Raw genomic sequence first — 239454 nt, 5'->3', positions numbered from 1 at the left:
TCGTTAGAGGTGTTCGTAACCCGAGGTACCACTGTAATAGAAGTAGTCCCTCAAATAGGCCCAAAATTGTTTAGGGCTTTAAATGTTAATGCTAGCCCATTAAATTATGTCTGATAGACAATTATGTCCTGTTAGGAACCTAGCTGACATATTTTGCATCAATTGCAATTTCTAGACACTTCTCAAGAGCAGCGCATCTTGGCTACTGCAGTGGGCTTTACACCAGCAGCCTCATGTAAAGCCCATTGTAACAGTCAAAATGGGATTTAACCAAAGAGCAGATAACTATTGCCAAGGACAGATGAGTTGCAGGTAGACCACTAGCTGGAATTGTATAAACTTGGTCCTTGCCATAGCTGCCACCCACAAATCCAGTAATAGGTAGAGGTCAAAGAGCACTCCCAAATTGTACAGTTGCTCTTCCTGAAGAAGTACAACTCCACTGAAATCAGGCTTCATCTCAGTTCCTGTCTACTGATATCTGTATGGGCTGAAACTGGGAAGATGGCAACCAACAGTTCTCAGGATAGACAGAACTGTTATGTGGATATTCCAATCTCAAATCTAGAAAGAAAATATCCAGATTTCTGTTGACTCAAATGGAGGAAGGAAAAGGCCCAGAATGTAAAGCCTAGAGCAGACACATATAAAGGACTTGATTTCGGTGTTCTGCACCATGCAGATATTCTGCATATACAGTATATGAGAACTTGTCACGTCATTCCATATCTATTAATTTCTACTATAAGCAGGTTCCTGAATACAGGATGTAGCATAGGGGATCAGATAGAACCTTGTGGGACACCATAGGTCAGCAGTATAGATGCCAAATAGCCCCATCTTCTGGGTGTGTCTTGACAGGAAGGGCTGCAATTACTGCAAAACAATGCCTCCAAGACCAGACAGCCCAGAAGTTGGTAGTATCAAAAGCTGCTGGGAGAGCCAGGAAAATTGCAGTCCTCCCATTTAGTTTTTTGATATCCAGGGAGGCTGTCTGGACCCAGGAAGAGTTTTTTCCTTAGGTTTTATAACTACTTCATTTAAGCAAATAAGAACACATCCCTCACTTGCAGCATTTTAATTATTTCCATAACAGTGAGGCCAGTTCCAGCATGGCCAATTTAATCAGCCAGGAGGGACATGGGTCAAGCAAACAGCTGGTGGCCTTCATCTCTCCACATGTCCTGTCCACATCCTTGAGATACTGTATATAAATTGAAAAGAATCTATGTGAACAGGGACAGTGGTTTCCAATGCTATCTTTATATAACCTGTCCCAATACTGGAGTTCCTGGTGAAGATTAACTATCTGATTAACTTTGCCTGCAAAGCATAATGAATATTGCTTACAGTGAGCTTCTTGAGTGTTCCAGCTCCCCTCCCACAACATTGATGGAGGAGATGTTGCACAGTACAGAAAAGCATCACTGGTCTTTTTTGTGCAGATACAATAGAAGCTGAAAAATAAGATCTCTTCACCATATCCACTGCCATGGAATAGGATTGTAAATGGGCTTTAGGAAGGGCCCTACTCCACATTCAAACCATTTTTTCCCTTCACTTTTGCTGCAGACTCCACCAGTCTGCTTCATTGCCCTCAGCTCCCAAATGAATCAAAGTGCTGCTTGAGATTTGCTAGAGGGAAGAGCATGCTGAGGAGTGATAGTGTCAAGCACCAAAGCCATATCTGTGCTCCATAGATAGCCACAATGTCAACAGGATCCCACACAATCTCTGAGGTTCAGGGCATGCATAAAAACATTTGGTTATGAACTGCACTTTAAGATCAAAAGAGATTAATTCATGGTATTACAATACTGGAAACACCAATATCTACCCTATATACTGTACATCACTGAATGGAAGAAATGACTTGCAAAATTGTTGTCATTACTTCAGGCTAATCCAGACAGGAAACCAAAACCATGAGTACTAACTCTACTTTTATTCTAAGGTTACAGTAACAGAATCTTGCAAATCTGAAAGCACTTCTCCCCTCCCTCACCTTTACTTTCCATAGACCTAGGGAGGATCCCTTCTGAGATGCTTTCCACATTTCCATTCCTTCTGTGGGCTGAGTTATCCCTTGTCTGACCATTGCCTAGGCTGCAGCTTCTCCTCCTCCTGTATCCCAAGGTTGTTCTCACAGACCATTACATAAAGCTGAATGAGCAATATTTCAAGGTTTTCTTCCCACATCTGCATGGATTGTCTTGAGTACCCAGTGAGGCACATGCACCCCACTTTGGAGACCACTAATCTACAGGACTGTTTTCTCCAGAATGTGCCCTTCTTTCCGATCTCCCTGAGAGAGACTGGGGGCAGTGGGAGCTTGGAAGCAGGCCTTTATCATGGGAGCCCCACCTCTACGGAATAGATTCCCCCCCCCCCCGCAAGTTTAGGAAGCCCACCACAGTGTTTGCTTTTAGGAAGGCAGCTGAGACAGTTCAAGGTCTAAAATGTTTTTTATTTTTCTAAGTTTCATTTTATGAGCATTATGATTTGCAGTTACATTTTAGTTTATTTTTAATTGATATTGGTATGTTTTCTTTAATGGTTGTGTTATTTTCTATGATGCAAGCTGCAGAGTCTTTGGATAGGAGCAGGGTATAAATTCTTTTAAAAAAGCAATACTATCCTGTAAGCCATGATTGCAGTATATGAGCCCACACATAATGTAGTTTACTTGTTTGATATTTAGTACAATGTGTGAATCCAGCCAACTGTGGATTATTTAATAAGCCTTGATAATAAAATTGTAAAATCATATGATGCTATGATAACTTCCTATGTATAGCTTTGTTGTTTTTCAATTCCATCTTTCTTCTATTCCTCTTCTCTTTTGCTGGGTTTCTGGAATATTTATGCTAATTAAGTATTACAACTGTTGTTGAAAAATAAAATAAAAACTGTGCAGTAATGAACAAGATACTTGTAAAACAAACTCTCGGAACAGCTGCTCCTTTAACATGTTTAGTGCTTCCATCCAGAGTGTAAGATCTGGCTGAATGCCTAACCATTCTGCATTCAGCTTGGAGCAATGAAACAGAATCAAGGATCAAGTTCCAGATGCAAGGTACTATTATTTGCATCTGGACTAATTATTTATTCCAGAACTACTGCAATTGTTAAGGAAAGAAAATTAGCCTCCCCTCCCCAGAATGCATTTTCCAGGTCATATTTATTTAAAGATTATTTACTCTCCAGTTTGCTGCTTCAGGGCTCTCTAAAGTAAGGTAAGCTGTTGTTGTTGATGATTATGATGATGATAGTAATAATTTATCTTAGTAAAATGAATGCAAATCCAGAGCATAACTTTTTTAATTTTAATAAAATATAGTCAGTGACCAACTGGGTTTCAACAATTGTTGAAATTAGCGATACAAATATAGTACCGCTAGAAAAGAATGCATTATTTCCTGGTAAAGTATAGAGTTTAATAATATTACATAAGATGCATTTTGGAATTATCAGTGAATCATAAGATTGAAAAATTTATATTGGTGCCATTATAAATGAATTATCAAACCTAGAAGAGATTCTCTGAGTAAAGGATTTAAGGCTCCGATCCAATATCCAGTTTTCCGCAAGTAAACCCCATTGAAGTCAGACTGTAAGCTGAGTAAATTTATGCAATCTTGCAAAATTAGTAGTACTGTAATATGCCTTCTATTATATTATGGTCTATATTGTAGATATTTTGTAATAATTATCAAAAACGTAATTGCCTTTCATTGCTAAATAATTTTCTTTCTAAATAGAGTTAAATACTGCACATGAATTCTGATCAGAATGACTGTGTGTACCAATAACTTAGTTGTGGAGCACATTTACACAAGCACCCATTTTTTCTCAGAGAAAACTGATTTCATTTTTCTCAAGATAAATAACAGGATTGAGAGTCTTTTCAGCAATTCTTTTGCACATCTATCAGAATAAAGCCAGCTGACTAATTTTAAAACAATGGATGATGCTAATCCTCATAATTATATTTATATAACCCAATGCAAGCCACATTTACGTATTTTGTTTCTGGAGAAAGAGAAGCATAGGGTATCTGTGAATACTTTAGAAAATATAAAGAATAAGCAAGATCTGTGAAACTTGCAAAACTTACAATTTGTGAAATTGGATGTATCAGCCAGAAGGAAAAAAAATGCATAATTATTTGTATTTATTTATTTAGAATATTTTTTCCTTGGGTTTTTTTTTTTTTTTACTCTGTGTGTTTCTGTGGAAGCTTACAACAAAAGAAGTTAAAGCAAAATGAAATAGATTTTAAAATTAAGCGAGTAAAAATAGAACAAGCTTAGACACAGCTTTTGTAAGGCCTAATAGTAATAAGAAGATGGGACAATTTAATTTGAATAATGAAATGTTGTAGCTTAATTTCAAAGCTGTAGACTTGTATAACTGTTTAACAATGTTCTATACAAATTTGTATTCTGGGCTTGTTAACACGATGGAACGTTAATGGCTATTTTTGTTTTTTACTAGCAGGAGCAGTAAGCAGTTGTTTGATTTTGGATGCCAGCCGCTATGTGGAAAAAACACTCCATCTTTTACGTTTTGGTTTTGGCCATTGCAACAAACAATGCAGTGTATGGACAAAACAGAAGGAAGGGACAAAAGCTAAGTTCTCTAGCAAGAAAAGACAATCTTCAGGGTAAAGCCATTTTCCTAGAATTTGATACAGGCACCATGAAATAAAAGGAAATGCTATAGGCTGTATGAAATGATTTCCAAGGAAAAGCAATATATTTCTAGACAAGCATTTTGTATCTTCACAAATCCCATGGAATAGCATATTTTCAGTCCACATTGGATTACAAAGGACATTGTTATTCTCTTCTAAATGTGCCCCTCTTTGCTAATGACAGACAGGATGCGTAGAATATGCATTGAAAAAATATAGGCCCCACAACCACATTTTCAGAATGGTTTGGGAGACATTCAGATGGTTCCATAATCGTATCTTTTGATAAAAGTGGATTATATTGAGCTGTAGATTTAGTAACATCTTAGATAAATGGAGGAAAGCAATATAGTTAAATATTCAAGAATGTAAGAATAGAGTTTCCACTTATCTATAATTTTAAATAGTTTATATGTTGTTGAAGGCTACCTAGGAGATATCAAACATATAATAGCCATAAATATTATTCCCATTCTCTCTTTCTCTCTAGTGCAGGACATCATATCTTTGAATTCATGGCCTAAATGGTCCATTCTAATTCTGTAATTCTGTAAATCAGGATCATACAACTAGAATTGTGAAACAGCTTAGAGCAAACCATCTTAAAGATGAGGAATGTTCAACAGTGACACAGACTGTCTCAGAAGGAGTTATTTAAATAGAAACTGGACATCATCTGTTAGGGATACTGTACCTGATATTTCTGATTCTGTATTCAGCAAGGGATTGTTTATTGGAGTAAACTACTTCCAAGGTCTTGCCAACATTACAGGATATTAGATGATACCTAATGAGACTTTTCATGGAGAAACTTAGATTTTCTTTCATGTTTAGGATGAGATTTATCATATACCAAAGCAAGAAGGAATTTTATGCATAAAACTTCCTTTGTTACCTGTGCTAGAGTTCATACATTCAGTTGCAATTATTCTGTAACATGAGAAAGAAATTGATAACCCTGTTCTCTACATCATGCACTTAGCCTTACCATTTATTGGCTTCCACTGAATTGGAGCCACGTTACCTTGTTGGCATGCAATTTAGTGTTCCTGTGGTGGCAAGCCATGTTTAGGCAGAGAGGATTAGGTGTATACTGGATGGAAAGGAACTGTACTACTTCTTTTTTGTTCCACTTTGCCCCATCCCTAGTTGAGGGCATGGAGTAGAAAATCCTTCTGCTTCACAAGTTGCCCATGCTTACATGTGAAACAACTGGTAATATAGAGGTATGCAAATCCTGTTGTACATCAATATTCTTTGAAGTCCCCCATTTCTATGGTTGCCTTGACAGTGATGTCCATGGGACGAGGAGTCAAAATTATGAAAGCAGCCCAACCCTTTTATACATGCATCATAATGTTGCTTGCCTGTTTCTTCTAATGCGTGACTTTCCTCAACATGTCATTTTTAATCTTGTCCTTTTTAGATTCTGTCTGCTTTATTGACATCATCTTTGCCCTGGACAGTTCTGAAAGTGCAACGAATGTACTATTTGATAAGCAGAAAGAGTTTACTATTCAATTAAGTGATAAAGTCTTCCTCATGAAGCCCACCCGTGCCCACAGGTATAACATCAGACTGGCCATCATGCAGTTCAGTAGTTCTGTCAGAATTGAACATCCTTTTTCAGAGTGGGAAAACTTGCAGAACTTTAAACAAAAAGTCAGTGAAATGGGCTACATTGGGCACGGCACCTATTCCTACTATGCTATTTCTAACGCAACTCAGCTGCTCAGAACAGAAGGCCGTAAGACAGGCATCAAAGTGGCTTTGCTGATGACTGATGGTATTGACCATCCAAAAAGTCCCGACATTCAGGACATATCAGAAAAGGCCAGGACTCTTGGAATATCTTTCATTACCATTGGCTTGTCTAATGATGTCAAGAAAGCTAAACTGCTTTTGATATCTGGTGATTCCCCAGGGAAGTCTATCCCTATTTTGAATGAGCCCAACCTTTCAGATAAAATAAGGAACCAGTTGGTAAGTCATATTTTTAAAGTTTAATTTTAATTGTTGTTGAAGTTGCAAGGCCTACAAGGTAGGGAGGGCATGATTTTAGGATTGGGCAAATAATAAACTCATACTATGCATTTGCCCTCCAGATGTGTTGGACTATAAGCCCCAGAATATCTGGAAATGTAACATATATGGAAGGCAGGTTAAGAGAAAACTGATGTAGACTACTGCAATTATACATTAACCTCACTTTCAAAAGATTTAAGATATAAGGACACACTATTTTCTGAAATGGTCCCAAGCAGCACCTTTTCAATCTTGCGTTTAAACTGTTTACTAGTGAGTGTTACTATTTACTATTTTATAACTTTTGCACTTACAATTATTGTATTGTACTAATTTAGTTTTTAATTATTTAAATTAATTATTTAGGTTAAATAGTTTAATTTAAATATAAGAATGCAATTAACTAATTATAATTAACTACCATTATTTATTTGTTTTAAATATAAACTGTCTAACTTATGCTTGATTGTTAGCCACTTTGAGTATCATTTTTCTTTGTTGGAAAGGCAGGATATCAACCCAACTTATTGCTCTTATTATTATTCTGTATGGAACTTGACCACTAATCATTACTGAATATATTAACAGTCTTTTTGTTTGTTCGTCCTGAGAGAGCCCTTATGAAAGTTACAGAACTGTCTGGAATCTACTGCCCCTCATTCCTACTCCTCCCCTCCACTCCCCATATTTCAGGGTCACAACCTTCAGACATTCTTCAGTAACTGCACTGATGGTTCCCAACCAATGTCTGCTTGTTGTGGACACTAGTAACTTCCAGTTCATTGCCTCGCCAACCATTGTTGCCACGGCCAAGAATTAGGTCTTACACTTTTTTAGAAGTTGTCCTACATCAAACTATGGTACATTTCAAGAGCAAGGTAATGTCAGAGTAGGAAGAAGATATGCTTCTGCAGAATGAAAAAGTGTGCAGTTTCAGAGTATGGGCAGAATGGAAGGTCAATATTATAGTCATATTTTATGGCACACATGCTTCAAGCAGCCAATAGAAAAATATCCCAAATGTTGAGTATTGTATTGTAAAAAGAGTGGGCAGTGTTTTTCAGTGTTTCTCAGCTTCTCACGTGCTATCAGGCCCATCACCCAAAGACACATATGAACTATGGGTGTTCCAGTAGCTAATTAGAGCATTTGTTTTGGTCCCTCTGGGCATCTTCAGCTTATGGAGTTCCCTCACCTTTGAATCTTGCTTCTTGTTGGGGAGGGTTTGCTCCCTGGCCCTGCAAAGATTCCCAGATTTTTCATTTTGTCTAGCTGGTCACCTTGTTTGCACCTCCTTTTTAAAAAATTTTTGTTTGAGTTACTGCTCCAGAGACATCAGCTCTTGGCATTTTTTATCCTATTGACTACTGGTGACATTAAAAGTAGAGCTAGCAAGCAAGGGACTCCCGCTTGTTCTTTCATTGTTTCTGCTTTGCTTTGCTTTCCTTGGACTAGAATACTCCTAGCTTTCCTCTTCAGTTTGCTTCCTACAGGAAGCACAGAATACTGCCTTCCTTCTTTTTTTCCTCACCTCAAGGACGAAAAGCTTTCTACCACAGAATATAACTTTCCTAATAAACCTTACTTGTCCTTTGCAGCCTCAAACATCTGTTTCTAGCTTGTTTTAATAGGCTTGTTTTATTCACACAGTACATTCTGCTAAATATGAATCCAGTGAGTGAAATGGAGCATCCAAAAAATATACCTCAACATTGCACCCTCGCCAGGACCCAGTTTTCCTATCAAAGATATAACAAAGCTTGGGACTCAGCCAGGGCACGGTGATGTCGCAATGTATCTGAAACCAAGCCAGCATGCTTCCAATCCATCCCCAGATTGGAGAATATCTGGAAACCCCGTATGCTGCCTTCAGTTCAGAGAAAAACAGGATAAAATACTCAGCTGCAGGTTGCCTATCTGTAGATTTAAATGTACACAGGTCAATTATAGCTGAATGGATAAGTTTTGATGTTAGTTTACACCAGGCCTGCACAACTAGTAAGAGGGGCAACTGCCAGATTGGTACCTTAAATATAATCGCAGACCAGAAAGGAATACTTGGTGCACCGATCAGCTGTTCGGCAACTAGCGGTACAATGGCAGCATTGGAGCTGGCAGTGTCCATGACACCTGGAGGCACTGGAGGGCTCAGCAAAAGTCTGGGTGGCAGCAAATATTTCCTGGTGGTGGTGACATCTGGCGGCAGTGGATTATTTTCCAAAAAATGCCAGCGGGCTGCCCAAACCTGCTTGGTGGACCATATGTTGTACAGGCCTGGGTTAGACCTTACCTGAAATCATGGAATCATTGAACTGGAATGGAATTCAAAGTCAAAGTACTTTATCCCACTTTCCACATTCATGATAGCTATTATTATTAAGGGCATCCACAGGATTTTGCTGTTCTTCTAGCTCTACTTTATTGTAAGGTTACATTAACAGGATCTGGCAAGTCTGAAAGTTCTTCTGGGTGTGCTTCTTATCTGGACTACCTTGCAAGGCTGACAGTACTTGACAAAGAAGACCTCACTTTCTAAGGCATGTTTCAGAAAGCTCAAGAAACATTAAGTAGTGTCACAAACTATGATTTGCTTAACCAGCTTATTAGCTGATTTATTCACAGCCACAGATAAACCACATTATGGCTTAATGCAGTGGATTCATTTGCATAACTCACTGGTCCACAAACTACCCAATCACTTTTTAGTCTAACATGATGTGAAGATGTAGTCTGTTTGTTTAGTTGCACTATGACAAACACCCCTAGAAAATTGGATTAATTGAATAAAACACAATTTAGTTAACCAGGAATAAAGATGTTTTCAGCAAAAGGTGTATGCATTAATCCAGCATTTCAACTTTCTTGAAGTTATCCAAAAGCCCTGAAACCATCTTGCTGATTGTTTTGGTAGAAATGTTCCGTACACATGTGCTAAGCTCAGTTTTTGATGCAGTCTGGATTCACACAATAATCTAGGCTAAATTAAATTGAGATGGTCAGGTAGCAGCTCAACATGCAGCAAACACAACCATTATCTGAGAAGTTCTGTGAACCAGAATATTGTATTAAGCATAATTTAATGTATAGTTTAGCAAGTTAGGGAATATAGCGATTATATTTTGAAAACCCAGATTTTGGGATTAGTGTATTGTGTGTACTCAGCCACTGAGCTACACTAACATGTGACAAGGGATTTAATGTAACATTCTAAGCCACAATGTGATTTGTTTGGGGTTGAATTAGCATGTTATAAGAACCCAGCCATTGTGCCTTATTCAGTAAATCATAGTTAAACCATGGTGTACAGTGATTTGTAAATCCAATCATAAAATATACTTACATTTGATTTTATAATTTCTAATTTTAACAGCAGTGTACTTGCTACATGGAATAAACAAAAGCAGATAGAGAGAAACCTTATATGGTTGTTCCTCCAGAATATCATACATAAAGACAAAAGATAAACAGGATATGATTAGGTCAGAAAGACAGGAGCACTAGACATAATACAAGATCAAAGTTCATAATAGCATTACCCAAGGGAGTGCTAGAAGTGAAAGCTGTATAATCTACCGACAAGACTTAAAAAACAAGAAATGAAAAATAACAAAGTGGAATCAGTCTGTGTACTTGTCCTTAAAAGTCCAGAAAGCTCAGAAACCAGAGAAGATAAAAGATTTGGGGAGGGGGGGGAAGCAGGTGCAGCTTTTCCCATCAATTCAGTTCTGTGATGGGAAGAATTGCTATTGCTATTTTTTAATCATTTTATTTTTTCACTGTTTAGGAGTTTTTTTCAGAATCAGGACCTGAAAAGATCAGCCAGTATAACACGTCTTATACTGTTTACATGAATAATCATTTATTATCCAGGTTAAACATTATTTCATGCATCATTAAAGGTATCTGTTACAGAGATTCAAATAATGAGACATAAGTAACAACCTACATTACAGTGGATATAGACTTCAGTACTTCTCAGCAGATCAATTATTTTTCCAGTTTTTTTTTTTAAAATGTCAGGCTATAACTTCCTCAGCTATTCCCAATCAACAAGACAGCAGGGAAGTGGGAAGGAATCTGGACCCCAGAGACAATTTACAGGGTGTTTTTGCTCTGAATTCTTAAGTCCTGTTAGAAAAATGAAAGCAACCACAACATCCACAAAAAAGTAACAAAAAAATTGAAAATGTAAGATCAAAGTAAACAAAACTTTTTAAAAGTACATTAAGTCAATTTTATAGTAACTATCTATACAATCACAGCAATTTATTCTATTAAACAAATATTCATGAGATTTTGTTGGTAAGACTGAGATTTTTTTTAAAGTGAATAAAATAAAGCTCTGCCGTTGTTTAGTACAGTTGTCTGCATATGGGTTTGTGCTCTTTGTACTCCTCACTGTGAAGTCACCTTTTCTGCTAAGACTATATTCCAAGTATGGTAATATAAGCCCAGTGTGAGACTTGATGCTATTGTCCAAGACTTTACTACTGCTTGTCATGCTGCCATGAAAAAAAAAATGTCAACCATTCCTTTGGGGTTAATATGGCAACAGTATCATAAAAAATGATGAAAGAGCCACTTTTGCATCAAATATCATTTGTTGACCAATATTTTTCCTGAATAGGCTAACATTCAGATAATACTTACACATGGGTATATATATTCCCTGGTCTTTACAGCATCTTGGTCCCCATTTGCTAAATTCATATTCAAATTAATGATCCTATTCATCCAGAATCATTCTCATAAATTAAATGAGAACAGTGCACGATTCTATTTGCATGGAAACTCGGAATGGTGGCAATGGGTGAAATAAGGAATGAGAGCTGGTGAGTCAAACGGGTGGTAAAAGAAAGGGGGAGAAAAAGAGGATGATTGGGAAAGAATGCCCCCCAGAGTCATTGAAAGTCAGGCAGCATACATGCTTAATAAATTATTATTATTATCCTTTTCTCCTTTAGCATTTCTTTTTATTATCTTGTATTATCTTGATATTTATTGTATTTCAATAAGTTTATGTACTTGGTTTTGTATATTCATGGCAAAAGTGCTACACCTATCTTCAGTAAGTAAATAAAATATTTTTAAAAATTTAGGCTAATAATCAATGAGTGAAATGTCACGTTAAGTTAATCTATCATTTCTTCTAATTTTTCAGGCCACTATATTTGAAGAGAGGGTAAGTTGGAGAAGTTTGATGTACACACAGTAGATTTTCATTTTGGTATAATGTGCTTATACATTATCCTACCCAGAGATATCTTCTTTGCACTCACCTACACCAAATCATCTGAGTAAAAAATTGAATATTTTCCAGCTCTTCCCTCCTGCTGAAAGTTATCTTTATTCATTTTAGAAGAGTAGATCAGCTAAAACTACCATGGAAGGCATCTTTGAAGAAACTGAGCAGTTGTACATTTTTCAAGTATTTTTCTCTTTGAGGTGACAGTCTGAGCTTTGAACCAAAAGAGTGAATGCAGGGGTGGAAGAAATGAACAGTCCTCAGAAGCTTGAATTCCACACCAAAAAAATAGAGAGTGGCAACTAAGCATAATTCTTGGGAGAGTTTGTGAAAAACAAAGAAGAAGGATTTTTCCTATGGCAGTGTTGTCCAAACTTGGCCACTTTAAGATGAGTGGACTTCAACTCTATGAAGTAAATACTTCTGTGTTATGAATAATTCAGTAGTTCAAGAATGTACAGCTGTTTTTCCCTTGTGATGTTGCTGCTTGTACAATAGATTGAAAGGCAAGCTAAATACAGTATGTTGGCTGCAGAATCAAGTCACTTTTTCTTCTGAAGGGCGAAACTAGGATTTCAGCTGCAAGGTAGTTGAAATGTGGGACTTGTATTTGAAGGGACAGCATGGGCATTGGTAAGAAGGCCAAGTGACATCATGACATTATTGCACATATGACACTGTTGTAACTTCTAGGGATACCTATGAGAAGATTTTTTTATGTACTGTGTTAAGCCATATGGTGAATCATTTGGTTTAGCATAGTATGTAAACCTCGCCATTGCGGTTGGTAAACTATGGTTTATGTCTTATCTCCTTGAATAAATCCAGCCAGTTATAGCTTAGACAACAAACCACAGCTAAACCATGTTGCTGAACCTAGGATGACATTTAATCCTGGAATATAGCATTAAATTAAATTTAAATTATAAGTTAAATTATAGCTGAGTTAAAATGCCTTAATCATAATTTGTAGCAAGAGTTTATCACCTAAATCCCAGCGCCACATATTATCTGAACCTGGACAGGGGTTTGATCTATGATTAACCTTTCCTTCCAACCTCCAGGTGTAGAGGCAGGAGGTAGGAGCACCTGGGACTACTCTAATTACAGCATCTCTATTGATTCTGGCTCTTTCTTCAACACTACTCCCCCCCCAATTTTTTTTTTAATATGGAGTGGATTACTGTAATGTGCTGTACATGGGGCTGCCCTTGAAGAGTATCTGGAAGCTTCAGCTGGTGCAGAATGTGGCTGCGCAGACAATTATGTGTGCCCATAGGATGGCACACATTACATCTCTGTTTTGTGAGCTGCATTGACTGCTGGTCTGCTTCCAGGTAAAATTCAAGGTGCTGGTTTTGACATTTAAAACCCTACATGGCATGGGGCCAGGCTTTCTGAGGGACCGCCTCTTCCCAATCACATGTTCAGTGAGATGGGCAGATGTATAAATTTGTTAAATAAATAAATAAATTTTCTGTAGTCTGTTTTGAATAAAGGTAAATAAGTAACACCTGTAAAGGATCAAAACTGATTTGTGAAGGACTGTTTCCTGGGTGAGTTCAGATCTGGTAATTACAAGTTGTCTTCTTCATCTGTCATGCAAATTTATTTATGTTTTCAATGTTTCTCCTAAAACTTCTAGTGTGGAAAGAGCTGTGAATGTCAGAAAGGAGAGCAAGGACCTCCAGGACCACCTGTAAGTGTATGGCATAGTAAGAACTGTAAAATTTTCTCTACTTATAGTTCATGAGTGTAAATGATAATCTCAAGAAGGGTAATGCATTGATGTTTGAAAATAGGTCAGAAAGAAAAAAATCAACAAAGAATAAAACACACAATGCCTCCAGAAGGTAGATTTAACTTAGTAATGTAAAGCTTTCTAGCAAAGCTCGGGAATTAATGGCTCTCACATTACATGTGGCATTATTAGGCTCATGATGAACATATAAACAGTTGGTACATGAACTGTTCTGTGTACAGAACTGCCAATTTTGGGTAGGTTGTGTCTAAATTCAAACATGAGTATTCAGTCTGGACACAGATGGGAACATGTGCAGTCCGGAGAAGTGAGAGTATTGGCTGTAGCCCTTGGCAGCAGTATCTCAAGGAAAAGGAAGGAACAGGTAAAATCTGTGGCTAGGCTGGTGCCAAAACTATGCAGAGGAAGAAGGGAGAGAAGGTGGGTGCTTCTCTCACCCTGTAACACCCATCCAAATTTTGTTTCTGGATTTTGGTTCAGCCAAACCATAGTCTTCCTAGAACAGTTTAGCAGAAATTTTGCAACAGCTAAAGTTAACAGTAAGTAAGCAAACTTGAAACTCACTTTAATGCCATTAATACAATTGAATGAGTCTCATGTTTTATCGTAGCTATATTTGACATGCATAATAATAATTGTAACTGTTTTCAATTATTACTAATGATTGCTTATTAGTAATAGTAGTAATTACAGCTGTAGTAGTAAACTAGTTGCCAGCTGCTTTCAGATTGCTATTTGTGTTGGTTTTAACCTTCAGAGTAGGAGTATGCAACTTCTGTTGGGTTGAGGGCCAAACCATGCTTTGGGCACTCTGTCAAGAGCCACACTCCAAAAGGGAAGATGTGATTTGAGAGCTTAATAGATGTCTTAATTGTCTCCAAGGAATTTTTCCTTTTTTTCCTTTTTTTCCCTTACAACCCCCCAAATGCAAACAAAGAGCCAAAATTCTTTGGCCCGCTCATTCTGCACAATGAATCATCACTCAAAACAATTCCAAAGGCCCAGTTCAAGATCTTGACACTCATTCTGAAGGCAGAAGGAGAGTGGCAACTAAGCATAATTCTTGGGAGAGTTTGTGAAAAACAAAGAAGAAGGATTTTTCCTATGGCAGTGTTGTCCAAACTTGGCCACTTTAAGATGAGTGGACTTCAACTCCCAGAATTCCCCAGCCAGCCATGCTGGCTGGGGAATTCTGGGAGTTGAAGTCCACTCATCTTAAAGTGGCCAAGTTTGGACAACACTGCCCTATAGATTTAACAAATGGGTCTCTGCAAATAGCAGCATCTTCTAAAGAGCTTCAACTGCAAATCTTAATGTTGGCAAGTATATAACGATAGAGGCATGTATTTTAATTACATTATAATTGTGTTTGGATTTTTAGGTTTGGGATTCTATTCAGTTGTTATTATCTGCCTTGAGATTTTGTTGAACAAATATTGAGGGTTGTTATCCAACCACATTGGAAAAGGCTGGTGTACTATATGATGTGTCTGTTCTTTTTTGATATATATATAGTTATTTTATTACACATTACAATTAAACATGATAAGAACTAATACAAACTAAAAACAAATAAAAGAATATAAAGAAAAAATAGAAAATGTAGAAAAGAGGGAAAAAATTAAAATTAAAATTAAAAAATAAAAAATAATATAGTAAAGAAAAGAAATATATAAAGAAATGACTTCCCCCTTCATAACAACAAGTATAAACAATTTTAACAACTTATCATCTTCTGTTAAAATACAACAAATGATCTTTTCTTCCCATATCTCATCTCTTATCTATAAGCAAATCTTTAAAGCCTCCTTGTTCAGTCCTGTCAGCAAAAGTCCATTAATGGTTACCAGAGATAACAACATATCTATTTTAACCTTGATCAAATAAACTGTCAGGCCCAGCCCAAGAACAACAATGAAACAGTCCAGTCCAGTTCTTTTATTTGCTTACACCTTATAGACAGAATCTTACCAGGCTAAATCTATACTACAGCAACTAGTGGATATACCCTGGGAGATTCTAGGGAGTGGCTATCCTGAACCTCTTTTGCTTCCCACACTCCTGTGGCAAACTCAGCTGCCTCTTGCCTCCTCCTCTCTCCTGGAATGCACCCCCTCTTTCCCAATAGCCTTGATCTCCCACATCACTCTCCTCCTCAGAGATCCATTCCTTCATATAAACCAACTTTATATCCCTTCCTTTTACTTTTAACAATCTTGATCTTTAACCCCTTCAAGTATTATCCTAGAACTTGATTTCTTTTCATTTTTTCTTTGTCCCTTCTCACAAAATCCTTCAAACTTGTACAAGACTCTTTTGTAAATCCAATATAAGAAAGTTATCCAGGTCACTCTTTTGGTTTGTTATTTGTATAGTCCTTTTAATTAAAAAGACAGCCAGTTTCATTTGTATATCTAGTGTAGCATCTTTTTCCATATCATTCTTATAGTTTGCCATTTTTAAATCCACTTTCAAATCAGTCTTATCCAGTAAAACTTGTTCTTCTTCCATAACATCTTTTAAACACAGTCTATCTATAATGGCAGACATTTTTAACGTCTGCATTTATTCTTCACAAATATCCTTCAATATATCCAATGTTAAAGTATTTTGCTCCATTCTGTATTAGTAAATCAAATTCCAGTGTTCTTCTCTTTTAATTATAATCTTTAGTTCCTTCTGGTTCCCTCTAGTATCCAACCTTCAAAGTCCCATCCTATCATGTTTTTTTTAAGAATTCAGAACAACAGTATTTTCCAATGGGAAGGATTCTTATAATTAATTTCAAAATCTTATTTCAAATCTACCTGGACCCTTAGTACATTTGTAACTTTCCAAAATCAACATTCTAATCACCTTTTGCTGTTTATTCCAAAAGAAAATATTTTTTAAAATTCCTTAAATGTGTATTTAAAACATATTTAGCTAAGGATTAAAGGGGACTCACCCAGTGTTCTAAAGCTTGCCATTGTGAAAGTTCCTAATAGCTAAAAAGCAGTCAAGAAGCCATTTCTGAAAGTGATTAAGAAATGAGGCTAGATGAACCTTATGTCCGTATGGGCTACATTACAGCTGTGAGGTTGGTTGAAATCCCTCAACTCCCAGCTGCTCAACTCATAAGCCAGCTACAAAAACATTGGTTCCTGCAGTTTATTCATGAGAAGCAGCTGCCTGGAGTACATGTGGGTGATCTCACGATCTCTCCTTCTTCCGGAGAGATTTTGCTGGGCAGAATTCACCATCTGGCTCTCAATGTCTGCCGCAATGCCATCTCCGTCCCTTCAGGGACTTGTAGTTTCCCATGAATCCTCACTGGAAGTCTATGATGTGTCTATTCTTATACATAGTTTTTGGTTTCCTTCTTTAACCGTTGGTCGTTCTGCCAGTCAGACATACTTTAGAATGCATTGAGTATATACTCAATATATAACAGTATACTCAGTATGTAATAGTATATAAATTTGATAAATAAGTAAATAATATATATGTTTTCTTTGTTTCTTAAGGGTGGCCATGGAGGAAGAGGAGATAAAGGTGAACATGGACCTAAGGGACAAAAGGTAAATTAGAATTGGAATTTGCAAATCACAATGTGGTGTGTTTTTTTTGTTTAGCAGGTTGTATTAACTCAAACAGTTATGATTTATTCAGTAAACCATTGTTAAAGAAACCATGGCTTAGTGCAAAAGATGAATGCAATTATTATATATTTTTTCCAAGTTTCTTTGAGGGATCTTTGAAGAATCAAAGAATTAGCAGATAACTCTCACTCTGTCCTGAGTTGCTAGGGTTTTAGATTTATTACTCAGGACAAAACATACTTAGTCCAAACTTGTTTACCAACAAGCAGTTAGTCAACAGAAAGACTGGTGAACAGATACTGCTTTGGCAATTAACCTTCCCAAACTGACAACTTTTAGGGCTAAGTTTACAGAGCTCTAAAATATCAGCTGCACACTTAAGTTTGCATAGTGTTCTAAGGGGATCTTACTCATAAGTAGCTCATTACTCACAAGGAGTTCTGGTTATCTGCTAGACCAGTGTTTCTCAACCTCAGCAACTTTAAGATGTGTGGACTTCATCTCCCAGAATTGCCCTGCCAGCATGGATGAAGTCCAAACTTCTTAAAGTTGCTGAGTTTGAGAAACACAGTGCTAGACACTCCTTCACCTGGCTACTGAATGATCTTGTATCCTCAGCTTCTCATGAAGGCCCAACTGTTTCTCAGATCCACACATTCATTGACTTTGATATAATATTCCTACTGATAGTCTATGTGACCCAGGATGCTTCTAATAATCCGTGTTGTGGTGCTTTCCCTCTCATAGTTTCTATGAGATCCATCAGCTATGACAATTTTCCTAAAATATTTATTCTCCCATGATTAGGAACCAGCTTTCTTTTCCTCAGTGCTTGTTGGCTCTTGGTTTACATGAGAATTAAGGTTCCACTGTTCTGTTGTTCAAAAAGTCTGGTCCCTTAAGATTTCTAGCTTGATATCTGTTAGAATCAAGTCCATCCGGTTTTGTGATGTACTTCAAAAAGTTATAAACCTTAAGGGGAAAAACCAAATCAGTATGGTCACCCAAATGGCTCCTAAGGGAATGTTTCAGAGCATTCTTTTCATGAAGGAATCCATATCAGTGAGAAAATGTAAACGTGATTGTGGGAAAGATCCGCTTTTTACAGGTTCCATTGTGGAATGATCAGTAGACATCTTTGGATCTTGGTCAATATATTTGAATAAGATCATAATCAAAGTTGGGTTCTATGCTTGGTTAAATGTAGCATAAAAGACAATAATTTTTCCAGATGTAAATACAATTTTTAATTGGTTTCTACCTTTCATTTCTAGGGCGAGGCTGAGAAGGGAGAACCCGGTGAAAAAGGTTCAGAGGTACATGGATAATTACAGTGTTCATTTAGCTAAAAGCCCATCTATATAATGAACTGTCAGTTCTTGAAGAAGCTGCTTTTTGACTAGTATCTTCTCTGTCAGCTTGTCATCTGATGCCATTGGTTCATTACTCTGGTATCACAGTGGGGGCTTGGAAAGCAAGGATATTCTATTTCTTTTACCTGCCTAGAGGAATCCTAGGTAGGGAGAAAGGGGACAAATGATGCAAACTCTTCTCCAATGCAATGCAACCTGTCATTTTTGTATATGTGATATCATATGCATGTACAAAAGGGGTAGAGGTTGTGTCACAACGGTGTGATGCTGCTTCTGATATTTTAATAAAACTGCAGGATATTGCAGGTCCCTTAGTAATTGCTTTCATTTAATAGCTCTGATGTTAAAAGAGGTAGAAAGGGGTCTAGCCTACTTTCAGTTTCTTTTCCTAAAATAAGAAAACAGACACACGAACATAATGTTATGAGAACAATGGAGCAGACTGGAAAGACCCAGATGCAAATTCTCATTCAGATATAAAACACATTAGATGACTTTTGACCAATGACTGTCTAACAACTATCTCTCAGAGTTTTAGGGAAAATAACATGGGAAGAGAAATATGTATACTAGCCTTCCCAAACCTGGGCACTCTCCAAATGTATGCACTTTGATACTTCAGAATTCCCAGCCAACATGGCCATGGCAGAGAATTCTGAAAGTCTCCACATCAAGAAGACACTCCGGGAAAGTTGCTATAATGCATCTTGAGCATCTAGGAGAAAATGCAGGATATAAACAGGAAAATGAAGCGTTTAATTATTAAGTAAGGCAGTTATTTTTATTGTTTATATGGTCTCTCAAAAGTTAGGAATCTTCTAATTAAAAGGAATAGGTATATGTGATGATACAATCATTTGATTATATTGGTTAGAAATAGAAGCTTATGGCTCATTAGTAAAAGATGACCTACAAGTGAATACAATATATTTATGTTGATATATGTATCAATGTGTTCCCAAAATCATATAGTACATGAAAGTTCAAATGTTTTTAATCTGTGTGTATTTCAGTGAAGAGTGTCTGTTCTTTTATTATCTTGCATATGAATGCAGGCTGAAATGATTAGGGACCTTTGCATATACAAAGCTGTGTGTGTAAATGTGTGTAAATGTCATTTTCTTCCCCTTAAGGGGAATTCAAAAAAATGTGAATTCATTTTTTTTCCAAAATGCCCAGCCAAGTTATTATATTATTAGACTACTGATATTTCTAATAAGGTATCCATGGTAAAATAAAGTAATTTTTAATTTTATTTTGTAACAGGGAAGTCCTGGGTATAAGGGAGAAAAGGTAAGCTGGCTAAAAAAAAAAGTCTTAATGCCACATTCGGCAATTTAGTACACACTGTAATTAGATGTTCAGAAATGCAGTGCTTAAAATTAAATATGAGTTTGATCTTTTTAAAGATAGTCAAAATGGACGGCATAGTCATTTGAATTTCTGGATCAAAATTTAAATTCAGACTCTGAATTGAAATACTTTTTTTCCCCTGAGCTTCCTATAATGATTAAATTGAATGATTTATATATTTCTTATGTAAATTGAATCATCGGTGTATATCTCTTCTTAGGATATCATGATCAGTTTCAAGATAGTTTGGCATTATTCCATTTCAGATTCTCAAATTTGTATAAATATAATTGAAATAAAGGCAATCATTATTTACAGGGCGACAGAGGAGAATGTGGAACACCAGGGTTAAAAGGAGACAGAGTAAGTTCAAATTATTATACTACTATCTTTTCTGTTTAAAATTGTTCACTGCATAAAGATATAAAAGTGGATTTATTTTTTTGCATATGAAAAAGGCAACATTAATAGTTCTGAAAGAACACTGGTTGATGTGAAGTTTCATTTCTGTACATTATTGATTTTGTAGAATGCATAATTGCTCATTTAAATTTTCATAAGAACAAATCAAAGCAAAAACCAAAGTTAATCAATTTGATTGTATGAAATGGCATGATAAACCAGTAAGGGGAGAAGAGGTATATTACTTTATTTATTGTCTATTATATTAGGAACCACTTGATTAAAATGACTTAAGTTCACTCTTACAGGACTCAAGATGAATGAGATCTTTCCTGGAAACAATGAAAAGTCGTCTTCAAGACTTGAATTATTCAATATGGAATTCAGTATTATTAGATATGGAATCACTGAGGAAGGGGTAGTTGCTCATCACACTTCTGTTTCTAATATACAGATTGTGCAACACTTCTATAGTGATTAAAACATGTGCAAAGACCAAGGGCACCATACTGTTAAACCAAGGGCACCATACTTTTTTTCATTTTAAAATTTATATCAACTGTTTTAAAATAAAAAGACGTGATGCCATGTCCCTGGTTGAATATATATTTATATGGAACTCATATAACACTAGTTTGGCCTAGTGGTTAAAGCTCCAGGCTAGAAAGCAGGAGACTCTGAGTCCTAGTCCTGCCTTAGGCTTGAAAGCTGGCGGGGTGACTTTGGGTCCATCATTCTCTCTCAGCTCAATCCACCTCACAGGGCTGTTATTGTGGGGAAAATAGGAGGAGGAAGGAGGATTAGGTATATTCGCTGCCTTGAGTTATTTAAAAAAATAAGGCAGGATAAAAAATCCAAAAAAGGGGGGGGGCAGATTATGTGATCTCTCTGTTCTCTGGCAATTGCAGCACTGTGCTTGTGCCATGTGTTTCCTATATAAAGAAAAGAATAGAGCACATTTTAAAAAAATTTATTTGTTTACTGGGGCTTATATGCTTCTCCAATTCTGTATGACTTTTTCAGATTCCTCCTCTGTTTCCCTCAATAATAATGATATGCACTGATGTGTTACAGCAGAGGGCAATCTGACCTTGAAATAGCTAAGCAGGCTTGGATAAGAGACCTCCAAGGAATTTCAGGGCTATATAACAGGAAGTAAAAAAAAAATAAATCAGGAAACAAAGCAACAAAAGATAGGATGTATCCAGCTTGACGCAAAGGGCACTTTACTTTTACTTTTACTTTACTTTTAATGCTTTAGTGTTGATGTATGGCAGTTGATCACATTATAAATACACAAGATACAACACTATATTCATTAATATGTGCTCACAGAGCAATAATTGTGGGTCTGGTTTAAAAAAAAATGGACAGCTGCAGTTCCTCAGGAAATAACAGTTCCAATTTAGATCCCATATTGGTATATGTAACATGAGAAATGGAGCTTCTCAAGCCATTCTCAGTCCTTTGTCGTTCTTTTCAGACATTGTCTTCTGCCAATAGTTGGCAACATGGCTCCTTGGTGATAGACTGCCATTGCTCTTAGTCTCTCCTTTTAGATTATTTTTTAAAATCTCTGGCCAAAGAGAGAATTGTGTTAAAATTGTTTAATCTGATAAACAGGAATCCACATTTTTTACCATATTCTTCTCACATTATCCATTTACACTAAGAGCAGGTAAAGCCATAGTAGGGGATAAAGTGAAGCATGTGTGTCTCTGTGTGTAAAGATAAAAGCCAAATTAGATAGCAGCTGGCGGTAAAATGGAAACCACAAAAGGAACATAGAAACCATATGTTCAGATTGTAGAAATGTAAGGAAACCGCTTTGTCTGGGCATTCAGATTTTGTTGACGGCAAAGAATAAGAAGGCATGGAACATCTGTAAAGGATTAAAAAGCCATAATGGATTAAGCACTCAAAGACATCTCTGAATGGTCCAGATTTCTCATCACCCACAAGATTCCCACTTGCAAGAAAAAGATGAAAAGGCTTTGCCAAAAAGACTTTTTTTTTTTTCCATACAAGAGAAAGACAGAAATTATGCTAGTGGGAAATAACTAGACATATAGCAGGAACAGAGAGGAAAATATCAAGGGCACAGTTCCAATCTTCAAGGACCCGTTTACAGTCTGGACATATCTTTATAATATAATGGCTGCACTGTTATATGCCCTGGAGTAACCTTTCTTTGGATTTAGGTAATTCATTACTGATGTTTCCCATTGCCCCTAATTTTGGGCTTTCCCAGCAGTCGGAATCCCTGCTTTCATAATAGCTTAACAAATGACTGCTGCATGGTGGAATACAGAAGCTGACATAGTCTATTTATACAGATTTTCAGAGAACAAGCTGTGTGTGCTTAAATTAAAGGAGCCAGATAAAGAAAAGAAGTATTCTGTACTCACTTCCAGGGCCCAAACAAAGTATCCTCTCCTAAATATTACATTTCACACTCTCTTCTCTTCTTTTCCCTATAAAATCACTTTTTCCCCAACACAATGTTCCAATTATTAGAAGGGATTTTTCTGATTTTCAAAGACCTCTTAATTCAGTCTTTAGTTGAATTCTTGCAATTAAGTCCTACATGTAAGAAATTCTTGGTGTTGAAAGGATATTCCAGAATGAAAGCCAATTTTTTAAAAATTGAAATCACCAAACTCTTGTGATCTGAAATCTAGCAGGCTAAAATATCGCAGAACTTCTACAGCTTGCAATATTTCAGTGGTTTTGTACAAGTGTTTACATTTAAGCAAACTAATGAGAAATCTTATTAGGTATTGTAAGATTTTGTGATTGTATAAAATCACACAATGGTGCCAGAAAAGATTGCTAATATTTAATATACAGGTAGTCCTCGGGTTACAATGGCAATTGGGACTGGAATTTCCATTGCTAAGTGCAATGTCTCGTGACTGCATTGTTTAGCAGTGGCAATCCTGGCAGTCCTGGTTTCCGTCGTAAACCCAGCTCTGCTCAGGTCATTAAGCGAGGACCTCATGACCGCAACATGGGAAAAGACGGGAGTCCCAGGCCAGCAGATGAGGACTGTGGATGACAGCTATGGGCAAGTGGGCAGGTGCCACAGGCGGGCACTACGGAGCATAGGAGGGTGCCACAGAGAGGCACTGCAGAGCACGGGGACCAGGGGTGCCATAGGCAAGCAGGCAGGTGCCGTGGGCAGGTGTTATGAAGTGTGGATAAGTGCCATGGGCAGCTGCTACAGAGCAGAGGCATGTTGCGGGCAGATAAGTGGGTGCTATGGGCAGGCACTACGGAGCATGGGCAGGTGCTGGAGGCACGCAGGCGGGTGTCGGTAGACGCTATGAAGCATGGGTACATGTGTGGGTGCCATGGGTGTGTGGATGGGTGCTGCAGGGGGGATGGGTGGGTACTGCAGGCAGGCTTTAGAGACCATGGGCTGGTGAGTGGGTGCCACAGGCAGGTGGGCAAAAAAGCGGCAGGGATGGCTTACAAGAGCGACTTGCAACCTTCCCTGCCAGTTTCCCCATTGACTTTGCTTGTGGGAAGCCAGCAGGGAAGGTTGCAAATGGGGATCATGTGACCACGGGACGCTGCAACCATTGTAATTGCAAGCCAGTTGCCAAGTGCCTGAATCGCAATCACGTGACCATGGGAGGCTGCAACAGCCACAACTTTGCAGACTGGTCATAAGTCCCCCTTGTTTAGCACCGTCATAACTTTGAATGGTCGCTGAATGAGTGGTTGTGACCCAAGGACTACCTGTAATCCTTAGACTACCCTCTTGTGATTGCTGCTTGGAATTCCCATTTATGCTTTTCAGTTTTCACAACATCCTTCAAGACAATCTGGGAATCTGAATGTCATAAAGATATTGGGAATCCACCGAAATATTATTTTCCCAGGAACCCAAAGGCTATGAATACTATGTTATTGAGTACAGGGGCATCCATGAGGGCAGGGTCAAAAAAGTCAAGCTACAGGCTATGGCCCTATGATTGAAGCCATACTACTTTTTTGAATGTGTTGCATGCAGGATGCATATAAAAAGGGGCATGGCATCAATTGAACGATTGTACCTGCTGTCTTGACCTTTTGACTCCCTTCCAGCAGATGTTCCTCATTCAGTAGGTTATATACATGCAGCTGGAGATCATGCCAGAAGCAGAGCCACTTCGTGCATCTAGAGATGCTGCTCGCACACAGCTATCAGGAGGTTCAGCTAAAAACAGGGAGGATGAAACCTGAGTCTAATTTATCTGTTTTTCTCCCTTGCAGACCATTAACCCAGTTAGACTTTGAGTATAGCATGCTCTATATTGCCAAATATCAATATAATAGGTGATATATCAGTAACACTGGTAAATTCAACTGTAAATATGTCTTTACATGTGAGAGCTGAAAATTGATAATATAGAAAAGAATAAGCACTGGGAAAAAGGTAAGATTAGAAAATTCTCTTCTCATGTACAGATAATGTGCTGTAGCAAAGAGAATGTTTTAGAAAGCATTATTTAAACCAGAATTCACTATTAATAATTTTTATTATTTTATTTGAACAGGGTCCAGATGGCCCTTTTGGCCCCAAAGGACCAAGAGGCCCTCAGGTAAGTTTCTTAAATTCTACTGACCATTTCATTATTATTTGTGTTACTAAATATTACTTTGTCCTACTTCTCAGGACTAAACTACACATTATACTGAACATGCTAGCTTCTATTTTCTTTAATTAAACAGTGGTACATGGGTACAGGGGTAACTTAGCTTGAGCAAAGCTTACAAGAAGGAAGATTTATCCCTTCTCTGTTTATGTCTGTGGGGTTACTAAGAATGTTCCCATTAGACCAATGTTTCTCAACCTTGGGAACTTTAAGATGTGTGGACATCAACTCCCAGAATTCCCCAGCCAGCATGACACTGGCTAGGGGATTCTGGGTGTTGAAGTCCACACATCTTAAAGTTCCCAAGGTTGAGAAGCATTATACTAAGAGGAATGCTGTTGTTTTGTTAGCTGTTCCATGAAAATACAGTTCTCTATCTCAAGTACATAGATTCAACATATTTAAGATCAGTGGATCGTTCCAGTTGCTTACATTTTAAAAAGGATTTTGAAAATGTGTATACTTTCTTGGCTTTTAACAATTCTATTCTACTTTTCTTATATAAAACGGCATTTGCTCTGTAAGTTTACATTTTCTTATTTTAACTGGATCCTTCTTTTTTAAAAAAAAAACAATTGATTGTTTCATGCAGTTGTTACTGGTATTTTTATATTGAAAATTAAATTTCACTGGTATAAATTCCTCTGCGGTAATTCCTCAAAACTGGCTCAACTCCAACACTTGCCCAATATATAAGGAAACAGACGAGATCCTGCCAACCACCATCCAATTAGTCTGCTCCCTGTAATTAGTAAACTTTATGTTAGATTTCCCTGCCACAAATTACAGGACTGGATGTATTCCGAGAACATTATAGTGCCAGTACAAGCAGGATTTAGGGATGGATATTTTACAATAAATCAGTCCCCAGTATTACATCATTTGGCAAAGAAATATTATAAACTTGCAAGTGGTGCTCTTTTTGCTGCCTTTGTTGACTTAAAGGCAGTCTTTGACTCCATTCCCCAAGAAAAACTTTGGAGAAAACTGGCTAATTTTCTTAATTTTGTTTTCTTAATTTGATTATTCAATCACCCTGTGATATCACTATGCATGTTAAAGGCACTAATTTTGGAGATCTAACAGAGTCTATCCCCACTCATAAAGAGGTTAAACAAAGATGTATACTAGTCACCCTATTGTTTAAACTTTACATTAATGATATTGTTGTAGCTTTTGCCAATCCAGACTTCCATCTTCCATCCCTTGCCCATTGTCCAAACCCCATTCTTCTGTAGGCAGATGACGCAGCTAAATTTTTGGTTTCAAAAACTGGGCTATGTAGAGGTTTCAAGGAGCTTTTGAGGTACTGTGATAGAGAATGCCTCAAATAAAGTACCAAAAAACAAAAGTTCTGGTTTTTTCCAGAAGATGCTCTGATAATCCACCAAGCTGAACAGTTAATGGCAGACCCATTGAGCAGGTGAAATCATTTAAATACCTGGGTATTCACTTCCAATCCTTCACATGACGGGGTCATCAAATAAGACAGTTAGCTATGAAAGCTCAAAAAGTATTTCTAGTGATCAGTACACTTGCTGGCTGGTGGGGAAGCAACTTTGTCCTGTAGCAGTTAAAGCTATTCAAGGCCAAGTTCTTAGCATGCACATGTGGATCTCAGATGTGTATTTACAAAAACTTCTCAATCCTTGAATGAATACTAACAAAATCCTTTAAATCAGTAGCACCCGTTCCATACTCAACTTCTAATGCTATTACCAGATTAGAAGTAGGCTGCATCTCATTTGAGGCATGGGCAAGAATCTCATTGGTACATCTTATTCTATATGATATACATCAATCTACTCTGAAAAAAACACATGGACCAAGATCTGAAACAGCATAGACCAGCGTTTCTCAACCTTGACAACTTTAAGATGTGTGGACTTCAACTCCTAGAATTTCCCGGCCAGAATGCTGGCTGAGGAATTCTCAGAGCTGAAGTCCACACATCTTAAAGTTGCTAAGGCTGAGAAACGCTGGTATAAACTGTCAATACCAGCCCTCCTTTTTTTACACTTAGAAAAAACCCTGGAAGAACTTTAGCAGAGGGTATGGGATTTAGACAGTCAGGTGGACAGAGCCAAACTTTCACATCTCTCATATAGACAATTGCTCTCTCCCCCTCAACACTCCCCGATTACTTCAATATAATTCTGTATGCCCCACATAGGAGGCTCTTTTCCCTAATCCACATAGATGCTGTCCTTACTAGGGTGACAGGTAGTCGATATTCCAGCTTTCCATATGAAGACTGAGTATGCTCACATCTAGAAGCTGAGTCTGTTTCACACATCCTTTTAAAATGCCCAGTGTACAAGTACAGGTGATCAGAGCTAATATAGCCGCCCTTTAGTCTGATAAATTCCACTCATGATGAGGAGACTGAGGCATACTTATTAAATGACCAACATGCAGGTATTTCGAAGAGAGTAGCAAAATTCTAAATAGCTTGATCCCTTCTATGAAATGTTAACTTTATAGGGGTTTCTCCCTTTTATATATATAGTTACTTATAAATGTACTGCATTAATGTTGTGCTGTATTTTTTAAATTCTGTGATTTGGTCTTGCACTGTCAATAAATAAAATTATCTGGGAGGATTATAGTTTTGAAAGATGCCTAAAATGCCTTCAATAAATAATAAATAGAACTGAGAATGAAATTATTGCTCTTTTAGCAGACATTTGCAGCTTACCACTAAAATAGATCTCCATCAGAGATGACTGTAAGGTAGCCAGTGATATCGGTTTTAGAAAAAGGAGCTAGAAGGGAAATGACAGATTTAGCAAACTAACATTTGTCTGAGGCAAGCTGGTTTAAGCCCATATTAATTGTTCATTAATTGTATGAGGCTTGTTTTTTAAAAGAAGATACAAGCCCCCTTTTTAAGCCAAGGACCATACCTGGACTTTAGTGTATGGAATGTACTTCAAAAACTATTGGGCCAGGATGAAGAATTAAATGCTATTTCTTTAAATGTAAATATAAATAAAACAGAATTAAATTAACTAAACAGAATCAATATTATCATTCTCCATCTTGATTAATAAGATTCTCATGTCAGTTTAAATATTAAAACGCAGCAAAAACTTTTGGAGAATGAAGAATGTGAAGAGGATGCAACCCTGATACTGATTATCAAATCTTGCTGAAAGCAAATCAGCATGGCTTTTACAAAAAACTTTTAGAGATTATTTGAAATATGACAATAACTTGCCTTTGTTGCTAGAGTTTTTATATAATCTTAAAGCCGTTATGAAAAAAAAATGAAACTTTAAAATTCATGTTTGGCTTATGAGTTTCTTGGAGGTATCTGGCTACTGTTTCCAGATGTTGAATGCTGGGTGCATTCCAATGTCATAGCATAAGACTTTTTTTGTTCTAGAAACTCAAATAATTGAGAGCACTGTAAGATTATCTTCTTAAATATGTACAGATTTTTGTCTCTGTTTTTATTTTTAACAGCTATCAATCTCTGGATTGTCATTTATTCGTATTCAGTATTCTGTTCTACAGTCCTTAGCTTGAAGTAGTATCGTGAGAACATTTTTGTCTTCTCAGTAGAACTGCTAGCTTCCCTCCCTGCCAATTCTTTAGCCTTTAGTAGAAAAATATCTAGCATTTCTCCATAAATATCCTTCTCTGTTTAAGACAGATTCCCATGGGTAGAGAACTGTATTCCTACTAAAAATCCCTAGGTGGTTTGGATTTTGCTTTTCAGATATTTTGGATTTCTTCTGAAGCCTTATTCCAGGTGGAATAAGGCTTCAGAAATCTATGAGTCTAAGGCACTTTTTCTAGGTTGGTATCCCAGCCTTCTTGACCATGAGCTGTAGGGTCCTGCCTTTGATACTTTGAAATACCAAAGAGGAATGGGGCCTTTTTTTGTGATTTTTGTGGGGTTTGAGTATAAGAGCATGTTATTCTCAAATAAAATTCCCAACCTTATTTTATTTTATTACCCGCAATTGGTGCAGCCACAGTTCCAAAATTTTGTTGCTGAATTTTGGTGATATGACCATAGGATGGTGTGACCAACGGATCACATCTCTTGGTCTTGTTCAGTGTTTTTCAAACTTGGCAACTTTAAGATGTCTGAACTTCAACTCCCAGAATTCCCTAGCCAGCATGGGGGCTGGGGAATTCTGGGAGTTGAAATCCACACATCTTAAAGTTGCCAAGCTTGAAAAACACTGGTCTAGTTAGTTATTCCAAAGAAACAGTGAAATGACTCATTGATTGTGTTATATATTCTGAGTGATGCTGTGTGTTAGCAATTTCTATGTGTTAGCAGTATCTTTTGGTCCATTGCTGCTCATATTGTTTTGAAGGAGCTGTAGCCATTAAAGCAACACTTTTGTCAGAGTTTGTTCATAAAGAATAATTGTGTTTAGGTCTGTTGTTTGTATTTTTTTCCACTACAACACAGCAGGTTGCTAATTGCTTTCCAGATCCAATGAAATTTTCAGTCATCAAGATTGGAGGAAAAGTCCCTTATGACTCTTTCCCTGGCTTTTCAGAGGCCTGTTTATTAGTTTTGCTTCTAAGCTGTGGCATTTATTTTTCAGTGAATTGCCTTAGATCAGTGTTTTTCAAACTTGGCAACTTTAAGATGTATGGACTTGATGCATGCTGGCTGGGGAATTCTGGGAGTTGAAGTCCACGCATCATAAAGTTGCCAAGTTTGAAAAACACTGCCTTAGATCTTTATTTTCTCTATGGTTAAAAAAGAAAGTAAAAATTATCTCTGAGGCCAGGCCTTTAAATATTAAAAATTTTAGTATTTGTATATTTTAATGTGGCTTTAAGTATCTAATTTTTATATTTTGTTTTTTAATATTACGCATGTTTGGGTCCAACTTTTAATATTTGTGCACTTACGTATAAACTGCCGTAAGCATTCTCAAGAATGGAAAAACAAAATATAAATGGACTACTTTATATATAATTAATAAAACAGAAAGATGACCTCAAATTAAGAAATGAAACCTACTTTTAAAAACATTTTCTATGCATTTCTACCACACTCACTTTATTTTGTTTTCACTCCTTCATAAAATGTAACTTCATGCTTATTGAAAATCCACCAGAATGTGGATGTAAGGAGTGATATAATGAATAACTGAATATGAGAGAGGAAAGCAGGTGTAGAAAATTCACATTATGTCATAGAAATACTTCCTGTGTAATAGCTGACTTTGGGTAATATTTTTATAATAAATGTTTCTTCTTATTCATATGATTTTAAGCACTTCAAAAGTAGTAGAATTTGAGCAGTTGTTTTAAAAGGCTAACATGGTATTATAGGTCGTGTGTGTGGGTGTGTGATTAATCCTTGTGACAAGCCCAGAGTGACTTGTGTGAGATGGATGGCTATATAAATCATATAAATAAATAAATATGATTCAGATAGCAGAAATGGAACAGCGAATTAAAAACAAAGAAATAACATATCTTTTGCAATAAAATGAATTCAAATAATTCTGCCTTCTTGTACTTCAAGACTTCATATTTCTTTGTTTACAAGTTGTTTTTTGTTTTGTTACTGAGACTATGTACTAAATTCCATCTAGGATGTCTAACAAATGTACAGTTTCTGATGAGCAGAATATGATTCATAAATGTAATAATAAATATATGTCCATTGGTAGAAAATTCAGTTCTCTCCCCTTTTTTTATTTTGCTAAAGGGAGTTGGTGGCCCACCAGGTGAACCTGGCCCAAAAGGCATTCAAGGAAACAAGGTAAGAGCCATGTGATACAGTATATCAATTTACAAATACAGTACTCAGCTAGTCATGTCCTTTTCCAAGATATTCTGCCACCCCTTCCACCACAATTCATAGTTTTCTTTTTCTCTTTTTTCAAAAGGGTTATTTAATGTTCTGTGACCAATGAAATGCTCTGATTTTATGGGCTTCTTATTTTTATGTTTTTTTCCTGTCCCTCCCTGATTAGCATTAAGTTGCTCTACACACAACACATAAAACTTCCAGAAATTTTGAGAAAATAGAAAATCTGGGGGAAGGGTATTTTTTTTAAAAATAGAAATTTTGAGCAAGTTGGCATAAGTATCTTATATTTTTAACATCTTTGCAGAAATTAATAGCTAGAAGGGGAGGGAGAACATGATGGCCCAGACAGATCCACATAAATAATATCCAGGGGCTCGAGAAATACCCAAATCCCAGGCCTGGGAACATAGCCAGGTCTTAAGAAATTTCCAGAATCTTTGAAGGGTGGACTCTGTACATATCTCCGGGGGGATGCTGTTTCAGAGGGCAGGTGCTGTGACAGAAAAGGCACACTTCCTTGGTCCCACAAGGTGACAGGACCAAGAACACACCCACTCTGCATAATCATACTGATGGGCAGAAATAATGGGAGGCAATTTTCCTACCCTTGCAGTACTTTTCTCAACACCTCAGTTTAAAAAGGAAATGTGACATAAAAAAGATAGGCATGTTGCCTATAGAGGGGAAAACGCCCCTAGAGATGTAGGTTTTTGCAGTCATCATCATGGGAGTTTGTTATATCAAATTAATTTGGGGCAAGGCAATTGCAAACATAGCAGTGTTTCCAGTTCCCAATCTTTGCATTCTAGTCCAGATTTATATCAATATACCCCTGATACCGTTCATATCTATTCAAGTTCTGAATAATGAAATGTTCATAAATATGGTGCTAATCCTCCTGTTTTGCCTTTGACTGTTAAACCATTGCGCTCCTAATGAATGCAGCTTCTATTGCAGTATATGTGGGTGTGCATGATGTGAAATATCTTGGCCTTGTTTCTGAGGCAACCAGAACATTTGAAGGCACAGAGGAATGGCTTTTTATGTGGAGCGCATTTGTGGCAGTAAAGATTTTGGAATCTTGGCTTCCCTTGTGCTTTTTTTCTTGCCTTGATTATTTTCATCCTTGGCTGGCCATTTTACTTTTACTATTTTCACTTCGGTACTATTCCAGCAAACAAATAAATTAAAAAAAACAAAAGCTTATGAGGGATAAATGCCATGCATTCATGAATCTATAGCTTTTAAATGTAATGGGTTGGATTCAGCTGGAGGCACATGCATCTGTGCTAGTGATAGCAGAGATTCCCATCTTTCTCTCCAGGACAAGCCCTCCAGCCCTTCCCTAAATTTCTACGCAGAGGACACCCAGCTGAATGGGGACAGTTGTCATGCAGGGAATCACGTTTTAGCTTTCTCCCTAAGAATACTTTTGGGAAACTGCCTCAGGAAATTAGGAGATCAAAGAAGCATTTTGAAGATAGGAAATCATACCACTAGAGAAGTAAACACATAGTTATATACATCATATTAAGCTATTATTTGTTTTAACCTTAGTTTGATAAACATTCTGTATGATATTCAGAAAACATAATAGGCCATGATTTGTTTGGTTAACTCACACATATTCATGAACCAACAGTGGAAAATGCTGAGAGGAGAAGAGAAACCAAAGTAAAAAAAGATAAAGATCTCACAAGGAAACTTAATAAGGATTTTCAAAAACCTGTTAGAAGAGACAGGACAAGTATTATGACATCTGTAAAGACACTGGAGATGGAGACAAAGAGACAAGAAGAAGGAAAGTTTTCCAAAAGATCTCCAAACTCATAAAGAAGTTTCAACCTTAAATGGTATGTTAAAATATGCCAATGGGCAGATTGTAACTGAAGATCAAACAGACATGGAAGGAATACACTAAAATCTTTACACTAGGGACATCAGCATCCAAGATACCTTAGAAACTTGCCAGAACCTCTAGTACTAGAAGAGGATGTTAGATCAACACTCTGGTCACTATCACATTGGAAAACGACAGGAACTGGTGGAATAGCTATAGAATTATGGCAAGCAACAGAAGAATCAATACAGATTCTAACCAAACTATTCCAGCAAATTTGGAGAATGACACAGTGGTCAATAAATTGGAAGAGATCAGTTTAAGTATCAATACCAAAGAAAGGAGACTTGGCAGAGTGTGCAGACTATCACACAAAATCCTTTATTTCACATGCTGCCCAACAATGCTCAGGATCACCCAATAGGTTATTAGAATTCTATATGGAAAGAAAATGATTGCTATTCAGGGTGGTTTTTGAAAAACTGAGGAGCAAGATAATATTGCTGATGCATGATGGATAATTAAGGAAGACATTACCCAAAAGAAGTCAATATGTGCTTCATTGATTATAGAAATGCCTTTGATTGTGGAAGCCCTGTCAAGCTGTGGAATGTCCTTAGGAAAATGGGAATCCCAGCATATCTCATTGTCCTCATACAAAGTCTATACATAGGTCAGGAAACCATAACCCAGACCGAATATAGCAATACAGACTGGCTGCAAGTCAGCAAAGGGGTGAGAAAAGGTGGTATATTCTTTCCATATTTATTCAACTTATATGCTGAATATATATTGAAGGAGGTTGGATTGGAAGAAGATGAGTGTGGGTTTAAAGTTGGAGGAAGAAACATTCATAACCTATGCTGTGCTGAAAATGCGAATAATAAGTTCTAGTAATGAAAATCAAAGAGAACAATGAAAAACAGGTTTAAAATTAAATATAAAAAAGACTAAACTAATGACAAGCACAGCAACTAGTGTAAGAATGGATAATGAAGGCACTGAAGTGGTGGATAACTTCTACCTTTTAGAACTGACCATCAAGACTAAAGAATTCAGCAGTCGAGAAATATGTGCAAACTAGCACTCAGTAGGATAATGATGAAGGCCTTGGAAAATATATTCGGATGCCATAATGTGTCTATACCTACAAAGATTAGAATTGTTTGGGCAATGGTTTTTCCTGTGGTATTCTATGGATGAGAAACTTGGACTTTGAAGAAGCAGGATAGAAAGAGTATTGATGCCTTTATACTGCGTTGCTAGAGAAGACTCCTGAGAATCCCATGAAGAGCCAAGAAAACCAACAAATGGATCATAGAATAAATCATTCCAGAATTTTCACTTGAGGCCCACATGACAAGCCTCAAACTATCATATTTTGGATACATTATGTGAAGATCCTTGAGAGGACCATGATACTGGCAGAAGTTGAAAGAAGAGAAGTAGAGGATGACCAGCAGCAAGGTGTCTGGGACTGATTAGAGTACAACAGCAATGAATGCACCATTGAGAAACCTAAAAGTTCAAGTTGAAGACACATCATCCTGGACAGAATTTGTTTATGTACTGTATGTCAGGCCTAGCCCAAGGAACTCCAGGAGATCATGTAGATTCAGTTCAGCAATGTTTATCAGCTACAACCTCTAGCAAGAATCTTCCCAGACTGAAACCTCAGTTCCCAAAGTCAGCCAGTCACAACAGTGTGAATTCCTCAGGGAGGTGCCAGCCTCATCCTCTTATCTCTTCCTCGTCCCTCAGGAGACGAAAGGGCATGTTTTCCTCCCTGAGTTTGGCCTTCATAATTCCATTCCATCACACTGTAGTTGCTAAGAGTTGGCACCAAGTTGGTGGTGCTCAATCAATTCACATGCATATTGTGTGAATCCAGACAATGTATGATTTCTGTTGATTTGTGAATCTAGGCAATTATGGTACATTCAAGAAACAATTGCTAAACAAACCAATCATTCACATGTATTATTAAGCCATAAACCATGAACAGTGAACTAAAATGTCTGGGTTGACTCATTACACTAAGGCAAAACCATATGGCTTGGAGTGACAATACTGTGAAAGCAGCTGTTGATTAGATATATACTGTATAACAAATGCAAACATATGGGAAGAGCCTCCTTAACTCATGGAAGACATCTCTGATATTTAAAATGTCATAGTCAGTTGATTTTATATGTTTAGCTTATTTTAATCATCATGAAACAATCATTTTTACAGCTTGGTTGATTATAAACTATACACTTGGTGGACCATGCAGGGTAAATTCCATATAGTTAATTCCCTGGGAAAGTTGACCTAGACTGACCTTTGCATGTGAAAGCAATCATGTTAGTTGACTCTTATTTAATCCACTATGAGTAGAAAGAACTTTTATCAGGACACATCTGTTATTTTATTCACTTCTGTTCATTGTAAACACCAAGTAGCACAATACTATATTAGGATGTGGAGAAATTACAATCTTTGAACAGAATAATTTTATCCTTAAACATTTGATTTAGAAGAGTGATAATGTTCATCATTAACTTAAGGTACATTGCTTGAACAGTAGCAAGGCTTTATAAAATCCTTTAATTACTCTGTTCAGTAGGTGGCAAATGAGCCTTCTAGGGTTGCAAATAAATTTGGTTCTAATGGACAAATCAAATGATGCCTAATCTTCATTCTTAGCAAAGATTTTGCAAGGCTTTATTTATATTTGTACAACTCCATTGTTTACTTTCTAGGTTTGCAACTGTATAAAGTTACAAAAGCCTTAATTTTGTAACTTTATACAAGCCTTAATTTTGTAACTTAATTAGTTGCATCTCTGCATCCTTTAAATTTCTGATAAATGAACTACTCAGGAAGAAATTGCCAAGTAAAGTGAATCATTGTTTACAGCTAAATAAATACCCATTCAACTAGAAAAGGTCAGCGCCTTTTTCATGTGAGTACTATGGCAGACAGATATTTAGCAGTCTCTCCAAATTGTGTTATCTTTACAGAAAGATCGTTCAGCTATTCTTTTTAACTTTCCAGACACTTATGAATGAATTCTAAGTCTAGTAGTTATTTATATGGTGGGTACTCTTTCCAAGTATATAAATAATAACTCTATTCTCAAGATAATGCCAGTGAGTGGAACAATTCAGTTGCTATGGAAGAGGTTTCTGTTGTATCTTCATGAGAATGATGAATTATTGGGGAGTTGCAGAAGAAGATCTAGCTGATTTTTCAACTGAAGAACAAATATGGCACATACTTGGAACTGCTCGTGCTCAGATCTTCTGTTAATACATTCTAGTGCTAGATAGAAGCAGCCATTTAATTTTATACATAAATTGTTAAAAAGTCAGTCTATAACAAGGGTATATTGATAGCTCCTGATATTCTCTCTTAGTCAGAAAAATTGATACTTTATGCTGCAAAGCACTATGATTAATTCAAATGTTCTTCCTCTGTACTATCTTGCATAATTTGCATTCTTCAACACTATTAATGTAGTTATGTGCTGTTCTTTTTCCCAACTTTGATATTTGGATTGCTGTTGAAGCTTTTTTATTAATTTTATTGATTGCTGTTGAATTTTTTTAATTTATTTTTTAATAGACTCTTACATAATACTTTTCTTATAATAGACTTTTTGGGCAAGAGATAACAGATACAACTAGGAGGCAATTTACTAGGAAAAGCTGAGTTTGTAAGCATAGGGGAAATTCACAGCTCAGCTCTTTTCATATACAAGATCCGAGGTATAAGCATTGTGATTTTCATTTAAAATACCTTAGATACTAAATGAAGGGAAGGTACTTTGCCTAAATTCATGGTAAAGTGCAAGAAATACTAGGCTACAGGGATCAAATTTTTGTTGACCTGGCATAAAGCAATGTTCTATCACCTAACAGTAAACAAAGGTTAATGGTTATCGATGCTTAATGGTCAAATAGTGAAACTGAACCTCCATGTTTAGAATAGCTTCTACTCAGGCTGATAAGCATAGGTACACCTAAATATCTGCATGAAGTAGAACTTCATGTGCTACTTCTTCTTGTGCTACTGGGTCTTTTGGTTTACTTAAGATATTTTGGACTGATTTAGCAAATCACTCCAAAATATCTTAAGTAAACCAAAAGACCCAGTAGCACAAGAAGCAAAAACAGGAGTGGCTGGTGTGGGTCTTCCGGGCTGTGTGGCCGTGGTCTTGAAGTCTTGTTTCCTAACGTTTCGCCAGCACCTGTGACCGGCATCTTCAGAGTGCAGGAGCACAGACAGTTCGCAGAGAGAACTGCTCCTGTCTGTGCTCCTGCACTCTGAAGATGCCGGTCACAGGTGCTGGCGAAACGTTAGGAAACAAGACTTCAAGACCACGGCCACACAGCCTGGAAGACCCACACCAGCCATCGTATGCCGGCCGTGAAAGCCTTCGACAATACAAAAAACAGGAGTCATCTACAACATACAGTGTAAGGACTGTAACAAACACTATGGAGGACAGACAGGCAGAAGACTGGCAGAGCGGATCCACAAGCACCAACTAGCAGTCAGAAGACATGATGAAAACTCCTTAATCTCACAACACATGGACAGACTGAACCATAGTTTTAACTGTGAAACTGTCAGCATTTTAGACCAAGCCAAATACAAAAATGCAAGAGAATTCTTGGAAGTTTGGTATTCAGACAAGGCAGCAATTAACAGACAAATAGAGATAAACAGCATCTACATACTATTCAAAAGAGACAAAAAACCAGGAGATCGCCTCACCAGCAATCATCACCCAGATAAGCAAAGGTTACCACCAGGCACACAATCAAGCAGTAAACATATGCTAATCAAGGAACTACCAGAGGAGCAAAACAAACCCCCACCCCCACCAGCACTGGCAAGGCAGACCACAGTATATAAATAGAGAGCAACCCCCATCCCATTTTAGCACTGAAGATGTTACCTAGCCGGGTAATGAAACGTTTGCAAGAAAAGAACCAAGCTCAGAGAACCCCAAGGACTCCACAGTTCAATCCTGAGCTACACATATTCGCCTCTATTGGAGCCAAATCATTGTTGAAAGAAACCATGTCTTACCATATGTAAACCTAGTCATGGAGAATTTGAATCATTTATCTTCATATAACCTGATAATATCTATATTTTCATCTGAACATATAAAACCAACTGCAAAAATTTGTCTATCTAACAATATTAGATGTTTTGAAACTGAACTTAATGATCATATTTTAAAACCTATCTTTATACTATATTTGTTATTTCTATTGCCTTTGTAATTGTAGGCCTCCTTGTGGGAGTCTTATCAGCATAGAAACTTTGCCAAGATAATTAGAAGAAAGTAGACACATATCAGCTCTGTTATTCTTGGCTTTTCTTCTTTTCATGCTGATGGGAAAAAAGTTTTCTTGTTGATAATTAACATCAAAGCATTAACTTTTTCCCCACTCAAGCTACTATGTAGAACAGATTTATAATAAGTTTTTATTACTTTAATAAAATATACAGATCAAAACTGATGGAAAACATTGAAGTATATTCCAGCTTGAAAGGAAATATTTAAAGGTGCAATCCTATGCTCAAGATTAACTGATTCCACTACAATTGTTTATGGAAAAGTTCTATTATGCTGGAAGAATGCTAGGATACCTGTCATGAAAAATAATGAGGTTGGGGAATAATGCATTTGCTCTCAGTGTATACAATTGCATCCTTAGGTTCAGCACTAAATATCCTATGTTTAAATATAGTTGCAAGAGAGCCAGTTTGGTGCAGTGGTTAAGGCATCATGCTAGAAACCAGGAGAACATGAGTTCTAGGGTCCAGACACTCTCTCCCGGCCCTAGGAAGCAGGCAATGGCAAACCACTTCTAAAATCTTGCCAAGAAAACTGCAGGGACTAGTCCAGGCAGTTGCCAGGAATCAACAATGATTTGAAGGCGCACACACACATTCACACACACACATATATAGTTGCAGTTACTTCCAAGTAAACATAAATTGTTACTCTCCTTTGACTTCAAGGGAGAAATTAAATGGTTGCTTAAATTGTTCCTACTGAAAGCGTTGAAACAAATGTGCTTTATTCCAACTGGATTTTGCTTTTTGAGAACTTATTTTATTGTTGATAAATGAGCATTTTTATGAAATTGGCATGCCCCCTTTATAAATTCAGTTATGTCATTTGAAAGATGAACAAGTTCAAATGGTTTTCAAAAATTCTTGTCCATTGGTTGCCGATTTGCTCACTGGTACAATTTCTTTATTTTTTGCTGCTATTTTTTGTTAAACTAAAAGCTTTAATAAAGACTCTCTGTGCTAATTAATTGCTCCATGGAAAATAAACATGCAACTGGAAATGTATTGAGAAAGGAAGTATTTCCTGGAATGGGAAGATGGTAATATATCAGACCACCTGTTATTATTCAGTGAAGTACAAGAACAATTCATGAACCAGAACTAGAAGCCAGGGCAGTAAGAGAGCTTTGGGATATTAAGAACGGAGCTTTAATTAATTGTACTCACTAAAAACAGAAACCATACTATCAACACAACACTAATAAAAAGGATAAGGAGTCATGCTGGAAGGGATATGGCAATATTAAACTAACATACTGTTAAGAGACAATTCTATCACCAAGCTGGATTCACAAATCACCCTAATTGTGAAATAAATCACAATTGGTTGGGTTTTGCACATTGCACAAAGTCAATCCCCCTTAACATGTGAGAACCACGGATACTTACAGTTGAGAAAGATAGTTGCAGCTTAACATGCATCACATTGGTTTTTCAGGGTAGCTTTTGCCTGCTACAGTACTTGCTATAATAATGTTATGTAGCTCATTCAGTGGCTTTAATTCTGAGTCCCAATGTTGTGAGCAGTATTAAGTGTTCTTCATCTGCAGAAGTTAAGCTCCAATTCCTTTGCAAAGACTGTTACCAAATACGGCACAGCTTTGAAATCTCTGCAGATTGTCAGCTTCCAAAACTTTAACAGATAATGCCTCCATGTGTTGTTTATGGTGGGGAAGGGGTTAGAAGTCAAGAGTTCTATTACATAGGGAAATTAAATATGTAATGGTGGGGATACATATAAAATCTAGATCTAGAATGCAAATAGACTACTTTTTTACATCCCTTCTACATTGCTTTGTTGCATTACATTAAGGAGGAACAGGATATTGTTTAGCTATATATTTATTTATTTCATCTATATGTGTATTTGAATGGCTTTTTTGTTTTCATTTTCTTGTTTTCTAGAGTTTTCTTGGGTTCTTTGTTTTTCTATTCTGGTATTTTTCTCCCTTAAGTAGTTTTAGTACAGTTTTTTTTTCTTTTATTAATTTTTTTATATTATAGATACAGGTTTTTTTTTCCTTTGAAGTATTTAATATTTTCTATAATAGCAATATACCTGTGTAATTATTTTATTTATATGTGTGTGTGTGTGTGTGTAATGAATGTTTTAAAGACATCTTAAAATAATGTTAATAGTAATGTTTTCAAAGCTTCATAATTTTTTTTTTTTTAAATCAGAAGAATCAGGAATTTGCAGATGAATATACATGGGTGATTTGTTATGGGAATTGTAATCAACAGCATGTACAGTCAAAGAGCATTGGATTTCTCTTTATCCTTCCTTAATGGATTTTTTTTTTCCTGGGCAAGAAAAAAATGGAAGAAGCAGCGTTGGTGGATGTCAATAAATGCAAAACGTCATCTGGGCTGATTCTCCTCAGAACAATTGTACAAGTGAAAATTTCATCTGGAAGCACTTGGAGACCAATTTTCAGGATGTGTCACCTTATAAATTCTTTCCTCTAGCAGGGCAAGCATTCAGAACAAATGCTGAAATTCTCCTATTAAAGGTAGAAACTGAAGAACTAATAGAACAGTTTACAGAATAAAACCCTTGTTTGCAAAAGAAGTGTTTGTTTTTTATATTTTACTTTGCCTGAAGTTTAAATCAGTGAAATTAATAAAGGATCAGGTTAGGACTGTTGAGAATCTGGATACACTGAATCCCAAAGTAACGTCTTACCATTTATTTTCCCATTATACAAATAACTAATTAGTTCCTTTTTATTCATTTTAAGGGAGAGCCAGGACCAGCAGGTCCTTATGGTCCTGCAGGAATCCCCGGAATTGGATATCCAGGACCTAAGGTAAAACATGCAGAGTCCACTCCGATCATGCAGTCATATTTAGCTCTATAGACTGCAGATAGGACAGCCATGGAGTTTACATACTATTGCCTTGCATGGATGGGCAAATGGAGCCCTTTTTAGCTATTCGATGATTTACATTTGCACTTTTTAATCACACTGTGATTTGCTTTCTCGCCTTTTGAGAAAAGGAGGCAGGAAAACTGTACTATAACACCAAAAATAGGCCTAACACATCTGAAAAAGAAAGAAGAAAATCAAGAAGTTCTAATCTTGCCATTTAGTATCATCTCACCACTGTGGTTCTTGATCCTCCCACCAAAAGCTAAATGTGGCCCTGGGCATTGAAAGGAGGTTGCCCTTGCCATTTCTTCAAAACAAGAAAAAAAGACTGAAACGTCTCTTTGACCTGAACAGTGAGCTAGAATGTGCCTCTTCATGTGCAATGGAGGAGGAAGGAAAAAAACAGTAGCTGGTGTGACATTTTGCATTTTGTTGGCAAAGGCAAAACATTAAAAAAAAAATTCAATAAATGATACCTTTCCCGCAAGTTAAGGTGCCTAATGTGTAAAGCCAGTCAAATTATGTCAGGATATGACGAAGAAATCTTGCAAGCCCCTCTCTTGTTGTCTCATTGTCTGGCAGCTAAAATATAGTAATAGCAACTTGTTCCTTATCCAATTTACTAACCTTTCATCACACTCAAAATTTGATGTTTGCAATAGCCTTCTCATTGGTTCCTAATAATAGGAACAGCCCTGGCTGGAGGATGTAAGCAACAAGCTATCTTGTTGGCCCAGATAAGGAGTTAATACAGGCTTTTTGGGGGTGGGGGATTTCTAACATTTATACATTGATGAAAGTCAAGAAAGTTCCTTCTCTGAGAAGTTTTGCATCCACAGAATTTCAGCAAGATCTTATTGTATAGTGAAGTCCAATTTGTTTCATTACTTCCTATGATAAACCAACATGATAAAGCTTCTGTGTCTGCAGTTGATAGGATTTGGGGTTCTTTGATAGAAAACGTACAACACACAGTGGTAGTCTGCTATTTTATACTCAGCACTCTAACATTTGGGTTGTGTGGAACATGAGATAATAAAGGTTTTGGGGATGTGTAAATACTTATACAGAAAGTTAAAAAGTGAAATGTTATGGGTTTATGCTGGAAAGGTCAAAATTTAGCTTAAGTAGCTAAAAGAAAGGCATAACAAAATATGATTAACCTGTTTTCGTGGTGAACATGATTAGCTTGATACTATACATGTTTTATTCAGAGGGAAATTATACTTAATTTGCTGACCCATATTCCAGTACAACAACCCATAGCAATATATTTCATATTAACTGTGCCCATTAATTATGCTAATTTTTAGTTATGATACAGTTTTCTTTGAAATTAAAAGTATGACACTATTCCTTCCATTTTGGTCTTATCTTGGACTGTTTCCCAATTAGCCTCTACATCTTCCTCAGTCATCCAACCATGACTGATCCAATAGAACAGTGATGATCACAGGCCTTATATTGCCCCAGCAATGGATGGATGGTGTTATAAATCACTAGTAGAGAAATGGTCTTGGGAAATCTACTTGGAGCAATAACAAGTGTCTTTTTAAAAATTATTTTACAAGGGTGATAGAGGTCAGGAAGGAAGAATTGGGTTTCCAGGACCAACTGGGATTGGTGAGCCAGGCTTAACAGTGAGTAAATTTGTAAATTCTTTTCCTGTAATTGTAATTGCATTTTTATGTTTTGTAATCTTCAAAGCAAGCTTTGAGATGGCAATGAACTCTGAGAGGCAGCTTAAACATATTTTTGATGAATAGTTAATTAATAAATATAGTAGTATGGTGGTAGATGACACATTCTGTCCGGCTTCCGCAATCTTCAGTGCAAGACTCGGACATGCAAACAGCAACTCTACTGCGGTCCCCTTTCTCTTCAATGGAAGTGGGCAACCTATTTGGTCTGGTGGGCACATTTGGAATTTTGAGAACATGTTCCAAAAGCTTTGCCTAACAAATTATGATGCCAGATGCCTGATCAAAAATGCAGTAGCAAAGTTCTGAAATATCAAAGGAATTTGATATTTCAGAACTTTTCTACTGCTTTATTATGATTTTATGCGGTATTGCTTGCTATTATTGTTGGTATGCCTGTTTTATATCTTATGCTGAGTTGTTCTCTGTGATCTAAACAGATTTTAATGCTGTTTTAGTATTGTTTTTAAAGTATTTATTTAGTTTTAATTGATGGGACACCATGGAAAAAATTTCTGTTGGGTAGTCTAAAAATACAATTTATCAGTAAGTCAATGAAAATAAATAGTATGCTTGAAGCTAAGCTGATTCTATGCTTTGCAGCATGCTAGCTTTTTAATTAAAGGAATGTAAATTAAGTAAAAATCAACCTCTTCCATGGGGATCCAGGCTCTTCAGTGTCAGGAAAACACTGCATGGATCAGAACATTCCACAACATGATGAAGGCTGTCTATATGGAGAGTATTGTGTGTACATTAGAACTGTACCATCTATTCACAAGATTTTTTCTTCCAAATTCAGGGGCCACGTGGTCCTGAGGGCATGCAGGGTGAAAGAGGTCCACCTGGTGAAGGACTCCCAGGACGGAAGGTAAATATTCTAACCAAAACGAATAGACTTCCAACTCACTATAGTGATTATTTCTCTGTTTATTTTTAACCATTTCTTTCTAGAAATTTGAGCATAGACAATGTCTTCCTGCCATTGGGTTTTTTAGCTTGGTTTAAAACATTTCAGTATTTCCTTGTCCCCTGAAGTGTAAGAAAACACATTTCCTTCTTTTTCCTTTCCTAGAAGGCATGGGATGTGACAATTCTTCAGTCTGATGGAAGTTTTATCACATTTGCAGTATTTTGTAACCAGAAAAAGAAGTTAAATAAATGCATGGTGTATAAAATGATGCATACTGTGGAACAAGTAAATAGGGATAAGTTTTTCTGCTTCATGCATATTCCTAGAAATCAGTTCATCTGTTTAAGTAAATAATAGGAGACTTAAACAGATAGAGGAAGTTCTCCAAGTAGTGCATACTTAAATGATTGTTTTCCATAAAACACAGTGATGACTATCAACTCAGCTTGAATGGCTCTAAAAGGGAATTAAAGTAATTCAGGAGCTGTGCCAAAGTACTCCCTCAAGCATTTGTTCCCCCACAATGACCAGCCTGATGCCTATGAAGAGTCAGACAATAGTGCCTTTTCTCTCGTGTTTCTCAGTACGGAAATTCAGAGGAATGTACTTTCTCATAGTGGAAGTAATTTGTAGTATTATTTTTCCAATGTCTACCTTGCAAGTTCTCAGACATTTTCATCAACTGATTATTATTTTTTTACTTTATTTTCAGAACACCTGAGGATTTCTCTTGGGGTGTTTTGTGCCTGTTTTATTGGGGGGAAGGCAATTGAGGGTACCACTCAGAAGAACCAGGGGCCAAACAGGCCAAATAGTGGATCGAAGCCCTGCCCTTTCGTACATGTAGAGATCTTCCCTCTGCAGTTAAACCCGCCGTTTTGGCTCACTTGGCCCACCCATTGCAGATGCACCTGGCACCTCTACTGGTGTTGTTTTCTGTTGTGTGTCTTTCCATTGTTCTAAAACCTCCCTGGATGCCTAAACTTTCTATCCTAGAAAATTTCAGTGGGAATAGTTTCCCCATATTGTTTTCCTTTAAAATTTAATTGAAGCCAGGAGACTGCAGGCCACTGGAGCTTTTACAATGAAAGGCAGGACATTGTAAATAAATAAGTAAGAATCCCCCACCACATTGTATCCATGCAGATATCACTGAACTTCTCCTTAAGAAGAAAATATGACAGCAAATTCATTCACATCATATTGAATGACAACTGGTAGGAAAAAATGCAGAGGTTTTCTGCATAGCACCATGATTAGTAGCCATTTAAAGTCTTATCCAGTGAGACCAGTACACGTTTCTATTCTGAACAGCCTTAGCTGTTTGTATGTTTTCCCAGACTTTTTGTTTCACCCGAGCTTGAATGTGAATTATGGGACCCAAGGAATGTTATAATGAATCTCTATGGACACTTGTATTTTTGTGGACCACTACCAACTTTTGGAAGTAAAATATGTGAAGCTACTAAGTAACAAACAAGTTTAAAAATATAAAAATAATGATTTAATTGTGGGAATTAAAGCAATATTTATTTCCTGTTCCCACATATATCCTGTGCTAACAGATATGTACCGGAAGATTCACGACCTCCTGTGGATTGAGATTGCTCATTTGTTTTTCTACAGTATTTTCCTGTCCAATTTATAATTTATACATCTTTAATTCAGGGAACTCTACTGGAAAAAATTGCTAACATTTAGCAGGATTTAGACTGAATCCAATTAATTTTACTGCATATCCTGTAACCTTAACTTTTCAACCTTGTAATGCCAAATTCTTGTAGTTATTAGGATAGACAATTTTAGAATAACTCCCATACAGCTGTTATATGGTTAATCTGCATCTCCTACTTGCCTGGGTATGAGGATGGCCCAGTTACCAGTTCTGGAGGACATAAATGCACATCTTCAACCCAGGTCTAGCCTGCCTCAAAGACAACCTCCAATCAACTGTTCTTGCTCCATGTCAGAAGTGGTGTTTTCCAACCTCTGCCAGTGCCAATTGGGCTCCACTGATTGCCCTGTGTAATGCCGGAAAGGATTCTCTGATATAAATTAGATCAGTGTTTCTCAACCTCAGTGACTTTAAGATGTGTGGACTTCAGCTCTCAGGATTCCCCCAGCCAGCAGGCTGGCTGGGGGAATCCTGAGAGCTGAAGTCCACACATCTTAAAGTCGCTGAGGTTGAGAAACACTGAATTAGACAAATGAAAGAGTCACAACATCTATTTCTTTTAAAAATCTTCTACTACATGAAGAAACCTTGTTTCAAGAAGGCTTGACGGAGTCCTTAACAATTCTTTTTTGCCAGTTAGAATGCAAATGTAAGGCACCTTTATTCCTCATTCTCTGCCTGTTTTTATTAGAAGCAGAATGGAGTAATTTAAGCAACATGGAAGTAAATATGGAACATGAGCAGGACTGAGAGATGGGAGAATTATGGGAAATGGGTTAATCTTTTACTGCCTTTTTGCAAAAGCCATTGAACGGATGTACACAGAGTGGTTGATAATAATGCTACATTATTATGTTGTGCTTTGAATCTACATTGATAAGAAATAAACCTTAGATTAAAGAACTGGTTCTTGCCTGCCTGGCTGTCCATAAGTAATTCTAATAAAATGTGTTTCTGTGGTAAATATTAGGCACAGTCCTAAGTGAACTCATAAAAACTTAACAAATCTTTCCAGGGAGACAAAGGTTCTGAAGGACCAGCTGGACCGGTTGGAGCTCCAGGCTTATCCATCAAAGGAGATAAGGTACCATATAGAACAGACTGTATAAACCAGGGGTTCCCAACCTGGGGTGCCCGCACCCCCAGGGGGTGCGAGATGGAATTTCAAGGGTGCGACGATTTTATGCACTGAGTTAAAAGCTTATTTTTTTTAAAGTTCAATTTGTTCATTAGAAATTAGACTTCTTCATCTTCAAATGTGATATTACTTTTGTAGGGGCTGTAAACATTAATCAAACATTTCCTAGGGGTGTGGGGCATAGAAAAGGTTGGGAACCACTAGTATAAACACAATGCAATATTGCTGAACTATCAGCACTGAAGCTACCACCTGAAAAATGCCCCCAAAGAATGAAGGATAAAAATAAATTCAAAACAAAGAATAGAGAGAAGGTTCTTAAGCTGTGAGCTGGCTTAGAGATGGCATTGCTAATGCAGAGGCATCTACAAGGGTGTCAAAAAGGCGAAGTTGGTGGTCTCAGCAGTGTGACTGACACTCTGTCACTTTTGTATGTGCAACATACAATGTTGCATGCACATACAAAGGGGCAAGGTTTTTGATCATGCTGCCACAACTGTCATCTGAATTTTTTTTACCCTCTCCCGTGGATGATACAGCATTAGTGAACATGAGATATTGGTTATATCATTGCCTTGTGACGTAGTCTCATTATTTTCCCAACTGTTCTCTGTCTCATTATTTTACTCCCCGGTCATGTTCCTTTTGAATACTTTGTAAACTACTATGCAGTCAGAATGCAGATAAGGCTCTCATGTTTGAACCTAGAATTGTGATGATGACACTTTAATTAAACCAATAATTTATGGAAGCATTTTTCATGTAGGGTGAACGAGGAATGGAAGGGCTTCAGGGCCTGATGGGACCACCTGGAACTGGCATCCAAGGAAGTCAGGTAACATCTCATTTGGTCCCCACCCCCCACCCCTTGCCCCAAGTATGTATAAATTGTCTGTGGAAGGGAACTACAGTGTATGAGCGTTGAGGTCTCTGAAACTGTTTAGTCTTACTGAGCTTCCAAATTTGGCTAAATTCACTGAAGGATCACTTTGACTCTTTGCATATCTGCAGGCTCATTCATAATCAAGGGTGTGGATTTAAGTCACAGAGTCTTATGAACCCCAAGCAATTTAGGATTGTCCAGCAGGGTTGTAGTCACTTATTTTTGCACTGTTTCCCAAAAGATAGGCAGGCTAAATGTGTTACCATGCTAAGGCCAAACCATTCAGTGCAGAAGCTGCCTTATACCAAGTCAGATTCTTGGTCCATCTGGCTTAGTGTTGGTGATGGAAATAGCCAGTGCTTCTCCAGAGTTTCAGACTGGAGTTCTCCAAGCCTACCAAAAGAAGTCTGGGATTGAACCAGGGAACTTCTGCATGCAGAACTGGTCCTTCATCACTGAGCTAGAGCCCTACCATCTTAATAATGAAAACAATGTGGTATCTCTTTGCAACAGTGCATGCTTCTGAATGACATTTCACAGCAAGCATTGAAAATAGCCACAGCCATCGTCAAAAGTAAACAAATTGATTTTGGAGGTTCAGTGGAACGTAATAAATTATTCTAGTACTCTCAGATCTACAATTGAACAGTACCAGTCTAGTTTATTTGTTTTATTCAATTACAGTCAACTATTTTTTTTGTAACTTAATGTACATCTGAGTTTAATATCTGCAAATCTAAACAAAGAGCTTAGAGTTTGCTCCTCATGCAGGAAAATAAAATTTGTTTTTGTAGATAAATGTGAATGAATTGTAAAATCAAGCTGAACACACTGGATTAATGTTGATTTAAAAACTAGGGGAGGCTTTCATCCATCAGTAACTCTGAATCTGGATTACTTTAAAGAGCTATCTCAACCTGGTACCCTTCGGTTATTTTAGAATGCAACTACCAGAATTCCAAGCCAACAAGGAATTTTAGTTCATTGTAAATCAGTGGTGGAATGCAAGTTTTACATAGCAATTCCTAGGTCCAGTTCTTGGTATCTTGAGGTAGCAGCTAGCCTCAGATGTGACATGAAAGATGCTGTGGCCTTCAGACTTACTACCATCCAGAGTGGACAAGTCTGGCTTAGTCCCACATATTGCCAATACAGTTGTTGCCTTTTAGTCTAGGACTGGTATTATTCAAACTGTTTGGTTCCAGCACATCAATATTTTTTCCTCAAAAATCTAATGCTACTGTAACTGCATAAACAATTTGTGGATGGATATTCTGAAATTCATTTTTTTTAAATCTCTATTCTTTGCCAAGCTTATAATAGAAAACATTATAGAAGACAAAAGAAATGACACAAACTTAAACATCTTTAACAATAAAGAAAGGAATGGTGAAAATTTAGTTACCCATCCATTTAAGAAATATCAATTTTGTATTTTTACTGAATTTATTAAATATTTGAGTATGCACATACCAAAAGATATAACTCAGTAACATCTAATATAAATAATATATGTAAAGAGGTTTCTTTAGATATGGATATGGAGATCATTAAACCTCACCCTTTGGGGAAAGGTGAATGCTCTCAAAATGAATATAAATTATTCCCAGATTAATTTATATTCTGAGAGGAATTCCTGTTCAAATATCTGGAAAATATTTTTAGAAAATAAATTCTTTGTTCAGAAAATTTTTATTGGGATCTTCGATTCTGAGAATATCTTTACAGGAAATGCAATTACCAATCAATGAGGGAGATTCGGTTTTTGGAATCCAAAGCTATATCATCAAGCTTACCTATTGCCACATATTAAATATTGGAAGCCAACAACTGGTGTTAATTTTCTGATTTGGGCAACACTGGAATATACATATATATCACCTTTGGTTGGATGGACAGTATTAGGATCTAAATACAACAGAACTCTAATATCTCTGGAAACAATTTTGTCAATTAGAAAGCTATGGAATGTACTGTCTAATAAAAAAAGAACTGACCATTTTTCCCATGCCAGATTGACTTTATGGGGAAACCCAACTTTAACAATTGAGAAAAAGATGGTGATATGGAAAAATTGGATGGAAGCAGGGATACTGACATTGGGCCAACTGATGATGAAGATGAATTTTTAACATATGATGTGTTAAGAGATAAATATCACCTATCAGATATATCCCAATGGCAATATTTACAGATAACAATATTTGTTAACAACATTGTTTGGACCAGCAGCATTCTCAGCTTCTGAAACACCTGAGATACTAGAACAACTGGTTAAATCCTTTAGAACTAAAAAACCTATTAGTTTTTATAGATATTTGTTATCAATAATCAATCTGATATGCAGATGTTAGCAATAAAGAAAGGAATGTTTAAGCTTACATTTGAATGTACAAGTTATCACGTATTTGTGACCCAGTTTTCCTTTTTTATCATACGATGACTGTCCATTCTGTCAATACAATTGATATCTGAGGAAAGGCAATTTTAACAAATGAAAAAAAATATATTTTTAGGGTATTCAAGGCCCAAAAGGTATGCCTGGTGTGAAAGGGTCACGAGGAATAGGACTGCCTGGACAAAAGGTATGTATTTATGTATTAAATTTATATGCTGCCCCAATCTGTTACAACTGTGGCGGGCTTACAAAATACAACAATAAAAGCACAATAAGGACACAGAATATGTCATCAAAAGTGAGTCCCGAGAAAATCAACAATCAGTTAAAAGACCAAAACATCCCAAGGGTTTTACCACTCTTTCTCACCTAGGGCCTGGGGATATTGCCAGGTTTTAAGGACTCATTTCAAAAGGCCAGGGTGGGTCCATGAAATAAATGAATATATTATGCAATAAATAATTTCAGGCTAGCAGTCAAAGTGCAGTAAATACAGTATACATCATTTGCATCTAGGAAGAGTTTTAGGTGTTATTAATTATATTAATAAAGCATAAACAAATTTCTATATTGTGTATTTAACTCCACTATAATACAGATAAAGATCTGTCAGGGGATTACTGCTGTGCTAACTTACATATTTAAAACTTTTAAGTCCCAACAATTTTCTATAATATAATTGGCAATTAACAACATCAAGAAAAGCACAGAAGTATGAAAAAATAGTAGGGAATCCCATATAACATCAATAAAGTTAGTTTAAAACGTTCAAACAATAGTTTGGTAAAAATATGAATGTCAGATGACCTGCATGAATTGGGGAGTGTCCATGTGAATTTAGCTATTGCAGTTTCTTTCTACTTCTAGAATTTTCTTTCTTCTTCCAATGTATGAAGGGTGTATAATGCCTCCAGCATGATGCTGGTGATGATAGCTTCTGCCCAGCTCCTGTGGGGCATTTGCCGCTGTTGCGGGCACATCTCCATTCTGTTCCCTGGCCATTGTTTTCCACGACTATTCTGCTTTTAGCCACAGGCAGCCCAGTTCTTTCTTTGTGTCAAAAAGGCATCTTTGCTGACTTTTCTTGCCTCCCCTTTGGAATTCGCAGAAAATCAGGGATTACTCAGAGGGAGATCAGGGGAAGCATGAGGTGGAGGAGAAGCTAAAGAGCTACTCCCCCACTTCCCTTCCCATCTTCTCTGGCCACCTGATTCACTCTGAGGGCTGGACATCTTTATTATGTAGGGTGGCTAAAAAGAGCCTTCCCCTCATTCCCTTCCCTCCCTTAAGATTAAACTTGGAAAGGCTACTACATATGCAGAAGTGAAGGGCTCTATTCTTCACATGGAAAATAATGTTCAAGGGGTAAAGTAATAAGTATATCCATAAATAGATTATTATATGAATCATAAATTAGGAGGAAATATTTGTTTGTTTGTTTGTTTTTACAAGGGAGAAATGGGTCCATCTGGACAAAAAGGAGATATAGGAGCACCAGGAAGTGGACAACCTGGACCTAAAGTAAGCCTGTTTTGCACCCATAGATCTACAATTTGTTTAATTTTTGCTTGAGGGAATGAAGGCTTGTAAACTTCCTTTTGAGCTGTGATTCTGGCAACTGCATAACCCAAAGATTTGTTTCTTTGAATGTAGTAGAAATATCTATTACACCAGTTAATAATGGCATACAAATATTTGTCAGTATTTCTGGCAAAGCACACCATAATGATGGTCCAGAGGGCATTCTCGCAACACTGAAGCCTGACAATATCAGAGTAAGTTAAGGTACTCACTTTCTTTCAAGATAAAAGTAAAGGTTCTTAACTGAATTGAATGCATTTAAAGAATTAGAATGCAAAGTAATCAAGCATCCTTCCCCAAACAACGCAAATATGTTGAAATTCTTTTCTTTTACATTAAAAAACCCCCACTTTCTTTCAAAGGGAGACCCAGGAAGACCAGGATTTCCAGGAGAAATTGGGAGACCAGGAATAATAGGGATATCAGGGAAAAAGGTAATTGGTTTGTTTATCTCATATATATGGCTCTCCCAGACAGGACTGTAGATCCATCAGTGGAGTGAGACAAAGGCACCCCTTTATGTTCCTATGCCCCCATCACCTTCATGTGTTTGAAGCAGGAAGAAGTTGGGAATCTACCATGATTGTGCGTGCATAGGAGTAGTGCTATGGGAATGGAGGGGGTACATTTCTACCTTGCTCCATTGATGAATTGTGCCTGGAAGATCCTGCAGATACTTTCCTGAAACAAAAAGTTTTGGTTAACACCATATTCTACCCCACCAATTTTGCCTCAAGATTCACTCATGCAGCTTCACAGAGATCAAGTTCTAGTTACATTTTTTATCCATGCTGCTATATTATGTGTGCATTTATAGTAATGAGAATATGGATGTGATCATGTGGACCAGTCATCGCATCCTGTGCAGGCTTCTTCACATTCTCTTTTTCTGTCACAATTATGCTGGGATAGGAGGCCAATTAGATGCAACCATAGAAGAACCATGAGTTTGATATCGAAGTATGAAGCCGAGAATGGAAGACAAAAGGTTGTGCATGTGGGAGAGAAGAAGTTTTTATTGCTTATATCCACAGTTCATCACAGTAGATTACTTTTCCCAGTAAAACTCTGATACTGGAAATGAGCCTGGCTTAGGGAAAAGCACCTGGAAGAGTGACTAGAGTGGAAAACCATACGAGGATTTAGCACTCTTACCTTTTGCTTGCATGTCCTTTTGACTCCTTGAAGCACGTGGGCATCCTCCCACACTTTGTACATGAATGGGGTGGATCCAGTGTAAAAGATGCCAGTCAGCTGTTTTTTAAATATAATTTGGGCCTTAAGCAGTAAGGAGCACGCTATTCTCCATGCTGTTCCAAATTTATACTAAAAAGAAACTTTTACTATTATATTTAGATCTTTTAAATCTCACACAACCATTCCCATATTTTTTTTTTTTTAATAGAGTGAATGTATAGATACTTCACTACCATAATCTGGGATTCAACTGTTGCATTTTTTATATGTTTATCTGTCAGCTACTGAACCTTTTCATGTTTTAGTTTGTTGTTCCAGATGTGCTGGGAATACTGTTTTGTTTGTTTTGGTAGAGTGCAATATATATTTATAGTGTTGAGTGGAATTAATGCCTTAATCTTATTTATGATAGGGGGAACAAGGACTGCCTGGTCCAAGAGGCCCAGAGGGAATGCCGGGGAAAGGGGACATGGGTCCAAAGGTATGATTTAATGCATTTCTTTTGTAATTGTGAAGTATGGGAGCAGAGAGGTAAACATTCTTGAAGAATCAAGCTGTACAATTGGTAGTTTTTTAGTCCAAGGTGATGCTTCTTCAAAAATGCTTCCAAGTTTAATTATTTTCAGTATAACTTATAAAAAAACTTGTGAAGAAGAAATTGCAGTGATTTTTAGTTGTTCGTACTTGGGCTGAGATCACAAAGTGTGGCAAAGAAAAGACACTCTCATTTAAAAGAATATCCAAGCTGCAGCTCAGATGTGGCCTGCTGGATCTGCTTTTCCACATCAGTTAGACCTGGAGAGAGAAAAAAAACCTTTGCATTGGCTTTCTTATGAGGCCTTTTTCAAGAATAATTATAATGCAGAGTATCATCTGAGGGACAGGATTTTTTCATGCAAATCTCTAGTTGTCAAAAGTTATGATGACAGGTCACAAATTTAATCCAAAACAAGCCAAGGAAGCCATATTTTGCAAAATATCTGCCAGATTACATATGTTACAACATGAGTTCTCCAGTGATTCTATACCAGGCAGACTATGAAGCAAAGGGGTGGTGGTAAACTTGTTAAACCTGGAGCTTAAAAATGAATTGGAAGAAGGCAGTGGCAAACCACTTCCGTATTGCTATTAAGGAAAGTACATGGACATGCCCGTAAAATCATTAAGAGTCAAGCTGAACATAAAGGAGATTTTACTTTATTTTCTGCTTTATATGTTGGAATAGAGAAAAAGAGAACAGATTTAAGTGTGTAAGGCTTTATTAGATCCTATGCAGGCTTCAGTTGCAGGACAAAGGAGTAATATCTTGAAACAGATTCAAGAAACCAGCAAAATCACTTGCCAAGAAAGTTGGAGCCTTTTAATATATGAAGACGAAAAATGCCTGGAATTTAGGCTCACTGCTTTTTTCCCCCATAGCATGGATCTGTTCTAAAAAATATTCCGAGGTAGACGCCATAGTTAATCAATTCAGATTGCCAACAGATAGATTAGGTGGAAGCCTCTGTATGCTAATATGCCTTTTTTTTTTTTAATCAGGGTGAAGAAGGTCAGAAAGGTGCTCAAGGATTGGATGGCCCAAGAGGTATTGCAGGCCCTCCAGGACCAAAGGTGTGTTTAGTACATTGTTGAATTGTTTCTGTGTGATGGCATTTGGTATCCTGAGCTACACCTGCATGCAGATTATCAAATACAGTTCCTATCAGGCCAATGCAGTTCATATGATGCGGTTTTGTGAGACAACAGCTCCAGTGATCCCAGGTAGCATGATTATTGCAGAATGTAAGTTATAGTCTAACACAGGGGTTCTCAGAGTACGGCCTGTGGGCCGGATACAGCCCTCCAGGGTCATGTATCCGGCCCACCTGCCTGATTGGCCACCGCTGCTGTCTGTCAGAAGCGGAAGTGTCAGGGCTGTGTTGGGGGCTGTGAGCGATGCACGAGGAGGGAGATCGCAGAGCCGGACTATTCTACATGACAGATATGCCAGGTCCGGCGGCTCTCCTCCTCTCCTCAAACTATAGTCCGGCCCCCCAACATTCTGAGGGAGAGTGAACTGGCCCCCTGTTTAAAAAATTTGAGGGCCCCTGGTCTAACATACCTGAAGAACATCTTGCTGGAAAAGGCTGATAAAATGTATATGATTTGCAAATCATGGAAGTCAGGTGGATTCCACAAGTATCAATGTATCTCAGTGTTTCTCAACCTTAGCAACTTTAAGATATGTGGACTTCAGCTCCCAGAATTCTTTAAAACAACCTGGATACTAGTTCAAAGATTTCAGAATGACACAAACCTCAAAGTAAGAGCAAAGATCCAAGTCTTACGGATATGCTATCACTAAGACATGTCCTACAACTGAGTTGTTAAATTAGGAATTAGCAAAAAGGAAAATAAGGAATTATAATATGCCTGTTAAATGTTAGCTGTTTTCAAATAACTCTAAAGGAGAAGAGGAATAATTGCAATCTAAATGTCTTAATCCAGAATTTTGAGGTGATTTTTAACATCCTGCCTCATATTGTGATTCAGTATTAATGATGAAAGAACCAATAACATGAGTCCAGACAATTGTCATAATTTCAGTTCTATTGACTTTAGGGCTGTGCAGTGATTTGGATTTAAAGGCAGAAAGATATTTCAGAGTACGCACACTCAGAACCTGTCTGCAGCTCCTGTCTTTTCCAAGGATCGTGCTTTTCCCAAGAAAAGATGCAGCTGTTTTAAGGAACTGTAGACCAGTGTTATATGAGCATTGCCATAGCCCCAGAAGCAATGTTTGCCTTTGAATCTGAAGTGCTGCATAGTTATACGGATTTTAAAGCATCTGTTTTAAAAATGTATATGGCCATAGATGATATCAGCTAACTTAATTTTGCACTTCAACAAAATATTTTATAATCTTTTTAAGAGTCTGTACAGAACTGAGAGTTTTCTTTCCACTGAGTGCTTAAAATACAAATAGCAAATGTATTGATATCCAAGTATATAAACTGATTGTTTTATTTTAGGGTGAACCTGGAATCAAAGGTGACATTGGTCCTGCTGGACCTTCAATACGTGGGCTACCTGGCCCCAAGGTAAATAACTTATTGGGTGTTCACAGGAAGAATATTTATCCGATGTTAGCTCTGCAGGGTAGTTCAGACTACAGGCACAACCAAGAGTACTAGCTCTATCTTATTGTAAGATTACATTAACATAATCTTGCAAGACTGAAAGTATTTCTCCCCTCCTTTCCGTTTTCTCTCCAGAATACTAGGGAGGGTCCCTTCTGAAACTTTTCCCACAACCTCTCTCCTTCTGTTGGCTGAAGGTTGTCCAGTCTGCGGCTCTCCCTCCCTCTAATTCCCACATACCATTACATCTGAATACAGGAATTTCCAAAGGAATAGCCATTATTAGATTGCAGCAAAAAAAGAGTTTTGTGGCACTTTAAAAAGTAACTTTATAATGGTATATATTTTAAGAGATTATAGTCTACTTCATCAAGGGCATGAAGCATTGTCCTGGGATAGCAGCATATGTACAATGCAAGAAAGGGCAAGATAATAAAGAGAAATGCAAGAGAAATGCAGTATATAAGGTACAGGTAGTGATAATCAAATTCTTTACAGTGGCCGTTCACCAAACAGCTGTTAGATTTGACACAAACATTTTTGTGTTGCTGAGCCAATCAATCACCTGTAGCATGACAGTACCTTTGGTTCTGTTGAGTCCCCTGGAAATACCATTGAACCATTTAATCAGTTGTAGCTAAGCTGTTTTGAAGTGAAACTGGTTTTCATAATTCCTTTGCATCTGTATGGTGTCTCCTGCCCATACATGAAGTCTCCAGTTGATCAAACCATTGGTCCATTCAGCTTAGCATTGCTTATATTTGCTGTTAGCAACTTTACTACAAAATCTTTCCTGGGATACATCAAGACATTTTGTGTGCAAAATATGTGCCATTTTGCATGCTATGAGTTAAAACTCTTCCTAATTAATTGTAAACTAAATGGATATTATTTTTACAAGACTGAGAATTTTATTTTAAATTCCTCTTCTAACAGAAAATCATATGAAATAAATTCTTTTTATTTGTAGTTTTGGAATTTGAATAATTGTTGGAAGGATCTTCTCCCAGTCATAGTTTGAGACATAACTGCTCATCAAAACATTTCAGATCAATACCTGAAATTGTCATTTTCCTAAAAAATCAAACATTGTGTGATTGTTTTAATTTATTCTTATTTGTATGTTTAGGGTGAACAAGGATACCCAGGCCCTCCTGGAAATGATGGAAGCCCTGGACATACAATTTTGGGACCTAAGGTAATAAATAAATCAATAAATATTATTCAGTATTTGTAATTTAAGAATGAAGTGAACTGAATATGACCTCATGCCGATATGAACATTTTAATTTAGTATTAATAGTAAGGAAAGGCAACCTGTGATTCCAAGTTTACATGTGGTCTCTGACTCTCATTTTAGAATCACTTCTGACCCTGAATGTTAAAAACTGATCATATACTTTTCTTCTATTAGAGTTGGGTGTAAGTCCTGAAAGTGTAGAAGTATAGTGTAAATCCTAAAATAGTATTATCAGAATTAAACAAACAAGGAAACAAACCAAGCCTGTTGATGTGTGATGGAGTCCCCTTCTCTTTCTAGTCTTTAGCCCTATAAAACATGTGAAATGTATCCCTGGATCAACAAAATGTTAATAAAAAAGTTGAGTAAGAGGTACAGAAAACACAATATTTTAATCCCTACTTCCTTGAGGTTGGGGTTGGGATAATTATCCAAGACTTCAAAAGCCACCAATTTCAATGGATGATTTCAAGAAATGATGATGTCTGGACTATGGTGTCAGTGGAGGGAGTCAAAACAGGCAAGATGGCAATCGTGGTAGCATATTTCAAGCTCTGCCCTTTTGGTATGTGTGTCAACGATGCATGAATGACAAACGGGTGGGGCTTTAATTGGGCTTCTGTGACTGTCATCTTGCCTGTTTTGACTCCCACCCACCCCTGCAGACACCACTGATCTGGTTTTGGGAATGCTAGCTTAAGATCAGTGGGGAAAAAAAGAAAAGGGGAGGGCTTTTTCTCAAAATATTCTTCCTACTTAATTTCTAGTTATATATCTGGGGTGTGTGTGTGTGTGTGAGTGAGTGTATGTGTGTGTATGTGTGATATATATATATCAATCAACTCCTAGCCTTCCTTCTCATATTAAATTTTAGATATTTATATTGGTTAACATCCCCTTATCTAGTTATGTGCAGTCTTCTGTTGCAAAACTGCTTATAGTCCAATGGTTACTCTCCTACTTCTAAGCACTTAAATGTGATTCCATATCCTGAGATTTCTGAAATATTTACCAGGCTGATACAGCATATGGTTGGTTATATATTTGATTCTAAAACATTGCTAAAACAGGATGACTACAATAGAAGAATAAAATGAATAATACAGTGAAGCTAAAAGCAGATCAAACTTTCAGACTACTTTTCTTGTTCACTCTGATTCTTCCTTTTAGATTGATTGACTGAGCCTCCAGTTTCTCATGGTGATTCATACCTACTGTTTCACAACTTGGATTCTTCCACAGGTTAAACTTGGCGATCCCTCTTGATGAATATTTTGGCCAATTTCTTACTATTCAGTTCACAATTCTTCTGGTCAGATTACATGCAACATAACATTAAATGAGCCCTTGGATTTAACATGCATTGATTTGGATATTGTAATTTGAAAAATGTATTGTTTCTGTGTGTGTGTGTGTGTGTGTGTGTGTGTGTGTGTGCGAGAGAGAGAGAGAGAGAGAGACAGAGAGACAGAGAGATAGAATGAGCAAGCAAACAGGTAAGGATGTTTAACTCTTTTATCTACTGATGTAATTGTGTAAGGCTGGTATTTTGTTTGGAGGAAATCTTCCATTGGCACCTTTATGAATATTGTACCAATTTTCAGAGAAGAGACTCAAATCACAACTGCAACATGGAAGAAAATAGTTGTATTCCTCTACAACACTATGCTTATATTTAATATGTACTTCTCCACACTCCATTTTATATGCAGATGCATTCAATATCATGACCTAGTTTTGTATTATGCATTTTGTGTGGTCATTAGGTTGTTCAAAAATGTGTCTGGTTTGAAATTTTAAGCAAGGCAACCTGATTGCCTGGATTAAAAAATAAAATAGAAGGGTTTTTTAAAAAAAATTCTCCTTGCATTTTTGAAAAAAAAAATCCACGCAGTATTTAACAAAAATCATAGACCAATGTGCTAATGGGATGAAACAGAATTACAAATGAATGTGAAGCTGACAAGGACCAGAGATAAATCCTTCCATTCTTAATGTCTCTGAGTCCTGGACCTCAAATGTGGATGTTGTTTATTATCGTCTTAGACCTTCAATAGCAGTCTTGTGAGCAGTTTCAGTGTATTTGATGGGTGCTCTCCTATGCTAGATAGAGCCTTAAAACATACTCTGATAGCTGCTAAGCAACATTCAGCTATTGCACATGTAATATTGGTGCCACACTCTGCCAGGACACTAAGACAAATAAGATCTACATTCTCCTCTACTTGGTAAGCTTTTAAAAGAAGCACGATTAAGGTAGCATGTAAATCCCTATAAAAATTGCAGTACAGTAAGATGTGGTGTACATCCTCTATTGCATGAGAACATAAGAGCAAAATGTTCATAGTTTTATATGCAGAGATGTAGAAAAATGGAGCATTTAAATCTTTGATCACACGCTTGCACATTTGAAATGACAGAGTCTACATTCAGTAAGGTATTCTGACTTTGTGTTAGAGAAATTAGAAGAACAATTGTGTTAAAGAAATTAGAAAAACAATTTGCTGAAAAATTGTTCTTCTAATCTCAGGAGGAAGTTATTGGACAAAATACTCGGCCCATAAAGTGGGATATTGTTTGGGATGTTCACAAAGTAAAAACATCTGTTTGGCAACTCTGTCTAGTACAAGAATTTGGAAGTCAGAATACAGAGTTTTGCCCTTAAATTTCCTTCTTCACTGAGAGAATTAATAGGAAATGACTTGATGTTTCAAATATTGGCAGCAATCCAGAGGGATCCTTTAGATACATCCGATATGACTTCTCTGCCTTTCTTGGAAAGTAGCTTCTCCAATGTTTACCATTTTTTTTTACTAGTAACTTATCTTCAAAATGTAGGCAGGAATAGGACAAAAACTAAATGTGCTCTAACATAATCTAAATACAGGAAGTAACTTCATTAAATTTAAATTAATGTAGTTGATATGATTGACTGAAAAATATTTAATGATTTCATTACTTCCAATGCCATTAATATTATAATTTGACAGCAACATTTGACGGGATTCTGGAGGTGATAGGGTTGCACACTTCTGATATACTTCACTGTACCAGTTCTAACATTTCTTTGGGTTTCCAAATGATTTAGGAGACTGCTAGTTCAATGCTATACATAATTGCTGGCTATCAGACTCAAGAATGCACTGATTGTATCAGGATCTTATATGCTTTTCCTAATAGCATTCTGGCCAATAAGGAAGAGACTCTACCTTTCTTCCTTCGTACTCCATACAGAGGCACAGCTTTCTATGCTATGACCCAATATACTGCCAAAGGAACTATTACATGACAGTGTTAATTGAGAGAATTTATATTAATGCTTATGTTTTGTGTTCAGGGTGCTCCAGGTGTTATTGGACCTCCCGGACCTCCTGGGCCCAAGGGGGATGGCTTTCCTGGTCCACCAGTAAGTGTAACTTCACTTATAATTTCTTCTCTGATGTTTAAGGATAGTGAATGGAGTTCATTATATGTATGTATGTATGTATGTATGAATGAAGGTGAAGCAGTTTTATACTGGCTGTGTGCACATATAATATAAGCCATGATTTTTTAAATCATGATTTGTTGAACAAGTCAAAGGTGCCTGGTCTGCACATTGGGTTAAGCCAAAAATAAACAAATCACATTATGTCTTAGTGGTAGGTGCAAACCCCTGAGTCGGAATATTCTTCTTAGTCCTGTCTGCACTGAATGGCAGGGACTTCCCAGGATTTCAGGCTTTCTCAGATTTTCCTGGAAATGTTAGAAATTGAATTTGGGCTCTTACACCTGCAAAGTGTATCCTGAGTGCCTCTAATTCAAAAACACACACGCTCGTGCAAAACCAAAAAAACTGTTATTTATTGTTCTGTAAAGCTAATTTGCCTGTCTGTTTTCTATAACCCCGCTAGGGACCTCAAGGAATGCCTGGTCTTCAGGGACCAAGAGGCCTTAAAGGAGCTGGTGATCCAGGTCAAAAGGTGCTGATGCTGTAGTCCTATTTATCTTTTACGTCCTTTATAAATTGCAATATTGTTCTGAGAAAGCATATTTTGTAAAATATAGACAATCCAGTAGACTCTTTAAGTAATAAATGCATACCTTTGTAAAAGAAACAAAGAAGCAGATATCATTAATAGTATTCTACAGCAGTGTTTCTCAATCTCAACAACTTTAAGATGTGTGAACTTCAACATCCAGAATCCCCCAGTCAAGTGGCTGGGGAATTCTGGGAGTTAAAGTCCACACCTTTTAGAGTTGCTAAGATTGAGACACATTGTTCTACAGCATTTTATGGCAGCTGTAAAACAGGTGGCTTTCATTCTCTTGTTACGTTTGGATGGATTTCCACATTCCATTGTGTCAAAGGAGCATTCTAACAGTGTCATGTCATTTGGAGAATCAGAGCTGTTAATTATATGCAGCAAAGACTCGCTGTTCATTTGTGCTAACAGATACAAAGTACCTTTGTATAGCTATCCTTTGTTTCCATGCTGTTGGCATTATGAGGGAGATTCTCAGCACATTGTAGAAAAATCCAAAAAAGCTCTGAGTGGACTTCTGTATGTTTTACAAGACTTAAATTTGGGAGTAAATTCTCTCTCTGAAAGGTGAACATTTGAAGTTGTCATGCTCTTGAAATTCAGGAAATTCTCTCAAATTTGGTTTGGCTTTGGCTCTGGCTCTACGAACAGGATTTGCATCAAGGAAAGCTGATGATATTAATACACTTTAAAAAACATTACACACATTGTGGTGTAAAAAAACCATGTATGAAGGAACAGGTCACCTGGGGGGGAAATTGTATTAGGTGTTACTGCAGTTATGTGATATCTAGCTTGTGTAGCTATTTCTTCTTCTGGGGCTACATGAGGTGGTAATGGATAAGTAGAAGGTAGAACTTCACCAAGCAGCTTAAGTCCCAATAGAACCAAAAAGTTCAGAGGCCTTGTGTAGGAAGGATGTGAAATCACAGGACATTTTTTTTTAAAAGTTCTACCCATTAGAGCAGTGTTTCTCAACCTTGGGAACTTTAAGATGTGTGGACTTCAACTCCCAGAATTCCCCAGCCAGCATGGCTGGCTGAAGTGTGAAGTCCACACATCTTAAAGTTCCCAAGATTGAGAAACACTATTAGAATATTGGCTAGGAATCCCCGATTGCTCTCTGGAAGGACTAATCCACATTGCATTCTGCTAGGGCAGCAACATTAGTGGCCTCATTGTAGGTAGGCTAAAGTGGCAGAACTTTTTATATCAGGGTTACTGACTTTAAATCGCAAACCTCGTAACTCAAGCATCTGGACTAAGTTTTGGACTTTCCTGCTTCTTCCCTGTCCCCTGCTGTTTGTAGGACCTTGATTAATGAAGTTCTGCAACATTTCAAAGCTTGCAAGCCCATTTATTTCATTTTGGCAGGTCCTCATATAGGTAACTATGGATATTTTCCTTCATGAAATAATACAGCTATGGTTGCTTTCCAAATAATTCGTAAAATGTGACATTGCTTTTCTTCTCTCCACAAGGACATTTATTTCTTCTTTCACTATTGACAGAGTGAAAGGAGGAAAATCCAACCAATCCTTTTTGAGTCTACCCCTAATTGCTCATTTAAATTTCACTGCTCTAATCCCCAGATATTTAAAAACAGCTTCCTTTAAGTGAAAAGCCCCCAGTAATAAATTTGCATACAAGTCAAGCTGGAATGCTGCTAAGTTTCACTGTGTAAGAATGTTCCCTGAAGATCAGTTGGAGCTCTGTTTTCTTGGCTTGAGAGATGGCTCACACATGTGCCCAGCAGAGAATTGGAATTTGATGTAACAGAGGCTCAATTCACACAAAATTGCCTGTGGGTTGCATGAGCTTTATGGGCACAGCCTTATTGTTGAGCACATCGCACACAGTAAAGGAGCAGAGCTGTAATCACAAGTGAAGATAAAATGCATGACTTTCAAGAAATTGCAGCCTAAATAGCCCAGTAGAAGGCAGAGACTCCACGGTATTCTTTCTATAAACCAGATCAAAGACCTATACCACCAACATCGTCCCTAGGAGACATGGTAGGCCAGCTGCAAGAAGAATGTCTTTTTAAACTGTGACCTCTCAGGTTCTGGCTGAACTCCCAAAAAAAGCAGAATGGCTGTTCCTCACTCCAGGCATGCTATTAATCTCATGGTTACCAACCATGCAGGGCTCGTGGACTGGCTCAAAATATGTTGCTGCCAGCAACAACGGTGGAATATTCTCTGCTGCATTCACACCTAGTGGATAACTTAAAGGGGTTGGGATCTAATGCGGTGTTTCTCAACCTTGGCAACTTGAAGATGTGTGGACTTCAATTCCCAGAATTCTGGGAGTTGAAGTCCACACATCTTCAAATTGCCAAGGTTGAGAAACACCTATCTAATGTGTGATTTCCCAGAGGAAAAGCGTAAGAGCCACTGTCCTTCAGCTTCTAATACTAACAGTGGGGCTGGCAGTACGGAATAGGTGGAATTTTAAAGTTTGGACCCAGCTACAAAATTGTTCTGGTAACTATATGCCTTCTAAATATATCTACTAAGTTGCCATCTTATTTATTTTAAATGTTTTTATTTGGCTTTTCTGTTATAAAGCACTCAAAGCACTCCCACCCTCCCTCCTTATATGTCTGTTTCTGTCTCTGATGGTGGGGGAGAGCATTTGGTTGCTATTCCCCTTGGGGACACCATCTATTGTTGATTTTATAGCTCTTGTGTATGTCAAACCACCCACAGTCTTTTGGAGTTGGGTGGCCTAAACATTTGATTATTAAATAAATAATAAAGAGCTAACAACAGTGATGAAAACCAGGATTTTTTTAGAAATGCAATGTCCAGTGAAAAGCAAGATGGCAATACTTTCCCTCTTTTTTGGCCCTACGTAAGAGGCAACACTAATTCTAGTTCCTTACACAGGGCTAGATTTGATCTATCCAAATTTAGTTGGAAGTGGCCCACCCAGGCCAGATTTGGTTTGTTCTGCCAGACAAAATGGAAATGAAACAGATCTTATCCTCCATCTGTCCCATTATCATTCCCATCCTGCTTCCACTGCTGCCTTGATGAAATGAGAGGAATCTCTGTGCAAACAAGAATAGGTACAAAATGACAATGGCCTCATTTCACTTTTATATGTGGTAAAGATGTAAGAAATGGTTCTGAACTTCTGATTTCCAAGAGCTCTGGCAGAGATGAATCAACGTCCAAGGGGGTTGTTGGGGACACTGTGTCGTTGGGAAATGTGACTGCTGTTGAGCCATGACTATAGCTACATGTGTAGATCCAGGGAAGGAGAGACTCAAAACAGTGTTAGGAGGTGCAAAAGGGATATAAATTGAGCAAGAGATTAGTGCAAAGCTTGCTGGGAAATTTTAATGGTAAGCAGCCTAAACCTATCTATACTGATTTGGAGATATGTCAGTGGAAAGCAGCTTATTCCCTAGCAAGAATTCATAGAATTGTAGTTTAAAATGCACTGTGTGTGCTCATCCTTGGCAACTCCACAAATGTCTTACAACACTGAGTATGGTAATTTAAGAATCATTTGGCTCCACCTACTGGTAGCACTTCAAGAATCTCAATACAATTATTTAGTGCCAATTCTGATTGTGTACCTTTACTAAAGCTACTTGAAGCTGCTTCCTCTGAAGTTATTATTAGATTTTTATCCCACCTTTATCTATTTATTTATTAATAATAAAAAATCTAATAATACACATACACAGCTCAAGGGTGAAGATACCTAGTACTCCCTCCTCCTCTTTTCCCCACAACAACCACTCTGTGAGGTGGGTTGGACTGAGCGAATGAGACTGGCCCAAAGTCACCCAGCTGGCTTTCGTGACAGCTAGCTATTTCATATTTTAACTCAAAAATCAAAAGGAAAGGTGAAACAGGGAACAAAGCAAGCAGCATGGGAGGTATCTGTGGTCACATTGTTGCCCATGCACATCATGTTGCAGGTCCCTGATTTCAATGCTTCTCTCAGTGGAAAATATTTCGCTTAAATTTGTCAGTATCAGATTGCATATAACATAGAAAAATGGGATTAAAGTAGATGCAGCAATCTAAACTATATCACCAGTTGTCACACTGCTAAATTCTTTTGAAGTTGTATATCCTTCCGTCTTTTGTTTGAATTATTAAAAGGGCTACTGTTAACATACACCACAGGCAGTGTTGAATTACTCCAAATCCTCCTGCCTGTGTTTTCTTTATCATGAGGTTTCTACTGAATGCAAAATCTGTGTCTGTTTGTGAGAGAAGTGGTTTGAAGGGATGAAATAGCATGAAAAAAGGTATAGTGGGCCCCTCTCCCCACTATATAGTTGGGTTAAACAAAAAGTGATGGAGTAGCAGACAAGAGATCTAAAAAAGAAACACAGAGGAAATACACAGAATAGAGAACAGCTACTATAAAGCATTATAGTAGCTATAGTAATATATGAAGCATCTGTACTATGGAGAGAATGTAGGGTAGTGCAGACCAGCTGGAAGTTATTTCTATAACAAATAATCAGTTTCATTTTATTCTGGTTGGAGTTTTGACTGAATTCAGCCACCACATGGCACATTTCCCTGCTTCAAATGTTTACCCTTCCAAAAGTTGATTTTTAGTTAAAAGATCCAAACCAAAACCAGACTATTATATGACACATGAAGGTTCATCTGCTTCCATGTGTACCTTCTTGGATCCAAAATCTTCATCTGAGGGCCATCTTTGGAATACTGTTTGCCAAGTAATGTATGGTAATGACTATATATGGTGGTATCCCAGCCTTGCCTGTATAGCTTGGAAGAACCTAGTTTTGAAAGGTAGCATACACTTTTTGAAATTAAATTAAATTAAAATAAAATAAAATAAAATAAAATAAACATTCTGTTTTTCCCAGAGAGGGTTGCCTGTGAGACCTGGTATGGTATTCTAGGGGCCATAAGATTACTCAGTTTTTTTCTGAGTTGAACACACAGCTCTGATTTCAGAAGGGGAAATCCAGCATTGAATCCCCTATTCCTGCCAGGCTTTGCAGATGAAACTTTCTGCTCTCTTTGGAAAGTCCAAGGAGAAAGCAATGGCAGTGCTGGAAGAACCTTAGATCTGAATGATCCAAATCCAATGATTCCTATTTGTTTAATGTGTGTTTTGTCATGTAAGATGCCCTATGAAGTAGTTGCTTTACTAGCCTCTAAATCACTTAGGTAGGTAAAGCAGATAAGGAAAGATACAGACATTGCAGATTACATGAAATATTTGGCTCTGCTTGTTTGAGTGAAATGTCATATACTACCTCTAATACAATTTACTTTGAAATCACACTTGGCTTATGAGATTGCAATCCCTGTATCTTATATTTTCCTTCCTTCCTTCCTTCCTTCCTTCCATCCATCCATCCATCCATCATGCTTGATCATTCATAAACTTATGTGATGACAATGCCTGTCTTTAATTTCTTTCTGTTAGGGAGAACAAGGAGCACGAGGAGCACCGGGGCCTCCTGGGCAAAGGGGAGTAGGAATACCTGGGCCAAAGGTCAGTGAGAAGTTCTGAATGCTGGGCAAATGAGGGTAGTGGTGGTGGTGGGGAACATTTCAACTGGTCCTCAAGCTCAATGATTGTCTCAAATTTAGACATTTTCTAATTTAATAAATATTTGGGGAAAAATAACAACTTTAGCTAATGAGCCCAGCTTTTGCAAATTAATAATACTGTATGTTCTTTGTGCTCTAAACTTCTCATAAAGAATATAGCTCTTTTTCATACTGGAAAGAGATCACTGTATGATACCAATTTCAATACTGTTTTACTCCCTGGCTGCTTCTCTCTTGGAAACCTTAAATTAATTATAATCCACATTTTATAGATTATTGTGACCATTTCATCATTATAATTTCTCAACTGTTTTGAGAAATAATGGAAAGACAAATTTGGACAACTTGTTGGCAGGGACAACCTTAAGCCTGTGTTTCCACTTGCAGCTAGTTCTTTTTCTGTTATCTTCCTATGATGTTGTCTCATCTTGTCCCCAGCCCAGGAGTGAGACAGACTTAGGTCATTCTTCACTGTACTAGTAAAATAGCATATTCCTCTTTATTCCAACACAATCCAAGGGCAGCCTCTTGGTGTGTATAATCTGTTATGCTCTGTCACTGATTATCTTGGGTGGAAGTCATGTGACTGCAGTGGCATATAATAGAGGGAGACAGAACTTAGTTATCGGAACAGCAGATTTCATGCTAGTATAGTTTTCTGCCAACTCAAGAATGAAAGGAATACTAAAATGTAGTAATGGGGAAGTGCCTTGCATCCTATATCTTCATTCAGTTAAATTGGCCTTGGTCAGATATTTGCTTTAGGCACATATAAAGATTTATATTTACCTACTGGATTTTCTTTGCATAATAGGATACTGTAATTGCTTTTGAAATGACACGTAGTTCTGGAAGGTGTTTGTTAAGTTGCCTAATAAATTGCTTTTCTGGGAAGGGAAAATCCAAGATCCTCTTTGGCACAAAGACGTAATCCATCATGCCTTTTAATGGTGGTTGTTATATCTGTGAGTGTTGCAATCCTATGCCTAGACTTACCTCAGTGAATGCCACGGATCTTACTTCTGAGTAGCAAAGGTGAGCAGATGTCAGGCTTACTGGATTTTTCTGTTTGCTTTTTCCCTACAACCTCAAGTGGCAACCAAAGAAATGTGCCACAGACAGACATGGTTAAAATTAAAGACAGCTATATGGGAATTGATTTAAGTAGTTTTTCTTACTAATTGCTCATCATGGTGGTCTTGGCCAAAAACCCTGGCTTAAGAATTAGGTATGTACGTTTACTGCATATATTTAACAAGACACACATGAACAATACAGGTCACTTTTGAATAATTCAAACTATACTGATTAGCAATATAGAAGAACTTAGGTAAGATCGTACTACGCTCTACGTAGGATTAGATTTACATCCCTTGTTACAAATAGCTACATTTATACTGGGGCAACTCCTCCGGTCTGGATTGCCAGCCCATAAGCATCTTAAAGGGATGTTCTCATATCCAGTGATAACATACAATAACCTATCCAAAATCCATCCCTACAGCAGCACATGTCTATATCTAACTTATTAGTTCCCCGCTCCTTTCTTACACTTGATCATGATGAAGCAATGCTCATGACCGATTAAAAAATATTAACAGATATGTTTAACCGTGACCATACACAGGAAAGGGATTTCATTGTTTGGTTATCAGAGCATGTTGACCCAAACAATGCACTAGAAACTTTCACTTCCCATCTAGGTAACTGCCAAAACTGTATGTTAGAAGAGGGAAAAACAAAGCACAGGTGAAAAAAGAACCAGGAGGGATCTGGAATAACAAGAACAACAATAATAATACAGGTAGTCCTTGCTTAACGATCCTAATTGGGACCAGCAACTCCATTGCTAAGCAAAGCAGTCATTAAGCAAAACATCACATAACTGCCCTGCTTAGCAATGGCAGTTCTGGCAGTCCCAGTTGCAGTCGTTAAGCAAGACATCACATGACCTTGTGACTTCCTGCTGGCATCCCCATTGACTTTGCTTATTGGAAGTCGGCTGAGAAGCTCGCAAATGGCAATCATGTGACTGTGGGATGCTGTGACCATCATAAATGTGCAATGGTTGCCAAGTGCCCAAATTGTGATCACGTGACCATGGAGATGTTGTGACAGTTGTAAGTGTGAGGACATATTGTAAGTCACTTTTTTCAGTGCTGTCATAACTTAGAACATTCACTAAACAGATGGTTGTTAAGGAAGGACCACCTGTAGTGAGGAGGAGGAGGTGGTGGTAGTGGTATTTGTTAGATTTCTTGCATTTCCTTCAAGAACTCAAGGTGGCTTACATGGGGATCCTTTTTCATTTTGTCCCCACAACAGTAACTCTGTGTGAGAGGTTGTGCTGAGAGGGAGTGACTAGCCCAAAGTCACAAAGTGAGTTGGACTATTTACCTACTGTGTGTGTTTGATAAAATCCAAACAGCTAAAAGTCCAAGCTTAATATGCAAGATTTGATGGAAACTAAAAAGAATGATGTGGCTTCCAAGCACAACCAGGATATGATTAGGATATGAGTCTTCACCATAAGAATGTATGGGCATTTATCACAATGCCTGTGTACATTAAGCTTTAGGCCTGTGGGTTGCCATCTAAAAGGGCAGTGGAAAACAAAACTTTTATTTTATTTCTTTCATCAAATGTAAATAAAAATAGCCCATAAGGAACAGAAAAAGCAGACAAAAGTCTAGCCACAAGAAGCAAAAGATTGTAATAGGTACAAAAGTTAGAGAGAGCACTGAACGAAATAGGAACCAAGACACACTTAGAAAGACAGAAGGCTTTAAGGCTTTTTTTCTGGCAAGAAAAACCAAATGGACAGGTACAAGGTAGGTGGTACCTGGCTTAGGAGTAATGCTTGTGAGGTCTGGGTATCACAGATTAAGCATGAGTTGCAATGTGCTGCAGCTGTCAAAAGAGCCAATACCATTTTGGGCTGCATCAGTGGAGGTACAGTGTCAAAATCCAGGAAGTGATATGTACACTGGTCAGACTACACCTGGAATACTGTGTCCCATTCTGATGGCCACAATGCAAAAAGGATGCCGTGGAACTAGAAAGAGCACAGAGCAGAGCAAGAAAGATGGTAATGCGCTTGGAGGCTAAACACTATGAAGACTGGTTAAAGGAACTTGGTAAGTTTAGCCTAAAGAACAGAAGGCTAAGTGGATAGATGATACCAGTCATCCAATATATGAAGGGATGTCAGAGGGAAGAAGGTGTGGATTTATTGTCCAGAGCACCCAAGGGTAAAACAAGACCCAATGGGTAGTAGCTTAATAGAGAGAGATCCAAACTTGAAATAAAGAGGAATTTCCTAATTTTGAGAGCTATCACAGAGTCACCCATTGGGGGAGATGGGCAGCATACAAATTTAATAAATAAATAAATAAATAAATAAAATAAAATAAAATAAGCAGTGGAATATCCTGCCTCCTGAAGTTGTGGATGCTCCATCACTGGAAGTTTTCAATAAAAGATTGGACTTTGTCCAGGATGACATGAAGTTGCCTGCACTGGGCAGCGGGTTGGACTAGAAGAAGACTTCCAAGGTCTTTCCAACCCTGTGATTCTATGATTCTAAGCTAAACCTAAAATAAGACCACAGTGTTGTATCAAACTAGGGTGGGGTTGAGTCAGGGAGTTAACAGTATGGATGGTCTGGCACCTGGTGGGAAGAGCATGATCTATTTATATATGGTTATTTTTATTGGTTGTTGTGAACCCCCTAGGACAGTGTTTCCCAACCTTGGGAATTTTAAGTTGTGTGGACTTCAACTCCCAGAATTCCCCAGTAAGGCTTAATCTTAAAGTTGCCAAGGTTGAGAAACATTGTCCTAGGATCACTGTGTGAGATAGGTGGCCATATAACTTCTTTAAATAAATACATTTTAAAAAATAAACTGACCAGCAACAAAGTCATCTGAAGATTGAGTGTGTATTGTCTCATAGGGAGAGGCCAAAGTAGAGGCATAAGAAAGTGGATCATAAGGCCAAGAGTTTCTAACAGTTGAACCCAAGAACGTATTTTCAGTAACAGAACTGAACAGAGGCTACAGTCCTTCCACACCAGGACCAATTCCTGGTTGTTTCTGTGAACACCCACACAACCTCCTGTGCCACTTTGAAAGCAACTCCAGTCTTGTCTGTCCCCATGCCAGCAACAGTATTTGTTTGTGAATTCATTTTTTTTTTTAATTTCAATGTTATGACTCAATTTCCCCCAGTCTTGCCTTCCTCCTCCTTCTTACCCCTAATATAGTGTTTGTGGGCACGGAGGTGATCGAATGAGTCAAGCTGATGAAAGCAGTATTGTACCATTGCAATGCATGTGTAGTGGGATGTCATATATCCAAAAGGGGTGGTGCTTACGATGTTTTGATGAAAGTACTGTAGCAAGATCCTGCAAGTGCCCATGATGGCATCCTCTCAATAGCTCAGAGAAGGTGAACAGAGGAGAAACTGACAAGGATTTTGTAAATTTCTTCCTTCTCTTCAGATGAGAAAGATGCCAAGGTATGCCAAGCTGCTATTTTCCTCGCAGGCTTTTTTTTTTTTTTTTTTTTAATTTTGTGGAGTGAATCTGAAATTTTTGTTGTTGAAGTTGGAATGGGGCGGTGATTTTTATGTCTTGTTCTTAGCATTTCACATCAGACAATTGAAAATGTATACAGACTGACTTCAAATTCTCCTGAGAGTTTAGGAAGTAGAAGTGGTAGTGGTGTGAACATGCCCTTCATTTCAGAAGTCTAAGTGTGTGTGTGGGGGAGGGGGGGATTGGGGCAGGAGTAATTCTGATGTTTGTGAAATAACAGCAATCTAAAATCTTTGTTTATCTGAAGCAAATCATCCAAAGATCAGCCACTGGATCTTAGTTGTCCTTTGATACAATCACACTGTAAATTCATAAAAAATGTAAAGGTTTTGTATTTTTTCAAAACTGACAGGAAGATACTTAATGAGTTTGGGATTTTCTGCAGATTTCTTAAATTCTTATTTCTAACACACACACACCCATGTTTTTTTTAATAGGGTGTTATGGGACAAAAGGGTTTTCCAGGCCCGGCAGGTGCTCCAGGAGATAGCATACAAGGAAGTAAGGTAAGAGTATTAATGCTAGGGAAGGCTTTTGAAAATAGGTCAACCTCCCATGTTTTGCATAGCTATTTGTTTTATTGCTGAATTTCCCCTTGAATTTAAAAACTCCAGCTGACTGGCAGATCTCAAATCCATTACATTTATATCAACGTATATTCTTAAATATAGCCTAATAGGGTGGCCCTGTGGCTCTTTAGAGAGGACAGTCCAGCATCCATAACTAAAATATTGCCAGGAGGTCATCTTCTATGGGAAAATATCCTCTGTTTCATGGTGGGGAACTAGTTGCCTTCCAGATGTGGTTGAACTAGAGCTAGCAGACTCAGCCAGTGTGCTTTAAGGTAACTGATGCTGGGCACTGTAGTTTGACAATATTTGGAAGGCCAGCAGACCTGCAGACCTTTTAATTGAAGGGCTAGCCAGTTTCAACTGAATTTAAGAGAAAGGAAGACAAATAGACTCCCTAGAATCAGCTCTTAGGTCTTGGACCATGGACTGAACAAGCACAAGAGGCATTGACTTTCCCATTATGATAAGATAACAGCTAGTCCAAATTTGTATCAATGCATAGAAATTAGCATATGCAAATGAAGGCCTGTTGGAATTTAGGCAATCCTAAATTTGTGGAGTTGGTTGACAACCATTAGGGAAGACAGTGATCTAACTGAATGTATGTTTGAACATATGCATAGGCCATCTCCATCTGTCTGTCTGCCTGTCTGCCTGTCTAACTGTCTAACTGTCTATCTTGCCTTCATGCCTTAATTTTTAACCTGTGGCTCAGGACAAGCCAAAAATACAAGCTACTTTGCCTCTACTATTTTCTAGAGTAGAGCACAAATGACCTTCCAAATGTCTCTACCCAATCTGTAATGAGAAAAGTAGAGGGAAAGAGAAATTCTCCAGTCATTTCTCAAGGACAGAACTCCTCCTTACCAATGATATTGCCACTGTTGTTGAAAAAGCCCAAGCAAGGAAGCCTGCTGCAGAGATCTGTGTTTATCTTTTGCAAAAGATGCAGCGATATTGGCATCCGTTTCCTGGGAAAATGTCCTCATTTGGCCAAGGGAATATCAGAGTTATGTCTTTCTTTGTACTTTCCTAAAACCCCAGGATTCAGCAGTTTGGAGTTTTTGAAAAAGAAAACAGAAAATTGCTTTCTGTTGTTCAATAGCTGTATCATTATAAAACATCTGTGTTCCAGTCCCTGGGCTCATATATGTAAACACTGTTCACTGGAAACATAAATTCACAGGTTGAATAATTATTTGTTTTTTGCTTACATTTAACTCAACGGCTCTGTAGGCAACTGACAATAAAACTGTGCTACTGAGAGGGATATAATAACTTGCTAAACCTCAATAACTATAGAGAAGGTTCTATATGTTTGCTTTCTGTAAGTTTGATAAAGGTAGATATTTAACAAACATAGCTATGTGTACACTGAACTCCAAGCCCAAAAGATATAAAACTGAACCACCTCTGATTTAAACAGAAAATGACTTAGAGTCAGAGTAAAGAGTATACAGCTCTCCATATATCTCTGGATTCTTAATTTCCATCAGCCCAGTTGGCAGAGCCAGTGATAAAAGATTATGGGCACTGGAGGCCAGCTTTATCGGGATCTATAAAATTCTTTCCTATGACCTAAATGAATACCGAAGAGCAGAGGTTTCTTTAGCCTGCTAAATATTACAGGGCAAGATAGATCTTTTGCAAAGGTAAATCTGGAATTACTCTTCCATGTTATTTTCAGGGAGAGCAAGGAGTTCACGGTTTACCAGGACCAAAGGGCTCCATAGGAATTGGACTACCTGGTCCAAAGGTAAGAGGTTTGCCTTTCAACAATCAGATTAAATGTTCATTGTATACCTTATTTAGGAATACCCTGGTTACTAACACTGATGGCGCTTTTCCAATTATCTTACTGAATCAGATTTCAGACTGTTCATAGAAAAGTTTTCCTACAGTTTTATTTTTTAAAAAGGCAAGTATATATACAAATCTGAATTTCTTCCTCAATTTTTATTCAGGATGAGGTTTAGAAGTGAATCAGGGTCTCCCCCCTCCCCTGCCCCACATTATATACTGGAAACAACAGGCCAGGATTCCTATGAGCAGTAATACTTTGTTTCTTGAAAAAAATAACAAAACATCTCCTGCAACAGAGGAGCAAGGGGATTGTTAGATTATGCTTTTATCATGCAGTCAACCTGCCTTGTTTATGGAATTTTACAGTGTTCAGTTTGCTTATTTGCTTGGACTTCCATGCTGCTGATTGCCATGGGTTCAGAATGGCTTAAGAATTGCCAAAGATAGGGTTAGAAACTTCGCATCACTCCTATTAACTTCTGTTGGTAATGCTATCCTTGGAGTTAGGCTAAACTTCCACATCTCTAAAAGGCTTCCTGAAGAGCCAGGTCTTTAACTTTTCTAGGTTTTCTTTCTTGCATTCTGTTAAAGAGGAAAAAACATAAAGCTACAAAACAATCTTGATTAATAGCTTCAGGGATTATACATCTGAAAATGCCTAAGACCATTATTGCCTATCATCTTTTGAATGGGTAACATAAAAACTAATACATGCTAATGACAGTTCATTGATGGTCCTTTAGAACCAGATCATCAGCCCTTTGAGGTAGGTCAGGTCAGAAAACAGTGCAAGGACCACAGGAATAGTAATTTATTGTTTCAGGGTATAATAACGGAATCTTGAAAGCCTCTGCACCCTCTTATACCAAGCAGAATCAAGTGGGGTTACTTTGAGTTTCTTTTTCATACCTTCTCTTTTCCCAGGACTGAATAGTCTTTTATTTTCCTTTACTTGTTCCTGCACACCTTCTTCAAGGTTATCTCCACGTTCTCTACAGACTTCAGAGTACAGAAATATCAAAAGCTCATTTACTAAATATGAACCTGATCTGGTTGATTTAATGTGTTCTGAATGTATTTGATCCTTCATATCTTGAGCCCCAGGCAGGTCCTGTGGATCACTCTCTGTGTTCCACATGCTGCACCTCTGCTGACCTGTAACAGTTCTGTCTTCAGGAAGGTAGAGGTTAATGGAGGCTCATTCCAGTATTTTTTATAATAGTTTTATTATAATTAATGTAGGCTACAGTTTATTACTGATTTCAGCTGGTTCTTACAGGATTCTTTGAAAAAGAATTATTATTGGCCATAAAAGTGAGATACAAATCAAATAATAATAACAGCAACAGAGATAAGATTTGGCCATTAAATACAATATCAATATTTGAAGTTTTATTTTCTCTTAGGAAGTTTAACAATAAGAACATATAAGAACATTCATAATCAAACTAAACACCTACCTAGTTATTCACCTACATAGTGACCAACTAGATGCCTATAGAAAGTTCAAAGTAAGAAAACAATTGCATAGGCATTCAGTTAATCAATGAAGCAGAATCAGTAGAATCAATACACCATAACGGGTGAGATCCGTAACTCTTCTGTAATTATATTCTATACAACAATCCCTACTTACTGGTTGCACTAAGAGAAGAATTGTATACTGTGTGTACGTATATAACTAACTGCTCATGTGCAAGTTCCAAATCAAGCAAAACAGAACAAAGCCAGCCAGTTTCCACAATATGACCTTGAGCATATATTCACAGTTTTCAAGCAGAACAACAGGAATTGCTTTGAAGTCCTGAACCTCATTGATAGAGAACCAGAGAAACTATGGAATGAAATCAAAGAGGTTGTCAAGGATGAATGTGAAAAGAGACTGCCAAAGACAAGAAACAGAAGAAAGCAAACAGGATATCAGAAGAAACAGTGCTAATTGCCAAGAGAAGAGAAGCCAGAGCTAAAAAAGACAAAGATTTCAGAAAGGAACTTAAGAATTTCAAAGACCTGTTAGAAGAGACAAAAAGCAGTAGTATGATATCTGTAAACACACTGAAGATGGAAACAGACACAGAAAAACAAGAGAAGTCTTCCCAAAGAACTCCAAACTCAGAAGGAGGTTTCAAGCTTATGGATGTATGGTAAAGGATGTCAACAGGCAGGTAGTAACTGATTCAAAGAAGATCAAACAAAGAAGGAAGGAGTATACTAAAATTCTGTACAATAGAGATGTCAATGTCCAAGATACCTTAGAATGTATTTCCTATTTACAAGATGTATTTTAGAATTAGAAGATGAAGTTAGATTAGCATGCATAGCCATTACCAAGTTGGAAGCCTACAGGAATTGATGGAATATCTACAGAAATACTGCAGTCAACAGAAGAATCAGTAAAGGTTCTAACCAAACTGTGCCAGCAAATCTGGAGAATGGCCCAGTAGCCAACAGATTGGAAGAGATCAATTTACATACCAGTACCAAGAAAAGGAGACTTAACAATGGAAACATTACTCTAGTAATGAAAGTCAAGGAGTATAGTGAAAAAATGCTGTGATGTGTCTATGCATACAAAGACTCCCTATTGAGTAATTAATAGATTTAATGAAAAAAGCTGGATATCAATTGTACTTTATTGCAGTGATTGTGCAGAAAGGTGCTAGGGTAGATTATTTTGTATAACTTTTCTTTATTCTAGCTATATTTGATTTGCATAACTCAACATCTTTCTTCATAAGAAAACCCGGTAAAATGCACTGAATTAATATTAAGCTATGTATTCCTGTTATTTATTCGTGCTATTAAAAGAATGTTCTGTCTTTTTAGGGTGACTATGGAGAGAAGGGAGATCAGGGAAAGAGAGGTAACAAAGGAGAAATTGGAGAACCCGGCCCTCAAGGACCAAGGGTAAAGTTTAAATATTTTACATTGGGTTGGATCTAGACTTAGTCATACAAAGAGCATCTATTGAAATCAAATGGACTTTGGCACACCTGACTTACTCTGAAGCCAACCCATTATTTATATTACATGACAACAATATGTTGCACAAGACTGTGAAATAAAGTGCCATTGTTGTATATTTTAGGGATTTTCAGGACAAAAGGGCGAACCTGGTCTTACTGTAAGTGCAACTCTTATTTGTTTATATCAAAAGATTACTTTAGAGGAAAAGTCACAATTAGCACAGCTTAAGTATTTCCTTTGCAAATGTGTGAAATTAGAATGGAAAAGAACCAGCTCCCTATGCATAATTATTAATTAATTAATTCAGCTTAATTTCTGGGGGGAAAAAGTCTGCACACATATGAAATATATATAATGTCAGAGATCTTACAAACAATCTCTTTTAGATATCATGCCAGCAGTTGCAAATAATATTTCATTCACCATTAACATACATTCAGAATAATATCTGAATAATGCTAGGCTGGAATTTACCAGTATTTGTAATGTATTTGCCTAAAGCAAATAAAAAGCAACCACACAATTGTCCATTAAAATATATTGAGAACTTACAGGCGTGTTTAATGATAATATATATTGGCTGTGTCCAAGCAGCTTAAATAACCCATTTAGTTGCTTCCCCATTAACAGACTTCCATGTGGTAGCAGTACATATTTTCTGGTGATCCACTCAGTAAGGAGTAGCTATATGCTAAGTCTGGGTACTGGAAGGCATGTGCACGGAGGATACTGGAAAGGAAGATCAAGGCTATCAGGAGGGAGGGACTGCATTCCAGGAGAGGGTACAGGGCAAGCACTTTCTCAGCCTGCAGCAGGACCGTGAGAAGAAGAGGCTTAGGCTAGCCCCTCCCTAGAGTCTCACAGGGTATATCCACTAGTTGCTTTAGCATAGGTTTAGTCTGGTGAGATTCTGTCTTTAGGGTGTAAGCTAATAAAGGAACAATACTGGACTGCACTGCCTCATCATTGTTCTTGGGCTGGGCCTGACAGTCTTCCAGGCCATAGCAAAGGAAGCTTGGAAGTAGCCACTATTGATTTTTTTTTCCCACCAGAGCAATTTTTCAAAAAACTCATGATAGCTTGATTGGATCAGCACCATCCTGGATAAGGTTATCCAGCTTCTACCTCTTTTTTATCCTTCCTTACCCTCCCTCCTGAGTGGTTGAAGGAGGAGTGAAAACTAAAATCTGATAAGAGATGGAATTCCTAGGGAAGCCATATTTTTTAAAGGCCTCTCTAGGACTTAGGCTCAGAAGAGAAGGGACAATTAACCTTCCAGTAAACTATTCAGATGTCATCTAACCAGGGAGAGTTATGTTAGCCTTACCATAAAGTAAGGCTAACATAACTCAAGGGCTATCTGAGTCAGTTGCCTGGTTGGGGTATCACACAACATACTCTTCATCCCCCCTCCCCCCAATGACTCAATTAAACATGCTGTATAAATATGGCCCACTGAAAACTATTTTTAAAAATACCTATGGCATTTCTAATTCTGAAAGACCAAATTAAGGGGTTGCTCTTTTTCAGAAAGAAGAAATAATCAAACTCATTATGGAGATATGTGGTAAGATCTACTTAACAAAAGAAATCATTTCACTGTAGAAACCATTTTTGCTTAAAGAATTTAAAATCTTATCAGTACATATTAGGTGGGGCTAAAATCATGAGCGGAAGGAAAATGAAAGATAGCTTTGTTCCACAAAAGCTTGGACAAATATTCATACAATGCTTTATGTTGATAATCTATGGAGTGTTTAGTACAGTAGAGTCTCATTTAACCAACCTTCGCTTACCCGACATTCCGTCTTATCCGACGCCCCTAAAAAAAACACAACACGCATAAATCGGCAACGAGAAAAGTGTGCCGCTTGTTTGCGAGCATGAGTGTACTCTTTCTTGTTGCTCCTGATGGTGTGGCACCGCAACGCAAAAATCGATTGCAACAGGTGCAGCGGATCGGGTTTTTTTTTTTTTACCGCACTCAATTGTTATTGTGTGTTATCCGACATTTTCGCTTATCCGACGTTCTGCCGGCCCGTTTATGTCGGATAAGCGAGACTCTACTGTACATATCTTGGTGCTCTCACAAAATGGTTACCACAGCGGGTGTAGCTAGTCCCAAAACTCAGTCTAGCTTCTAAGATGCTCTCTTATCATCCCAGATTATGTCTGTCTTTTTCTGGGTGTGTTAGGAATACCTAACCAATTAAGTAAAACAAGATACCTTGCTAGGCTGTGTGCAATCTGTGTGCTAGAGAGCATTGCACAAGACACACACACACACACACACCAGAATTCTAATATTGTTATTCTAAGTAACAATGTACACATTTACTTGGACTGGGGTCTAAAAGCCACACAGTTACAGGAATTATCTGTAGGAGAGCTACTTGCATGTTGTCAGGAAAAAAGGCAGTATTGGAGATGATAATTTAGGGTAAAATTTGCACATGTTAATTTATATGACTTTTTTCAAATTTGGAAATTATTGTTATAATGTAAATTGAACCTGTAAAGTGAAACTCTACATTGTTTCTCTGTAGTGGAGGCATTTCCATGAGCTAATCATCTGTGTGCCTGCTGCTCAATCTTCTCTCTAGGCATTAATATTAGATGGGCAGCTTCAAAACACTGGTTTTTATCAAATCAAATTTGAACCTGATTCAGTTCCTTGAAAGAGAGGTCTGAAAAATGCATGGCCACCTGATTGTAAGCTTTTTTCAATTTCTCAACTATCCGTTGGAGGGAAAATGGGCTTGCTTATTGATTGATTGATTGATTGATTGATTGATTGATTGATTTGATTTGATTTGATTTGATTTGATTTGTATGGGCGCTCATCTTAAACACAACTCTGGACAGCTCACATGAGAAATATTTTATGTGTGTTTCAGGTTTGGGGGCTCTTATTAGTTCTTGGGAAATCATACAGGCAACACATTGCTTATACTTTTATTCCATCTCCCACTTATTTCAGGCTGTGGTGTTAAGTGTAGAGAAAATCCTTTGGAGCTTGTGTTTGTGATTGACAGCTCTGAAAGCGTTGGGCCTGAAAACTTTGAAAGGATCAAACGGTTTGTGAAAACCATGATCGATGCTGTTACAGTCAACCAAGCCACAGCTCGTGTTGGCATCATCAACTTTAGCCTCAAAGTAGATGTGGTGTCCACACTGCAGCAATTCCCTTCCAAAGACAGCCTAAAAAGTGCCGTTGATGCAATGCAATACCATGGGGAAGGCACGTACACTGCTACAGCGATCAGCAAAGCCATTGATATATTCCAGATGGCTCGACAAGGAGTTAGAAAGGTGGCAGTTGTAATAACAGATGGGCAAGCAGATCAACGTGACCCACATACATTGGAAGCTGTGGTGAAAGATGCCCATGCCCTCAACATAGAAATATTTGTAATTGGAGTGGTACATAAGACCGATCCCAATTTTGAAAATTTTCGAAAAGAAATGGATGTAATTGCTTCTGACCCAGACAGTGAGCATGTCTACCAGATAGATGACTTCATGACTCTGCAAGGTAAGAGCGGTATCCTTTACTTGGACTATGGTATTCACATGGCTAAATCTGTGGATGTATCACACTATTAAATGTTTGATGATGAGAAATCTTTATGTTATTCATTTGTCAGTTACCATTTTAACCAGGACTTATTATAAGCTTTTTAAAGTTCACCCTCTTGCAAAATAAAGATATTGAAACTTCTCCAGGGATGATAAAGAGAAAGCTCATACCACATGCCTTGACTTTCCTCAGGAACTAAGGTATCAAACAGAACAAAGATGCAGAATGTACCTACAGCATAATTAGATCTAAAAAGTAGAGGCCCTGTGAAAATGAAGAAATTGTTGCATGGGGAATTAATGGAACAATCACAGTCAGTAGCAGACATTAAGTACAGTCTTTCGAGTATTAGTGCCTGGAAATGAATTGCCTGAGATTTCTGCATAGGTGATATGAGCATAACAATTCAAATTTATCAGCTGGGAAAGAGCAGCCATTTGCACTACGCTAATTAGATTTTATGAACATTTTCCCAATCATCCCAACGTAGAATGCATTGCAGTAATCCTGCCCCTGCCTTGGAGTCATCTTAGTATAAACAATACCCAAGTTTCTGCTTTCCATTAGACAGTACAGCTAGTGCTAAAACTGATAAAATGCATTCTGGGTCATGGAGAATCTGGTTTCTATGTCAGGTCCAGAAGCAACTCCAATAAATAAACCTGTTTTTTTTTTTAATAGGCAAAACATGCATTTCCCAGTTGAGTCCTCTTGTTATCAGTTCAACCTGATGGAAGAATTGATAACATCAATGTATTCACCTTCACACATACACATTCAGTGATATCCCTTTGATTGCTGATATTCTTAAGGCAATAAAATGCACTTCCTTAGGGATAGATAGAAAGCTTTGTTACTTTTTTATTTGATCTACTGTGCTGCAGAATAGTTTGCTTTGTAAATCTATACTGTAGTTATAGAATAACAGTCAAATTGGAAGGTCAGATGATGGAGTTATTTATTTAAACTCTGATCATCTGAAACACATAGAAAACAAAGAAAGACATCCGGATCTGCTTCTCTTGTTCCTACTCCAAACAGATGGTTTTCTCTTCCACTGAGCTCCAAATCAAAGGATTTAGCCAAATGCAAAACTGGCATTGAGGCTACAAGAAAGTAAGTAGGAGCCACTTATGCTGTAAAAAGGGACACACACTCAGCACCAGAGATACTCACCTTTTCTGAGCCGCTTTGAATTTTGAGAATGTAAGGTAGAGTAGAGAATGTATGGTAGATCTACCATATATATTTGGTATGTATGGTAGACCCACTCCCTAAATGGCTACCACTGACCCATTCAAAACATTACTGTCAAAACACACTTATTTACTAGAAAGCAAACTATCTGTGATCCTTTGCCAGTGAGATTTTGTGGGACCCAAGGCATTCCTTTAAATAAATAGATGCTAAAGGCTGGTATTTTGCTTTGCAATATGCCACCTTCCTAATGTTTTTAATTAAAATATGTATTTTTAAAAAGAGGGAATGGGAAGCTAGTGAGCCCCTAGGGGGGTCCGAGCGCACGAGTGCTTCTGAGTATCACATTGTCTTTCCCTATTCAGTACCCATTACATTTATAAATGGGCAAAAAAGGTAATCACATCTAATCTTAAGTAATTCCTATTTATATGCATTTCCACTGTATAATACCGTTTTCTTTTTCATATGTTTAGCTCTCGAGGATAAGATCTTCAAACAAATTTGTGAAAATAATATCAGTTCCTACATCACCGAAGTGCTCAGTTCAGCTCTTTCTCCAAGATTTGAAACCAGTGAACGTGGCAGTCAGATAGACAAAATTGATTCTCCTGGACCATATGTCCCCCCACTTGAGCCAGAGACTATTGATTCTGTAAGTATTCCTAAAAATGACATTTGTATAGGAGGGATGAAACTTTAATGATAGAATACATACTTTCTACAAGTCAACAGCCTTTGAATTGAGCATTGCCAAATTTTATTACTGTTTTTTTTCTTTATTGTAAATATAGTTTTCAAGGAGACCCAGTGAGAAAGGAGCATCGTATCTGGATCGGGATCACAATGTTACCTCAACCTCTTCTAAGCATATCCCTGAGCATCGTAGATGGCCAGTCAGCCAACAAGATTATCTGGAATCTACCACTCACCATCCGGATCTTGCAGTTACATCTGATGTAACTAGACAAGTGCAACTTACACCAGCCGTTATACAGCTTCCTAGAGTAATACATGCTATGAAAGGTATGGTAGTGTTCTAAAGTTGAAGAGGTACAATGGAGGGATGGACATAAGAGGACAATTTTCTTTCTCCTCAGAGGAATCACATATGAGAGTTTCTAATATCAAAAACCAAAAGGGTGTTGGGTAATAAGATTAAGAGAAGACAAGAAATATAAATATCAACCTTTATATGTATTTCAAAACATACAAAAGAGAAAAATTAGGCATAAAATATATCTTCAACAATACATAAAAGTAACAAGAAACAAATAAATAATATAATACAAATATACCAAGACAGCAGGGAATTAAGCAGTGAGCCTAAAAAGGAAAAATCAGAAAAGGCAGAACAAGTAAGAAGAAGAAGACTTCTCTTATAGAGAGTTCGCCACCTGATCCAATTATGTTCACAGCCAAAAAGCAATCTCTTGTTAACTGTATAGTTAATTCTATTAAAGCTGTAGATCTTGCAAATATCCAACAAAGGGGAAATTCACAATTGCTTTGCTTCTTTCCTTCCTTTCTTTTGCATTGGCACTATTCACATTACTTTCTTGCCCTAAAAGTCAAGGCAATCAGGGAGCCAGAGCCCAGGAGGACAATCAGGACCCACCACTTGTCCCTGGAGTTTCTTCTGCCAGCCCATGGAGTGCATTGTAATCTCATGAAGATACTTAGCAGGGAGGCAGAGGAGCAGCTAGCACAGGCAAGTCTGTTTGGCACTGGAATAACTTTCCCTGCCAGCCCAACCTTGTGTACTGTACTTTATCTTGTATATTCATACGCCCAGCTATACCTAGCTGTTGCAAACCTTCTCTGAAACTTCAGTCCTTACCTCAGTGTTGTCCAAACTTGGCCACTTTAAGATGAATGGACTTCATGCTGGCTGGGGAATTCTGGGAGTTGAAGTCCATTCATCTTAAAGTGGCCAAGTTTGGACAACACTGCCTTACTTGATTGTGATGACAAACATTTCCACATTTTGTAAACTTTGGTAGGAACTTTATTCCCTTTGAACTCAGCCTGTGCTCACAATTACACCTCTGCTTACAGGATTTACAACTCTAAAGCTGCTAGTTAATGCTCCAGCCTGAAGAGCCAAGACAGCCAGTGGTGAATGTTTTTTCCAACACAGACCAGGAATGTTGGCTCATTATGTTCAATAAAGGCTTAACACTGTACATTATTTTGTGTGCTGTTTTTTTAAGCAGAACCCTTTTATCTGTTAATGGGACTTAGATAAAACTCAGATCACATTGTAGGTCACGGTCCTGTAGGATTAGGGATAATTCTAAAGGATTCACAAATTTTCTCTCACCACTATAGACTTAATTAGTCTCTAGGTGGAGATACAATGCTGGCTTATATCAATATGAAGGCACTGCATGTCAGGATAGGCTAGAGTAAGAAACATACTAAATTCAATAATCCCTTCACAATTTCTGGAAGCATTTATTTATTTATTTATTCAATTTGCATAGCTGCCCATCTCACGTATGTATGTGACTGGGCAGCTCACACAGTAAAAACACAAAAAACAAATACAATTAAATAACCAAAACAATAACAACAAAAACACATTATATTAAAAACCAATAGTTATCTAAACACCTTAAATCCAACTTATGACATAAGCCTTTGTACCAAAATGCACATATAGGATGGAGTCCAACTTCTTTGGGCATGTCATGGGCATATTTTTTACTGTTTGTCTAATCTTGATTATGTGTTTTCTATTACTTTCTGCTGGCTTTGAAGACTTGCCCTTTACTCAACTCCTCCTCCCTTTTTAAACACACCTTGTGAAAACTATGCAGTTGTATATTCATCTAGCATATACACTGTACTACTAAGTACATACCTTCCTCTTTAATTATTTGTCACATATGAAAAATTATTAAGACTCAGTTAATGATGTTGAGGCTCAAACTGATATGCCGTCAAGTAATGTTTTGTCTATGTGTCAGAAAAGCTCAGGAGAGAGTTCATAGTGAGTAATTGATAAGTGTTGGGTATATTCCTGTGCATACCATTCTTGCTGACTTAGAATCAGATGGTCTGGCTTTTGATAAGACAGAAGCAAATCTTGATCTCAACATATACATATCAGCTATCATATCCCTGTTTTACTTCAAGTGCTTGAGTGGCGACAAAATGAGCTAAACTAAATATAGCACATTGTCTTTGGATAGTGAAAATGTGAGAAGAGACTGAAAAACAACTATGGAGAAATAAAAGACCATGAGTGACTGATCAGACTGCGTATGAGGCATTCTCTCATTTTTGATGCCAGCCCTTCAAGGTAGCCCAGACAGGAAACCAAAACTACAACTGCTAACATTACCTTTATTGTAAGGTTACTGTAACAGAGTCCTGCAAGTCTGAAAGACTCTTGTCTCTACTTTCCAGAGAACCAGGGAGGGTCCTTTGTGAGATGCTTTCTCCATCCCCATTCCTTCTGTGGGCTGAGATATCTTTTGTAAGACTGTTGCCTTGGCTGCGGCTCTTCCTCCTATCTCCCAAGATTATTCTGACAGCCCTTTATATATAATCAACACATTTAAAATGCAAGAGGGGGTTAAATTTAAGTTTCTTCAATTTATTGGTGCTTCCTCTCACATCCCACTCCCACATTTTCTATGCAAAGCAAACCAAAGGGCACAACAGTACATAACAATTAGATTAAGATTACCAATGAAAAGAAAAAAAGATCTCAAGAACAAGTATTTGTGATATTTAAATATTGAACAGGAAAGCCAGTTAATTATTGAGAAAATCTTCATGCTTAAATTCTATAGGCTTATTCTATCAATTACATGTCTACTTAGGGGAAAGTGCAATTGGCTAAAGGGATTTCTCTCAGGTAAGTGTGCATAATTTAAAAATGTACTTGATTGGAATGTGGCCAGAAACCTGAAGGTGAACACACAGTGCAATATCAACCTTTGAATTCTCCAAGGGTTACAAAGGACTGTATTTGCCAGCTAATTAGTGCTATGTACAGCCAGCACTACAGTAATCTTGTTGAACCTGAAAAGGCAGGGGGAAGCTAGGAGTGTCTTGAAAGCAGAAAAGAATGCAATTGTAACGCTTGATGTGGACTCCTGCTTACATTTCCTAGTTAAAAATACAGGCAGTGACAATGATTTATAGTAATAAAGTTGCACAGACAAGATTATTGTCTTGGCATTTCAGCTTCTATAGAAGTACAGCAAAATCAAACAAACAAAATTATGCTGTTCTGTTTTTCAGAAGCTGGGTGTTTAGAACCAATGAAAACTGGAAGCTGCCGAAATTATCAGGTGAAATGGTTTTATGCCAAGGATACAAATTCTTGTGCCCGATTTTGGTATGGAGGTTGTGAAGGCAACCAGAATAGATTTGAAACCGAACAGGAATGCCAGGCAATTTGCGTTCAAGGATAAAGGTAAGTAGGATATCTTAAATAAATGGTAGTATTTATAAATTTCATTTATTTTTAAATAGTCATGCAAACCTTTTCCTTGACAAAGCATTTTCCTAAATGTGTTCCATAAACACATCAGCTGTTTAGGGTTGCGTTAATTTGAACTGTATGCTGTCTTCTTACAGATGTGTACAAGTAAATTTGCTGATTTTTAAAGAGTTAACATTAAAATATATTTTTCTGTTACAGAAATCTCAAGATTTTAGAAGAAAATGAAGCTAAAGTTTGCATAATCATGCTAAAAGAATTTCAAATGCTGTATTAATAGTACTTCTGTAATATACTTGGTGCTTTTATGAAGCATTGACAGAGTTTATAAAGCACTGTATCTTTATAGAGGATAGTTTTACTTGATAAAAAGCAGTTTACACATTTATGCTTATTGTTCAATATTGCAGGATTTTTAATAAGCCAGATATCATGGATTGTAACAATTAGTCTTAACAGAACATTGTTTTCTATTATGTGGAAATGAAAATATTCTGTACCACAATCCGGACCACCATCAGAAACTGCAACAACAACAAATGGAAAATTATATTGGAGTATAGTTGGGAACTTTCAGAACAGAATGTCTCTCTATAGATACAGCTATATAGATGGACTTTTCCCACATCAGGGCATATCTAATATTGCAACTAAGGATAATGAAAATCTGGTTGTTTTTTTCCCTTCTGTAATTTAACTTCAGGAGCCAAGATCCAGCTATAACTGTAAGCAACAAGCCATAGAGAATAACTGATGGCTCTCCACATGTGTCCTGTTCATATCAAGACACCATCCTGCCAATTCAGTTAACACATTTAGATGAACATCAAGTGTGGCTTCTTATGCAAAAATCTCTGAGTTAATCAGGACCAGTATTTTTAAAGTTATTTTTGTTAAAGCTTACTCCATATTCTCTTGTTTCTCAGGGGTCTTATACAAAAGAGCAAAATAAATTCATAGTAAATGTCAAAATCAATTATAGAAGAATAGGGAAAGCACTGAAAGATGTACATAAGTATATTTTTTCATACTGTATTTTTCTTTTAAACCTTACCTCTGCACCAAAAGTACTGTATATGCTAAAACTGATGAGTGATAATTAAACTGATCATATGAACAAAAGAGCTATGTTTTATTTGAAAGTGTGGCAACGTGAACTTTTCTTCATAATAAACTTAAATCAATTCAGCTAAAAGATAAAAATGGTAGAATTAGCAATGAATATGACTATAGAGCATACAGTGGCTAGCAAAAACTTGCCAGGATTTCAGGTTGATTTTTTCCCCCATATCTACAAGGTGATTCCAGGAACTGAATTTGGGACTGTCTGCATCTAAGGTATCGTCTCCAATATTTCCCTAGACGGCTTTCAGGTATATTCAAATTCCAGCAGCTCCTTTTTAGATATCAACCACTGGATGTTTTAAACAAATTTAACGGGCAGTATTGTTTGTATATTTTAATATTTGTAGAGTTGTTAAGAATAAATAACCCACAGGCTAGATGAAACAATGCTCTAACATTCTCATAATTTGAAAAAAAAACTTGCAGAATAAAAATATAGAAAACTGAATATTTGATTCGTTATTTAAAGTAGCATTAGAATTCACTGCATATTAAGAACCACAAGAGTAACATTTTATAATGGAGAAATGTTTGTGCAATTTTAAATAACTAGAAACAAATGAAAAGCACTTCAAAGAGTATATTTTAAAATATAATTTCTTAATCATATGAACAAACCAATTGCCATTTGTCATGAAAATTTATTTTTCCTGTCATTTAAAATTCATACTCATATTTTAACAAGAACATACTGCTCAGCAGTTAAGGTTGATATCTTCAAATGTATTTTCAGTAAGATTTATATTGAATGTTGTACACAAAATACATTAAAGTTGCTTTATATAGTATAATCCACATTTTCCCTTTTGTTGTAAGACAAAAACCTTTACAATCAACTTAGTATGGTACAGTTTTAAAATATACATAATGATCAAAGATGAGACCACTTCCCTTCTCTGTCATAACCAATCTTTGTCAATATATTTAAATGAATCATACAGACATAAGTTTGAAACAATACTGCAGCAAATATACCAGCAATTAAATAATCTGAATATTGTTTTAAATTTACAGGTGTGGTAAAATATTCTAGTGAGAGTTGTTAACAGGAACTTTACTTTAAAAACAAATGCTAAAAACGCTTATTAGGTAAATATTAGGAGATGTGGATTTTTTTGTCATTCAACCTGGACAAGCACATTAGATACTATACAAATAAAAAGGGGACAGAAATTAGTATTAAGCTTTCTTAGAAACTTGATATTTGATCCAACCTACAGAACAAATTTGGGGACATAAATACCAGAATCTCCATTTCTTAGAACAAGAACAGTGTAATAATGCAATGTTATAAAATATCCAATTTCAGAACTTGGCAAGTAGATTTTTGTTGCATCTCTGCCTAGAATACAATACTGGGAGATGTAATGGCAGGGACAATTTTGAGGTATAGAAGATATCGGATGATCAGAAAAATATGTGGATGTCTCAAAGGTGTTATTCAAATTTCCAATGCTAAATAGCCAAGACTTGAATCACTATAGTAGAGCTTCCCACAGCAGCCCTTTCACCTTCACAAAAAGCTATTTTGCAAAGTGCTCTCAGAGCAGGGACTGCAGCCAGAATAGCAGGAGTAGGAGGAGAGATGAATTGGTGGAACTAGTCATTGTCCATACCATGGGACACTCTAGGTTCAAAAATTAGCAAACAAAATGGCCACTAGCAGATGAAGCAACACATTCATTACAAATGAATACCAGAAACTTCATAATTGAAGGAATCTGCAGAAAACTTTTTGTAGGCCAAAAGTTGCAGTGGGCAGGAGACATTAACAAAAATGGGGAAATGGCTCAGGATTGTTGGTTTTTTTCTTGAGGAAAGTTTATGCAACTGGGTTTCTGTTGTCCTTTCTATAAAAGGCTATAATTTCTCAGTCATTTGCTATTCAAATAATTAACAGTCATTAGGGTACTTAATGGTATATAAAAGGCCTTAGATTAATTTACTTTCTCCACAGACTAGCCATATAATTCACTAGTAATTAACATCAAGTGCTTGGAAAAAATACTTTGAGGTAGATTAATATGAATACCACCAAAGCAAAAATGAGCAAGAAAAGAGATCAATAATAAGAAATTGCAAGATATAGAACATCTGGCACTATCAACAACATTCTTATTAAACACCGTATGACCTTAAAATTATCTAATGAGAAAAATAGTTACATATTTATCTCAGCAAAGTAATCTGTCACTGAGAGCTTTTTGAAATTTAGCCAGTTTTCAGTTATTTCTTCATTTTTTCCTCATGACTAGTCTAACAGCGAAATAATCATAAGTTCAAATTTAGAGCAAAGTGTTTGTATCCTTCTATTAATTCTAGTTTCCAGAACTTCTCCAGAGATCAAATTTAGAACATATATGCAAGCACATTTAGTCCAGGTTTTCCTTAAATCCTGCTTATCTGTGATGCATCATTAAGACTTATTGCACATCAACAGCAACATGGTGAGCAAAACAATATTCCATATTTAAGAGAGGCAGAAGAGTATGTGCAATTGTGGAATCAACACTTTCATAAATTGGCAGCATCCCAATTTAATTCAAAAATACAGAATGTTTAATATGACTTGCAAACAAATTTAGCCATCAAATGCTACGCAGTACGTATCTTATCAACAAGATGTATGAAATACAAACTTGTACAATCATTTTAGCAGGACTGTTTCTGCAAAGAATTCTGAGCATCACGACAAAGACAGGAAGATTCAACACCTGCATACTGCAATAAGAAACTGTCCCGTAGTTCATAGTAAGTAGTGATGTGTAAAATATATCAAGTTCAAAACACTTCTTGAATGGTCAAAAGAGCATCCATTACATCGAGTACAACAGGAGCAATCTGTTGTGCTTCAAGCTCAAAACATTTACATATCCTTAGTACAGAGCTGCTGCTTGTGTTGACAAAGGTATCAACAAAGAGAAAATTCAATGACAAAAAGTTATAATAAAAACAGTAGTAAGCTTAACTAAATAACCATCTAACTTCAAATGGAAACTAAGAACAGCTCAAAACACTAGATAAGCAATATTACTTCATATTTTAATTTAAACAAGCCCAGTTTTAAACAGAAGGAAAAATATTTTTAATATATAGAATTAAACCTGGACATATCAATTTCTTGCTATTTCTTACGTTATCACTGTAATTCACATTCCAGAGCAAGCTCAAAGAAAACATTTATCTGAATAAATAAAAATTTCTTTTGCTTATTTTTTGAAACAACAGCCATTCTAATAATGCCCACAATGCTGAACCATATTTACACTTTTCTTTCTGCCAGCACTTTTAAGACTTTATTCTGCATAAAGCATCCTAGCTGTGAGACAGAAAACAAGACTAAAATGATTTTAAAAAATCAGATTTAAATTTGGACACTTGTAACCAAGTAGGATGCTAGGGGTTTTCACATCTGACTTCATGGGATAAAGTGTTTTCTTCATATACAAACTTGAATCTCTTGCAAAACATCAGTTTCCGGTCTAATAAATTGAAGTTTTTTCAAGAAATTATCTAACAAAACCTTTGAATCATAATAAAAAAAAAAGGATGAAAATGCTGAAGATCTATGTGTGAATATGAACTAAAGTATTTGTTTCAATGTAAGATTGAGTCCATGGATCAGTAAATCAAAGGAGCTTTGACAGAACTACAGCATGCAGTCTCCTGGCACATGGAAAAACATCTTTGTACCAGCGTATTAGAAGAGGATGCAAAGGAACATCTCACCATTGTGAGCTGAGCATGTTGGTATAGCATTCCATAAGGCTTCTTATTTAGAAGCTTTTGGAGGATTTTCTTCTTCACCTTTGAATTTTGCACCACCTTTTGTGGCCTCACTTAAATTTTGTTTTTCTGGATCCTTAGGGACGTCAGGATTATATCTGAATTGATAACCATAAGGGCGGAGATGATAAATCAAATATTCCAAATGATACATAGTAGTAGCATCTACATAATGAAAAGAAACTGCTAGATCAGAACAGCAACCAGGGCCCTACAGCAAAAGAAAAAAGCAAAGTCAAAAGGCAAGAAAGAAACCTGTCATGTTTTGCAGTTAATTAAATGCAGATCATGTGACTTTAACCTCAATCAAGATGGCTCAGCTCTTTGTTTACAAAAAGCAGAAACATTTTGGTTCTGAGAATATTAGTTTCATAAATGGTCTCTGAATATGAATGTTATACAATTGCTTTGTAACAGTGTCATAGATTCACTTCTGGGAGGTAGAGAAAGTACTATTTCAATCTCTTCCACAAATTTATGCTCCCTGGAGTATTCCTAGGAGGGACTATTAAGTTTAGTGGGGGTGGTGAGGGGAGTTTCCATGAATAAAGTTCCATACATCTCCCATTTTTTAAAAGTCTGAGATGTCAATTAGCAAATTTTTTGCCTGAAGCCATGGTAAGCAGGTATCCTGGACTAGATCGATCCTGCACCTGACAGCAAAAAAGCAGCTATAGATGTTCAACAAAGGTAAAAGATTTCCGAAAAGTCATGTTAGATTTTACAACCCCCCACCCTTATCTTGCAACAAAATAAAACTTACCTCTACAGCAGGGTAATAGTTATAATTCCAGTACCAAAAATTTTTGGGAAGGTATGCTTTGATTAAATGATGTTCTGGCACAAATGGATGGAAGGTTTCCTTGCCACTTGTATCCCGAGAATCTCCAGCTTCAACATTAATGCTCTCCATGCACTTGCCCAATGCCAAGTCTTCAATGGAAGAGCTATGAGTACATTTGTTATTTTTGAAGGCATCCACAAATCTTTTCAGAGCTTCTTTGCTAAGCACATATCCTGCCCCACCACTCATATAGCCCTGTTTCACAAAAGGCTTAAATCTTCGTCCAAAATAAATAGGTCTTTCAGGGCTGTATTTTGAAAGTAGCCATCTCAAGTTGTCCAGTGCAACGTAAGTGTCATCATCTGCCTTCATGAACCAATCTGCTTCATCAAAATGATGTTCATGTACATACTGGAAAGCTTTAATGGTTTTCCAGTATAACTGGTCCCTGCCTTCTTTGGTTTCTAATCCCACTGTTGGAAAGTTCTTGTTTTCCTCAGAGCTCATAAACAGTATTTTGTTGCAATGCTGCGCCCAAGTAGCTTTGACATGTTTGGCTTTTGTTTCCAGATTCTGGGGACCTGTCATCACCCAACAAAGTATCCTTACCTTCCGGTACAATTCTTCAGCAACATTTTTATTTTCATCTGAAGGAGGTAGGAGGAGATAGTCCAAACTGTTATTAAGTTTAACCTTCACAAAAATCAGTAACATAAACAATTCTGAGATTAAAAAAACAATGCTGATACCATAATAATGCAAAAAAACTGATATAGCAATTCTTAATAAAAGGGAAATTGCACTGAAATTCTGCATTAATGCTTAAATATGAGTACTAGCACCTTCCACTTTGAATGCTAAACCAAACTATAACACTTATGAGATCCTAGGCTGAAAAAAAAAAGTCAGATTTCTAGACATTAACTAGTAAGCAACCAATAATTGTTTCTAGTTTTAACACTAAAATATTAGATCTGCAATAGGCCCATAATAAAGCCTCATATAGATAAGAAAGTTGACCTGGCAAGTATAACCAAGCCTTGGATGGGCACAGAGGGGGCCATTTCTCTCTTGGAGAAGTGCCCACCTGAGTTTTGGGTGTGGTTTCAGCTACAACCCCAGGGCAGGGGTGGTGGAGTGGCTATTGTTATGTGGGACACTCCTGTGGCTGTCAGAAGTCTTGCCCTGGAGATTACTAAATGTGAGATCTTGTTTGTGAAGCTGGGCTCTAGAGAACAGAAGAGATTGCTGCTGCTGTACCGGCCTCCCCGTGCAGTTGCTTCTCTGCCTGAGCTGCTCAATTCTGTGCCAGGCTTGGTAGTGGAATTTCTCAGGCTTATGATGTTGGGGGACTTCAACCTTCCACCGTGGGTACAGTGTTCAAAGCAGCTTAGAAATTCATGGCCACCATGGCAAACATGGACTGGACTGAAGTCATCAAGGGGCTGACACACATTATTACATATTTTGGGGGGGGGTGTCTCTGGGCAGTGACTACATGATTTGAATTCAGAGCATGTTAACATCCATTCCTTATCAAGGTCAGATCAGTAAATGATTACTCTGGATTCCTCTCGTGCTGGTCCATATCACAAGAAATTAGGACCTATTCAAATGATTTGTCCTAGGCGCCTAATCAACATAAGTGGGTTTCAGAGGAAACTTGGGGAATTCCCTGAGGCTTTGCTGCACAGTTCAACTGAGGCCTTAGTCACCACATGGAATGAAAGGGCGATGATGGCCTTGGACTGGATTGCATCTGTGAAGCCTCTTCCTGTTTGCAGATCCCAGGGGCTCCCTAGTTTTCTGAAAAACTCAAGAGATTAAAGGACAGAAGAGATGCCTGGAATGCCGCTGAGTCTGTGGAAAAATGAAAAACTGCCCCAGATAGAACACATATATACCTTTATGTTGCCCAGCATCTGCATTGAAATTCATTTGTCCTTTCAGGTTGTGGTTTTCATCACTATCTTTATGATGGCCATGAGGATCATTGTGAAGAATATGAGGCTCAACCTTGATTTGTTCTTCTAATACTAAATTAAATAGCAAGTAACATAGGAAAAAACCAATTGCTGATCCAAAAGTGAAGGTCAGAAAATTTAGTAAGGATTTTGGAGAGGCCATTTCCTGAGGAGAGAGAGGAACGATTATTTTATTCTAAGTTACACTTAAATGAACACAGGAAAAATACATACAGTAATGAAACAGAGTAACCATTAATTAATCAGGGCTATAGTTCTTTAGTGACAGCAAGGGGAAAGGATGGGCTAGATTAAGTTCCACCCCCCCAAACAAATGCAATATAAACAAAATACATTTATATTCAGAAATAAAGGGTACAATATATATATATACATAGAGGAGAAAATTCCTATATGTTTATGATCCCACTGGAAAAGAGATGAAGCCTGAAGAATTAAATCTATTGATCAGGTATACCTCTCTTCAGTTATAATAAAAAATAGAGGAAATTTTTTTTTAAAAGTCACTTTTTTGCAAGGGCATTGATGGATTTAAAAACCGTATACATCTTTTGTCTCCTACAGATAAAGAGCAACAGCAGCAGAGAGGCACAAATGAAATGAATGTTTATACCACAGCATTTAACAGAACGTTCACATAACTGCATTGTAACAGCTGCTGCCTGATAGTTATAAAACATTTGTGGGTATTTCTTTCAGTTGAAACTTATAAGGGTCCCTGTCTCATGTCATTCCAGGGGCAGCATCTCGTATTACCAATGGAAGCATTACACAGTTATTCCTTTTTCTCCCTATTTATCATTCCAGGAAGCATTATTTCATTTCAGCTTGGCAAATGCTCACTGCAAGTACGAAATAAATTGGGTTTCTTCCTGGTTCTGAAAAATCCTTTTCCTTTCATTTTTTCACATAAGAAAGCTTTTAAAAATGTATTCTAGTGTGCTATACCTCACCCTGGAAGGAGAGTTTGCAATATTCTTCCATTTGATTAATTCCTTAACTGCTTTTAGTACTGCAAGCTGCAAACTTAGCATGTCCACCATTGCAACTGCTGACAGGTAGACTGACTGACTCCTTTGCTTCCTGCATGAAGCCACGGATGAGTGGGCTGACATCTCAGATTGTGGTATGATCAATTGGATCCTCATCTCCAACAATACAAAGCATTGGTACACAACCCCCCCCACACCCAATCTCATATTAAAAGCCACAGTGATGATGAATGAAACCAGGCTTAATAGGTAGATCAGCCCAAACAGATCAATCTGAGTCAGTTTAGATGTATTGAGCTACAATGTTCACCATTCAATTAGCACTGCGTGACCAAACTGGTCAGAAAATATAGGATTTACAACATAATTAGGTTGTTCCAGTTATGCAAAGATGAAAGGGCTACTGCAAGAAAGAAAGAGCAAAATTTGCATTCAGCCATAAAAGCCCAGAGGATGGCACTGAGCCAATCCTGCAACCCAATTTATCCCACAGGACTGTCTCCAGGAAGGTAAAATTGGATTATTATATAGGCTGGTTTGAGCTCTGGAAGCAAAAAGAAGATAAATCTAATGAGTAACAATAAATAAATAAAATATTCGCCATTCTTTAGAACGATAGAAGTTGCAGTCCAACAGCCCCGAAAGACACCAGACTGAAGCGGCCCCACTGAAATCAGTATGATTTCTTCGACTTCAATACCATTTCTGTCAAATACCTCTAAAACCCGATTTAAGCTCTTTGTACTCATGGTATTTTTATTTCCACCCAGCTTCAAAAACCAATAAGCGCTCATCACTTGTTACCCCGCCACGCAGGGAACGCTTCGCCCTTCGCTGCGCTCGCCAGGCCCGACCACCTCACCTCAGCCTCCCCTTTTACCTTAAGCCAGGCCGGTTAAAGAGGCCCTTCCAGGGGGCAGCGCGGAGGGCCGAGGACTCCCCTCAGGAGGGCCCCGGGAAGAGGAGAGACGACGCGGGGAGCGCTGTCATCGCCATGCCCCGTTGGAAACCTTGCGGGCAGATTCCCACACAGCGGCCGCGCAGTCTATAAGTCGCCCGGCCGGAGCGAAAAGGGAAGCCGAGTCGAGCTCCGCCCACCTCCCAGTGTCTGCTCGGCTCGCGGACGGCGGCCAACCAGCCCAGCCAAAACTGTGGAAACGGGGCGGAGTCTCGCGCTTCTCCTTCCCGCCCACCTGATGACAGGGAAGGGATGCCGTGGCCGCTTCTGGGCGGAAGAGGGACGCGCGCACGAGGGAAGGAGCGGCGAGGAGGGCAGCGGCTGAGGGTGACTCAGCGGTGGCCCTGGCTTCGCGACTAAGTTCAGGGGCCTTTGCACTGAAACGAAGAGAAAACAAGCTCGCGCATACGCTCACTAAAAACATAAAACACCACTGTCACTAATAGAATTGGCCGGGGGCCAGGAATTGCACATATTTTTGTTCTGAACCAACAGGGGTTGTTTTGGTGTGCCCAATGTGGGGTACAGGTACGGTGACTCCACGTCCTTTAGATTTATTTGATTTAATTGTTTTCTTGGTTTTGCTGTTGAATTTTCCTCTGTAAACAAAGTTATAAATACTGTAAAAGCAATTAATTTTTTTATCCTTATGAACCTCTTTCGGATTTGCCCTTTTTTCAAGTTTGTCCTTTATTTTTTTCAAGAAAATATGGTCACTGTAGGTATGGGTTGACGGGCCAGGCTCCATTTCTTAAAAACAGTTAAGCCTTGTGGCTAATATAATGGTTTGTGGGAATGACCTTGAGAGACAGGAGGGAGGGCAGCATGTAAAATATGTCTCAGCCCACAGAAGGAGGGAAGGTGTGGGAAAGGTGTTGTCCCAGGTATTGTCTAGCGTGGCATGCAATTTTGTCCAATAAAACACACCAAGGGTGGAGTTAATGAAGTATTTATTCTGCACAGAACAAAGATGATGCATGGGAATGATTTCCAGAGCGTGCACCTACGCTCTCAAGAGTTTTTATACATTCTTGCAACAAGATGCAAAGTCATAAATTGTACATTCTTCAGCCACAGAGCAATAAGCTACGCGGAATATGGAATTCTCAGCCCACAGGTACACTTGCGTTGTCCTGCTTTTTACGGATACTAAAGAGACACCTGCATATGCCATCCTTATCACTTTCGGTTGCCTTACATCCTTTCCTCCCTGATCCTCGCTCATGCGCATCGTTAACTCTTTTGCACACTGCCCTACTATGCGCTCATTACTAAAGCTGAAAAGACAAGCGACATCAGCATAATTTCCTTGTGCACTTTTGCCTTGCCTAAAGCTAATTATAATGTTAACTCTCCATCCAGGGATGGTGTAAACTGCTGACTGCCCTATCAGAGGGACCCTCCCTAGTTTTCTGGAGAGTAAAAGGAAAGGAGGGGAGAAATACTTTCAGTCTTGCAAGATTCTGTTACTGTAATCTTACAATAATACTCCTGGCTGTGCTTCTCGTCTGGATTACCTTGTAGGCTCCCACTGCTCACAACACACCCATTGGCATGTGCAGGAGAGAAGACCCAAGCCAATACTTCATTCTTTTCCCATGGGTGGGATTTGTCTCTTAAGGTTCAGTTGGCTGTGCAGCGGTGTGTGTAGGTACAAAAAGAGAAGGACAGCTCTGCCTGTGGAAGGCTGCATTGGCACTGGGGGCAAACAGGAAGGGAAGCACTGTTGAAATAGGTTGTAGACCCCACCCTGGGATCATGTGCACACTGGCAACTTTCAGCAGCATAATGGGAAGTGTTTGGGTGTTGCCCCATCTGTTTGTCCCCCTTATCTACAACAATAAATCTGTGAATTTATTTACAGCTGTGTATTCCATAGGCTGTTGCAGTCCCCCAGCAAGGGAAAGACTTCCCTTGGCCCCAGTTTGCTAGGCCTGAACCCCAGAGAAACTCTGCCCAATACGAAGGGAGAGTCTGAGCCTTTCCAGGCCATGTTATGTATTATTGTGGCTGCTCTGGGTACAGGTGAGAGGAAGGCTCTGAAATCCATGCCCCATCATATGTAATGGGAGTCGACTGCAAAGTTGCAGCCACGGTAATCTCACCTGTCTTAGTAGCGGAAGGGGAGCTCTGTACCTCACTTAGCCTCTGCTGTATTTGGCTTGTGCTGTGTCAGTCATGTCTGGGAAGAAATAGTAAAAACAATCTGAGAATACTCCCTGAGTTGCCATACTGTGATAAATGCAGGTTCCAGGTTGTTCTTCTACACAGTGTGTCTATAGGGAGAAACAGCTTAGGATGAGTGGGGACTGTGTGGAAGTGGAAGTGGCAGTGTTTGAGCACAGCATAGAACGTGACAGGTTTCCTCCAGGCAGCAGCTGCCCAATGCTACAGTGTTGGGGAAGCAACATACCCCCACTGCCCCATGCATATCAGAAAGCAGTACTCCTTCTGTTGCAGTGTTCTGCTAGCCACCCAAAGCTACCTCATGGCATGGTACCATGAGGATCTACAAATGGTGACCTCCCTCATGCCCACAGAAGAGCCTCTAGAATTCTGCCTTTAACTGCTTAAATCCTGTCCAGACTTGCTGGACCTTCCCTCTCAATCCTGCAGACAATAAGACAGAACACAGCAGTGGAAGTAGGAAGAACTGCTGATAAAGAATCCCTCTCCCAAGATGCATGGAACAGCTGGAAAGGATCTCAATATCGTCAACCTGCTGGCATGCCCCGGCCTTAGCATCCGTGCTGCATGAGAAGGCAAGAGCTGAAAAGCTGTGAGGCTCTAGGAAAGGGACAATCAAATGACAGTGTAGCAAAATTACCTCTGGCGAAAATCCTTTTATAACTGCATGCAACAGATGGTGTGCTCAATAACATGACCAAAAAGCCATTCAGGGGTGAAAAGGCAAGAGTTGCAAGCACATTCGGGAGATATCTTGGGAGGCCTGCTTTGAGAACAGCAATGGGCTTGCAAGAGTGGTGATGTGAGTGGTGAGTCCCATTAGATGCCTGACCAGGAAATATGTGATTATATGTTTATACTCATGTTCTTATATGTATATTCAAAGAGATATAACCCAGTGCTTGAGGATAGTGACTAGACTAGAGGGTAAGAACAAAAAGGTATCAAATCCTTTGTGAGGTGGTCCACCACATGATGAAGCAGGGAGGGCAAAAAGAAGAAGAGATGCTAATACTTTGGTTGCACTGAGGGTTCAATTTCCAGGAGGGAAGCACCAATCACTACCCTTAAAATGAGAAAGCATATGAGAAAAAGGACACCTAGGGATATAGTAGTGGACTCAGAGCAAGTGTGCAGCAAGACACTGGGCTTGCAAGATTGGGGACAAGTAGGATTCCCATTGACACCAGCATGTAATGAAAGCACAGACAGAAAGATATGTAGATCTAATAATATGTTTTAATAAACTCCCACCATGCTTCAGTGCAATGGCAGATGCATCTTGAATGTATAGGTGTATATTTCTGGTTGCCATCTTTCATCTGACGGAAGCTTATAAACAATTATGAGAAATACAGTTTCACTGTTAATAAATTTCCTTGTTGAGTAGAACTGTATCTGTTGTTTTTCTTCCATCAAGCAGCATTTTAAAAGCACAGAAAAGGCTGTAGTAACTAAAAGGTAGAAATCCTAGGTATTCTTGATGTCTAGAAAAAATATTTTAAAAGTACACACCTAAAAAAAAAGTACCAGGAAGCAAGTTCGTTTGAAACCAGGAGTAATTAACTAATGTGTTGAAAATATAGGGATTAGGCAAACTGAAAGTTTAGTGATTTGTGAAATACATTATCTAAGTATACAGGAGAAAATAATTGCATACTTATGATAAAATTACAATCATGTCCAGCAAAGTGTTTAACTTAGTCATTAATGTATGCTGCCATTTTTAACAGCTACTCCTTTTGTTTTTCATGTAGATCCTGTTTGAAATAAAAACAGACGTTATTTTGAATCATCAGTAATTGTGGTGCTGAGTAATAAAGATTTATTTCTTGGAGTTTGAAATAACATGCATTGTAAGCAGGAAAATACTAACCAACTTTACATCATTTCACGTTGATCTGTTAATTATTCTGGAAATTGAATGAGAAGCTGGGCTACAATGAGAAGGTAGCAGTTCATATAATCTTTATCTTTGCAAATGTGTGTAAGGGAGGATCTGATCTTGCACCCTAAGAGACTGTATGTGGAAACCTAACTGCTATACACTCTCTTTTTTGAAGGCATTTTTGTATCACCAGTATAGTATCCCAAAGTGGTATTATGATTCTGTTTCAGTAGTTTGTGCTCCCTGATTCAAGCATTTCTAATTTGGGCTGAAAAATTACTGTGGTATGAAATTCTGGTTAGCTGCTGTCAATCACTGTAAATCAGGAGGAGGCAATGCAATTTCCATGGGTATCAGAATGACTGCAGATACCTCCCTTAACATCTGTCAGACCCCGCATCCCATCTGGCTCTTTTTGATAGCTTTTTCTTTCTTTAAATCAAAAGAGCTCAGAAGCAGTGCTTCAAGTATTATCTGAATTTACAAGAATGTATCTGGACCACAGGTAATTTTCACAGGCATTCTCAGAAAATAAATATGATGAGCTGCAGCAGTCCTGGTGCTTTGTTTCAAAATTTTACCTTTGTTTACCTGTCTAGAAAATAGATAAAAGAAAGCTTAGGTAAGAGAAACATTTTTGAGGACCAGAAATGGTGGAAAGGAGAGCTATGTTAACTGTTTGCTGTGGATATTTACTATCTGTGCCCACTTTGTGAGAGCATCCATGACATGATATCAAAATGTCAAAAAGTGTCCACTGAATCAAAAAGGTTGCACATACTAGGTGTAAATAATAAAGCACCAGAAGGTCTGATTTGGGATGTGGTATTTTCTGTGTTTAAATCTCACCCTGACATGAAATCAGGGGCATCAATGGGGGAGGGGAGTTGTGTCAAAAAGGTCAAGATGTCAGCCACTATTATGATTGAAGCCCATCCCCTTTTTACTGCAGACATTAAAAAGGAGCAGGACTTCAATTCTGTGGTTGTGGCTGGCATCATCACTTTTTTGACCCTTGTATGAAAGTGCATTTAAATACAATATTTTCTGAACTGTCTTAAAGAAATCCATGTGTGATGGTTTTTGTTATATCCCAAGTGTATTATAGGTTCTTGTTTATTGTGCTTTCTGGTGGGATCAAATGTTAGCATCTAGATAATCCTTTCTTAAGTATCTTTGTATATTACTTTATTTCAAAACTTGAATTTTTGCAGTAGTAACTATTGTTATGATACTATTTCTCTTCACCATTTGAGGCATTTTCAAAAATAGCATTGTCCCTAGTTATTAGACCCTGTACTGTCTACTAGTGGGACTGACAGATCCTATGCAAGCTTACTTCCAAAATTTGCAAGGTGCAAACTTGATTGCACTATATGCAGACCAACATACAGTAATTTCTATCTAATAACTTACTGTTTTCGAGTTATTATAAAAGTAGTTGGATTGTAAGATAGAGCTTGTTCACTGTGCTTACCTGTGGCTTTTTCCACTCCTTTCCTATTTAACTTACAGGTTGATAAATAAAGTGAAGGAAGAAGGCATATAATTAATGTCTTGCCAAATCTCCATGTTACTGACAATGAAGGTCAGGTAGAACTTTCTGCTGAATGCCTGAAGAACAGTCTTCTCAACCGATGAAGTTTACTAACAGGCCTATAAATCACTACTACAGACTGATTTTCAGGTTCAAATAAAACTCAAATAATACTACAGGCTTAAACCCTATTGGAGCTGTGAATCCAATGGCAGTGACTCTTCAACACCTCATAACCTATTGACCATAAGGACTGTAGAGTTAAGGATTTATTCTGCATCCACTCTTTGGCTATTACTCTGTTTATTCTTTGTTTTATGGGTTAGCTAAATTGAGAACATTCCTTTTGCCTTTTTCTCCAGGTACACATGCCCACAGCAGCAGACTCTTTGACCTATCTCCTGATAGGGTGTAACTAGCTAAGTGGTAGGTCTACCTATTTTTATAATACATTTCTTGTAAATAAATCTCCTTTTTGTTATAGCTGTAAAAGCTGCTTCACCAATGGCTGCTCAGGTGGGTTTGCTGCTGTCAGGAACAGTCACACACTGAGAGAGAATGCTTCAACCTCCAAGAGAAACTAAAAACAAAAGGTTAAGGAATCATAAAGTTGGAAGATGTCATTTAGGTCATCAGATCCAACCTGTTGCTCAGGGTAAAGAAAAGCAACTACTATAGCAAATTAAAATGCTACTTATGCATAAATATTTTGTCCTACATGAACATTAGCTAAATTCCAAAGTTTTGAAGCACGGTATTTCTCCATGGGATAAAAGGAAAAAATTGACAACTTACAAGTACTTATTGCTAAGATTAGAAAGAGATAATACAATATTTTGAATAATCTTTTTCATTTGAAATGTAAATCCTGAATCCATTTTCAAGGGCAGAGGGAAAAGGAAAAAATGGAAACACCACAAATTATTATACAGGTAGTTCTTGAGTTATGACCACTCATTCAGTGACTGTTCAAAATTACAATAGTGCTGAATGAGGGAAACTTATGACTGATATGCAAAGTTGCAATCTTGCAGCATCCCTGGGGTCATATGATCATGATCTGGGTGCTCGGGTGTCCGGCTTGCAATTTTGATATTGCAATGAGCTGTGGTCATGTGATTGCCATTCGCTACCTTCCCTGCTGGCTTCCCACAAGCAAAGTCAATGGGGAAGCCAGCAGGGAAGGTTGCAAGTCACTCCTGCAAGTTGCTCCGCCTCTTTGTCCCCTGAGGAGCCCCACTATGTGACCTGCCTACAATCCCTAACACCTGCCCACAGCTCTTGCTGGCCAGTCCACACTCCCTAGCGCATGCTTATGGCCCTTCTCAGCACCGCACTCCATAGTGCCTGCCCACAGCAACCCCCCCCAGCCGCATTGCCTAGTACCCACCCACAGCCTTCCACAGCACTGCACCACCGTGCCCTGTGGCACCTGCCCACTGCATCCCCCACCCCCACATAGCACCCACGCACCCCCCACGGTGCTTGCCTGGGACTCCCACTACTTCCTGCTTAACAACCTGCATGGTCCTGGGGTTACAACAGCATCCAGGACTGCTGGGATTACCATTGCTAAGTGATACGGTCATGTGACATTGTGCTTGCCGACTGCTCTTCTCAGCAACTGAAATTCCAGTCCTAATTGCCATCGTAACTCGAGGACTACCTATATGAAGTTACATTCTTAAGCAATGTGCTTTTCCAGTTCATGCTTTCATGCTTTAAAATTATAACACTTTTTAGCTGCGGTATACATTCTAATAAATTAATAAAAACTACATATGATTTTTAAATGCATCCTATAAAAGTCTGAGTTTGACAGGTAGTGTGAGTTGGGCTGTTGGCACTTCTAAATAAAGATATGTTTGTTTAGAGTTGCTTAGAAATTGTGAAGTAGAATTTACAATATGTGTTTCCTCAAGGCTCACCGAATATACTCAATTTGTTTAGCTGAAGGTGTGACTTTCAGGACACTTGGAACCGCCCAAATAAATAATTTATTAACAATTATCTAGGCTTACATCTATATAATCTTAAAGATACCAAACAAAACAAAACCTACTACATTAATAAAACATTGATCTCAAAAGAAGATTAAGAGTACAGAAATATTTAACATTATTTTTCACTGAAGATTAATGAGTAACCAGATTGCTGTACTACTATTTATATTCTGCCTTCAACATGGATTTCTTGGACTGACTTGTGGAAGTCAAATTATTACATCTCAGTTTCCTTTAAGGAAATAAAAAACAATAGTAATTATGTCCTGAAGATGTATAATTTACAGCTTAAAAAATCTGGTCCAAATCTAACACAGAACTATGTGTTCCTATGTGCAGTGAAATTATGTATAATTCTCTTTTTATTGGTCCCTAATGGCTATAATAATGACTAATGATATATCATGCATATATATTAATATTGCACAATGTATTTTTACATTTATTCCAGGTAGTTTTAAAAATTGCATGAGACTGCCATTTTTTCCCCAATATATAACATTCATGTACTTGTTCAGTTCAGTTGCTAAACTGTATAGTGAACAAAATATTATTTAAATTCTAGTTTCTGCTTGATTTAATTTGGCATGACCACCTAGCAGGCTATTTTGATTAGTGACTAATGTTTGAATAAATTTCAAACTTATAAATAAATACATTAAATAAATAAATAAACAAACAAACATTGAATAAACAAACTACAGTATATTCCTGCTTTCTCAAAACAAGTGATTTTTATTGACCTATAAGTACTCACTTAAGTACAGCTTTGTTATTTGCATGGAGATTTTAGGCCAAGATTTTAGTTCTTAGTTTTAGCTCTATAGCTGAGCTAGAATTTCAAACAAATCTCAGGACTGAACTACAAACTGAAGCAAGTTTGTATTACTCTGGCCTGACTACTCCTCCAACACTAATCGGAAAAACAAATTTTTGCCCCTAGTTACTCAGTGGACTGAAACGTGATGTTGCTTGCAATTTATAGACATAGATAATGAAATATGATCTTCCTTTATTGAAACTGCTATGAAAAAATAAATACAAAAATATATTTAATGGTCTGACAGATATTTTTATGTTGAAATGACACTGTGAGAGAAAAGAGATGGTGGGTGAAGGAAAAAAAAAGATGAACTTTACCCCAGTTTCCCAGGGCACAATTTCCTTTTCTCAGGCCACTGTTTCCAAGGCCAAACACATCTGAAAGCTCATGGAGAAGAAGAAAAGTTGAATCCTTGCAACTTCTTCATACAGGCCATTTCAAACCAGAGTTTTGAAAACTTTAACACAGTAAGACTTCCTCCTTATTTAGCTGAAGTGGAAGAAGCTGATATTAAGCATCAGAGCAACAGCTCTCCCTTGTGACTGAGAAAGGCAACAGTTTCTTTGTCAGGGAGTGTTTCAAGTCAGGTATCCAATTATTTTAGTGTGATAATTATTAATGTTTGTTAGGAATGTACAAAGGATTAGCCATTTCTGTAGGAGTCATTAATCACAATGCTGTGACAAGTGTTTCTTGTTTTTGTGTCTTCGAGGCAGTGTTGACTCCTGACGACTGCCTAGACTAGTCCCTGAAGTTTTCTTGGTAAGATTTTGGAAGTATTTCGCCTTTGGCTTCTTCTTAGGGCTGAGAGAGAGTGACTGGCCCAAGGTCATCCAGCTGGCTTTGTGTCTAAGGCAGGACTAAAATTCCTGGTCTCCCAGTTTCTAGTCTGGTGCCTTAACCATACACCAAACTGGCTCCCTGACAAATGGAATACTGATAGTTATATTCTAATAATCTGGGGAAAAATAGTTGCACTAGGTTCTCTGTACAGATTTCTTTGTGCATTGTAAGACTCTCTCTCTCTCTCTCTCTCTCTCACACACACACACACACACTGATATCATATGGTGATCAGGACGTGATCTGACCATGAGAAGGGGGACACTAAAAGCTCCCCCAGTTCCAGATCACAATGCCACTGCTCCGACAGGAAAACCAAATCAGGTATGTGACCCCTGTCCCGTGTTGGGCCCTGAATAGGCCCATGGCTCTCATGGTAGCCATGAACTCCCACTCGCCATAGCTTCAGATCCCACTCCCAGCGAAGGCAGATTGAAGTCTCCCAAGACCATAAGTTTGGGGAACTCCACCACCAACTCAGAAATGGAGTCCAGCAGCTCAGGCAGGGAGTTTGCTAAACAGCAGGGAGACTGGTATAGAAGCAACAATCCCAACTGATCCCGAGAGCCCAACTTAATGAACAGGGTCTCACATCTGGCAATCTGTGGAGCAACACCCCTGAAAGCCTTAAGAGATTCTCAGATGACAATTGCCACACCACTGCCCCTGCCCTGGGATCTCAGCTGATGCCACACTTGAAACCCAGCTGGGCACATTTCTGAAAGGGGAACCCCCCTCCCCTTTTGGGCCCATATACCAGACTGACCTGGTATTTAATAGCAGCCAGAAGCCAGGGCCTCTGACAGTCTGCTGACTGGGCACAGGGGTCGAGTGCAGAGAGCTGGAACATGGAACTGGTACAAGACATTGGGGCTGTTCCACAAGAACGGTCCACTCCCTGTCTCCTGCCATATCCACCCATTCCCTTTACCACTGTGATATTCTGACCCACCTTACCCTCCCCCGAGACCCCAGCATCCCCCAATCCAACCCTCCCAGTATCCAAGGCCGGGGATCTCCACCTGTCCTCCACATCATCCATCCCAGGGAAGGGGAACCAAGTCCCCTAAGGCACTTCAGCATTGGCTCTCAGTGCCATCAGGGTATCAATAACCACTTCCCTCCAGACTCACACAGCAACATCGTAACCAGCCCCCCATCACTCTCACCAGACTGGTTGGGGGGCCCCTTGCAAACCACATCCATCCTAACCAACCTCCCCCATTAGCTCTCACCTAGGGTGGGGGGATCACTCTCTCAGTGAACCCTCACCAAGAGCCGTCAGACCCCAGTCAAACTACCTATCCTGAAAGTGGAGGCCTGCCCTGAGGATAAATTTGGTGCCACAATGATCAGTCCGATGTCCTTTGTTTGAGTCAGCAAAAAAGGAGTAAGCTGGCCACCGCAGAGGGGAGAAAAGGAGTCCACAGCAGTCTGGAAACCAGTCTGCTGCTCCCACCACCTCCATTTGGCCCCACCCACAGCTGCTGGACTCGATGGTGTCTCTTTTCGGGGGCCACAAAAAACGCCACGCTACAGTGCCAACCAGCCAACAATGACACCCACCATCACAGCAGGTGAAAACAGAGGGAAACACAAGAGATCCCAGCGCCAGCCGACTGACGCAGCCAACAGTCGGTTGTAAGCCTCAAGGCAAGGAAAGCCATATTATTATTTATTATTCACTGTGAATTAAGTCTTTCTATCTGACGAACGGGGTAAATATATGACACTTAGGTGACAGTTCTATATTCTTGAATGATGCTCCAATGAACTTAATAGGACTTCTAAATAAATACCCCCCCCATCATCTTGAATGTCTTTAGTCTTTTTTATGTATATGGTCTTTTTATATAGTTTGACTTTTTAATTAAATTAATGGGGATATTTATATTTTTAACTGTTTTTGGGTTTTACTTTAATTGTGAGTCAACCTCTGGAGGAGATGGGCGGCATATAAATTAATTAAATAAATGAATGAATAAATAAATAAAATGAATTACTATCAATATTATTATAATATTAGTCCATCTATATTACAGGTTCTCTATGCATTGTAGAATTATTTTAAAATAAATACACCAAAATACACATACCTAAAAACACAATATTATATACAGCTCAGTAAAAATAGAAAGAGAAATGAAAATGTTTAGAAGAATGTAGATCTGGCCTTGGGAATGGGGAAGAAACGATTGAACTGTTAAAGGAGGACTTTCAGAAAAGATTACTCAGTCCTGGGAAAGAGGAAAGTATGAACAAGAAATAACCCTGTCTTGATTTTGTTTGGCGTAACATAGAGTAGAGAACTATTTTGACAGGTTTTCAAGATTCTGTTATTCTACCCTACAGCAATAAAGACATTCCTGGAATCACTGCCATGCCTGTGTCTTGACCTTGCCTACTTTGAAGGGCTGACAAAAGGTCCATGTTTTTTTTTTAAAAATCCTTAAATTTCACCTTTCCTCAGAGAGCTTATGTTGGCATATATGGTGAAGAGTGTTGTCTCTCAATTTATCTTCGCAATCATAATCTTCTGAGGCTGGATCAAGAGACGGTGACTGGCCCACAGACACTCAATGAACCTCCTAGTCAAATGGGTATTTAACCTGAGCCTCCTTAATCCCAGTCTTACATATTTTTTTTAATCAAGAAACTTGGAAGCTTTGTTATGTGTGCATGCACATGTATACATGCATACCCACATAAGTAAGAATGAATTAAATACTGTACGTTCATATAATGGCATTCTTAGGACACTTTTTACTAAAGTTGCATTCAGCTTAAGAATGTATTCGGTATGGATATGTGTTTGTGTGTGCGTTTGTGCGTAAGTGAATGTATGCCTTCAAGTTACTATTTAAATTCAGAGTTGCAAACCAAGAATACGGTTGCAAAGGTTCAAGGGGCCCTAAGATAGCATGCCATCTGACCTGTTTTCTCTGTTTCTAGCACAGTAATCATTTGCAACTGAATTATACCCAGAAGGGATGTCCATACTGATGGGGTCAAGCTCCATCCTGCAGTAACATCACTGCATAAGCCCCTCCCTTAGGATTCTACACTGGATGTAGCTGTGGGGCGGGGCTTGCATCATGATGTCATCTTGCATGCTCAGATGCTGTAAAAACATGTCTCATTCCTTGCTGGCTGGCAAGCTGGGCAATTTGTTTCCTGCCAGTAATTGCCAATTACTGGACAAGAGCAGACTGACTGCAACATGCTGCTGCTGGTGTGTCTTTTGCCAGTAAGGAGTGATTAATTAAAGTGCACTGTTTTTTAAATTTATTTTGCCACTCTCTGCTTACATTTTTTTTTAAAAAATACTGGGAATCAAGTAATGGCAATTGACTTCACCCTCCTTGGTGAACTTGACCCTTTGACTCCCTGGATCCAAGCATGAAAGAGGGGAGCCATTTTGTTTTCCTTTTGAAAATTTAGGGAGTTAAGGCCTCAGTCTAGTACACAACATCTCCCAGAGCACAAGAGAAGCCCAGGCTACTTCCTGCATGAGACTGGGTTTAGTCTTAAGAAAAATGAAAACACGATCACCCATGAAAACAAAATGAGGCACACTTGCCAAACAGAGTGAGACTTTGTTTGGATAAATGGATAAAAAGGAACAAGTGCGTCTTCTGGGCTTGAGGCCCAGGCGAAATGGCCCTCCTGTCCCCCCCGCCCCTGCAATTCAAATGATATCATACTGAAGTCACTGAACAGTAGTTTACACACGCAGCTCTACAGATATTTTTCAACGACATCATCCTTAACAGCATTAAATCATGTGGAGCCCTTGGGGTTCTCCGAGCTTGGTTCTTTTCTTGCAAACGTTTCATTACCCGGCGAGGGTAAGATGTTCCCTAGCCGGGTAATGAAACGTTTGCAAGAAAAGAACCAAGCTCGGAGAACCCCAAGGACTCCACAGTTCAACATATTCGCCTCTATGGGCATTAAATCATGTCAAAAAGTGCACGCCGCTGCCGAGTTGTGCCAATCGCACAGCAGAATCGCATTCGAAAACGACGTGGCTTTTCTCCCACCCGCTGCAAGAAAGCCTGGCCCACGGCGAGGGCTACCTCGAAAGCAAAGCGGGAGCCGCCAGCGCGGCGCTCCTCCGCTTCGTTGGAGGAAACCACCCGGCCAATGTGATGCGGGAAACTGAAGGGGGAAGTCTCGGGGAGGCGGGGGCGGAGGTGGGGGGGGGGGCTAGGCGGAGCGCTGGCTGATGAAATCCGGCTGGGTCTTACAGAAGAGCCAGTTTGCTCGGTTTCCGCGTTGCGGTTTTCTTTCTCTTGCGCTTCAAGCGGCACACGGTTCAGCTGCCGAGCCGACTGGTCGCTGATCTCTTCTCGCTTGTGAAGCGGCTTTTCCCGGTGCAAAATCCGAGCTGAAGTGAAAAGGGTAAGCCAGCGAGGGGATCTTTTTTTCAAGGCCGGGCTGAACGGACCCGGGGCTGCTTTGTCTTCCACCGCCCCTTTACGCCAGTGTTTCTCAACCTCGGCAGCTTTAAGACGTGCGGACTTCAACTCCCAGAATTCCCCAGCCAGCCAGTATGCTGGCTGGGGAATTCTGGGAGTTGAAGTCCACACGTCTTAAAGCTGCCGAGGTTGAGAAACGCTGCTTTATGCACGGAACTCCCCCTGTGCCATTCAAAGCTGCAAAGCAGGTGCGATTTATTCACCAGCTGTTGCACCGCTGCAGGGAAGAAACCCGCTGCAACGGTTGCCTTCCCGCTGGCCGCCGGGGCACTCGTGCTTCTTCACGGAAGAATCGGAAGTGACCGTGATCAATCGTTTAAAACTACTGGAACCGAGCAAATAAGCGACTCGTTAGAAAGCTGCCCCTGCAGGATTTCTGGTGGTCCTGCTCCTCGGTTTACGAAGTGGGCCCCGATCAACATCTGGGGCAATAAATAAAAAATGCCACTTTCTAAAGTTGCCGAGTGCTGGTTGTCTCTGCGTATCAGTTGGGGGTGACATCTCTCCAGCAAGAGAAAAAGGCAGGAGAATGCAAACTGTGATGTTAGGGGCTGGGCTGGCACAACAGGTTAGCCTAAAACTAGCTGCTGGCTAATTTGTGGTGCGGTGTGTTGTCTGTATTCACTCAGTGTGTGGGCAAACCCATGCAGTTGGCTGAATTTAGTTAACCAAGAGCTTGGCTGTGCTTGCAGGAGCTTTCCAGCATTCTACAACTCCAGTCTAGTTTGCCTCTTTTAATATTTAAATCTCTTCCAGATCTTGTTTTTCACACCCTGTTTTGCCCTTAGCCCAGTTTTTTCTTCACAGCAGAATCCTGTGTAAAAGTAAAGTCTGCTTTGCTCTCTGACCTCACAAACACATCCATGCCGTTTTCTTGGCAACCATATGGAAGTGGCTTGCCATTGCTTTTTTCCAAGATGTTTTTCAGCTTCCCCATCTCACATACAGCTCTTGAACTTTCTGGTGGTTTTCCATCTTTGTTATCTAGGTCTGACCATACTTGGCTTCCAGATCTAGTGAAAGGCCAATCAGGTGTGTTGCCGTACTGTATGTCTTTTCAGTGATTCACTCAATAATTCATTTAATTTAAATCAGTCAGAGGGACTATTTGATTAAAGCCACTATCTTCTGAGTAATGAAAGTTATTGAACAGTTAGGGAACTATCTTAAAATGTTCTTTTACTGAACAAGTAGTTTAATAGGATACATGAATAAAATATGTAAAATATAATAAATGGTAAGGGTTTTTTTTCATAGTGCACTCTTATGCTTTGTCATGATGTTAATATTTGATTTGCTTTTCTGTTATGCTTAAGATCACCTTTTTGTTGGTTTAAATTTTTTATATCATATTTTTTGTAATTGCTTAATATTTTTGTTTCTGTTGTAATCACCAGCTTTTGTGCAATTTATGAATATATTTGTGTGCATTGTTCTGACCAGGCTTTGGTGCAAATTATGCAATTTATGAATTTAAGTATTACTTAAATACTTAGAGGCTGACATATTAATAGAGTGACTCAAATTTCCAATAATATTTATTTTTCTTCAAGTAGAAAATGAAAACGCTTATCTAGCTAAGGATCCCTGGATCCAAGCATAGAAATAAAAGCTATTTTAACTTGGAATATTTTTGTTTTTCAATTGGCAACATTTTTTATTATGCTTTTATATTTATGGATATAGTTGCTTGAAGATCTTAGATCTGCATCTGGAAAAAGCTGATGTAATACAAATCTCCAAGCTAAAATACAGATTAGAACCCTGTTTTCCTTCTGCTTGCACGGGTCTTAAATTTTGGAAGCAGTTTTTGGCATTCCATAGAAAATGTATATAATTTTTTTTTATAATAAAACATGCATGAAGATTCATTAAATTATTATGTAGATTTTTTCCCCAGACACCCATAAATTAATGGAAAAGTAGACAAGACAGATGAAGAACTGATAAATTTCAGGCCAGAGAGATACAGTGGCTAAAGTACTTGAATGGGAAGACCCACTCCATAACCATGGAACTGACTGAGTGGTTTTGGGGCAGGAACTTTCTTCCAGCCCAAACTGTCTCACAGTGACAGGTGGGTTGTGAGGAAAAAGTGAGGAGTGACCCTTTCTATGCTTCCTTGAGCATCTTATGTAAGATTTGTTTATCTGTAATTACAGACTCTTAGTTGTAGTCTGCTCTAAGTAGACAGCTGTTAGACAGCTAAGTAGACAGCTTCTCCTCAAATCCTACTTTTTTTTGTGATTAGGAAGAAGGTAAGGGATCATCTAAAATTTTTTCTTGTTCTCTAAAATAAACAACGATTCTGACATTATAGATTAAAACTGAACTGTTGAGGGTGTTGATGGGGTGAGGGTGTGTTTGTTAAAAAGAGGAGCTTCTACTCATTTTCCATGTGGCTTGACTCTATGCTCAGCAAGATTGCACTTGCTTGAAAGCATTGCCAAAATGTCATGTGGAAAAGTCTCGATCACAATGAGAAAGTTGCTGAATTAGACTTTGTAATTGGCCTGGAACAATGGGAAAGAGATCAGAATATGCTTATGCTGTACTGTGTAGAACTTTTGGAATAAGTTATATACAGAAATGAAACAACATTATGAATTTCTTATGAAGATCAAACTAATAGAATAGGAACTTCATCATTAGTATTACTAATGAATATGAAATTAACCCACACTAGTTTAAATACCACAAAATATAGTTTAACTATTTCAAATCAAAGATTGTTGAAATTTTGTATGTGATGGGTTTTTTGTTACATATTATGTACCACATTTATTTTCAAGGAATGGTGTAAAGATGTGGATTTCAGAACATTAAGAAACTATCTTCCTTGTTAATTTTTCTCTCCAGTAGCCTTTAGTCGTCATCACCATGTGTGGCATATGGGCCCTTTTTGGAAGTGATGGTTGCCTCTCTGTCCAGTGTCTCTCTGCTATGAAAATAGCCCACCGAGGCCCGGATGCTTTCCGGTTTGAAAACGTCAATGGCTTCACCAACTGTTGTTTTGGCTTCCATCGTCTAGCAATTGTGGACCAGCTATATGGAATGCAGCCTTTAAGGGTGAAAAAATTTCCCTACTTGTGGCTGTGTTACAACGGAGAGATCTACAACTTCAGACGGGTACAGATGTGATAAGAACTACATTCTAATGGTTTTTGTGGCATTCCCTTATATCTGGTGTCTGAGTGAACTGCTGTGCATGCTTCACATATTTGTATATTGGCTCAAGTTCTTATAAGCTGGGTTGGGAAAATTGAAAGACAACGTATAAATCCCTTAAATTGGAGATGGGCAATCTATTGTCCATATCCTAATTTTACACACACACCCCTCTTCAAGCAGTCACCTTGAGAAATTGCAAAAATGTTGGGCCAGTGGATTCGGTAACTGGATATTCATGGCAGAAAAATCTAAATGAAGCAAGTGGTTGATGAAAGACTAACATTTGCCATAGAAAATGTGGGCAATTTAGGATTAAGTATTCAACAGGACCTCATACCCTTAGTGTTCTCTAAAATATATTGGGTGATTAGCAGTGGCAAACATGTTTTTTCTACTATTTCCAATATGGGATGATTCAAGTATTACTGTCTTCACAATCTCAACCAAACTGTGTCTAATGGACCTCAGGGGATATATAATAATTTGGTGCTCTTTTAGTATATTTACTTAATTTACTTGATTTTAAAAAATTATTTTATTGAAGAATTTTGTACAATAGTAAAAATGATACAAATTTAAGAAAAAGAGAAATGAGTAAAGAAAAGTGGAGAAAAAAGAAAGAGAAAAAGTATAAAGAAGCAGCTGCCGATCTTCTTTACAGCAGTTACAAATAAATTTATCATCTGTCCTCCCTCTTAAAGGTTACACTTAAGTTACTTTTTTTATAATGATTTTATTGGATTTTACAATCATACAGATAAAAAACTAACACAAACTACAAAAAATAAAAGAATAGAAATAAAAATAGTGCAGAAAAGAAAGAATAATAGGAAAAGAAAAATAGAAAAGAAGAAAGAAAAGAAAAAATATAAGAAAGAAAAGAAATATATAAGAAAGTAGCTTCCCCCTTCGTCACAAGTATAAACAATTTTAACAACTTCTCTTAAAATAAAACAAATGATTACTTTATCCCATATCTCATCTCTCATCTATAAACAAATCCTTAAAACTTCAACCCTGATAAGCAAAAGTCCATTAAGGGTTGCCAGAAATAACATATCTATTTTAAATGTAATTAAATAAAGCTTCTTTATATTCCTTCCTTTAACTTTTATATCTCATCTCTTATCTATAAGCAGATCTCTAAAACCTCATTCAGTCCTAATCAGTAAAATTCCATTAAAGGTTACCAGAAATACCAACATAACTATTTTTACCATGCTCAGATAAACTTAAAATACCACAAATGAATTATTCTTCCCATATCCCCTCTCTTATCTATAAACAAGACCTTAAAACCTTGTCAGTCAATCCTGGTCAGCAACAGTCCATTAAGGGTTACCAGAGGTATCAACATAGCTATTTTAATCTTGATCAAATAAACCAACTTTATATTCCTTCCCTTTTAACAATCTTGGTCTTTAATCCCTTCAAATACTGACCTGGAACTTGATTTCACTTTTTTTTTTGGTCCCTTCTCACAAAGTCCTTCAGAACTTTAACAGGTCTCTTTTGTAAATTCAATGTAAGAAAGTTATCCAAGTCACTCTTCTGGTTTATTATTTGTATGTCCTTTCAGTTATTAAAACAACCAGTTTCATTTGTATATCAGATATTTCATCTTTTTCCATATCATTCTTGTAGCCTGTCATTTTTGAATGTACATTTAAATCAGTTTCAGTCTTGTCCAGTAGTACTTATTCCTGTCCCATAACATCATTTGCACAGAATCTATCTATAATGGCAGACATAGTGAAAATTAACTTCTGAGTCCATTGTTCACAAATATCCTTCAGTATATCCAATGTTAAAGTATTTTGCTCCATTCTGTGTTAGCGAGTTGAATTTAGGTGTTCTTCTCCTTTAATTGTAATCTTTAGCTCCTTCTGGTTCCCATTAGTGTCCAAACTTCAAAGTCCCATCCTATCATGTTTCTTTTTTTAGATTTCAAAGCAGCAGCAGTTTCCCATGGGAAGGATTCTTATAATTAATTTCAAAATCTTATTTCAAATCCATCTGGATCCTTAATCCATTTATAACTTTCCAAAATCAATACTCTAATCACCCTTTTGCTGTTTAATCCAGATTTTAAAAAAGTTTTTAAGACCTTAAATTTGTATTTAAAACTTCTTTCGCTAAGGATTGAAGGAAACTCACCCAGTGAATGCCATAGAACTTGCCGTTCTAAAGGGTATCAATATTTAAAAGGCAGTAAAAAAGCAATTCCAAGAGCGATTAAGAAGGCTGAACCTTATGTCCACAGAAGCTACATTACAACTGTGAGCTTAGATGGAATCCTTTGACACCCAGCTACTCAGCTCACAAGCTGACTACAAAAACCTCAGTTCTTGCCATCTACTCACGAGGAGCAGCTGTCCAGAATACGCATGGACGATCTTACGGTCTCTCTCCGGAGAGATTTCGCCAGCCCAGATCCCACATTCGGCCACTGATTTCAGCCATAATGTTGTCCCCGCTCCTTCAGGGATATCAGTTCGCCATGTCCTCACTGGAAGCCTCTCGGTTCCACTTAATTTACTTAATATTTGCTTATGTCTCCTCCCACACAAGTTCCCAGGGTGGCATTCAGTTAAAAGTTAAAAGAACAAAAGACTACAATAAAACATGAACACAGAAATGGAAGCAACTGTTAGAGAGTAAGGATGCTGAATCCTGAAACAAATAAAATCTAGTGTTCAGTGCTTGAAATGTCTGGAAGTACTTTTTAAAAAACACCTTTGTCCCAAACACCAATGCACACAACAAGTAAAATCTGTTGGTTGGGCATTCCTAACGCAAAATGCCACAAATGAAAGGCCTTTGATTTAAGTTTGATTGGCCTCTTATGGTACCCAACAGGATTATCTTGAAATGCACAATGGAAAAAAGGGCAGGGCTTCAGTCACATGCTATGCCCCCTCCTCCCCCATGCTCTTTGTATACCACTATACAAATCTGTATATTTAGACTGTCCTATTGTAGTTAATGGAAATAGTAGATTGGCTGAGAGTTATAATATTTCTGATGGTCTGCAGTGCCTTATCAATAGTTTCAATTGATCAACAGCTTGAAGAATTGAATTGCCATTTTTTCTATTATTGGAGTATAATTACCATATTTATTGGAGTCTAACACGCACTTTTTTCCTTAAAATTTGGGGCTGAAATCCTAGCTGCATGTTATATGCCAATACTCAAGTGGCAGGGCTGGGAGAGAGGAGACTTCATTTGAGCCAGGGCTGAAACTGGGGCAGCTCCGCAGAGCAGGACGTGAGCGGCGGGCGAGTGAGTGAAAACCGGTGCTCCCCATCGCTCACGCGAGGACCTGAGCTCACTCGCCCACCGCTCACCTCCTGCTCTGCAGAGCTCAGGCACTCGCGTGAGCGATGGGGAGCACCGGTTTTCTTCATACAAAGAAGTGCTTTTTCTTTCATATTACGTATTTACCTTATAAGTGGTATAAATTTTAATAAACAAAAAGTTCAGCGCTCCCTTTATTTTGCTTCCAAATCATTTATTTTAAATTTAAGTTTTTTTACTCAAACTTCCTTCTTAAAATTAAGTTGCGTGTTATACGCCTGTGTGGGTTATATGGCGATAAATACAGTATTTTCGGGGTAGGCTGTAAAAGGTATGCTTTTTGGGTTTGTACCTGTGTATTCTAATTATGTTCCTTTTTAAAGATGTTTCTTTTCTCTTCTGTAGCTACAGAAACAGTTTGGATTTGATTACCAGACCTTAGTAGACGGAGAGGTGATTCTTCATCTTTATGACAAAGGAGGAATAGAGGAAACCGCCTCCATGCTTGATGGTGTATTTGCATTCATTTTGCTTGACAGCGCAAATAGAAAGGTGTTTCTGGGGAGAGATACCTATGGAGTTAGACCATTGTTTAGGGTCTTAACTGATGATGGCTTCCTGGGTGTTTGCTCTGAAGCAAAAGGTAACTCAAATTCTGGATCTTTCTGAAATATCCTTTAATATCTGTTTTGAATTTTAACTCTCAAAATAGACCAAAGTTGTTACCCTATTTAATATTTAAAATATCATGCTTCATCTCTTACACAAAATCTCTTTTTAAGAATGACCCAGAAAGTTCCTAGTGGTGAGATATGACACCTATCTGCAGAAAATTAAACCCATGCAAGAAAAACAAGTTGTTGGTTTTGAAATAAAATATTATATAGATTATTGTGTGACCTTGTTTAATATGAGTTTTGGGGGGTTTTGTTTGTTTATTTAGTTTTGGGGTATTGTGAAAGAAATGTTAGAAACGTAAGTCCTTCAGATGTTGTTGAACTATAATTTCCATCATCCACTACCACCATGGACAGTAAGGCTGACATACTTTCAAAAAATTACTAGGAAGAAATGTTGCAGCCTTGTATGAATATAAGCATAGCAAGAATGCATGCAACTTCTCATTAAGTCAAACTTTACTTTTTAAGACTTTTATATAAGCCTGAAGAAGAGATGCCACTACTTTAAGGAAATCATTAATTAAAGTCAATGCAACTCTTAAAGCAGTGACATCTGTTTTCACTGATGTTTTTGCTCCCATTTCTTCAAATGTGTATGCGTGGGCAACCCAAGCTCTTATGAAGAATGGAGTTTCTGTGAATCTCCTGTCCAGTCTTCCTTGGTTACAGTTTTGACTAGATAAAGGTGGGAGGGGGGCAATGGCTGGACAAAGAGTTGGGATATACACACAAGCCTCCCCTGGCCTGTAATAATCAGGTTTTTTTAATTTCCCCTATTCGGAGGATATGGAGAGGACCACAGTCTGTAATGTCCCATGAGGATATATTTGCGCGTGAACACTGTAACTATTGTGACCTGAATTAAGGTTATGACACAAATAAAAATTCTCCTGTAATTTCATGGTTCGCATTTCACAGTTCAAGTTGGTGTTCTGAAATCTACACTTTCAGAAGTGTAGATTTGGCAGGCATTTTCTCTTACCCAAGTGCAAAATAACAACTACCCGCTCTGTTTGCCATCTTATGTTTGTAGGTCTGATCAACCTGAAACACAATATGTCCAGTGCTCCCAAAGTGGAGCCTTTTCTTCCAGGACATTATGAAGTCTTGGATTTAAAGCTAAGTGGGAAAGTTGCATCAGTGGAAGTGGTCAAATTTCACAGCCCTAAAGAGGAACCTTTGCATGCTGTCTACAGTACAATACAGAGTTTGCCTTCAGGTAACAGCAGTGCTCAGTTTTCTTCACTTGTTAGGCGGTTCCATTTCATTCCAGCGAATACACATCTTCATGTCAGTATTTCATGTTCTGGGGGTGGGGGAGACTTTTATTCTTGTCATGGGCCATACATGTTTGGAAGGCAACCTGTGGATTGAGGTGAATGAAGCCACAGTCAAAAGGGATGGATTCAGTCCCGTTGGGGTGGCTATTTCAGTCACTTTCTCCTTCTCCCACTAAGTATTGCCGGGGAAAGGACAGATGCTTCTTGCCAGATATCTGAACTGATACTGATTGGTGAGCTCTAGAACTTAGGCCAAGGGCCAGGTGTTCTTCAAGTTTGCTAACTTTTTTCCAAGGGACAATATCGAAGTTTTGTATGCAGTTATTTGAAAATGGATTAATACTCTGAGAAAGAGCTTCATGCTCCCATTTCATCTATTTTAATGAGGCTTTTATTTTCCTGGTAGGTGTTGATGTTGAAACTGTGAAAAGCAACATTCGACTTTTGTTTGAAAATGCTGTTAGAAAACGTTTGATGTCTCACAGAAGAATTGGTTGTCTCTTATCAGGTAAAATAACAACAACCACAACAATAACAGATCCCTTAATATAGCATGTGGAGAGCCAGTTGGTGTCGTGTTTAAAGGTACCAGACTAGAAACCAGGAGATTATGAATTCTAGTCCCACCTTCGGTACAAAGCCGGCTGGGTGACTTTGGGCCAGTCACTCTCTCTCAGCCCTAGGAAGAAGGCAGTGGCATACCCCTTCTGAAAATGTTGCCAAGGAAACTACATGGACTTGTCCAGGTAGTCACCAGGAGTCAACATTGATTTGATGGCACAAATGTCCTTAATATACCATATGTAACTCCACTGTATTTGTAGTGCTTTCGTTCTATTAGCTAGAACTCTTTACATTTAGGAAAAGTTTAATGGATACACTATTTGCTAATACAGCAAATTACTGCTTTTAAATGTTTTGCAGAGCCAACTGCATATTAATAGATACACATTTCCATACCGATAAAGGTATCCTATTTTCTATCTATCTAAATCAGTGAAATCTCATCTCTGGTCAGTGTTTTTTTCTAGATAAAGGATGCAAGGCAACTTGGTGATTGTCCCTTACATATTTATTTGGCCTGTAATTTGGCCTCTTTTACACTGAAGGCGTAATTCAGTGTAAAAGAGCTTTTAATACACTCCGACTAATGGGATTACCATTTGGAAAGGAACTAATTCTATAGCTTTTGACTTCCAACTCTTAAATTGCAGAAATGTATCCCAGTAGTAAAATAAAGGATGGTATAGCAATAGACAAATAAAGAAATTAAATGCCAGATAGTTTTCCAAATAATTGCAAATTCCTCTAAAAGTGATTGGAAAGTTGACTCCTTTGGGAAAGGATTCCAGAAAGAAAGGAAGAATATCTGAGTTGCTTAAAACTTCTAAATGATGAGAAAGAAGATGACCGCAATGTCAGCAACAATTGATGTTTTACTAGGTGGCTTGGATTCTAGCTTGGTGGCTGCCATACTTATCAAACTGATGAAAGAGCAAAACTTTTCCTACCCCTTGCAAACATTTTCTATTGGGATGGAAGATAGTCCTGACCTCCTGGCTGCAAGAAAGGTATAGTGGTATCTTTGGCTTACCAGTTTTGTCATTATGCATTTGTTGTCACACCATCTGCAGAATGATATGGGGCACAGAAACACTTCCATGTTTGCATTTGAGCAAAATTCTAGACTCAAAAGATAGAATGAATAGTATATGGCATTTGAGCAAAATTTCACAGAACAAAGCAGGTTTGTTGCAATTCAGTAAAATTGATCGTCGGTAGATTCAAAGCAAGCAAAGAGAATACTTTGTCCTGTGGTGTATAATTATTGATACAGCCTTTGCTGGCACAAGATGAATTGATAGCCCTGTATATTGCGATTGTTACTATTGGACCAATTCTCTGTGATCCCTCTCAGGAGCAATATACCATTAAATGCATGCTGTTGGTTGGCAACAAGGAGGGAAGATTACTGCATTCATGCCTTATTGTGGCTTCCAAAAAGCACTGATTGGCCAGTGGGAGAAACGGGATGCTGAATAAGACAAACCTTCACTCTTCAATTTTTAACTTCTGTGCCCTGGATAGCCCATAGCCTTGCTCCATTAGAGCAGCAACAGAATGAATTAAGGAAAATAAAATGCACTCATTTGTCAAACATACATTGTAGAATCCAACTTTTCTTGGCTCCATACTGGATGACTTTGGAAGTTCAGTTTAACAGGTTTAATATAAAAGGTTGTTTTTAATAGGTAGCTGCTTACATTGGAAGTGAACATCATGAGGTCATGTTTAATTCTGAAGAAGGGATTCAGTCACTAGAAGATGTTATATTTTCCTTGGAAACATACGATATCACAACTGTACGAGCTTCAGTGGGTAAGGTTCACAAATTATGGGAGTTAGTCTTTCTACACAGTCCTTCCTACACAGTCAGCCCTGCTTTAAAGCAGGATAAATACATGCATAAACTAAGCAGAATCTTAGTCTTTCAGTACTTTCTTGCATAAGACAGCATCCAAGTATCTTTTTTTCTGCCTAGCATTGTATTTAGTGATTGTCAATGGAAAGAAACAGCATGAGATTAAAAGAAGATGGAAAAGAATTTCTTTCTGTATAACCAACTAATGGTTTTGATGGATAAGAAGTGCCGTTTATGAAAATTACCTGGCAACCCTGTTTTTATAGTTCATAAAACCTTCCATGCCAAACCATACAGATGCTTATGGGAAAGTCTGCAATTTACTTGGTAGAGCATAGTTTTGCAGACAGAAGGTCCCAACTTTTATGCCTGGCATTTCCAATTATGGTGGATAAGATTCCTGTCTGAAACCCTGAAGAATTTCTCTGCTTCCAGTCAGAGAAAACAGTACTGAGTATTATGGACCAGTGTTTAAAGCAGCCTCTTATGGCCCCTCCACGTTATTGTTATCAACATGATGAGAACTATAGATTCCCTCTCCTTGTTTATGTTCTTACCTAACTTAATACATCTCTATATTGCTTCCTTGAATGGAATCCAAATTTAGGGCTGTGGAAAGAGGGCTAGAACCTCCAGCTATCTGATAATGCTGAGTGTGTGTGTGTGGCTTAAATGTGAAAGAAAGCTGGGTTCCCTGAAAATTGGAGAGAGTCTACAGTGAAGGAGCTACAAGCAGAGCTCCTTCATTGGAAATACCTTTACCCAATTTCTCTTGGTAGTATTGGTGGCGGTAGAGTGGGGAAGAATACTATGAAAAGAACTCAATGAGAAAGTTTGCCTCCACCAGTCCAATTACATGCACCTATATTGGCACATATTATTTATGTAATTATATTCATTATTTATGTAGATCTCTATACCTTGTTGAATGGCTATGAAAAGAAATATTATCTCATAATAAGTTACTGTGAAAAATACAACTGTATCTTGGTCTAGTTGTGTGAGAGTGTAGTAAACAATTTTTTGGGGGAAATTGTTTCTCGTTGTAGGTATGTATCTGGTCTCCAAATACATCCGAAAGAAAACAGACAGTGTAGTCATTTTCTCAGGAGAAGGATCAGATGAGTTGACCCAAGGATATATCTATTTTCATAAGGTAGTATTAATCATTCTTGCCTGTGCCCAAACACCACAATAAGATAATGCTTTTTTAAAGTAATTTTGATAGGTGCTAATGTTTATAAATATAGCTGAATGTTATTTGCAGGCAGGAAGAATTGAGCAACTAACTATTCCATTCCATCCCACCCAAAGTTGAGAATTTAAAAGGACATGAAATCCATTATCTGTTTTAAGTCTCAGTTATAGATACAGAAGTGGGTATACATATATTTACCCTCCCCCAAATCCGGCAGCAGTGGATTAGAAGTCATGTGCTGATGGTATCATTTGTGGGGGAGGGAGGGATCCCATGTTGTTGAGAAGGTCTGTATCTTCCCTGTGGTCCCTCTTTCACACAGACGTAGCTGTTTAGATTGTGATGGAGAAGAGGGAGTGTTGATGGTTCCCTCTATCAAATCAGTCTTGGTGGCCTGAGGGAAAATGATAGCTGTAGTGGCAGGAGGTCACACTTCAACAGGAATAGGCATATGAATGGAGAGCTTGTTTCCCCATGTATCTCATGTTATTATTTTGAAAATTGTTATTATCATCATTATTTTAATGAACATAAATTAACATATGTTGAAATGTCAGGGTGCTGAGTTTCTGTGATCCCCTGTGAAACAAACTTGAGACAGTTCTTACATTACAAGTGTAGCAGTATGATACCTCTGGTTTGTGTGCACTTCAAACGGTGGGAGAAAAAGGGCTTTGGAAATAAGTTATAGGTCCATATCCGGTGTGTTTCTAGAAGAATGCACTTCTGCTTATACAGAGTGAGGCATTCTCTATAATTACTGTTCTAGAATGTCTACCACACACCTTTCTGGCATGTCTTTTGAAGGTTTAGGGAGGTTCAACACACAAGACTAGTTATTTAGTCTTGTGCGAGTGGCAGTGCTTTCTGCTAGTGCAAAAGCCCATAATCTTTCTGGGTCCAAGCATTACTACAGCGTTGTAAGTTTGTGGAATTGCAACCTTATTGCTCCTGAAACAAAAGAAATATTTTCAGCACTGTTTATGACTTGCACACAGCTATACATATTAGCAGCCCAAATGCCTTTGCATGCAAATAATCTCCATACTCTCTTGTAGGCACCAACAGCTGAAGAAGCTGCTGAGGAAAGCGAGAGGCTTCTCAGAGAGCTCTATCTGTTTGATGTTCTCCGTGCTGATAGGACAACTGCTGCCCATGGGTAATGCCCAGCTGTAGATCTTGTAATTCTCCATCATACTCTGTGTGGGTCTCATATCTTGCTTCTGCATCTGTACCAAAACCCTGTTAGGAACTTTCTGTAGTGGGGAAGATTTTTGATGAAGAGCATGTTTCACCTGCACAGTTTCCCCTCTGTTCTTCGATTTTATCGTTGGGAACTTTTTCCATACTTTGTGTGAAATGCAGCTTTTCTGTATTTTTTTTATTGCATTAATTTTTTCTCTTTGCTTTCTTCTTTGCATTTATATTTTTAAACAAGAGGACAGCCATGAGAGAGAGAAGCTATGAAGTTAAACCTTTGGGCTTCAAGCCTTTGCAGCCATGCTCAAAGTCTATGGCCTCCAGGTCATGCTCTTATTGTGACAGCAAGTTATGCCCATAGATGGCCATTTCCTTTGTTTATTTTGTCTGGATGAAGACCTAAGGTTGATTCTTGCATCCACTGGTAGAAATTCATGAAACAAAACTGTCTGCATTGACTTTCCCAGGTGAGAGCAGTTCCTTGGGACTTTAATGGCAATAGGTCCCTCATATTCTTCAAGAAATGTCCTTGCTTCTGTCTTAATTTGTTCAAGACCTCTGGCAGTTACAACCTAGGCATTCAGGACCTTGTCAGTACTGATGAGACCTCCATCATCTACACCAGTCTAGTCTCTCCTATATTCATTTCCCCAGAGTAAGAAAACAAAAGGAGAAGAAATCCTCCTGCAAAGGGAATTTGCAAGAAGATTATGCTGATACTAATGGTGAAACCCTTAAGGATATTGATTTAGCACTGATGCCAAAGCCATATCTCTAACTTACTCAACAAAAGCTGGTAGTTATATCTTGACACTGTTGCCTTTACCACATTTAGTATCATTCATTCTGAGCCATTCTTGGGCAGCTTCATAGGTGGAGTATAAGATCCTTCACCTCTTTGGTATCAATAGCAATTGCATCCTCAATCTCTACTGTCTTGCATTGCTTCCCCGGCATAGGGAGCAATGTGATTGCTGTCTAGTGTACAGGCTTTTGTTGTAGAACTGTTCCTCATAAAGATTTGCATCATCAGCCCTGATGTAATGTCAACAATTGATTCTATTCCTCCCAAATATATGACTATTGAAATCATGATAGTATCATGTATCTTTGTAACTCCATAGCAGCTAAGTCAGGCTTGTTTTCCAGCTCTGGCTGATTGTGTCATGAGAGACAATTCATTTCTTTAGAATAAATACATTTATTTAATTTGGGCTTCTGCCAAAATGAGACTTTTTCTGAGTGACAAGGATAGTGGATGTCACTTCTCCATCCTGACCATTTTTGAAGGAGTTCAAAGAGGAACTGGAGAATATCTATTCATTTCTGCTATACTAAGAAATGATACCTGTTCTGAACTTTATTTCCCATTTGAGCTCTGTTCATCTACTTTTCCAGTTTTCATTATACATCATGGGGTCGGCCTTTTTTGTTTATATAAATTTATTTGTGGTTGTTTATCTTTGACTGAAGTTCATGAAGTGGTCATGTATGTATACATATGTATGTATGTGTATATATATTCCACCTTCTTCAGGTATCTGCTTTGGTAGGGGTTCCTGGACTGCTGCATCAGTCCAAGGGGAACTGAAGGGAGAATGGGAATACCACATAAGTAGATGTCCAGTTGGAGTGTGTTATCCTTAGATATAGAACGTTCCCGCTGAGACTACAGTACAGAGCCAAACTTATATATTTGAAGAAGCAGATGACCACTAGAAAAAGATCAGTTACAAGTATGGAACCTGCTTATTTTGTAATGAGACAGGAAAAAATAATAACTGTCAGCAGTACTTGAGTTAATCATCAAAAGAAGTGATATATTAAAGTTCAGTTGAAATTCTTTCTTTAACATTGAATAAATAATTCTCCAGTTTGAACTATTCTGGAAATATTTTGCAGAAAACAAGTGATTTGCTGTCCAGTATATTGGACTGAGGAGGAGAGTTGAATAGCCTTCCTGATTGGAAATTGGGTATATCTCTGCCTGTGTAGCCATGCTACATGAAGATGAGGGGAGGCATAGTATATTGAAAGGATACTGATTTGGGGAAGGCTAATAGAGAATTTATATAAGCAAGGTTACACTTGAACAGTGGCCTTGTCTCATTTAAATTCATTATTTATTTATTAAATTTTATGCCACCTGACCCCCAGTGACCCTGGACAGTTCACAAATAAAAAGACAGAAAACAATAAAATAATAATAAAAACAAGGAACAAAAGATGGCAAAAACTGAACAAGTTGTTGTTTAGTCGTTAAGTCGTGTCTGACTCTTCGTTACCCCATGAACCATATTGCGCCAGGCCTTCCTGTCCTTCACTGCCTCCCTGAGTTTGCTCAGTTTCATGCTCATTGCTTCAGTGATGCTATCTAACCATCTCATCCTCTGCCGTCCTCTTCTCCTTTTGCCTTCAATCTTTCCCAGCATCGGTCTTCTCCAAAGAGATCTCTCTTCGCATTAGGTGACCAAAGTATCTGAGCTTGAGCTTCATTATCAATCCTTCCAATGAGCAATCAGGGTTGATTTCCTTTAAGATTGACTGGTTTGACCTCCTAGCAGTCCAGGGGACTCTCAAGAGTCTTCTCCAGCACCACAGTTCAAAGGCATCAGTTCTTCGGCGCTCAGCCTTCTTTATGGTCCAGCTCTCACAGCCATACATTACTACTGGAAAAACCATAGCTTTGACTATGCGGATCTTTGTCGGCAAGGTGACGTCTCTGCTTTTTAATATGCTATCTAGGCTTGCCATAGCTTTCCTCCCAAGGAGCAAGCGTCTTTTAATTTCATGGCTGCAGTCTCCGTCTGTGGTGATCTTGGAGCCCAAATAAATGAAGTCTGTTACTGCTTCCATTTCTACCCCTTCTATTTGCCAGGAATTGATGGGTCCAGATGCCATGATCTTAGTTTTTTAATGTTGAGTTTCAAGCCAGCTTTCGCACTCTCCTCTTTTACCCTCATCAAGAGGCTCTTTAGTTCTTCTTCACTTTCTGCCATTAGGGTGGTATCGTCTGCATATCTGAGGTTGTTGATGATTCTCCCTGCAATCTTAATTCCGGCTTGTGATTCTTCCAGCCTGGCATTTCTCATGATGTACTCTGCATATAGGTTAAATAAGCAGGGTGACAGTATACAGCCTTGTCGTACACCTTTCCCTATTTTGAACCAATCGGTTGTTCCATGACTGGTTCTAACTGTTGCTTCTTGGCCCACATACAGATTTCTCAGGAGACAGGTAAGGTGGTCTGGTACTCCCATCTCTTTAAGAATTTGCCACAGTTTGTTGTGATCCACACAATCAAAGGCTTTTGCATAGTCAATGAAGCAGAAGTAGATATTTTTCTGGAACTCTCGTGCTTTCTCCATGATCCAGCGAATGTTGGCGATTTGATCTCTAGTTCCTCTGCCTCTTCAAAACCCAGCTTGTACATCCGGTAGTTCTCGGTTCATGTATTGCTGAAGCCTAGCTTGTAGGATTTTGAGCATAACCTTGCTAGCATGTGAAATGAGTGCAATTGTGCGATAGTTTGAGCATTCTTTGGCATTGCCCTTCTTTGGAATTGGAACATAAACTGATCAGAAGCCCCCACATTACTCAGAAGGGGGCTTCAGTCACCTTTGCAAAATACCTGGGGAAAGAGCCAGGTCTTCAAGGCCCTCTGAAACACCAGCAGGGTGGGGGCCACCTGGATCTCAGGGTAACCTCATTCCAGAGGGCAGACACTGCTACAGTGAAGGAACCCTTCTGAGGTCCCAACAGATGGCATTGTTCAGTTGAAGGAACCTGGAACATGCCAGTTATCATAGTAAGCTATAATGTGTTTGGGTTATTTTTGGTGTAGTGTGGTGTATGAATTCCCTAATTATAGCTTAGTGTTGCAAGGCAAACTAGATGGTGGTTTTTAATCAATCATGATTTAATCATGGCTTAGTACGTTAGTTATAACTTGCACCAAGTGCCTTCTTCCAATCCACATTTATATGCTTATTTTATACACAAATAATATTTGTTTCTGTTTTCAGTCTTGAACTAAGAGTTCCATTTTTGGATCACCAGTTTACTGCTTATTACCTTTCTTTGCCAGCAGAATTCAGAACCCCAAAGGTAAGCTAGTCATTACTGCTAGCCAAACTAGGAAATTAACAGCATAACCATAGGCAGGTTATATTGTGCATCTCAGTTTCACTGATTATTCTCTGAAGCTTTCTTACTTGTATATGCTTGTGATTTTCAGCCTTGGGTTGTGATCATCAGTAGACTCATTGCAGATACAATTTATTTAAATGGGTCTTAACTGAAGTGACAGATTTAGCATTCAACCTAAATTCTGAGTCAAGAAATCACACCATAGACTTTGAAGTTGATGGTTTCTTAAAAACTATCCTGAATATGGGATGGTCTTGCTGATCTGCTTCTGAAATAATTTTTGGAATTTCTGAAGTATTTATTGCTTTGGAATGTATTTTTTATATATATTTTTGATCATGTTATCTCTTCACAGAATGGAATTGAAAAGCACCTCTTAAGGGAAGCCTTTGAAGATACTAACTTATTGCCTAAAGAAATACTTTGGAGACCCAAAGAAGCTTTCAGTGATGGTTTAACTTCTATCAAAAAATCTTGGTTCTCCATACTGCAAGACTATATTGATCTTCAGGTACACTACTGCTTGTTAATATTTTCTTCTGATTTTTATTAATGTATTGAATTTTTATAGCCAGTCTCACTAATATGCTGTTTAATCCATTTAATAGAGCTGGTGTAAATACATTGAAAGTAGATTATTAAAAACTTAGGACAAAAATGGGAAATCTGTGAACTACATGAAGCCTATCAGCTCTGCATATGCAGCCTCCCAGAATTGATGGGGATAACTTTTAGTTTGTTTGTTTTGGAGAGGGGGTAGCTTAAGGGCCAAAATTGGTCATTATGCTTTTACTTAAAAACTCTTGATTTTTCTTGCTTTTGGGATGAAGGATATAAGATACAGTGGTTCAGGATCTGGATCTCAAATCCTGAGTTGCATCAACATTGCCCCTATTTTCACTTAGGTTTGTCCTTTTCAGAATGACAGAACTGGAACAGAAAAAAGAATTTGAATTAAATCTTGACTCTTTTAAAGAATGAATGTTACTTTGATAAAAAAAATTGACTTGTTCCTGCAATTTCTCAAAATATATTTAATTCATTCTTACTTATGTGGGTATGCATGTATACATGTGCATGCACACATAACAAAGCTTCCAAGTTTATTGATTAAAAGAATTATGTAAGACTGGGATTAAGGAGGCTCAGGTTAAATACCCATTTGACTAGGAGGTTCATTGAGTGTCTGTGGGCCAGTCACCGTCTCTTGATCCAGCCTCAGAAGATTATGATTGCGAAGATAAATTGAGAGACAACACTCTTCACCATATATGCCAACATAAGCTCTCTGAGGAAAGGTGAAATTTAAGGATTTTTTTTAAAAAACATGGACCTTTTGTCAGCCCTTCAAAGTAGGCAAGGTCAAGACACAGGCATGGCAGTGATTCCAGGAATGTCTTTATTGCTGTAGGGTAGAATAACAGAATCTTGAAAACCTGTCAAAATAGTTCTCTACTCTATGTTACGCCAAACAAAATCAAGGCAGGGTTATTTCTTTTTCATACTTTCCTCTTTCCCAGGACTGAGTAATCTTTTCTGAAAGTCCTCCTTTAACAGTTAAATCATTTCTTCCCCATTCCTAAGGCCAGATCTACATTTTTCTAAACATTTTCATTTCTCTTTCTATTTTTACTGTGCTGTATGTAATATTGTGTTTTTAGGTATGTATATTTTGGTGTATTTATTTTAAAATAATTCTACAATGCATAGAGAATGTGTAATATAGATGGACTAATATAATAATAATGTTGATAGTGAATTAATTAATTAATTAATTAATTAAATTTATATGCTGCCCATCTCCCCAAGAGGATGACTCTGGGTTGCTCACAATTAAAGTAAAACCCAAAAACAGTTAAAAATATAAATATCCCCATTAATTTAGTTAAGAAGTCAAACTATATAAAAAGACCATATAGATAAAAAACACTAAAAACATTCAAGATGACCGGGGAGGTGTAGAATCAATTACCCCATGAGCCAATTCCAATGGTGCGAGCCCCCATCTGGCCCCCAGGCCATCTGGCATAGCCAAGATTTCACACTCTTCCTGAAGGCCATGAGAGTGGGGGCACACCGCACCTTGGGAGATAAGTTCCACAGAGCAGGGGCCACGGCAGAAAAGACCCTCTTCCTAGACCCCACTGGTCGAAACTGGTAATAATAACTGAGGAAAAAATTGGTCCACTGATGGTTGCAGAAATGAACTGAACATTATTCTAAGAAGAATCAAATGAGTTCTTCAAAGTTCCTTAGGCAGAGGTATCTGCAAGGGGAATCAAAAACTGCAAGATGGCATTCATGACACACACACCCACACACTCTGAACACCTTTGTCCTTAGGAGTTATATACATTGCTTCTGAACTGTTTAGCCCCAAACATTCTGCACCGTGATTTAAAACAAAAACAAAAAAACAGAATAGAGAAACATATGTTTTTGTTTGTAACTTCTAAAATAAGGAATAATTTATGATGAAATCCTCATATGTTACTCTTTTATATCTGCTCCTAGGTTGATGATCTTTTGTTGGCGAAAGCTCCAGAGAAATTTCCATTCAATCCTCCTAAAACAAAAGAAGGTTATTTTTACCGCCAGATCTTTGAGAAGCATTACCTGGGACATTCCAGTTGGCTCCCCCACTATTGGATGCCAAGATGGATCAAGGCCACTGATCCATCTGCTCGCACGTTGAAGCATTACAAATCAGCTATAAAAGAATAGCTTTTGTATGTATATTGGAAGGGGGAGAAATGATTTCTCCAAAGAGTTTGTTGAGTAAGATGGTTCTTGTTGGCCTAAAAGGGAAATTAAAAAAGTGTTTTTTTTAAATAAATGAATATAATAGTCTCTTTAGATAAAATAGAATGTTATTGCTGATTTCAACCACTGCCAATAACAAGAGTTTCTCTTAGCCTTAAGGTGCACTATGCAACAGCTGATATACTCTAAAATCAAGCTTGGTAGAACCAAAGCAAGGACTCTGATTTTAAATCTTCATTCAGATAGTTTTAATTCACACTGAAGTCAAATGAGATTTAAGCAGTCTAAGCATACAGAGAATGAATAGTGCTTTTAAGGGCACTTTTTCTGCAATTAATGAGCTGAAATATATATATATTTAAAGTGGTATATTTAGGGTCTTGTAAATGAAAGCTAGTTTCTGAGTGCAAGTGGTAAATACAGAGTTATTTTACTATGGGAAAGGATGATAAAGATGGAGAACTAACTCTGGTTTTTGTGAGTTTAGGCTCCTCCCCATAATAGATTCCCCACTGTGTGTGTATGTGGGAATGCTGGATTTTTTTGGAGCCTCAGAGTGATTTTCATTTTCAACCTGCATGGTCTGAGAAGGTCCCCGTGGCCAGACTGGGACAACAACCCACAATATTACAAATTATGATACAGTCATTTGTCCATCACTGTTTAGAGCTGCGCAGAAGAAAGATCTCATATAACCATTCTTACAGGATCCCAATATAAATGGCATGCACTCAGCAGAGCCCCCTTTACACAGCTGATGCAACTCTCCAGTTGCAATTAAGCACTGAATCTTCCTTTTCAATAAAGCCTGTAGAATGAGAGGGCTGTTAAAGCAAATTCATATAGAAAATATATTTTCTAATTCTAGTTATGCAGGAGATGATTTTATAAGCTAAAATAGTCTTAATATATAACACGAGGTGGCAGAGAAAGGTCCATATTTTAAAAAGTTAAATAATAAATGAATAAATGACTGGGCTTGTCGGTATAAAAACTTTTGTCAGAGTATTTTTTTTCTGTTCAAAACCAATTCCTAAACCACAAGATGGCGCCCTAGAACTTCCTAATGTATTTTAAGACTGGTATTTATACCCTCTCTACTCAAACCTGTCCCAGACACTAACAGCCAGAGCATCTACTGGATTAATTGATTTACTTGCAAAATTTATAAGTTACCTTGTAATGCAATATTTCCACAATGTAGCTCACAACAATACATTAAAAACAAATTACAGTGCAATGCATATAAAAAAATGAACAGAGCTTAGATTGCACCACTGGGGCCATCCTCCTGACTTTTTTGACCATACCCTGGCTATATCCATGTACATCACCAAGAATCACACTCAACAGAGACATTACAAAGTCCCACCAGCCCCAAACTGCATGGCTAGTGTTTAGCAATGGTGGGAGAAGAGTCTAACAATATTCTCATTCTCCTCTATACCCCACTCTTAATATGGGAAGAAATCAACCCTCTCAATATGCAACTCCCTAAAGAAAACTCTTCCTACCTGCTTTTGAAGAAAATTGTGACATTCTTTCGTGACAGAATATGCTCGGAGGAAGAGAACTGGATTTTAAAAAAAAGTCCCTTTGAAATCTGTCAAAAATTCCCATGGCACGCAACTTAAATAATAAACAAGTAATTATAATCAGACGTATTTTCTTTAAGCTCTGATCTAGCTTGTTAGAAAAAGTAATTGCAGTAGCAAACAAGCTTGCAAAAACTGAAATTATAGTACAAATTCAGAATCAGTCTGTAGGTAAAATGGCTCTTCAGCAAAGTGACGGGATTGGCAAAACAGGCAATACAGACTATACATAAACAGTGCAAGCAGACACTTTTTCAGGCTACCCATTCCATTTTCTGTGTTTGTGTGCATGTGTGTGCATGTGTATGTGTGTCCAGGCATGTGTCAGCATTTGTTTTTCCCATCATTGGAAGGTTATTCCTCTTTTCTCCATGCTTTAGGATTCTCTCAAGGCTCTTGACCCTCCCCTTTGTGCAATCTCGATTGCCTAAAGATCAGGTTGTGCATCCAGTTATATATACAGGGTTTGCTGCAACACGAAACCCAGCTTCTTTTGCAGGCTTTCCTGCTGGTGACCTGCAGTGATCGTTGGAAAGCATATCCAGGGTCTTTCTGATTATTGCCTTGGTTATTCATTATGAAAAATAATTTAAATTATGTCTTCCGGTGTGAGTCATGGCTGACTGAAGACTCTCCGCGAATGGAGACAACAGCTGTTGTGCAGAACAAAAGACTGGCGAGTAGACTGATCCTTCGAATTTCAGATCTCTCCAAAGGAGAGATCAGGAGATCACCCACAAGTACTTTGAATGACAGCTCCTCGTGAGCGGTCTCCCATGGGTTTGAGTGCCAGGACTGAGGGAGACATCTTTGCTCCCAGCAGCAGCGGAGCCTCTCAAAGCCAGCCAAACTCACTTTCTAATCACTTTTGGAAATGTTCAATTTAACCACTTTATGGATATTAGAGACCTTCAAAATGATAAGCTCAATTTGATACCTGGTGAGTTTTACCTTCTTCAGATTTAAGAAATTTTAAATAGAGTCTCAAGAATTTAAAATAATATACAATTGGCAAAAAAGCAAAAAAAGGGGGATTTTGATTTAAGAAAGTTTTAAACGGATTTGGAGACCAGAGAGATTTGGAATATTGGTTATTTTTGTTGTAAGATTTTAAAAACAAGTATATAATTACCGTATTTTTCCGACTATAAGACAATACTTTTTTCTAAAATCCTTACCCTAAAAACTGAAGGGCGTCTTATTCAAGGAAGTCAGCCGAGAATCGCGCGGTTCCAAACTGCCCATACTTTGTTTCTGCAGAGAGGCTTCCTCCTATTGCTAGCCTCCAATCACAAGTGAAATAGCTTGTCTCCCAAACAGACTTCCTCCAATCACGAGCCTGATGTAACTGACATCAGCTGATGCTGAACAAACCAATTAGAGGAAGGCTGTCTGCAGAGACAAGCTATCGGCAGTTTCACTCGTGCTTGAATGTAATCAGTTAAGCAAAAGAGCCTGGAAATAGAGCTGCAGAGAGACGGTTTGGACCTCCTCCCACCGAGTGTATCAGGTCAATGTTAACTAATTACTAAATAAAAATGTGTTCTGCACTATCTTTAAAATATTGATTTTTTAATTTTGGGCTGGAAAAGTGGGAGTCATCTTGTACATGGAGGCATCTTATTGTTGGAAAAATACGGTAAATAATACACTTGTGGGAAATGACTGAAATGGGACTAAATCCATATTAGGAACTGAGGCTTGATGAAGGTTGCAAATGGACACTAGAGGGAACCAAAGGACCAGGCAGAAAAGAGTTAAATGGCTATGCTGGCTATAACTTTTTCATATTAAAGAGTTTTTTACATGGGCTGAAATATTAATAACTAATATCTCAGAAAGGATACATATTTCAGGGGATAAACTTTTATATGACAATGAGACAAAAATTTAAAAACGTTTACCTGACATGGACATTATAGAATTTGAAGGCATGGAAGACAACAACATTGAGATTACCAAAATGGAAATACAAAAGACAAATCAAGAAAAGGATCTGGATCTTGAAGGTTAATACACAGTTAAAACCAGAGGTTTTCCTTTTGGGACTGATGGACAAATAATTGGAAAAAGCTCATGGACCTTTGTTTCTATATATGGTAACTGCAGCTAGACTTTTATATACTCAAAGGTGGAAAGACTCAGTGTTACCTACAGTGAAAGAATGGATTGTGAAGATGATCTGAGATGGCAAAATTGACAGCTTTGCTTAGAGAAAAAAACTGACTAATTTTATTGCCAACTGGAAGCCCCTTTTGGACTTTTTGCAGGAGACAGAAAAAAATGAAATCATGATTTATGGATTTGATGATTAGTTAAAATAATAGGTTGTACAAAATATGTAAAGATGTAGTTTAAGAGTAAGAGGTCACTATGTGATTCATTTATATCTGCTGTATAAGAAGTCGGAAGTCATCCTTTTTGTAATTTTTCTTTTTTTCCTTTTTCTTTAGTTTTCATCACTTCTGTATTTCTTCTTTAACTCTTTTGTTCTCCACTTTTCTTTTTGATTATTAGTTCTTGTTTGCTTTTACCTGTATGCTTTTTATTACTTAATACAATTCTTATTTTAAAAAAAGAAGAAAAGGATCTGGACATGAAACTACTGCAACAAGAAATTCTGGATGATACCTCTTTATGGGATTTACAAAGTAGGCTGGTGAAAGCTTTAAACACTTCTTTTAGATACCAAAGAATGACAAAATATCAAATCCTGTGATGCCATAGGAATGATTTAAAGGTCAAGATTGTGCAAAGCAAAAAGAAGGAATATACAGTTGGACTATTTGGCCAAGGATAAACTATTTGTTTGATATTTCTGATAACTGCTAATGGACTTTTTGCTGAACTAGGACTGAAAAGATGATGATTTCTGGATTGTGCACAGATAAAAGTTAGGCTATGGGGAGAAGAGGTTTTTTTATCTGTAACTTTAAAAGAGAGTGAAAAGTTAGTATATTAGCTTATGCTCAGTGTGATGAAGGTTGGAAGCTGCTTTTTTATTATTGTCTTTGCTGCCTTTTTCTTTTTCTTTTCTTTTCTTTTCTTTTCTCTTCTACTTTTTTCTTTTTTCTGCATTTTTCTTTTTCCTTTTTCTTGTAGTTTAGTTTGTATTAGTTTTTACTATGTTTATTAAACTTCAATAAAATTATTTTAAAAAATAATTTAAATTATGAAGGTAAGATGAAGCTTAAAGTCCATTGTTTTACTAGCTGCATTTTCCTGTGCATTTCTTTTCTTTTTTCTTTTCTTTTTTTACTGAAAAAGCTAATGAAGAAAAACAGAAGGCAAAGGTAGGAAAATGATGGAAGAGAAAAGTTTCACCCTGTTGCTTAAATAAGGTTCGATCAGCAAAACCAAAAGGAACAACTCATACTAATTTTAACTTTTTCAAAAATTCTTGTTTATTTTCTTCTTTGGTTTATTTTTAGAACACTCATCACAAAAGTCTCTGGGTAGTATACAAACACTATAGAAAATAAATGATATACCATAAAGTAACTTTGGTGTTTGTTCATTGGACCAGTGGCTTTATGGCTATAACAACTGATAGCAAGGACAGTGGAAATCTCTTCCTGGCTGGGGAATTCTGGGAGTTGAAGTCCACCTGTCTTAAAGTTGCCAAGGTTGAGGAACCCTGTCTTAAGTGACAGCTGACCCAATATCTTGTAAAACCACTTCGTCTCTTGAGAGAAGCAAAGAGCTTCCCCCCCCCCCCTTCCACATAGTGCGACACTGAAGGCAACAAGAAATGGAAGTTTTCAAGGGTCTGCTTTTATCATCCTTCCTGTCCTGCCATGCCCTGGGGAACTGCTTTATTATTATTATTATTATTATTATTATTATTATTATTATTATTTTGGATCTGCTAGTTATGGCTGCAGTTTTCTGGGGAAGGGGAGGGGAGGAAATAGCCCAACCAAGTCAGTCTTTAGAAAGTTTGAAGCCATTTGCAGAGGGCTGTTAAAGAAATGGCAGTCTGCCATAATTTAAGATTATGTGGTTTTGTGTGCATGTGTTAACAATGTGTGTACTGCAAACACTGGACACAGCTGCCCAGCTGGATTAGAAGTCCAAGAATGTGCACTGTCCAATAAAGGAACTCCACCCCCCAGCTGTCCCTGAAATTGGAAGGCAGCCATCTTGCAATTTACTAGATTTTCAGAGACAAGGTTTAAGAATCCCTGTTAGCAAACCTTTAGCCATGAAAAAAAGTGTATTAAAGCAGGAGCACTGTACATGCCATGTGAACAAAACAGCAGAAGCCAGGAGGTGATGTGAGTTAAACCTCTTCTTGTTTGTTCATTTAATTTCTACCATTCGGCTTCTGAATTGATTAGTCTTGTCCCCTGTTCTGGACACGGCAATCTTGTGCGGTCCTTCAAAAGCCTTGTCATTTACCTTCCTGCTGCCTTCTTCATTTCTTCCATACCCTGGGATGGGAATTGACACAGCTGGAACTGATGTTACATGTCAGTATTTTACAGGCAACACTGTCTCCCTAGTTGATAGCAGAAGATATAATGACAATGGGGCATCAAGCTTTCCAATTCCCCGATTCACAAAGCACTGTTCAAAAAAAAAAGGAAGGAATTATGTTACCCATATCAGAGGAAAGACCAGATGCATGCAGATGAAGGAGTTTTTATTAACAGTTGGGAAATTTCAACATTTTTCACTCAGAAAAGCTGCCTGTATTGTAAGGCTACCAAATCTGGGCTGCACACATTTAGACAACCACTAGATGGCCACAAACATTTAGAGTTTTCTGTATCTCTTTCCTGCCATCTAGCAGTCCTCCAGATTGTTGCAGCCCAGATCTTTTAGCATTAGCAATTGTCTGTAGTATAAAAATCAATGTGAAATGAAAATGCTCCAAAGAGTAGTGGAATAAAGTATCATGAAGGTGGGGAATTGATTAAAATCATATTTTTTTTGTATAAAACTGCAAAGATATTTTACAAGACTGAGTAGTTTAAAGCCACAATTTGAAGTTTGGTTTAAAATACCCTGGTACAAGTGCTGGATTTTTAAAAAATTAATGGTCAGATGTACAGGTTCAAAATGTGCTAGAGGACAATGTGAGCTATCATCAGATCACTTGCTGTTAGCAATGCTTGCTGCTTGGCTTGCAATGCATGGGGAAAGCAGCAAGATAATGAGTGTTTGACCATCCTCTCTAAAGTGTGTCTCTGTGTTTAACAAAGCATTTAGCAGCTTAAACTGAATCCAGTGCAACTGAGTTTCTGGAGAAGCAAAAGGGCAGCTGTTACCACTTCGAAAGACCTGCTGAGAGATGACCTTTAATTAAAATGCTACTTTTAATTGGGTTTTTCAGAATTTTTTTATTCCTTAGAACAGAAAATGGAAGAAATGTCAGGGCAGGACTTAAGGTTACAAAAGTAAGAAACAAAGAGCATAAGCAATCAGAAATTTCTATCATGGAATTGTAAGTTCCTTTACTATACAGGGAACAGTTTAACATATTTATTTCAAAACACTTGCCCGCTCAGGCTTGATTTGAGCTTCTTTATTGCTAAGCATAATTATGGATTATAATAAGGACCTTGGCAAATATGCATACTTTGAGCAGCACACTTACAACTGGGGTAAATGCACAATGAGCTTTTCTCCATGCACATATTTTTCCCAAGAATGAGGCTGGAGAAACCCAGATAGATAGATAGATAACAGAGAGATCAGATAGATGAATGGATGGGTAGATGGTAGGTAGGTGGCTGGATAGATACAGTGGGGCAAAAAAGTATTTAGTCAGCCACCAATTGTGCAAGTTCTCCCACTTAAAAAGATGAGAGAGGCCTGTAATTTTCATCATAGGTATACCTCAACTATGAGAGACAAAATGGGGGGAAAAATCCAGAAAATCACATTGTCTGATTTTTAAAGAATTTATTTGCAAATCATGGTGGAAAATACGTATTTGGTCAATATCAAAAGTTCATCTCAATACTTTGTTATATATCCTTTGTTGGCAATGACAGAGGTCAAACGTTTTCTGTAAGTCTTCACAAGGTTTTCACACACTGTTGCTGGTATTTTGGCCCATTCCTCCATGCAGATCTCCTCTAGAGCAGTGATGTTTTGGGGCTGTCGCTGGGCAACACGGACTTTCAACTCCCTCCAAAGGTTTTCCATGGGGTTGAGATCTGGAGACTGGCTAGGCCACTCCAGGACCTTGAAATGCTTCTTATGAAGCCACTCCTTCGTTGCCCGGGCGGTGTGTTTGGGATCATTGTCATGCTGAAAGACCCAGCCACGTTTCATCTTCAATGCCTTTGTTGATGGAAGGAGGTGTTCACTCAAAATCTCACGATACATGGCCCCATTCATTCTTTCCTTTACACGGATCAGTCGTCCTGGTCCCTTTGCAGAAAAACAGCCCCAAAGCATGATGTTTCCACCCCCATGCTTCACAGTAGGTATGGTGTTCTTTGGATGCGACTCAGCATTCTCTCTCCTCCAAACACGATGAGTTGAGTTTAGACCAAAACGTTCTACTTTGGTTTCATCTGACCATATGACATTCTCCCAATCCTCTTCTGGATCATCCAAATGCTCTCTAGCAAACTTCAGATGGGCCCGGACATGTACTGGCTTAAGCAGGGGGACACATCTGGCACTGCAGGATTTGAGTCCCTGGCAGCGTAGTGTGTTACTGATGGTAGCCTTTGTTACTTTGGTCCCAGCTCTCTGCAGGTCATTCACTAGGTCCCCCGTGTGGTTCTGGGATTTTTGCTCACCGTTCTTGTGATCATTTTGACCCCACAGGGTGAGATCTTGCGTGGAGCCCCAGATCGAGGGAGATTATCAGTGGTCTTGTATGTCTTCCATTTTCTAATTATTGCTCCCACAGTCGATTTCTTCACACCAAGCTGCTTGCCTATTGCAGATTCAGTCTTCCCAGCCTGGTGCAGGTCTACAATTTTGTTTCTGGTGTCCTTCGACAGCTCTTTGGTCTTGGCCATAGTGGAGTTTGGAGTGTGACTGTTTGAGGTTGTGGACAGGTGTCTTTTATACTGATAACAAGGTCAAACAGGTGCCATTGCTACAGGTAACGAGTGGAGGACAGAGGAGCCTCTTAAAGAAGTAGTTACAGGTCTGTGAGAGCCAGACATCTTGCTTGTTTGTAGGTGACCAAATACTTATTTTCTACCATGATTTGCAAATAAATTCTTTAAAAATCAGACAATGTGATTTTCTGGATTTTTTTTCTCATTTTGTCTCTCATAGTTGAGGTATACCTATGATGAAAATTACAGGCCTCTCTCATCTTTTTAAGTGGGAGAACTTGCACAATTGGTGGCTGACTAAATACTTTTTTGCCCCACGGTAGGTAGGTAGGTAGGTAGGTAGGTAGGTAGATAGATAGATAGATAGATAGATAGATAGATAGATAGATAGATAGATAGATATAGATATGGATTATAAGCTGTCTGTGTACTGGCTGGCTGGAATTTTTGATATTATTAGTCCCTTTTTTTACTCTTTACCACTTTAGCTGACTTTGCATCATCTAACAGACCCAAATACAGTTGGCTAGTTTATGGCTCAGTGTATCTTACAAATTCAGCATATTCTATGAATCCAGGCAACTGAGTTGATGTAATAATATGCAGTTCAGTTAACTATGGGTTAGTATAATTTGCAAAGACAGACTTTAGGAGAGACATGGAGCCAGGGGTGTTTTCTAGCTGATTTGGTCTGGTTCATGTGAACCATTGTTAAACAGTAACATTTAACAGTCAGATTGGGGGAAGTCAATTGGAAAAGACAGGTCTGAAGGTATCTGATTCCAGAGAGGGAGAGCAACATTTCCAGTTCTAAAATGTACTGTGACACCTTGAGAAGCTTGCAATGTGGAGTCATTTAGAGCTATGATAAGAGAATGGTTACTCTTCCCACTTAGAAATGGGGCTCCAGCTGGCATTCACATGGGAACTTGAAGTGTAGATTGCCTGCTGTTCTCTTGCCCTGCCTCTATGCTTTGTAGAGTGGATGCACATGAGAAGTGGTCTACTGCTGAGATCTATCTATCTATCTATCTATCTATCTATCTATCTATCTATCTATCTATCTATCTATCTATCTGTCTGTCTGTCTGTCTGTCTGTCTGTCTGTCTGTCTGTCTGTCTGTCTCTGTCTGTCTGTCTGTCTGTCTTTCTTTCTTGCATGGGGGGTCAATTAAAATGGCAGGTGCAACTTTGAGGAGGGAGAAGGGGTGTTCAGCCTGCAGGGATCATATAGAAAAGATAAGTGACGATGGGGAGGACTGAGTGTCAAGGTATTCAGGGGAGAAAAAACTAGGCCCCTCCATGAGGATGGAGGAAAGGTTCCTTTCAGCTTGCAACCCTACCTATTTTCTCCTGGGAGTAAATGCCATGCCATCTCCTAAGAAAACCATGCAGATGGAAATTATCATCAGAACAGTTTTGCCTATTGTAGGCAACATCACTGCATTTAGCCTGGAGTTTCAGGTTGTGCACCCTTGAAGAGGCAGGAACGAGGATGGCAAGTAGGAAGCAGGTTATGCAGGTGGTAGAAGAAAGTGGCAGTTTGGTGTGTGGGGAGGAGCTGGAAAGAGGAAAGGGCACTGCTGACCAGAGAGAGAAACTAAGGCTCTAGTGCTGCTTCCTGCTTCCAAACCTTCTTTCTGGCTCCATAAACCTCTTTCAAACACAGTTGCTCAAATCAGTGGTTTGGTTTCCCACAATTCTGAGGGAAGCAACAAACACAAAACCTGCAGTTTTTGCTAAGTTTTAAAATGCCCTCCTCCCTTCCCAAACTTCGAGGAAAGAAACAGAAAAGTCTAGCTCTGCCCACACCTCTGACGTATTTTATCCACCCCTTTGCATCATAGCTGCACTCACTATAGCCCAGTGTTGTCCAAACTTGGCCACTTTAAAATGAGTGGACTTCAACTCCCAGAATTCCCCAGCCAGCCATGTTTGGACAACACTGCCATAGCCTTTTTCCAAACAACATTAGGGGCAAACCCTAGCCATTCAAAGTTTTCCACTAACTGCTTAGAGAAAACATCAAGGCAGCTAAAAGCTGTAAGTGTAGCTTGATTTTTTGAGAAAACACACCTGCAGTTGGAGAAAATTTTGTAAAATAAGGTACCTATTTCTCTTTTGTTAAATCCTTACTTATCTTTTAACTATTTTTGTTAATTTTGTCCTTTTGTTCAAATTAGGTTTCATGTCTAGGAAACATGGAATCTGCTGCATTTTTAAAAGAGAAATAAAAGCCTAACATTTCTGGGACAAAGATGCACAAGTATGGATGGTTAGTTAATAAGTTCTTCTTTCTATTCTTAGCTAGGCTATATGCTTGCAGTTTATAGGCATCCGAATAGAGTATATAAACTTTTTAAAATAATTTGCAAGATCACCTTACAGATCAAACCATGTGCTTTTGAAGAGTCCGCTTTAAAGCACAAAGTGATTTAAATGTCCTGCTCCCACTTCGCCATCTTCTCTCTTCTCAACCAGATCTTCATTTCCATTTCTACTATGCTATCAGTCCTTTTATCCTGTCCTTGCTATAAAAAAATAAACTCACTTTAGACTGTAAGAACACACTGGAATGATATGAGTTTAATGTAGTTTGATTAGCAAGATTTCAGATATTAGGTGAGACCGGGGCATCATAGAGATTGAAAGTTTGTCAAAATGGAAGCAGCACATGCTGTTATAATGCAAACTCTGCCTGTTTCATGTGTGCGCAATATCACAAAGCATGTACAAAAGGGGTGGAGCTTATTTCACAACAGAGCAATGCTGCTTTTGTGATTTGCTCTCCCCACCCAACCCTGGACATGACTTTGAGAGATCAAAATAGGAACTGTGATAAAACTGAGTTGCTTGCAAAATGCAACTTCAAGTTTGTTTTTCAAAGGGAAAGTTATTGGAAAAGTAGCTCATCCCAGGGACTACATTCCTTCACACAAAATTGGAAATGCAGACTGTGTTTCTCATCATACTAAAACTTGTGAATCACTGTAGTAATTGACTGGCAGTAGATTCAGGATTGACAAAACTGCTCATTGCTTATATTGAATGTGCACTTATATAAAGGCAAGTTCACACACCATGATTTGCTTAATGATAGTTGACTGACTTGGCACAACATGGGAAGCTATGAACCATACAAGCTCTACCATGGTTTAGCATGATTTACATATTTATATGTTCCAAAAGTGGTAAACTCACTCTATATTCACACTGGTTTGTTCACATACTAGAATCCTAGAAAAATATTTCCATCACAGGATTGCCATCACATAAAGGGTTATGCACTAGCAAATCTTGGCTGCCAAAATCCAGATGAGCACTAGATGGCAGCAAAGAAAGGACTCCCCAACTCTACCAAATCATCTGGAACTTTGAAGCCCACATATCATACAAAGAATATATAATGCAGGTTGGTGGTGGAGGTGGTGGTGAAGAGCTGCAGCTTATCCTCATGGTTCTCATCCCCACCATTTTTTTACCAATCTGTTTTTATGGGGCAGAGCTTTGGCTGTGCACTCAACAAGCAAGGAAACCATAAGAAGTCAGAAGATTCTGCAGCTGCATTATCTCATGCTGTACTGTAGCTGTACAGGAAGGTTCTTCAGCTGTGAATCTGGAAATCTTACTGTATTAGCTTGAGAAATTGCCCACAGCTCCTTGTAACCTACTACACGCTGCCCAGATTTGCTCACGGACTAGTTAAAGGCCAGATAGTAACCAAACATGCACCATTTCCTTATTTGCTAGGCCAGCTTTCTTCAACCTGCTGACTGAAATTACAAAAGCCAGTGCTAGAAATGCTGGCAGGACTGACTAGTGGATAGTACTCAAATTGTCATTCTCTTCTGAAACTCACAAACCCTTTCTTTTCTTTTGAAAATTTTGACATTTGGTGCTCCTCTGCTTTAACCAATGATATCCATTCACAGAATGGGTGTTCCAAAATCCTCAGAGTGTTACTTTTATCTGAAGTGTGTGAATTGTGGTAAGATACCAGACAATGATGTAAAGACTTTTAAATTCACTTTTCATTTTTTTTAAAATATATATATGTAGGCAAAATAAACAAAAACATGCTGCAATGATACAAACATATTTTGACTACAGAAATTACAGGGTTTTTTTTCTTTTTTCTTTTGTTGCTACGATCACAAATCAACTTGGTGGTAAAGCAAATACTAAATTAACGAAGGATTTTTTTTCCTTATTCTTTACCACTTTTTTTACAATTGGTGAACATTTTTTCACAGAATGTATAATGTGCTTTATTGTGAAACATCACTGATCTCTATATTCCATACAGAAATGTAACCGTAGAGCTTGCCATGTCTGTATAATGTATATATCACTGCCACAATAGAAGAAATCATTGTAATTGAAATTTTCATCTTAAAAAAAAAAGTCATAAATAAATTATTCCTTACAATGGCTATTTTATATTACACTAAGCTGGCTACTTAAACATTTCAACAGACAATGGAAGAACTGTCTCATTTGCGTCTCCTTTGAAACATTTGTGGTTCACTCCATTCAGAAGATCCTGGCAGGGAAACAAAACAGTGCAGATTAATTGAATGTAATGAATAAGTGATTACATATCATGATAAGTTTGTCTCAAGGCTCAGTGTGCTGAATTTCCAATGTAAGCTGCGCTGGTCAGACCATAACTGGAATATGGCCTCCTAGTTTGAGTGCCACATAAACTTTATTCAGGGATTTTAACTCATCTGGGCCAGGGATTCATTAACTCATCTGGGCCTTCAATATTGGTGTGTAATCTGTCCCTGCCACAGAGCTTCTGCTTGTGGTGATTTGAGCTCTCTGATCATGAAAACAGTTCAGTGTGTTATTCAGGCAAACAAAAGTGGAGTTCTTTGAAGATTTTATCACTCAGAATGACAAGGAGATGTGTGAAGAACTGTTGCATCATAAGGTGACACTGAATTTTTCACTTGAGGAACTTCCATGACCATCTGGCAACTATACTGTATGGATTATGTGTCCTGCAGTGAGCAGGTGGTTGAACTAGGTGACTTTCAAAGTACCTTTCAATTCCATGATAAAACGTAGAGCTGCCTTAACAACTAATTACTGTTGACTTAGCAGAGTCTTTCCCAATCTGGATTCTCTCCAGATGTGTGGATTTAACTCCAAAAATTCTCAGCAATGGCCATGCTAGCTTGAGAATTCTGGGAGTTCATGTTTACACATCTGGAGGATACTTGCCTGAGGAAGGCTATGTTAATGGCAATTAGAGAGGCAAGTACTAGATCTTCCATTTTGTTGGTTTTCAAACACTAAAAAGCCTGACCTCCATAACTATAAATAAAGGACTTGGCATCTTAAGATTTAACTATTTTGTCTCTTTCATAGACACTTTTTCACTTCCCAGTGTAACGCATTTCTAGTTTTTTAGCCGAGTAACAATATATTCAATAGCATTATCTTATGCATTTGTTAGTGACCACTTCAGCTTATGAGACAAAGGAACTGAAAGTGTAAACACTTTCACATGTTAAGACATGAACATTCCCTGGCCTCTCTGATAAAACAGTGTCTCTGACAGTGAAATCTTATAGAGATGTTCCTCAAATAAGCCCACTGATTCTGATGAATTCTTTTACATGAATGTCTGTAGGATAGCAATTTTTATAATGTATTTTCTGTGTCTAAGAATTTTGGTTCTGTTTTTTGACAACACCATTCATTTGCTTACGTCCCAGCAGTTTTAAGAGGGCATAGTTGGCTGGAACCCCTATATTATCTGTAGCTTTGTTTTAGAATGCATTTGTGAGATCTCAAATATTCATATGGTACCTTTCAGAAATGTAGTCTCCAAAGTCTCTTGTGATAGCAGTTTGGATGTTTGATATCTATACTAGCAGGGAACCTGAAAGCTGGGCCATAATCCAGGTCACATTGTGTTTGCATAACTTGCTTGCCCATGGTTAACTGAAAACATGGTTTTGCACAGGATATTAGTTTAAAATGTTGGCTAGTACGGTGGAACCACAGAATACTGTCCACAGAAATAGTGCTGAGAACTTATTCTATTAGCTGACATATATTTTCCCTCATCTGGCTTCTTCTAACATTATTTTACAAATTTGGCAGATTATAATAAAATGTGCATTTCTTTTATTGTGCAGGAAGTATGGATTTTAAAATCACCTGTGTTAGAAAAGCAATGAATACAAAAATGGGGTAAAACTGGAGTTTAATGTTTTAGACTGGAATACTTTAGCCCCTGATTTTAGTGGAGTCTAACTATTGTTCTATGACCTACAGCAATTTCGAAAAAATAAGATTTATAAACCCACGGTTATTTATTATTCTGTATTTTCAAACATATGATCACAATACAAATTGAATTTCAGTTCAGACTCAATTCTGTTCATTGGTATTTACAAATGCAAGAGCATTTAGTGGCTATCTTTCTAAGATAAATTATTCCCTTAATTGCTCATGATTCACAGCAATTTGTAAAACTAAATAAGATATGACCTTGATATACTGCAGCTCTGAGTACTGCTGGTTGAAATATAAAGCAGTTGACAACTGTAATTTCAGAAAATAGTTTACCGGGTACACATTAAAGAATTGAAAACTTCCTGATCTATTTAGGGAAATAAGAGAAAATGTTTCTTTCAAAATATTTCAGTAGTTTTAAGAATGTTTTTTAAAAGGTTACCAAAAATACACATCTTCTGGATACACTAGCAGATTTTAAATTTATAAATTAAACCATAATAAACTAGGAAATGATACTGGTTAACACAAAATTTGATTTAACTCTATACAGATGCATTGGTACTGAAGGCAGAGAAAGGGCCATACAGGAAAGGGGGAAAATGGTAATGATTGTGCCTATAAAGAAGAAAGCAAGTGCATGGAAGAAAGGATCTGTGATGAAAGGTGAGCAGTTTTCAGTCTCATTTCCTAGAGGAACTTGTGTCTTCTAAATGTTATTGGACTCCAAAGACCATCCTTCCTGTTCCCATGTTACTTGGGGCTCATAAAAATTGAGCCCTGGCAACTTCTGGAGGACTCAGGTTACCTGTCTTTGTCTTAAATATTGTAAGATGGCTGTGTATTCAAAATGCTGTAAAATTAAAATAAAAATTGTAGATAGAGGCTTTTGTTTAGTCTTCATTTTACAGTTTATACATACCAGAATTTAAAGATCTTTTGCCCATGAGTCCAACAAATGAGTCTGTTTTATGTCCTGAAAAATATATTTGTGGGGTATTTAAATACAGTACATTTGAAAGATGCCTTTTTGAAAAAACAAACTGTATTTGGAATGGGAATGCATTTTCACACTCAAATACACAGTAGAAACAGACTCTAGATATAGTTGGACTCAAGGCTAAATAAATCTGACCCTTAGTTACAGGACATTTTATTACAAATAAACATGAAAAAAAAACCTCTTGCCCATTTCTATAGAATCTGATCTCCACCTTCACTGAATAACTGCCAATTTTAATTCATTTAAAATGGAGCTGATTAATAATAAAAAATGGCTCCCAAACTATTTGGCTAGGGTATATTTTAAAGCAATAACATATTCTTCACAGCCTCTAGGCAGTTCTTTCAGCATACTTTGGAATGGGGAGACCTCGGTACTCTCTGAGCTTGGTTGTTTGCTTGCAGACATTTCATTACCCAACTAGGTAACGTCATCAGCGCTCTATTCAAACCTGAGCTACATATATTCTTTTCTATTGAATACTTTGGAATATCTCAGTGGTTAAGTTCTGCAATCATTTCATGGTTCTCCTAGTCATTAGTCTCAGCCCTGTAACCTGCAGGCATTGATGTTTGCATGCACACACTGAAGCAGAAGATACCTCCTTACCTGAACTGAATAGAACATTTTGCAATTAACCATGTATTCAATAAGGGCTAGGGTGCTTCTGAGTGTGTGAATGCAAGCGTAATGCCTATCTACAACATTTAAAGCAGCTGTGTCTTTTCTCAGGATCACACAACTACTGATTGGACTTCCGGTGAGCGTCATGGCAAGCTGACGTCCTGCTGGCAGTGGGACCACATTTACAAGGAAACGGCTGGATGCTGGATCCAGACTGGCAAAATCTCTCTGAAGGAAGGAGAGATCACTGAGATAACCCATGTGATTCCGGACAGCCACTCCTCGTAAGTAGACCACAGGAACTGTTGTTTTGCAGTTGTTTTATGAGTTGAGTGGCTGGGAATCAGGATTACATCAAGCTCATACTTGTAATGCTGCCTTTTAAGGACAAAGATTGACCGAGCCTTGTTTCTTAATCACTTTTTGGATTTTTTTTTTTTTTTTTTTTTTTACAGGACTGGAAATATAAGACCCTTCAGATTGGCAAGATTTAACTATATTCATCAGGTGAGTTGCCTTTTCCTTGGAGAAAGATATTTTAAATGTGATTTTAAAAGCTCTGGAAAAATGTTTTTTGTTTAAACAGCCAAATGGTGCTTACAATATGGATTTTGGAAAGCTAAAAAAGGATTAAGGGTCTAAATGGACTTGGAATTACAGTTTTCAATTAATTAGAAGAATTCTTCCTATGGGAAATGGCAGTTGTTTGGGTACTTTTAAGAGGAAATATGATAATGGGACCTTGAAGGTTTGACACTAGAGGGAGCCAGAGGACAATAAATTCATTTTGTTAACAAAGAAATAAGAATGGAGCAAACAACTTTAATAGATGTTTTTGAATATTGGTCTTTAAAGTTACAGAAGATGATCAAGAGGCAACGGGAAAGTCTGAAATTAATTTGAGTGTGGATTTAATTTTGTCAAGCAATGAGAAGAATATGGAGAAAGGTGCACTGGATTTTCAAACGAAACTGATGGGTATTAAAGGAGATGTTCAATTACTAAACCAGAAAAGCAATTTGGATAACTTTTTCTCACTGGATTTGCAAAAGAGATCTGTTAAAAGTCTTGAAGGACTTAAGAAGTGATAAAAAAAAAAAGGACAAACTTTACTTACTGGATGTACAAAAGAGGTCTGTTAAAGTTTTGAAAAGATTTTTGGGTTAAAGAGAAGATGGACAGAAAAAAAACTATGGGAATATTTTGGAAGTGTTCAAAATTAAGATTGTTAAAAATTCAGGGAAGGAATATAGGATTGGCTTATTCTATCAAGGTTAAAATAGAAAATTAGTTATATCTGGTTTCCCTTACTACAGTTTTGCTTAAAAAGAATGAACAAGGCTTTTGGACTTTGTTTTTTTAGTTAAGTTATGGGGTGAGGAGAGTATATGTTGAATTAAGAGATGGTGATAAGCTATTAAAATTGTTTTTACTTGCTGAGATTAAGGGGGAAGTTACTCCTTTTTGTTCTTTTTCTCTTTTCTATGATTTTTTCTTTTTTTGTATTTTTCTTTTTGTATTCTTATATTTTCTGTAGTTTGTATTAGTTTCTATTCTTTTTTTTGTAATTCTTAATACATTATTTAAAAAAAAAAAGAATCACACAACTAGAGTTGCACAGTTCCTGGAAGGTGTGTGGCTGCTTTAAGATCCTACAATAGTGTGCTTTTGGATATCAGTCTGAAACACTGCATGGCCCTGCTGAGGACTCAAAACCAGAGAGATACATTTTAGGATGCATTTATAAATTTGGTACCATTGCTTTTGAAACCCATGGCCCTTTAGCAGTTGCTGAATTTATAATTCCAAGCATTCCTCTCCGCTGACCATGCTGCCTAGGATTGCTTAAAGTGATAGTTCACCAAAACTGAGGGGGAAGGGGGAGGCACAAGTTCCCCACCTCTTGTAGGGTTTTTTTGACGGGAAGGTGGATCAATAGTAACAGCAGCAGGTATCTGATAGAAGCTGTAATGAAGTAACATCATATATGCCATGATGTCATTCACACAATGACATAAGCACATAATGCATCATGATTATGAAGTTATGATGCAAACAATGTCACTTGCTCCCCTTGCCTCCCCCCACCCCTCATGTCAATGGCAGTGAATGCACTTGCTTGCCTCTTCTGTCCTGCTTCTCCCTGTTTGCTTGTCAGCTTCCAGCTGTCTCTTTCTCTCCCCCCCCCCCCGCGGTTTTACAGCTATGGCATTAAGGCTTTGTAGTACAATGGAACAGGGCAGAAGTAGATTGTTAGGCAAACAGATCCCTTTTAATTGTGATTGAGTATACTCATTATTAGAGAACAATTTACTACTAAGTAACTAGCTATGGCAGTTTCCAGACTAGAAGTATACATCCTCCTAGTAGGAGTAGTGGCTACTTCTGCTGCTTCTATAATTGTGTAATTCTCTCTTCCTCTAATAATTATTCTTTATTGTGTACCCAGCTAACAAAAGCTCAACATTTTTGAAATTTATTAATGCAATGATTTTACAAATTGTATACACTTCTATTGATTAAGACACCAAAAGTGTTTACTGAGAAAGACTGTGCTTTTTAAAAATGGCTTTGGTGCAATCTCAACCTATCAAAAATTCCTTTTTGGAGTTTTTTCCCCCAAAGCTCTTGAAATTATTGATCAATCCAAAATAATGGCCAGGCTTTCAGGGTCCAGAATGCCACGTACATATAAAGTATTCGTAAGCATTGTTGAGATTTTATTCTTTACCAGATCATAATTTTGACAGCAGCCAATAAATACAGTGGGATAAATGGACAGGAGCTTTGGATGAAAACATTTTAATTGTAATTCAAATAGCTTTGATCCCTAAGATTTAATATAACTTTCAGTCAGGAATCCCAAAGGCATTTTCAATCTTTGATAAAATAGAATACAGTATTGTGAAACCCTACCAAATAGAATAAAATACACAATATTTTAATCTTCCTGAAACCCAAGCTTCTGAGTTTGGGTTAAGTTGCTGCAGGCAGTTTGGAGAAAAATATAAAAATCAGTTTGCTTAACATGCCTCTGCGGTACTCATCTCTGGTGGTATACAATCAACTATTCTGCTGAACTGGCTTGCAGTGAATATTCTGTACATTCAATATGTACACTATAGAAAAGCAAATAAAATGACTATTTATTTGGATTTATTAAGGCTGCCCGACCCCAAAAAGACTCTGGGAAGCTTACAATATATCCAATACATAAGAAACACAACTAAAACTAGATGACTTCCAGGACTAAAAGAGCATTCCCAACATTCAGAAAAAAGACTTGACAGGAGCTCCACAAACTCCCTCATCCCAGGCCTGGGATCAGAACCAGGTCTTAAGGTACTTCCTGAACCCTTGGACAGTGAAGCTGTCTGTAAACTTACTTGGGAATAAATCTCATTGTTCTCAGTGGAGCATTCCTTTAATAGCTTCAAGGCAACCTTTTAGCAGCCATGAAGTGCACCTTCTTTTATTATTTTTTTTCACTCCTTAAGGACTGCAGTAAGTAAAAGACTTACACTGTATTATGGAATCATACTGTTGGATAAGGCTATGATATCTGGCATAGATTCAGGTGGGATTAAAGAGGTGTGTTTTTTAAAAGGTTTGTAAGTCTCTTCAAGAGTATGCATATGTTTGGCTTTGTTTCCCATAGAAATCTATGTTAAATCAAATCAGTTTGGTGGGAGGTTTGCTACTGAATTTTGATGGCATGATCAGGGAGTGGCCAGAAGTATTGAATTTCAACTTGAAATCACACTGGGTGTAGTTTATATTACAGTGATAGTGATAGCTCTTTATCCCAAGAAAGTATCCTTTGGAGAAATCTTGTATTTATCATTTCATAACGAAATAGTAGCCTGTGCCTATAAAACTAGGATTTTATAGTGCAGCCTACATGACCTTGCTCAGAAGTAAGCCTTGCTTTGTTCAAAAGGCCTTATCCCTAGAAGACTTAGGAATGAAGAATCAATAAAACTTATTTGGGACACAAACAGGGACAACTATAGAAGACTGAATGGCCTGAGTGGACCCATTTCTGTTCTCACTTTAGAGTGGCTATGCATTTTACAGGGTTATACATAACTGATTTGTTTATTTACTTTTTGCATGTTTAGAATAATGTGCAAACTGAGAAGTAGTGACTTGTGTATTTAGCATTTATTAAAAGCAGAGCCTAGAACTTAGGAAGGGATGTGGACAAGCTTTCTGAGGAAAATCATCATAACCTGTTTTCTCTTCCTTTCCAGTATGTGCCATCCTCAAAAAATATAACCTAACAACTCCGTACTATATATCATATCAATCTTCCCTGCCCTTTTCTGTTTGATATTGCAACCTCTCCCCCCGAAAAGAAGACCATTTCTCTCTAAAATGATTAATCTGTACTGACATGTCAGAAAGAAGACAAAGCTAGAAATCTTCTCCCTGTCCACATATGTTCAGTGGACTGTTACCAAGAGTCATTTCCCTCTCATAACTTCTATATCCTCTGTTCCTCTACTTCCACAACCTAATCAGCATTCCTCTGGTGATATATTTTTATGTAATCCATATTCATTCTGACAGTTCATTTCCATTTAGTAATGAAATAATTTGGATAAATGAACTATTCCTTCAGTGGGCAGTTAATAATTTTGGAGAGATCCTTGATTCACCAAACGGTTGCTTATACAGGTTGATTAATAACCTTCACTAATAAAAATGTTAGTTCTATTTCTCCAAATTGCTTTAAAAGTTATCATCTTCTGAGTAACTCACAAATTGTGTTAAACTAAGGTTATAAACTTAAGATGAACTGAAAATAAATGCCACTGATCATGCTAAATATTAATAAGGGATATTGTGAGTTTAATAGGTGATACAGCATCTGCTATATATTTCTGCTTAGAAATTAGCCCCTTGAATTCAATAGAATATTTCCTGGAGAATATAAAAAGGACCATAATCTGAATCCTGCTGAAACCAATCCAACAAATTAGTGCTATGACTAATAACACTAAATGACTAAAGATCAGAAACCAGTTATGAAAAAAACAGACTAAAATAGCAGCATTAAAACATTATTCTAACATAAATCACAGTTTAAACAATTATAGAAAGATCAGCTGAAAATGAGTAAATCAGTCTTTAAGGGCTGTTTTAAAACAGCCAGTGAAAGAGCTAGGCACGTTTACAGAATGCTGTTTCAAAGGAATGGCGTCACCACAGACAAGGTCCCACTTCTCATTGAAGCTTACTTCTAAGTAAGCACTGTTGGTCATAATTAAAAGCAGGAATGCTGTAAATGTGTATTTGTAAGCCCCACTGTGTTCAATGGACCTTACTCCCAGGTAGGTATGCACAGAATTAGGCTAGATTGGAAAATTGGCATTCAGGAATTGCTCTGTTCTGAAATTATCCTGTCTTGAAGTACATTTTTTGTGGATGACTCTATTGTAATTATTTGGACTTTCTGAGCAAATCTTGTTTATTCAGGGCCTTTGAATGTATGCCAACATCTCTGCATGCTCACTGGAAATGCTGGGTTTGATTCAATTTCTCTAGAATCAAGTATACAGTTGCAATTCTGGATATATCTCATATTAATTGGAAAATGGTGCACAGGGAAATTAGGGGAAAATCAGCTTATTTCTAGTAAAACCAATTCCAACTTACTTTTGTGGGAGAGAGGGCTATATCCTGGAAATCAACAAAACAAAATAATTAGCAAGTGCAAGTCATTATTTATCATTGTCATAAAAAGGAGGAACACATTTGATAGAACCACATTATCATGGCAATTAATGCCTTAATTGTTTTCTGAATAATTCATGGGTGTGAAACACTTTTTAGTCTAGGCACGATATGCCAGGACTGTTTCCTGTATACGCTCCATTATAAAATGGGATATGCTTTTATACAATTCTCATCTATTTTTCCTCCTGTAAAGAACATTCCATTTGATGCATGATTCTTTCAAAGCAATGAAATAGATCTTAACAATTCCTAGTTCTGAAAAATGTAATTCAAGTATTCTTACTCTAATTTTATACAGTATATTTATTAAATAAGGACAAACAACAAATATAAATACCATTCAATATCTAATTCTATATTTTCCCATTTATGCTTAGAAAAAGAAAGTGGCAAGCAGCTGTTTATTATTCTCCTTTAAAAACATAAATGCAGATCTTTTCCCATAGGGGGAAAAACACTATTTGCAGAACAGTAAGAACATTTCTAATTTTCAACAGAATTGTATTTTCATATGTGAAATAACTTAGGAAGACTGTCTCCCATGTGTTCTGATCTTCAGTTTCAAACTGCACTGTGCATTTTTTAAAAGCTGCAGTATTAAGGAAGCAGCAACAGCATCTAGAAAGGAAAAGCTCATTATCTTTTTGATAATGAAGGCTTCCCTGATCTTGTTCCCCATATCTCCAGACATACTGGGGATGATGAGGCTGTGGATTGACATGCTTTAAGGATGTGTCTCAAGTTTAGGAAAGCTGAGCTAATGACTGGGTTCAATTTAGTTTGGTTTGCTTCCTTCTGTGGTTTGTATGCTGTGTTAATCAAATTTACTAGCTTGTTCAACAAACCATGGCTAGGCACAATATGTAAGCCCAGCCAATGTGTATAACTAATGTCCTGGGACAGGCGATTAGCTGAGGCTGCAATCCTACAGACTAGTGTTTCCAACCTTGGCAATTTCTAGGTGTGTGGACTTCAAATCCCAGCATTCCACAGGCCAGTACGGCCATTGATGAAACTTCTGGGTGTTGGTCCACTTACCTAGAAGTTGCCAAGGTTGGAAAACACTGCTATAGACCATGGTAGACTGCTTCAAGAGCCATAAGATTCATCCAATTCTAAGCTCCAAAAAGAGCTCTGACCTGGAAGGGGGAAATCTAGCATTGGAAACTCCCTCCTGTTCCACCGTGCCCCCTCCTCAGAGCCTTGAGAATTTTTTATGATGTCAGAACTTCAGTATCAGAAAGGGCAAAAGGAAGCATGATGGAGGAGAAGATGACATGAATGGGTTGAGAGCAAACATGGATCTGCTACTGCCTGTCTAATCTGGCATTTTGAGCCTGCAAACATGAGAAGAAGAAAAAAAAACCCTCCAACCTTGATTTTATTCAGGGTTTTTATTTAATTTCTTTCAAAACTGAGTTTATTTACAGGAAGAAAGGACTCTTACTTTACACACTTTGTGTTTTTCTACAGCATCTTGCTAAATATATGTAAAATACTACTCATGGTTGTTAGGAATATTTCTAAAAATGTTTTTTTGATGGATTCAAACTAAATATTTATAAATAATAAAATTTTTAATAATAAATTTAATAATAAATTTACTGTTTATAAATAAGAGAATAAATATTCCCTTCAATTAAATATTTTTAGTTTAAATTATTTTTCAGACACACTTAAATTACAGTATTAAAAAAAAAGAACTGGAAGTGGTTCTCACCAGCATCTCGTTTGCCCATTAAGCCGTAGAACTGCTGAGGTCTGGGTCTCCTGGCAATTCTCTGAAGATAGTGTTCAATGGGTAAAGGCAACTTTTCCTGAAACAGAAATATAAAAAGATTGCTTAAGTGCTCAGCCTTCACTTCTGATAAAATGTGACACCAACTGAACAACAACAACAAAAAGCACTTAACGTGGAAGTATCACATATTCTGAGCCTTTTTTTTCCCCACTTTCCTGATCTGTTACATTCAAAAGCCTCCACAAGCTCATCTCAAAGGGAAGTATTTTTTTTCCTCTAAATTCAGATCATGAACCAAATTGATGGAAATCTTAATCTAGGATCAAAACCCTGCATTCCGCCACATGTAGGCCATGAGAGGGCATTGAAAATACAGAGCTGAAAACTGTCCAGATTTGGTGGAAAATTGATACATTGGTTGAGTAGAGTTTTTCAGTATGTGATCAGTTATTGTTCTTAACCCTTTCATATCCAGATCATCCACCTTAGTCCCTTGCAAAAAGTATATAACACTGTACGTGTTTGACCACCTGTAAGTTATGGACCTGTTTTATGATTAAAGCACCAGATTCTCTGACAGGTGTTGACATAGAAGAGGGTAGCAAGGGAAAATAATTCCTGTTGATACTGGGTTATTTCAGTTTGTTTAAGCATCTTCTGTAAGTCTATCAGCAAATGTCAGGAAAAGCATTGGGTCACACATTGTAAGCTACAGTTTGTTGAACGGGCCATAGCAGCCGGGTCTACACATAAGTATGTACAAGTTATTACTTTTCCACCCTAACTTGATGTTGTGAGAATAAACGTTTAGTGAGACTCCTAGAACTGCTGGAGAGGAGACAAACCTATTTAGATTAACCTCTACCATAGAAGTAGGGAATCTCTAATCCTCCAAATGTTGCTGAATTACAGCTCTCAGGAACTTACTGCATTTACTACATTAGCCATGCTGGCTGGAGCTGCTGGGAATTCTAGTGCAACACTAGAGGATTATAACTTCTCCATTTTTAAAGTAGATGCTATGCAGGATTCACATTGCACGAAGGAGATATAATTAGGTGGTCTTTCCCAAAATCTCCAGGTAGAGATAGAAAAACCTCTGGAGCACTGCTACCAATGTCTGAAATATTAGACGGACCAAGGGTCTGATACAAATAGGGCAACTTATGTTCTTAAGTGTTCTATCCTATGACTGCTTGAACAAAGATGCAGTTAGACTGCCCTAGAGATAAGATTTTACAGAGGAGATACATGACTATGGGCCAACATGCATCTGTGGATTTGGGTCCCAAAGTAATGTTTCCTCCTTTTCCATAGGAATCAGGAAAATATTACAATAGAATCCAGTGCCAATTGAGCAAATAGGGCAGCTTATAGATGGCACCACATCGTCTCCTTTTGGATATTAAATGGTCTTACAGCACTTTCCCATCATTCAGGCACATCAAAGATTTCTTTTTAGAAAGCTCTACCTGGGATTTGAATACATGTACCAAAATCAGAGATTTATGCTTGGTGCATCTTTATGTCAAGTACCTTTGGTTCATGTAATTGTGCAAACCTGAGCAGTATGTGGAATTGGTATGGAACAGTGGAAAGAGATGGAACACCCAATGAAATCAGTTTGAAAAATAGGTGAAATTAAGCAGGTAAGCTCATTCATTTCAACATGAATATTTACCTTCCTATGACATTTAATTGCTAACACATTCATTTCTTTCAGCTTTTTAACTTCTGTCCAGAAAGGAAGCCTAAGGGCAAATTAGATGAGATGCTAGTGATCCATGAAATACAAAAATAAAATAAAGTATCATTTGCAAGAAACAGTCATGGAATTTAAATTGTAAAGGGAGATGGGAATTAAGGCTTCTCCCAATGGCAAAAACCTGATCATTTCAATTGGCATTTGCTCTTTCAGAGAAAACTTAAAAATTATACGAGGGAAATAGACACAGGTATAATTTCACCCATTCTCACTCCCAACATAAAATACAAGATTTATTGTCAGGAAAAATTAAGCATGGAGGGGGGGACAACAACAGCAGCATGACAGTCACACCTCAGACTAGACAGGTTTAGGTCCCATTTTTTTTAAAGAATTTATATTTTGTTGTCTGCTGAAGTGATTTCCTGCCATGATGTATGCAATTCACATTAGCAATCACTCATTTTTCATCCAGTTACAGTTTGCAAGCTATGGTTAAGGGAATGATCAGTATACTGAATGAGGACTTGATGTACCCAGTCTCATCCATAAACGTGCCCTATCAGCTAGAGATAATCATCCAACATTGTAAGAAGGGGAAACTGATGGTGCTGGTTGTATGGGTCCAAAAAGGAAATCAGTGATATGGATAGATGAGAAAGAAGAAAGGGCTTGGCCTTGGGGTTTTAACCTATCTTGTAGGCAAATTTGCCCAGAATGTTGTTGTTCTCCGGATTCAGAGAGAAGCACAACCTGGAAACAACGAGGAGCAAGTGATATAATGGAATTCAATACATCTTTCCCTAGAATTCAATATATCTTTCCATTCAACTAGTCTCCTAGGTGTAGAGATTCCCTATATTCTCCTGAAGAAACAACTCAAGAAGATGGCAGTAAAGAGAAGCGATTTTACTCTGATATGAAAGAGACTTGGGGTCAGATAAGCTGGCTCATGCTATCTTCTCTAGAATATGGACAAAATCTTGTAATGTATGGCTCATTGTCATGGTACAGTTGGGTAATTTTAGATTCTCAACTTAATGGCTGAGGGCTCCTTTTTTCTAATTGTGATAGGTACTGCCTGGCTCCCTTCAAACCACAAAAGACATTGCCCTGCATATAGTGGGCCTGCTGCCCCTTCCCCCTGCAGCTGAACTTTTGCTCTAATGGTTATTTACTTGCAGCCTTGGTGGTGTTTCTTTATTTTTCTTTCTACCCCCCCCCCCAAAGTCTCAAGCAACTCTTTCAGTTCAGGAACTTCAAGCAATCCATTTTTTGCTTGAGTTCAAATAACTTTTTAAGCTTGTTAACCATGCTCTGCTCCGTCAACGGACTTTACAACCTGGCTCCCAAATCTATTTTCATAGCCATACTGTAAACATATTTGTGTTTTCTTTGAAATTAATCCCTCTGCTGGTTAAGGGCTGCAATAAAGAGCGATTTGAAATTAGTCCCGTTCGACGGGCACAGCAGTGGAGCTTGTAAGATTACCCGCTTAGAATGAGACCCAGCCATACCATTTCCTGTGCGGCCAACTTCTAACTATCCCTAAGCCCAGCCTACCTCACAGGGTTGCTGTGATGACAATAAAACGAAGAAAGACCGCCTGGTTGCCACCCTAAGCAGGACAGCCATGCCAAATTAAGAAGTAAGATAAGAACTCCAATGCATTTACTCCCGCCAGAGACGCAACAACTGCTAGAAAGCGCGCGGGAGCGAGCAGCATCGAGAGGCAATCGCTTTTTTTCACCGCGACATCAGTTTTGAAAGGAGAACGCGGGGCTCCGTCAACACAATCCGGTGCGCTTTCTCCGACTGCGCCGTTCGCCTTGTTCATGGGCGAACAAGCTTGCCTGGGCCGAAAGGAGGACGCAGAAAGGCGGAAAAGAGCGGGGAATTCGCCCCGACGTCGCCTCAGCGGAACGAGGGCGGCCAACATTCCTTGGCGCGCCTGCCAAAAGCTGGCGGCGACAGGAACGCCCGTTCACACGGCCAGCTCCAGCCCCGCTCGGGCCTTCGCTTCCTCGCCCGCCCGTGCCCCATCCCGCCATCCAACCGTCCTCGCGCTCGCCTGCTCTTCAAAAGCCACCTAAGTTGAGGAGCTCGCCCACCGTGGCCGAGAGGCGTCGCTTCCCCTCACCTGGTTCTGCTCGCCGCCGTCGGACCAATCCGCCCAGTAGCTCAGCTCATGCTGGTCTTCCAGATCTTCCCCCATGGCTTGCGCGGATGCAAGGAAGAGCGCGGTCAAAATCAGCAGGAACTTCATCGTTTCCAGCTTCTTCCCCGCCGACGGGTACCCGGAGTACCCTAGCAGAACGGCAGGAGGCGGCGGGGATGCCGTCGAGGGAAGCGAGAGCGCCCCTTCTCCGCTTTGCGCCTGCTCCAAAGTTCTCTGAAGCTGTGCTAAGAGAGGGAGCGAGAGAAGGAGAAAAGTGAGGGCTGGGTGCGAAGGCTCTCCCCCCGTCCCGCTAGAGAAGACCATGGAAGGCAAATGAGGATGGTCTACGTGCCCCCACGGCAGCCGCCCTGGAGTCGCTCTGGGTGTATAAAATTGAATTAAAGCAACGCCCAGGCAGGCAGCGCAGACGAACCACGAGCACTTACTGCAACGGAGGAAGATGACCCGGTCGCTGCTTGGCGGAATAGTAAGTGCGCCCCAAGAACCCGCTCTGCTTTATAGTCCAGAGGACGGGGAGGGCCACGGAATTTCATCTGCCTGAATCTAATGGCTTCCAGGTATTTATCATGTGAGTCACCTGACCGGCCCTCCTCCCATCACTCCGGATTATGATCAGATGCGTTCAATATGTAATTGCCACCAGGCTGTACTTCCTTGTTCTTGGGTGTACAAGCCTTCTTTTGGAGGTGCTGCCCCCCCCCCCGCCATGAATTATTATCTTTTTTCTCCTCCTTTTATCAGCAATCTGGGGCAAGCCCCCGCAAGAAAACTTTCTCCTCCAGCAGGCAGCTCCTCCCTGACTGGTGTACCAAGAGCCCAGGGATGAATCATCAAAGAAGGTCCAGTGATTCATCTGTGGCAACTTTGATAGAATGTTTTGGATGTCAGGCCTGCTCTCATTTAGAGATGGAGCCCCAGGTCTCAATTAAAGGAGTGGAAGGGTGACTTTTAAGCAAACAAAATAAAAAATTCAAATAAGCCCTTCATGAGAGGATTTTTTTTTTAAATCATTACGTCTACAGCAGGACGCAGCTAACAAAATACTTTGCAAATCCCAAAACGTAAATCTCAGGCTGCTTGACTGTAGACATTTCTGATGCTCGTTCCATCGTTTATTTTATTCTAGGTTTAGTCAAGACATATCATAGCTATGGGCAAAAGCATCCATTTGCTAAATAGTGAGACAGCCCCATGCATAATTGCAGAATTTGGGGTGTACAGGAAATTAATCCACAAAGACTGGGGTTTCTGCTATCGTTCAGTGGCCATTTCCACACTACAGTAATCACTGTCTTCTGGCGTCATTTGGTGATTGTTGAGGCAATGCTGTATAGGCACAGTGATGGTTGGGGGTTCTAGAACATGCTGGGGGCTTTTCCCCACATCTGAGCTGAAGTACTATCCCCCCATTTTTGAGCTGGCAGCAAACTATGCCATCATGATATTTGCTGACCTCATTCCTGGTCCATATCATGGCTTTATTGCTTCTGTTCCCAGTTATAGCAATTACCAGACCCCCTTCCATGTTACAAAGCTTAACAAATTTGATACACTTTGAAGCTGATCTTGACTGAGTCAGAATAAGAATGAGACAACTATTTTAATACTGGCAGAGGGAAGGATGGGTTAAGTCTTTACAGGGTGGAGAGAAGATGAAGACATCATAGGGACAAGACAGAAAGATAAATGGCTATAATTTGATGCAAATGGAGAAAGGTTCTAAAAGCTACTAGTGGGGGAATACCCTATATAACAAGAGAAGGGAGAACAGTTTTGGATACTAAGCCACTAGTAACAATGGAGTATTTGCTGAAACGTGAGAAGAACAGACAGGAGTTCATCTAGTTGTCTAGATGGTGAATGATGTAACTAATTTTTTTATATGCACCACCCAATTGCATCAGTGTGTAATTGGTATTCAGGTATTTCACTCCTAACAACTCTGGGGAGCAAATCTGGTTTGAAGTTCATGTATTTTAGCTAAGATAGCTGTGAATATACAGTATAAACTTTAAGGAATTCAACTAGATAATGAAAGTACAACAACAGAATGAATCTCCTACTGTGCATTTTTCAGGATATTAAATAAGGATGAGAAAAAGCACCCCAAATGCAGAAGGATGAAGAATCCCCTTCCCTACCTAAGACCAGAATCTAATCTATTGATATACCACCTTCAAAAGCAAAGAGGTAACACTGGCTAATGGAGAAAGGAAGCTTGTGTTAATACAGAAATGTGAAATTGTTAATTAAAATCCTTTTTTTTTCCCTAAGGATCCTATCCAGATATACACATGTTCACACACACACACACACACACACACAAGTAAGCCATGTTAAACCCAATTTCACTTACTTTAAGTATATACATATGGAGTTGCACTATTGATGTACTAGGACATGATTTGAATTGAACAAAATTGTTTATCAGGTCAAAAAGGAGCACTTGGCTGTATGTCAACATTTCAGCTCTATAGTGAGATAAGGACTATTGTACTGAGGAGTCTTGTGTAACATTGAAACTGGAAATATATTGGATCCATTTTTGGAAACTAACAAATCTAGCATCCTGTTTCCAACAGGAATCAGCCACATGCCTCTAGAGCTTCATAAACAGGGTACAGATAGACCTAATAATACTTCTTTGATTTATTTTCTCTTTTCACTTGTTCTTGGCAACTTTAGTATGAATACGACATGCAGCTGGTTTCAGAAGCATCACAAATATTTGATTGCAAATCAAATCAAACACTGAGATAATCATCCCAAGCCTCATTATTAGGACTACTTGGGGGTGGGGGGAAATACAAGTAGGGTGGCCACAACTATCTATATAATGGATGGGGACTGGAAATCAGTGACCCTCCAAAGGTTGCTAGACTAAACACTTATCATTCCTATTCATTGAATATGCTGGCAGAAGTTCATAGGAATTGGAATCCAACAACATATAAAGTACTATGGGTCTGATACACAAATAGATGGAAGTATGTTCTGAGCCCATACTTATCTAAAATGGAACTTGCTTTAAACCATTTAGGACCTTGTAATGGTGCAGTCTCCTACCCTCAGCAAGTTATTTCTCTTCTGTTCTTTCCATAGCTGTGTTAAAGAATTAGATAGCAGATCATATAAATCTGCCAGAGCAGATATTCCAGGGTATTAGATTAGCTATCCATGTTCCTAATGGGCTTAGGTTTGGAGCTGCCAACTCAGTACCTCAGCATTTGATAGCATATGTAGTGGTCTAAAACTGGCAGAGGGCAGTTTCTTTCCCTAAAATTCCCTTATATCATGCAAGTAGGGAGGAAAAAAGCTTTACAGGAAGCTTAAACTATTATCCCCACCCTTATAATCTAGACAATCTTCCAAGTACATAGAAACCCATTATCTTATTTCTGAGTGACCCATTTCCTTCCAAATTGATGGGCACTCAGACTGCTGTTAGAGGAAATACATTCATTTAGATGAGCTGTTTTGGTCAGTTTGCAAAACTCATGGTCTGACTGTAACTTTGTATACTGTATCTTTGTGCCCACATCCCCAGTCATCACCTCCGATGATGGGCAGAAAAAAATTCATTTGATTTAATAAGTGAATCAGTCATCAGAGGTATAAATCCAGAAGGTTTTCTGATGGTTTGAGGAAACCTGAACTGGTCTTTTCTCCTTTACTGCCTTGTAGATTGCTGTTGTCTTTTTTTACAGCTAGTTAAAAAAAGTGATATTGACAGTAATTTACGCTTGATAAGTCTGGATGTGATTAGCAGCAAAAAATGATTATACCAACAAAATAGTCCAATTAGGAGATACATATCTCCTAAGTGAAGGGGAAAATAATCTCAACCAGCCTTCCTTTTTTCATCTGCTTGCTGACATTATCAATTCTATTGTAATAATTTTATGTACTTTAGGAATTTTTGTTTTTAATTGACCATGAGGTTTAAAAGTTCCTCTCTTACATGTTTACTTTTTGTGCATATTCATGTTTCATTGAAAACTTTGGCAGATAAGCAAGCAAGAAGGCAGACACGTTCAGACATGCTGCCCCTTCATTTCCATATACAATCTGAACATCTTAATCATTTTGGGTCTTTCCCCACTGCTGAGTTAAAGTTATATCTACCCATTTTTGAGTCAGCAGAAAAGTACATTGAAATTAAATCTGTTGTTCCCATTGTGCTTTTACTGCATCTGTTTCAGGTCACTGCCAGTTACTATCTTAACACCAGTAAAACTAAGGACAACTTAAACCTGTCTCATTCATGGGCTGGCCCAGAGATGAAAGTAATATCATAGGGAATGTAAAAAAAAAAAAAATGTTGCCAGGGCATGTTTGTGGTACAAGTGAGGAAAGGACCTTTTGTCTAGATAGCCTTCCTAGAAATATCTTCATAGGGTGTTTTGTCTCTAGAGTCACACTTATACCATTTTCCCCTGTGAATGATATTACATGGAATCAACCTAAGAATTTGTACATCAGAATCACTACAATCCTTTCATTTATTTGTATTGGTAGCTTTATGAAGATATTTGTCCATCGTGGGATGCCATACTTGCCCAGTGCAATGGGCTCATCTGGGTTTCCTAAGGAACATTTCCTTATCACTGTGCCTTATTAGGACAAATGATACAATCATCACTGGCTACCTGGGTGATGCCACAACATCCTTTGTTGCAAGGAAAGGGGCATTTGGGCTTTGCATGTGACAGATTCCATTCTTGCCTTTTCAGCTAGAGCTGGAGAAGCTGCCTGAAATCTTGGAGAGTTGCTGCCAGAGAGCTGGATCAAGGTTGTAAGTCAGGATAAGGCAGCTTCCTGTGTTCCTATTACACTTTTGCTTTGATGATCCAGTTAGATGGCACCATCTTACTCAAGCCATTTGTATGCCTTGTTAGTTTACAACAAGCATTGTTCTTTTTTCTTTAGTTTTCATATAATCCTCTCTTTATGATTAAGAAAACATTCTATTTATGTTTTAATCTTAGTTTAAAAATTTGTAAACCCCTCCCCCTTTTCATCTAACAGCTGTCAGTGTGGTACACAAAGAAGACTCAAATAGTGTTTTTTTGTAAAATATCACAAACAGAAAAATGTAATCATGAAACTATTTTAAAATGTAGTAAAGTAAAACCCAGGCTGAACAAGTAAATAGCCTGGGTCAAGACCATTAGATTGTTGCACTGAATGGGGAATTGGACTTGTTGGCCCCTCCCAACTCTATGATTCTATTCTATTCTAACTTACTTTCTGCACTGAAATGCTATCCACCCATCCTTGATTGGCAGAAGAAAATACCAGCATGAAATTTGCTACCTTCATTGTGAATCTCTATTCTGCCGTTGTTGTGTCCTGACTCATTGCTGAATAGTGCTGTGCTGATTTTATGTGTACACCATGTGATAATCAAAGTAATTAGTTGTTTCCTCTAGATTTACTGCCTTTCCTCTTCTCATTGTCACTGGCTGGCAGGAAAAAATCTGCCAATTTGTTGCAGGATTTTCTCTAAGTTCCTTCCTGTGTCCTTCCTCTTACATCTCATTCTGCTGTGACCTGAGCTGAATAAGGTTAACAACAACAACAGTAACAACAACAACAAAGAATCACAAAGAGAGGTGAGTCACAAGCAAATAAAATTATTTTATATAGGATCTCTCTTCCTTTCCTTCCTTTCCTTTCCTTTCCTTTCCTTTCCTTTCCTTTCCTTTCCTTTCCTTTCCTTTCCTTTCCTTTCCTTTCCTTTCCTTTCCTTTCCTTTCCTTTCCTTTCCTTTCCTTTCCTTTCCGGAGACAACAAATGCTAACTTTCAGATTCCTCCTTGCTGTGTTGGGAGGCAACAGGGGAGGGGCATCCTATCATTCTACTGTTCATTATTTCAGTCTTATGCATTTATAGTAATATTGTCTACGCAATCTAATGTTATTGCACAATTTTGATAGACCAGCAGCACAGCAATGCTGTATCCAGGTATTTTGGGAAACAACTACAGAAAGGCAGCAGATGAGCTGACCATGGACCGAAGGAGAGGGATGTGCCCACATCATTGAAATGGCCAATAAACACCACCCTGGTTCTACCTACTGTTGGTCACCAGACTTCACTTCTGATGTAATGGATGGTGAAGAGTAACAGATTTTATATACCTTGCAGCTAGTGTTGGATATTGTCAAGAAGGAAAATGCTACTTTAACACTAGTAGAGCAAAGAAAACCATTAGGCAAAGTCTTGGGGTCACAACAGAAAAGCATGATGCCAGGACATGTTTGAACTTTGGTTAGGTACAAGTGGCAAAAGCTTGGGGTGTGAGTGGATAATAATACTGAAACCATACTTGTAAGAGGAGAAAGTTCCTAGTCCTCTCTGTTATATACATAGTACATAACCAGTACTGTAGGAATAGCTTGGTCAATAGATCTTAAAATGTAAGTAGACTGTACAGGGAGAAATATTCCTTTAGATATTGGCTTCTCAAAACCTTTATGCTTTAAAGGTCAAAAGCAGAATTTTGAATTGGCTGAAGGAATAGAAGTAATGGATCTAAATATAATTACATTATTAATATAATTCAATGTAATTTATATATTAAAATATAATTCATGAATAAGATTTAAAAGATCTTAAAATGAATAGATATAATAATGTCCCTTGTTAACATTTTTGCAGTTGCACTAATTCTGGACCATTTGGAAGGGCACTCCCATGTCATATGAATTATATTAACCCAATCAGTCTGATCCCCCATTTTATCCAGATCTTGTGCATTCACCCTCTTCAGTACATGACTGCAACATTCTACAATTAAAACTTTCCCCCCAAACAAACAGTTTTTCTACTCTTAGCAAAACTATCTCCTTGCTAAAAGGAATAAAAGCATTATTTGAAGTAGTTTGTGCCCACAAAGATCAAAATGAAGCAGAATTACTGCAAAGGGTTGGACTTTTATGTGGAAGGTCAGACTATAAAGGCAGGAAGGCTGTAATGTAAGTTGCTTGACATTTTATCAGAAAGCAAAATTGATGCTAGTCCTATAAGGTAATAACCCGTTACATCAATAAGACAAATAACAGGTAAAGTGGACCTTTGTGTTTTGCTGAAGAGCGCATTCTGTTTGGAGGAATGCAAAGGATTGATGTAATTTATAATTTGATGTAATTATTTGTAAATAAATTTGTCTCTGTTTAAAAAAGAAAAGGGATCAGCTTCTCACTCTCTTTTGCTTCCTTCTGTTCAAAAAGTAGTTTAGAATGATGTGAGCTTTTCTGTCCTCAAGTATTCCTTAATAACTGTACTTTTTGTTATATAATTAATGTAAGTTACAATTTATTATAACTTACATTATAAGTAAGTTTTACTCTTTTTAATAGGACACTCTGATACACTTAATTACTCAGCATTTTTCCAGCACTCTGCTTATGCTCAGGAGCCAGCCTCTAACAGGGGCTCTGGTAGAATTTAAAGCTCCAAAAGAGCTATGAACTCAGACTAGCTTCCAAGCTGTGAGCTACTGGAAAATCAGGAATAAAAGTGTACAAAAATAAATGCAGAGATCACAGAGTTGGCAATGTAATTGTAGACAGGCAGGAATTTTTGTGCATCTTTTAAAAACCTTTGGCAAGCAGCTGCAAGGAGCTAAGATGCAGCTGCAGAAAGCAATGTGCCTCAGACCTCTTTTTATCTTCAAAGATTGGGGAAAATGGGCCTATGGTATGGCGATGTTCTTGGAAACCCTTGGATTATGGCAGGTTCGGGAAATACAAAGACTCGAGGTGAGGAGCAAAGAGCTAGGAAACCCTGTGCATGTATCCATGGATACGTAAGTAGCAGTATATTTGTCCATGCCAGGGAATCGAGAGATGGGAAAGGGATTTGGGACAAATGAAAGAAAACTTACCATAGAAAGACCGTAAGTTCTGTTGTGTACCTGATGGAAAGAATGTGCTTTTAAGATTCCATCATGACACAAGCATCTCAGACCATGTGAGCCAAATACTTGATCTAAGGGAGCTGCTTAAACATAATGGGATAGAACTGCAAGAGGAAGCTACTGTATAGTTGCTTTCCTTTGATATCTGTCCCAACATATTAATGTGCTGGAGTGGGCAAAGGAAAGTCTGAGTTTGGATCAGATATAATCTGCAATACACCAGAAGGAATCTCCAGTGGGAATAGATACATTCTCTCAGTAAACAGAAGCTTCTGTTTTGAAAGGTAGAGAAAAATCCTGCTGTACCTGGAAAAGCAGATCATACCTGAGGGTGTTTGTCCACGAAGGCCCTGACCAGCACCTCAGAGAGAGAGCTAGCTAAGATACAGGTTTCTCCTGTCAAGGAAAGGGGAAAAGGCCAAGGTGAGAAAAGGATGGGGAAGAAGGTGGAGCTAAGCCTAAAAACAGGACATAATCAAACAGGACGAAAACAGTGAGGCTCTGCTCACTGTCACTCATGCCCTTGTGACCTCCCGTCTGGATTACTACAACACAGACTACATGGGGTTGCCCTTGAAGAGCATTTGGAAGCTTCAACTGGTACAGAATGCAGCTGCACAGGTAGTAAATGGTATTGGGTACTCGGCACATGTAACACCACTCCTTCATGAGCTGCATTGGTTGCCAGTGTGTTTCCAGGTGCAATTCAAGGTCTGGTTGTCACTTTTAAAGCCCTTCATGGCTTGGGGCCGGGTAACCTGAGGGACTGTCTTCTCCCAGTTGTTTCTACCCATCCAATCTGGTCCAGCAGGATGGGCATGCTCCAGGTCCCACCAGCCAAGGAATGTTGGCTGGCAGGGACCAGGAGCCGTTACTTTTCTGCTACAGCGCCTGCCCTCTGGAACATTGTCACTCCAGAGATTAGGATGGCCCCGAGTCTGTCGGCCGTTTGCAAGGCCTTGAAGACCTAGTTATGTGCCTGGGCCTGGGGTCCTGACTGTGTTAAGGGCCCTGTTTCCTGGTTATGTTAACATCTATCAATTATAATTTTCTTGGCTGCTGTATGTATTTAATTTGTTTGTACTATATTGTGTTTGAAATTTGGTTTTAATTGATTTTATGATTGTTTGCCTCTCAGAGTCACTTGTTTGAGATGGGCGGTCATATTGAATGAATGAATGAATGAATGAATGAATGAATGAATGAATGAATGAATGAATGAAGCATTGTGGGAAAGAGAAGTGGATGCCTCAAAGGAGCTGTACAGCCAGTGCCACTAAAGATGGTGGCAATCTGCACTCAGTTTATCTGGACAACAGAGCAACTGCTCCAACGTTTAAAAATAAAGATTTCTTTGTTGATTTTGATATAAAGAGTTAGTTATAAATGGAAAGCAAGTAAGTTCTCAAGAGATTGGAGAAATTGTAATCACGTACTCACTGACTGATGAAGAGATAACAGCTTTGCATGTTAAAGATGCACTATACTCTCCAGATTTGTACGTTCGCATGACTGACTTCACTAGCTGAAATGTACTCAGCCTCAGTGGAAGACAGCGGTATGGCAGCCTGCTTCCTGCTGCCCAGCTGATTGCTGTACCACAATAGAAACACAGGTGCCCACTTTTAGATTGGTAATATCTTTAGACCAACCTGCATCTGTGTATTCAATTAGTTCAGGGATGCTGCTTGATGGCAGCCTTAAATCAACAATGCCCTTGAGATACATGCCCAGCCTCTTCATTGTGCTCCAGTCATTTTCGGTTAAGCACATGCTTTTTTAACATAGGATTCTCGGAGCTGTGGCAATGTCTGGTCCATTTATCTTTGACACATACAGAAGCTTTTCAGCTGAGATTCTGAATTTACTGTTGTCATGTAAAGGTTTGCTGTTCTTTCTTTCCTTTAGGAAGTTAACCTCCATGGGTGCATTAACTGAATTAGCCTGAGTCAGCCCTAGGCATTCTAAAATTCCCATAATCTTCTATTTCTGGTTGAGGAGGCTACGGAAAACCCAGTTGTGCCCTGCTGTCTTGGTAACTCTGAGCCATCTCAGGTCATATAGCTATCTTGCCCAAATACAAGACAGTGCAAATTTGTCATATTTATGGGGCATACCATTAGACATTATATGTCATTCTGATTATGTGTACTTCGGGGCTGGGGTTCCAAACTTCAAAAATTAGCTCCCACAAAAAAGAAAAGACCATTCAATAAGTCCTGCCTTTTCTTCATACTATCAGGATTGCCCTTGTTCACCTACTTGTATTTGACCAACATCAGTGGATCAAAAAAGTAGAGATATCAATCCCAAACTGTAACCACATTAACTATTGTATATCTGAAGGAAATGGGACTGTGACTTTTTCCAGCTCCTAATGAGAATATGTGGGGCCAGGACATATCAAACTTAATTTGATTTCCATTGTTTACATTTAAATATAATTAAAAATAATATTATTCTGCAGTTCCAATTGAGATGCTTGTTTTTATTCATCTTCCACAGCTATATTTAGTTGCCCTAGCATAATCTCACACAATAATCCAAGCAATTAGTTACATAAGAATGTTTTTCAGAGTAAGCATAAATAAATTGTTTTCAAGGAATGCAAAATATTTCATTTTGATTTTTTTTCCCATTGGAATTGTTCATAGATTATATAAACCAGAAGCAAGCCAAAGACACCAGGTTGCGTTCTTGAATATAAACTACTAAGTGGAAAAAATCCTGGTTACAAATAAAAAACACATAGACCAAATAGAAGATATCTATTAGATGCAAATGATATAATTTGCATCATTCCCATAATAATATTATGATGTGTTAATGCCATGGATGCTCCCACAAAATGCAGTAGTCAAGTAGCAAATTTCCATGTCATTTGTGGAAAATATAGAGAAGACCTCTTAAACCAATTTTTAAACATTCTGTGTGAGTGACCTACAAACATTACACAACTAAATGTCCATATCTTCAGATACTTCCCGTGATACATAAGTTGTTGTTGTTGTTCAGTCGTTAAGTCGTGTCCGACTCTTCATGACCCCATGAAACATATCGTGCCAGGCCTTCCTGTCCTTCACTGCCTCCCTGAGTTTGCTCAGTTCCATGCTCATGGCTTCAGTGATGCTCTCTAACCATCTCATCCTCTGCCGTCCTCTTCTCCTTTTGCCTTCAATCTTTCCCAGCATCAGGCTCTTTTCCAAAGAGTCCTCTCTTTGCATTAGGTGACCAAAGTATCTGAGCTTGAACTTCATTATCAATCCTGACACATAAGTACAAATACATAAAAATACATACATTCACAACAAGCAAAAAGTGATATCTTCTTTTCTAATCCCGTGAATTGTACAATGTGATAATTGGCAGTGTGCTACTGGAATGATAAAACTTCTTATACTGATCTGGAAATAGCCTTGATGAAAATGGGGAATCATTTCTGAGTAAAGAAGCACTGAATTAGCCCACACTTCTCCATTATTTTATTTAAGGCTGCAGTCCTATGCACCTGTGCCTGTAAGTAAGCCTCACTGAGCACAGTAGGACTTATTTCCTAGCTAACTTGAACAGGAACTGAATTGCTTGATGTTTGATGTTGAACACCTGATACCTGGCCAGGAAAATATTTGGCAGCTTCTTCATGTCATGCCAATAGCCAAGCAGCTTTTTAGTATGGCACCTAAGATGCATGTTCTGAGTCAGAGAAGAAGACTGCATTCATGCAACAGGTTTATCAGAGAAAGAAACTATCACTGTTGATTTTGGAGGGACCACTGCAACAATTGAAATATTTGTCATTCTTTCTGTATTGACTACATGCCTATCAATGATATACATCAGAGAATAGAATAAAATGTATTAAAATAAAATAAAGCAATTATTACATTTAGTAAATTAAATTTGTTAAATAAAATAAAAATTTAAAAAGTATTTTTACTTTTGCATTGATTGAGAACTGTGGTTTTAAAGGACCTAGAAAGAAGCCATTAGGTGTTTCTGCTCTGGAAAAAGTATCTCACTGGGCTGTGTAGGATTTTGGAGAGAAAAAGTTGGTTCAGAGCAAGTGAGAGTATTCATGTTCCTGTTAGCAACTCCTTAAAGTAACTGCATCTTTTCCTGAGATTGCACCACTGCCCTTTGCAGCTGCAGCATGATCCCAGTTTAGTTTAAGAACTTATTGGCACGGGCAACGTGTGCTCGTCCTACAAAAGTGTTTTAACTGAAACGCTGAATTTTTTTTTCAGTTATTTGCTTTATTGTGATGAAATATTATCTTAGGCTTCATAAAAGAGACCCTTGGGTACTGCACATGAATAGTCAATGGCGTTGGGAAATTTCAGAAACTCAGTTTGTGCCTGGCACCAGTTATAATAATATTCTCAACGCTAGCTGTTGGGTCTCCTTGGTGTGATAAACAGTTTCCCATAACTTGTCCTAACCGTAGTGGGTTGATGCAGCAGCTGTAGGGGGGGGAAAAGTTTAGTGCAAAGATGTTGTTGCTGGCACTTACAATTTTAGCCCACGGTATTCTGTCCCCCTACCAAGCCTAGAAACATTAGGGGGGTATTAAAATGGCCAGTTGCATAGGTTCTGATACTGGGGGAAAAGAAACCAAAAATAGCAACTGCTCAACACTGAGAGGACTGTTGGACTTAAATGACAATTGTTGACATGTGATATTGATACTGAATTCTATTAATGTATTAATAATGACATATCAATATATTCCATTTATATATTAATATAGTGAATTGTATTAATATAATCTATTAATGTTGCATTACATTGACATCAAATGGAGGCCTTTACAATAGCATTGTGCAGGAAAAAAATCATATAATGTTTCTTCTTTCCAATGAAAGAAAATTTGTTTTCAAGATTTCTTTCAAAGAATTTTTTTTATCATGGGTATCCTGTAGGATCTTGCACTAATTTACACAGTGGTCAAGGAATTTATATGAACGTCCTGACCTTACGTCAAGCTCAATTTTGGATAACCAACTAGGGACATAAGTTTACAACTTTCTTACCATGATATGGAAGTAGTTTCTTACTGCCTTCTTCAGTTTTTTTTTTTTTCCACTTCCCAGTGTAGCCTCCTACAATTTAAGGAGCCGCTAAAATGAAGATGTTCTTTTCATGAGGTGAGGTTTTCATGCACTAAACATGTTTAGCAAATAAACTATGGACCTTATATGTCAGACCACATCAAAGGAGAAAATCTTGGTCTACAACCATAGTGCATGTTTCATACTTTATTTTTCTTTTATTCTTTTTTATTATAACTAGCAGTTTTCTCATTCACCTTTCAGAATTTTTCTTAGATAATCATCCTTTCCCTACAGAACCTGAAATAATGACTAATTACAGTGTAACTTTATTGGTTTTTAAAGTGGCACAATGTCTCCTTTTATCAATGTGTCAAAAATGGTATTTTAATAATGAAAATTATACCATAGTTAATTTCAGTATGGTTGTTTAATCATAAGAATTTAAGATTTGCTTTGGTTGTTCAGATCGTCAGACAAAAATCTATCTAACCCAGAAGCGGCAGGATGTCTTTGACAACCAGTGATTACTATTCTTTGTTCTCAGTATCTGATCTTTAGAGGAATTGTGCATATGATCCTGATATCTTTATTTATCTATTTTATTTTTTTTAAGTTTTTCATGTTCATATCAAAACAGTTTTACGTATAATAAAACATAATAAAAAACAAAACTAGCAGAACACACACACACACACAGAGACATAATAAGGAAATGCCCAGGAAGAAACCATATTTTTACTATCTTACTCATATGGTACCAACAATTGTTGCCCTGATGTTAAATTGTGAAGAATTCAATTTTTTCTCTCTTTTGCCCCTTTGTGCCTCCTTTGCTACACAATCACCATACTGAGATTGAATAAAACAATATCCATTAGGGTAGCCTTTTCTAGAACATGGTGTGTGGGTATGTGATGTGGGCGAGTAAGAGAGAACCTAAGCTATCAAGGATCATATGGTGAATGGAATGTCATCATGCTGTGCATCATAATTTAACTTTTACATTAATTCATTGGTGGATTGTCTTGATAGTCAAGAATTTCAACCCCCAATGCAGACATATTTCTATCTTACTTTATGCTGATAAATCAGTACTCTTGCCCCATATCTTTAGATGGATGAGAAGAGTATTCTGGGTCTTAATTAGCTAATGCATTCCTATCCATTAATTATAATAGGACTAAAGTGGTAACTTTTGCCCCAAAGTCCAATCATAAATGGCAAATAGATGGGAATGTTAGACTAGGTGTCCAGTTACAGATATTTGGGAATCACCTTTTATGTCATAAGTTCATGGAGGACCCAAAAAGAGCATGTCACTGACAAAAAGTAAACATTATATCCCAGTGGCTATCAGTGCTTCTGAGGCTAAAGTTCTATTCCAACTGCTGTATGTTCTTAAGACTGTTCTTACCATGGCTTTATTAATCTGGAAAGGTTCAGTCAAAATTCCTCTGGGCTGTGACTGAAAGCAGGGCTGCTCAGGGCTGAAGCCAGAGCTTTGCTCTTCTTGATCAACTACTCTCTTAAACTAAACTTCCTTCCAGTGGGCTTAGCACTTCTTACCTCGCTTGTTATCAGTCCAGCTGGTATAGAATGCAAAATCTACACTATCTTCATCTTGATTTTCACCTAATGCCTTATTCTCTCTGGAGTCTGAAAAAGCTAAACAAAGCATCAAAGAAATTTTAGACAGTATCAGTTGGATATTGCTTATCTACTGGATTTTTAATTTTTTTTCAACCTACCAAAAACCTTAACTATTCTCAGGCAATATAAAGTCTTTATGTTAACTTGCTATAATGTTTATCATCAGCAGACAATATCTGGTATCATAATATGCCTGTGGAGAACTGGTCTTAATCTTCTAACAGAGGGAAAGTTAAGAGTTTAACACATATTTATTGATTTATTTTACATTCATGCTACCTCTTGACTAATAGACTAACCTATTTAATCTCCCTCCCTCCCTCCCTTTTATTTTTTGGCAGATACAAATTCAACTGTTACGTTAACATAACCAAATTTTGAGTTGCAGTTTGAAGAGTCCACCAAATGAACTTTCAAGCTAGTTGGGCCTATTATTTCTGCAACATTATATTCTTATTCTGTCATGGTTTATTTTGTACTGGTTAAAGATGGTAATTAGGGAATGAATACAGATAGATAGACAGATAGTCACATAGGCTGATAGACAGATAGTCACAAGGGTGAACAAAGCCTACAAATTCATTCTGGAAAGGCGAGAACTTTCACCTTTTGATAAATTAATCAAGCGGCATCCCAAAACAGCATCTCAAATGTTTGCCTGACTCATCATCCTAAGTTTATGGAAGTTCCTACTCTTCCAGCTGCCTGTTTTATTTCAGGAGATACAAGCATTCTCAGCAGTGTGCCTGACTCCTTGAAAACTGAGGTATTTTTAACTATAAGATACGTCACAAAACAGATGAATAAATATTGATTTTGACTTACTTATAGAAGTTTGGGGAAAGTACAAATAGTAGCAATTTACAATAGTAGCAGTTTCAAAGCACAGTTGTCTGTTTCCTCCACTGTTTAAATATCACAGCCTGTGGCTTCACTTTGCTACAAGTCAAAGTAAAACATGCAAAAAAGAAGTACCTTTACATATCAAACAATCTAACTTTATAGTTATACTTCTATACTTCTCCTGGAACCAGTGCAAATTGTGTTCTGCCTTTAAGAACAAGCTACCAACAATATATAGTGTGCTTATTCCATCGTGCTTCATTTATACAAAACAAACACACAAACAAACCCAAAACACAATTATGCAGTTGACTTCTTTCACTGCTTGTGGGACAGCATTTAATAGTTCTTTTATTGTAATTCATAGTCCTATCTTCTTTGCAGGTATTCTATGAATGAACAAGTCCAGCAGAAAGCAACTAATAGTAAAACTCTTATTTTGCCTTTTGTTGAGATACAGCCACTAAATATTTATCTGTTTAGTGATCTGACCAAAAATAAATGATATCTTATGACTTGTACAGGCATAAGTTTCTTTCTCTTTCAGATACCTGCCACATCTAAGACTAGAGATTGTTGGCAGTTCTCCCATATAGTCATTCATTACCTATTTTTTCAGGTCTACCAATTGGGAGGTTTTCACTTTCTTTCCTACTTCTTGTTCTCCCCCCCCCCCGAAGGAACACTTAAAAAATGTGTGATGACTCAGCCCCACCCACTCCTGTCCCCTTTTTAGTCCTTGTGTGGCCAGGCACACAAACCTCTGTGTCTCAGAAAACCAAAACAGCAAAGAAAATGGAGTGCCTAGAGAGGCCTGGTTTTCTCGGAACCTCTTTACATAGGTGTCAAGTTCTTGTCAGCAGAGCACAACCAGGGAAACAAGATTAACACAGAATTTAATTACTCAGGTTTAATGTCAGGAAATAAGAAGTTGGGATGCAGAAGCCGAATAAGCAAAGCTCTCACCCTCATTTATGAGTGATTTCATTTAGAGCAGCAACGAGATTTGAGGAAGCGGACTTAAATTCATTTTTCTTTTAGATAACTGTGGCAAGTGCTCTGAAAATTGTGAGAATGCCTTGCACCAAATTTATATATTTACTAGATATAAATGAGAAACATGAATAGAATATCTTAAATATTAAAATCTTAGCAAAACATTCTTTTGATTTTTTAAAAATCTAAAGATGTGATTGATAAAAGGAAGTGAGCATCTCTTAGATGATCTTAATCCAAACTCTTCTGAATTTATGTTCTTAAATCATCCTGTATTCAGACATGCTTTTGAAAATGAGATACCATCTTTCATTCATGCTGGAACTGCTTACGGCAATGAATATTCTAACTGAAGAATATTCTCTTTGAACTGAAAATGAGCAAGTGAACTAAAAATAAGAGTTATTTAATATTTTAAGTCATGCCACAGTGTCATAAGGGTGAGTTTTCTTATGTAACATGATACAGTGATGCATCAAGCTGTCATATTTCCTGTTTGAATCAGTGAAAGGGTACATTCTGGTATCTGTATCACCAATTGATGAAGAGATTAATCAAATTTGGCATTAGATGTCATTTAGAACTTATTATTCTATATTGGGGGTAATACTCAGTTTGTCTTGATTTGAAAATTGTATTGGTACTATTGTTCCCTTATTCTACTGAAATAGCCTTTCCTTCCTTCTTAAATGTTTTACAGAACTTATAACATGCAGCTGCACTGGAGGGCCAGTGTAGGGATTGCCCACAAACTAACAGCATTCTTTTTCCTCTTTCCAGAGTCCTCCCAGGTATGTGGAACCAAAATATTCATTCTTTTTAGCATTCTTTTAAGGTTACAGGATGGGATTAAGGAGCAAAATAGATATTATAAGCCTAGCAAATGCTTAAGGCATCTATTCCTCTCTATGAAGCTCCTGAACCCCTCAGAATTGCCCTTGATCCTATCCCTTTTGGATTTAATCTGCCACACAAAGGAGGCTGTGGGAGTTGATGCATTCTCTTTCAGTGTGTGAATTTCTGAGAGTGGGAATCTAAGCAATGATTAGTGAAGCAGCTTTTATAACTATAACACTATAAAAGAGATTTATTTACAGGAAAAACATTATAGGAATCAGCAAAGCCTACCACTTAGCAAACTATGCCTTACTAAGAGGAGAATCCAAGGATGTGTATTCTGTGATAAGTATGGCTGGAAATAAGGCATTTTTTCTTCTTAAAGAAGCTGTACTTTTCCGTGGATCAAGTGACATCTGCAGAATCCCAGAAAAGACATGATTTATTTAAGAAAGAAACAATAAGTGCAGCATGCACACCCATGCCCCCTCCAAAGCATTTTTCTTACTTGGATCCAAATAGTTGCACATCACTAATGCTAGGCATTCTACCCTTTTCTGCTTGTGTTTCCCAAACTTGGCAAGATGTGTAATTTTTAGGAATGGCAATGTTGGAATTTAGGGGATTGAAATCTAGATATCTGAAGGTTGCCAAGGCTAGGAAACATTGCTGTGTGCTCTGATGTGGTTCTTTTCACTTCTACCCTCTATGCCAAGGGTTCTAAAACTTTGCAATACCATAAACCCATACAATAAATTTGTGTGATTAATAGTTTCATTGGGATTAGGGCTGGAATTAGGAAATAAATATACCACTTTTAAGAATTAAACTTTAATCTATATATCATATAAAGCAATAATAGAATCTTGCTATTGTTATGGTCTATCAAGTCAACCCTGTCTCCTGATGACATGGGAACATCTCCATGCAGTTTTCTTAGTGACATTTTCAGAAGTAGCTTGGCAGTGCCTTCTTCCTAGGGGTGAGAAAATGACTGGCACAAAGTCACCCAGGTAGTTTTTGTGCTTAAGGCAGGGTCTCCTGACTTCTAATACAGTACCTTTAACCATTACACCAAACTGGATCTCAACAGAATATTACATTGGAAATAAGCAAAACATAAATAACCCAATGAAATCTAAAGTTCTATTTTTAATGGTGATGTTGATCATACTTAATCTGCATAATTCCTGAAATCTGAGTTTCATTTTGAAGTTAGCAACCCTTATTCACTGAAGCCAAGGAAAAGAAAAGAGTATTTCCTTGCCTTAAAGCAACTTCTCTTAAACTGCTTCAGCTTGCAACATACTGGCAGGCTATGGTTGTTTTTGACTCTATGTCTTCCAGTACAACTGCACTGAGATAACAATCACAGCCCATCTTTCCCATATAGTCTAGTGCCAGTGCTTATAAATTCTTACCCCACTCTTGCAATTTCTTCCTCATTGCACCTTTTGCCTCTGCTCTCCTCTCTGATGTAATTCCCTCTGCAGAATGAGCATCAGGTCAGATGGTCAAAGCTTTGCATAGAAGCCTTGTACATCCAGGTATGATTGTTTCTACTTTGAAAGGCAAGTATGGTATGTTGCAAAAACAAAAAAGAACATTCAGGCTAAATACAGGGCTCTGAAACCATCATGCTACTTCACCTTTTGCATTGCATTAAACTGGTAAGAAAGAAGTGTGAGGAATGTGCTCTCTTGTGATTGGTCTCATAATCCTCTAGGGTTTATGATCCACACAAATGCTGCTCCGTGCTAAGACTCCCACTCCTAGCCTCTATGTTTTGAAGCTGGCACTACAAAGTTGTAAAGATCTCTATGAGGAATAGCAGGTAAAGCCATTGCTGTTGCTTATATAATCCTGCTGCTGGTGGTCAATCAACCAGACAGGATCAAGAATTTAAAATTAAAGGGGCAGAATCCTGGACATTTGAAAAGCATTTAAAAAGCCTGGCTAAAAATGTAAGGATGAAAGGAAGGCATGTCCATTCTAGGTTAGCATTCTTCAGGCAGTTATAATGACAAGAACTCCCAGGATCCTACTGATACAATCATATTTCTGTCATCCAGTCTAAAGAAACATGGCATTAAATAGTGACAGATCCACAGGATACAGTTTAATATGTGTCACCTTTCTGTGCAAATATCTTCAGCAAGTCATGGGAGAAATTGCCAATCTAAATACACAGTTATCCAAGAAAAATCAGTTGTAGAGAAAAAGGAGAAGCAATGCTTTATTTTGCTTGGGTAGATGCCAACCCATCTTATACATTTGAACATATATGTGTGGTAGAGATGTTAAAAGTGCTAAATTTTATTTAAAAGTAAAAAAAAAAGTATGTATGGTATATAGTTTTATGATACAGAAAAAAATAAATACTCCTAAAATAGGTTTTAGAGTTTTGATCTAAGATTTCAGGAACTGGCCCTTAGCTATTTCAATAAATTTTTCATCACACCCAATTCTAAAGTATAGTTCATCTCTGAACATGAGTGGCATCAGACTGATTTAAATGCCATTTGATATGTATTGAATGTGCCATAAGCTGATTCTTCTCTGCAGTTTGAGGTGGAGAAGCAATCAGTGGAATGTCCTGAAATGTATTGAAATTGAAGCTTACGGTGTACCTTTGAAAAGCATCTTGACTTTGTAGGTTGTGAGTTATAAGTGATTCCAATATTAGGAAATGCTCACAAGGAGTGGCTCACAGCATGTGCAGCAGAGCTGCCTCTAAATTTATACATATACAGAAAATTTTAAACACAAAAATAAGACTAATACAAACTAAAATACAGCAAAAAAGAAAAAAAGGAGAAAAGAAAAGAAAAAACTAAAGGTGCAAAAAGAAAAAGAGTAGCAGAAAAATAGAAACGAAAGGAAAAAGATATAAAGAAGTGGCTTCAGATCTTTACAGCAGTTATAAGTACAATTATAAATTGACCTCTCCTTCTAAAGTTACATTGTGACTCTCTTCTTTCTATAATCTATATGCAAACTTGGTGTCCTTTCAAAGGCGCTGACCACGGTTTGAGCAAAATGGTTATTCCCTCATCTCCCAGAGCTCTAAACCCGCTGGAGACTAGTATCTTGTGGTCTCCTCATGAGGAGCAGCTGCCTGGAGCACTTCTGGGCAATCTCAAATCCTCTCCTTGCCTGGAGAGGAATTAATGAAGAGCCAGTCTATTTGCCAGCTCTTCATTCCACCAAAGTCATGGCTTCGCTTTCCACGGAGCTGTCTTCAGTCTGCCATTTCTTCGCCAGAAGTCCACAACTAAGCACTCTTTTGGATGTGGTTGCAAATCCAATAGACCACAGTAATATCCACCCCACATTTATACATCTTCTCCATAATGATAACAGGAAAGACTGTTAAATACTGCACTGACATCAAGGTAAACCAGCATGTTACTTCCTATGCATCTCCTTTTTGTTTCTCAACTTGCTATTCATTTATTTAGACCTTCATTTTTTTTCTTCTAATGGTAATCATTTGTACCTATATTTTCAGTATCTCATTCTTTAGTATTTCCAATCTGCCTTTGATGTATATTTTAGGATTTTATGCCACAGCATACTGCCCAACTGTTACCTGGAATCCAAAGGATATGACTGACTTCTGCCCTCCCGCCCCCGCTCAGTTATTTTGAATTCTAACATAACATGGTCACTGTCCAACCAAGTGCCTGACATCTTTCAGTCTATTGACCAATTCTTCTACATTGATGAGAATTAGGTCCAGGATAGCTGATCCCCTCATTTCTTTTTTAATCTTCTGAAAAGTTAAATGGTCAGTAGAGAAATCAGAAATCTGTTGGACTTCTCAGTCCTAGATGAGCTAGTTTTCCCACATATATTGGTATAGGTTGAAGTCTCCTGTTACTGTTATAGCCTGCCCTCTTGAGAACTTAGTTCATTGACTAAGAAGGCACTGTCCGTGTGCTTCTGCCAGAGCAGGTGGCCTGCTATAAATAACAACATAATTTTTCCTTATATGTTCTTCACTCTCTTGTTTTCAAACTGATGGGCCAATTTTCCAAGATATTAACCCCTATGTTCTTGTGTATTTGTAGTACTCTTTTAGCTACATACAGTATTAGCCAAGAAATGATTGGTGTATTCAGTAAATAAAGATAGAATAACATGAACTTTCAGCATCATTATATCAGCAAAACGAAATCAAGCTCAACCATTCACAGAATTGCTGCATTCCTTCTGTATGGTTTTAAAAAGCTTTTAAACTGATTTTGTGAAAAGATTTATCTTGCTAAGTATGAATGGTCAGGAAAGAACACTCTTACATTATGTTATGGATGTGATTTCTTATTATTTTGGGAGCGACTGTTACAGAGACCTTGTGCATTTTTCAAATTTTCAAAAAAATGTGTTTCTGGTCTGCCAGTTTTCCTTATAATTTAATTCTTTTCAAGCTGTCACAATGTTCCACTGGAATTAGAGAGAAAATCCAGAGATTCCAAATCCCACAGGACTAAAATCCTGAATGCCCTCTGGATCTTTAACATTTAACATTGTTTAACAGAAGAAAGTCTTTCTCTGGGTATAGGCTTTTTAGTTTTATGTTCATAAATGCAGCCTTGAAAACCTGTTCTGATGTGACTTTATTCCTGTTCAGAAAGGAATGATGCAAAAATCAAAGTATTGGGATCTTCAACATATTAGATCCCAAACTGAATGACTTGGGGGCTAACTCCTCTGTACGTTCAACATCATCAACTAGGAAATGTTCAAGTGCCCTCACAGGGACACCAAGCAACAATGCAGTTTCATGGTGAGGCAACAGTGAAATTATCACTTGATTATTTCCTAAGGTGGAGGGGGGCAGATTTTTTTTTTTGAATTTATTATTGTTTAAACCTGTTTCGGTATTAAAAGCAAATCCCAAACAGGGAATCATTAAAATTAACATGGAGTCCGGAAGCAGAAGCCTGTAGCACATGGATGGTTTTTTAGAAGGAAAATGATAACAAGTCAGCAGGAAGGTGTACTTCTCTTTGCCCATCCTCTAAAATATTTGTAGAATTCTTTTATTCTTTATGAAATGAGCAGTTTAAAAACTGCTCCAGAAACTGTGTCCCTAATACATAAGTAGAGGTAAATCTATTTCTTTGTTAAATTAATTGCTTTTCATGGTGTGGAAATGCCAGTTCCATTGTGACTCTCCCATCTTGCAAATTCTGGGAGTATACGGTTAATTGAAGCTGTCTGCAACTGTATTGAGTTTTGATATTGATTATTCATCTGTGTTGTACTTAAGGGAACAGTCACCATGCATGAATAAGAGACATTCCCTGTGCCTTTGCAGTCCTTTCCCCCTACTTTCTTCCTTCCTTCGAGTGCTTGATATTAGCACAAATAGCATGGCTGGGTTAAACACACACTTTCTTTGAACATCCAAACTAGGGAAATGTGGTCTAATTATTTCATTAAGGCATTAAAGCAGAGACTTTTTACATAAGGAATAAATCTCAGGTTCCTAGTTCCAATTCAGTTAGAACTGAAAATTGTAGTTTAAACAAGCTACAGTATCAGCACTGAAGCTGGATATTCATGAAGAAAAATAAAAAGGAACTAGGAGAGAGTGTGAAAGGGCCAAGAAACTTTTTCTCTTACTAAATATTATATTGTAATCTGAAATGCAGACTGAAAGATGCTTCAGTCTTGTTTTGGGACATTTCCCAGCCAAAAAAAGCTTAGAATGTTAGAGTATGTTAACCTTGATTTTAATAGGGAACAGAAACTGATTTTTGGGGAATCATAGCAAAGAAAGGAAAACACCTTTGACGTGGTGAAAGGGAATTTTTTTGCCCCTGCTAAAGGCAGTGTTTGAGTCAAGTTCATTTAAGCTGTGCTCATTTGATCTAGATCATATATATCCCCCAGCAACATAGCAATGAGTTCTAAAAAGTATTGTGATGATCATGTAGCCCTGTCACCAAGAAGAATTTATAATCACAGCAGACAAAGTATTTCTAGCACCCCCCCTAAAATTTATGCTGAAGTGAACCTTCACCCTGGTTAATAGTTCCCTCATAAAACACAGATATCTAAAGCAAGCAAGCAGACTACTAATCAAATTTCACACTTAGATTTATGGGCCATGACTGCAATCCTACACATCATTTCTTGAGGTTAAGTCCCACTGAGCATATTGGTGCTTATTTCTGATTGCAGCCAACTTTGAAATGCAAGCTCTTGTTTTTAATTAGACATGCAAACAATCTTATAAAGAAGTTTTACCATTTAAATTGCTGATGGTATCAAGCGTTCCCTTATCATCAGACATAAAGAAAATAAGAAATAGCTGGTGGAGAAATATGTCGGAAGGGAGGTACAGTAATATGTAAGGATTATGGTGAAGATATTCTGTGCCTCTTGATAAGATTTGGTGAAGACATATTTTTCTACCAATAAACTCTTCTGTTTTTTTAAAAAAAGATAATAACTTAATTTGTTTTTTAAAAAATCAACAAGTTGGTGGCACTCATCTATCACCAGTCTACAGATGAGAGGAATAATGACTTGCTACAAGGAACTAATGGTTCTGCCCACTCTAAAGAAAATGGAACACTGTGTAAGAAAGGGGAATCATTCAGACTGCATGTAAACACTGACAACTTTATTTTGAAAAGGCTACTTTTAGTACCCTTATTTTTAAGTGGCACAAAGAGAGAAATCTGGGTTCTAAGGAGGATCTTAAAAAGCAGTGAAGAAGTTGATCTCAAATGGGTCAGAAAATATGTAGAGCTATGCTCTGTAGCTGTTTGGGAGAAGTTCCCAGGATCTCAGACAATTGGCTCCACTTCTGGTAGGCTCCAGCAACTGACTATCTCAGAACAGTGAGTTACGTTAATCATTATTTGTAAGTGGTGCAGTTACAATTCATCCTCAGGGTGAAGGATGAATCCAACATTAGTCCAAGCCCAGCTATTCCCAAGGATGCAGGAGAAAAGCAAATAGGATCAGCATCATGTGTTCAATATCAGCATGCCAGGTCCCATCAGGAGAGATGCTGCTCATTGTGTCATCCTTAATTTCTTCTTATCTGAGTAAAGAAGTAGTCTTTATTTATTTATTATACTTTAAATTAATATTTTCATTTAAATTTAATAACCCACATTTTTAGATTAAAAATGATTTAAAAGAATAAAATCAACTTCATATACTATAGACAGGACTGAGCCAGTTGGAAAAATAAATAGATACAGATTATTGTTATTATCTTTATTATTATTAGAGGTAGGAGTAGCAGTAATTATAGTAGTATTGTAAATCATATAGCTGCCTGTAAAAGCAAGATCTAAAATTACCTAACTACCAATTAATCTAACATAACCACTAGTTAATGAGCTTATCCATCTTTTTTCCAGAATCAACTTGATTTGATGAGTTTACAATAGCTTCAAGTTAGCTTTTTGTATTAAAAGAAAGCAAGTTCATTTTTGTTCTTTTCAATATGAGGAAAGGAAAGATTATTTCTAAACTGCATTACTTTTTTGCAAGGAAGGAATCACAAGATAAGGTCAGGATGGAATCATTTGGTCTATGCTAGAATAAATCCAGAGGAGATACATTGAAAAATCATTGATGTTCCACTAATGTAACATGTAGAAAGGAAGTGAACAAGATGAAAGCCTAGGGATTTAAGATGCTGTAATATTTTACTCTGGCCCTGATAAAAAATTCATAATCAACCCACAGGTCTAAATTAAAAAGTAGGTTATTTAAGGACTCAAAACTTCTATGAGATAAAACTCTAAGAAAGTTTTTCTAAATCTTGATTCTCTCTTTGTCTCTCTCTCAAAAGCATTGAACATTTTTTATTTACTGTTTTTTTTCTCCCTCTCAGAGCTGCTTAGAAATGGAAATGGACTGGTGCTAACATAATTCCAAACACTACTCACTGCAGTGGATGGATTTTAATTTCCTGCAGTGGAACAACTAAATTTTTAAAAATTTGAATGGTGGCAACAGAGTTCCCCAAAGCAAGAAATACATTTTCAAAATAACAGCTACTGTTGCTCCAGGAGAATACTTTTATAAAACACGGATGCCCAACAAATATAAGCATCTTCCTTTGGAGAATTACTCCATACAAGAATTCTTCAATGTGCAAAATTCAACAATTTGGAGAAAAACTGAATCCAACTATTTATACTGTTAAAGTATCTATACTGTTAAAGTATTTATACTGACTATTTATACTGCTAAACTATTCTAAATTTAACAATAATCATCCAAACGAACAGGATGTTTTAGGGAATTCCCCCCTCACCACTAATCTCTTTTTCCCTTATTTATGATATTATTGTAAATCTTGATACATTATATTGTTTTGATACAAATAATCATAATACAATATTAATTAAAAAGTATTGACATTCTACTGTTTAGATAACTTAGAGTTTTGAAAATGAATAAAAGAGAAAAATATTCTATCAACATTAATTATTAATTACAATTTAGAATGACAATATTACAAGCATAGAATTATTTGACTTTTTCATCCAAAGTTGAGTGTGACATTAGGGAAAAGGAACTGCTGCAGATTGCATCAAAGTATTTGTTATACAATAAAGGTTTCGGTCTTGAGCTGATCATTTAGCGTTAAAGTATTTGTTGAGTCGTTACTTAGGGTAACTAAGTACCCTTTTACTGCGTTAAAAATCTTGTAATTATTTTTGGTTTTTGAGCACTGATTTTATATCCAGAGTATTCTCCAAAACTATGGATTGTTTTCATTAACTCTTTTATTGCCTTTTGTGGTTCTGTGATAGTTAATACTACGTCATCTGCATAGCATTTAAGCTTATATTCCACTCCATGAATTTTGAAACCTGTTATTTGTTTATCACCTCAGACTTTTTCTGCCAGTGTTTCTAATGATGAATGATGAATATAATGATGATGAATAATAAAGAAGAGAGTGAACATCCTTGCCTTGATCCTCTGCTGATTTGGAAATCTGCAGAGGGTGCTCCATTGGCCATAATCTTTGCTTTTTGCCAAGCTTGAAACTCTTCTTCAGGATTCACTCACTAATTTCAAGATAAGCTTGAAAGATTTATTTTGTCCCCAGCCTCAGAAAAAGAGAGATGAGAAAAATCCTTGGAGGGTTAGCTATTGATTCACTTTGCTGCTTAACTGTTTTATAGAATTTCTACAGCACGTTTCATTCCATCTTTAAACAAAAATGCCCCCGTAGTGTGGCTTCCGTATACTCTCATTATATATGGTTACATGTCCCAATTCATGTAGTTAAACTGAAAGAGGTTGCTAGGATCCTGCCTGTCCCAGCAGGCATGAAAGAGTGGGGAGTTTGTTTGGAGGCTGGACTTGAGCTTTCAGTGGCACACCAGACACTATATTCCAATAAAGAGGGTGGACTTGGAAGAAAACTCAGTTTGATTTAAATGCAATACAGTTTAAGGCATGGGTAAAGGGGGAGGAACAATAATTAATGACTAGTCTCTGTCCTCAACTAATGTTGTAAGGGACTGGCAGCTCTGGCAGCAAGTTCAGTGCTGTCTTTGTGATTGGCCACATCCAGAAGAAGCCCATGGACACCCCTGGACCTGGAATGAAATAGGCAAAATGGGATCATCTATCCCCAAATTAGTAAAAAGAATAAAAAGTATGGTTACTTGACACCCCATGCTGGCAGACCAATGGAAAACTTGTACTCAACAATGATACAGTCTGGAACATAGGGCTGGCCGAACATGGCTCTCTTTCCCAGTTTAAATCCACCTTCTGTACATCACAGGACTGCAGCTTTCTCAAGAGAGGTCTAGTCCTGTTTTTAAAACACTCTTTCTAAAGAGTGCTAAACTCCTGGAAAGTGCTTTGGAAAGTGCCAGTCAGGCATTACACAAGCAGACTTCTCTGCAGAAGTCAGTTGCCTGGTCTCTCTTGTAGCCAAAATGGCCACAAAGGTCAGTGATTAGTGATTAGCGAGGAAGTGGTGGTGGTGGTGGCCATAGCAGCCTAAAATAGTCAATAGAGCCTGGATGTTATTGCTGACTAGGTCATCAATCACATGGTTGATGAAGTATGTTAAAGTATCTCCACTGGAAAAAAATTGTGTTGGAAGAAAGGGGAAAACACTAATTTTAAATGGAACAACTAAAGATGATTTTAAGCTGCCCCACTAGTGGGCTGGGGATGAGATAAAGGCAACTTCATAAAAACATGGCATTAAAACCATGTTATTTGAATGTATTCATACTGCAGGGGTATGAGGATGAAACCTGATGCAAGTTGACACAATGTCTTGGATGTCCTAAATACTAACCATGGCATTTTTATAAGTAAAAGGTTTCCATCTTCCTAACTCTACATTTATTTTCATTTATGCGGTAGCTTTTCTGGAATCAGTGCAGTGTAATGGTTAGAATGTTAGACTAAGAGTTGGAAGGCTCAGCTTCATTTCCCCATCCAGTCATGAGATGACTTTGGACCAATCACTTGATTTATCCAAACAGATAACAGTTGTTGTGGAGAAGAATCATGTAAATCGGGGGGGGGGGGGGGTAACCTTTTTGTGAGTTGGGGCCATATGTAACCTGGGGTTGTAGATTGCCCATCCCTACCGTATAGGAAAGTGAACTCCTTTGAGGAAATACAGGGTATCGCGTAATTAATAATAGTAATAATGCCATAGAAAATATTTCTCAGTGTTCAGTGACCATCAAGAGGCTGTGTGTGAATAATGTTTATGCATCAGGTAGAAGTCCATTAAATATATCTGTAGGAAGTGATTATGGATTAATTCTGACCTGCACAATTATAGTAAATGGAATCTTTAGGAAGCATTATGCTTTGTACATATGTATCTGGCATAAATTCCAGGGCCAACTCTCTCATTTGACTGAGGAATCTGCACCTATTGAATAACTTTGAATAACCTTCCCAATTAAGAATTAACCAGAAAGACCAAGGCAAGCTAAGACATAAATTATTTACCTGAGTTTATAACATATGAGATTGAACAAAATCTTTACAGCTTATGTGGAACAGAATATAAAATGGCATTCTTGTATTAACAATTTTTTGGGGGGTTGACAAACAAGTCTATATTTCATCTCATTCTCTTACATTAAATTGAAAGTTTTTCTAAAAAATATTATTGAATACATTTATTTTACCTTGTAAAGCAATTTGTGCATGATATTAAATTACCTTTCCTAGCCATTATATTAAATTACTATCCACTGACAGGGCTTTGTTGACTACAGCAAGAAAATATGGATAGAAAGGTACCCTCAAGGCAGATACACTGATGCAGTAGAACCTGACGTTTTTTTAAAAAAACATCACGTACACTTTATTTTATCATTCAAGTAAAAAAACCTGGCTTTTTTCATTACGCAAACCTGTTTTATTCTACAATAAGTAGGGATGATGTATACCGATGAAGGAGAAGTCACCAGACTGACACACACACACGCACACTCACAATACAAAGGTACTTCCCTTTGAATGAACTGAAGTAATGTATTCAATGGTCAGTTAGTAGATGTGACTCTTGATTGATGGGATATATGTTAGTATGATTTGACTGTCTTGGGATGTGAGTTGAATTATGCAATTTTTAAAAAATTTACAATATTGCTTTAATTCTAGAGCTCTGGTTTCTGATAATCTCTGCCTTTTTCCTGGCTTACAGCCATTTCCAAATCCATACCCACCAGCTTTGAGCTTAATGCCTATTCTTAGCGTTACCATATCTGAGCTGGAAACATTTAGGGAATCACTAGTTGGCAGCAAAAATGTAGAGTTTTTCCCTACCTTCAGTTGGTACAGTGTGGTGGCAAAGGTGGGTATCTCATTGAATCACCATCCATTTGTTTGTTTGCAATTCCTGAAGCCCACTATGATATCAACTGCTGAAAATCAGCAGCAGCTTACAACCATCTGGATGCAGGAAATATAGTTCAGATTTTGTGTAAGGAAAAAACAGACTTTATTTTGTTAAAAAATGGGACCCTCCCCCAAGCCCAGAACATGTCCTCAGCCACTGTGCATCATCAGCACTACAGCTCATGTCCCCCTCCAAGTCACATGCATTCCCCAGATATCAAAATGTTGTTCCACAGTTCAGAAGATGAAGGGTGGATCTGGAGAGTGGGAGAAGAATTGCCCTGGTGAGGATGGATCTCAACATTCTTGAGGATGAATAATATCACAGGCTGTCAGAGAGACAGGCAAGAGCACTTCTTTAAACCAAGATAACCCTCATTTTGTCACCATGAATTGTATGCACATTCAGTACTCTTTGCTAAACTAAATGTCAGTGTCTCAAATGTTCCCAGTGACTGGGAATATAGCCCGTGCTTTGTCTCATACTACGTTGAATGAAAAGCTGGCAGATTCTGAACGCCAGTATTTTTTTAAAAAAGGATGTCACGAATAAGAAATGAGGCAATAGCATTTTGAGATATGTACCCTACTGGAGGAAATCAAGGTTTACGTCACTTTAATAGTTCTCCCTAAGACATTGATCAATTATTTTTTACACAGAAGAAAGATGCTGTTAAATCATCCATATGGTTCTAACATAGTAACCCACAATGTTTTTCAGGTTGAATGATAGCCAGGGCCTCATTCCATAATATGGGTGGGTCCAGGATGAAGAAGTGGGCAGGAAAAGAAATTTGATTAACTTTAATTGCAAGCATATATTTTATTTATTTATTTAAATCATAAAATATTAGAATATTAGCATCCTAGAGTTAGAAAAGGCTGCTTAAATCATGCTTTGTGCAGGAATCTAAATTAAAAATTCCTGATAGATGGTTATCTAGCCTTTGAATGTATCCAGTGAACATGAATCCACTGCTTTTCTGGTTTCTACTGTCAAGAAATACTTAACTTTCAGCCAGATTAAACCATTTATATTTCACCCTTCAGGATACCAATCCCACCAAGGTAGTTTACAAGTATTAGCTATTATAAATAAGAACACAATAAATGTTATGTATCAAACAAAACATGAAACTCAGCAGCCCAAGCAAGGCAACCTTATTAATTAATTAATTAATTAATTAATTAATTAATTAATCAATTTCATATAGTCGCCCATCTCACTTGCACATGACTCTGGGCAGCATGCACAATGAAAACATTAGCTAAACAATCAACATAATTCAACCATTGAAACCAATTAAAAACAGTTAAGAACTATAATAACAAAAAGACAGGAGAGAGTGCAGTCTAAATGTATATGCAATGCAGCCATTTAATGGGCTCCACATTTCCATGGGATCCCCAGACCCAATGGCAAAATAAGTTTTGGGGCATTCTGGAAGGCCAACAGAGTTAGGGCCAATCTCATCTCAGGGGGAATGATGTTCTAAAGGACAGGTGCCACGGCAGAAGAGGCTGTCCTCCTGGGTCCCACCAAATTAAGTTCCTTGCCCAATGGGACCTGCAATGCATGCCTCCTGCCAGACCTGATGAGATGGTTAGATGTAACCAGGAAGAGGCAGTCCCTCAAATAACGTAGCCCCATGCTATGTAGGGCTTTAAAGGTCATAATCAGCATAATTGAATTGGACTCAGAAGCAAATTGACAACCAATGCAGCTCACGGAGCAGAAGTATAACATGTGCAGTTCTTAGAGCACACATAACTGCCTGTACTGCTACAGTGCAGACTACAGACCACCTTCTTTACAACCTTCCCTCAAAAAGGAAGGTTGGATACTGGATAAAAATTTTCATAGGACAGTTGGTGATCATATCAGTATGGAAGTGAGGGAAGAGCCAACTGGGGCTGCACTCAAATATTGGGTGGACTACGTGTGGTCCTGAGGCTTCAACTTGTTCATCTAATTCATCTCAGGCAACTGTAGAATGGAAGATACATACGATATGTACATGTATGTACATATACATACGTGTACATATGTGTGTGTATATGTGTACATATACAAGCATTTATGAAGTTAGATTTATTTCCACGTATTTCCATCCCAGCATGCAGAAGCACGATGTGCAGGTCAATGCATGAGTGTAGATCTATGATTTGGAAACTGTACAAATGTGAGAACATAGACATGCAAGAAATTTATATGAGAAATATGCTGCCTGTGTTTGTGTGACAGACTTATTCTTAAAGGATTGATCCATGATTTATCTATTGAAAGAACATAAATAGAATTTTCTATGGTTTATCTATTGATCTATTCAGTTGGACTTTTTCTGTGTTAACATGATACAGTGATCTCTGATCACATGGGCTGGGGAGAACACTAGGTTCAGTATGCCATGTGTTCAATATGACAGAGACAGAGTGAATCAAATTAGGGAGCACTGAGATGGAAGGCAAAAAGAGAAGAACCTTCCTCGTGGTTCTCAGTTTATTTTCCTTGCTGTAAGTTCCTCATGGGCCTCTGCTTTCATTTTCCAATTTTTAAATGGCTCCTTTTATGAGGCTTTAGCGGGCTCCCATTTGAAGCTCTGCCATCACCTAATATTATTTCCCTTTTGGATGCTGTCCTTAGTCAGCAGCCCGATCCCCTTGTTTAACTTTCAGTTCATTACAGTGAGGTGCTTTCACACCAAAATGGATGACAATTTTCAGCAAGAAAATTACAAGCTGCCACACAGGGAAATGCCGCTTTCGTTTTCCGTAAAGAATCCCGTATGATTAGGCAGTTCTGAATGAGTCTCTCAGAGTAGCAAACTTTAGCATTCTGTTACAATAAACTACACACTGCATTTTGTGACAAATTGAATGCTCACCGGGACGAATAAAATATAGGAAATGGCACAATTCACAGCCTTGCACTCATGCTTTAGGGAATCTTTTTAGATGCTGTGATAGAACTGTTTTCATCATGGAAAACCACCAGATACGATGATAATAAATGCAAATGATCTTTTTGTTTTCTAATTTTACCCTTTATTGCAATGAACTAGAGGATTGTTCGCACAACACCCTAGTGATGTCTTCATCCCAATTAAGCAACATACTGATGGCTTGAAATACATGGCTCAGATCTGAAGAAATTTAGTTATATTAAAGTCATGATTAATGGGTCATGAATTAGGTACCATGAAACTGTCTTGCTGACTTTTATGGGTCTTTAGTAAAACTAACTACAGTATTTGCATTTGGAGTGTTTTCATAGGAACCCTGAACTCAAATGGAAGATAGAGAATAAAGGGACATTTTAAAGTAATTATGCCTTGTCTGGGACATTGCATTCCGATCCTCTGTAAATCAATGGGGATTGTAATGTATAGGTCATCTTGTAGTGATTCTAGTCATTCCAGACAACTTCTGTTCTATCACTGGTACAGAAAAGCCACAGGTTTTCCACTGTTACCTCATAGGATTTCTTTGGTTTTTCCTCTGTTCTGCTTCAGTTGTCAAATATGCAGTTAAAATTGTTCTTCTCTCCATAAGCACCATCATTCCAAGGATTATAGATATTTTCATCTCCTGATAAGATAAGTAACTTTTATTAAAGTTGATTTGAGAAAAATGATCTGGGCATGAATTGTTTTGCATTTAAATACTTAAATCATAGAGCTGCCCTTATTTCAGGGGTTGGCTTTTGGGCACAAATATCATTTTAAGAATCACATCGTTGTTGTTGTTTCTGAAGCTGAAAATATTAACACAATCATCTGCAAGTGAAACATACCATGATTATAAGATATTTTTGAAAATAGGAAGGAAAGAAGGATGTTCCAATGGTTCTCATTAGTTTTAATAAGTTCCAGTGTTCCTGTGCAGAGACTGAAAGTGAGCGTCTACCCCATTATGATTCTCTGTGAGTGACTGTCAGGAGTGGGGAGCACAGCTTTAAGCCCAAAGGTCCCATCACAGTATTCCACTTGGCAATTACATCACTGTCAGAGCAGTAGTCAACTTTAATAGTTGTATGTCAGAAAATTCTGAAATACATTCCAAGAGTTAACCTGTCTGGTTTTACAAAGATATAAGCCCTTGTATGGTGATACCCCTGATGCCCAAGAGATCAAGTTGCCACTTACAGCCCAAGAGACTTGACCAGGAGTACCAGTGATCCCACTGTCTGCAATGGAGCTTGTATCCAAAGAAAAGACAAGGAGATGTCATCTCAGACTATTGAATACTAAAGTTAATGGAGGGGAAATGTAGGATACATGGAATGATACTAGGGTTGGTAGATACAATTTCTGTTAGCACAGATAGAAGTAAAAAGGAATAGGGAGTAGCTTAACAGGGCTTGCTGAATAGAAAGGAGTTCAGAAGATTAATAATGGTAAATGTAACTATCTGCTGTAAATCTGAGCAATTGCCAATTACATCCATGCTTTAGAAACACAAATGCATGTAATGCTGTAACCAGAATAGGACTCTGATTTCGATATAAGGTAATGCTGTAGACATATCTAGAAAAATCCTCTTGTTTATGTAAGACCTGGTACATGTGAGAACTCAGCTTTGGATAGTCTTTTCTTTTGGATGGACCATCTAAGTTGCATGCTGTGAGTGTCAGAATCCTCGCAAGATTTTATAATAGATTATTAGATGGCTAGTTTAAAAAGAAAAAAAAATGGTTTTTTACATGCTGCGGTTCTGCCATTGTAAAAAGGGGGAGGGGGGAAGTAGGGATGAGAAAGCAGATGGCTCCTTATCACAAGCTCTGGCATGCTCAAGGTCATACCAGCAAGAGAATCAGAGGACCAAGAACTAAGGGCGATGTGGGGGGGGGGGGAGTAAGAAAAACAGCTTTTGGCGCGCTTTTGATCAGTCTTAGCAATGCTTTGGATCTGTACACTTATTCTCAATAAATGAACTTTCTTTTGAATCAATATTGGTTGCAAGGAAAGTTGCTGGATTTGGGATCAACAGGTGGCAGCTCGTTACAGTGAGTAAGAGATGCAATTTTAAATTCTGTTCAGACCTCCTCTGTGTTGGTTGAGCAGGGACTCCTGGAAACTGCTCATATTATAAAGTTGAACAACATTGGTTTTATTGTTCTGGATTAAATGTCGATGCATATTCAGAATTACAGAGCCATATTATGTAAACTCTTGGTCCTGTCATTTGTGGATGCATGACAAAAGGAAGAAAAGAGTGAGGTTTTAAAAAATGTAAATAGATGGAATACAATTGCAGAGGATATTCACCTTGGTAACTCAAGTCCTATAAGCCTTATAACTCTGCTCTCTGTTCAGTTTATTGTAGTGGAATCTATGAATTAATTGTATTAGGGGGGGGGGGAAGAAAAGCAGCACAACAATAAAACAGAATGCAACTAATGAAAAAAATAAATTTGTGGTATGCTGAGCTGGTGTGCTTAACAGATCTCCCAGTGTTTTCCACTGGCATTCTTTATGGATGAAATTGCAACATTTATGAAGGTGCATGTAATTCAAAGGATAAATCCAGGGTTTGACTGAAGGCATATATCACTGAAAAGCAGATGGATTCCAAGGATAAAAATGACAGTTTCTGTGGCTGTCCCTCAATCCTTCTACAAACTTTTTGGGTAAAACTAACTTTAATCAGTACTTGTAGATATAAAATAACTGCTTCACTCATTACAGCATAGAAGGTGGAGGAGAATGTATTGCAATTTGAAAATGTCCTTCTAAGTGAGTTTCTTTTCTTTCTAGTAACATATATATGGTTTTCAGCCAGTTCTAGCAGAGATTTTTCTTGGTCTTCCAGCTCTTGCCTTGACTTCAACAGTTCTATGTGTCTTCAATTTCTTAGGAATGTTTCTCATCATTGAAATTGTAGCAGGAAGCATTTAAATATCTTTTTATAATCTTTTCTTGCTTGGTAAGAGTGAATAATCTTCATTTTCAAATGCTCAGACACCTGCTTAGAGGAGCCATGGTTGGAAGTAGTCAGAACAACAATCACACTGTGAGCGGTTAGAAGGGTCAAAGTATTGTTCACCTGTGGGTCTGTCTGCACCTGGCTAATTGTAAGCCTAACAAGTCAGTCTCTTTTTTGAGCCATATTAACAACTTTAAAAGAAAAAATAGCATCGACAAAGGTGTTCAAAATTCTACCCCTGACACATTCACCATTTTCTTATTTTGAATCTGTAAACAACTGCATATAAATGTCACATGTGTATTCAGATTTCTGGAAAGATGTGTTTAACTTTATATCAGGCAGAATTGTGTGAGCTTCTGTTTATTTAAGGATTTCTTGGAACAGTGTTGTCCAAACTTGGCCCCTTTAAGATGAGTGGACTTCAACTCCCAGAATTCCCCAGCCAGCATGGCTGGCTGGGGAATTCTGGGAGTTGAAGTCCACTCATCTTAAAGGGACCAAGTTTGGACAACACTGTCTTGGAACAATCATGGAATGCTGAAAGTTTTGCATGCAATTGCATGCTTTTCCTATATCTTGCCTTAAATGTTTTGTACACAACTTTCTTTAATAAATGCTGTTTTTAATGCCTCTAAAATATGCTTTTGTATGCCAAGCTTTCTGTAAAATTAGCATTTTTGTCTGTTTCTTCCAATATATCCTGTTTTAAATGTAATTTTTGAGCTGGAATAAAAGGAGGCTAATGAAATCCATGCTTTACCCATAGCCCAGAATCATTCTACTAAAAAAACACACATTTTTGCTCTAAATGAAATCCACAAAGCAGATATAGCAATTTTTAAAAATATTTATTTTTTATTGCTTTTAAAATAATAGCAGAAAAAGAAAATAACAAAAAGGAACAAACATAATAGAAATAATGGAAGTTATGTCGTAAATTTAGAGCAAGAGTTTGATGTATCCTGTTACTTATATCTGTTGCAAGGAGGGTCGGAAATCAATTCTTTTCTTTCTTTTGTTGTTTGTCTCTTTTTCTTTTCTTTTCTGCACTTTTGATCTTTCATGTTTTCTTTTTTCCAATTTTCTTTTTCTTCTTAATATTAGTTTTTGTTAGTTTCTACTGTTCTGTTTTAAAAATTTAATAAAGTTATAAAAAAACAAAAAAGGAACAGAACACAAAGATACATTAAAAAAATACCAAACGAGTACTTAAAAAATAAGTGAAAAAATACAATAAAAAATATAAAAAATATAAAGTATATGTCATTACAATAGTAAACAGTTACAATTCTATATGTATTTATCTAATGCAAATATTATGTAAGTATATATATACTTATTTCTAATACACTTATATAACTATCATGCTTTTTTTTTAACCTACTGAATTTTGTATAAATGAAGTCCCCTATTTCATTATACTTGCCCATACACCTTCTATGTCTACAGGCAATCTACTCATAGCTGGCAAGCGTAATCAGGTCTTTAATCCCTTGAGTGAATGGGGCCATACATTTATCTTTCCTGTTCTTTGTTTTTAAATATTTTAACAATTGTAAACTGCCCAGAGTTGCTGAAGTTGGGTGGCATACATATTCAAAAAATTAATTAATTAAACTAAAGCACATTGGAACCAGAGGAGCATCCCTTCTTAAAACATTAAAGCAGCCATGTCCTTTACAAGGTTCCTGCCGCAGCTTCAAAGGCTGTTCCAGTTGCCTGCCAAGGTGCATGTGCACAGACCCCCCTTCTTTTTGGAATCACCAGCAAAGCAGATATGCATATGCATACAGATATGACAGCCAGCAACAGCCTGGGAGCCCCACCCCTTTAGGGCCATTTATGTTGGGCATTTGGAGAGATCAGATTCTACATACAGTAGAATGTATGGACATGCTTTCCTGTGGATTCTGTCCATATGCAAAAAGCTGGGCTCTCTTCAGGTTCACTGTAGCCTTTCAGGTCTTAATGACGCTGAAAGTTGCCGGCCAGAAATGGTCGACGCTTCAGCGGTTCGAGTCCAGCCTTCGCATTAAACAGGGTGAGCTCCTGTTTCCTCCCCAGTTCCTGTCAACCCAACAGGTCGAAAACTCACATGAGTAGATAAATGGGGACTCTCACTCCGGTGGGAGGAAAAATGCTGGCGGCGCCTTGCAAAAAGGAGTTGGGAGCAGTTGCCGGTAAGTGCGAAAAACCATGCGCGCCTGAAAAGGGCGCGAAGCAACGGAAACCCGCCTCCTGCACTCGCCAGCTGGGCTCTGCTCTAGGAAGGAGGCTCTGGCAAACCACTTCCGAAAAACAGTTGCCTTGAAAACTGCAGGGACTCGTCCAAGCAGTCACTGCAGGGTCAGCAATGACTGAGCGCAGACAAAAAAAAAAAAGCTTTCTATGCCTGGCCTTTAAATATTTATATCTACTTGTATTAGGAGTGATCCTAACCAAACTGTGTCAGAGAGGCTTCTCTTCATGGAGGTTTGCTGTGTAGCCCTGACACAGTGAAGCATTTCACAGGAGGTGCATCATTCCACCTCAACACAGAATCAAGACAAGGCCAATCTCCCTCCCAAGCAGTGATTTCTCTGCACTTGTTTCCTTTTTACGTAGCTGTCACTGCCTCTATCACCTCTACTTTTCATAATCATCATAAACACTGTCGTTAATAAAGTTATGTCAATGTGCTGGAAAATATCATAAGACCAGCAGAACTGCCAACAATTATTTGCATTTGGTATCATATACATGTGAGAAGAGTATTAAAAAAACTAGTAAAATCAATTAGGAAAGTAAACTCATCAAAGCTGTTTACATAACCCAGCAGGCTGGCCATCTGCTTTTATGTTTGTCCTCTATTGGCTATGTTCTATGTGCAAATAGAGCAAATATAAATAGTATATAATCTCATGCTGAATGGCTAATATTTGCATGGCATCGTGGGATGATGATCTTTCAGACTTTTTGCAAAATGAATTATGTTTAGTCTTTATCTGGCATTTCTAACAGTCTTTTTTCACATGAGATATACCATTCTGTTCATAGTTTTCTGTTCCCTTAACTAGTGCCTTTGACTTTCAGTAAATTTATGATCAAATTTGTCATATCTTTACCTGATCAACAACTTCCTAATTAGCTGCAATATCTTCCAAAGCATTGCTCCTGAATAGAAGATGAAAGATGGCACATTATACTGAATCCTTTGTCCACATAGATGTGATGCTTATGCTAATGCAAAAATCCAAGGGAAGGGAGAACAGGCCTCTAAACTCGGGAAATTCCATTGGCTAGAGAAATAAGAGAATCAGATAAAAAGGAGCCTCTATGGGGTAGCAGTCAGAAAGTAACCCAGACAGCAGCATCTGCAAGAGGGTGGGGTGGTTAAAATCAGCAAGATGGCGAGTGGAGTGCTGCAATGCAAGCCCTGCCCCTTTTGAACATGCATACAATGTTGACACATATACAGAGGAGCAGAGATGGCATCATGACACTCCATCTACCATTTTGCTGATTTTGGTACCCCCCTCCATGGATCTTGCTGAACCCAGATTCATATCTCTACTAGGTCATCAATCTGAGTGGATGACTGGGGGCAGTCATTATTTCATGGGCTTGTGGGCTTGTCCTAATGCTAAAATGGAAAGCCCATCCTGAGTTTGTTTGAAGGGAGAGGATAATGTCTTAAAGTAGATACAACATGCCTTTAAAGAAGAATGTGCTTTGGTACCCTGATACCATGCAGCTGAGGGGGAAGAAAGCTGTATCTGCTGAAATGTTTCTTCGGCTTCAGGGGTTGGAACGTGTGTCCCTACAGCTCCCAGCAACTCCAACTTGCATGGCTTATAGGGATACCGAGAGCTGTACTTGAGCAATATTTAGAAAGCCACACTCTTCTATAAAAACCCTAAAGGTATTTCTCTTTTATTTAGACAGAGCCTACAGAATATGTCTGGCTACTTCACTGCCCCTGCCTCCTTCTTTTCCAACATATCCTTGAACTACTCCTCAACTTGCACCAGCATTTGCATGCAAGAACTTTCCAGGATGCCTGGAATTTTGTTGGCAGAACATTGAGCTCATTACACTGGGACATTTCATTTTGACCTGCCCATCAAATAAATCAGATGATGATTTGGCTGGGATTTCTTAATCAACTTTCAATCAATCCTGCTCTTAGGCTTTGATTCAGAGAGGCCCTCAGATCCTGCATGCATGGCTAGAATTGCTAAACAAATTTTAATCTTGGCAGCTGTCCCCAGGGAACTCTCAACCAGCTTTTAAAAACTCCATGAACAAGGTCTGACACATACCCTAAATTATGATTCACATAATACATACCTGCATCCATAATGCTCCAGTCCAGCCATGGAGGTACTGCTTCAGAACCTAAGTCCTAGCTACAGCTATAGAGATGGATTCAAGGAGTAGCAACAGGTGAGGATGTGATGTGGTGGATTAATTGATTTTATGTCATTAAATAGAAGTCAAACTCTTAGTAACCACATAGATAGATTTTCTCCAGGAGATAATGCAGTACTTCTGGCTTTTTTCCACTTCCCCATTCACTCCTCCAGTTAATCACATTATATGAGGATCCTATTCAACCTAGATGAAATCCTTCCCTTGTCCCAATTAATGGTCTAAGCCAAGGATAAGCCACCTTCCACTCAGCGGTTATTGCTAAATTACCATCCCCAACTGCCACAGCTAACATGGCCAATCATGAGGGAAGTTGGGTATTGTAATTCAGCAATATCTGGAAGACTACACATTACCTCCTCTAGGTAAGCAATTTATTAAATGTTCTTCCTCAAAACTTAACTACAGGGCCTAAGCACTTGATTTTGGAGGGCCTTTGGGCTGTTTTTCCACTCAGATATCAATCAAAGAGTTGTCCTGCCCATATGCATGAACACCCAGTTATGCCTGATCTGTTATTTCTGTTAGAAATATAGCTTGTACCTTATTTATCAATTCATATATTTTAGATTTCCTGGGCTCACAACAAAATAATTTCTTCCAGCTTGCCAAGTCCTTGATCAATATTACTTTGAGCAATGTCTCTGCACCTCTAAAGAAATCCTTCTGGTCAATCCTGTAATTCAAACAGGCACCTGGTGTCTTTGGTTGCACTTTGCCAACTGAGCTAATAGCAGGGAGAATCACTGATGGACTAGAATGGATTTTATCAAGATCCTTCAGGGACAAAATTGAATAATTTATAGTGTGCCATTATTACTTTTCTCCTTAGCTGTTTTCTATAATTGCATCTGTACAGTTACATTAATGTAAGTAAGTTTTATGAAAACTTGCCTCATCTTTTGTCCTCATTTTTGATGATGCATTTCCTTTCTTTCAGTTATGTGTAAATTATGTTTAACCACTAGTCACACTGTTACAAATCACTGTGACAGTCTATCATAATAACTTTGTTTTCTAGTTAGAATGTGAAGCTTAATGATAAAGAAAGCCTGTGAGTGTAGTTTGTATAGCCAAAATTCTCTCAGCAAGGTTAGCAGAGGTACAAGAAATCCTTAGGAATTCATTCATTCATTCATTCATTCATTCATTCATTCATTCATTCATTCATTCATTTTAGATGGCCACCCCACTGAAGAACCTAATGGATTGAATGTCCTCAGTGATCAAGATACTGTATCACCACTCTCCTGCTTTCACTTGTCCTCTTTGTTATACATCTTATAAGAGAAAAAAAAGACAATATGAGATGGTGATTTAGGTAATGTCTTCACTTGTGATTTATAGTGTCTTCTAGAATCAATAGAAGCAAATATCTGTAGCTCAGGGTTGAACTGAGGTTCTCCTTGGAGTTCTCTGAGCTTGGTCGTTTTCTTGCAAATGTTTTTTTACCTGGCTAGGTACCATTTTCAGTGCTTCTAGAATCATCCAACTATCCTTGTGCCAAAGTAACAATAATGACAGACTTTATATCACTTTATTTATTTATATTTATATTTCAAATTTAGTAACCACTCATCTCACTCAGAAAGCGAGAAGGTGATGCTATGAAGATTCTGTACATCAGTAGTGGAGAAATGATCTTAGAGAAAGAGTATCCATGTTGCTGATGATCCTAAGAAATAATTTATAGTTTGAGCTGTTGATCATTTTCGGTTAAGATTATTACAATCCTATGGTCTTTTTCTTCAACATATTCAGATCCCATTCATTCATTGATTCATTCATTCTCACCCACCCATCCCCAAACAATGTCTTTTGGTATCCTTTGAAAGTTTGGGCCACCAGATTTTACCTTCAAAACTTTGTTTTCTTTGCCTTTTGTAAGCTGGATCCACACTATCAAAAGTTATCTTGTTTCCCTGCTTCTTTGGGCACCTTTTGAAAGCTCTGAAGAGCCTCCACTTCTCCCCTCTGCTCCAGACTGAAAGTGCTGCCAAAGGTGCTACAGGGTGGGAGTTCTGATCAATATAACAGCATCTTCTTTAAATGTTATTGGCTGTCTGAATCTTAGGCTTCAGCTGGTCACATCAGATTCTATTAAGTGGATATTCAGAGATTGAAACTGAGATCTTCTGCATGCAAAATAAGACTGTGCTGAATTTCCCTGCAGAAGAGGTTTCTTTTTTCTATGTTATTCTTGGGTTCTTTGGAAATGTCTTTTGAATTTCTTTTGGTAGTGTGTTTTTGAGATTTATTGTTTGGTGGTGGCAGAAGATGCTACACATTTTTCCATTACTAAAATGCTCATGCTTCATAATCCAAAAACCCTCAAAAGGAGAGTAATCTCATGTTGTCTTCTAGCGGGTTTTAATGAATTTTGGATGACTGCAGACTGTTGGAGAAATGACCGTCCTATCAAAGAGAGAATGTCCTTGTAAACTCCTTGCCCACTTCAGACTAATTAAATGCATATTTTTTTTCATTAAACTGAATGAGAAGTAGAAGAAAAAATGCAGATCCCCCCCCCACCCATGGCACTAATACAAAACATTCTGCCACTGGGCTGAAATTCTTCGTATTCTGCCACTGAGTTGAAATTCTTTTCCTCTAATACCAATTGTGACTTGGCACTTAAAAACAAACAAACTACAGATTGTCTGCACTTTTATCTAAATTCAGAGCTCACGCTGGCCATTCTTAAACCAGTTCTTGACTTGGGTACCCTTAATCTTTTTTTATGAATCTAGTCACCATTTTAATTTCTCATAGTACTCCTGATCCACAATAGCTCAAAGGTGCCTTTTTATCTAGCCAGTTATGCCAGAAATGTGAAGGTCTGTGTAAATCTGGGTTGTATTAGTACAACAAATATTCCCACAGGTTATTCCATTTCAGCATTTTTTCCCCAGATATTTTACATTTAACCTGCTCCCCATGTAGAATTGTACATATATTTCCTTAAAACAGCCATGTTTATATGCAACTTGTGCAACTACCACTAATTTATGTATCTTGTATGCAACTTACATAATTATCTATGTTTTATGCTCCCAGCTACCCCTAATATCCATTATTTAAATGCAACCAACCCTAATACGCTTTTTTTTTTTACATGTTTATCTTCCATGAGTATTGAAAGATGAACTGTCAGCTTCAGAACTCATTGTATTGATTAAGCATAATGCAGAGGTGTAACTCTGGAGGGGTGCCATACTTAACCGCTTACCCTGGGTGTATAAAGAGACATGATTTTATTCACAAGAAGAAGTTGTTTTGGAGCTTTATAAAGCTTTAAAAACAAATCAACAAAATCCTTTAATAGAAATCTGAGGCTTTGACCGCATGAGATATTATATGCTTTTATGTAACCTCTACTAGAAATGATTGACTGGAAAGTGAAGAAGCCAAGTGTCTCTAGCAAAGTATTTTGATAGCAAACTACATTTCCTTATCATATACAAGTTGTGAGCATTGCTTATTAATGTGAACTACCATAATTAGTTCTATGGCATATTGTATTGCTTCTCCAAAACACTTAATAAGAATGTTCAGAACAAGAATCCTCTCTGTATTTCCTGCAATAGTCCTTTCTCTTCTCTCTTTTACAGAGTATAATTCAAAAACTTATGCAAATTAAGAGCATTTCACTTTAAATATTATAATGAAATATGGCCACCATTCATTGAAATTCTCATGCGGAATTTTTATATATGTATCTGTGAATATATGTCCCGTATGCTTTTGTCTGTTTTTAAATTTTCCTTTTTGTGTACTGTTAATTTTTCGTTTTGGGGGTGCTTGGTGTTGTTATTTTTTTGTATTCAGTTAATAAAAACAAAAAGCAACAATACATTATAGCAAGAGCCACATTATTAATAGCTGCCAAGGTCTACATGAAGGCATGGGAGTAATGTTATGACATCACCAGAGTGGACAGAGTCAAATTGTTCAATGCTTTTTTTTTTTTCTATTTGAGAACTTTCAAAAGTGAACAACTGTATTTTTTAGCTTAATTTTTATAAAAAATGTGCTGCCAAAAATTGTAATTTTTCTGCTGAGCAGCACAATCCTATAATAAAAGTACCATAAAAAATGGGTTGTGGAGAACAATGCAACCCACCGGTTGTAGGTTTCTATTACTTTTAAATGCAATCTAAGTTACTTGTATTTTGTAATTATTTTAGCAATTGCCAGTTTGTAGAAAACAGTAAATTGGATTTTGAAATATGGCGAGATTTTATTAGAGCAGGCTTTTTTCCCTTATTAAAAAAATATACACTTGTTTTGAAACGTTATAGTTTAGAAGAAAAGAATACAAGAAAATGTGATAGTTCAGGAAGAAAGCTTATGGAAAAATTCCTCATAGTCAATCTTTTCATGTGAGAATTGCTCTAAATGGTTGCAAAGGTATGTTATTTCAAGTAATACTCTTACAAGAGTAAAAGGAATCGTTTGAGGTTGGAAAAAACAAATAAAATAGCTGAAAGCTCAATCCTTAAAATAGAATAAACATTTGTAGGTATAGGCTGGGGTAATATAAAATCCATGGTATTAGCATACTTCCTGTCTTTAATCATGTTTAAAAAATCAAATGCACGTTTCAGGTTTAACACTAATTAGGAAAAATTAATGGAGTGTGCAAAAGTGGAGTTGTTAGGCAAAAAAGTTAATCATATTGTCCTACTAATATATGCATTTTATTTATTTAAAATAACTCTGTTCTCATTAAAAGTAATCTTAAAGTAGGAGACTGAGAGCCAGTTTAGTGTAGTGGTTAAGGTACCAGGCTAGGAATCAGGAGTGTGTGAGTTCTAGTCCCACCTTAGGCACAAAGCCAGCTGGGTGATCTTGAGCCAGTCACACCCTCTCAGCCCTAGGAAGGAGGCAACAGCAAACTACTTCCAAAAAAACCTTGCAAGAAAACTGCAGGGACTTGTACATGTAGGCACCAGGAGTCAACACTCACTTGAAGGCATCCAAAAAAAAAAAAAAAAAAGATTATCTAAAGTATCTGAAGCATTTAACTGGGTAGGAAAAGTAGTATGTGTCACACCTATTTTAAGAGAATCTTAAAAGCCTGTCAGAGTTTCTCTCTACTCCTTATTATACCAAAGAGAATTCAAGTAGGACAATCTTGAGTTTCTCACCCCCTCCTCTCTTTCAGGGCTTAGCTGATGTTTATGTAAATCTGGTGTGGGTCTTCCGGGCTGTGTGGCCGTGTTCTTGAAGTTCTGTTTCCTAACGTTTCACCAGCACCTGTGACCGGCATCTTCAGAGGGCAGGAGCACAGACAGGAGCAGTTCTCTCTGTGCCCAGAAGATGCCGGTCACAGGTGCTGGTGAAACATTAGGAAACAGAACTTCAAGAACACGGCCACACAGCCCGGAAGACCCACACCAGCCATCGTATGCCGGCCGTGAAAGCCTTCGACAATACATTTATGTAAATCCCTTTACATTTCTTCTTCAAGGTTATCTCTGTAGTCCTCTACAGAAGGAAACTTGTGCCTGTGTTCACTTAAATGGGATTCTGTTTTATTCATATCCTGGATTTTGTGAAAACTGATTATTGCTCACACTCGTGCAAAGAATGTAATATTTGTCAGATAAGCAAAGGTGAGCAAAATGTAATTTTCTTCTGTTTGGAGGCCTTCCCTCAATACAAACTATGATGAGATTAATTTGGGGGAACCTAATATGTATCTAAAATGTAGAACCCAAAAAACAAGGATCCCCATATAAGTATCTTTATCTATTAAATCCATGTTCAACCAGCCTCCACTGTCAGTGTGATGAACAAGGAAAATGTTGGCCTTTCTTTTCTTCGCCATTAGGAAAGAATAAATGGGTTCCTTTTGCAGGACTGCTTGCAACTTATGTTTTTAAATACCACATAATGGATGATATTATGCATTAATGGAATTAATGGAATTAATAGTAATTCCAGTCATTCATATGCAGTTTACTAGTTTTCCTTATGTCGCAAGAGTTGTTCAGTGTAAATGATCAATACTTTGGTACCTGGGTTTTTATTTATTTACCTATTCAAATTTAAAAAGCAACAGATGAAATAACAGTAATAGAAGGTATTAAGAGACACGATAGGAGATTGCTGTGTTTTCAAAAATTGACTGCAGCCTAAGCAAGGTGAAATGAGTTGCATATTCTTCTGCTGACACACCTAGTGATTAAGGAGATGTTACTTGAAAAAAGAGGCAACATAAAACAGCACAAAGGAAGAACCACCTTCCTGCTGCACACCCTGGTACTCCCCAGTCCCAAGGCTCCAGTCAGCATAGAAACACAGGGTAAGTAACCTGAATGAGATCTCCCAGCAACCCTCACCCCATGGCTACACTTGCTGTGGGTTGGAGTTCAGTGTGATGTCCCGGTTAGTGTCTTGAAAACCTGGAGACCCAGCCCTGGAAGCTTCTGGTAACTTTGGGGCCAGTCAGTATTGGTATAACCAAAACCTGGCTCACCTGAAGCAACCAAATCACTTTGAAGACACAGAACAACATAATTTTATTTGCATGCCTGCAAGCAATAATACAGCATATACTGGACTCCCAGTGAAGCTTTGATACTTTGCTGAGCGGCCATGAGCAGCAGCAGAATCAGGGCTTATATACCTTTGGCCCACTACATTGCAAGGCAAAGAAAGGCAAAGGCAAAATAAAGAAAAAGGCAGACATGGTGGAAATTACAGTGTAACATTGGAATATTTTAGATAAACCCATCGGTGTGACATCATCATCATCATCATCATCATCATCATCTATCCCTTCCTACTAGGTCAGCTTGCTAGCCATACTATCTCTGAGATATGGTCGGTGAATAGAAGCAAGTTGGTTCACTGGGTCACTAGTTCCTGACTGATTCTTCTCCCTGATGCCACTCAGGGTCAATCAGCTTGTTGTGAATGTTTTCTTACAAGGGTGGTTTAAGGAGTTCATATGTATGTGGGGGGGGGGGGGCATCTCATAGGTCTGATAGTGAATGCAGCTTACATGTGTACGGGAGGTACCTTCGACCACCATAGTATCTTTCAACTCACTGTTCAAGGCTCTGCCACAGCAGCAGTTGCACCAATACAGGAGCAGGGCAATGGCCTCTGGTTTCCATCAGGTTACAATACTCAAGAGCTCTTCTATACTTGAGCCAATTGATCTCCGGCTTAATTCCAGCTCCAGCCTTGACAATGCAGAGACAGTTTAGCAGGATTTGTGCTGAAACTGTGAACGCTAGGCTGGGAGATGTGGTTTCCCAGGCAGCACACGAATGTTTGGGAAATGTAAATAACCAACTGCCATCTTGCCCAGACCATAGGACAAGCTTGTTCAGACTGTCTTGTCCAGAAGGTTTCCATTAAGCTGTGGAAAGGGAGGGTAAGAAAGGTGCTGAGTTTAGACTTCAGAAGGTAGGCACTCAGCTGTTTTAAATGGCTTCAGTCCTTGTGTATAATAGAGTTTCTTTACTAGTTGTGCTGGGTCAAAATTCTGGGAAGGGGAATTGGACTGAAACTCCAGGTGGGTGGTTTCTCATTAGGAAGTACCCTTTCCTCATCCCTCTTGACAATTTCTCAGTTCTTCCCTCTCCCTACTGAAATTCAGGCCCTTCGTGCTATGCTATATTTCACCAGACTGAAGTGCCTTCTGAGGTAGTGGCAGTGAAGAGAAAAATGGAGGGAATTCAATGTACCCTGCCTCCAGCAATGTAGAAGGGATGGTCATCTTTTTTGGCCTGGAACCACACTGTGACTCTGGGTCCTCCCGGGGACTGCAGGACTCATGGAAGTAAAATCATGATGTCCCCAAAGTGTATGGGTCCAATTTTGGGGGTCCAGCTTTGAATAAGTTTAAGGGGTGAAGTGGGTGTCTTAAGTCTTGCAGAGAAACAACACTGCAAGGGGCAGAATCAGCACATGGCTATCTTCTGTTAAACCCGGCCCTTATTTCTGAAGCTGTACATAGGCTTAGGGTTTTTTCCCCCTCTCTCCAGCTATTTATGCTCCAATATACCATAATACTTACAAGAATGAAAGAAAATAAGACAGGTAATGGAATCGGCAGAAGATATGCATTAAGTATTGTTTTTGGTTCTTTATTGATACCTGGTAAGCAGAAAACCATTTGTAAATTGCTACTGCAAATAAGAACATTCTGGGAATTGTTGTTATTCTAGAACTGCTGAAGTTTTCTGGCTTGCTGGGGATTTTATTTGCTTTTTCCAGATTGTCTTTAATCTTCTTTTTATATGATTCTAACTAACCCCCTTTTGCTATTTTCTTCCTCTGCAATATGCTTTTAATGCCACTGAGAATTAAAGCTGCAATATCCACACTGCATACATTTTAAATAAAAAGAAAAGAAACACCCAAGTAATAAACTGATGCAGAGGAATCAGCTGCACTCATGGGAACCTCCCTTGGCCCTCTTAATCTTTATTCATATGTTAGTCTTTTAATTTATGAAATGAATACACAGGAAGCTGGCATGCTATAAAACAAAATCCTGGCTTTCAGCATTGTCCACCTCTAAGAGTGCCTCTGAGTCCCTGTGACAGAGATCCAGGGTTGGGAGAAATAACCATCCTTTTGCATATTTCCCTGTTCTCCGTAGTAGGTGAAAGAAGCTTCCTGACTCCCACTTCAATGTGATGTGGACAAGGCATTTATGACCGGCTGGAAAAATAAACTTTGGGTGTTAGAGAGTAATAAACCTTTGTAACTAGATAAGATCGAGGGAAAGAGCCCCAGTATGTATCCTGCATTGTAACCTTTACAAACTGTATTAAGTAATTCTAAGTGGGGCTCTAAATTGTTAACACCTGTGGAGAGGGGTGGAGGCCAATCTGGGGACGGTATTTAAGATTAGCCCTGGAGAAGTGAAAAGGAGGATGGGGGGGGGGGTGTTGGTGTTGTGAATGTCTACCTTGAGTCGTTGCTGGTTTGCCTTGAACAGGTCGCCTGAGAAAGCTGTGGTCTCAAGCCTTTCCTCAGCCATGCGAAGGGAAGTTTCCTCATCCAATCCTCTTGCCACCAAAGCACATTTACATAAGGCTACTTAGGCGAAGAGGGTTCATAACCCTGCTTTTACTTCTATATGTTGACTGTCTGCTCCTATGGAGTGATTTTTAATTTGCAGCTTGCTTTGCCATAATCCTTTTGAGCATTAAGTAAAGCCTTGGTCAAAAATTTTTCACTTGCTTCCTGAGTTATTCTGTCATCACGATTGCACACAACCAGAAACGAAAGAACCCAGAGAGAGAGAAAGAACTAAGGATACTTCACCCCTGTGGGTATCTGTCACAGTCCCTATAGGGCATTTCTAAGAATGCCTAAGAGGTAGTCTTAGAAATGCCCTATTTGCATTAAAAAGGCAAATTTGCCATAAAAGGGGTGCCTATTTGCCTTAAAAAATAAAGTTCAACTGAAAAGTGATTGGGAATATTCTCGATAGGATTCAAAAGAGTGGTAGGCTATGGGTTGTTATTTTGTGAGGGAATCTACAACATGCTTTCAATTTTTTAGACATACCTACTAGAAGCAAAAATTTGGGGATCCCTGATCTGAAATATTTTCTAATGCTGTTCAGTGAAAACAGGATTGCCAGATCTCAGAAGAAACAGCTAGGGTGCTATCACTTAGCAACTCCTGCCTGAGGTGATTGTTCCCCTCTATCTGATGGTAAGGCCATTCCTTCATCCATCTGAACTTCTTCAAATGCTGCAACACTGCAACTGTAAAAATAGATCAACATACATGTAAAATAGATACGTTGAGATAAAATATATTTAGAAATGTCAAAACGTGGCCCTGGTTCCACTCCAGTGGGGCCCTTACCTTTGCCTGCAGTCTTTGTCTACTAAATCTTAGAGAAAGATAAGCATTTTGAAATTCAGAAGACTAGAACTTTTTCCAAAAGCAGGAACACCCTGGAGAGCCTCAGTCTCTCAGTTCAATTCCATTTGCCTGCCCTGCCCTCAGAAAAGCCTGTGTTTGCAGAAAAGGCACTTACGTTTTTAAAACCAGGGCACTTGAGCATGGAGTCTTGGAAAAACTCAGCTGGCTAGCTTATGAGAGCCTGTTAGTTGCACCGGTCTATTTACACTGAGGTAAATTCTCCGCCGCTTCAGTTCAAATCTGCAGTTTGTGCCGGATAGCTTGGAACAGCTGCAGGTATGGCGTGAATCTGAAATGGCAGCATTTCCTTCCAATATCAGCCTTTCATTAAAAAAAAATTGGCCTAGAAAGAGTAATTAATTATTGTTCATAATGATTTTGTAGCAGAGAAGTGATAGTAAACTATGCCAAGGTCTTCCCCATTCACTGTGCTGTTCCCACCCCAAGTGCCAAGATTATGTCTGCATTTCTGCTGCCTGATACATAATTATAACTAGGATAATCCCAGGACTCAGAAACACCTGCTTATAGAGCATGCAAAATATAATGAAATGTTCTTGATAATGTGAAAGGATTGATCAATTAAAGCATGCCTGACTGTTCACAGGTGCACTCTCCCCAGGGTCTAAATAACTCCTTGCAAGCTTCTTTCCTGGGACAAGATACACTTGTAAAATTTTGTATATAAGCATTAACATCTCTCCTCTTCTTTTTCTCCATGGAGAACTGATACTGAGATTGTAGCTAGCTTCCTTGCAAACCGACAGTTCCTAGGACCATTTGTACAGATCCTCATCCTCAAATGTTTGCTGATTATTTCTTGCCTAAAGCTTTTGTACCATGCCTTGGAATGAAAACCCTGTATATTCAAAAGAGACATGGGTGTTCACAGAGAGGGCCACAGTAGTGTGTGTGGGGGGAGTGGTGTATGTGTGATTTCATTGTGCAAACAATATGAATTGTGTCATTCATGTCATTTGTGCAGTGGCGTGCATGATGTCACTGGCTTCTAACGAATGCCTCTGCAGGGAGAGAGAAGTTAGGAATGGGTGAGAATTTTTATTTTGTTTCTTTGAAAACAGATTATCCACTTTGTCCAATTTTTGCTGTTTGTTACCTGCTTTAATGGGAAAGCACAACTAAGGATGATTTTAAACTGGCTCAGATATGTGTTTGAGATTAAATGAAGATAACATCATGAGGATAGGGTAGAACAAAGGTTATTGAGGCACATTTGTTTAGGGATTTGATGTGAATGCAGAAAGGCCCAGAGGATGAATAAAAGTGTCTGTTCATTAAAAAATAAACTCACCTTGAGGATAATAAAACATGAAAGTGGAATGGGGATATTCTAATTGTATAGATTTGTTGTGAGGCTAAATTGTGTCCCTAAACAAGTTTCAGGGATACATCATTTCCAATATGCATATATGTGTCTATGACGAGTTTACAATTTCCCATTACATCACCAAGAGCAGTGTTTTTCAACCTTGGCAACTTTAAAATGTGCAGACTTCAACTCCCAGAATTCCCCAGCCATCTAAAACAGCTATGTCAAAGTAGGATTCAGTGAGAATCCTTGCATTTTCAACAGAAATGATAAAAAGAGCTATAGTGAATTTCCCTTCTTTTTACCACCTGAACTATATTTTATAAATTCTGAGCCAGAAATCCCTCCAATCAGAGGCAATCTTTCTCAGGCCAGGAACTCCAGGGCGCATGTCACCAAAGGAGGCAGAGCAAAATGTTCAGTCCTCTTTTTGTGGCAGAAGGTCTTGAACTTGTATTTAGGGTTTTTCAGAACAAAAATGCTGGTCAGTTGCTGGTGATTTAGCTGGGCGATCTTGCAGGGGGCTCTGGAGGCTTAAAAAAGAGGCTGGGATACAATTGATTGCCTATTTTAAATACTTAAATATTTGAAATGTGTGTAAGTACAGGGTGGATAATGTGAGGATTTGCAAACAGATTTTTTTATATTAGATAATTTATATATATTTTAGATAGTTAAATCAAGTACATTTCAAATATTGAGGCCAAACATACCCTAAGGGCCAATTGTCGAGGTTGGGGACTGACATTCATATCAGAGGTTCAGTGATAGATATCAAAATGTTTTGGAGATTTGTTTCCTATTCTTAATAACTGCTAAAAACTGCCCCATCCCCACACCACATCTCCTGGTAATGACATAATCTAGCCTCCTTTAGTGGAACTACTAAGGATATACAGTTATGTAATAACATCTCCCATATGGCCGCACTCTAATGATAAGCAGAAATAGCAGCCCATTTTGTCTCTGTCTGGTGACAAGTAAATTTGTTCTTCCAGATAAACATGGACAGACCCCATCTGGTAGGGAAATGACCAGCCTTAATGTCACGTTCATTTGGGTAAATGATTAAATTATCTCAGTTTGCATTTTCAGACATTTAAATCTTTATTTATTACTGGACAACAGAGATGTATTTCCTTCACAAAGAGGGGGTCACTAAAAGGAGGCAGGAAGATAATAAAAGTAATCAGGAACACTGAGTGCCAGTATAACACATCTGAAAAAAATAAAGATACTCATCTTGACCTAAGTTATATTTTCCATTTCTGATGAAGTGGAAATTTGGCAATAGCTGTGTTCTTTTAAAACCACAGTATTTTAGCTAATTTTCTAGGTTCTGAATGGACATTTTGAGAACATAAATAATGAAATATTTAAATATTTTTATTTATTTTAGCTTCTAATCATAAGAAATCTACAAGGCAATTTGTACATGTTCTTTTTTTTAAATCCTCAAAATTATAGCAAAAGCAAATTAACTTAATGCCAATAAGATGCAGGCAGTAACATTTATCAAAAACCTAAACACATGCAATTTCTTCTTAAATATATCTAATATTTTAAGAGAGAATATTCAACATATATCCCTGAGGAGTTAATTCTACAGCTGGGGTGTAACCAAAGATAAGGTCTTATCCCATGCTTAATATTTAATAGAAGAGGAAGACCTTCAAAGATGATCATTAGAGTATCCAGCCCTAAGAACTTTGTAAATTAGCATCTTAAATTCAGATGGGATGGAAGCAACTTGAGTGATGATGATGATGATGACGATAATTTAGGGCAGGTAAAATATGAGTATTCTTATGACTACTATTCAGCAAACTATCATTGCATTCTGGATCAACTGCACTTTCCAAATGTGGTTCAGAGCCATTAGTCTAGCATTCAGGTAGTCCAGCCTGTTTTAAGACCAGCACTTTCTATGAGGATGCAACTGGTTCACAGCAAATACTGGTGAACATTGCTAAACTTCTAAACTGCAATATAGCTAAACTGCTAAACTGCTGAATTAGATTTTAAGCTACCCTACCTAAATCTAAGGCACAGGTGCCACAGAATAGAGCTGAAGATTCCAGCACCAGCTTTTGAAAGTTAGTTGCTGATAGAAATAAAGCAATTACAGAGTGGCAGTTTCATCTCCTATCCTACCCAGAAAAATACTACAAGGAGAATCAACAAAATCACCCCCAGACTGCTATTAGTGTAAGTCATCTACTTACTAGAGTGATCAGGGCAGAATCAGTTTAAATCTTTGCTGCATTTAAATATAAACAGATAATCAATATAATCAGATAATCAGGAATGTTTACTACTTCCTTTGCTTTATCAAAATATCAAGAGCTGCTTCTGTTCGAAAAAGTAATTAGAATATTCCCTGGTATGTCATACAGAATATAGTACGTGATTCAGAGCTAGGGCAATGTACATTATCAGGAAGTCACTAATTCAGATTTTACCATATATTCTCTACAAGTCTGTTGGGATCACAATACTCCCTTCCAGATGTACTGAAATTACAATTTCAAGAATTTATGGGCACCAACTATGGAGCCTCTTATGGGGGCCAACTCCGGACTTAAACAGAGAGGAGGATTAGATAATGATATATGTTACTTTATTTTCTACAAATGGTCTTATATTATAATGTGTATTATTTCACTTACTTCAAAATGTCATATCATATTGGAAGGCAATTAATTTTATTCTGCTGAGATGGGCCCTGGGCTTCTGCCCAAAATGTCCTCCCTGAAAGAGGTCATTAAGTACAATCATTCTTTTCCTCTGGAGTTTCCTTTGATAAATGGAATCCATCTCCAATAGAAATTCTTCCATTAGTGAAAACTTATTCTGTTGGAATGAATCCAGTGTATAGTCTTCCTAATACATGCCAACAAATACTTGCCAGTTTTGTGTGTAATCAGAACATTTGTTGCTGAAAGCAAGATACTGTAGCATTGAAGCTAGATAATTGTCCCTTGGTGCTCCTTTAGCACTGATAAAGGAATTCAGGATTTGGAAAGTTCTCTGAAAAGATCCTTAAACAAATCTTGGCACACTTTTAGCACCCTTTAGAAATCACAACGTAGTTTGTAAGTTAAGTTCTAGAAGAGCTATATGCCATACTGGAAAAAGCTCAAACTAGAAAGTTAGAAATTATGATCCAGAACTGAACAAGATATACAAGCAGACCTAAATGTTCAGAGTTTTGCATCATCCTGCAAATGATGCATTCCATGTAAAATTACTTCCCATGGGAAGTCACAATTTGGTAGAATTGCATACCTGATGTGCTAGTTTAACAGTGCAATGCTATACATATTTGCCCAGGAATAGGTATAACTGATATTTTTTTCTGCTGTTAGTTTGGTGAAGCTCCTGTTATTAGTCTAACTTCTTATTTTTAAACTACATGATATCAATACTGAAATAAACTAACTGAATACAATTGGACTTAGGGCAAATTCTACATGACAGGCTAAGCTGTTTGCCTCCCATGTCACTCCTGGCTGTTTCTCAAGCCAATTTTGGAAATTTCAGTGGATTATCTCCTTTGACACTAACATTGATATGTACAATAAACAGCATTGTTTATGTTGTAGTCTTCTTTTACACTGTTCCATTGCTCCTCCCTAGAAAGACTCATGTATGTATGTATGTATGTATGTATGTATGTATGTATTTATAGCTGTCTCCAGTCCAGGGTCACATTACTAGGTACTGTACTAGGTTACACAGATATAGTGCTGCCTATTAGCTACATAAAGAATCATACCTAAATCTATGGGTTTTAATATATTTAATTCTCTTATACCTCCACATAATGTTCCAATAACCAAAACAAAAGGAACAGGTTGTTCTTTTATCCCTACCTTTAAGTCCCTGGAAATTTTGTAGCAAGGAAGACCTGATCGTTCAATTTCATAGAAACAAATTGATTGTGTTCATACACTGCAACTTTAAAATGTTTTTCAAAAACAAAGAAAGAAGAAGAGAAACTTTGTGGTACTCTGGGCAAGGATAGGAAAGTAAGGGTGGCATGCTTCTTCCAGCCTGGGGGAGATGGAAGGATTGAATGGAGCAGGAGCTTCAAGGATTGAGGATAGTTAATTGACTTAGTGGGCCATCACTGGATCATCCACAAGATTATATAAAAAACAACAACAACCAGTCACTGCCAACCAACAGAGAACAGCCTGGCAGACTGAGACAAAAAGGCTACACAGGCCAGTAATCAGCTCCTGGGGATAGGAGGCATGTCAGGCACTACAATCAGTTGGAGCTGGAACTGCTACTACTGTTGGAATATTTTTCTTACATGTTTACCATAAGTTTAAATTAAGTAATGCCATTGTATAAAAGCTGGCTTCTCCATTAGAAACACTACAGGCATCATGTAGCATACCCATATATTTTATGCATAGAAAAACATAGCTTTTAGCTCTAGATAAACAGACATTTGTTTAGCTATAAATAAGGAGGCATCTGCTCTATCTCTAAGAAAAGGACATCTTTGTAATAAGCTAATGCATCCCATTCCATTGATAATGATTGGCTACATTTCTAAACTTCAGAACCCCATAAAAAGGGAAACAAGGAGAAGTGCAGGGCTGCTGCCCACCCAAAGCAACTGGATCACTTTGGGTGAATAAACATATTTTTGACTCTCCACTGATTATCCGGTGTGCTTCATTTCCAGCTTGGAATGAACCAAGAGAAGGTGTTTTAATGTGACACTAGAATGAAAGAAAGCACTGGAGACCATCCTCTCTGAAGGGTTAAGGAGTTGGGTTGGGAAACAGCAAATTGAAAACATGGGTGCAGAGTGCATTTGCAATGGGCTGGGAGTGGGAAGAGGATCCATTCCTGCTCTCAGGAAGCATCAAGGTGCCTGTACTGGGGGTGGGCCAAGCAGAAAGTGTGTATTTGAATGGCCCCCACCCACTGGTATTTCAAAGGGCCCTGAAGGCGTGGCTCTTTGCCCAGGCCTTTGGCGAGGGTAATTGATGTCCCTTTTCTCCCTTTTCATTGCTCCCATCCAGGTTTGCCTTCTCTGCCATTTCTTTGGTTGTGTTGTTTCTATGTTTTTAAATGTTTTGAACAATTTGTAAACTGCCCAGAGTTGCTGGGAGTCAGGTGGCATGTAATAATGTATTAAATTATTATTATTAAGGGACTGCAGCAGATTTAATAAAGCGAATAGGAGTGCCTTCTCTGAAAGGTTTGGGTTAATGTTTGATTTGTTTTATTTTTAATACAAGGGGACATTTATACGTTCAAGCCCTTTCATCTGTAGTATGAAGTGGCAAAGCTCTGATGAGGCTATACCACACAGTTATGAATTTACGTATTAGTTTCAAGCTTGCACTTAATGGATTCAGCAGGGACCATGATCTTTTCAGTTGCACTGGGTAATAATTACATAAATTTTACAGAAAAATGTTTTAGAAACGATTAAAAGTCATTAGATTGGGTCTCTCTCTGTCTCTCTAATATATCACCACAGTTTCTTTTGTTTCAGAAGTAAAAGCCATTAAAAGTTTAGACTTCTAAAAAGCACTTTATTGTCTTTTTCCCCCCTTTCTTTCAGGGCAGAGTAGGAGATGCTCATTCATTATTTTTGTCATAATGTTCCATTAGGAAGTATTTATGCCCCAAACCATCACTGAAGACTAAAGAACAGCTAGATGGAATCATGAAATAATACGTTTTGCATATTTGGAAAGGATGGAGGAAAGTCTGTATAAGTTAAAATGCAGAACGAGAGAAACGTGTGTGAATTAAGAAAATGATCGGAAAGGCTCTGGAAGGGTTTCAGCTATGAAAAAGTTGTCCTCTCCTTTGGGAATGCTAATTGATTGTCTTAAGCCAGAGATGTGCAGCCTGAGGTCCTGGCACTTCATGCAATCTCCCTGGAGGTCTCTAAAAGGTATTACTAGGTCATAAATTGGAACATAACAGAAGGGGGGGAAGATTAAATTCAGAACTGGAGAATAATGATATTAGCCATATCAAATTAAATTAAATTTAAATTAAATGTAAATGACATTACATCAAAGGGGTTTGGGGTGTTGGGTTGGTTAGCCCCCCCTTGTTTCTTCCCTCTTCCCACTTCTTTGACGCATATATGTCCTGGAAGACCCATCTGTAGGAAGGAAAATTATTGGCAGTTGTTTTTCTGGAGGGCAAAGCAGCAGGAAAGGGCTGTCCTGGTGCTCCTGCAGCCTGGCTATTAAAGCTTATTACTCAGTTTTTACTGAAGCTTTAAAATTCCTCAGTCAGTTGCAGGTGAGAGGAGAGCAGTATGTGTGCTCTCCTACCTGACTTAGAATTTTTATAGAATATTGGAGTTAGATCTTGGCCCAATGATACTACAGTACTATTCCCACTTCTTTTTAAAAAGTAAGTATAATGTGTCTGGTTTTCTTCTCTTTTACATGAAAAAAAAATAAGTCCTGCTCCAGATGCAAGAAGTTTGCTGCCTACTTGAATGAACATTCTTCCCATCAAGTTACTCATCAGTTTCAAACTTGAGTGGTTTGTGAATCTAAAGTGGGAAGGCATATTAGTCTTCTTTTAGACATTTATTTCCTTTGCCAAGTTGACAGTATATGAGACCATTAAAAGACTTGTAGGCATTTCTGATTAACATTTGAGCTTTGATTTTAATTGGACACCGACATGAATGCTTAGGTTCTGAATTTAAATAGGTTGATCTATATTCATTTGTTCTTCCAACCTGCCAGTCTCTATTCTCTGCCTGCCTTCATGCCTGTGTCCCTCTCTTACAGTGGAAGAAACAGCAAGAAAATATCTTGTTTCTGAAAGCTGTTTTCTCACATGTTGGTGTAGTCTCCTATTACAGTTTCAAATATATTTCATGCACATTTCTGCATAGCACTTTAACATGAACTAATATAGAAGAAGGTAAACTTTTGTGGCACGGAGGCTATATTTAATAATTTTGGTGGGGACAAGGACTCTAATAAGGAAGGCAATGGGGTGGGTGGGGAATAAGGATCATTTCATGCATTTGAGCAGAGCCTGGACTTGTTATTTGTTTCTGGAGTTATGGATAATGTGTTTAGCTTAAGCCTTTTATCTTCCACAATGCACTAACTTCAGTTTGGGGCATTATGGGTAATCAGAAAGGTGTCTAGACTCAGTGCACAATACAACTTGGAGCAATACCAATAGGTAGGAAGGAACGTACCCCTCCCCTCCAAAATTAATAGTAATAAACTTGGAAATTGTTCTGTTATCTTCCTTGTAACAAAATAAATATATACATTTTCCATTATATTCATGAAAAATACTTGTGGCTTTACCCCGGATCTATTCTTAGAAGCAGTTGCTGTTGAAAATATTTGTTTCCCTGTGGATATCAAAGAATTTAAAAGAAACCTAAAGAGAGAGCAGTGATCTCAAACTCCTGTCTATCACAGGAAATAAATCCTGTCAACAAGGATAATGGACTTAGGATGTTCAGCCTGAAAAGGAAAAGACTGAGAGGTAATACTATAATTCTCTTATATCTCTGAAGATTTGTCCCACAGAAGAGGGCAAAAAATTTATCTTTGATGGCCAAGAGCAGTAATAGATTTAGAAATCTCATAGAAGGGGAGATTTCAACTACGTACTAGGAAAAACATATTGACAATCCAACCAGTTTGACATTGGTACCAGATACTTCTCCAGAAAGAACCTACCATAATTCAAGTAACCTATTTCTATTGTCATCTATTAGAAATTGATAAAAGGGCAGCTACTTCAATTTCCTAAGGAAAGGTTGAAGTAGAAGGGCAACATGCCTCTGTCCAATTCTACAGACTAAGTTCACTGAATGGGATATTAATCATAACAGGTCCTACATAAATCAGTGGGAACCTACATTGCCCATGCTGAATTTGTAATATATAGAAATGAATCAGAAATCCTTTCAGAAAATTAATTCCTGAAAATGTGTAAGCCTCACAAAAATGTTAAAACAATCTCCTGAGGTTTCTGTGAATGTGCAACTATTCTAATAAGTATTCATCAGACAGTCACCATTCTCATTCATCCTTGGCTTTTCAAATGGCCCACTCACTTTTTTTGTATTCTGTTGTTCTGTTCTCACGTATTAATTCATGTCATCTAACAGAGTAATTTTTCCCCTGGATAACATTCATTCAGAATCTTGCACAATTTCTCCCCAAACTGATATCTGGTTCTTCTGTTATCATCATTCAGGAGTGTGTAAAATGCAATTATCACTCACTTAAGGATTCCTACTTTCATACATACCCACAACTTAGATTCATACTTTCTGAGCCATATTTTAGCTGTTTCATTCATGATTAAGCTTGCGCCTTTATCGGTTCCACTCCATAGGACCAGCCCATCTTCATTCAGACCTATTGCATCCTTCCCCTTTCTTAGTTTCAGTTATGCAGCTTGTCTATTTTTCTTTATTTTACTTCATTCTCTAATTCATAGCTATTTATTATGTACTCATCTTATGTTCCTAGTTGCAATCTTCCATATAGCATCATCATCACCAGATGGGAACGCAGATATTGGTCTGTAGCACCCATCATAGCTTTGGTCAATCAAGGTTTTTACATAAAGCTTTTTAGTACAAAAGATAGTGTAGACTAGATTACAGTCTAAATTATACCCATGACACATGCAGCATTCCCTACTAATATTAAGGAAAGTTCTGGACAGTTTAAGCTCATTTTGGCCACTAGGCCATCCACTAAATAAAATTAAAACTCAATTTTGCCTCAGGCATGCTCCTGCTATTCTATACAAACTAGGATCTCTGTCTAGAGACTACTTGCAAGCCAGCATCCTTCTGCCTGCATCCCACAAATTAGAAGTTACCTGCAGTGTATTGAAATATACTTGAAATATATCCTGAACACAATCATTATGAGTATTTTGCTTAATATTTAAAGTAATATAGTAATAGATACACAATTAAAATACTACCTATGAATAATAAAAGTACCTTATAAATGAGGAAGTTGATCTGTGTTAGCTGTCATGTATAACTAAACTCACACATACGTTCCTTTCTCAGTGTAATCAAAGGTTTTCCTTTGAGTCTCATAACCAACAGCTATTATTGAGCTGTTTATTTCAGCAGCAAACCAATTTGCAATGCCTAAGAGAAAGGCAATGTTATTACAGGTTATATTCAGCCATATTTTGTCATAAATATTGCCTTTATATCCCACAGGTATAATGGTGCTAAAGCACAGCACAGGGTGCTGAAGAATAGAGATGGTTGAATTCCTTTCTCCCTTACTTGGGATGGGCTAATTATTGAAAAGTTTTTCTCGTAAGGTATTCTGGAAAAAAAAACTGTTTTCCTTAGAATCCCATTTTGTAATATTGACATGTATGTCCTGTAAGTCCCAAATACGGTACCTCTTGAAGAAAGTCATTTCACAAAACTCATCTGGCTGGTTACTCATTGTGAAGATATCAGATTTTCCCACATTCAGAGCAACAATATTTTCCACCTGGGAAACTACAGTAACTTCTCAAATATTTATGCTATGGTGATAGCAGGGTAGAATATGATTACCAAAGTTCTACAGTATTGAAGAGGGTTGTTAGTTTGTAATGAGAGGCTGTGCAGCTCTTTCTATGTCCATACAATTTTATTCACTTTTTTAAAAAAATTCTTTTTTATTCTTCCAAAACTTCACCCTCCAACATTCTAGAAAAATAAAATGGCTACTGGGAGGTTAATATCTTCCTTCTAAAATCAAGATGACAGCCTTAAGGAAACTGGCCAGCTACACTATTGATGGTGGAGACCATCAAGGACCCCTATCCTTGGGGTCCACAACAGCTCCAGGTTATCCAATCAATCACCCCACTAAGTAAGTATTCACAACCCTCCCCGCATCTCTCTCCCTTTCTCTCTCTCCTTTGATGCGAGCATCTTACACTTTGGGTAAGATGATTTGGAGGAAGTTGGGAACAAGTTGAGAGAGCTCGGCTATTGCGTGAGATTGCACAAAGGCACCTTGGTCAATAAAGCATGACTGACTGACTTTATACCAGATCGGTGGCTGTCCTTTGAGAAAGTAGCATACACACTCTCTTCTGTGATGAATGGATATGACTGTGATAATGAACGCCATTCCATTCATATCCATTTATTTTTCAGGAAGTTGGTTTTATATGAACGTGAATTGTGTAGTAGCAAATTTTGATAGCTGAAGTAATAAATGTTCCAAAGGAAAAAAGGAAGAAATGTGTGCAATATTACCCTCATTCATTTTAATGTTTGTTCATTATGAACAAATGCTGCAAGGACCTGCAAGCATATAATGCAAGAGGCTAAATGGTATTATGAATGGGGTGTGATTTGACTGATCATACTGAAAAGTTTAGGAAAGCAGTTGTTCTAGTGCCTCACAATAATCTAGTCTCATGACATATATAAAGAATATATGTCCTCCTGCTGTTTATACAAGCTCCATTCATATTATTGAAGGCAGTACATCGATCACTTGTGCATAGATTAAAGAGAGACACCTTTAAAATAATTATTTGCCCCAAGAAAGATGGAAAATATTTCTGTTATTTCTGAGTTCTTTTGTGGTATGAATAAATACAGGAAGAGAATACAGTTTACCCACCAATGGACAATACAGTTCTTCCATTGTCCAATAGTCTGATGGTGGACATTTGTAACATAAATGAAGTTTGTAATTATCTGGCTGACAGTACAGATTTATTTAATATGCAGTGATTATCTATATTACAAATTTAGCAGTCTTTTCACTAAATGTTTTTATTTACTTAGGATACATCTATGGTCCATGTCTGGCAGACTGAATGTCCAAAATTAGCTGATTGGTAGACAAGGCATTTGCAAAAAATCTGCGATGTTTCATGTATTGTGTAATTCTATGTTGTAACCATAACAACAGTTATTTTGTACCTCCAAGAATTCTTTGGGGCAGAAGGCGGTCAAAGCAAGTTGCCTGCAACAGTACAGTAGTCTTTGCATCACTTACCAGTTTGCTTGGTTTATGTGTGGTAGCCAGTATGCTTATTCTTTAAAAAAGCTGATATTCCCCTGATGTTCGTACACCGGGTCTAGTATTGGTGTAGCTGAGCAGTGCTATTTATGGCGTGCATGCTAATTTGTCCTGGAATTCTATTTGGCATTACCAACACTCAGCTGCAAGGATGAAAGGAAACGTCTCCAGCTTCCAAACCCACATTTCCATTTGTATTGCACAGAGCCATGTTGCTAATGATGCCAACCCCAGCCTGAATATTAGTACCCTTGGGATGTGGTTGGTCTCATTAAAAGGATGATGCTGTATTTACAAATGCACCCATTCAGTTAGTCTAAAAGTAGTAGGGATAGATCCTACTGAAGGATCAGCATTTGCTTTATATGTCTAATGCTGGTGTCATGCCTGCGAGGGCAGAATTTCTTGAATATTAAGCCCGGTTTCTCCCTTATTTTTTGTTATGGGTTCCATGGCTAGATCTTCCAACCAAGCAGCCTTTGGCTGGTTGGTTGGAAGATAGTTTCCCCATTCATAAGAGTCCATTTTCTTGATTGTTTCTTGCAAACACTCTAAACCAGGGTAGGATTTTTGGGGGTCAGAAATGGCATAATTTCTTTCAGAAGTATTGTGAAGTAAATCACTTCCATGAACCCCAAATGATAAAGTTCTTATTTGAGTGCTATACTGATTGTCCTAATCTCTCATCAGCTCTTTTCCTGTACTTAGGCATGGTGGTATTGTAGTGATATCATTAGGTCTCTCATTTACTTAGAGGATTATTTATTTATAACAATAACGTTGTACAAACATAATATGGTTTATACTTTTTTCTCTATAAAAATATGTGCAGATTTGCATAATGATGCTTTACTTTTTCACAAAGGCCATAATTGTTTATTCTTCCTTTTGTCTTTTATATATAATGATTGTTTCTTTTTCTCTACCTTTTCTTCTTTTTATTTTGTCCAACCAACAGCTGCCTCTCTATAGATTCTCCTAGCTTTCTGACCTCCTTCCATATAAGAAGGGAGCATCATGATGATGCTGAATGGCCTATAAATTTAATAAGTAAATGGGTTTCCAGTAAAATTTTACTTAGAATGCAAGTAAACTACCATTTCAACACAAGATAGTTTTCTCTTCATGGATCTAAAGACCTCTCTTGTTTATCTGAGGATGAGTAAGTAGTTCCATTTGTAAGCAGCTGTCTATCTGACTTGTGTTGAGAAATACAATGCCAGGGTTCAATATCACATCAATGCACATATTGCCCACATTATGAGCTGGGTGAAATGCTCTCAAAATAGATACTTTTCTTCCCAAATGCTCACAATTACCTTAGTGATTCCAAATTAACTTGAGGATAGATTTCCTGTAAATAATGTAAACTTTATATTTATGCACAATGCTTCAGAATAACTGAAGATCAGACTTCTGTCTTTTAAATTTCTATTTGTCTGTTAATGTAATTGGTGCATGCTGTTCTAAAAATATATCACAATGCAGATTTCAGTTAAATGGTCAGATATCATACTTAACTGACCCTTCAAAAGGACTTATAATTCAACAGTGATTCTTTTAGAACTGTATTCTGGTTTCCTTTACGATGCATGACCAGTACACTCACTGGTTTTGCATTTAGAATAAGTGCTGGAGCTTTCAATGAAAGCCTGCCAGATAATATGTAAATACTTGTCAAAAGCCCCTTAATTACATCCAAAAAGGGGGAAAATGCAGTGGTCACCTTATAATTCTTGAAAATGTAGCCAAATTAAATTAAAGTCATAGAAAATAAGCATATTCATCTCTCTCGGTGCAGCAAAAGGGAAAATTTCATTAGGGCAGGCGGTTAGCAAATCGTCCCCCTCCCCCAAGGAAAAAAAAAAGTGTAGAAAATGGGGGAGAGTAATTTTAAAAAAATATTTTTATCCAACTGTTTCTATGATCTTTGTAAATTGGACCACACAACAACCTTTTTGATTCTGTCCTTGGAGGTTCTTATAATAAAATTTACCAAAAATGTATATTCAAAATATAAAATAACAAGGTTGCCCATAAGGTGAAGTTAACTATCAAAGTATCTCCATCTCATTTTGCGTTCCCCCTGCAATCATTTTATAACAGAAAAATGAATGGTAGGTAACCTCTTACATATCACCAAAATGTGAAAGTCTATCATGAAAAGAAGGACTAATAAGGCATGTTGGAAAAAAAAAAAAAAAAGAAGCATCTGCTAATGTATACAGTATATATTTAAAAGATTTTGAAAATTCTTGCTATAATTTTAAAATATAGAAGATGAAAGAACATAAAGAGAACTGCTGAATCAAATCAAAAATCTATTCAGTCCAGCATTCTGTACCCACAGTGACCTGCTAGATGTCCACAGTAGGATGTGAATGGAACAGAACCATTGTATTGTGTTCCTCAGCATCTTGCCTACAAATAATAGTCATTAACCACCTTATCCCACATCAAGACTTCTTACCATATTTGGAAGGCTTTGACCAAGTGACCAGTATTCTGCTCATGCCATTCTTCAGAATGTAACAGAGAATGGATGCCCGCCAGGAGAAGTCCTTCAGATAAAGGACTGTCCTCTGCACAGTATGATGCTGCCACATGGCAACCCCAATGAATGGTTGCAAAAAAGATTTGCTATTAGATTACCACATCTTGCTTGCTGTTCAACTGAAATAAAATATACAAGCCTACCAGAAAAATGGGCATCTTAAAAGAAGAGGTTGCAGCTAAACATGCAAACGCTTATATGATAAATGTTGTCTGAACTAACTAGGTTTCTACTATTCTTGGTTGAATAAAAAATGTGTGTGTATGTATGTCTTATCCAAAGGAGTATACTCCTTTGGATAAGACATACACACACACCTATATCCTACTTGTGTAAGGTTGCAAGTAGATGAGGATGAGGATGAGGATGAGGATGAGGATGAGGATGAGGATGAGGAGGAGGAGGAGGAGGAGGATGAGGAGGAGGATTTCTACACTGTTCAACTCCCAACAACTCTGGGTGGTTCACAAGAAAAAATCTACAAAATTTACTAGGGATGACAACACCCTTCTTAAATACATTAAGGTTTTTCTTTGATGCATGAATTTTTCTCTGTTGAACATATTCAGGTTTTGATGTGGGGAGTTTTCCTGATCAGGCATCAATTTGTTGATTGTTAAATCATATATGCATTACTGTGATGCTTTTGCATTGGAAATGTATGCTGTGAGACCAATTAAAATACATAACTGCTCTTAGTTCTCACTGTTGATAAAGTAATGTGATAGCTACTTGCGTAATAATTTTTCTTTAGGTCAGTATGATTTGAAGCTTTGATACTTGTTCACTTTCATGTATCAAGTTTATAAGACTCCAGAGAATATACACAAGAGTCTCAATCTTTTGCTTTAGGAAGCTGCAATAAAATGCTTGGTACTTTTTTTTTTTTTTTTTGCTGGGACTTTAAAACTCACAATAACTGAGGTGTTATTCTAGTCATTTTATGTGAACGCCTTTCAAAGACTGAGGGCCCATCCGAGACTTCCGGGGAAGAAATGGTGGATGACCACGGTGGAATGAAGAGCTGGTGAATAGACCGGCTCTTTGATAATTCCTCTCCAGACAAGGAGAGGAACTGAGATTGCTCACTTCTGGACACCTGGAAGGGCTGGCAATAGGAGGGCACTGTTCCATAGTGGTTCAGCTCCTACCTGAATGGATAGTCGTGGAGGACCCTGGTTGCTTCAGTGTTAAATAACACAGGCCACTGCTTTCCCCTATGTTACTTAGCTTCTATATGAAATGAGAGAGTGTCATATGCTGGTTTAGGATAATGTATCATTAATATGCTGATGACAATTGGACATCATTACCACAGGGTGAGCTGGAGATGCTGTACAATTCTTGGACTGATGCCTTGAGGCTGGCAGGGAATGATGAGGAGAACAAGCTCAGACTAAACACTAGCAAGTTGGAGTTGCTATTTGTTTATAAACAACTAGGCTATCTAGTACTGCAACATGAACCCTGGTGATTGACTCCCCCTGAAAGAGCTGATCCATGACTTGGATTACACTGAATTTGTGGCTCCTGTTGAGCAGTATATAGACACTGTGACCAGGAGGAATTTTGCTCAGATTCCACTGGTAAGGCATTTATAGCCCTTCCTGGATCAGGAAGCCTTGGCAACCAGAATGGCCCACCCTAGTTACCACAAGGCTAGGCATTGCAATATGCTTTATATTGGGCTGCCTTTGAAGACAACATGGAAGCTGCAACTGGTGTAGAAAGCAATAACCAGACTGCTGGCTGGGGACACCTGCTATGCCACCCTTGAGGTTGCTGTAAAGGTTACCAGTAGGCTTCTAGGCCCAGTTCAGATTACTGGCTATCACCTGTAAAGGCTTACATAGTGCAGTGCCAGGATATCAGGGACCACTTTGACAAGTGTGATTCTGCCTATCTAATCCAAACATTCAGACAACCCCTCTGAGGTCCCACGAGAGAAGAGAGGCAGGGGCCAAAAGGCCAGCCTTTTCCATAGTAGCTTCCACACTTTACAACATGCTGCCCTGGGGGTGTACTTGGCAGCTGCTCTTCCCTTTGTTCTGGAAGGCCCTGAAAACTGTTTTGAATGTTTTGTTGATTTTTGGTCCATAGTGCAATTGTAGGTAACTATATTATTGTTGTTGCTGTTGTTTTAATGTGGGTTGGGGATATTGCATTTTTTTTCTGTCCACTACCCAGAGTCTATTTTAATTGGGATATATATTTACACATACAGCACTGTAAATATAAACAAATAAATCAACAGAGTAAACCAGTCTATAACTTAAAACCCAGAAACTGTAATTGCAATACCCTTAGAGGTGTGACAGAAACATTATTCCTAGAGGCACCCATGGAGTCAAGAGAACCACACGGTGCCAACCAAATGTCAGCAGGAAGAGCAAAAAGGGCTGAAACAAATGTCTCTAGCAAATGCCTACAGCAAGCCCTCTATGCCTGGGCCTTTGCTGGCTCAGTTGGTCTTTAGCCCTGAGCTTGACCACTGCTCCCAACATGGCTCTCCTCTATGGCAACAGTGGTGATTCAAGGTTGGGAGTCTGAGCTGACATGTTTGTGGGATGTGTAGGCTCAGGCCTCCAGCCTCTCTGACTCTGATAGCTCAATAGATCTCTGCCTTCACATTCAGATGTATCCCTTTATGAACAGGAGGAGGTATCCAGTGTGCCACTGGCTATGACATCCATCTCTGTAGCAGGTAAAGTTGGGCTGTTAATTGTACAAGTTTCAGCACCCTTAAGATGTCATATATTTAATTATCACTATGAACCTCTGCACGGTTAGCTGAGAGTAAGCTTTGTTAAACAACATGGAATTTACTTCTGAGCAAGCATGCATCAAATTATGCTGTAAATGTATGTAAATAATGCCTGAAGAATAAATACTACTGTAAAGCTTCCATATTGTAGATTATGAAAAATAATTGGTGAAAAGGATAATATGGAAAATGTTGCTTATAGAAATGGTTATTGCAATTTGTGATTAACTGATATAAAGTAATAATCCAGAACATAATTAGGAAGGAAATTTACTGTGATGTGACTACAGTTATAATTCCATTAATCTCATGGATGCAGAAACGTTACTCATTCTAGACTCAGCAATTAAAATAGCAAATGAACAGATAAGATCCACTTAATTTCTCCATCTACTGCATTTCAGACTTAAGAGGAATCTGAAATGAGGACATCTGAAACATTGACAATTGTATGCATGTAAGCAATATCCTTATAAAATGTTTAGGGGTTAAAAAAAGGAATGATTTTTAAACTGCATTTTTTATATCTAAATCATCCTCCATGATTGTACTGTCTACCTGCTGAAGCTAGAGTTGGGGTTAAGGTACTTATGGCTCTCCAGATGTGTAAAATGACCACTTTCCACAGCCCTCACAAGCATGACCAATAGTCTGAGATGATAAGGGTTGCAATCCAGTTATATCTGAAAGGTCACAGGTTTCCTATCCTTGGTTAGAACTTCAGGGCTGTTGCAATGATAAATTCAGAAGGGAAAGTACTATATCCATCCTTTGGATAACAATACAATCAATTGCAACTCTTTGCCTTCATCAAGGGTAGACAGTTAGCACTAATTCAGATGTTGCTGAACTATCACACTCAGTATCCCCAGAACGTGGAATTGCCTGAATTTATCTCTTAAATGTACTCCCATTCAGAATTCAAGCTACAAATCAACTTAGGTATGCATGTGCTTAAGCATCAACTTTCCATTATACAAAAAGCTTCCAAATAACTTAGAACGGAATTCTACACAATTACTTCCACTGTGGGCATTATTCAGTTTAACATTATTTGATCTAAAAAATGTGTCTTCTATGAGAAGCATCTATAATCTGCTTAAATATGAGTGTGGTTTAAACCTATCTTATGTGCCCATATTGAAGCAAATGCAGAGAAGGCTGATCGATCTGGCATGCTCCTTTTAGATGACTAATGAAGCTGTTCATTAGACAATATTGTTTTATTCCACAAGCAATGTTGATGCTGTGGTTGTGTGATTCCAAGGTGTCACTTATGCTTATTAACCCACTAAATCTTTCCATCCAAGCAGTAACACTGTGATAGATCAGCAAACAGAGTAGAAGGATATTGATAGTCTCATTTGCATTAAAAACAGGCATCAAAAATTGTATCTGTCAGAGGCACAAAGAAACAGAAAAATGGAACAAATCAATCATTTCAAAGCTCCCACTACATAGAAGTAATAGAATACTTTTATATGGTTTTCTGGTTAACTAATCTGGAGATTCTAAATGCTTGATTTCAGAGCAAACATCCCTACATTAATGCCCTCAAGAAGTGAGTTGGATTACAAGTCCCATCACTGGGAATCACAGGAGTTGATGGTGGTTGGAATGTTAGTAATCATAGTCAAACTGTCCTGGAAGATGCCAGGTTGGGGATAGCTGTTCTTTAGAACATACCCAGACATACCCATGACAGCATATTCACAAACTTGTACCTGATCAGTAGTATTGCTCATCTGCTTAAATGATCTATTTTTTTTTATTATTTATTAAATCATCATGCTTAAATGATCTATGGACAAATCCTTATGCTTGGGAGAAATACCTTGGGAAAGGTACTTTCTTACATAGGATGAGAAGATAAATACGGAGGTTCTAAGCCAATTCTATAGTTAGAAGCCCTATTAAGAGTGTAGTTTTCTGAATGTCTCTCAAGAGCAGACATACGTTGCCTCATCCTCCTTCTTTCCTCCACTTGGTATGTTTTGATTATGGATCTCTCACAATCCTTCCTCAATTGTATCTGCAACATTAATGTTTCAATTGCCAGGATACATCAACATTCCAGGTACTATCCTTACCAGGATACACTAGGGATGTTCTCTTTGGCTCATAGTCAGAACTGAGCCACCAAAGAAGTCAAGAAAGCAAAATAACTGATCCTTAGTTAAAGACAAATTATTTATTAGTACTTTTACTTAAGTTGAATTAATTTTAATTGCAATTAACCACTCTGTGTGGTTGGACTGCAGAAGGGTATAAATGCAATAATATCATATATCATATCCAAACATTAAAAACCATCTTTTATATCCTGAAGGCTGGATGGATTCTGGCTAAGCATATTGGGATACATGTGAACAGTATCTGTGGCTGAAGTGGGCAGAGACCTAAATTGCAGGCACATAATTTCCAAAATTGTAGACTGGATTTTCCAGGGGCCAGATTACACCCATTAGCAATATAACACTTCCACAACATTTGCATTTAAAAAAATAAGTAGGAGAAGTCAGGAAAATGCTCCCAACTAATCTGAAAGATGCCACCAATACGGTATGACAAAACTCAAGCTTCCAGTGCAAATTAATTGTTAGGAAAATTGACAGATATATGTGATGTACCTTTCCTTATTTCATTTCTCCATTCTAGGAAAATAGTAGTTTTATTTCTTTCTCTTTTTAACAAAGGCAGAGAATTCCTAGGTAACTTTTAGTGGTATGTTTTAGTGGTAACTTCTATTTCACCATGTGGCCTGCATAGCCTTTATTAAAACAGGAGTGAAACAGGAAATTCTGCCCAGTCTGTAGAAATAGTAGGAAATTCTCTGCAGTATACTGTTACACTGTGTATGAGCTTGTCTTGATCTTTGAAGAAGTTGTATATGTACATCAAATATATATTTTTAAAAAATGAAAGCAATGACCATTTGGGAAAAGCAGTGAATTAGTAAAGGATTCTTTCATAACTTGTAGTCATGAAAAGGAATTAAACTTTGCCAACAGTTGTAATTGTTGACCATGTTGTTATACCCATGTTTCTATTTTGAAAAAAGGTAAAAAGTTAAATATTTAACTTTGAAATTTAAGTAACATTGTGGTTCTATATATACTTTCCTGGGAAAAATCCCATTACATTACAGTTGTGCTTACTTCCAAGTAAACATCCATAGGGCTGCACTGGAAATTACTCAGGTGGTTTAAACGTTTACATGTTTACCTTTATTATAGCACTGTGAATCCAATCCAATTTGAATCCTACACATGGTTAAAATGTTCTGACATTTATCAACTAGCAAGCCAGCCAGTACAGCTGCCTAGATTCTTTGAAAATTGGATCAATGAAGTTATGATGCCTTAATAAAGGAGTGGGCAATCCGTGGTCTTCCAAATGTTCTTGAACTGTACATTTTAAACACTTTTAACTACTGGTCATACTTGCTGGAACGTAGTGAATTTAGTGTCCAACAACATGGAGAGCCTTAGTCAAATGTGCCTTTTGATTGGTAACAGAACAACCTGCCCATCTAAAGCAGTATGTTTAATGCTTTGCACTAATATTTAATTGATAATTATACTGGTTTAACTGGAATCAGTGAAACAAGATGTTCTCTTTTATAATTTATTTTAATCGTGACTTAACTCCCATTGTTTGAATGGATACTAACTTAGGGGTCTGGAGGAAATCAATTGTTACAACCATAAGCTCACATTATCTCAGCTGATTTAAAAAGTAGAATCCACGAGCCCTGTAATTTTGCTTTCATATTGTTATACAACTAATTTGGTAGTCAAAACTGGCTAGCTATTGGCATCTATTACATATAACTGGCATCAATACTGTAAAATTAGCCAAATTTTATTCCACTCATGTAAGTGCTTTTAATTATAACATAACTGATCCATTTGCTTAAGAGTGAAATTAACTGACAACAGAAGTTCCAAAACAAACATAATGTGATGCGAGCATGAAAGGGCAGAGCTTCTGTCACAACATTATTCTCCTGTCAAGCACTGTATCTAGAGCACCTAACAGCAGCTTAAAACAGCAGCTTAAATAAACATAATAAAATGTAATATTAAAAGATATCAGCTGGAACCATATATGTCTACTTAGACACACAGTAAACTCCCAGATTAGTGGGTACAGTATAGAACTGTACTCTCAATTGGGATCAACATTCATATCGGATTCAGTCCAGCTTTTCTCTGACAGGGGAAGGCTGAGGCTGTAGTAACCATTGTCAACCATCATGGCTAATAATCAGGGATTATGAGGATTATGGCCCCAATGTTCCAAAGCATAGAAAGGCTTTATTAAATACTACCAAGAATAAAAAGACTTTGGGCAACTACCAAACAGCAGTGAGGGACACTTATTGATGAACAGAAATGGGTAGGGAGTTCTATAGGTTGGATTTTACTACATAGAAAATAATATGTATCTGCCAAATGTCACCCAGCTGGGGGCAGGGTTAGAGCTATAGCTTAGTGGTAAAGTACCTGCTCTGCACACAAAAGGTTGAAGTCTCAATTCCTTGCATCTTCAGCTAGGGCTGGGCAAGGCTCATGCCTGAAATCTTGGAGAATAATTTGGAATGCAGAGGTTTATAGAGACCATAAGATTTGATATGGAGCTCAGATCGCAAGATCCCAAAATGGTAAAATTCAGTCCCAGTGACCCTGGAAGTAGTCCAGTCTTAATCTTTAGATCCAGAATGAAGTTCAGAAAAATGGGGCTCTATTCTCATTGTTTAGGTGTGGGGAAAATTTAACCTTTTACTCTTTAAGCACAAATACAAACAGCATGCATTGATAAAGAGCACCCAAAGTACTTAGATATGCACATGTCCCAAATGTACAACTGCTAAGGCATGCATGTTAAACTATGTTAACCAGCTAATGAATATTTTTATTTTTTATATTTATTTATTTATACATAGACTTATCCCCACCCATCTCCCCGCAATGGGGCACATATCCATATGAAATATCCATAAGAAAATCATATGAGGGTTATCTTTCTCTTTAAGATGCCCCAATGATCATTGCCTAATAAAGCCTGTTATAACCTCATCCGCATGTTGGTCTTTTCCAGGGAAAAGCTTTTTTTTTTTCCCCACATAGCATAGGGAGACCACAACTATGTCTGTCTGATGTCTTAATTCAATGAGATGAAATTTACAGACAAACTAAACCATTCTGAGAAGAAAAAATCTGCCAACTATCCCCTTTCCCACTAATCCTGCAATCATTCCACTTCTACTGAATATTAAACATGTATCAGCACTTGAGAGTCTCATATGAAAAACAGCCAGATGTTTAAAATTCATGGTAATTTCCAACAATCATTGCCATGGTTTCAGTTGTTAACCAATCATTGTTCTTCATCCCAGTGCTCCAACTAGTCTTGGTGGGAAGACAAGCTCCATTGTTCTTTTATGATCCATCCCCTCCCACCAAACTGTCTCCCTGACTGACATTTGTGGTAGACAGAATTGCTCTCAGGAGAAGTGAGTGGCAGTTATTCAAATTACCTCCTCTCTCAAGCAGCTCACTGTCCTCCGTGCTGTTCTATTCTGCTGCTTTGTACCATAGTTCTGTGGACATTTCAAGAGAAGCCTCTCATGATTTAAGTGCTTCGTTGAAGGAATGTATGATTTTGGACTCACATTGTAAGTGTTTCTGTGCATGTAACTGTTTTCCACAGACTTCATCATGCTGTCGTTGCAAAGGTACACTCAGTTTCCCATTCTTGTTAAGGTTTTTGCCATCATAACAAACAATGAAAAAAACAATTTCAAAGTCTTCAAAATAACCAGCCTCCCTATACTTTAGACATATTATGTGAAGACTAGTTCTCTTGCAAAGGTTATGATGTTGGGGGAAGTGGAAATAAAGAGAAGAAGAGGATGACCAGCAGCAAGGTGGATGGACTCAGTTACAGTCCTACTGTTGTAAGATCTGAAGGACCAGGTTGGGGACAGATTGACCTGGAAAAAAATCTATCTATGTGGTCACTAAGAGTTGATGCCAACTTGATGGCATATAATCAATCAATCAATCAATCAATCAATCAAAGCTGCACTGAAGGATAAGTAATTAAAGAAGGTAACAATAATCAATTCACTGAAAACAAACAAAACCAGTATATATGATAAGGATGATATCTGGCTTCAATGGATCAAAACAACTTCTGTCCAGCTTTTTCCACTTACCAGTTCTAATTACAAGGATGCGTCAAAAAGAAAGAGAAATATATAAGTTGGCTGTTTGGATGAAATGTGTTGACATTGTGTTTTTTTTAAATACTATCCCAGTCTTCTTTAAAGTGTCATCCTCTAGATTTAGCTGGAAATACTGGAAGTTGTAATCCAACACATCTGGAAAGTATCAGGCTGGGCCTTATACCATTATTATATCATTTTGTAGTTGAGTATTCTTGGCACAAAATTGCAGAGAAAAATGCATGTTTGGAAAACATGTATCAAATGCATCCCAATTTTAGTGCAACCTTTTCAAAACTATTCTCAAGGTTAATGACATTTGACATATTTACACAAGCGAGAAACTGAGAACTGTACTTGATGTATTTGTCCATCCCTTGTCATGCACAGGATGCAACCACTGACATTGGTGGAATTTAAATTAGTCATAAATAATATGTCCTACCTGTGGCTCTTGATCTAATCCTTCTTTGGAATTATACAATGTTCTAGGTTTTATTAGATATTTTGCCTATGCAGAATATAACTATAACTGTAAAAACAGTAAAAATGATCTAGCATTATGTATACTTCTTCATTGCAGTGAAACAGGTACAGTAGAATCTCGTTTATCCGACATAAACGGGCCGGCAGAACGGCGGATAAGCGAAAATGTCGGATAACACACAGTAACGATTGAGTGCGGTTAAAAAAAAAAACCCGATCCACATACAATAACAAACTGCACTGAGCAACCATTAGGAAAGGTGAGACATGACCGACACATGAGTCATAGGCTAGACGCGTGCGCCTGCTGCGCCTGTTGCAATCGATTTTTGCGTTGCTACGCCACACCGTCAGGAGCAACAAGAAAGAGTACATTCACGCTCACAAACAAGCAGCACACTTTTCTTGTCGCCGATTTATGCGTGTTGTTGTGTTTTTTTTAGGGGCGTTGGATAAGACAGAATGTCGGATAAGCGAAGGTCGGTTAAATGAGACTCTACTGTATTTCCATAATTCTGCTACTGAATTCAGAAGAAAGTTGTAAAATTATACTCCTAACAGAGCCAAAACTAGTGTGAGACCAGTAGGTATAGCTGGCTACTTGGAATAGTGATTTGACTTATTTAACATTTTATCCATGATGTGAGGGAGACCAGAATGTCTGATATGACAGCTTTTGTTTAATCTATAAACATTTGAATTGTTAGTGCTTTAACAATTGCAAGTCCCAGAAATTGCAAGAGGCCATTTAGGAAAAAAAAATCCACTTTACTAGATAAAAATACAGTAACAATAAATTGAACAATTGACAACTCACTGGCCTTTCATAACATTGAAAATCAACTGTCTGATGGACACTTCTCTTCCTCCGCCTCAAGTTGAGCAGGCTTTCAGCCAATTTACGTTATGAATATAATGTTACATTACAATAAACATACATTATGAATATCCAATATACTAGTTTGAATCCCAATGTTTTCTCATATTAATGGTTTTCATATGAAACTGTGAGAAAAAGAAAGCAAACATGAAATGAAGGGATGTTCCTGTTCAGCTATCATTCCCAATTTGTAACAACCTTATTTTGGTTCATTATAATTAGAAGAGAAAAGATTGCATGGTTACCAGGTGTGATGTGGATTAAAACCTGGTGTCTCTAGGATAACAACTGTACAGGAGAGGTATGATCTTTTCTCAGCTTGTATCTTGAGGATGGTTTTCCTGGAAGCATGGAGATACAAATTTGAAAAATAAATCAATAGAATATAAATAAGATACTGTGACATTGGAGTTAGAGAGTCAGCAGGGAAGAAAGAAGGGGAGATCGCTCTCTGCAGGTCTGGAACTAAGGGAAATTCTGATGGGGAGACCATAAAGGTTGCCCTAGCAGCCACCCGAGTGATTTAAATCTGATTGCACAGACCTTGGCCTGATAAAGGTTACAAAAGATTGTATGAGAAAGAGACTTAATTTTTTTCTTCCTCCACACCATTTTTCCTTTGAAAAAAGTTATGAGCATTGTAATAGGCAATTTTCAATGAGCAAATACCACAGGGAAAAAGGTTGAAACTCATTACACCTGATATACTCCCAGAGTAGCTGGAAAGATCTAAGTGGCACAGTAATAGAATTCCTACAGTATACCTAAAGTGATCCACAGATATATTAATTTCTTTCTTTTTTTGCCAAATAAACATTCTATTTTAACATCACAGTAAAGAAATAAATGCAACAATAACAAAAGGATATCATCCAAAGATTTCCAGTATATGTCCAAAAACATATTTAAAATATTTTTAGTGATATTAACTTTGCTAATTTCCTGGAAACTTTAATAAGGATAAGCACTTTCCCCAGCTTTATGTACAATGAAGACTGAAAGCCCATTAGATTATGTCCTTATATTTGTTCTGATTAAAGGTTTGACTAAAACCAAAGGGAAATACTACTTACTTCATTAAGAGCCCCAAATAATATTCTCTTTTCTTCCTTGGGTTCTTAAGCCCATATCCATAATGTCTGTTCTTCTACTATTGTTTTAAAGACAACATCACAGAGACAAAGGGTTTTTCACACCCATTTTAAGGATTGCCTTAATTCCTTAATTTTAACTGTGAATGTTAAATCTATGAGCACAGAAATCAAATGGACTTCTAGTTCATGTTTAATATCAGTATTCTGCAAAGACTATATTATTTTTCCCTTTCTCCTATGTGTTCAAATGAATTTTCCCACTGGTGTTCCTTTATGACATTTCCTCTTTTAAGAAAAGTTTAACTTCAAATGTTCTTAAGACAAATTACTTCTTCATCCATTTATCTGCTGCACATTAGAATACTGGAAATCCTAATTCTCTCTCCTTTTTCATTTCCCAATGAACTGAGACCAGCAGAGAATATAGATAGGGAACTGTGCTGAACCTGGTTTGTATCTTGGTGTGCCTTTGAACACCAATAAACCCTAATAAGATGGCAGGTCTGGTGATGGTTGCAACCAAGGTCACAGCTCATTTATAGGATCAGAACTTGAAACAAGGATGTTGCAGTGTGGAGACCTCCTGTTTGTGAATCTTTCCAGGCTGTATCTTACTACTGATATTCCATTTTATTCCACCTCTCTCCCAGCTGGTGTCTGACTACTACTGAGCTGGACTACTGAAGAACATCTCTAAATTTTCCAATCTCCATTCTTTCAAGAGCAGTTTGAAAACAACCCATAACTGCCATTGCCTCTGCCCACTCAGAAATGCTGGCAACAAGAAATGAAAACCACTACCCTAACGCAAGCTGCCACAGGAGCAACAACTAAAATTTCCCTAGACATTAAAAGTACAGGAAATGTGGGGCTTTGCATAGGTTCTCTCCTGCTAGAGAGAAGGGAACCTGAATCTCTCAGTTTCACCCCTGCTCACTTCCTCTAAGCTACTAAGGGGGAGATGCAAAACTGCCATGCTAGCATTCTCCTTACAAGACCTGTCTTCTGATGTTCAGAATTGGGGAAAACAAGAATGCCCCATTGGGGGAATGGAACATTCACATGATGAGAGTTTTATCTTTCCAGCTGAAAACCATTTCAGAGCCATTTCTCATGCACCCACATCTGAACCAGAAGTAAATCAGCTCACCTGCCAGAGAGAGATTGCAAAGGTGCAGAGGCAATGTGGAATGTCCTGGGTAGAAATGCCTGTAGCCTTAAATGCACAGGAACTTTTGGGAGATTTCACATGGTTTTAAAATGAACTACCGTTGGGGTATTTTAATTATAGCTTAGTTTCCATGACACTACAGCTAGATACCCATAATGACTGTTATATTTAACGACTACTTTGAAAGTTGCATGTGAGCAGAACAATAATTTTTTGGGAGTGGGTGAGTGGGGAGTTGAAGACAAACTATGACAAGTCACTGAAAAGTAACACTTAAGAAAATAATTTCAGGACCAATATTGGAGATTCTACTCCAAAATTAGATCGAAGTTATTTTTAACAAAAATGGAACACACAGACTAATATGAATAAGCTTAGTACTATAACAGTGATGGAATATAGTCAGCAATAAGAACATTATGTGTCATAACCATTGCTAATTCCAAATTTTCTTAAGGAAGAGCTGTTTTCTTAAAAGTATATTTCTGAATATATTTATATCTGTGATTCAGTCTAACACTGTTCATGGCATTGCATTTAATCTAGAAGTTCCAACTTCTCTCATTAATGTCTCTAATTTACTGAGAAAACGGTCCACAACATTTTAATTATTTAGAAAAAGTCCTTCTGATGAGTCTATGTTCATTTACTGTATCATACAAATGGAAGATTTCTCTGGATTTAAGATGATTGCCTATAAAAAGGAAACATTTGAGAGAAAGAGAAAAAGGTTATAAACACACTCAAATATTCTGTAAGCTGCCCAGCTTCACAATCTTATCAATGAAAGCTGGCAATTTCCACTGAAACTAATTATGATAGAGGGTTTTCTTCCAACTAATGTGCACATGTGACATTTGTATATGTGTCTGCATATATGTATGAGGAGATAAGCACTGGCCAGAGAGTACATTCCAAAAAAAAAAAAGTTAAAAAGGAAGGGCCAGGACAAAAATGAAATTATTAACTGACTACAAGTAATTGCCTATAAAATAAAACACCTTCTTTGTAAAATTAATAATTAAACTCCGTCCACGTATAATGGACATAATCCATTCTCATACACCAATTACTTTCTTGCTTGTACATATACACACCGCAGCACCCACACAGAAACCGAAAGATTTTGAAAACCTGCAAAGCATGCTTTCAGGATAATAAGTAGTATTGAATTCAGTGTTTCATACTCCTAAGTTTGCATATGTTACCACTACGCTAAGAATGAATCTGAGTTTTTAAAGTCTATGACTTTTTTTCTTCTGCTTACAAACAATGAAATGGGTCAGCAAAAGCATGTAAGCTGGACTCCAGATTCGAAAAACCTATCCACGGTAATTTAATGTCCTTGACTCATCATTATGGAGACTTTCTATTGCAGAAACTCATTTTCTATCTGGACAGTGTGCTTATTCCAAGAATATCCATGGGGGGTGGGGTGTCAAAAATTCAAGATGGGTAGCCACAACTATACTATCAAAGTCCTGCCACGTTTTTACTTGCAGTGATGCACACTAAAATGTCACAGCTTTGATTACACGGTCATGGTCACCACCTTGATGTTTTTGACCCCATCTCATGAATGCCCTTGCCTTGGTTCATCCTCTTTGAAGTGATGATAGTAGCTTATTCCCCTCTCCTGCCTTCATTTCTATCAGTTACCTTAATTTCCACCTCATGCTAATTTGCTCACTTTCAACATGACTGAATTCTCAGCAATAGTAAGACAACCTTCCCATACAAATATTTACTGTGGAAAAAAAATCCTCCTCTTTGGGAGTACATGTAGTCATTTTTTAAAAAATGATAACAGCTTACTGCTGTTAGGAATAATTTGCATCCCAGTAGTAGGACATCAATAAGCAGATTTGGACAAATTATATGAAGAATATAGAATCTGTAACACTGGGGTCTTCCTTATGGTGCAGTAATTCCTCCAATCCTTGAATCCACACCAAACTATGCCAACATAAATTGCACTGCCCTGATGGCCAAATTTTATTCAGCCTCTACAATAAGGTTGGTGACTTCTGCTATCTTTACAGTTTTAATGTGGGACAATTTAGGGGCAGTGATTGGTGGACCCTGGCTGTGTTTCTCCTCCTACCCAGCTTTACCTGTTGGTAAGAGAAGCAACCACCAATCACTGTCCTTAATATGGTGTGGGGTGGGATGGAGATGGGCAAATGTGAGTGGATGCCTGGGATAGAGGCTTTAACTGTCTTTCAAGATGCCCACCTGACAGGTCATTACTATGGAAGTTCTCCACACCGCAGACCTGTCACTTGGGCTATTTCTGAACATGGGTCTAACATACTTCTGGAAAAGCATTAAATCTATGTCCAAAGAATAGCATGGCTGACAGGTTACAGGCACAGCAAAAAGACATAGGTGGAAATATGAGGGAGTTCTAGCAACATAATTGTCCTGTTTCAATTTTTTTTATATGCAATGCACCATTTTAGGACTGAACCAGCACAAACAGCTGATAGGAATCAGTTGTCTTGCACTGTTTAAATCATCCAGAATACCAGGCTCCTTTTTAAAACAGACAGCAATAGCATCTTTTGAAGAGTGCTAAACCTATGGATCTATGAAGGCATGATGTGGGCAGATGCATCTGCAGGAGGCAGCTGTCTGCTCTGTCTGGCAACCCAAGCTAAAATGACAGTGCCTTCAACTGGGGGTGGGTGGGAGGGAGGAGCATAAAACAGCCAATAGGAGCTGGGCAGATCCCAGCCCCTGATCAAATGGACAATGAAGTGTCACAAATAATTTGCACAGCAAGATGTATCAGGGGAAGTGGGAAAACACTCCTTTAAAACTAGAACAGCTACAGACAAATTTAAGCTCCTTTGCAGTGGGGATGAGACCAAAGTGAGATCACGAGGATTTGTCCTCTAAAAATTATTAGTGAGGATCCTTTTTGCTGCAGTGAACAGGTGTTGAGGATGAGCCTCTGGCTGAAGGTTATACACCTAGATAGATAAAATGATGCCTCTAGATATTTTGGACTACCACTCCCATAATCCTTCCCCATTGTCATACTAGCTAGGGGTTGATGGCCATCAAAGTTCAAAATAACTGATTTCCTACCCTTGCCTTAGACTACCTTTTCCAAAGACTGTCCTTGGCTGTACATGCAGCTTCACAAATTCACCCAAAGTTATCATTTCAGCAGTGATGTAAAACTCTTAAAGAAAAGAAAATAAAGCACCCAGAGTGAACATGGGCACCAGGCATAACTAGTTGTGTATCTTGGGCCAATTAGGACAATGACATATGAGAAGGACCCCATTAAGAAGCCTTCCATGCTGCTTAATGATCTGCTCTTTCTCCCAAGGGAAGAAAATGGGATCTTGATACCTGAATATCATAAAGTGAAGAATAAATCTGATGTAAAAGTTGAACAGCTGCAATGGTTACAATAAGCATATGGTTCCTTCTCTTTTCCTTTAGTGTATGATAAATAGCAATACGTTGTAGAGAAATGCAATAGCGATTCCAATAGCTAGTTTAGAACTATATGTAATATAAACCACTAATATTCAAACAAACAAATAAACAAAAATGTTATCCTCCTCCCTTCTGGGTCACATTCCAACCAAAATCTAAATTAACAAGTAAAAATTAGCAACAGTTAAAATAGCACAAAAGCAATATATTTGATATACACTATAATTTATATACACTCATAGTAAAACAACACTTATAGAGCTATAACATCCTAAATCTTAGACCTGGTATCTTTGCTAAAAGCTTTACAACAAAATAGCCCTACCACCTCATTATGCTAAGTGCCATTCTTGATATCTGCTCACCACTGCTTCCATCACCAGTTTGTTTCATTAAATAAGCTTTCTAATATTTCTTAAATGCATCCAAAGATGGAGCCAGAAGGGCAGGGGAGAGAATTCCATAACTGGGGACCCAGGTCCTAGAATGCACAGAAATGGGATGGAGCAACATGTGAAATCTATCTATCTATGAGGTTGCTAGGAGTCAAAAATGACTTGATGGCACATGATCAATCAATCAACATGTGACAAGGGAATGGAAAAAGTCCCTGCCTTGTGGATTGTGATAGGAGCTAGAACGGTAGTAGTTACAGCTAACTGGGCTAGCTTTCAAAAGTGTTACTGACTAGGCTTTGAAAACCTTAGTGAAGCAATAGATAAGCTTGGGCCCTCTAAATGTTTTGGGCTACAGTTTTCCTAGACTCTTGCCACTAACCATTTTGGCTATAGCTGATGGGATAAAAAGTTGAAGTCTTCATTGAGTTAAACTCAGCTTCAGGTGACTTTACAGAAATGTCTACATGGTCTTCTTAGCAGCAGTACAAAAGAGGGTCACCACTGGTTCCTTCTAGGATGTTTAAAAAACAGTCTAGCCTACAGCCCTGGAATTCCCTGGCAGTCTTCCATTCAAATACTAATCGGAACCAACCCTGCTCAGTTTCTGTGCTCAGCAAGGTCAGCCAGATGCTACATTACAAGAAGTAACAAGCACTGTATTGCAAGCAGTGTTGGACCTAGCTAGTACATGAATGGGAGATCACTGGGAAATCTCAGAGTGGTAAACTCCCTTGATTCTTCAAAATCACCACCACTCTCCTAACACTCAGAATAGTATTTTTGAATCTACAAAAACCAGCATACAATGAGAACATACAATGCTTCCTCACCGTGTCTCTGCTATGCCCCTGGAACCCCCTAGACCAAAATATTCCCTGCCCATTATAGCTGTATAGCACCAAGTTTATAGGTAACACAATTACATTAATTACTAAAGAATCTGTCTCTGTTTGTCTGCCACTGCAACCCTTGGGTTTAGACTAGTATAGCTAGATTTTGCCAATGTACTCAAACTATTTTCAGTGGGGCTCATTCCCAGATAGCTGTGTATAGGATCGAAACCTTGCACACCCAGTTTTCCTGGGAGACCTCAACCCTGAGATGCAACCATCCTGATCATCCTAGTAATGTAATTTATTCATTAAGCGTGGTAGTGAAGTTCATTCGGCCCCGAGCATCATCTTACAAATGATTAATATGGTCCCATAAATCATTTGTGAAGAAATAATTGTTGTTTTTTAAAAAAACAAATTGTGGGCATGAAAACAGAGCTACCCAGGTTCATTTTAATGACCAGTGATTGTAATAGCTTTTTGAATCATTTAGTGATAGGCTGATTAACAGAGCAACCAGAACAGAAAAAAAAATAGTTCTAATTACGCAAATTAAAAAAATAAATAAACAGCAGATCCATTTTAGAACTGCTTTCACCAAGAAGAAGTTTAGACATGCAGCAGAAGATTTTTAGGCAAAGAACAGATTTCCCCCAAGAGCCCTGAGAAAGGAATCATATAAAAAGAGACAGCAGCAACCATCACAACACAGAAAGTATAGCTATATATGGATCAGATAATATATTTCCCATCTTTCTACACAGCAACAATAACCCTGTGAGATAAATTGGGCAGAAAGAG

At 37.9% G+C, this 239454-nt stretch overlaps 4 protein-coding genes across 8 annotated transcripts; 2 read left to right on the top strand and 2 right to left on the bottom strand.

The window, feature by feature from the left end:
* Positions 1–3052: 3052 nt before the first annotated feature.
* COL28A1 (collagen type XXVIII alpha 1 chain) lies at positions 3053–86681 on the top strand. Of its 4 annotated transcripts, none has more exons than XM_007425280.4 (36): positions 3053–3236; positions 4501–4666; positions 6123–6679; positions 11883–11903; positions 13612–13665; positions 17235–17288; positions 18584–18625; positions 19949–19975; positions 20354–20398; positions 24982–25026; positions 30773–30826; positions 40820–40888; positions 42523–42591; positions 43454–43522; positions 46255–46323; positions 47144–47212; positions 49777–49845; positions 51111–51179; positions 51602–51673; positions 52849–52917; positions 53976–54047; positions 55448–55516; positions 56685–56753; positions 60133–60201; positions 60689–60757; positions 66257–66325; positions 71419–71487; positions 73241–73309; positions 76183–76263; positions 76445–76480; positions 77854–77890; positions 79304–79858; positions 81577–81755; positions 81895–82126; positions 85358–85532; positions 85761–86681. In XM_007425280.4, the coding sequence occupies exons 2-35, from the start codon at positions 4528–4530 to the stop codon at positions 85528–85530; spliced, it is 3510 nt and encodes a 1169-aa protein (XP_007425342.1). In that variant the 5' UTR covers positions 3053–3236; positions 4501–4527; the 3' UTR covers positions 85531–85532; positions 85761–86681. The 4 variants fall into 4 exon arrangements, with proteins under 4 accessions (XP_007425342.1, XP_025020570.1, XP_088006750.1 ...); XM_025164802.2 differs by having other exon boundaries at positions 4498–4666; XM_088150624.1 differs by lacking the exons at positions 85358–85532; positions 85761–86681 and adding exons at positions 82672–82811; positions 83159–83274 and having other exon boundaries at positions 4498–4666.
* Positions 86682–87099: 418 nt separating this feature from the next.
* C1GALT1 (core 1 synthase, glycoprotein-N-acetylgalactosamine 3-beta-galactosyltransferase 1) lies at positions 87100–95345 on the bottom strand. The gene is made up of 4 exons (XM_007425279.4): positions 95112–95345; positions 93159–93384; positions 91234–91901; positions 87100–90681 (listed from the first exon to the last, which is right to left on the bottom strand). Exons 2-4 carry the CDS (start codon positions 93379–93381, stop codon positions 90457–90459), a joined length of 1116 nt encoding a protein of 371 aa, XP_007425341.1. The 5' UTR covers positions 93382–93384; positions 95112–95345; the 3' UTR covers positions 87100–90456.
* Positions 95346–108693: 13348 nt separating this feature from the next.
* On the top strand, positions 108694–129157 carry ASNS (asparagine synthetase (glutamine-hydrolyzing)). 2 transcript variants are annotated; one of them, XM_007425278.4, is made up of 12 exons: positions 108694–108871; positions 111811–112077; positions 115824–116061; positions 117132–117317; positions 117785–117886; positions 118822–118949; positions 119631–119757; positions 120850–120956; positions 122057–122157; positions 126224–126305; positions 126703–126858; positions 128862–129157. In XM_007425278.4, the coding sequence occupies exons 2-12, from the start codon at positions 111829–111831 to the stop codon at positions 129069–129071; spliced, it is 1686 nt and encodes a 561-aa protein (XP_007425340.1). In that variant the 5' UTR covers positions 108694–108871; positions 111811–111828; the 3' UTR covers positions 129072–129157. The 2 variants fall into 2 exon arrangements, with proteins under 2 accessions (XP_007425340.1, XP_007425339.1); XM_007425277.4 differs by having other exon boundaries at positions 108695–108871; positions 111808–112077.
* Positions 129158–141666: 12509 nt separating this feature from the next.
* On the bottom strand, positions 141667–157505 carry TAC1 (tachykinin precursor 1). The gene is made up of 5 exons (XM_007425276.4): positions 157408–157505; positions 156944–157206; positions 153078–153174; positions 151277–151300; positions 141667–142279 (listed from the first exon to the last, which is right to left on the bottom strand). The coding sequence occupies exons 2-5, from the start codon at positions 157067–157069 to the stop codon at positions 142230–142232; spliced, it is 297 nt and encodes a 98-aa protein (XP_007425338.1). The 5' UTR covers positions 157070–157206; positions 157408–157505; the 3' UTR covers positions 141667–142229.
* Between the last annotated feature and the right edge of the window lie 81949 nt (positions 157506–239454).

Source organism: Python bivittatus, unplaced genomic scaffold, assembly GCF_059951505.1.
Source record: "Python bivittatus isolate LINGU-HERP-01145 unplaced genomic scaffold, Pbiv_v1 ctg000610_np1212, whole genome shotgun sequence".
NCBI classification, from domain to species: Eukaryota; Metazoa; Chordata; class Lepidosauria; order Squamata; family Pythonidae; genus Python; species Python bivittatus.
This window is presented reverse-complemented; position numbering and strand designations above follow the sequence as displayed.

What these genes read in the sequence shown, in the direction of transcription:
- COL28A1 (XM_007425280.4), top strand. Translation starts at nt 4,528, where the DNA reads ATGCCAGCCGCTATGTGGAAAAAACACTCCATCTTTTACGTTTTGGTT. An exon ending in TTGGTGAGCCAGGCTTAACA is followed by an intron (nt 42,592 to 43,453) that starts GTGAGTAAATTT and finishes TTCCAAATTCAG; the next exon opens with GGGCCACGTGGTCCTGAGGG. An exon ending in AAGGGGACATGGGTCCAAAG is followed by an intron (nt 52,918 to 53,975) that starts GTATGATTTAAT and finishes TTTTTTAATCAG; the next exon opens with GGTGAAGAAGGTCAGAAAGG.
- C1GALT1 (XM_007425279.4), bottom strand. Translation starts at nt 93,381, where the DNA reads ATGGCCTCTCCAAAATCCTTACTAAATTTTCTGACCTTCACTTTTGGA. An exon ending in AGATGCTGGGCAACATAAAG is followed by an intron (nt 91,902 to 93,158) that starts GTATATATGTGT and finishes TACCTCCTTCAG; the next exon opens with ATGAAAATAAAAATGTTGCT. An exon ending in ACTATTACCCTGCTGTAGAG is followed by an intron (nt 90,682 to 91,233) that starts GTAAGTTTTATT and finishes CTTTTGCTGTAG; the next exon opens with GGCCCTGGTTGCTGTTCTGA.
- ASNS (XM_007425278.4), top strand. Translation starts at nt 111,829, where the DNA reads ATGTGTGGCATATGGGCCCTTTTTGGAAGTGATGGTTGCCTCTCTGTC. An exon ending in CAGAATTCAGAACCCCAAAG is followed by an intron (nt 126,306 to 126,702) that starts GTAAGCTAGTCA and finishes ATCTCTTCACAG; the next exon opens with AATGGAATTGAAAAGCACCT. An exon ending in AAGACTATATTGATCTTCAG is followed by an intron (nt 126,859 to 128,861) that starts GTACACTACTGC and finishes ATCTGCTCCTAG; the next exon opens with GTTGATGATCTTTTGTTGGC.
- TAC1 (XM_007425276.4), bottom strand. Translation starts at nt 157,069, where the DNA reads ATGAAGTTCCTGCTGATTTTGACCGCGCTCTTCCTTGCATCCGCGCAA. An exon ending in ACGGCGGCGAGCAGAACCAG is followed by an intron (nt 153,175 to 156,943) that starts GTGAGGGGAAGC and finishes TTTCTGTTTCAG; the next exon opens with GAAAAGTTGCCTTTACCCAT. An exon ending in TAGCCCTCTCTCCCACAAAA is followed by an intron (nt 142,280 to 151,276) that starts GTAAGTTGGAAT and finishes TTTCCCTGCCAG; the next exon opens with GATCTTCTGAATGGAGTGAA.